At 36.5% G+C, this 288,358-nt stretch overlaps 5 protein-coding genes across 12 annotated transcripts; all 5 read right to left on the minus strand.

The window, feature by feature from the left end:
• Positions 1 to 34,526: 34,526 nt before the first annotated feature.
• LOC129248104 (galectin-4-like) lies at positions 34,527 to 36,044 on the minus strand. The gene is made up of 3 exons (XM_054887539.1): positions 35,875 to 36,044; positions 35,704 to 35,822; positions 34,527 to 35,633 (listed from the first exon to the last, which is right to left on the minus strand). Exons 1-3 carry the CDS (start codon positions 35,914 to 35,916, stop codon positions 34,577 to 34,579), a joined length of 1,218 nt encoding a protein of 405 aa, XP_054743514.1. The 5' UTR covers positions 35,917 to 36,044; the 3' UTR covers positions 34,527 to 34,576.
• Positions 36,045 to 44,953: 8,909 nt separating this feature from the next.
• On the minus strand, positions 44,954 to 53,026 carry LOC129248500 (galectin-4-like). Its single transcript, XM_054888069.1, has 3 exons — positions 52,910 to 53,026; positions 51,780 to 52,830; positions 44,954 to 45,055 (listed from the first exon to the last, which is right to left on the minus strand). Exons 1-2 carry the CDS (start codon positions 53,005 to 53,007, stop codon positions 51,840 to 51,842), a joined length of 1,089 nt encoding a protein of 362 aa, XP_054744044.1. The 5' UTR covers positions 53,008 to 53,026; the 3' UTR covers positions 44,954 to 45,055; positions 51,780 to 51,839.
• LOC129248498 (galectin-8-like) lies at positions 44,982 to 122,617 on the minus strand. Of its 7 annotated transcripts, XM_054888066.1 has the most exons (6): positions 122,506 to 122,617; positions 121,925 to 122,073; positions 121,562 to 121,824; positions 90,909 to 91,024; positions 89,779 to 90,829; positions 82,283 to 82,991 (listed from the first exon to the last, which is right to left on the minus strand). In XM_054888066.1, the coding sequence occupies exons 3-5, from the start codon at positions 121,625 to 121,627 to the stop codon at positions 89,812 to 89,814; spliced, it is 1,200 nt and encodes a 399-aa protein (XP_054744041.1). In that variant the 5' UTR covers positions 121,628 to 121,824; positions 121,925 to 122,073; positions 122,506 to 122,617; the 3' UTR covers positions 82,283 to 82,991; positions 89,779 to 89,811. The 7 variants fall into 7 exon arrangements, with proteins under 7 accessions (XP_054744038.1, XP_054744041.1, XP_054744042.1 ...); XM_054888067.1 differs by lacking the exon at positions 121,925 to 122,073 and having other exon boundaries at positions 122,506 to 122,608; XM_054888063.1 differs by lacking the exons at positions 82,283 to 82,991; positions 121,562 to 121,824; positions 121,925 to 122,073; positions 122,506 to 122,617 and adding exons at positions 44,982 to 45,055; positions 118,702 to 119,508.
• Positions 60,899 to 74,581, minus strand: LOC129248852 (32 kDa beta-galactoside-binding lectin-like). The gene is made up of 3 exons (XM_054888464.1): positions 74,049 to 74,581; positions 61,360 to 61,475; positions 60,899 to 61,280 (listed from the first exon to the last, which is right to left on the minus strand). Exons 1-3 carry the CDS (start codon positions 74,520 to 74,522, stop codon positions 60,899 to 60,901), a joined length of 972 nt encoding a protein of 323 aa, XP_054744439.1. The 5' UTR covers positions 74,523 to 74,581.
• A 991-nt stretch (positions 122,618 to 123,608) lies between the features above and the next one.
• LOC129248497 (uncharacterized) lies at positions 123,609 to 154,930 on the minus strand. 2 transcript variants are annotated; one of them, XM_054888061.1, is made up of 7 exons: positions 154,632 to 154,930; positions 151,751 to 152,166; positions 131,102 to 131,233; positions 128,083 to 131,033; positions 127,632 to 128,018; positions 127,445 to 127,558; positions 123,609 to 123,926 (listed from the first exon to the last, which is right to left on the minus strand). In XM_054888061.1, exons 2-7 carry the CDS (start codon positions 151,892 to 151,894, stop codon positions 123,920 to 123,922), a joined length of 3,735 nt encoding a protein of 1,244 aa, XP_054744036.1. In that variant the 5' UTR covers positions 151,895 to 152,166; positions 154,632 to 154,930; the 3' UTR covers positions 123,609 to 123,919. The 2 variants fall into 2 exon arrangements, with proteins under 2 accessions (XP_054744036.1, XP_054744035.1); XM_054888060.1 differs by lacking the exon at positions 154,632 to 154,930 and having other exon boundaries at positions 151,751 to 152,290.
• Between the last annotated feature and the right edge of the window lie 133,428 nt (positions 154,931 to 288,358).

The raw sequence follows: 288,358 nt of genomic DNA on the forward strand, positions 1-288,358 counted from the left end.
GTAAGTAGGTGAGTAAGTAAGGTAAGTAAGTAGGTAAAGTAAGTCAGTATGTAAGTAAATAGGTAAGTATGTAAGTAAGTAAATGGGCGTTCTAGCCTGAGTGTTTTAGGAGCCACCAAATATCCTGGTGCTCCTTGGCTCGACCTTTTCAAATTTCAATTGTTCAATTTCAAGTAAATAAGGAAGTAAGCAAGTAAGTAAGTAAAGTAAGTAAGTAAGTAAAGTATGTAAGTAAGTAAGTAAGTAAGTAGGTAAGTAAGTAAAGTAATTAAGCACGTAAGAAAGTAAGTAAATAAGTAAGTAAGTAAGTAAAGTAAGCAAGTAAGCAAGTAAGTAGGTAAGTAAGTAAGTAAGTAAGTAAGTATGTAAGTAAGTAAATAAGTAAGTAAGGAAGTAAGTAAGTAAGGAAGTAAGAAAGTAAGTAAGTAAGTAAGTAAGTAAGTAAGTAAGTATGTAAGTAAGTAAGTAAGTAATTAAGTACGTAAGTAAGTAAGTAAATAAATAAGTAAGTAAGTAAAGTAGGCAAGTAAGTAAACAAGTAAGTAAATAAGTAAGTAAGTAAGTAAATAAGTAAGTAAGTAAGTAAAGTAAGTAGGTAAGTAAGTAAGTAAGTAAGTATGTAAGTAAGTAAATAAGTAAGTAAGGAAGTAAGTAAGTAAGTAAGTAAGTAAGTAAGTAAGTAAGAAAGTAAGTAAGTAAGTAAGTAAGTAAAGTAAGTAAGTAAGTAAGTAAGTAAGTAAGTAAGTAAGTAAGTAAGTAAGTAATTAAGTAAGTAAGTAAGTAAAGTAAGTAAGTAATTAAGTACGTAAGTAAATAAGTAAGTAAGTAAGTAAAGTAAGCAAGTAAGTAGGTAAGTAAGTAAGTAAGTAAAGTAAGTAAGTAAATAAGTAAGTAAGTAAGTAAAGTAAGTAAAGTAAGTAAAGTAAGTAAGTAAATAATTAAGTAACTAACTAAGTGAAGTAAGTAAGTATGGAAGTATGTAAGTAAGTAAGTAAGTATGTAAGTAAGTAAGTAATTAAGTAAAGTAAGTAAGTAATTAAGTACGTGAGTAAGTAAGTAAATAAGTAAGTAAGTAAGTGAAGTAAGCAAGTAAGTAGGTAATTAAGTAAGTAAGTAAGTAAGTAAGTAAGTAAGTAAGTAAGTAAGTAAGCAAATAAGTAAGTAGGTAAGTAAGTAAGTAAGTAAGCTGGAAGCTGAAGTCGTTAGCTATAATAGAAATATTTTAAATTCACGACCAAATTTTGATAAAGCCAGTCTGGTCAGGTAAATATGTAAAAAAAAATTATATTTAAATCCCACGCAGTGCCGTTGTACGCTGGGCTTGGTAACCTGCGCAAAAATCCTTTACAATGTGGACAAAAAGAAATAATCGTGTAACAGGATTAGCGAAAAAGTCATTGTTGATTGGCGACTATAATAAAACGAAAGAATAAATAGAAAAAATGTTAACCCCCCGTTGGACACCCGGGTCTGATCCGAACTTTTCCACTTTGGACGTGAATTTAATATATTTATATTATAGCTAACGACTTGAGCTTCCAGGTAGCTTCCGAAAATTTAATTTTCTGTCGATTTGTGGATACAACCTTTTAGAAAGGATCCTCCAACAGGACGAAAAAAGCCCAGACTCGGGTGCTCAATCGATGGGTTTTAAAAGAGATGTCCAATGGAGGGTTAAGAGAATATTCTTGCGAGCGACAAAGTCAGCGATGGTCTTTGGCAACGTGCTAGCGTATGCTAGGAATTGCAGCTCTAGCAGACTAAAAAATTTATGCTGAAAATATTCACAACAAAAGAACACAAATCGCCAAAGACGATATTTTTTTCAAGAATTTAATAGGTAGTTGGCCCAGAGGTTAGGTATAACCAGAACTCGATCGTTCACCATTCACAAAATATTTCCAATTTACGCGCTATCTTTCTATTAAAAAGGCTTTGGAGAAATTTTCAAATTCAAAATTATCAACGCAAAAGTATCATTATCAGCTCGGAGTGACCTTCGAACCAAGGTGCTTTGAAAGACTCTCGAACACGCATTGATCGGGTAGAATTGCAGACAAGGGTAACTATTAAATTTATACGAAACGCCGTCCCGCAATAAAATTATGCGTTACCTGCTAAAAGCCATGTGCCGAATACTCCGTAAAACCCACCAAGTGCAACAGCTGTTTCAAATCAATTTTAGCATATTTTATATCACAATTTTAAATTAAACAAGTTCCTATTAATAAAGCAGATAATAATTCATTAAAATATTATGCTCTATGTCCCACGAGGGATGAAGAACCTGAGGAAGAAAATAATTGCTTAAAGTGAAAATTCCCTACTCATTCATTGCTTATCTTTCCATTTTCTTTATAAGATACAGCGAGAACAACTGGCTAAATATTTGCCACAATCATGCATTTTTGATTGCTGAAGAGTCATTTTCAAAATAAATGTATCAAATTGTCAGGCTAAATGTTTTTTTTTATTAAGAAATAAAACGTATTAATTCTAGTTTAAATATTATTTATTTCAAAATAAAAAAAAGATATTAAAAAAATTACAAACAACAGCCAATTTTGCTTAGCGATAAGTTTTATTACATGAAAAAAAAAAAAATAAATAATTGGCGCCTACACTTCTGTTAGGTGTTTGGCCGAGCTCCTTCTCCTATTTGTGGAGTGCGTCGGATGTTGTACCATATTTTGTTCACAGACCTTACTGACGCTATTTTTACATATTGGCCTGCGCTCGACCAGTTTTTCAATAGTTGAATGTCGAGGGTCACGCCATTCCTTCTGAACTCGTGAAAATAGTTCGTCAATCTTCTTCAGGACACTAAGTGGTTAAAGCAACTAAGTTGGGGGATAGAAATCGCACGCAGGTGCCACAATAGACCTGAGGGTGTCTTGCCTTAGACAAGCAACCTGGCTATTCTAACCTAACCTAGCTTTCACGTTTTTGCCAGATAATACTGACTTCATGGCAACCTCCAAGCCGATGTTTTTCAACGCTCTGCGTGCTATCCACTTACTGACGGGCTTTTTTAATATATTTTGTGCGCCTTCTTTTGGTGTTTTAGCTTTTTGATGAGTCAATAATCGATCCATTGCTCGCGCTTCTGTCTCTCCGAAAGTAGATTGAGGCGCCTTTTTGTAACCTTTGGAGCCTTTATATTGCGTCTTTTAAGAACATTAAGTACAGTTTGATGGCAAATTTCCAAGCGTTGTGTTATTTCCCATGCTGAGCGAGCGTTTTCAGTCACTGAAGCAATTTAATCTTCAGCTTTTTACCACTCTACCAAATTTTGATTAATATATGAAAGCAATCCATTTAAATTGAACACAACAATAATATCTAATACAAATTTTATTAAAGTTACGTCTACAAACCTATTTTCTTTGCCGACGCCATTTAATTTAGTTTTTACTTTGACGTTTTTCCTTTTATTCGTCATAATGGATAATTAGCGGTAGCACAGCGCTAACTGTAGCAAACACTCAGCGGCCTGTTGCGCTTTATGGCTCAGAGTGAGCTCACAATGGAAGACTGTCACACGTGGACATTCAATCACTCCTATGACACCTATACGGATATAACCAGTGATTGTGATTATCTCCCTCCCATTCTCTGCTTCGAAAGGAATTTCTGAGTGGAAACCCCTTCTAAACTGGAAAGGCTTGAAGAAGAACCATCACCCAACACACCCACATACAAATCTAAAATGGATACCTGTGTAGGATCAGGGTTATATTGCGAATAGTTTTTTATCAGTGAATCGTTTTAACTATCTCCTTTCTGTAGTGTTTTTCAACCGAAAATAAATGCTATTCATGAAACCTTAAGATGGTTAGACATAAACAGAATATCATTAAAAGATATCTGCATTTTATCAGATAGCGATGCTGCTCTACGGACTCTAGATGCATTCCAAATAATATCAAGGAGTATCTTACATTGTCGCCAATCTTTTAATTAGGTGGCTAAGTAGTATCGTATTATCTTATGCTGGATTTCAGGGCACAGAGATATATAAGGGAACTGTAGAGCTGAGCAACTTGCAAGAGAAGGTTCCTGTATGCAAAACATAAATAATTTTAAGGGGATACCTCTCGCAACTTGTAAGCTTCCTGTTATGGACGCATCATTTCAGTAAATCAAAGATGGATTAGTGCCAATAATTTACGTCTATCCAAAATATTATATTATAAAATTGAGTATACTTCAAATTAGGACCTTAGTAGAGGCCCTTAAAGGACATTGTCTCATAGGAAATCACGCAAGGAAATAAAGCGCTTACATGCGTGATTTCCGTCGTAGCTGTAGGAATGAGGAGGAGTTGGAAACAATTCAACACCTTTTGTGCACATGCGCGGCTCTAGCCAGAAGCAAGAACCGATACGAATATTTAAGATCCTACTTCTTAAGGGGTAAGGTGTAGTCAGAATTTTCAAAAAATTTGATTTGTTCTTTGCATTTTCTTAGAGTATAATATCTTAGAAATATTGTGTGAAAACTTGAAGTGAATCCGACAAATACTTTTCGAGTTATTCAAAAATTAAAAAAGGGCGCTCGGGCACTTCGGAGCAGATAGTCGAATTTTAAATGTGTTTCTCTCAAAACTATGTTGTTGAATTCGTGATCACTGTAACTTAAAAACCGCTTTGTAGACTTCAATAAAATTATACTGCTTTTGAAAAACATAAAAAACTCGTGCCTGATCGAAGGATTTTTTTAACAATTATTTGTCGGTTTTTTTCTCGAAAATCTGAAAATTATTTGCTGACGCCGCCATAATTTTGACAATAAAAGCTTCGATCAGGCACAAGATTATCTATTAATAAAACTAATTTCTCTTGTCCGATTGATTTTAGATGAATCTCCAAGGACTTGTGATGGTCACTGCAGGGGACTTCTGGGGAATCGGGCTCCACACAAACAGCGATAACTTTTACAATTATTAATTTCTTTTTTAAATTGTGCTAAGGTCAAGTCGAAACATAATATATTATATTAATGCTATGTTTTTATTTTTGTAAAATAAAGCTATTGACTGCAAAAAAAATTATAGAAAATCATCATTTTTTCGGGCCTCTGACTACCCCTAACTCCTTACTGAATATGGATGATATACAATATATACACTTTAGGTATCAACAACCTTTTATACTTTGTTCAAAGCTCAAGATGGTTCACTCTTCTGGAAGGAGAAGTGTAACCCAGCCTCTGCGGCTCACAACGGAGCCATTTCGTGGTCTAAGTAACATCGCTGACCCTATGCGCGATGCGGCTGCCAAACCTAACCTAATCTCGCTTCTTATTTACGGATTTGGAGTAGATAATCAAGTTATATGTGAACCTATTAGACGGGCTACGCAGTTATCGTGTCAATCAAGAAGAAGAGTTGATTGCCTATTAGAAACTAACTCATTACTAGGATAACAGGATACTGATGGATGAGATTATTAGTTCGTCGACTGTCATAGGTTGACAAGCTGACAGCACACCGCCATGTTAAAGCATTCCAATTGCTAGCAATGAAAAAATATAGTAGAGGCACTCCGTCCACTACAAACTGCGGTAGTTCAGAACTAGCAGGTTTGACTGCGGGGTAACTACCTGACCGTAATGCATGCACACATACACACACAAATGTATTTATCAGAGAAAGAGGTGGGTATTTTCGTCGCCATACATGCCATTGAAAGCTTATCTACGAAGAGATGGCAAAGAGTCGCGACGCCGCCATGGTAGGCAATCAGCGAATGTGCGCGCACAAGTGTATGTAATGCCCAATCTGCATATGTATGTATGTGTGTGTATACTTGCATGAATAACACTTACTGCACATACGCTTATATACATAATATGTTTGTATGTATGTATGTGTGCATGTTTGCACATATTTAACTTTCCTATTTGTCGCCAGTTTATTATTTCCGCGCGTTTATATAGCAAATATTTATATGTGCAGGAATATAGCACCAATTTAAGCAAATATGCATATACACACACACAAACGCTTCTATATACAAATTGTTTAAGTATGCGTACATACATATACGCACACAACCGCGCATACATTTGTAATATTCTTGTGTAAATACAATAAAAATATGAGTTTGCAAACAGCGGCTTTGACTTTGATAAATTGCCGTTGCCCTTTGATGTGCACCGCCTACAACAAATACTCGTATATTTGTGCATACAATACAAATGTAAAGTAACCGCCAAAAGGCAAATGTCGCTTGTTTACTGGTAGACATAAAATTTGATTTGCCGATTGATAAGTTACCGATATTCGTTGCAGAGATACCGTTAATTGCTCGTCCCCAATTCATTTTACAATAGTTTAATGACGCAAAAAACAATTAAACAGTTCGGGTGAAGGGTTGAGGGATTGCGGGGAGAAGTACCTATGCGGTTTACAAGCTTATCAATGCAAATAGTGCCAAATTGTGTTTTTACGTTCTTTTTTTTTTGGCATTGCATAACAAATTCGCCATTTATGCAATCACGCGATTCTTAGTAGACTTTATGGCACCGTTTCAAAAATAGAATTTTAAAGCTATCATGCAGGCAGGTTTATTAATTTTATGAAGCTATAAAAAGCGGAATTGCTTAAAAAACCTCTTGGTGATGTGCAAATTGCATACCTTAGATATAAAACTGTAATAAATTTATATATTTACCTGCGCAGGTTGTTGTAATAAAGCGAAATTTTATCAGTCATTGTGTTATTCAAATACTTTTAGTACATGAAATTAGATTTTATTAAAATACAAAATCTATTTTACACACAAACATAAGTAAATTATAAAGCCCTTCGCACATATACTTGTACAGGGTGGGCCATGTAAAATTTGCTTTTTGAATCGGCTATAAAGAAAAAAACTAGTCAATATTTTTTCAAACTGTTTTTTTTATTGTCATTTATGAATGAAAAATAATATCGTTCAAATGACTGCCACGACTGGCTTTACAGTAGGCCATTCGATCAATCTAATTTTTAAGCACATTTTCGATTGTTTGGGTTCCAATTTCATGAATGGCAACTTCGATTTCGTGTTTTAAAGCATCAATCGTCTCTGGATGGTTCGCATAGCATTTGTCCTTTACGGCTCCCCACAAAAAATAGTCCAACGGGCTGAAATCACAGCTCCGAGGCGGCCAATTGATATCGGAATTTCGGCTGATTATTCGGTTTTCAAAAACGGTAGCCAAAAGTTCGAGTGTAACTTTGGCAGTGTGACAAGTTGCACTGTTCTGTTGAAACCAAATGTCGTCCATGTCATCCTCTTCAATTTTTGGAAACAACTCGTTGAGCATGTCACGGTAACGCTCGCCATTTACTGTAACCTCGGCTCCTCGATCATTTTCGAAAAAAAATGGCCCGATGATGCCGCCAGACCAAAAACCGCACCAAACAGTGACTCGTTGTGGATGCATTTGCTTCTCTACAGTAAAGTGTGGATTTTCTGAGCCTCAAATCCGACACTTTTGCTTATTGACGTAGCCACCGATGTGAAAATGAGCTTCATCAGAAAAGAAGAAGAAGAAGACTCACCACTTTGGAAATAGGTTTTCAATATTTCCCAATTTTGGTCAAGCGTATAGCGTCCCATTTCGTAAATGTCAAACCTTTAAGTAAATTATGAACATATTTGGCATGTCATTTGTGTTACCATTCTCAAAAAATAGGTGGTTCAAAAAGCAAACGCTATATTGCCCACCCTGTAAAGAAGATGAAGTTCAAAATAAATAAGACTGAGCTAAAATAGAAACGACAGGAACTTTGTTCTAGTAACTTCGAGTTTATTTATTTAAAATAGTCCTCTCTGGTCTCGAAACACTGTTCTGCGCGATCTAAAAGCTTTTTGAAAGAGTGTTTCGGTCATTGACTGGAATGTTCTTCAGGATGTCGGTACATGCATTTTGGATGGTCTCTACGGACGTTAAACGTGTTCCTTTCATAGCCAAATGCAATTTTCCGAATAGGTAGAAGTAACAGGGAGTCATATCAGGCGAAAACGGTGAGTGATTGATGGTTAAAATGCGATTTCTAGTCAAAAAATCACTGACCGTATTCGCCTGATATGGCTCCCTGTGTCTTCTGCGTATTCGGATCTCATCGATCCACTCTTGTGATTGATTTTTGGACTAGAAATCACATTTCAACCATCAATCACTCACCGTTTTCGCCTGATATGACTCCCTGTTACTTCTACCTATTCGAAAAATTGCATTTGGCCATGGAAGGAAAATCTTTTGCGTCCGTAGATGCCATCCGAAAGGCTTGTACCGACAGCCTGAAGGACGTTCCGGTCAATGACCTGAAACACTCTTTCGAAAAGCTTTTAGATCGCGCAAAACAGTGCATCGAGGCCAGAGGGGAACTATTTACTATTTTGAAGAAATAAACTCGAAATTATCAGAACAAAGCTCCTGTCGTTTCTATTTGAGCTCAGTCTTGTTTATTTAGGACTTCCCCTTGTATGTATTATGAGAAATGACAAATATCGTGTGCTGCAATTAATACTTCAAGAAAAGATAGAAGAAAAACGCTGAATCGGCAGAAAACGGTTATCCTCGCTAAGAAACATTAGGCATTGGAGTGGAATCTACAACATAGGAACATTATTAAAAGCAGCAAGAGATCGAGAAGTTCATGATGAAGTTTCTAAAAATATAATTTCATGTTATGAATAGTTGTCGTAATTTATTCGTTCTTTTATTTAAAAGTGCTATAATTTTGCAAAAGTTATTACTGTCAGGGCTATAAGTGCAATATTTTATTTTTATTATTTATTTTTTATATCTGTACAACTGTGTGATCGCCTACATTCGAAATCGGATTGGCAAATAAAGAAGAAGCTGCTATAGGAGGAGATCCTGAGTTCCACAAGGATATCGAAAATTTGCGTCCACGAAATGTGATAACTCTTACTTTGGGTCGCCGCTTTTATAACCGCATTAATCTTCCCCCTCAAATATATGAAATAGGTGTATAAGTAAAAGCAAATGAAATCTTCATCATATGAACTTTACTGACTTTGACTTTATCGACAATTCATAGCTCCTGGGCATATCTCTTTGTACGAAACTGCCTTTTTGTACTAAATCATTGTTGAATTCTTAGAGCCGCTGCTTTGACGTTCGGCAGCTAGGCTTGCGTACAGTTAATAGTAGTAGCCGTTTCCCTTCTGTGATCATGTCTACATACACACGCACATATTTAAGTGTGGCTTGTGAGGACGTGCGTCAAGGCAAGCTGCTTCCATTGCTTGGAGCGTTTTGCGAGAAGTCGCGCCACTTCCTTTTTAATGACTTCTACTGTAATTTTTCTGCTTTTACGCATTTAAATTACTTTTATTTTATATTTTCCGTTTCGAATTTTCTTTTTGTATTGTTGTTTTTTTTTTGTTTTCTTGTTAGTACAAGAAATATTTCTGATCTTTCTACTTATTAGGAGTAGATTTTCTCGTTTATGAGTTTTTGGATTTTCGAAATTTTCTACAATTATTTAAAAGTTAGTGACCCTGTCCTTGCGTGTGTGCCTAGTCTAGAATATGTTTTATTGACGCGAGCCTGTTTGCCGTGTACTTCGCGGAAGCCGTTTGCTGCACTTCAATTGCACGGTTGTTGGAATGTTATTTGGTAGCGTTTTGTGTTACTCCTGACACGGCAGCTACAGCAATTTACGATCATTCACAAGCATTTATGAAATCCATCATTTAAAGCAGAAGTTTTTGTGAATGTTTTTTTTGTTGTTTTTGTTTTTGTTTCTGCATTGTTATATGCGATTGTCCAGTTTGTCTGCAATTGTTAATAGAGCCATGACGGCAACTAAATGGCAAAAACTTATTGCTTTAATGTCCTCGCAATTGTTCTGCGTGCGTCTTGCGTGCTTGTGAGTGTCGGCACAAAATTGGAAGCCTTCGATTTGTTATGCTTTTTATTTTGCTCGCGCAAAGTCACAAAATGTCATTTCACGAATTCGAGTGCATTGCTGCTGTGACCTACGCCATGAGGTGATCAATACGCTGGAAACGACGCTGGCATGCATGCCTGCTTACGCTTACAATATGTCTTCAATTATTGGACCTTCTGTATTTTCAAATTTCCATCATTAATAACGCAGGCGGAGCTGCAAGCGTTGCGCAGCGCGTCTTGGCTAATTCCAATAAAATATAGGTGCCGGCAAGCAACTTAGCAACTCAGTTGTAAGTATTGGCACTGTGACTGATGCTTAGCATCGAGGGGCGCTGATGCGTCTTGGCCAAGCATATTTATGTGCCTGCCCATGTGGCAGTGGTGGCTGATGCTGGTGCACTGCTTGGGCCTGCTGCTGGTTCGTTAATGCGGCCATTAGCGCAGGTTGGCAGAATACGCGTGAATCGCCTTGTTGTCCCCGCATTGTGCTACGGCGGGGATGCGTACCCATAATGTTTTGGTGTTCAGAATTTTCAGAATGCGCTGCAGGTAATGTCGTTCTCGTTTTTGGTGGCTGAAGTGCGCGTAGCGTCTTCACGCGGAATGTGCGGGCATTAGCAGACGCAGTGGGTGTCGCATCGAGGATAAAGATGCTTCATAATTATGCCTGCTGGCCTGGTAATGGTGCTGCCTGTTCGGGGTTGTGCATCTTACTCATCATTTTGTCAGCTATGGGACGCGTTAAATGCTTGGTAAGCTGTGAATATACGCCGAATTTGTGGGCTTGCAGTGCTGCTCCAGAATGTGTGCCATTCCGTACACGGGTAAGACGGGCGCCCAGCTGGGTTTGTCAACGCAGATGCTAATCACGGCATTAGTCTCCAACCGGCTTGTAGTGCTAAAAGTTATTTTGCCAACACAAGACATTACCAATACCCACATACACATACAGACACACACACAAGGAGCAGCTCAGCGATTGGAAAGTTTTCGCTTTGGCTTGTAGGCATGTTGGCTTGGTGTGCGAGCACTTTGTGGCCTCCCTTCGTCTGGAGATTATGTTCTTGGCCACTTTTAACTGTAATTGCACAGTTAGTTACGCTCAGGTGAGTAAAACCTTCAATAACGATTAGTTTTTGGTGAAATCAGAACCAAACTAAATATTCGCCTTAAAGCGAAGAACTGCAGCGTGACAACTAAATTGGGCGTTTAAATATTGTGGAATGGAAGAGCAGCCTTGGATGTCCCACCAATAGTGGCGGCACATATGTATGCGTGTGTGTATCATAATTAAAAGATTTTCAATTTACGTGCGATTAAGGGGTTATATACCTTGTGGTCCGGTGAAATTAGCGAAAGTTGGGTTTTTTTTAAAGATATGTAGCAATAATTTTATTGTAATATATAAAAGTTTTTATTATTGGATATTACAATGTTTAAAGAAAAAAAAAGGCTTTGTTTGTGTAAAAATATTTAAAAATGGCGGAGTTATGGCGTTTTCCCCCAAGACCCTTTTTTTGGAAGAGGCTTGCGGTGGACGCGATTCAAGTCCACCAAGTCAACTGAAATCAAAAAATCGAAAAGATTTCATTAGTATAGGGTTATATCTTCTTAGTGAACGATCAATATATTAAATATTTTGATTTTTGTGAAAATAGGAACATGTTTTTAAAAAACTTCACTTCTACAGTCCTAAAATTGGCATTAAAAAATTCATATCTGCAAAATAAAAATTTATACATAAAAAGTTGATCGTTCACTAAGAGGCGACATCAATTACAAACAATTTAAAAAAAAAAAATATAAAAATCGGTTGAATATTTTTTTTGCAATCGCGTCCACCGCAAAAGCATTTTTGGAAAAACACGTTTTTGAGATAATCGCGTTTAAAGTTTCAAGCGCCGCATGAGGCCGTACGCTCAGGACGTGACGACGCACAATTTAAAACACTGTAACTTTCGATCTATTGCTCAGATCTCTATGAAATTTTTGGAAAATGTTCTCAAGGGATTGTACTTTACGATAAAGAAATAAAATTTATTTTGATTTTTTTGAAAAACACAAGGTATATAACCCCTTAAGTTAGTTTAACTTTAATGACGTTTTCAACGCTCAGTGTGCGATTAGTGTCAGTTGGCTTACTTGAAAACGGATAGCAGAAATGCTGTGGTGTGCGTCTTAATATTTTTCTCACAATGGAGCGACCTACGATTCTACGTCGACTTCGAACAGAAGATGATTTTTTATGGGGTTAGGGGTAGTCAGAATTTTCAAAAAATTGGATTTTTTTGCATTTTCTGCATAATATCTTAAAAATATTGTGTGAAGATTTGAAGTAAATCCGAAAAATACTTTTCGAGTTATTCAGCAATTAACAAATAACAAGCGCCTGGCGCTCCGGAGAAGTCGATAGTTGGGTGTTTAAATAAATTGTTTTTTAATAATTTACCATGGGACGTAATTCTAGAAAGGTAAAAAGGTATTTTGGAAGCCGCTATGATGGCTAAAGAACTATTATATGGCCCAGGAATAGATGGAACCGTGTAATATAATAAATTCGATAGCAAAGCTTTAAATGCGTTTTTCTCAAAATTTATTTTTTCGAACTGGTGATAACTGTAACTTACAAAAACCTCTTGGTAGATTTCATTAAAATTTATACCAGTTTTGAAAAACATAAAAAATCGTGCCTGATCGAGGGATTGTTTTCAAAAATTTCGATTTTTTTTAACTATTAACTATCTTTTTTTCTCGAAAATTTGAAAAATATTTCCTTAGGCCACCATATTGTTCATTTTGAAAAAAAAGCTTCGATCAGGCACAAGATAATCTATTAATAAAACTAATTTCTCTTGTCCGATTGGTTTTAGATGAATCTCCAAGGACTTGTGATGATCACCGCAAGGGACTTCTGGGGAAACGGGCTCCACACAAATAGTGATAACTTTTACAATTATAAATTTTTTTTTAAATTTAGCTTAAGTCAATTCGAAACATGGTGTGTTACTGCTATGTTGTTGTTTTTGTAAAACAAGGCAATTGGCTAGCAAAAAAAATTATTGAAAATCATCATTTTTTCGGGCCTCTGACTACCCCAAATCCCTTATGAGGAGCTTTTCCAAAGCAGAAATACACTCGCGCGTTTGCTTTTAGCCTCCCGCTATTAGAAAAAACTTTTCCTAGCATTTCGCTGTTTCATGCACGGAGATTCGATTGTACGCACTTCTGAGTGATAGTCACGCGCCAACCCGTTTCAGCTACGTCAGACGACGTGATTAGTACTTTAAACATTGTATTGGTTTCCAAATATTCAGGGTAGAAATTGCAAAGCCAACTTAAGTTCTGATCGCGAGGGTCCGCAGATGTATTCAGTTGGAGGTAGAATGCGAACCAGACTAATTGAATATTTCTCTTCAATAAGCAAGGCAACTGGTGAAAAATTATTAGAACTTATCGCCTTTCAAAAAAGCTATTCATCACACCCTCTATAGATGAAGTCGCATCGAGGGTCTAACAAAAGTAATTTAAGGGTGAAATCATCAATATAAGATGATCAGAGTTATCTTCTCACCTATGAGCTCCACCCATGCGTTTCCGCTGGTCAGTTTACTACTACGTTCTTGTATGACAAAGAAGGTTCGTTTTGGAGCGGGTTCGATGAACAAACGAGATGCTTTCGAAAACAAACACAAAATATATTTTTTAGCAGAGCCGATTTATTTTATTCAAAATAGTTGCCTTCAATACTTCGTAAAACGATTTACAAATCCAAAATATGCTTTTCATTCATCAACATATGCATTTTTTTGGTGCCACGAAGGAGGTGGGGGATAGTGTGGTAGTATTTAATAGTTAAAATACGATTCGCTCACAATCATTGATAACTGCAATGCACTTTCTGACTGTCAGTCCACTTGTATAGGGCAAATCGTCTACATAGTTTCGGTAGCTTAAAACTTTGGCAATGACTTTTTGCGATAAATGGATATTTGTCAGGTACATAATTCCCATTTCTTTAATCCCAAAAAAGATTTTGCCTGACATTTGATGAATTTACGTACAATTATGATGGAGCGTGCAGTGATTGTGGATTTCGTCTGGAATTAAGCTCATCATATATGTATGTTCCTACGACCATTTTAAACCACATTTTAAAAACACACAGAAATGGTTTTCTTTTTTAAGTCGGAGGATGCATCGAAAGCCTATTCCCGCCAGTGTTAGACTTTAACCCGTACTTTACCTCTCATGGCAACCATCACAGTACCAATCCCGTGGTACTACAGTACAAATATTTCATATGGAGGTGGTTTGAACACTAAGCTCAACGTCCGTTACTGACCTGATGCAATACGTCAAAAGTAGCATCTACTGGGATGAATTGGCCAATTGCGGATCCCTCACAGGGACCAGAGCCCATAATCGGAATCAGTTCTACACCAATCATGAATTGGATCAGCGACTGTGTATGCAGTCTACATAAAGAGCGATGGTTCAGTCTAGAACGCTGCAAAGTGTTTTGTGACAAGCTCGAACAGAAAATTGAAGAACTTTCGGGTAAGACTTAGTACAAAAGACATTCAGTTGATGGTCGGTATTATTACAGGACACAACCCATGGGGTCAGCAAATGACCACCACTGGAATGACTGAGAACCCGATTTGCTCGTCTTGCCTAGAGGAAGCGGATAGCACTGAGTATTTTCTCTGTGAGTGTCCTGCGTTTGCTACGAATTTTGGGTTTCGATGTCATGAAAATGAGTGAAATTCGTTCTCTCAAACTGGAGCATATTTTGAGATTTGCCAAAGAATCTGGAAAATTCTCTCACGACTAGCTATCTCTGTCCCTGTCTATCCTGTCCATTTCTCTCTGTCACTTCTTTCTTCTCCTCTTTGACTATCAATCCTTTCACTTTCCAGAGCTTCGAATACAATGGGCTTTTTGGCCTGAGTTGTTTAGGAGTTACCAGTCACTCGCTGCTTCTTGGCTCACTTTTTTCAAATTTCAATTTCTAATTTTAACATCTACTTATTACCACTCACCGTAAAAATCATTTCAGGAGAGAACCACCTCCATCGGACCGATACGCTCTCATCCAACATGTCTCTATCCAAACCATAGGAAGGTTATTCACTGCACTGGAGTTGCTGCACACACATTTGGGTGCCAAATGCTGTTCCTCGTACTATGAGTCGTTGCTCTCAACATCAGCGCCACTAGATTTTCGGGCGTGACTCTAAAGACGAGGTTATCTTCTAGTTTTTTCTTTTACGCTCTGAAACGGTGGCATACGAAAAGCACAAGTTTCTCTTTCACTCGTGGATTGCAGGTTTGTAAAGCTCGCAGTGTAGCGTCTTTATGCCCCTAACGATGAAGATATGCTTCAAAAGAGCTATGACCACTTAGAGTTTGGTTAAAATAGTAATCCACTTCCCCGTGTTTTCTCTTGAGCCACCTACCTTTTGCTGCATTATCCCTGTGCTGATTTAAAATTTTTTCGATTACTCTGGGATAGCTTTGGTTTTGGTTGTGCTTCATGGTTATTGCTGCCCACACTTTTCCGCTACCAGGTTAAGTGGGCATAGCCCAACTCGTCTTCTGAACCCGTTCTGAAGGCAGAGCAGACTCAGCGCATGTAAACACATATGCGCACACACTGCGTTAAATAATTATAACTCTAGGATAAGTTTCGCCAATTTATTTGTTTCTTATTTAAATTTAATATTTTTTAAATGAAAATAATGAACTAAAGAACTCCTACAAAAACCATATAACTATTAAGTTCTGTGCAAATAAAAAAATCAACAATTTTCATCAAAATTAAAATTTTGTTCATAGTTTTTAAAAAAAATTTCGTGTATGCCGTTTTATAGCATATTGAATTTTAACGAATGCTCAACATATTTTTTATGTCGAAGAAAACATCCAACACTGAAGGCTTCAAGTTCGAATTTGTACTCAGTTTTCAGAACAATTCAATGATGGATCCAACAAAAGGTTCAAGAGGTTTTTGAAGTTGCTGATTTCGAATTTGCACTCAGATTATAGAAAAACGAAATGGTAAATTACAAAAAAAAAAAATAACGAACAAACTAAAAACCTTTCGAAAGGGAATTTAGGAGGTTGCTGGTTTCGAATTTGCATTCAGATTTTGGAAAAACAAATCGGCGGGTCCCAAATGCGGACTATTTTCAAAAATTTTGGACATAATAAAAACTTTGCAGTATAGGATTTTAGAAGCTGCTAATTTGAAATTCACCAAAAATTTTTGGACATAAAATAAAACTTTTCAAAAGGAATTTTTGCGGTTTCGGAGTTTGAATTTGCACTCAGATTTTGGAAAAAAAATAACGGATCCAAAATACGGGTATTTTAGAGGCTCGTGATTTTGAATTTGCACTTAGACTTTTGGAAAAAAAATGACGAATCTAAAATGCGGACTTTTTCCCAAATATTATCAGACAAAACAAAAACTTTGCCATGGAGGAATTTTGAGGTTGGTGTGTTTGAATTTGCACTCAGATTTCGGAGAAACCAAATAACAGATTTTTTTTTTCAAAACCTATCAGACAAAATAAAAACTTTGCAATAGGGGTTTTTGAGGTTGCTAAGTTCGAATAAGGCATCCCGATGTTATTGGTTTTAATTCCTAGTTAAAGTTCCCTTGAATTACGTATTAATTAAAATAATTAAACACAAGCCTCCACCTTTTAAGCTTCCTAGACTAAACAACCAGTGTCTTACTTTCTCATCGGAAGTAAAGTATCTTGATGTAATACATGACCCCAAGCTCCACTGGAAGCTGCACATAGAAAATCGAGTTAAGAAGGCCAGTATAGCCTTCTACGCCTGTAAATCTATGTTCGGCAAAAAATGGAGTCTCAAGCCACGTGTCGTACTTTGGATGTACAACTTAGTGGTTCTGCCAATTTTGGCATATGGTTGCCTAGTTTGGTGGGTAACTCTTCAGAAGGACTATAACACCACTAAACTAGAGAGAGGGCAGAGAACTGCATGTGTGGGCATCACTGGTGCTATTAGGTTGAAGGAGATTGGCCTCTGGAGACAACTTCTTGTACGACATAGTAGCATCTTGAAGCAGATCTCCCATTCCTTCTCTGTGCTTTGCACTGATCTCTCCATCCCCAAACTGGGTTTTGAGGGTTGTGCAAGGGCTATCTTTTCGAGCAGGCAAGATTGGAAGGAGGGGAGAGTCGGCTCGGATATAGATACCTCTGTTTTTACTGACGGATCCAAGATGGAGCATGGAGTGGGAGCGGGGGTTTACTCTAAATCAGCCAGCATTTCGGTCTCCTTTAAACTACCAGAATCAAGCAGCGTTTTTCAAGCAGAGGTGGACAGAGGGAGACATTAATATTTTTTCCGATAGTCAAGCTGCGACCAAGGCCTTGTCGTCGCCGTATTGCAGCTCTCTTCTGCTGAACTCCTGTAACGAGGAACTCAAACGTCTCGAACGTGCAGGAAACATTTCTCGTATCTGGGTTCCTGAGCACAGGAATATAGAGGGAAATGAAATTGCCGATGTGCTTGCCAGAAAGGGGTCGACAGAACCGGTTTCAGCTGTCCCCATCTCAGACATCGGTGTCCCCTTGACCGTTGTTAAAGGGAAACTAAACATTTTCTTTCTTAAAAAAGCACAAGGCAGATGGAGGTCTGTCTCATCATGAGCTATTTCGAAAACACTATGGCCTCAATACGATAGAAACAGAACGCTTAAGGTGTTGTGAATCCCTCGCCATTCAATTTCCAAACTCATTGCGCTGTTCACTGGTCACTGGGTGATTGGTACTCATGCAGAGAAACTTGGAATTCCGTACAACACCTATTGCAGAAACTGTAGAGATCCTGCAGAGAAAGACACGGTTGAACACTTTCTCTGCAAATGTCCGGCTCTGGCGGCTGGGCGCTTGAGATTCCTTAGCGTGCCCTTTGGGAATGACTTGAAGAAATTCTCCAGCCTATATTCCTTTTCTCTCCTCCACTGCCTCAACAGCAGTGGATGGCTGTAGACGGTTTTCTCTTCCCTAAATCTTTTCACAGGTAGTGGCCCACATTATGGCATCAAAACGGCACGTAAGTGCTACTTGAAGTGTACCTGAGGTACTCTTGCCATCTAACCTACCTACCTACCTATGAATTAATTATAATTTTTGTCCAAATCTTTGGCTCTTGGCCTTTACATTGTTGCTTTGCTGTCGTCACAACGTAATTAAATTAACGCAGCGAGATATTAAACTCAAAATCCATGCACATACAAGCCACTTTTCGTGAAATACTCAGATGCTTTTTGAAATACTCAGAGATTTTGAATTCCAAGAAATGACATTTATAATTCCAAGCTGCAATAAATGGCGCTCAAATTCCAATATGAAATCGAAGGAGCCTTAAACAGGCCAAGGCGCAGCTATTGCCACTTCGTGTTGGGTCGGTACCAGAATGTCTGCCCGTCTGTCAACACATATGCGCTGTCCAACACACAACGCATGGCGCAATTACTAAGGGATTAAGCCGAGTGCGCCTTGGCTGCTGAAAGTCTAACGCCAACAAGCAACAACGAACGCTGTTGTTGCTGCAATTAGTGCGTTTTAAATGTAAACAAACTATTGAGCTGGGAACCATTGAGCTCGTAAGTAAGTAGCAGCTTCAAAGGAATCAGAAGGCATAAATGTAGCAAAGTGCAGCAAAGGATTTCGTCTCAACTTACAATGCGAGGCACTTACAACACACCACAACCTCGGCAACGGTACACTACCACCGCTGCACTATACGAGTATTACAATGCGACACTACAACACTTCACGCGAACACTCGGCGTGCCACTTGACAGGCGTGATGCGTTCATAGCAAAACATTTACGTAATTTATGACAGCGCCGCCCAGTAAACATAGCGAACACAAAATTTAGCATGAAATTGGAGTGCAGCCTATGCGGGCCTTAAGCTCCTTTTTCGGTCATATACGGCTGTGCATGGCCAAGCAAATGGGAAGTGGGCAAGGATGTGGATAAAGTGCATATGCGCTGCTACAACGCCACTTTAATTTCCCGAAGTGTCCACTTGACACTTGGGTATTTGTGTACTTCGCGCGCTAGGCATACTTGCGCAACTGGCATTGAGTGATGCATGGCGTTGGTTGCAATGTTAAAAAGTGTGTTGCATATGAAAAAAAATAAACAAAGAAAATTCACATTCATTTACATTTTTTCATTGTTTTTTATTATTATTTTCTATATTTTTTTGTTTTATGTTACAGTTGTGTCCTGTAGCCTGCAGGATGCCTGTGCGCTCATTAGGAACTATAGAAAAAATTGAAAATTGTGGGCCGCATGTGTTTGTGGTGATAAATCAGAAATGTTATGGGAGTCGTGTCATGTAAGCGGCATACATTTTCACACTTTTCTGGCAGCAAAGTGTCTGCTGATGAAATTCGAGGATGCAACACATACACATGCAATTACATGCACTTAACTTTTCCATTACATACAAACATCCCTATGAGCCTTTTTTATGTGCGACGCGGTCAAAACGTGCGTACGCCTGGCAATTTCCTCGAATTATTGTCATAATTAATGACGCGTTGACTCACATGGTGAGTTGATTAGGCACTTCGCAGACAACTCTGGGTCAATGCGTGGCCAGAGGTGCCAAACAAAGTGCCAGGGTGCTTAGGCGAAGGCTGCCGCTGTGGCATGCGGTATGTGGTATGTTCAGCGAGCTGTGAAACTATAAATTTTCATTTAAATTTGACTAAGTGCACACGTAGGCAATCACCTTCACACATACATACATATGCATGGCCAGTTAATTAATAGTTTATTAATTAAAGTCACACAAGTCACTGCGCTGTTGCCGCAGTCTATGAGAATCAATTAGTGGTGCGATTTAATAGATTATCAAATTCAAAGGTGGTGGCGGTCAGTAACGCTGACAACAACACCTCCAACACCTACACACAATTGGCTACGCTCAGCAAATCACCGGGGGGCAATGTGTTAATCGGCTGAGGCGCATTGTAATCGAACGCGCTCGCCATGAATAGCAAAAGTCGCAGCCGAAATCGTTTTCAAAAACACATTTTTTACAACTAATTGGTAAAAGTGCTTACAAACGTACATACGCATATATGAGTGTGTGTATGCAAGAAAACCAAAAGAGCAAAAAAATAGAAAAATTTCAAAAATTAATAAAAAACAACAAAACAACCTCAAAGCGGCGTAAATGTTAAAAGCGCGCACACAATGCGCTCAAATCGCAACAATCGCTTAAATAAATGAATTGTAGCCGCATGCAGGGTATCCGCGTGTGTGTGTTGCTGCTTGTTTTGTATAACATTTCAAGCGTTTTGCTCTCGAGCGTAGCAGCATTGGGTTTAGCTTTTCAACTAACCATCAAAAAACACCATCAATCTGGCCTCATTTAACGCACATTAAACGCTTTACCACCCATGCGTGCGCAATCTCGTTCTCGTCCACTAAACGCTGCTTGACTTGAATCCATCATTTATCAATACTTCGTTTCTCTGGCTGCATGAAAGCCGCCGAAGTGCAGAAATTTCTGAAAACAATTTGTAGTTGATTATTTTTGCCGGTTGGCATTTGCGTTGATGTTTTAAGATCAAAACAAAAGCGTAAGTAACTAATGTTTGTAGGAACTCCCGCGTGTAGAAAGGAATCACCAGGCATTTTTCATTCATAATAGGTAAAATTTATAGCTACAAATTCTCTATTGATCACTCAAGATTTTGTTGGCGTAAAGAGGTAATGATAAATGTTTAAATATTATTTGTGCTTCCTTTAATTAAGGATTAGGCAGTTGAAGGTTGCACGCGTGATTTGAATATCATTAATCCTAAAAAACGTATTGCTTTGATTTCGGCATTAAAATGGATCCTTTAGAGGCTATGTGAGCTATTAGAAGGTTGTCGATCTCAGAAGGGGATACACTTAGATGCAAATATGAATTAATGCTGCGTGATGCCACTAGATTAGAGATGGCAGAAATTAGAGTAGGCACACAAGTAAAAGGGAGTATGGTGAACAAATTTTAGAAGAATCAGAATCAGACAATCAGGAATATGTATCAAGGGGGGCTGTTAGTTCTGCCTTTTCCAAACTGGATAAAGCAGCGAAGCGAATGGGTCTGGTGGTGAACGAGGACAAAACAAAGTACCACCTGTCATCAAACAAACAGTCGGCGCACTCGCGTACCGGCACCCACGTCACTATTGACGGTGATGATTTCGAGGTTGTAAGAGACTTCGTTTCTCTAGGAACGAGTATTAACACCGATCACAATGTCAGCCTTGCAATCCAACGGATGACCTTTCTTGCCTACAAGTGAAACTTTAGGCTAAGTAGGCAATAGAGTAGTAAAGTCCTCCCTGGTGTTCGGGCCATAAGCTAGACTTAAGCTACGGACACTCTAGCATTCTTAAAAATTTCAAGCTCATCCCCATGGTGCTGGATCATTGCACACTCACGCTAGGTCCGAGCGGACCTTTTTCCACTCATATTTCCTCAAGGGATGAGTGGGCGGGGTGTAACATTTGGCGGCAAGGCGTGGCAAATATGTTCACGGATGGCTCGAAGTTTGTCGGAAGTTAGTGGGGGAATTTTCTGTAAGGAGCTCCCAATCAAGCTCAAATTTAGGCTTGCGGACCATTGTAGTGTTTTCCAAGCAGAGGTAGCCGCAATTAAGGAAGCGGTGGATTGGTTGCCTACTTCGGTTATTACCGTTAAGGAAGTAAATACTTACTCCGATAGCCAAGCGGCAATTAGAGCCTTGGGCTCGTTGTTTGCGCGTTCGAGATTGGTCAGAGAATGTCTGGCTTCTCTTTCGATTGCATCCGAATACTTCGATATCAAGCACATTTGGGTTCCCGGTCAGAGCGGCATAGATAGAAACTGCTGGGCTGTTGAACTGACTAGACAGGGCACTTTGGAGGCAGTTTCGTTGCGAAATGAGAGGATTGGGGTTATCTTAAGAATTTGTGGTCACCTCAACGAGCGCTGGACTAGTGCGCAAACGTGTAAGGTCGTGAGATCCTTCTGGCCACAGGTGGATCGGGGACGCTCGAGGGAACTCGTAAGGCTAACAAAGCCCCAGCTCTCGAATTTGGTGCGTATCCTTACCGGACATTGTCCGTTAGGTGCGCATGCGGTGAGACTTGGATTGCCTCAAGTCTGTTCTGCAGAAACTGTCTTGAGCACGAAGTGAAACCATCTCAATACCTTCTTCTCAGCTGCGCTGCTCTCGTCTAGCGAAGATTTGGACATCTGTGCTTTATTTTTTCGCTACATCTGCGGATATAGCGGGTTTGAATATCACACATCCGGTGAAGTTCATCAGTAGCTTGTTGCGATTAATTACGATCGTAAATCAGCCTCCGTTGGCGTCGTCGTAAGCGTATGGTCATCATCCTCTAATCCCAAGGCTCCTTCTTTCTTCCCTTCTACTTTCTCCTTCTCCCTGTATGGCATCACAACGGACGAATTTTGAATATCTCTCCAAGTGGGTCCCAAGGTAGGGCAGCCATTTAATCTAACCTAACCTAAAGTCCTCGTAAGGCGGTCGCCGTAGCCGAATGGGTTGGTGCGTGATTACCATTCGGAATTCACAGAGAGAACGTTGGTTCGAATCTCGGTGAAACCAAAATTAATAAAAAAATGTTTCTATTATCGGTCGCCCCTCGGCAGGCAATGGCAAACCTCCGAGTGTATTTCAGCCATGAAAAAGCTTCTCATAAAAATATCTGCCGTTCAGAGTCGGCTTTCTAAGGCCCTCATCATGCCCGTGCTAACGTATGACGCAAAAGCGTGGACGATCACAATACCCGATGAAGTGTCGCTTGGAGTGTTTGAGAGAAAGATCCTGCGAGCCCTTTGCACGTTGGCGACGGCGAATATCGTAGGCGATGGAACTATGAGCTGTACGAGCTTTACAGCGCAGCGAATAAAGATCCAGTGGCTTCGTTGGCTAGGTCATTTCGTCCGATTGGTTGCCAACGCCCCGGCTCTGAAAATATTCGATGCGGTACCAGCTGGTGGTAGCAAAGGAAGCGAAAGAACCCCCTATGTAACAAAGATCAGGTGGAGAAGAATTTGGCTTCACTTGTGTGTTGTGTACAACTGGTGCCGGTTAGCACGAGAATGAAACGACTGGCGTGCTTTTTTGGCCAAAATCGAAGAGTGGTTATCGCGCCAATCAAGAGGAAGAAGTACCGCATCTGTTTGAGGGCTCTCTCTACTCTCCCTAATAAAAGCAAAGCAAGAAAAGCATTGAAACGATGTTTTTATATAGCATTTTTTTAAGGAAAATTAAACGATGACCCACCCTTTATTTCATATATTGCGTAATATCGTACAATAAACCATGTACGACTATTCCAGTAGAAAATGGAATTCATATTAAAAAAAAAAAGAAATTTTTCACTACTAGATTACCATTCCGTCGGTTGTGAATATATATAATATATAGTACAATACACTAGGGCAGGTCAATTTTTATGGGACGATTTTCTTCGCCTTCGTTACTAGCAGATTCGGGTTTTACATAAAGTTATAAGATAGATAGGTAGGTAGGTATAGTGGCTGTCAATTGACACACCTAGGCCTGCTGTAGGCCCATTGTGATACTACCAGGCCTGTCCCTTCTCCTCACTCTACTTTGTCCTCATTGAACCAACCTGTGGCTTTAATGTATCTAACAAGGCTTGTTATTTTTAAATTGGCTACTTCTGCCTAGTTATTCAAGGAACTTTTTCCTAAAATCTTAAACTTTCTTGTATCCAGAGCCATGCATCCGCATAGAAAGTGGTCTATAGTCTCTTCTTCTTCAATGTCGTTACAGTTTCTGCTATTGTTAAAGGGTGCTCCCGAACTACTTGTATGCCTGCCAATCAGACAGCGCCATGTTAGAACCAATCTCGCTAATTCATCTGCTTTGCAGTTGCCTTCTATGTCTATATAACCCGGCACCCAGAGCAGGTTTATAACAAAGTACTGTGATAGTTTTGTCTGTCTTCGAGTTAATATTAGGCGATTGTAAAGCTTTCAGGGCCGATTGGCTATCTGAATATGCATTTGAATCTCTTGTGGTGAGAACACTTTTATTTGGGCCAACAGGCCTTCCCTGATAGCCAGAATTTCAGCGTGAAATACACTACAGTGATCCGGTAGCCGGAATGAGATACTGGCATTCATTTCCTCAAACATTAGTGAAGGTCTCCGCCTACTTGTTCTTTTAGCTTGGAACAATCAGTATAGATACTGATTCCACTTCTATTGTCCATTAACCCATTGTCCCAATCTTCTCTCGTTGGGAAAGTTGTGGTAAAGGATGTATTTACATGCAGTTCTACTGAGTTACAAAAGTTTGCCGTCTGATGTAAGAAGGGATATTCATCTAGTATTCTTGCGTGACTCCTCCTGTTAGTGGCTAGGTAAGAAGATTCTCTTAACCTAAGTGTCGATTTCGCCGCTAGCTTTTTGTTGTAGGTCTCAATAGGTAATAAGTGCAGCATGACGTTCATCGCTACCGTGGGCGTAATGCCCCTATGTGCTATGCAGAGACTAGCACCCCTTTGAATACTTTCTAAGCGTTTTACTGTTGTTGTTTTCTCAAGTGTTGGCCACGAAACTAAGACACCATATGTCATGATAGGCCTTACCTCTGCTGTATATTTTGCTCCCACAATTCTTTTGCATGGATAGAGAGCTGTGGCTGGGCTGCTTTTTTACTCTATCATCAATCGTTTGTTTCCACGAAAGCTTCCTATCTAATACTAGTTCTATGTAGTAATTCTAGTTCTAATACTAGTCCAATTGACAGTGTGATTCCCTCAAGGGTTGGGGGCCTAGAACAGGTATCCTGTGTTTTCTGGTGATCATGATTAGTTCTATTTTGTTGGGCTTTACCACAAGACCACTCGATATGGCTTACATCGTTCAAATCATTTTGCATTATATTGCAGAGGGTATCTGAAAATTTTCCTCTTATTAGTATTAATTATAAGATAAAAAGCCCACTAGAGCAAATCACTAAAGACAATTTCAAATCCTCCAAATTTTAAAAGAAACTATCTTTAATTAATACGAAAATAGAGAGAGAGAGAGGGAGTTTTGACTATGAAGAGAGAAAATAGAAAAATACAACTCCAAGGAAAGTACAAACGCTCTGCAACCAAAAAAATATGGATACGTCGCTAATTGTAAAAAAAAATATATGATTCAAATGTTTGACAAAAAATTGCAACTTATTTTTAGTTTTAATTTGATTTTCATGTACTAAAAATTGCAAACGTTCAGTTTTCTTGTTAAAAAATTAAAAAATTACATATAATTTGTTTTCTAGCGCCCTCTTGTCATTTTTAAATAAAAAGATGAAGTGCGAACTTTCCTTAGGCAACTCCAAAACAACAAAGCCGCTGGAGCAGAGAGACTTCCCGCCGACCTAATACTAGGTAGAGCTGACAAACCGTATGCATTAGCTCCTTTGCAGGATATGGTCGGACGAGAGCATGCCAAGCGAATGGAACCTAAATGTGCTGTGTCCAGTACATAAGAATCAGCGCAGATTACCGCGGGATAAGCCCACTTAACATCGCATACAAGGCCCTGTCGAGCATATTGTGTGAGCGAATGACGCCCACCGTCGACCCTATCAGTGCGGCTTCAGACCTGGTAAGTCCACCATAGACCAAATCTTCATAATACGCCAAATCCTGGAGAAAACCTACGAAAACCAACTCGACACGCACCACCTCTTCGTCGATTTCAAAGCCGACTTTATAGCATGGATAGAAATCACCTCTATGACGCTATATCTGAGTTTGGGATCCCCGCAAAACTAATACGGCTGTTTAAGATGACGTTGCACGCTACCACAAGCGTCATCAGAATTGGAAGTAACCTCTTCGAACCGTTCGATACCAAGCGAGGTTTCAAACAAGGTTTCAAACAAGGCGAAGATAGAGATCTTGTGACTTTTTCAACCTCTTGCTGGAAAAAATCTTTCGCGCTGCCGAACTGACCCGCACTGGTACTATCTTTCATAAGAGTACGATGCTATTAGCATCGGCAAAACCAACCGCGCTGTATGCTCGGCATACTACAGTTTAAAGAGAGAGGCGAGCAATATGGGTCTTGCGGTGAATGAGGGTAAAAAAAAGTACCTGCTGTCACACACAAGGAGATGGATAATATGACAAATATGACAAAATTGACATCCAAAAATTCGAAGTTTCGAAGGACTTTGTGTACAATGAGACCAGTATTAATTATAGAAATGACGTCAGCCTGGAGATCAAACGGAGAATAACTCTTACCAACAGGTGTTACTTTGGTACAGTAGGCAACTGAGAAGTAGAGCTCCCTCTCGAAGGACTAAACTGGCACTGGTAACTGTTACTTCAGCTTCATTTTCGAAAAAATAAGGTCCAATGACTCCGCCGGTCCATAAACTGCACCAAACAATCACATGTTGAGGGTAGAGAGGCTTTTGAACAATAACTCTTAGATTTTCTGAGCCCCAGATCCAACAATTTAGCTTGCTGCCGAAGTCACCGAGATGAATATGGGCCTCATCACTCAAGAAGATTTTTCGATGGAACTCCGGATCATTTTCATGCATTTCAACAACCCAATCAGCAAAGACACGACGTTGTTGACGATCGACCGGCTTGAGTTTTTGTGTTAACTGGACTTTATAAGCCTGAAGACCCAAATCGTTATGCAAAATACGTTGTAATAACGTTTGTGGAATGCCTAATTCCATAGAACGACGAGGAATGGACAAATCTGGGTTTTCTTCAACACTTTCGGCTACAACAACAATATTTTCAGCTGTTCTTGAGCGACGTGCACGGGTTTTATTCTTCACATCACTAACTTGTGCCAGCAGCTTGAATTTTTCACCAATTTCTGTATTCCGGTCCGACAAGGTGCTTCACGATTACCCAAAAATGTTCGAGTTTTACGAACCGTCCGCCAAATTTTCACCATTTTTATACTGAATTTTAATAATTTCAAAGCGTTGGTTAAGCGTGTATCGTTTCATTTTTATTAAGGGCGTAGTTTCTACTTGTCAAATATCTAAAAATGGCAGCTTCAAACATGGCATCTACCGAATTCGGTAGAATTCGCCCTTTACAGGGGCGTTAGAGAGTTAGAAAGGTTGAATTTGCATATCTAAAAGTCTCCAATTCAAAATAGAATAGCTTTTTTTATATTAATCGTAAAAATATTTTTAAAAAAGGACCTTAAAGCTAAAGAGTAGTACTTTGCGATGCCGTTGAGGAAAATTAAAAAAACACTTTACCTTGCTCAAAAATTTAAAAATGGCCAAAATCTGCATTTTTTGACTCTTTAACCTCAAATTGCCAAAAATCCTGACGTGCTGGAACATTTTCAAGGTCATATTCGTTTTCAGCATAAAAAAACCTTCAGGAAACACCCATAGCGGTTTTAGAAACTGTAAAAAAGCGAGATTTTGCAGGCCTGTGTAATTATATGATTGGAGGTTTTTTCTCATAATTTTATATAGAATCCGAATCTGCTAGGAATGGTTTATAAAAATTGCACTACAATGAGTTGAGTTCTGAAGCCAAGGCAAATGTTTTTTTGTTTTTGATTTAATTTTTCTGAACAACTGAATTACGTATCTATGCAGTGAAATATAAGAAATGCGCAACACATATTTTTAAACAAATATCGATTATGAACTTCTAGTAATATTCAATTTCTATTTTCGTTTACATCATTCAGTTGACAAATTGATTAGAAATACTTTCAAGTGCCTGTAATCGCACTAAAGCGGTCTTAATGCATATACGAACTGATAATCTAGATATGCCTCTGTGCACTCAAGAGCATGGCAATGCGACAAAACACTTAAGTGACTGTGTAATGCGCACACCAGTCGAATGCCCTGCACCTGGGCACTCGAAAGCGTTTAATGTCGCTACGCCATGCTACTGAAGAGGCTATGCACGTGCAAAAGCTTTTCAATGGCTGGCTTCTGAGTGGAATGCACTCGAGCCACCTCAAGCACTTAGCACTTCTCCAGAATTTGGAGTGGAACAACACTGATTGGAGCTGCGGTTTCTCAAATGTCAATGTAGTCGTCACATAAGCAATTCACCGTCACCTATATATGGAAGGCGTTGATAAAGGGGCGAGGTGCTGACAACAGCGCAGTGACCACTTACTGCGACTTAATTAAAGTGTGCACACACATACATACGCATGTACATATTCACGCACGCACATAAAGCAGGACACAAGCAAATAGAAATAACTATAAACGCCAGTTTACTTTGATTTAACAGCGCACGAACACCAGCTAGCCAGCTCCCCCACGCAGTACGCGTAACTCAGTGCCCTCACGCACCACCACTCTCTGCTCCATTGTATTTAGCTGTTGTTTGCTTTGGCCATTGTTGGAGTTAATTGAATTCTGCCCAGGCTAATATGTCGCAGCTGTTTTGATAGCTGAAACTACACATTCCACAAACACATTTTTTTAACAAATCCTTTGCAAATAGGGCGCCCGCCATGGGTTCCTACAATTGCTTATTATGTGATGCTTTGTTTATTGCGCAATTCGCGCACGAGCCATTTACGAGCAATTCCAGTATTAATCCTGCCACCAAAGAGCCGGTCATGCTGCTGCTGGTATTGCTGCTGATTCAGAGGCAAGCCAATGACCAAAGAGTGCATGCGGCACACAAAGAAGCAAAAGTGCAGCGGCAAGGAGATGGACAAGTTAAATGTAAATGTAAACATAATCTGTCGGCGTCTATGTCGTCATGCAGTGGAATATCGTTAAAGTGGCGTAAATTGTGCCATCACTTTGGCAATGAATCAATGGATGAGGCGTCTGCCTGGATGTGCGTTTCTGCGCAAACACAAAATTAATTAAGCAGCAGTGTTGGTTGACAAATAACCAGTGCAAAAGCAACAACAAAAGTGCATATACATATGTACATGAACAACGTGAATAACAGCCACTGTTGGAGCCAATAGCCAGCAAAATATCCCAGCAGGGTGGCTAATCTAATAATTGTCTAAGCAAACAAACGACGGCCACATCTGCTGCTCCAGAAATGTTTTCAGGGACACTTATCGGCGAATTGAAGCACGGTGCGATAACGAAAGATAATTCGAGCTTTAGATGCTACAGAATAGTAAAGCTGAGAATGTTCTGATATTCTATATAGATTACTTACTTATATGACCTAATCAAGGATCACAACCCCTTATCGGATTAAAGCCGACGGCCAGGAGTGACGAGAGGGGGGAATCGGGGACTTTTTACCCTCGGCCCGGAGTCCTCAGAGGGGCCCGGATTCGAGATTATTCGTATTTATATGAACTAGATATAATTGGAAAGGGCCCGCATTTACAATTTTCCACCGGGGCCCACTCTACGGCCCTGCCGACGGCAACAAATCTCGCCAGGCGTCTCTGCTTTGCGCGCGCCTTTTCCAATTTGTTACACCAAATTATGATAGGTTTCCTTCGAGTTAGCCCTTTTATTTATTAGATGCATGGTCTTTCCTTACGTCGTTGTCCTCTAACTTGCCATTTGAACAACTTCTTCTGCATCCATACTCTCGACGTGGCCCAGCCAAGGCAAACTCTGAATATTAACGCGCTTATGTATGCTCACATCGTCGTTGAGCTCATACAGCGCATGGTTCATTCAGCGGCAGTAGTTATCACCAACACGAAGAGGACCGAAGATTTTCCGAATATCTCACGAGCGGTTGTATCAGTTTGCGACACAACCCAGCGCCATAGAGTGGTACAGGTGAGAGGAGCGTCTTAGAGTGTTAGTTTTGTCGGGCGTGAGAGACTGTACTGGGTCCATACGAGTAGTAACACTTATTTGCAAGCGTGACTCGTCGGTTTATCTTCAGGCTGACATCGTTTTTTGTTGTGACGGCGGTGCCAAGATATATAAATTCCTCGATAGTTTTAAAGGTGGACAGCATATACTTCGTCTACCTCGTTAACCGTCAGACCCACTCTAGTTGACTCTCTTTCGATAGCGGAAAATGCTGGGTAACATCTCGCTTGCAGTTCCCTATGATGTCAATGTCAGCAGCATTTGCAAGGAGCTGGATAATTTTTGTGAAAATAGTGTCATTTCAACATCGGCTCTCCGCAATACCCCTTCCAGCAGAAATTGAAATGGTCGCACGATAGTGGATCGCCTTCTCTAAAACCTCGCTCGATATTGAAAGGTTCGGAGAGGCCTTTTTCTACTTTGACGGAGCTGGACGTCTTGGTCAATGTCAGTTTGAAAAATCGAATCAGTTTTGCGGGAATACCGAACTCAGACAATGTGGCGCATATAGTAGGTGATCCCTTAGCGGACTATCGAAAGCAGCCTAAAAATCAACAAAGAGATGATGAGTTATGTTGTTATCTTTTTCAAACGTTTTTTCCAGAATTTTACGTAGTGTGAAGAACTGGTCGATGGTGGACTTTCCAGGTCTAAAACCACACTGTTAAGGTCTAATTAGCGCGATTGCACATGGTTTTATTCTTTCACACAATACGCTCGACAGAACGTTAAATGAGATGGCGATAAGACTGATCCCCCTATAGTAGGATAGCCTTTCTACAATACAGGACAAAAGACAGTGAGAGTTCAATTATTGGGCATGCTTCCTCCTAGCCATATTTAACTCATAAGCTGATGCATACACCCAATCAGGCCATTGCCGCCGGCCTTAAACAATCCATCTGCTCTGACTGGGCTATAACTGAGAGGGAAGTAGCGAACGCAATGGAAAAAGGGCCTGCAGCCTGGTTATTTATAGGACCCGAGTTGGAGCTTGAGATATCTCGGCCAATTGCAGTCAGAAAAAAGGCACCGCGCTCGAACCAACCTAGCTCTATCTTGAGTTTAATAAGGGTACTAGAACTGGATGAGGTACTGTAATGAGTAGAAAGCACAAAAGACCGTGAGGTCGAAGTGTAAGCCTTAAATCAATACATGTCTATGCATATAAATGACTTCATCATTTGAATCTTAAGCTCTTTAACATAGATTTTATTCCGATTAAAATGGAGTCGGCAAACTTTTCCTCCTTTTTTTTGGATCGGCATTTTTGGAAATAACTAAGTTATTTCAACAGGAATATGCACGCAAAAGCAAAATTTTTGAAGACACAGCGCAGCGAAAAAAGATCCATGTCGTCCGAATAGATAAAAACGTAGTAAAGTATTCGATGTGATACCAGCTGGTGGTAGCAGAGGAAGAGATAGGCCTCCTCTGCGTTGGAAACTTCAGGTGGAGAAGGACTTGGCTTCACACGGTGTTTCCAACTGGCGCCGGTTAGCACGAGAAAGAAAGGACTGGCGCGCTTTGTTAAACTCGGCCAATATCTCGTAAGTGATTATCGCGCCAATCAAGAAAAAGAAGAATTTCGGGAATAATCTCGGGTTTGCGGGATTGTAATAACGAGAGCCCGAAATTTTTGGAACGATCAAAATCGGAAAAGAGTAGATCGCTAGTTCCAATGTTTCAACAGCCACATCAAAGATGTTTTTTTTTGCCATTTACTTCTAAGTTTACTTGCTTTAGTATGAACCAATATATGGCCCTGCTGCTAAATTCCAATTATCTAAAACTAATGAGATAATATTGATGGAAATCTGGTAATATTACACAAGAGGCTCCACAGAATGGGGAGAGCGTGTTGCAGTGCGCTATTATATATAATAGTTACGCTCCTATTATTTTGAACACAGCTGTACTAATGCACTTCGAAAATTAAATTTGAATGAAGTTTAGAGCAAAGTCTTTCCCATAACCTTAGCAATTTGGCCTACAAAGCCCCTAACTCTTAGTGCTTCTAGCTTCAAAGCTCTCCCTAAAGAAAGCAGAACTTCACCTACTTGCTTGGCTGCAGTGGCTAACGCACGAGCGGGTGTGAAAATCAAACATTTCCATACTTCACATCAGAACATCAGCGTAATTATGTGAAATTGATATTCGAACTGCCTTCTATGCATTGAATGCCTTCAAAGTATCGAAGTCATGTTTTGGTACGCCCCTCCGAATTTAATTGCCGATCCCTTTAACGACGCGTCAAATGTTTATGCAAACGAGTGCGATAAGGAGTGTGACAGAAACCAGAACACCCGTGCACAAAAATGATTGAGACGCACATTAAAATATTTAGCGCAGCGATGCTCCAAAGAGCAACTGGAATTCCAGTAGTGATGGCACAGTCACTTGGGAACTGCAAACGCAAATAAGCGTGCACATGTACGCATTTATGTATGTATGTCTTTATGTATGTATATATGAAGTACAATGGATATGCAGCTCGCATCCACTACTCCTGCTGTTGTGACCTATGCAAGTTGCTCCAAAAGATTCAATCCATAGAATGCAGGCTGTGTAGCGAGCAAAATTATTTCTGTAACATTTGATATGTACATATGTATGTGGGCATGCATGCATGTATGTATGTGTACAATTAGTGTTTAGAAATAAACAAGTGTTCCTTGTAATTTCCTTATCGCATTAACCACTTTCAGCTCTTAGCTTATCTCGTCTGCGGGAAGTGCGGAGGCGTTTAAATGCAACGACACATTCAAGTGCAACTGATGGCCAATAGCCCTTTGTGTTGAGTGTGAAATTCTCCAACTTCTAGTCTATGTCTTTTGATCAGAATGTGGAGAGACGCATTTATTCATTGGGTCTTGTATTGGCATTGAAACGAAGGTCTGTTTGCTGATGACGCAAATTAATGCGATTACAAATGTAGTGGCAATTGCTTTATCATTATTAATGAAGCACTTTCGAGTGATTCGAAGTGTTGCAAACTATGAGAAGGCATGTCTGGGAAAGGCTGCGTCTATTAAATCTAAAACATTTCATTGAAGTTCAATTTATTTGCTTGTTTGCCTGTTAATAGCGGGGTAAAAATGTATCTTAGCGTTAAACTTGAGATTTGCTAATTTCAATTTCAGAATTTGAATGTCAGCAGAATATAAGTAAGTAAGTAATTTACTTTATGCAGGGATGTTTTCTATATGGGCACCGCATCTAGCCTCAAGCCTTGCCCCAGCTAACACTTGAGTTCGAATTTTCCATTGTACAGGGTGATCGATGTAGTGTTTTACTTTTAAAAATAAAAAAATTAATAACAACTAAAACAGAATTCGAATAAAATAATAATATATTGAAAAAATGTTTGTTAAATAAAACAAAACAAATTTATTTAAAATTTTAATATAAAATAATAATAAGTATAATTTTTTTATTATTTTTTATTTATTTTTTAATTACAATTTAAAAAAAAAAAAAATTAATATAAATGTAAAGTAAAAACAAACAAATGTTAATAAAAATTTTATATAAAAACAGTTTAAATAAGAAAAATGTATTTAAAATTTTAATATAAAATAATAATAACATTGTTTTTTTCATTATTTTGTATTTATTTTTTATCAAAACTTTGAATAATAAAAAATATTTAAAATTTTAAATAAAAAAAAAATTATTTATAAAATAAATATATATATATATATAATATAAAATATAAATTTTTTTCATAATTTTTTATTTATTTTTTTAATTAAAATTTTAAGTTAAATATAAACTTTTAAATAAAAAAAATGTATTTAAAATTGTTATATAAAAAAAATATATTTTTTTTCATTATTATTTTTTAAATTAAAATTTTAAATTAATAGAAAATTAATTAATATTTTAAATGAAAAAAAACAAATGTTAATTAAAATTTTAAATTAAAAAACATGTAACTAAAAAAAATTTTAAATGAAAAAAAACAATTTTTAATTAATATTTTAAAATACAAAAAAAAAACATTTCTTTTATTTTATTCTACATTTTTTTTTAATTTTGATTAGATTTGTTTAATTTTAAAAAGAAATCATTACACCGATCACCCTGTACAATGGAAAATTTCAAGAAAAAAGTAAAAAACATTTTTTTTTTATTAAAATTACACTTAATTAAATTTAAAACAATTTGAAATTACATTGAATTAAAATTTTAAATTAAAAAACAATTTAAACTTACTTTTTTAATTCTTTTTTTATTTTTTTTATATATATTTTTAATTTTTCATTTGTTAATATTATAATTTTTGTTTTTTTTTTTGTTTTTTTTTTGTTTTTTTTAATTCAATAATATGTACATAATATGTATATGTAATATATATACAGTATATTATTATTTTAAATAAAATTTAATAAAAATTAAAAAACAAATTATTCCAATAAAATAAGAATATACTGAAAAAAATGTTATTTTTTTAAATTTTATAAACATTTTTAATTTAGTAAAATGTTTTTTTTAATTTTTTTTTTTAATTTAATTAACTTTTTTTTCAGTATATATTCATTTTGTTCGAAAGCGTAAACATTCCTATTATACTACTTCCCAGTTTTCCAAGACCTTGGTGACGGTTTCTTGTTTGTTTGACGTCAGATCCCAGCTCCTCGATGGTCAATTGACATCGCCGAGACCGTTGACACGCTCGATTACCGAACTTGATGCGCAAAATTCAATTGTGACGTAGGCTATGTGGCTATATTATACAATTCTTACTTAGGACTGAAATACATTTTTTCATTTCATAAAAGTGCAATCTACTCAAAACTCATGTAACTATTTGTCGCCGTCGAATCAGAATTATCGCCATTTGAAAAGCGGCGTTGCACGAAACTTTCTCGCTTGCCAGTAAAGTATTCCAAGATGCTGGCCTCGTCTTCAGAAATTCTGTGTAGTGACACGAACAGTAATTTGATATCACCACGTATGTACAAAGTGTCCACCACCTCGGGTGTCATGTGGTACTTGAACTCAAGCAGATACTTGCCATTTAAGTACACCTCGTACGCATCTTCCTCACAAATAATAGCCAGACGAAAAATTTTACCAGGCAGAAATTCCGTATCAATATCTGTGCATTCTTTTGGCGACCATTTACCATCGTACCACGCACGGCGCATAATTGTAGCCTTTGATATGTACTGAGCTTTGTTAGAGAAGCGCGCGCCAAGATGGAAGGCTACGATTGGATGTGGCCAAAAATAGACACTCTTTTGCAAGCTTATATAGAACGATGTGGGCAACAATTTGACACGTCCCTCGATCTTAAGAAACCTACCTTGGCTCATGATATTCTTGGGCAGTCTAGCCACATACGGTGGCGATACTTCGTGTTGCCACTTAACCGCTCTAAGTGCAATACTGGGACTCCATCTGAGCTTTTTTGCTGTTTCCTCCTCGTATATTGACTTTGCTAATTTTTTTGGACTACCACCTCTTTTATGGATTATTGTCACAGTGTTTATCACCCCAAATCGGTCGGGATAGAACGAGACCAGCGCATGGTTCATTTTTACATCTTTCACGTCGCCCTTCACAGCCAAGGAGGTGATCAAAGTGTATGGCATACAATGCAAATATACGGCGTAGTGGAGCCCATTCACAGAGATTAGAAATGCGCTCTCTGTTATGAGAACTTGTATAATGAAATCTTGGCCACGACGCAGTGAGAAAGGCAATGATGACGCACTCTGTTCGGCAAGCCAACGATTTTTTACTCTACTGTTGCGCACGATAAAATTATGCGGCAGTCGCACATTCAGAGAAAGCGCGATATCAGCCGCCTCATTGTCCACTAAAAAATTGATGGAGAAGCTGCGGAATCATAGCCATACATGTAATGTAGTAAATCGCTCATTGTTAAATTCCATTTTTGTGCACCTACCGTTCGCAGGTTAACAAAATATGGCCGGTTACATTGAAGCAAACACCCTCTTTGAGCACTCCCAGTTCCTTGTTTTCGTATACAACTTTTGCATTTTCCAATATGTAATCTTCGCGCCACTAGGAGTGAAAGCATGATTAGTTTTGGGAAATGGCGTGAAAAAGTGTTTACATCAACAAGAGACCGTTTCGTATGACGTTGTGAATTTCCCATTTTATCACCATCAGATTTCTGAACGGCAGCAAAGTAGGTAGATTGTCCTGTTGCATGTCAAAATGTTGAGTTTAATGAAAAACATTTGTTTAAATATTGATTTCAAAATAAAACACATTTTAAATAAAGTAAAGTATAGAATAAGAGAAAAAGTCATGAAATGTGGAAATGCCAAAAATTTGGTAATGAGTTTAGGAAATCGAGTTTGAAAATGTAATGAAACTTCGTAGAAGTGGACTCAAAATATATTTCTTAACATAATTATTGGCTTCGCATTTGAATTTCGTTTAGGAACATAATTGAAATTTTTAAATTGGGTCCAAGATTCAATAATGAATGGTTGTGTAAAGTTTGACCGCCGAATGAGTTGCTGCGTAGCCGTAGTTGCGTAGAGAGAATGTAGGTTCGAATTTCTGTGAAAGACGAAAAACAAAGAAAAAGTTGTTTCTAATGGCGGTCGCCCCGCGGCAGACAATAGAAACCTCCCAGTGTATCTTTGCCATGAAAAAGCTCCTCATAAACAAATATCTGCCCTTCGGAGTCGGCTTAAAACTATAGGTCTCTCCATTTGTGAAACAACATCAAGACGCGCACCACAAATAGGAGGAGGAAAACACCCAAAAAGGGTGTAAGCGCCAATTATATATATAAATAAAGTTTGAAACTGATTTCGGATGCAATTTGGAAGCAAGAAAAAGAGAGTTTTACGAGTATCTGCTTTCTGGAAATTTCTGGAAAGGTACAGGGTCCGACACTCAAAGTGTAACGGGCATGAACTGTCTGTTAGTTGGCTAAATGACAGTCCCGAGTATTGCTTACAAGCGCGCGGAAGCATTTTGTCGAGAGTAAACGCGAAAAAAAAATCAGTAATGAATTTCAAACGTAAAAGTCAGATTGCTTTATATTTGGGTGGAATATCACAACCAGTGATTGCTCGTGAGCTCGAGCACCTTAAAGTAAATAAAGTTTTTGTTTATCGCACCATTACTCGTTACAATGATACTGTTGCATCGTGAAACGTCATAGAGGTGGTCATCTAAAGACTGCAACGTCACGTGAAATGGTTCGAAAAGTGAAGAAGCGACTTGAGCGAAATCCCCGACGAAGTGCCAGTCAAATGGCGAAAGAACTGAAAATATCTGACCGTAGCATCCGCCGCATACTGAAAAATGACCTCAAAGTCGCGCTTTGCGAGATCCAAAAGGCGCATGATCTTACACCAAAACAGCAAGAAGTCAGACTCAAGAAAGCGAGGGAGTCATCAAGGTAAATGCGAAATATTATCGGAAAAGTATACTGGAGATTGCTTTGAAGTCGTGGGCAGACAAACATTTCGGTGGAAGACCATGGATGTTTCAACAGGACTCGGCACCATGTTATGCAGTTCGAATGATCCAAGAATGGCTAAAAAACAACGTTGCGAACTTCATAACGTCCACACAATGGCTGCCAAATTCACCAGACGCGAATCCGATGGATTATTCTCTTTGGGTCATTTTGGAGAGCAAGGTCCGAACTAAAAGACTCACCAGTCTCGAGGCACTAAAAAAATCCATTGTCCAATATACCTGCAAGTCACATTCGGGCAGCTTGCGCTTCGTCTCTGGACCGTCTCAAGGGCATAGTCAAGGCAAAAGGTGGTCATATCGAGCAAAAGTAAACTGATTCTTAATTTTGTATTATTTTCACACATTTTTACTTTGAATTAAGGGGGGGGTAGGGTCACAAAATCGAAATTTTTTTTCTTCACTCATCTTATAGTAAATCATTTCAAGAATGTTGTGTCAAAATTTTAAGTGGATCGGAGCAGAACTCTCAAAGTTATAGCCTTTGTAGGCACTCTACCTCGAATGCGGAGCATCGATAATTTCTCAGAGTCATTTTTTCAAACGCGTTTTTTCCGAAACGACTTCTTAAAAGTCGGTGCCAATCACAACTCCGAAACTATTCAACCGATTCTTTTCAAATTTGGCACACGTTTTCTAAATCAAAAATACCTCCCCCCTACACTGTTTTTTTTTATTTTTTTTTTTTTTTAAGGTTGTTTTTCACTTACAAATATGGCGAAATTTTTCGCCAAAAATGCTCGTTTTACGTTTTTTTGCCACCAAAACTACAAAAATGAAAAAAAAAAAAATTTATTAATGTAGGGGGGAGCATTACGTCATACTTTAACTGAAAAATTCGACTTTTTTAGTTTCAGATGATTCTACGACGAATGTCGATTGGCACCGCAGAGCACCTTTCGAAAAACATATCTCCAAAAAAACTCTGTCATGGGCTTATTTGTCAATATTTTATTATTAATATTTTTTAAAAACTTATTGAAAAGATGTACAATAACATGCAACTGATTTTATTAAAGTATCTTAAGCCATATTTCTGTAAAAAATTCAAAAAAAAAGTGTTTTTTTTTTAGCGCTAAACCCGACCACCCCCTTAAATAAAAGTAATTTTTTAAACTAAATATGTGGCCTTTTTAATTGGAAATACTTCCAGTACCGGATCCTGTAGAAAAAAGTTGGAAAAAAGTCGATGTAAAGCAGAGAACAATTTTTTATGTTATTTTATGAATGTTACTTAATGTTTTAAATTTTTAACATAATTATTCCCGTGTTATCAAGTGCTTTATACTAGGTTGTCCGATAAGTCTTGCGGTTCCATAAGAAAAACACAATTTTATGGTTTCAAATAAACTTTATTATTCAGTAAAGTCTCCTTGAACTGAACAACAATACACTTTTTCCAACGAGATTCGAATTTATGAATTCCATTCCTGGAGTGAGGATCTGGAAGGGCTGCAAAATGCACACCCACAGCCGTTACGACCTCATCTTTTGAAGAAAAACGCTTTCCACACATGATTTTTTTAGATCTGGAAACAGATGGAAGACGCTAGGGAACAAATTTGGTGAATACTGGTGGAGGGGAGCTACTTAGCAATTGATTTCCTTAGCTCTTTTTTGTGACCTTCCAGTCATATGAGATACTAGTAAACCCGTTATTTTTCACAACAATTCAATATCCCACCTACTTCTCTTTGGCGGTCCATGGGTAAAAATCAAGGATGATAGATTTACCAGGGTTGACCAATAACTATGGTGAAAAACAAAATTGTGAGAGAAACTTTGACTGGCACGTCACTTGGGAGATTCGGCAGTCGAGTTCTGCACAATCATTTCACTCATATTCACACACTCGCCCAATCAGTCGTTGTTCAGACGGCAACGACGTGAAATTGTGTTATTTTTTTCGTATGTCACTATCACAATCTTATTTTTTTTGTAAACAAACTGATTCGTAGATCCTGCTACGTAAGCCCAACGGCCAATTCTGAGAGCTGGCTAACGGTCTGATATTAGCCCCACCATGAAAATCTTTTCACCATGGGTAGGACCGTGTCATATGAAGAATATGCCACGCACATTCAAACTAATTCATTCACATTTCGCTCTACCAAATGCGAGGCTTCCGCTTTATGCTCATTACTTTTCCTTACAATTCACAAAATTACTTACAGAGTGTTAGTGCAGAAAAAATCGATAGCAACTAAGAAAATATTTCAGTCAAGCACCCTGTGTGTACAACGGAAATCGAATCAACAAAAAATACTGGTTAGCCAATATTCGAACCAAAGCAACGAAGGTGGTGTGGTAAAGAGTTTTCCCATTACGAGCGCCGCCCTGTGTGAATTTATTGATGATTTCAAAATTAACCAGAAGGGAAGACATTGGAATACCAAAAGCGGAAAACTTTAGTGGGTAACGGAAATTAAATGAGTAGCTTGAAACAAATTGTAGTAGGCCAATATTGATGTGAACGACTCTCGTATATGTTAAGCCTAAATTTCCGTACATCTGTCTGCTATTAAAAGTTATAACTCTCATTGTCTAGTCTGTCAGAGTTTGTTTGTTTCTAAAAATTAACAGCCTGCCAAATTATGCTGAAAACAGTGAACACCGCACGGAATCCCTTACCGCAGTCCCTTACCGTGCACAAAAACTCACCCCCGAGAACAACTGCGTGCCACAATACATCGGTTTGTGTGTGTATGTGTTTGGTTGTATCTACACAATGTTGCCATTGATATTTTTGCTTACACACTTTTTCACACATCTGCGTTATCAGTTACAATTTTTCATTGTTTAATAAACCAAAGCCAAAAACCAACAAATGCAAATAGTTCATTTATCTATAATTAACATTATTCAACAGTATTTTTAAGCTATTTTAACAAAAATTATCATTTCTCTAAGTTTATTTTGTAAATAATTTCGAAATGTACTGCTTGGCAACACTGTGTGGTGAGAGAGCAATCAGCTGAGTCGGTATTACGGGATTTTTTTAACAATTGTGAAATAAAATCTACGGTACTACGATACGGAAGGAAGGAACTTTTCATTTACATGGGCTTCTCATTAGTTTGATCGGAACAGCTGAGTCGGGATTGCGTTTACGGTGTTCACTGTTTTCAGCATTAGATTTTACTAAAATGTGCCAGGATATATTTGCTTGGCGAAAGAGAAAAGAGAAATCCATTATTTTCTCGGTAGATGGCTGTAGTGACCGATATCTCGTAAAGTATCGATCAAACAATGTAAAATTTTTGCTCGTTGTCAAGGTGACATTTCACACTAAAAAAATGCGTTTGCTGCTTTTTGTTTGTTCCAGTCAGTTGTGAGTTACAGGGTGTTAACAATGGAAGTCAGCAAAGAGAAAATTCGGCACGTTTTACAGGTTTTCTTTGAAAAAGGCGAAAATGCCGATATAGTAGCAGCAATGCATGCAATTTTGTTTCCGCCGTTTCTGGTCAAGTATTTTTGATGTTAAAGAAAATGTGGATGATGTCGGAAATGTCGATAAAATCACAGAGATCATCGAAGTAGACCGGCAATGTTAGCATCGCGCAGGAGCTAAAGATCGACCATAAAACACATTCAAACCATTCGCGCAAAAATTTTACGCAAAAATAATAGATTTCTCCCCCCCAAACTCGTTCGGGCCGGACCGAATTTAGTGCATTTTCTAAAATTCTAAATACGGCATTCTATGGTTTTAAAATCTACTCTACTCCGAACTACGAAGAGCTCTGACCGGAATATTAAAGAAAATCCTCTTAAGAAGCACCGAACAGTCAACAGCACTGAGGATAAAAAAAAAAACAAAAATGAAAGATAAAGATAGGATTATTCTCCTGTTCCGCAATGATTTTAAGTTAAGGGGACCTGGTGGCCTGGAGCACTGAGAACGTAAATTCATGATTCTTAACTTCATCTTTCATTTTTGGTTTGATCCGTGGTGCTGTTGGCTGTTCATTGTATAAATTCATGAATTTACGTTCTCTGGAGAGAATGAAAATTTCACCTATGTATTTTCACGCTCTTTATAGGTAGAGATAGGATCCGAAAAGCGTAAATTACGCAACGCGAAATGTAAAAACACTTTCTGGATTCGTTCAATTCTAACAGCATGGCACAAGACCAAATGGAGTATGAATACTTCACTTTGGAATGCACAAACGCCATACATACATATATAAAAGCTTCAGCGTATAAGGGTCCGAGAAATCGGAGCTATGACGCCTAACAAAAGCAAGAATGGCGTAAGATTTGGCAATAATAAAATTTATATGACTAGCAAAAGTAAGACTCGAGTCAAATATTACACCCTAATCTTTGCATGTGACAGGGGCGTGCTAGATGGTAAGAGGTGTCAATAACAGTGCCACGCTTAGAAAAGGCAATTTGGAAACACTTATTTAAGTTCAGCGTTGGACGATTATTGATGAACCAGCTACTGAACTTATCTAAACCAATTTACATCAACTCAAAATCGAGAGAGCTGGTGAGCGCCGAATAAATCTTAACGTCGTCTGCCTACAGAAGGAATCTTACTGACGAGAAGCAAGAGCAAATATCATTGATAAACAGACCAAACACGAAAAAAGCAGGCTCCGAATACTACCTTGCGGAATCCCAGAGCAAGCAACGAAAGGAAGAGACCTAAGATTAGCGACGACAACCGAGCAATGGGGATTGAGCAAGTAAGATGTGATCCACACTCAAGAAGGCTAAGTGGAAGTCAATGCAGGCCAATTTTTTAATTAATAACACAGGCCTGCGAAATTTAACTTTTTTCAGTTTCTAGAATGGCTGTACTTGTTTCTTGTAGTTTTTTATGCGCTGAAAACGAATCTGACCTTCAAAATGCTCCATCACGTCAGGTTTTTGGTAAATGAAGCCTAAAAGGTCAAAAAATGGCCATTTTAGCCATTTTTGATAATTTTTTTTGGGACAGAAATTTTTTTTTCAATTTTCGACGAAAATGTCGCATAGTACAACTCTTTAGCTTTAAAACCCATTTTTTAAAATTATTGTACGATTTTTTAAAAAAAAGTTATGACATTTTGAAATTAACAGTTTCAGTTACGTATACGTTGGGTATAACGTCTATTGGCGTAACTGAAACTGTTAATTTCAAAATGTCATAACTTTTTTTTTAAAAATCGTACAATAATTTTAAAAAATGGGTTTTAAAGCTAAAGAGTTGTACTATGCGACCTTTTTGTCGAAAATTTAAAAAAAAATTTTCTATCCCAAAAAAAAATTATCAAAAATGGCTAAAATGGCCATTTTTTGACCTTTTAGGCTTCATTTACCAAAAATCCTGACGTGATGGAGCATTTTGAAGGTCAGATTCGTTTTCAGCGCATAAAAAACTACAAGAAACAAGTACAGCCATTCTAGAAACTCACCCTCGCAGGACTGTGTAATTATATGGGGAAACCCGATCAAAAGCCTTAGAGCAAGAAGTCGGTCCTGATTGGAAGGCAGCGATGCAATTATGCGAGCAGACAGCTAAATTAGGCACTGTTGAGCGACCCGTATAGAAGCCATACTGCTCGGAACGCACCATGTTCTTGACAGCAAAAAAGTAATTTGTTCCGGATGATGCATTCAAAAAGCTTAGCAGTGGCAGAAATCTTTGAAATAGGCCTAATCTCGTTTTTATTACCGCTCTTGAAAATTAGTGAAATGAAAGCCAATTTCCAGGTATCCATAAAAGTACCCGAAATTAGTGATTTGTAAAAGATTAACAACAGACGATATGCAGGGTCCAGCACTCGAAATGTAAACAATTAAAAAGGCCATCAATTTAGTTTGGAAAATTACTTTTATTCAATTGAAAGTAAGAAATGTGTGAAATAATACAAAATTAAGAATTAATTTACTTGTGCCCGATATGAACACCTTTTGCCTTGACTATGGTTTGAGATGGTCCAGCAACGAATCGCAAGATGCCCGAATGTGACTTGCAGGTATATTGGACAATGGCTTTTTTCAACGCCTCGAGACCGCCCATCTGGGGTTACAGCGGCCCAAACATTTACCTGTGGCGGGTGCTGCCTCCTGGTTACCAATCGATGACTCAAATTCTCGTATGAACGGTCGGTCAAATAAACCCTATCGTTTTTGGGAGTTTACGAATTGCTCAATTTGAAAATTTTTCTCGTCAGAAAACACAATCTTCGGAAATTGACCGCTTTCGCTCTCTCAAGTCTGACTTGTTGCTGCTTTGGTGTGAGATCATGCGCCTTTGGATCTTGTAAGACTTGACTTTGATATCATTTTTCAGTTTTCACTTTTTGAACCATTTCACGTGACGTTGCAGTTTTTTGATGACCACCTCCATGACGTTTCGCGATGCTACCAGTATCATTGTAACGAGTAATGGTGCGATAAACAAAAACTTTATTTACTTTAAGGTGCTCGAGCTCACGAGCAATCACTGGTTGTAATATTCCAGCCAAATATAAAGCAATCTCACTTTTACGTTTGAAATCCATTACTGATTTTCTTTTTTCGCGTTTACTCTCGACAAAATGCTTCCGCGCTCTTGTAAGCAATACTCGGGACTATCATTTAGCCAACTAACAGACAACTGATGCCCGTCCATCAGCTACGCGAGCGGTCTGAAGTTGGTTACACTTCGAATGCCGGACCCTGTAAAGACATCTTTTTTCCATTTTGCGCTTCGTTATGAAACTCCTCATATATGATATTTATTTTAAACTAAAAAGTACAAATTTCGCACGCAAAGTGAATTAATTAAACGTAATTTGTTTGGTATTTATTGGTTCGTTAAAGCATTTTTAATTTTATTTAACAGTAATCATTTTTGCATTAAGGGATTCAAAGAGTGTTTAAAAATAAAATAACAACAACGCACTCGTAAAATATATCAATTATTTTTTAACTTTAGAAATACATTAGGGGCCTTTTCTGCCTTATTTCCTATAAAGTAGTTAACCTTTTTGGCATAAAAATTTTATATCTTCGCATAAAATAGATACACAAATAACTCGTAATACAGCACATTTGAAAGGCAAAAGTTTTATATATGAATGTGTAGTATACGTGCGTATGTATTTATTAAATAATGTGGTCATATTTGGAGATAGCATACAGTTACATTCGTTTATTTCGACTCTCCACTTTTAGCTCTGCTTTAAGAAAAATCATCACAAGTCCATTGAGGGTATTTCAAGTTTAATATTTAAAATTTTGGAAACACATCTATATATGTATGTATGCACTGGTGTATGTATGCGTACTGCTATATATATATATATATGCTAGACTACCGGACGCTTTCGTAGCCTAAACACACTGCCTAAGTTAATTATTGTCCGAGAAACTCAATTATAAAGCGAGTAGGCCTTTTTAATTATTTTAGACATTTTTTTCGTATTTTTTTCCAATATATACTAACAACGTAATCAAGTAAAAAAAAAAAATACATACATATAGTTTCAAAATGCTTTAAAAATCTTAAAAAAATTGTGTCTTGGTAAATGTTTTTCGTTAATTATTTATTGTAAGTATTTTCTAATCTTTGATGCATTTTTTTGGTTTTCTTAAGAACTTAAATGTTAATCAAAAGCAAACTGAACTTTATAGAAATAGTATACGAAGAATATAATTAAAGCTAAAAACTAATAAATAAGAAATCTATTCGCATATCCATATTAAATATGGCTTAAGTTGCGCTTGCACGACTACAACTCCGCAACTACCTTTCCAAAGGCTCTCTTCATTGACTGACTGTCTGACTATGTGCCGCAAACAGCATTGGAAATCTGAAAAGAAAAATTTTGATATATAAATATTTGCAAAAAATGCATATGTTGTTGCTGTTGTGGAATTAGTTGTAAATAGAGAACGAATTCTGAAAGTAATTCTAGGCCAATTATCATAAATTAGTTCAGTAAATACATTCAAAAATAAAAAAAAATAATAATAATAAAAAAAAATGTATGTCACCAAGAAAAAGTTAACTTAGCCATAGTTTATGACATAATTTCTATCCTTAATTTTGTAAGAATTATTGTATGCATTAAACATAGTAGCAAAAATTTTAGAATTTACAACTAATTACCACAATGACAAATGGTTAATGAAAATTCCATTACAGGATCATCAAGAAAGTCGTGCCAGATACATAAAATCTTAAGATTACTTAAGTATTTCTGCTTAATTTGGTCATAAAACACGGGCATGAAAAATATTGGTCAGGCGAAAATCATTATAACATAAAATTTATTTAAGTTTTCAAACATTTTTTACTTTATTTTCTTCTTTACTAAGAGGTTAGGGGTAGTCAGAGGCCAGAAAAAACGATGATTTTCAATAATTTTTTGTTTTGCTAGTCATTTGCTTTATTTTACAAAAATAAAATCCTGGCATTAATACTCGTATATAATGTATTATTATTCGACTTGAGTTGAACAAAATTAAAAAAAAAATTTATAATTGTAAAAGTTATCGCTGTTTGTGTGGAGCCCGTTTCTGCAGAATTCCCTTACGGTGATCATTACAAGTTCGTGTAGATTCATCTAAAATCAATCGGACAATATGGCGGCCTCATGAAATATTTCTCAGATTTTCGAGAAAAAAACCGACAATTAATTGTTAAAAAACAAGCGAAATTAAAAAAAATCCTTCGAGCAGGCACGAGTTTTTATGTCTTTCAAAAGCAGTATAAATTTTATTGAAATCTACCAAGCGGTTTGTAAGTTGCAGTGATCACCAGTTCAAAAAACACAGTCTTGAGAAAAACGCACTTAAAGTTTTGCTCTCGAAAGCCCTTTGTTAATTGTTGAATAGCTCGAAAAGTATTTGTCGGATTCACTTCAAATTTTCACACAATATTTTTAATGTATTAGGCTTTAAGAAAATGCAAACAAAAAAATCCAATTTTTTGAAAATTCTGACCCTGACAAATAACTCATATCGATTCATATCGCAATTTAGTTTTGACTCCACTCAGATTGATCTATTGTGCGCCCCTAATTACTTAATTATCATTATTTAGTATACCGAGAAATCGAACCAGCTCCTTAGGAGGGAGCAATTGCAGGTCTTCCTTCTCTAGTTGGCACGAGCCCAGGATTCTGTATCTCCTGTGGCCTAATGCCTCACAGTTGGGGATTAAGTATTTCTGATGAATAAGAACTTGCATGATCTTGTACTAGATAATCCTATTGTGTTAAAGTATTTCTTACAGGCAAAGTGACCTGTAAGTACTCCACAGAGTAATTTGAGGCCCTTTTTATTTAGGGTTACAGCAGATTTTGCTCTGTTAGCATTGAAGTTCAAAAACTTTTTGGAGTGATTAAGGCCACTTGTGCCGCTCCAGTGTGCCCTGATTTTTGTTTGGATCCATTTTTTGATTTCCTGTTTTATATTATTTTTGTTACAGCGAATAGCATAAAAGTCCGCCTTTTCGTTTTCTTCGTGTCCCTCATGCCCTGGTACCCAAATCAGTGATACCTGATTATGAGTGGACAGTTTTTTGAGTGCATTGGTACACTATATTATGACTGTTGACTTGAATGTGAAGTTATTCAAGGCTTTGAGAAGCGATTAGCTGTCCGAAAGTATTTTAATTTTTACTTTCTCGAACCCTCTTTTGGATATGATTTCCACTGTTTCCATTATGGCGAAGAGCTCCGCATGGAAAACCGTAGCATATGTACTTGAATTTGAATCTGAAAAGATCGAGCCAAGGAGCACCAGGAGATTTGGTGGCTCCTAAAACACTCAGGCTAAAGAGCCCATTGTATTTAAAGCTCTGGAAAGGGGGTAGATTGTCAAGGAGGGAGGGAGAAAAGTATCAGAGAAAGAGATAGGAAAGAATAGAGATAGAGATAGAGATAGTTAGTCCTGTGAGAATTTTCCAGATTCTTTGGCAAATCTGTAAATATCCTCCAGTTTTAAAGAACGAATATTACTCATTCTCATGACATCGGAACCCAATACTCGTAGTCGTGCTCTAGCAAAGGCAGGACAGTCACAGAGAAAGTGCTCAGTGCTATCCGCCTCCTCCAAGCATGACAGGCATACCGGGTCCTCGATGATTTCAATGGTGGTCATATGCTGACCCCATGGGTTGTGTCCTGTAATGATGCCGAACATCAACCGAATGTCTTTCCTTCTAAGTTTTAGTAGAAAGTTTGACAGTTTTCTGTTCGGACTTGTCACAAAACACTTTGCAGTTCTGCAGCGTTCTAGACCGGACCATCGCTCTTTATGTAGATTGCCTACATAATCGCTGATCCAATTCTTGAATCCTGCGGGACTGATTCCGGTTATTGGCTCTGGCCCCTGTGGGGGCACCGCTGATCCACGGTTGGCCAATTCGTCGGCAATTTCGTTTCCTTGAACACCGGAGTGTCTCGGAACCCATATAAGTACAAGCCTGTTTTGTCTTGCGACAGATTTAAGCTTCTTCTTACATTCTTGAACAATCTTCGAGGGTTGCTTCGCGTTCTCCAGGGCCTTCAATGCAGCCTGACTGTCACTGAAGACTCCAATCTGTTTCCCGCTCCATCTCCTCTCGCTTATCCATTCGGCTTCTTTTAGGATGGCAAAAACTTCTGTTTGGAAAACAGTTGCCATTCCCCCCATAGCATAGTGATACTTATTACTATCGTTTAAGTACCATCCGGCTCCAGACTCTATTTCAGTCTTGGACCCATCGGTAAAGAAAATATCCGTCAAACCTCCCTGCATGCATTCTGGATTGCTCCATTGCTCACGCAATGGAAATCTTACATCAAATTTCCTTCCAAATGAAACTGTGGGTATCAGGTCATCTTAAGGTGCCAAAAACAGTGGATACTGCTCCGACAGCAACTTAAAGATTTCTCTGTGTCCTGAAGTTCCATCTTCGTGCCAGAAACCATATTTATGGAGTCCACACATTGCTTCTATTGCTTTCTGTTGTATCTTAAGATCCAGGGGGAGCTAATCAAGCATAGCATTTAGGGCATACGGAAAGACCTTGTCTCATGCACCAGTCATCGATTTTGTCAAGAATCCTCTGCACTTTCGTGCAAAGCCTCCTTAAAGATTTATCTGATGTTAGCGCACAGACGTCGTCCGCATATGCTTGGACGTGAAAACCAAGTTCCTGCATCTCCACTAATAGAGAGTCTATGACGAAGCACCACAGCAGCGGAGAAAGAACACCCCCTTGGGGACATCCTTGCTTGGCCCTGACTGTGATTTTTTCCTCACTGCTCCCACCAGCGGTTAACAGCCTCTCCATGCCGTGCGGCAGAAGAACATATCGAGCCGAAAGTGACATTATCAAAAGCCCCCTCAATGTCCACGAACACGCCCATTGTGTATTCGTCAGCTTCCAGCCTGGCTTCAATCTTGCTAACAAGATCGTGTAAGGCTGATTCACATGATTTTCCACTCTGGTAAGCGTGTTGATTTCTACTAAGTGGACTTCTCGGCAATACCCCCACTCGAATATGTTTCTCCACCACTCGTTCCAGACTTTTCAACATGAACGATATCAAACTGATTGGTCTAAAACTTTTTGCTAGGGAATAGTCATCTTTTCCTGGTTTCGGAATAAATATTACTTTTACGCGTCGCCATTGGGATGGTATATAACCAAATGCGAGACAGGCTATGAAGATCCTTTTCAGGGCCTCATCAGCCTGTCTCCTCCTTTTTTAAGCATTGCTGGATATATTCCGTCAGGTCCAGGGGACTTAAAGTTCTCAAAGGAAGACAAGGAAAACCTTATCAATTCCCTTGTCACTATCCGACTAGCAATATACCAGCTGTGCCTAGAGGTCTCACCGTTGCTACCGTTATTGTTCATGCCACTCTCAACTTCAGAGAGAGTTCTACTACCCGGAAAATGGGTTTCGAGTAGAGCATTAAACGTTTCCGATTTGGAAATGGTGTATGAACCATCAGGTTTTCGAATGGAATCCAGCCTTACTGAACGGTCTAACTGAAGGACCTTACAAAGTCTTGTTGTTTCCCTCATTTCTTCGACGTTACTGCAGAAATTTCTATAGGATTAAAGTTTGGCTTTCCGTACTTTTTTCTTATATTCTCTTTGTGTAAGTCGATGATTAGCCCAGTCCTCTTCTGTTTTGGTCTTCAAGGCCTTATCAAGAAGTTTCTTGGACCGTACAGGAAGCTTCGACAGTTCAGGGTTCCACCAAGGAACCGCTTTCCCCTGTCTGCTTTGCCTGAGTGGGCACAGTTCCTCAAAGCAATTGATTAAAGTACATACCTTCTAATTTTTTAGTAGCATCTTCAATCATTTCTGCTGATCAGAGTTTTTTCAGATTTGGTAATCGCTCTGTTACAAGCTCACCATACCTGTCCCAGTCCACATTTCGAGGATTCCTACCGGAAGGTATTGATATTGTGTCAATTCCCAGTCGGAATTCGATAAGGCGATGATCAGAAAGAGAGTCCTCTTCCAAAACTCGCCATCGATTGATTTGATTTCCAACTGACCTATTGGTAAGTGTTAAATTAATTAAATCTTGTCTCCTTCTGGTCACAAAAGTTGGTTTGTTACCAGTGTTTTGAATGACCAAATCGGATGACAGGATAAAATCCAGTAACTTGAGACCTCTGGGGTTGCCTTTTCTGCTTCCCCACACAATGTTCTGTGAGTTTGCATCACAGCCCACTATTAGCCCCAGATTGGCATATGTACTTAGTGTTAGGGATTTGTGTGCTCTAGGCCCCACTATTCCTGCTCCTACTCCTTGGAGCTTTTTGGAACCATCTGAGTACCATTTTTGTGAGTCATCATTTATCCATGTTGGGTTGGTGTTCTACTCTTCCCTAGACGGGAAGAAAACCTTGTATCTCTTTATAGAATTGATTACGGGTTCCGTGTGGCCATTCGCCTGGGTTACGGAAAGGATTAACTCATCCTTGCCATCACGGGTTTGTTGGAGGACGATCTCCTGTACAAATTTTGTTGTTTTTTCTGAGTTTTATGGCTCTGAGTTTAAGAGTAGGTCTCAAGTGGGCACCACATACACCAATTTTTGGAGGGCATTTGAAACGGTCTCGCACAAAATTCTCCTTTGGAAACTTGAAAATCTAGGCTTCCAATCGGCTTTTCTTTCATGGCTGAAATCAGGCCTGCCAAATAGAATATCTTTTGTTGAAATTGGGAATACCAGATCCCATGCATTTGTGTCAACTTCTGGAGTACCAGAAGGTAGCATTATTGGTACTGCCGTTGATCGTTATTTCAAGCATTCCAAAAATTTACTCTATGCAGAGGATTTGAAATTTTTTCGGTCTCCATCATCTGGAATCCGATGTATTTCTCACATTATTATTACTTTTTTTTTACTTTGATAGTCCCTTGCCATCCTACAGTGCTAGGTGCATAATTATTAATGATTTGTCACTTGAGATCCGACGATAGAATACCTGGGACCATTGACTATTCAGATCTACTCGGCCAATTGAGCTTCAATATTCCTATTAGAATACTTCGCTCTTATACTCCATTTTATGTTGAAGTTCTCAGATCTAATTAGCTTAATTTCGCCCCTCTTACTAGGAGACTTGAAGAGCTTATTCGGCTTCCTAGAAGCCGTGATCTTAATTTTGCTATGCCAAGGCCTCTATTTAAGCCACTCATTGAATCTTATTATTTTTCAAATTTACTCCCTTTTAGTTCTTAAGTTTTTGTTATGTAAATCTAGTCATTGACTTAAATAACGCTTTGAGAGGAACGATTAGGAACCTAACCCGTGAAGACTAGTAGAATATGTTAGGCCAGACGGGCTCTTCTTTCATTAAGTGTTCCTTCAATGGCCACGTGGACTCATTATGACTTCCGAGAAAAAATGTATCTAATTTATTGCTGATTGCTTTGATGATTCATTTTGCGGCACCTTGTAGTATATAAAATAATTTGCAGAAAAAATCATAAATTCAAAACTTTCTCAAGTAGCCATTTTTGACGGACAGAGCTTGATTCAAATTTTATTGATGATTTTTATTAATAGACAAACTCTTTAACTAACCACACAAAAAAATCAGAGCCTTTAACTAACATTTTCAACAAAGTTGACGTACAGCCAAGGCGAATCTATTAAAAGTGGTGTTGGTAAATCAGCTGATTTATTTTTTTATTTTGCCGTATCCATGTGGCTGTCAGCTCAGAATGAAACAAGGCGAATTCATTATTTGTTTTCTAGTTTCTCAATACTTTGCTTTGACAATCAAAGGTGCAGAACATTGTTGTTGGTCTAGTGCCACCACCTTTATTGAATGCGCCTTGCGTACAGCAAAGCGAAACTATTTTTTTAAATAATCTTTAAAATCGAATATCTTGAAAACGGTTCACTTTTGAACATCAAGTCATGTAACCAAATTAATCAGAAATGACCTAAATAATAATATCCTAAATTATCTAGCACCACTTTCCCAGTAAACCTGTTCGTATGCACGTCTCTGGCAACACACCACCACTTGTTAAAGTTCGTTTACCGTCTCTCATCCCGTACCCACCTTCACTTTATTTCCTCTTTGTCGCCCAATTCATTAGTTATATCTGAAGAACGGATTTGTCTAAATGCGTCGTGTGCCCTTTGGCGACAAATTGCTGAGCAGCACAACACTTCGCAATTTAATATCACCCTGTATATACACCGTATCCACTATGTCCGGCTTGATGCGATACTTGAACTCAGTTATGAGTTTGTCATTCAAATACACCTCGAATGTGTTTTCCGCGCACACAATGGCCAAGCGAAACGTCTTGCCCGGCCGAAAGTCTGTGTCCAATTCGGAGCGCTCCTCCTCCGCCCAAGCGCCATTGAACCAAGCATTTCGACACACAATCGCTTTGCCGATTGCGCCACTCTGTTTCGAGAAACGCGGATTAAAATGAAATGCGATAATCGGATGCGGCCAATAGTGTTGACCCTTTTGCAAGTTGATGTAGAACGATTGTGGTAACAATTTGACGCGTCCCACAATTTGAAGGCAACGCCTCACTTTCAACGAATTAGTCGGCAAGAGGCCGTAGTAGGGTAGTGGTATGCCACATGCGATATTTTTCATTAGCGCAATCGTACTTTTTATACCAAGTGGCGCCCAATCCAAATTCGAGCCATCTACTTCGTCGTAGGGCATCAATGCGGACTTATCGCCACCATTCGGGTGCTCATCGAAAATGTCTAAAGCCACACATATCTCTTTGGGATCTACGCCTGGTAAATGCTCCGGATAGCATTCCACATCGGCGCGTTCCATGTTCACATCCTCCACATCGCCCTTCACCTCGACTGTCGACACCGAAGTGTAGGGTAAGCGATGCGCGTATTTGGCAAAATGTATACCATTCACGGAGATCAGATAATCACTGTCTGTTATGAAAATCTGAATGGCGAAACGGCTTCCACGATGCAGTGAGAATGGCAGTGCTGACGAGACCTCCTCCCTGCCCCATACGCCTTTCACTTTGGTATTGCGTACAATGTAGTTTTGCGGCAGGCGTGGATTGATATGGAGCGCAACATCTCGTGTTGCATTCTCGATAACGAAATTGATCGAAAATCTGGAAAATAATACGAATTGAATAATGAACGGCAGAAATTAACAGAAGAGAATGGAAGTGTATGTACGTATGTACTTACCGCTCACAATTGAGCAAAATTTTACCGGTTATTGTGAAGCTGATGCCTTCCTTCAAAGTGCCGATCTTCTCATTTTGATATACGGGCAACGGCTCCATGTAGGCGTAGAATGAACTCTGAAATTGGAAGAATGGAATTAAATTAAAATGCATGTAACTCTATCGCAGTTATAAATATGGCTTAAATCATATTTTCTAAAGGGTGTAAAGCAGACTGTAAAGCAGTTGACATTCCAACGTACATTTCGATAATTTACAATCACGCGAAACATGGCGACCAACGCGGGTGTTGAAGAAATTTTTATTTATTTTTTTTATTTATTTATTTATTTATATAAGCTTATACAATGTAAATTTACATATGTACAACCTAAAAAACATGCAGCGCTAGCATCAGAGGCTATCAGCTGACCGTTGAATGAATGATTTGTGTTAAATTCTTCTCAATAGGTCGCAATCTTTTAGAAAGTGATATATGGTATTTATGTTTTCCTCAGTTGGGTTGGAAAGGAGGGAAATAGGATCCGTATTAGAGTAACATTCTCTTTTATCTCGAAGCAGTGTTTCTAATAGGTGGAGGACAGTTGCTGTGTCGTTGCAAAATGGACAGTTATTGGTTCTTATGCTATCAAGGAGGTGAGCATGCGTAGCTATTGTGTGTCCTATCCGGAAACGTATGTATGGAGTGAGAAAGTTAGCTGGAATTGTTGAAGGATATACTGGTTTGATCCTTGCTGAGTTGACTATTGTATAATGATGATTATAAGAAATCCAATCGATGAAGAGTTTCGAGTGCCTCTTTTCATTGATGAGACGATATATATCAGATTTTGTAAAGAAGTTTAGTGTTAATGTGGGCGCGTTAGATGCACCTTTTGCTAATTCGTCTGCGTAAAAATTTCCTGTTATACCAGTATGGCTAGGAACCCACATTAGCTTAATTTTCTTTTGATATAAAATAAGATATTATCTAATTGAATTAATGACAGCAGCTTGGTTATAGCAATTTTTTATAGCTTGAAAACATGATAAGCTGTCCAGAGTTTTTAGAAGCATGTAGAACAGCTTGGAAAATTGCGTTGGCCTCAGCAATAAATATAGAACAGAAAGGGAAAAGCAGCCCATAGGATATCGGCTTACCTTTCTCGCTAACGACAGCAAAAGACGTACTTGAGTTTTTAGAGCCGTCCGTGTAAAGAAATCTCCAACTATTATGTTTCAATTCGCTCGCGATTACTCGAAATTCAGCGATATAAATCGCATTAGGAGTGATGTTCTTATGTAGGCGGACTAGATTGTCTATAAAAGATTCTTTAGGAATCAACCATGGTGGATGACAAAGTTTACGTAATTTAGGTGGTTTTAATGGCAAGTTATTTGTTTTAGCGAAAATCGCGCAAATGTATATAGCTGATTCAATTTTTGGCAATCGGATCCGTGATGACGATGAAAACAAAACTTTTCGTAGCATGTTGTTGGAACCAAGAATAATCCTAGGGTAGAGTTTCATAGTACTGTCTTCCATGTTATCCCTTAGTGAGGGAAGACCAGATTCAGCTAATAAATTTTTTATAGGCGATGTTGGAAATGCCCGAAGCGATCTTCTTATAGCTGAATGATATGGTGCAGCAAGCATTTTGAGATGGTTATTTGAGTGATGTCCATAAATTTCAATAGTTTATTACGGAGAGTATTAAAGCGTTGACGACTTGAATTAATAGAGCTGGGCCAATGAGCGAGCGCTTACATGATAGGTACTTAACAATATTTGAGTTTTTAATAATTCTATTTCTCATATACTGACAGTGATCTTTAAATACATACTTACTATCTAGAACTAATCCAAGAAACTTAAGTGTAGGAGAACATGTAATATAATATTAACATTATTAAATGAAATGGTTGGAAAATTACAATTTTGTTTTCTACAAATGTGGAATGATTTAGATTTAGAGTTCGATATTGAAGCGCCTGACGAAAGGCACCAAGATGATAGCTGGGAAAGGGAGTCTACAAAGGAAGATGATATGGAATTCAGGTCGGAAGATTTGGAAAATAGGAGAAGGTCATCAGCATATAGCTGGTGACATATATTAGGAAAATTTGATAGAATAGAACTAATTTCGTCGAAGATCCCTGAGGAGTTCCGTTATCTAAGAGAAGTGTGGAAGAAGATGTATCAGAAATAAGAACTTTGATTTTACGTTTATAAAGGAAAGATTTTACGAAATTAAAAACACGAGGTCCTACCTTCCATTTAATTAATTGTCTTAGAACTACGTGTATGCCAACACGGTCAAAAGCCTTTTCAAAATCAAGCGAGAGAAGGGAAACTTGGTTTTTGTTAGATAGAGCATCACAAATGAAGTGGTCAAGGTACAAAAGAGCATCGATTGTGCTTTGGCCTTTTTTAAAAGCAACCTGATTAGAGTGAATAAGCTTATTAAATTGGAGGAACCAGGAAAGCCTTGTAGCAACAATTTTTTCTAAGAGTTTACCTAGGCAAGGAAGAAGAGAAATAGGACGATAGCTGGTAACTTCGCAGGGAGATTTGCCCGGTTTTAAAATTGGAATGATGGCGCTGGTTTTCCAGACTTGAGGGATGATGGAGGTTTGAAAAATATTGTTGTAATGTTTAAGGAGTCTATTGAGGAGAAGAGGGGGTAGGTGTTTGATGATGGGATAGGAAATTTTATCTAAGCCAGGAGTTTTACCTTTCACAGAAGACAGGGCAAGATGGAGTTCAATTGAAGACAAATCAGAGTCGAGATATTTGGCTGAATGTGATAAGGGAGGAGGTAAGTAACTATGGGAGAGAATAGATTTCTTGTTAGAAGAGTATACAGGTGAGAAATTAGAGTCAGAGGAGATGTTAGAAAAATAAGTGGCGAACTCTAAGGCTATATCCTGAGGATATAGTAGAGTGCCTTGAGAGGAGTTGAGGAAGGGGATAGGAGAGGAAGTCCGGTTACCAGATAGTCTTTTTATGTTTCTCCAAATCATTTTGGGATCAGAAGAGGAGTTAATGCTGGAGGTGAGAGTCTGAAAAGATTTAATTTTTGCCAACTTAGCTTTTCTTCTAAAAATTGCATTCGCTTTTGTATATGCTACAAGATTTGATGGCGAGCGATTATATTTGAAATGATGCCAAGTTTGTTGTTTGTGAAGTCTAAGCGAGGAAAGTTCGTTATCCCACCAAGGAGGGTTTTTATTGGGGGGCTTAGGGGAGGGTTTTGGAATGGATTGGTTAGCTGCAGATCTTATAATTTTTTGAATCCTGGAAGTTTCTTGATTAATATTATTAGAAGGAGGTAGTTTATCTGAGTATTTCAAACAAAATTCTTCAAACTTAGGCCAGTCAGCTGAAGAGATTTTGAAGAATATTCTAGGTTTAGTAAAAGTTGAATTATGGTGGGAAATGTTAGCTTTGATAGGAAAATGATCGCTTCCATGAAGATCATCAATACGATGCCAATCAACTTTGGGGGAGACTGAAGTAGAACAGAATGTAAGGTCAATATGAGTAAAAGTGGAATGAGTGGAAAAATGGGTAGGGGAACCATCGTTAAGAACAAAACAGTCGGAGCTAAGTAGAGCGTCTTCAATTGCGCGGCCTTTGGTATTAATTGTGGGAGAACCCCAAAGAGGACACCAGGCATTGAAATCACCAGCAAGTAAGAAAGGAGAGGAGGAAGGGGAGGAGAAGGTTCAGGAAATCGGCTGAAGTAAATGTTTGCTGAGGCGGGGAATAGGCACAAATTAGAATCATTTTAAAGGGGGAGGAAATTTCAAGGGAAATAGACGAGATGTTAGAATGAGGTGTAGGGAGAATGTTATGAGGGATGTTTCTTCTAATCAGGATTGCGATACCTTGCTTGCTTGATGTGTTAGACGGAAGGTTATAGAAGTGACCAATGTACGGTTTTGGAGTATAAGCTCTTAAATTGTTTGCTATATGTGTTTCATTTAGTAATATAACAGAGGGGTTGTGTTCTTTAATTAATATTTCAAGTTCAAAGTAGTTATTTATGTAACCGTTAATGTTCCATTGAAGGACAGTTAACATCATGAAGAGAAAAGGAAAAGAAAAATAGTGTAAAGATTTATGTTTCCATGAGCGAGGGGATCTGTGAGGAGGGAACGGTAGATGGAGAAGGCGCAGAGGCGGGAGGCAAATTAATGTCAGGAGATGAAGATAGGAAGGGAGGGGAAGGAGAGTTATTTAAGGAAGATACTGAGGAAGATGGAGTATAAGAGCAGTCTGTAGAGATTGTATGAATGTTGGTATTAGATAAGGTGTTATGGCTTGAAGTTTTAACTATAATATTGAGGTTGGAGTCATTTAAGGTTAGCTTGTTTTGATTTTTGATGAAATTTGTATTTAAAGAATCGATGTTGCTGGTAGCAGTTACATTTGCGTAAGAAAATGGTGAAGGAGTAGTTGGAGTTTGAGACTTATAAGACTGATGGCTTCTCTCATGGAGCATTTGTGAATAGTTTTAATTTTGAGTAATTCTTTAGATTGGACAAATTTTGGACAGTCATTAGCAGAAGAAGGATGTTCACCACCGCAATTAGCACATTTAACTCTAGTACAATCAGAGGGGGAGGAATGGTTAGAGGGAAGATTGCAGATCACGCAAGATGGGTTGTTGTTGCAGCGTTTGGTCGTGTGACCTAACAACTGGCAATTTCTGCAACGCATGGGATTAGGATAATAAGGACGGATATCTAGTGTTCGCCAGGCCACTTCAATACGACTAGGCAAAGTGTATTTATCGAATGTCAGTAATAAAGCGCCAGTAGGTGCCCGCGAGCCATTGTTTAATTTGGTGAATTTGTGAACTGCAGTAACGCCTTGATCTTTAAGACCATGAATTATTTCCTCATCAGCAAGTTGGCAAATGCATGGAGCATATATCGTCCCCTTTACTGAGTTAAGAGAGTCATGGAGTGAAAATACAGCAGCACCAGCGCCAGGAAGATATGTAGTTGACAAAAATTTTTCGGCAATTTTTTGGCTTTTTACAAGTATTAGTAGACTACCATCTCGAACAGCTGTGATTTTGTTAACGTCTTTACTAATTGTTTGAATACCTTTGTAGACAGCAAAACAAGATGTGGATGAGATCGGTTTAGTGTCGTCCTGAGACTTTAAAACGAGATATTTAGGATCATCCTTCTTGGTTATAGGTAATTCCGGGAACTCATCCAGAGTTGAGGTTATTGGTTTTTTCCTTTTGCTTTTGGGAGATGAGGATAAAGGTGCAAACCTATTATCTCTCAGCTTGTTGGCCCCGGGGGGCATTTTGATGGAATATCACGGTTTTTTCAAAATAATTTGTAAGTTTAAAGCTTTAACAGAAATAAAAAAAAGCACGTCAAAAAAATTTTAAAAAGCAAACTTAGGTTAAGTAGCGCAGAACAGAAAGAAGCAAGTATAGGGCACAAACGAATTAAATACGACCGTACGGTTTGACAGCTCGGTAGCGAATCTTTGAATAAATTTAATTTTTGTATTTGTAAATATTTTCAAATAAAAATATTTTTTGATGACATATTCACACACATACACAGGCTAGTGAAAATTTGTAGAAATTACGGAATTTTAATATCGTAATAAAATACAGAATGATTCTAAATTCCGAAAAAAAATTATAGAAAATAACAAAAAAATTAAATAAAGAAAAAAAATTATTAAAATTAAAACTAAATGAATAAAATAAGTACAACAAATAGTTAAAATATTTATTTTCTTTTTGTTAAAAAACTTAGTTCAAAAATTATAAAAACAACAAAAATTTTAAGCAGGTAGCAAATATTTCAGAGCTCTTGAAAATAAAATGTGTTTTTGCGCAAAAATTTGTTAAAATTTGTACACATTTCTTTTTGCTATGAAATTTCGTTCAAAAATTTATAAAAAATAACATAAAATTTTAAGCAAATAGCAATAATTTAGGAGGTCTTTAAAATAAAAATTTTTTTCGGCTAAAAAAATTTGTTAAAAAAGTTATGAATTTTTGTTTTTGCTAAAAAAGTTAGTTAAAAAATGTATAAAAAATAACATAAAAAGTTTATAGTCCGTGAGCCAGGGGTTGATTTTGGACAGCGTTTTTATACCGTTAAATGCTTGACTATACTTGTGATTTAACTTTCATGGATAACGAAAGTGGACGTCAGCTGGCGCAGCCGCGGTGGGAGTGATTGTGGGAGGGTACGAAACGTGTCGAAAAAAAATTTCTTCCAACTCATTTTATACCGGCTGAAATTTTTTCCATGTTTTCCTCCCTCTACGGCGCAGTTGACTATTTTTTTTTTATTCTACTATATGTCGACAATACACAAAAACAATTTCTGCCGGTATTAAATGAGTTGTTAAAAATTTTTGTTCGACACGTTTCGCGGCTTCCCACGCACGTACCCACCGCTACTGGACCAGCTGACGGTTGGTTACGTCATCCATTGGATGGTGTCTGCCTTCAGTATTGAAGTCAGTCGGCATGAAATGATGAGGTAAAAATGACCCCTGGCTCCCGGACTATCAAGCAATTAGGAAAAATTTAGGAACTCTTTAAAACAAAAATTTTTTTTCGGCTAAAAACATTGGTTAAAAAATATATGAAATTTTGTTTGCTAACAAAGTTACTTCAAAAATTTATAAAACATAAAACAAAAATTTTGAGCCCTTAGGGAAGATCAAGGTGATCTTTAAAATTAATTTTTTTTTTCTAAAAAAGATAGTTCAAATAAAAAAAAATGCTCAAACATTTAGGATCTCTTTAAATTAAAGAAAAATGTTTGCTAAATGAAATTATTTAAAAAATGTTTGAATCCTTTTTCTCACTACAAAAGTTAGTTCAAAAATTTATAAAAAGTAAAACAAAAATTTTAAGAAATTAGAGAATAGGAGAAGAACTCTTTAAAATTACAATAAAAAAAAAAATTTGGAAAAAAAATTAGTTAAAAACTATATAAATTTTTTTTCGCTAAAAAAATTAGTTTGAAAATTTATATGAATAAAACAAAAATTTAAGCTCTTAGCAAAAAGCTAAATAAATATTAGTTCACAAATTTATAAATTTTTTGTTTGCTAAAAATGTCAGTTCAAAATTTTTTAAAAAACAAAAGAAAAGCTGTAAGCATTAACAAAAATTTAGAAGCACTTTAAAATTAAAAAAAAAATTTGTTTTGCAAAAAAATTAGTTAAAAAATGTGTAATTTGTTTTCTTTTGCTGAAAAAAGTTAGTTAAAAACTTTGTAAAAAATAACACAAAAAGTTTAAGCAATTAGTAAATAATAAAGAACTATTTAAAATAAAAAACAAAATTGTTAAAAAATTAATATATATATATTTTTTTTGCAAAACAAAGCTAGTTCAAAAATTTATAAAAAGTAAAAAAAAAATTTAAGTACTCTAGGAGCTCTTTAAAATTAAAAAAAATCCAAATTTGTTAAAAATTAAAATTTTATTTTTTGTTAAAAAAAAGTTAATACCAAATTTTACACAACATAAAACAAATATTTAAGCTCTTAGCAAAAAGCTAAATAAAAATTAGTTCACAAATTTATAAATTTTTTGTTTGCAAAAAATGTCAGTTCAAAATTTTTTAAAAAACAAAAGAAAAACTGTAAGCATTAGCAAAAATTTAGAAGCACTTTAAAATTAAAAAAAAAATTTGTTTTGCAAAAAAATTAGTTAAAAAATTTATAATTTGTTTTCTTTAGCTGAAAAAAAGTTAGTTAAAAAAATTGTAAAAAATAAAACAAAAAGTTTAAGCAATTAGTAAATATTAAAGAACTATTTAAAATAAAAAACAAAATTGTTAAAAAATTAATATATATATTTTTTTTTTGCAAAACAAAGCTAGTTCAAAAATTTATAAAAAGTAAAACAAAAAATGTAAGTACTCTAGGAGCTCTTTAAAATTAAAAAAAAATTTTTTGTTAAAAAAAGTTAATACAAAAATTTACACAACATAAAACAAAAAATTTAAGCAATTACCAAAAATTCTTTGGGATTTACGCCTGGCAAATGCTTCGGATAGCATTCCACATCGACGCGTTCCATGTTCACATCCTCCACATCGCCCTTCACCTCGACTGTCGACACCGAAGTGTAGGGTAAGCGATGCGCGTATTTGGCAAAAGGTATACCATTCACGGAGATCAGATAATCACTGTCTGTTATGAAAATCTGTATGGCGAAACGGCTTCCACGATGCAGTGAGAATGACAGTGCTGACGAGACCTCCTCCCTGCCCCATACGCCTTTCACTTTGGTATTGCGTACAATGTAGTTTTGCGGAAGGCGTGGATTGATATGGAGCGCAACATCTCGTGTTGCATTCTCGATAACGAAATTGATCGAAAATCTGGAAAATAATATGAATTGAATAATGAACAGCAGAAATTAACAGAAGAGAATGGAAGTGTATGTACGTATGTACTTACCGCTCACAATTGAGCAAAATTTTACCGGTTATTGTGAAGCTGATGCCTTCCTTCAAAGTGCCGATCTTCTCATTTTGATATACGGGCAACGGCTCCATGTAGTCGTAGAATGAACTCTGAAATTGGAAGAATGGAATTAAATTAAAATGCATGTAACTTATAAATATGGTTTAAATCATATTTTCTAAAGGGTTTAAAGCAGACTGTAAAGCAGTTGACATTCCAACGTACATTTCGATAATTTACAATCACGCGAAACATGGCGACCAACGCGGGTGTTGAAGAAATTTGCTTGCGTGGCACGTAGCGCCGTCTTGTTGAAAATAAACGTTGTCCGATCAATAGTACATACAATGCCGGCCATAAAAAATCGTTAATCATCTCTCGATAGCGCAATCCAGTACGAATTTACTTGCGCTATCGAGAGATGATTAACAATTCAACAATATTCAAGATCAACAATATTCAAGTACGAATTTAATTACTCCCGTCGAACCATAAACCCCACCAAACAGCCACACGTTGAGGCTTTTCAACAATAACTCTTGGATTTTCTGAGCCCCAGATCCGACAATTTTGCTTGTTGACAAAGCCACCGAGGTGGAAATGGGCCTCATCACTCAAGATGATTTTTCGATGGAATTCCGGATCTTTTTCATGCATTTCAACGACCCAATCAGCAAAGACACGACATTGTTAATGATCGGCCGGCTTGAGTTCTTGTGTTAACTGGACTTTATAAGCCTGAACACTCAAATCTTTATGCAAAATACGGCTACTACAACACTTTCGGCTACTACAGCAATATTTTCGGCTGTTCTTGAGTGACCTGCACGGGTTTTATTTTATACATCACTAACTTGTCCCAACAGCTCGAATTTTTTCACCAATTTTTGTATTACGATGACCCAAAAATGTTCGAGTTTTACGAATCGTCTCTGCCAAATTTTCACAATTTTTATACTGAATTTTAATAATTTCAATGCGTTGTTTAAGCGTGTATCGGTCCAGTTGTATTAATGGTGTAGTTTCTACTTGTCAAATATCAAAAAATGACAGCTTCAAAAGTGACATCTACCGAAATGCGGAATATTCAAAATAACACCTATTATTGGAAAACCCTTTATTTTAGGTGATCAATTTAGAGGTTATTGGATTTCAAATTGAAATAAGCCAATGAAGATTTGAATTGATTGGGCAATCTTTAAGCCTCTTCTATTCGCCATTTCTCTGCTCGACTAACTTAACGACAAATTTGCATGTGAAAGCAACAACAAAGTTATAGAGCTAGATTCGCCGCTTGCGGGTAGTGTGATACCTCATAAAACTGGTATAACTCATTATTTTACAAACAAATGTAATTTAAGGCAGCGTTATTCTCGCGTTGCCAAGATGTGTTCAATTCTACCAGTTGATTCATCTATTCGGCACTCGCTAAAAGGCCCTTTATTATATTTCAGTAGAACGATTCATGATATTTATTTTTTAAAGATCCCTTTCAAATGTTGGCCGCAACTGCGCCGTAATTCGGCCATCCGAAAACACCAATTTTGAATGACTCGCTGGAGGACTTCGGTCGATATCTCTCAGACACATTTTATGTGAGTGTGAAAGCTTAGCGACAAGGAAGCTCCGCACACTTGACATGGCATTTTTAACCGATGTAGCGGACATAGCGCATCTAAAACTAACGAAGCTTTGCTCGTTTATTAAAGCTACCGGATGGTTTGAAAAGCAACCCATAGGGTAAGGATAAGTTCCGGTGGTATGACAATGGACCTATGAAAGGTCTAAGTGTGTCATTGCGAAGAATTAATTAATAATGTAATTAAAAGAATTACAAACAATAATTTCATAGAAAGTATTTTTTTATTAATAACCATAATATTATGGTTGCCTCGTTGAATAAAATCAAAGCAACCAATCATAAAAATATCTAGCAAAATTATTTATATTAATTTTCTATTTCAATTTTCTATTTCATATTGCATTTGGGTCATAGTTGAACAGCTTATGCGGATTATGAAGTCTAGAGTGTGCTATAAATAGTGGGAAATAGGGAAAACTAAGATTTTTTAGATTAAATTTAAGCAAATATTCGATTATTAATGACGAATGAGAATGGGGGCGCGGCCTGGGGGCTGTGGGAAGGGAATTCCATCATAAAAACATGCCTATAACCTTCATTGGGTGAAAATATGAATGTGTAAAAAATTTTACGTCATTTGGTGTTGTCGTTTCGCAGTGATGCGCGGACAACGTACAGACATTCACGTTTATAGTATAGATACTTTACAATTAATACAATTTTTTAAGTCTATTTACAATTGAAGAGAAAAAGTTTTCGAAGGCTTTGAGCTGGACATATTATATCAGATTACTACCCATTTGTGGAACAACATCAAGACGCACACCACAAATAGGAGGAGGAGCTCGGCCAAACACCCAAAAAGGGTGTACGCGCATATTATATATATATATATTATATACTACCCTTTTAAAGTTAGTATTAGTGATTCCAGAAATAAACTATTTTACTATGTTTTGGCAGTGCTTTAATCCAGAAAAGTTTCGGAGTAGAGTTGCCACTTTTTTCATGAAAAAGAAATTATTTTTTTTAGGATAAATCTTTTGAGTTGCCCAATTTTAATTGTAATTTATATTTAAATTTAATTCTAGCAAATTTTTATTTAAAAACGAACTTTCCAGGGGCCAACCTTTGGAGTTATGTAATTTATGTTTGCATATATCGATATGTTGCGATAAGTGCACTACCCTATCGTCCTAGAAATTGTAGGTTCGAATCCCACGTAAAGCACGATCCTTTTCAAACTGACTACTTTCCTTGTCTCTAAAAACAAAAACAAAAAAATCACTCCTTTTATTTTTTCCATCCTTACTCTGCACATTATTTGCGTTGTGGCTGCTAACACAAACAAAAAAAAAATAAAAAACATGCACAGACACACCAAATTTAGCGAAGTCCTCAACCATCTGTGCGATCCTTCTGGCAGAAAAAAGTCAAACACAGATGGCGCTTCAAGCAATAAAGAAGCCGTTGTTCCTAAGCAACGACAGGTGGGCATTCCCACTATTTAGGACTGGTAGTGGCAGGCTAATTACCTACACTGTCAGAAAACAAATAGATTAACGAAACCAACGCAAGACATTTCTTGTCGAGGCCCTAAGCTCCCGAGAGGAGTGAACATGGAAAACAAAGAAAAAAACTCGATACGTATGACTTTTCCCATGGATAATTGTATGTTGCATGTTGTGGAGCTGAAAAGACAATTTCAATATCTGCACAGACATTTAAAGAACAAAAAATTCCATGAGAAATATTATCAACATTTGCTTTCTCTTTCCTTTATAAATTTTCCACAAAATTCGCGATACTTTTTGAATACACCTCGTACATTCATATATGCCATCGCAAAAAAACGCTCGTTGGAATAAGTGCATTGATGTTCCAGGAGGCTATACTGAATAATAAAGTGTCTCTCAAGCGATAAAATTGTGTTTTTCATATCGAGCCGCAAAACTTATTATATAGATTTTAAATTTTAGCAAAATGTGTGTATTAATGAATTATATGTATTCCATCCTACATATTTATATATTTTATTTAATTATGTTTTTTTTTAGTACTTCTTGGTTTTGATACGAAGCGAAGCTAATTACTCATTGAACTTTCTCTCGCTTGACATGCAATAAAATTAAAAAAAAAATAATTATTATTACTTTAATAACAAGGTTTGCAGCAGCAATCGTTGTTGCTGCCTCAACTAGTTGCCGCTTACCTCATTTAGGCCATGCGCTTTCTTCGACTTACAGCAGCCGAAGAGACAATCAAATATGCCGCGAAAGCACATTTTGCAGTTATTGACGATTAATTTTAATTTGCAAGTATTTACGCGAATGGTAGTGGTAGCAGCAGAGAATGTTAATGCAATTGCAAATTGCAATTTGCATTAACATTCTCTGGTTTAACAGATAGGAGTGATTTAAATCTCCAGTGGAATAAGTTTAAGTACTAAAATTTGAACGAACTTGCACACAACCTTAATAACTTTAGAAAAGATGTTTTAACCTGAGGTTTCTTCAACAGATTACATTAACTTGAGGTTTCTTCAACACAGAAATACAGAACAAATGTATGTTGTATATATTGGTGTCCATTTCCGAGAGTTGAAAATTTAACCTATTACAATATCCACACAAAATTGTGCTATGTATAGCCTTGCGAGGCGGCTGAAGCTCGTTTTGTGCAATTTGTGAGTCCAGATTTAGTTTTATATGCATTATACATTACATATATTATTGCTATTTAACCAAAATAATATTTAGTTGAAAATGTAGAGCATTAACCGCCAAAATGGCGTAATCAACAAAATATTCGATTCTCAGTTTTTGATAGAAATCGATAAATTACCACAGGCTGACACCCATCTGGTTTAAATAGTATAAAAAATAAAGTTCTTTCTTAAATTAACTACAAAATATTTGAAAATTTGTAATACAGTTGAAAAGCCTCGTATTCTGAAAGTAGGGTACAAAAACATAACAGATTTATTTACTTGTACGTGCATAGTTCAAAGATGTTACCACTTGTTTTCGCTATTAATAACATCCCATTATTATGCGGGTTTCAAGCTTTTAATTTGCATACATTACTTATATAAAAGTGCAGTTATACACATGTACATACTTACGTACATGTAATAGGTCTGAGCGTGAACGGAGAGCTGACATGCTAATGCACCTATTTTCTACTACATACAAAGCATGCAACTACATACAAAGCATGCAACTACAAGTACAAGAATACAAGAGCCGATAAGAAAGCTCTTCATCAAGAGCCTCAGATATGTATGGGAATGTTTATGCTGCTACCACAACAACAGCTTCAGACTTGCGACACTCTTTTTCTGTCCACTCACAGCGTTTTGTGTGGTTTGGTGTCGTTTTCTTATCAGTGCTTTGACACATTTTGTTTTTGTTTATTTCAGGGTGTTTCAACAGCAGAGGACGGGTAAAAAACACTGCAAGTTACATATATAGGTTGTTGTTTATCAACAAGTGCCAAAAGTCCTTGCTCCTGTTTTTTTGAAGTCATGTCTGATTTGGGACAGAATTTGAGGGACTGCATTTTATATGCATATAATGTAAGTAAGTACTCATAAATACATACGTATACATACTTGACGGTTATTCATATATAGCATTACGTGATATGATCGCTGGGATGTAAGATAAGGTGGAGGAATGCGTTGTGTACCTCCCGGGCCACAGTTTTCTTGGAAGTGCTTACAAATTTTGAGGCACGGAAAATATTAAAAATTGCTTACCATTCACATAGAGAACAATATTTTTTTTCGAAATTAAATTTAAAGAAAAATAATCGGCGAATTGGATATAGGAGGCGCAAAAGTAATTAACCAATTTGGTTTTTAAATAAACTTTATAATTAAAAAAAAACTAAAAAAAAAGTGATTCCCAATGATGGAAATCTTTACTTTGACTTTTACGTGCTCCATGGTTTCATTCTGTTTGTAAATTACAGCTCTCTAGTTCACAAGTGTCAAATATGATTTATATAGGACGCCATTTGTCAAAAATTATAAATTATCGGATAGAGTGATTAATTTTGCGCCGTCTAGTTTTTGTCATTAATCAGTGCCTTATTACATACAGGCGCTTTTTTAGAATTTTTAAAACTTTTAAATCATCCGATAGGGTGACTAATTTTGCACCACCCGCCACCTTTTATTTGTTTTTAAATCACTGTCTTATTACTTAACCCGCGTTTTTTTAATTTCTTTAAACTTTTAAATCATCCGATGGGGTGATTAACTTTGCGCCATCTTTTGTTTGTTTTTAATTCCGAAAATGTATGTCACTAAATGGAGGGAGGCATTGACAATCTTATTACTATCACAATCTTATTACCAGCCGAAATCTGCCCGATAATTTCACACACTCGTCCAATCAGTCGTTGTTCAGATGGCAACGAAGCGTCCTTGGTTAATTTTTTTCGTATATCACGTGTTTTTTTGTAAACACACCTCAAGTGACGTCAGCTCATCAGCTGATTCTGTCTAATTCGCTCACAGCCGAATAATGGTCTGTAAAAGAGCTCATAATAATACAATATAATTAATTTGATGGGCCAGACGAATTAAATTAATACCGTAGTGCGGGAGGCAATGCCCTGTATGAAAAAGTCGATGCTTCAGTTTTGTTAAAGCAGATTCAAGTTGAATATTTCAACCAAGCAATGCAGCTATTCATTTAAGTAGGCAAAGATAAAACTGAAGGGCATTGAACTCAATCCCATTTGAAACACTTGACCGCGCAGTATATGCACAAAATTTGAAAATATAAAATAAAACTAAAAGTCGTTCTCATCAATAAATGAAATGTGTTGGACTCTAATAGCCTAGACAGACGGCGGTGTTAATCGGAATCAAACACTTAATTCGGAATTATCTCAGGAAATAAGTGCAACTAATGTGAACCAAAAATAATGAAACTTTGAAAGCGAAGAACAAAAAAGGCTGGGAGCAAGCGAGTTTTCATTAACCCTCGAGAACACGCGCCTCGTAAGATAGCACAGATTCTCGCGCATGAGCATTTTGCTCACTTCATGTAAGAATGTAACTTTTTAATGGATTATGATTTTTAAACATTTCCTTTTTAACATAGTTATAATACCAAGTCATTTTTTTTGCAATTATGTGTTTATTTAAGAAATTCACACTGTAAAATTATATAGATTCATTCAATCAAGACATAACCAAAAATTTTACATTCATACTTTAGTATATTAACAAAAAAAAACTCCTTGTAACAAAATAAATAAATAAAAGACAAGAATCAGTCTTCCGTAAGATTGACATTTACGTTGCTTTCGAAGCAAGATGGGCACATATACTTAACGTGTTCCGTGCAAAGTAATTTTCCACATAAAGTGCAGCCTTTTTTCGAACGTCTGTTTTTACTCCTGGGGCAAAGCCCGCAAAAGCCCGGTTGTAGGTATTGGCTTTCAGGTTCTTTTGCTGGTACAATGCGATCCATAGTATTTCTTAAATCACGAGGTAAAGTTTTTATGGCCTGCCGATTAGAAATATGTGGTTTTATTAGCTCCAGGGCAATTTCCTTTAGAAACGTCCTCCTCTGGGCTAAATTGCCTGTATTTGATTTGTAAATTATTTGTGCGTTTATGCCAGTAATGTCAATAAGCGTGAAAAAGAGGCGCATTGGCCACCTGCAGGTTATCCTGGAAACTGAATATGTGCCTTTCATTTGATCAACAGTGTCTACACCCCCTTTCGTCTGGTTGTAAAAGGTTATTACTTCGGGTTTGTTCTCAGATGTTTCATCATTAGCTTGGCCATCGACATGAAGTGATCATAGCAGAAGTACAACTTTTTTCTTTTTTTTCACTGGAACGTAAGAGACAAGAACCTTGTTTTCGGCAAATGCAGTATTTGTATGTGGTTGCGGCCTTCCTTTTGCTGAAATAAATTGAGGTGGAATTTCCTTTTTATTTTTTCTTATTGTACCCACAATAGTCGTTTCTATATTGTTTGTATAGTTCATCTGCTAAAGGTATTGAAGTAAAATAATTATCCATGGTAATGTTTCTGCCACTATTCAAAATTGGGGCAGCAACCCTTTTCACAACCCGAGGTAAATTAAGAAATACTTACATTGTTTCTCGCGCAATGAGCAAAATGCCGCTCTTAAAAATCAACCGTCTGCCTACACGTCCGATCGTGCACTAATCGAAAGAAATGCTCGTTAAAGTACGATGCACAACTACTAGCGAAGGTACTCACCACAATTAGTGCCAGAATTACATAGAACATAAAAATTTCGCGAAATGAAAAATTGCTTGAGCAAAATGCTCATAGCGCGTGTTCTCGAGGGTTAACACTTTCGAAATTACATTAATTGTTTTGATATTGCGGAGCAGTTTGAGAAATAGCAATTTCAGATTTTTTTAACAATAATTATTTTTTAGTATCAGGGCTGCTAAAAACGCGCATTTGTCGCCTGCGATCCATCTTTTACTCAAAAAACTATCCAATAAACAGATCATCACGTCTGTCACATAACAACTTTAATCAGAAGTAACTACGCCGGTAATCCCGATTAACGCCGCCGTCTATCTAAACAATAAAAGTCGTGTTCATCAATGAATTAAATAAGTTGGAATTATAAGTAAGAATTTGTTAAAAAGCTTTGTTTCAAGTTCCAATAAAATTTTTTTCAAAAAAATGAGGGTAAGAGAGTGCAATTTAATTATTGAATCAAAAATAATATTGTTTGCTTGACTATTAAATCAAGTGTAATGAACATAAAGCCGAACGTTCTTATAATTTTGTGATATGCTTTTAACAAATTCTTTCTTTCCAATTTTTTCCCGTTATCTTATTAAAATTGTTTATACCGCACAAATGTTTAATCGAAATACTTTTTTGATGGGTTCCAAAAATTTTGTAACAGAGTGTATGGTCCCCTTCTACCAGTAGTGCATTCAACTGTCGAAAATAATAATATTGGTTTACGTGGAAAGACAATTTAAGACACACTAAGTTTATTTTTGGACTTTATTGCAAATTTTTTTTTTACCGAATTTATAGTATGAAAAAATATGTAATGAGTCGGGTACAAGAGAAACCCTAGAGCATTTTCAATACTACTGTGCAAGTCTCTCGAAAACGCGACTACGCTACTTTACCTGAGTGATCTCAGTTCTGAAAGACTAGAATCTAGCTGGAGCTTGAGCGACTCCTAAAACGCGCGAACAGTACGCGGAACTTGAGTGATTGAGTATTTTCGCTAAAAAAATAAAAACACAAAGGACTCTGATCTGGTATCGCTATGTACCAAAATGGTCTCTGCGTGGCTTTGGCAGCCAGTATAACCTAACTTAACCTAACATCAACTCATCAGCAACTGCACCTTCTTCGCCAGGGACAGAGAATTTACTTTTACTGGGTGAAATCACACATCGGTATTAAAGTAAACGAGCGCGCAGATGAGCAGGCAAAAGAAGCTGCAAATCAAGGGGTCGATCTAATATACCTACACTGTATTTCCTTTAAGCTATGATATGCGGCAAATATATATATATATATATATATATATATATATATATAATTGGCACGTACACCCTTTTTGGGTGTTTGGCCGAGCTCCTCCTCCTATATGTGGCAAATACGTCTTAAAATATTCCAGACATGGCAGCAGGAGTATGCCGACGATGCCACTGCCTCCATTACAAAGACTTTCTTCCCAATTCTTAAAGATACTCAATTATACCAACAACTCTTTGGGATATCATTCGAATTGACACAGCTCTTTACTGGCCATTGTTTCAATAAGGCATACTTAAAGCGATTCAAAATCATTGACGAAGACTGGTGCCCGTGTGACCAACTCACTGTGCAGAGTATGCACAATATTTTGCACGACTGCCCACGTTTTCACAGTGCGCGACAGAGACGTGAAATCATGACCTAACCTAACCTATATTATGAAAATTTACGTTGAAAGAGAGCACTTGAAACAAAATGAGAATTTCTTTTTTTTACTCTCATAATTTAAATAATCACCAATCCATAATCCATAACGCCCATTAGAAAAGCAAGGTCACACAATTATAACTATGAAAGTCCCAACCTCCTAGGGTCCCTATAGAACCGCCAGGAAAAGCTTAAAAAGTTAAAAAGTTTTAGGTTTTTACGACTGTATTTGTAGCTTGCATTGAAATACAGTTGAAGAGAAGTGTATACGGCAATCATCAACCCAGCACGAATTTAACTTAAGTTTTGTAATATAATTCATATTACTTATGAAAATGTTGTTTTATCGTAAAATATAATATATTAGTGACGCTGACAAAAAATGTATGTATGTTTATAAAAATTTTATTTTATAACATTTTTTTTTGTAACATGTGTATATGTACATATATTTCCAAACAAAAAAGGGCCGCAGGCGAAAATTTGGAATAAAAAATCGCGCGATTTTTGAAAAATTATTTTATCGCGATTTTTTAGTCCAAATTTTCACTATTTTTGAAAACAATGATTTATCGATTCATCGCGCGATTTTTTAATCCAAATTTTAACTTTTTTTAAATAATGATTTATCGAAGGCCAAAAGTTAATTTAATTCATTGTTGGTGGACTGGGTTTTTCGGTTTCGCTTTGTTCTTCTCTCTCTCATCGTTCGTTTGACAGTTTGCTTCTCACATTTATTCTGCACGGTATTGCAAACATTTGGCAGAAGAACATTACAAACGTTTAGAACATTTGTGATAATAGAATTTTAATAAATTCGTAGTATTATTGAGTAAAAATAGCTTTAAATCAAATCTTGAATTAATAAAGAGGCTGGATAAAGAGGCAAAGCGAATGGGTCTGGTGGTGAACGAGGACAAAACGAAGTACCTCCAGTCTTCAAACAAACAGTCGGCGCACTCGCGTATCGGCACCCACGTCACTGTAGACAGTTATAATTTCGAGGTTGTAAAAGACTTCGTCTATTTAGGAACCAGCATTAACACCGATAACAATGTCAGCCTTGAAATCCAACGCAGAATCTCTCTTGCCAACAAGTGCTACTTTGGACTAAGTAGACAACTGAGCAGTAAAGTCCTCTCTCGGCGAACAAAACTAACACTCTACAAGACTCTCAACATGCCCGTCCTAACGTATGGTGCAGAAGCTTGGACGATGACAACATTCGATGAAGCGACGCTTGGAGTGTTTGAGAGAAAGATTCTACGTAGAATTTTTGGACCTTTGCACGTTGGCATCGGCGAATATCGCAGGCGATGGAACGATGAGCTGTATGGACTTGACGATGACATAGGGCAGCGAATAAAGATCCAGCGGCTACGTTGGCTAGGTCATGTCGTCCGAATGGATACAAACGCTCCGGCCTTGAAAGTATTCGATGCGGTACCAGCTGGTGGTAGCAGAGGAAGAGGAAGGCCTCCTCTGCGTTGGAAAGATCAGGTGGAGAAGGACTTGGCTTCACTTGATGTGTCCAACTAGCGCCGGTTAGCACGAGAAAGAAACGCCTGGCGCGCTTTGTTAAACTCGGCCAAAATCACGAAAGCGGTTATAGCGACAATTAAGAAGAAGAAGCTTATAAGTGAATATTGCGTTTGTATTTAAGTAAAATAAGCGTCTGTAATAGGGTATTTTTTCAAGCTTATGCAAAAGGTATGCATTTTTAACGTTAAATATTGCTATTAATTCTTAATGGTAATTAATAAAAAGTACTATAAATCAAAAGGCTGGTATAGTGACTAAATTTATGTGTTATAATTTTTAAATTCGATCGACGCACTTATAATACGTTCACATATGCATTATCCCATGTAAATCCACCAAATTTGTGGATGGTTTCTTTAATTATTATTAGCGATATAAAGAAAGTAAAAGGAGAAGGAATAGTTAATTTAATTGCGCAATTGCATGCTAATAATAAAGTTTGAGGAAACCCGTATGCAACGTTTACTGAGGTTGCAAAAAATTATGGCAGCAATGTGCATGGAATATTTTATATTACATTTTATAAAAAGTAATAAGAGGACAAAACGTTTATGGACACACACTTTTTTCTGTAAAATGAAACCATAATTAATAATATTTAACAAACATTTTATTAGAATTATGTTCACTGACCTGTTTTCTTTCCCGGCATCTATTTCGTTTAGTTTTTACTTTGATGTTTCTCCTGGGATGGGTACGTAATGCTGTATGATACAATATTCTGTTTACAAAATGCTGTATACAAAATTCTGTATTTCAGAATTCTGTATTATATAATTCTGTATACGAAATTCTGTATTTCAAAATTCTGTAAGAAATATTCTGTATTGCCGAAATTCTGTATTGACGAAATGCTGTAAGTAAATGATAAGAAATTTAACAAATTTTATAAAAAAAGTGCGCACTTTTTTTCTTCAGTTTCGATAGAATCCACCGTATTTTTGCGTAGAACTCCTTTTCGCGTGGGCGGCCTTCGGCCGCGCTTCAAAAAAATAACCCTCATCAGTCCAACTCCGGCTACGCAATCCATCGTATTTTTGCGTAGAACTCCTTTTTTCGTTGACTTTTGTCAACATACAATTTTTTCAATACAGAATTTTGTTAATACAGAATTTCGTCAGTACAGAGTTTCGTCAATACACAATGTGGTCAATACAGAATTTTTTAAGACAGTACAGAATTTTGTTTTTACAGAATTTTGTAAATACAGAATTCTGTAAATACAGAATTTTGTCACTGCAGAATTTTGTTACGTTAATTTACAGTATTTCGTACGAAAAGAATTTGGCTATACAGCATTTTGTAGGGATCCCACTTCTAAATACAACTGTGGATTGATCGCTTTTTGTTTTGAACGCCACCGGGCAAACGACAAGCACCCGACACGCACACATATAAAGTGCTGGACAAGCAATGCTGGACTGTCACCAGGGGCTATAACAGCTTACACACCACAAAAAAGATAAAATGGTCGGAAGCAACTACGTAATTCAATAAGCACTAGGAGTAAGTATACATATACACATATAAGACCAGCGAGAAATGATGAAATTCCCGCATTCTTGCGCTACGCAAACACCATAAAACTGAATAATGCGTTAAATGTTTACATACATCAATTTCATCGCCATTAAGCACTTCGATGTCATCGAAATTATCCACCAACTCATAGTCACGTTGTCCTCCTCCATCTATTATATCGCTGCCGCCTGCATTGGAGCGACGCTGTTGCACAGCAAATGTATCAATCACCTCATAGGCCTCAGCGGTCGCCTCGATGGCGGCAAAATCGATGCCCCGGCGATGCATTTCCTTCTTCACCAGCTCGAATGTACTATCAACGTTATTGACACTGGTCAATGGCACTCTTGTTTGTCGCAATATTTCACACACCACTCGCACCGATAATGCGTTGGATAATTCCTGCAGCCACACTGCGCGACAGTTGCGACGAAGTTTAATTTGATTGCGTTTGGCGCGTAAAAACTGGAAACTTCTATGTGCACTTAAACCGAAACGCACAAATGCATCCGCGAACTCACAAATCTGTTGTAATGTACTGTAGACGCAGAACGTCAATGCTGCCATACTAGAAGACAAGCTTAGTACACTGGCTTTTCACTCTTGCTCACTACACTCACTCTGCTAATTTGTCCCCTCTCGGGCACGAGATACGAGGGGTGCATTTTAAATTTCGAAATTTGGCAACCCTGGTGGTACTCAGAACGTTTTGAAATACCAGCGCTATTTGTGTTGTTTACAGTAACTTAAAAGATTCATCTCGGTCCAAAAATGGAATTAAATCGTGAACATTTTCGTGCGATAATTTTTTACAACTTTCGACGTGGATTAACTCAGCGACATTGCATGGATGAACTTAATTCATTTTTTGGCGATGAAGCTCCATCAAGGACGAGTGTTTATCGATGGTATGGTGAATTCAATCGTGGTCGTAGTTCACTCCAAGACGAATTGCGTGAAGGTCGTCCATAATCTGTTGTTGTTCCGAAAACCATTGATGCTGTGCGTGAACTGATATTGCAAGATCGTCATATGACCTATCGTGAGATTGAGACAATCTTAGGCATTAGTGGGACCAGCATACATTCAATATTGCATAAATATTTGACTGTCAAAAAAATTTGTTTGCGTTGGATCCCACACAATTTGTCAATCGCTCAAAAAAAGGCTCGTGTCGATTGGTCGAAGGAAATGCTCAAAAAATACGATCGCGGAGCTTCGAAACACGTCTATGACATCGTGACAGGTGATGAATCATGGATTTACGCGTATGAGCCCGAAAGTAAACAGCAGTCGACTGTATGGGGTTTTCAAGATGAGCCAAATCCAACAAAAGTTGTTCACGCACGAAGCACTTCCAAGCAAATGGTCGCCTGTTTTTTCGGAAAAACTGGACATGTCGCAACCGTACCACTATAACAACGCAGAACAGTAAATTCTGAGTGGTACACAACCATTTGTTTTCCAATTATCTTCCAAAAAATTAGGAAAACCAATCGCCAAAGACGGATCCCTCTTCACCAGGACAATGCGAGCTCTCACACATCGGCTCAAACAACTCCATTTTTGAGAACCCAAAACATCGAATTAATGGGTCATCCGCCGTATAGTCCTGACTTGGCACCGAATGACTTCTTTTTATTCCCGTACGTAAAAAACAAACTGAGAGGTCAACGTTTTTCGACACCTGAAGAAGCGGTTGCGGCATTCAGATTGCATGTTTTGGAGGTACCTCATTCAGAGTGGCAAAAGTGCTTCGACAATTGGTTCAAACGCATGCAAAAGTGTATAGATCTTCATGGAGAATATTTTGGAAAACAATAAAGTGATTTTCGATGATTAAAATTTGTTTTTGTTCTCTAATCCCGAAATATAAAAGGCACCCCTCGTAGTCGTCCCTCACTTTTCCATCAATTCAGTTTCACTTCACATACGATTTATTCGTTATTCTGGTCTTCTACACGTCCGTTTAGCGCAGTTTTTGTTTTCGTTTTGTTGTGGAAACGTTGGCATCGGTGCCGGACATGCAAGTGTGCGCAATGGGGTTGAGGTGTGGGGGGCTGATGATGTGATAAGTGAATGCCTGTATGCTTTTGTGCGAGTCAGTGCGTTAGTGATTTCAGTTCCAACTTTTATCAGTGACTAAAATTAATGGTGGCCCAGTTTAGTTGTACTGATTTGCCGTATGAAAGCCGAAAGCCGAAAGTCTTTCCCCCCCATTGTGTGTGTTAACCTATCGATTGTAGTCAATTTAAAAATAAAGGTTATATTTAAAAATAAAGGTTCCAGAGAGCTTAAAATACGTTCACATATGCATTAATTACCAATAAATCAACAAAATTAATATACCCGTTCACATATGGCAGATACCTGCAAAATTGACAATCAGCTATCAATACTGTTGTGAAAGGTTTTTCTTCATAGAAATTATTTTGGTGGAATATTTCGGTGTTTTTGCTTTGTTTAATTATTTTCATCTTAACGATATGATGAAAAGACAAGGAGAAGGATTAGCTAATTTAATTGCGCAATTCGCTGCTAATAAATAAATTTATATTTTTCCAGTAATATAGAAAAAGTCTTCATTTACTCCTTTTGCATATTAAATATATTTTTAAATATCACGGTAATCGTTCTTAAGGAGTAAACTCCAGTCGCGTGTCGGAGCTGACACACACACCTCTTTTTTTTTTTTTGAAAAATCACAGTGGTGTTCCCCCTTAATGAGATGAGAAGGCGCAAATGTTACTATTAACTATTTTTAGTAAAATTGAGATTTGAAAGGTTTGTAGCAGCAGATAATGTTAATTATATGCAACAGAATGCAGAATTCTCTTGCATGTTAATTAACATTATCTGCAGAAACTCATTTAAAACGTGCATTGGGTAAAATTTCCAGTACGTTGTGCTGCTACCTACTCGTCCACTGTTTGATGTGCACTGTAGTAGCGTCTTTGCAAAATGGAACCAGAAATGGTTCGTAGCTTAGCTAGCGCAAATTCTTAACCAAGTTTCTATTGCTGCTCTGATGTGGATGCCTTGGTCGGCGGCGTATGAAAAATGGCTGTTCTAAAGTTTAATTTGCTTTACACGGTAACTGCGCAATTAATAATTAACATGCACAGTTACCAAAATTTACTTTTATGTAGGATAGCTAACAGAGGCGTTTTATGTTTCCAGCTATGCAATTTTGCTATTAGCTATTAGCAAAATTAGTGAATATACTTTGTAAGCCACACATTTATGATGATGAGCCACAGTTTGATGTCAAATGTAGCAGCGAAACACTCTGAGTAGTTTCTCCATTGTAACAAAACATTCGCAGGCACAATTACACATACACAGTTTGAGGTGAAATGTAGTAGCAAAAACACTGAGTAGCTGCTGTGTAGTTTGTTGTTGCACTATTGCGCTGCGCAGATAATATTCAAATATTCAAAGTGTTGGTTTGTGTCTTCGTTGGAAAAATTTAAAATAAACACTTACCAACTAAATAAACCATCAAAAATACAAACCAAAAGAGAAAAGGGGCATAGAGAAAGGGCAATGCGTCACTTCCGTCAGCGTACACTTCCGTCAGCGTACGCCAGTGATTCACACGATTTTACTACCCATATTTTTTCATACCGTGGGCCTTATATTATATATCGTTTCTTAAGGAGTAAACTCCAAAAATTAAAAAAAGAAAAAAATTAAAAAAAATAAATAAATAAATAAAAATTATTTCATTTTAATGAGAAAAATGTAACATTATTTAAGAATGCAATAATTTAATAAATATAAGAATTAAATTAACATAATTTAAAAATTAAGTATTTATTTATTCATTTAATAAACGAAAAATGCAGTATTTCTCACAGACTATGAAAAAAAATTAAACTTAGAATTTCTTCCTTATTTCATTTTAATAAAGAAAATGTAATATTAATATAGAAAATACTTAAAATCTAGTTAAACAACTCATTTATTAACAATTTAAAGTGTTACTTTGTGGAAGGAAAATCTGGACCAATATGATTTGAAGGCGCAATAAATTCCAGGGTTGGGCATAGTGCACTAAATCATCAATCAATGCAATAAGCGGATAGTTAAAACACTAAAACACTGAAGACTTAGTGATAATGCAACTCTTATTTATTTACGACTAAAATATTATTGATAGTGCACTTTAGTGATAGTGTAAAATGCTCAACCCTGCTAAATTCTCTCCAAGCTCCAAAATAACAAGCCTTAAATTTAGCATAAATTACAAGTTGAATAATCAATTGAAATATATATACAGGGTTTGATTGAAAAGTAATGAGCCTTATTTTTTTTAAGCAGTTTTATTACACCTTTTGGCTTATACAACTAATATTCTTCAAAATAAGACCCTTGAGCGTCAATACACAGGTGGTAGCGGTCCTTGCACAGCAGGAAACATTTTTTAAACTCATCCGCCGGAATCGCGTTCAATTCGGCTGTCACAGTTTTTTGGATCGCCTCCATGGAGTCGAAACGCCTCCCCTTCAGCTTTCTTTTCAGGCGCGGGAACAAGAAGCCCGGAGGGGATAGGTCTGGGTTGTAGGGAGGGTGGGGAAGCACCGGAACCAATGCAGAGGTGCCAATGCAGAGGTGCAGAGGAAGACGGTGTGCGCCGGCGCATTGTTGTGATGAAGGGCCCAATTTGTGACGAGGTCGGGCCGAACCCGGGCGAGGCGGTTTTTCAACCGAATGAGCACTTCTTTGTAAAATGCCGCGTTTATAGTGCTTCCTGGAGGTGCAAACTCCTTGTGGACGATGCCTCGAGAGTCGAAAAAGATGATCAGCATGGTTTTGACCTAACACACTTTCAAAACAGCTTTCACGCGCGGAGCGATGTTGACTGAAACGCTGTTGCCAGCGAACTGGGACCGGTTTCTAGTGGAAGGGGAAGGTCCAACGACCATTTTCCCCCACCAGCCGATGCGGTTGATCACTTGGCAGACGCTCCGCGCGGGAAGGCTCATTACTTCTCAATCAAAACCTGTAAAATAATAAAATAAAAAAATGCATACCCAGCACATCGGAATGTATGTGTATCCACAGATATCTACGAAAATATACAGATTTTTTTTTTACACTAAGAAAAATTAATAATAATAAAGCCGCTAGGGCATCCTTAGTAGAATTTCGGGCCTAACAACCCCACGAGACCCTAGTAACCGGCGAAGGCACGCCAAATGCCCCAAATGATGGATAGTAAACTGCGTGTCTGAAGGAAAACAGTGAACCCAGAAGGACAAAGTAAATCCAAGTGTAAACTAAGTCACCCTAGAAGCCAGCTGTGTACTTGAGTACGGCGATGAAGAAAAAAATACCGCCAAAGGCCTAACATGCCGGCCAAATGTAAAATGCATAGCTAAAGGTAACTGTTAACCCAGAAAGAAAACTGATAACCACACACCACAAGGACATATGACGGGGAATGACGACCCCACGGCCTTAGCTAACCATTTATAAGGGCTAGCCTTCCTCTAGATGTGAAAAATGGTGCTGAGTAATAGAAACCGAGCCTCGGACGAGCGTCTTTATAATCGAATACACCGCGGGAACACACAACACGATCAAGATACCGACTCGAATTCTCAACAAGGACCAGTGCTTTGTCAAACCTATCTGCAATCACTAAAGCTGGAAAATCCAGAAAACGCATGATATGGACTAATGAAATGAATAAAAATGTCGTGCATTGCTATTACCTAAGTAGAAAACTTGAAATGGTGCAAACTGACTATAGAGAAGAGTTTCACCGACTAGAAATATATAGGGTCCGCCATATAACTTTACGTAATTAAAAATGCTATAAAAAAGAAACTACTCAATATTTTTCCAAACTGTTTTTTTTTATTTTGAAATACAATCCTTCCGGTTAATGATGGAACACAACTTCATTCATATGGCTGCTTCGGCTACCATACCAAGGTCTTTACGCGAAATTCGTCTCAATGATGTCTCCGAAATGTCCAATTGTTGAGAACGACGGTGAACTGATGTTCCTCGTGATTCACGAACACTCTCGGCCACAGCAGCAATATTTTCGGGTGTACGCACGGTTTTTGGTCGGTCACGCGTTGGTTTGTCAATAAGCAACCCAGTTTCTCTTACTTTTTTCGCAAAGTAACGCACATACGCTTCATTCGGTGCTTTTCTTCTTCCCATTGCCGTACGTAATTTTCGTACACATTCTGCAACATTACCATGATTTTCAAAGTAATGTCGCAATACATATTTCCCAGCGTTCTTTGAACGTATACACAACCATTTTCGTTCAGCGGAAGAATAAAACTAATTTTCTGTCAAATCAGATGACAGCTAAGTGTTACCATTCTTCAAATAATACCTAGTTCAAATCCGTAACGATAGATGGCGGGCCCTGTATATAGGGTGAGCCATGTAAACTTTTCTTTTTGAATCGGCTATAAAAAAAAAACTAATCAATATTTCTTCAAACTTTTTTTTTTATTTTGAAGATTGAACATTGTCATTTATGAATGAAAAATAATATCGTTCAAATGACTGCCATGACTGGCTTTACGGTAGGCCATTCGATCAACCCAATTTATAAGCACAGTTTCGATTGTTTGGGTTCCAATTTCATGAATGGCAACTTCGATTTCATGTTTTAAAGCATCAATCGTCTCTGGATGGTTCGCATAGAATTTGTCCTTAACGGCTCCCCACAAAAAACAGTCCAACGGGCTTAAATCACAGCTCCGAGAGGCGGCCAATTGATATCGGAATTCAAAAACGGTAGCCAAAAGTTCGAGTGTAACTTTGGCAGTGTGACAAGTTGCACCGTCCTGTTGAAACCAAATGTCGTCCATGTCATCCTCTTCAATTTTTGGAAACAAGATGCCCGAATGTGACTTGCAGGTATTTTGGCCCACTCGCGGACAATGGCTTTTTTCAACGCCTCGAGTCTGATGAATCTTTTAGTGCGGACTTTGCTCTCCAAAATGGCCCGAAGAGAATAATTCATCGTCTGGTGAATTTGAGAGCCATTGTGTGGACGTTATGAAGTTCGGAAGGTTGTTTTTTAGCCATTCTTGGTTCACTCGAGCTTCGCGAGACGGTGCCGAGTCACCGAAATGTTTGTCTACCTACTGCTTCAAAGCAACCCCCAGAATACTTTCCCGATAATATTTCGCATTTATCTTGACGCCACGCTCGATGAAAATGATTGGAGACCGCCCATCTGGAGTTACAGCGGCCCAAACATTTGCCTGTGGCGGGTGCTGCCTCCTGGTTACCAATCGATGACTCAAATTCTCGTATGAACGGTCGGTCAAATAAATCCTATCGTTTTGGGTGTTTACGAATTGCTCAATTTGAAAAATTTTCTTGTCAGAAAACACAATCTTCGGAAATTGACCGCTTTCGGCCAAGCAAAGCAACTCCTTCGCTCTCTCAAGTCTGACTTGTTGCTGCTTTGGTGTGAGATCATGCGCCTTTGGATCTTGTAAGACTTGACTTTCATATCATTTTTCAGTTTTTCACTTTTTGAGCCATTTCACGTGACGCTGCAGTCTTTTGATGACCACCTCCATGATGTTTCGCGATGCTACCAGTATCGTTGTAACGAGTAATGGTGCGATAAACAAAAACTTTATTTACTTTAAGGTGCTCGAGCGCATGAACAATCGCTGGTTGTGATTTTCCAGCCAAATATAAAGCAATCTCACTTTTACGTTTGAAATTCATTACTGATTTTCTTTTTTCGCGTTTACTCTCGACAAAATGCTTCCGCGCTCTTGTAAGCAATACTCTGGACTATCATTTAGCCAACTAACAGACAACTGATGCCCGTCCATCAGCTACGCGAGCGGTCGGAAGTTGGTTACACTTCGAATGCCGGACCCTGTAAAGACATCTTCTTTCCATTTTGCGCTTCGTTATGAAACTCCTCATATATGATATTTATTTTAAACTAAAAAGTACAAATTTCACACGCAAAGTGAATTAATTGAACGTAATTTGTTTGGTATTTATTGGTTCGTTAAAGCATTTTTAATTTTATTTAATAGTAATCATTTTTGCATTAAGGGATTCAAAGAGTGTTTAAAAATAAAATAACAACAACGCACTCGTAAAATATATCAATTATTTTTTAACTTTAGAAATACATAAGGGGCCTTTTTCTGCCTTATTTCCTATAAAGTAGTTAACCTTTTTGGCATACAAATTTTATATCTTCGCATAAAATAGATACACAAATAACTCGTAATACAGCACATTTGAAAGGCAAAAGTTTTATATATGAATGTGTAGTATACGTGTGTATGTATTTATTAAATAATGTGGTCATATTTGGAGATAGCATACAGTTACATTCGTTTATTTCGACTCTCCACTTTTAGCTCTGCTTTAAGAAAAATCATCACAAGTCCATTGAGGATATTTCAAGTTTAATATTTAAAATTTTGGAAACACATCTATGTATGTATGTATGCACTGGTGTATGTATGCGTACTGCTATATATATACATATATATGCTAGACCACCGGACGCTTTCGTAGCCTAAACACACTGCCTAAGTTAATTATTGTCCGAGAAACTCAATTATAAAGCGAGTAGGCCTTTTTAATTATTTTAGAAATTTTTTTCGTATTTTATTTAAGTTTTTTTTCTAATATATACTAACAACGTAATCGAGTAAAAGAAAATACATACATACATATATTGTAGTTTCAAAATGCTTTAAAAATCTTAAAAAAATTATGTCTTGGTAAATGTTTTTCGTTAATTAGTTATTGTAAGTATTTTCTAATCTTTGATGCATTTTTTTGGTTTTCCTAAGAACTTAAATGTTAATCAAAAGCAAACAGATCTTTATGGAAATAGTATACGAAGAAAATAATTAAAGCTAAAAACTAATAAATAAGAAATCTATTCGCATATCCATATTAAATATGGCTTAAGTTGCGCTTGCACGACTACAACTCCGCAACTACCTTTCCAAAGGCTTTCTCCATTGACTGACTGTCTGACTATGTGCCGCAAACAGCATTGGAAATCTGAAAAGAAAAATTTTGATATATAAATATTTGCAAAAAATGCATATATTGTAGCTGTTGTGGAATAAGTTGTAAATAGAGAACGAATTCTGAAAGTAATTCTAGGCCAATTATCATAAATTTGCGAAACTTTTAAATTTAACCCATTGAGTGTCGACTTTAATTTCAGTAAATACATTAAAAAAAAGAAATTAATAAAACATAATAATAATAAAAAAATAATAAAAAAATAAATAAAAAATAATAATAATAAAAAAAAAAAATTTATGTCACCAAGAAAAAGTTAACTTAGCCATAATTTGTGACATAATTTCTATCCTTAATTTTGTAAGAATTATTTTATGCATTAAACATAGTAGCAAACATTTTACAATGTACAACAAATTACCACAATGACAAATGATTAATGAAAATTCCATATACAGGATCATCGAGAAAGGCGTGCCAGATACAAAAAATCTTAAGGTTACTTAAGTATTTCTGCTTAATTTGGTCATAAAAAACGGGCACGAAAAATATTGGTCGGGCGAAAATCATTATAACATAAAATTTATTTAAGTTTTCAAACATTTTTTACTTTATTTTCTTCTTTACTAAGAGGTTAGGGGTAGTCAGAGGCCCAAAAAAATGATGATTTTCAATAATTTTTTTTTTGCTAGTCATTTGCTTTATTTTACAAAAATAAAATCCTGGCATTAATATATGATGTAGTATTCGACTTGAGTTAAACAAAATTAAAAAAAAAAATTAATAATTGTAAAAGTTGTAACTGTTTGTGTGGAGACCGTATCTCAAGAAGTCCCTTGCGGTGATCATCACAAGTTCTTGGAGATTCATCTAAAATCAAGCGGACAAGAAAAATTTGTTTTATGAATAGATAATCTTGTGCCTTGTCGAAGCTTTTTTTTCCAAAATTAACAATATGGCGGCCTCAGGAAATATTTTTAAGATTTTCGAGAAAAAAACCGATATTTTTGAAAAAAATCCTATTTTTGGAGCACGAGTTTTTCGAAAGCAATATACATTGTTTTGAAATCTACCAAGCGATTTTTAAGTTACAGTGATCACCAATTCGAAAAATATGGTTTTGAGAAAAACGCGTCTAAAGTCGGCAACGTAACTATACCTCTCCCAGCCCTCGAACGCAAAGAATAGAGTCGTCACGGTTAACGATCTATAATATAAGAAATACTTAAATTTACGTTTTTTGTCATATTCTTAAAGGATTATATTATCATTTTAAGAAACGATTTTTTTTTTCGAAATTGTACAGGTATCTGTCCCCTTAAAGTTTTGCTATCGATTACCGGAGCGCCCAAGCGCCCTTTGTTAATTGTTGAATAACTCGAAAAGTATTTATCGGATTCACTTCAAATTTTCACACAATATTTTTAACATATTATACTTTAAGAAAATGTAAAACAAAAATTTGAAAATACTAACTCCCCTAACCCCTTAATCGTACTATGTTAAACAATCAAACTCATATCTATTCTTTTTGATTTTAGTTTTGACTCCACTCATTAAGCGATGGACATCGGTTTTTGTTACGGTATCTGCTGCTCTCTGCCAATTTGATTTGAAAAAAAGCTGCTCATTTTTAATTTCTTTTTTCAGCCTTAGCAATTTCCCAATATTTTCCAATGGGTCCCAATTGGTGAAAATTTGGTGGGTTGTGGTCTTTTTGAACATTCTTTACGCCGTGATTCTCATAGCAGTTCATGGCAAGACGGCTAAAATGACTCGATGCTTATTCGGACCAGAACAGAACTAAGTCTGTACGTTGTTTTATGAATGGCAGCAAACGTTTTTGCAAACACCCCATCAAATACATTTCTTTTAGTGCCAGTGGGACTGAATGTTTTGCTTTTCACACCATACTGACAGATGACTTGCCAAACCAAATATTTTTTAGTGAACTTTTACAACATTTTTAGCTTGGAGGCACCTGGGACTCCTCCTCTCTTCGTTGCAGTATACAACTCAGGGCCCTGAATCTGCTTAAAGTCTGCTTTGACGTATGTTTTATCGTCCCTAAACACACAGCCATACTTATGGACATAATTTTCACGCACGTGCTTTATCATTCTTATTTGGTTTATCGTTTCGATTTAGTGCTAAAATCTTTCTATATGATAGTAAACCTTTAATTTTGGACGTAAGCTCTCGACATATGGACCTGTTTTGTGACATCCCGACGTGAAAGGTCAGCCTTTTCGAAATAATGGCATCGTTCTTTAGCTTTTGTTTCCGAAGAAAATCATTTTTTTCTTCCACTTCCAGGTCTTCGAAAAAGAGATATTCTAATATTGCAACCAAAGTGAAATTTAATGACATTTTTTCAGAGAATTTGGTTGACTCTGTAAATCCTTTTGCTGACTTTTTCAAATCCAATTACGTCATGGACACGGAAAACACCAACTATGATTTTTGTGTTGATGCACCCAAAACCTTAGACTTTATCCTTACGAGATATTATAAATGGTATTTCATCTGTGCAATCCTCCTTGAAAAGTGACCTTCAAGGAATATCTTCTTTTCTTACTTAATAACTGTAGTTATTCACTTTGTTTACCATTAAGCTCTATCCTCAATATTTCACTATCTACTGGCGATGGATGGATGGTTCCATGTGTAGAAGTCCACGCAAGTGGGGAAAGTTACTGATCGCCATTCACTTGGGAATGGCCAGGACGATTCTTCTGCATATGGTTCAAGCAGCTCACAACGGCCGCGATTAGCCCACGTATCCTCTGGGTAGCTTCCGAACATCCGTTCGGGAGTGAGCTAACGTGAGAAGGCGAAACATTCCAGGATAGCTGGTTGTGCGTTGGGTTTGGGACCCGCCAGGGTGACTCGCTGTCGTGTGACTTCTTTAACCTGATGTTGGAGAGCATCGTACGAGCCGCAGAACTTAATCGCTCAGGCACAATTTTTTATAAGAGCGTACAATTCTTGGCGTATGCCGATGATATTGACATCATCGGCCTTAACAACCGCGCTGTTAGTTCTGCCTTCTCCAAATTGGATAAAAAGGCAAAGCGAATGGGTCTGGTGGTGAACGAGGACAAAACGAAGTACCTCCTGTCTTCAAACAAACAGTCGGCGCACTCGCGTATCGGCACCCACGTCACTGTAGACAGTTATAATTTCGAGGTTGTAAAAGACTTCGTCTATTTAGGAACCAGCATTAACACCGATAACAATGTCAGCCTTGAAATCCAACGTAGAATCTCTCTTGCCAACAAGTGCTACTTTGGACTAAGTAGGCAACTGAGCAGTAAAGTCCTCTCTCGACGAACAAAACTAACACTCTACAAGACTCTCATCATGCCCGTCCTAACGTATGGCGCAGAAGCTTGGACGATGACAGCATCCGATGAAGCGACGCTTGGAGTGTTCGAGAGAAAGATTCTGCGTAAGATGTTTGGACCTTTGCACGTTGGCAACGGCGAATATCGCAGACGATGGAACGATGAGCTGTATGAGCTTTACGACGACATAGACATAGCGCAGCGAATAAAGATCCAGCGGCTACGTTGGCTGGGTTATGTCGTCCGAATGGATACAAACGCTCCGGCTTTGAAAGTATTCGATGCGGTACCATCTGGTGGTAGCAGAGGAAGAGGGCGGCCTCCTCTGCGTTGGAAAGATCAGGTGGAGAAGGACTTGGCTTCACTTGGTGTGTCCAACTGGCGCCGGTTAGCACGAGAAAGAAACGACTGGCGCGCTTTGTTAAACTCGGCCAAAATCGCGTAAGCGGTTATAGCGCCAATTAAGAAGAAGAAGACTGGCGTTTTCAATGACCGTTGGAAGCTGGCGTCCCTCGCTCCAATCTTCAAAACTGGTAATAAGAATGAAGTAACAAATTATAGGCCTATTTCTAAGTTATCGACCTGTTCGAAACTTTTTGAAAAAGTGGTTAAAGGCAAGCTAGCATTTGCTACCAAAGGATGGTAATGGTTGTGGTTGTACGGGTTAGGCTAAGATCTTTAGGCACTGCGACCAGATTGATCTATTGTGCGCCCCTAATTACTTAATTATCATTATTTAGTATACCGAGAAATCGAACCAGCTCCTTAGAAGGGAGCAATTGCAGGTCTTCCTTCTCTAGTTGGCACGAGCCCAGGATTCTGTATCTCCTGTGGCCTAATGCCTCACAGTTGGGGATTAAGTATTTCTGATGAATAAGAACCTGCATGATCTTGTACTAGATAATCCTATTGTGTTAAAGTGTTTATTACAGGCAAAGTGACCTGTAAGTGCTCCACAGAGTAATTTGAGGCCCTTTTTATTTAGGGTTAGAGCAGATTTTGCTCTGTTAGCATTGAAGTTCAAAAACTTTTTGGAGTGATTAAGACCGCTTGTGCCGCTCCAGTGTTCCCTGATTTTTGTTTGGATTCATTTTTTGGTTTAATGTTTTATATTATTTTTGTTACAGCCGAAAAATGGGGTTGGTTCAATAAATAGCCCAATAGCATAAAAGTCCGCCTTTCGTTTTCTTCGTGACCCTCATGCCCTGGTACCCAAATCAGTGGACAGTTTTTTGAGTGCATTGTTTTGGATATGATTTCCACTGTTTCCATTATGGCGAAGAGCTCCGCATGGAAAACCGTGGTATATGTACTTAGTGTTAAGGATTTGTATGCTCTAGGCCCCACTATTCCTGCTCCTACTCCTTGGAGCGTTTTGGAGCCATCTGTGTACCATTTTTGTGAGTCATCATTTATCCATGTTGGGTTGGTGTTCTACTCTTCCCTAGACGGGAAGAAAACCTTGTATCTCTTTATAAAATTGAGTACGGGTTCCGTGTGGTCATTCGCCTGGGTTAGTCAAAGGATTAACTCATCCTTGCCATCACGGGTTTGTTGGAGGACGATCTCTCGTACAAATTGTGTTGTTTTTTATGGGTTTTGTGGCTCTGAGTTTAAGAGTAGGTCTCACGTTGACACCACATACACCAATTTTTTGAGGACATTTGAAACGGTCTCGCACAAAATTCTCTTTTGGAAACTCATGGCTGAAATCAGGTGTGCCAAATAGAATATCTTTTGTTGAAATTGGGAATACCAGATCCCATGCATTTGTGTCAACTTCTGGAGTACCAGAAGGTAGCATTATTGGTCCTGTCTTGTGTATACTTTGCATTAATGCCGTTGATCGTTGTTTCAAGCATTCTAAAAATTTACTCTATGCAGAGGATTTGAAATTTTTTCGGTCTCCATCATCTGGAATCCGATGTATTTCTCACATTATTATTACTTTTCTTTACTTTGATAGTCCCTTGCCATCCTACAGTGCTAGGTGCATAATTATTAATGATTTGTCACTTGAGATCCGACGATAGAATACCTGGGACCATTGACTATTCAGATCTACTCGGCCAATTAAGTTGCAATATTCCTAATAGAGACCTTCGCTCTTATACTCCATTTTATGTTTAAGTTCTCAGATCTAATTAGCTTAATTTCGCCCCCCTTACAAGGCGACTTGAAGAGCTTATTCGGCTTCCTAGAAGCGTTGTTCTTAATTTTGCTATGTCAAGGAAGGCCTCTATTCAAGTCACTTATTGAGTCTTATTATTTTTTAAATTTACTCTCTTTTAGTTCTTAATATTTTTTTTATGTAGTCCTGTAAATCTAGTCCTTGACTTAAATAACGCTAATCGTCCCTAGGACGGCCGCCGTAGCCGAATGGGTTGGTGCGTGACTACCATTTGGAATTTACAGAGAGAACTTTGGTTCGAATCTCGGTGAAACACCAAAAATAAGAAAAACCTTTTTCCAATAGCAGTCGCCCCTCGGCAGGCAATGGCAAAGCTCCGTGTGTATTTCTGCCATGAAAAAGCTCCTCATAAAAATATCTGCCGTTCGGAGTCGGCTTAAAACTGTAGGTCCCTCCATTTGTGGAACAACATCAAGACGCACACCACAAATAGGAGGAGGAGCTGGGCCGAACACCCAAAAAGGGTGTACGCGCCATTATATATATATATGTATATATAATCGTCCCTAGGAACCTGTACCGTGAAGACTAGTAGAATATGTTAGGCAGGACGGGCTCATATTTCATTAAGTGTTCTTTCAATGACCACATGGACACATTATGACCTCCGAGAAAAAATGTATCTAATTTATTGCTGATTGATTTGATGATTAATTTTGCGGCACCTTGTAGTTTATAAAATAATTTGCTGAAAAAATCATAAATTCAAAACTTTCTCAAGTAGCCATTTTTGACGGTCAGAGCTTGATTCAAATTTTATTGATGATTTTTATTAATAGACAAACTCTTTAACTAACCACACAAAAAAATCAGAGCCTTTAACTAGCATTTCCAACAAAGTTGACGTACAGCCAAGGCGAATCTATTAAAGGTGGTGTTGGTAAATCAGCTGATTTGTTTTATTTCTTTTGCGGTGTCCATGTGGCTGTTAGCTCAGAATGAAACAAGGCGAATTCATTATTTGTTTTCTAGTTTCTCAATACTTTGCTTTGACAATCAAACGTGCAGAACATTGTTGTTGGTCTAGTGTCACCACCTTTATTGAATGCACCTTGCGTACAGCAAAGCGAAAATATTTTTTTAAATAATCTTTAAAATCGAATATCTCGAAAACGGTTCACTTTTGAACATCAAGTCATGTAATCAAATTAATCAGAAATGACCCAAATAATAATATCCTTAATTATCTAGCACCACTTTCCCAGCAAACCTGTTCGTATGCACGTCTCTGGCAACACACCACGCGTTAAAGTCCGTTTACCGTCTCTCATCCCTTACCCACCTTCACTTTATTTCGTCTTTTTCGCGCAATTCATTAGTTATATCTGAAGAGCGGATTTGTGTAAATGCGTCTTGTGCCCTTTGGCGACAAATTGCTGAGCAGCACAACACTTCGCAATTTAATATCACCCTGTATATACAGGGTATCCACTATATCCGGCTTGATGCGATACTTGAACTCTGTTATGAGTTTGTCATTCAAATACACCTCGAATGCATTTTCCGCACACACAATAGCCAAGCGAAACGTCTTGCCCGGCCGAAAGTCTGTGTCCAATTCGGAACGCTCCTCCTCCGCCCAAGCGCCATTGAACCAAGCATTTCGACACACAATCGCTTTGCCGATTGCGCCACTCTGTTTCGAGAAACGCGGATTAAAATGAAATGCGATAATCGGATGCGGCCAATAGTGTTGACCCTTTTGCAAGTTGATGTAGAACGATTGTGGCAACAATTTGACGCGTCCCACAATTTGAAGGCAACGCCCCACTTTCAACGAATTAGTCGGCAAGAGGCCGTAGTAGGGTAGTGGTATACCACATGCGACATTTTTCATTAGCGCAATCGTGCTTTTTATGCCAAGTGGCGCCCAATCCAAATTCGAGCCATCCACTTCGTCGTAGGGTATCAATGCGGACTTATCGCCACCATTGGGGTGCTCATCGAAAATGTCTAAAGCCACACATATCTCTTTGGGATCTACGCCTGGTAAATGCTCCGGATAGCATTCCACATCGGCGCGTTCCATGTTCACATCCTCCACATCGCCCTTCACCTCGACTGTCGACACCGAAGTGTAGGGCAAGCGATGCGCATATTTGGCAAAATGTATACCATTCACGGAGATCAGATAATCGCTGTCTGTTATGAAAATCTGCATGGCGAAACGGCTTCCACGATGCAGTGAGAATGGCAGTGCTGACGAAACCTCCTCCCTGCCCCATACGCCTTTCACTTTGGTGTTGCGTACAATGTAGTTTTGCGGCAGGCGTGGATTGATATGGAGCGCAACATCTCGTGTTGCATTCTCGATAACGAAATTGATCGAAAATCTGGAAAATAATACGAATTGAATAATGAACAGCAGAAATTAACAGAAGAGAATGGAAGTGTATGTACGTATGTACTTACCGCTCACAATTGAGCAAAATTTTACCGGTAATGGTGAAGCTGATGCCTTCCTTCAAAGTGCCGATCTTCTCATTTTGATATACGGGCAACGGCTCCACGTAGTCGTAGAATGAACTCTAAAATTGGAAGAATGGAATTAAATTAAAATGCATGTAACTCTATCGCAGTTATAAATATGGCTCAAATGATATTTTCTGAAGGGTTTAAAGCAGACTTGGAATGTCAACGTACATTTCGATAATTTACAATCACGCGAAACATGGCGACCAACGCGGGTGTTGAAGAAATTTAATTTTTGTATTTGTAAATATTTTCAAATAAAAATATTTTTTGATGACATATTCACACACATACACAGGCTAGTGAAAATTTGTAGAAATTACGGAATTTTAATATCGTAATCAAATACAAATAACAAAAAAATAAAATAAATAAAAAAATTATAAAAATAAAAAATAAATAAATAAAATAAGTACAACAAATAATTAAAATATTTTTTTTTTTTTGCTAAAAACTTAGTTAAAAAATTATAAAAAAAAAACAAAAATTTTAAGCAATTAGCAAAAATGTCAGAGCTCTTGAAAATAAAATGTCTTTTTGCTCAAAAATTTGTTAAATAATTTACCCATTTCTTTTTGCTATGAAATTTCGTTACAAAATTTATAAAAAATAACATAAAATTTAAGCCATTTGGAAAAATTTAGGAGCTCTTTAAAATAAATTTTTTTTTCGGCTGAAAAATTTTTTAAAACAATTATGGAATTTTTTTTGCTAAAAAAGTGAGTTAAAAAATTTATAAAAAATAACACAAGAATTTAAAGCAATTTGGAAAAATTGAGGAGCTCTTTAAAATAAAAAATTTTTTTTGGATAAAAAAATTGGTTAAAAAATGTATGAAATTTTGTTTGCTATTAAAGTTACTTCAAAAATTTATGAAACATAAATCAAAAATTTTAAGCCCTTGGCGAAGATCAAGGTGATCTTTAAAATTAAAAAATTTATTTTCTAAAAAAGTTAGTTCAAATTTAAAAAAAAAATGCTCAGCAATTAGCAAATATTTAGGAGCTCTTTAAATTAAAGAAAAATGTTTGCTAAATAAAATTAGTAAAAAAATGTTTGAATCCATTTTTTCGCTACAAAAGTTAGTTCAAAAATTTATAAAAACTACAACAAAAATTTTAATAAATTAGCGTTAATTTAGTAGTTCTTTAAAGTAAAAAACTAATTTTTTGGTCTTAAAAACATTTGTTAAAAAATTTATAAAGTTGTTTTTTGCTAAAAAAGTTAATTGAAAAATTTATAGAAAATAAAACAAAAATTTTAAGCAAATAGAGAATAGGAGAAGAACTCTTTTCTTCGCTACAAAAGTTAGTTCAAAAATTTATAAAAAGTAAAACAAAAATTTTAATAAATTAGCGTAAATTTAGTAGTTCTTTAAAGTAAAAAACTAATTTTTTGGTCTTAAAAACATTTGCTAAAAAATTTATAAAGTTGTTTTTTGCTAAAAAAGTTAATTGAAAAATTTATAGAAAATAAAACAAAAATTTTAAGCAAATAGAGAATAGGAGAAGAACTCTTTAAAAAAATTACAATAAAAAAAATTTTTTTGGAAAGAAATCAGTTAAAAAATATTTACATTTTTTTTCGCTAAAAAAATTAGTTTGAAAATTTATATGAATTACAATAAAAGAAATTTTTTTGGAAAGAAATCAGTTAAAAAATACAATATTTACATTTTTTTTCGCTAAAAAAATTTGTTTGAAAATTTATATGAATAAAACACTCCTAGCAAAAAGCTAAAAAAAATTAGTTCACAAATTTCTAAATTTTTTCTTTGCTAAAACTGTCAGTTCAAAATTAAAAAAAAAAAAACAAAAGAAAAAATGTAAGCAATTAGCAAAAATTTAGAAGTTCTTCAAAATTAAAAATTTTTTTTTTTTTTTTAAAAATTGAGTTACGAAATTTATAAGTTTTGTTTGATTTGATAAAAAGGTTACCTAAAAGTCTTATAAAAAATAAAACAAAAACTTTAAGCAATTACCAAAAATTTAGTAACTCTTTTAAGTCAAAATATTATTTTTTAGCCCTAAAAAAAATTTATAATTTTTTGTTTTGCTAAAACAGTTAGTTCGAAAATTTATAAAAAATAAAACAAAAATTTTAAGCGATTAGCAAAAATTTAGTAGCTCTTTAAAATTAAAAAAATGTATAATTTTTTATAAATTAAAAAAAGATCAAAAACTGTAAGCATTAGCAAAAATTTAGAAGCATTTTAAAATTAAAAAAAAAATTTGTTTTGCAAAAAAATTAGTTAAAAAATTTATAATTTGTTATAATGTATATATTTTTTTTTGCAAAACAAAGCTAGTTCAAAAATTTATAAAAAGTAAAACTAAAATTTTAAGTACTCTAGGAGCTCTTTAAAATTAAATAAAAAATCCAAATTTGTTAAAAATTAAAATTTTATTTTTTGTTAAAAAAAGTTAATACAAAAATTTACATAAAACAAAAAATTAAAGCAATTATCAAACATTTTAGAGCTCTTTAAAACTAACAATTTTTTTGCTCAGAAGTTAGTTAAATAATTTATAATTTTGTTTTTCGCTACAAAAGTTAGTTCAAAAATTTATAAAAAGTAAAACAAAAATTTTAATAAATTAGCGTAAATTTAGTAGTTCTTTAAAGTAAAAAACTAATTTTTTGGTCTTAAAAACATTTGCTAAAAAATTTATAAAGTTGTTTTTTGCTAAAAAAGTTAATTGAAAAATTTATAGAAAATAAAACAAAAATTTTAAGCAAATAGAGAATAGGAGAAGAACTCTTTTTTCGCTACAAAAGTTAGTTCAAAAATTTATAAAAAGTAAAACAAAAATTTTAATAAATTAGCGTAAATTTAGTAGTTCTTTAAAGTAAAAAACTAATTTTTTGGTCTTAAAAACATTTGTTAAAAAATTTATAAAGTTGTTTTTTGCTAAAAAAGTTAATTGAAAAATTTATAGAAAATAAAACAAAAATTTTAAGCAAATAGAGAATAGGAGAAGAACTCTTTAAAAAAATTGCAATAAAAAAAATTTTTTTGGAAAGAAATCAGTTAAAAAATATTTACATTTTTTTTCGCTAAAAAAATTAGTTTGAAAATTTATATGAATAAAACAAAAATTTAAGCTGTTAGCAAAAAGCTAAAAAAAAATTAGTTCACAAGTTTATACATTTTTTCTTTGCTAAAAATGTCAGCTCAAAATTTAAAAAAAAACAAAAGAAAAAATGTAAGCAATTAGCAAAAATTTAGAAGTTCTTTAAAATTAGAAATTTTGTTTTTTCTAAAAAATTTAGTTAAGAAATTTATAAGTTTTGTTTGCTTTGATAAAAAGGTTACCTAAAAATCTTATAAAAAATAAAAAAAAATTTTAAGCAATTACCAAAAATTTAGTAACTCTTTTAAGTCAAAATATTATATTTTAGCCCTAAAAAAAATTTATAATTTTTTATTTTGCTAAAACAGTTAGTTCAAAAATTTATAAAAAATTAGCAAAAATTTAGTAGCTTTTGAAAATTAAAAAAAAAATTGTTTTGCAAAAAAATTGGTTAAAAAATTTATAATTTGTTTTCTTTTGCTGAAAAAAGTTAGTTAAAAAATTTGTAAAAAATAAAACAAAAAGTTTAAGCAACTAGTAAATATTAAAGAACTATTTAAAATAAAAAAAAAATTGTTAAAAAATTAATAAATTTTTTTTTTTTTTTGCAAAACAAAGTTAGTTCAAAAATTTATAAAAAGTAAAACAAAAAATTCAAGTACTCTAGGAGCTCTTTAAAATTAAAAAAAATCAAATGTGTTAAAAAATTAAAATTTTATTTTTTGTTAAAAAAAGTTAATACAAAAATTTACATAAAACAAAAAATTAAAGCAATTATCAAACATTTTGGAACTCTTTAAAATTAACAATTTTTTTGCTCAGAAGTTAGTTAAATAATTTATAATTTTTTTTTTTGCTAAAAAAGTTAGTTCAAAATTTTATAAAAATTTTCTAAATTAAGCATTAAAAAATCCTACGTTAACTCTGCATTTAATGTTACCAGATGTGATACATTCTCAGGTCATCTGGTGGAAAACTCTTTGAGTTGTCATTCCCGCCATTTGAAAACTGTGGTGTCGAGAAACACGCAAAAGAAGATAAAGAAGGCATTCTTGCACTCAGCGCTCTGCTGTGGCGCTACAGTTCCACATATTCGAAGTCATACAATTGTTCAGAAAATAAAAACATAACAGCCAACAACCTCACTAACTTTCTTCACATCGAATATTATTTTTTTAATTTTCAAAAGTAAATGTGATTGCTTTGACCAAAAATTGCGCCTCATTGAGTTCAGAGAACTGGAATTGGGAATTGGAAATTTTTAAAAACCTTATAACATAGGGTACCTCAGCAGGCTTTGCACAAAAGATCTCTTTTGATAGCAGTGCGCAGCAGCCTAATAATAATAAAAATAATAAATGGAATTGGGTTTATCCCCAGGTGTTACACTCGTAGCCAAAAATGTCTCCAACTCGAGTACGGTGTTAGCTGCGGTTAGGTAATTGGAAGCGCCTGGCAATTCCAAATATTTCGTCAACTCACAAAAATTTCAGTCTGACCCCGTGCATGCCCAAAATGGAGCGTCAATTGCCTTGCGTGTTTGCTTAGTACAGAGTTTTGTCTATTGAAAATTTTATTTAACATTTCATGTACTCCCATTTTTATGAGCTTCGCGGTTTGTGGTCTGGCTGATGATATAATAAATACTGGCCTACATACAAACGCATTTATTTTTATGCGCGTGTATATGTATTTATGTAAATACATTCATAACAGTAGTAATTGGCAAATATTAAAGTGTGTCTGTGATATCCCAAGTGTACTCATTAATTTTAACTAATTTTATTAGCGCACTAATTTATACTAATTGACATTTTGGCTAATGGGCAACAAGTCGAAACAAATACTGGTACGTAAAGGTGTGTATGAAGTGTATATATGTATGTATAACGGCGAATACAGTCAATAGAACAAATGAAATAAACAATGGCTTGGAAAAAGTTAGTCGAGAGCAATTAAATTCGTACTTGAATATTAAATATTGAAAGCCTTTCTTATACATACTGAAATATAAAAATTTAAAATGAGAAGATGATGCCTGTCTACAAGTATACGGAGATATACATACTATGGAAATGTTTGAAGAATTTTTTATTTTATTGTACATTATAAAGGGTTTTGCAATAAGAGGTGTTATTCCCGTAAAAGATCAATGCTTTCGTTGCTTGTGTGGCACGTGGCGCCGTCTTGTTGAAAATGAACGTTGTCCAGATCAACACCATCCAATTCCGGCCATAAAAAATCGTTAATCATCTCTCGATAGTGCAATCCATTCACCGTAACTGTTGTTCAGCTTTACTTTCGAAAATGTAAGGACCAATGACTCCGCCGGACCATAAACCGCACCAAACAGCCACACGTTGAGCCTTTTCAACAATAACTCTTGGATTTTCTGAGCCCCAGATCCGACAATTTTGCTTGTTGACGAAGCCACCGAGGTGGGAATGGGCCTCATCACTCAAGATGATTTTTCGATGGAATTCCGGATCATTTTCATGCATTTCAACGACCCAATCAGCAAAGACACGACGTTGTTGATGATCGGCCTGCTTGAGTTCTTGTGTTAACTGGACTTTATGGTATAAGCCTTAAGACCCAAATCGTAATGCAAAATACGGTGTAATGACGTTTGTGGAATGCCTTATTCCAAAGAAAGACGAGGAATGGACAAATCTGGGTTTTCTTCAACACTTTCGGCTACTACAGCAATATTTTCGGCTGTTCTTGAGCGACGTGCACGGGTTTTATTTTTCACATCACTAACTTGTTCCAACAGCACGCATTTTTTCACCAATTTTTGTATTGAGCTTCGACAAGGTGCTTCACGATGACCCAAAAATGTTCAAGTTTTACGAACCGTCCGCCAAATTTTCACAATTTTGATACTGAATTTTAATAATTTCAATGCGTTGTTTAAACGAATATCGTTCCAGTTGTATTAATGGTGTAGTTTCTACTTGTCAAATATCAAAAAATAACAGCTTCAAAAGTGACATCTACCGAAATGCGGGCTATTCAAAATAACACCTATTATTGGAAAATCCTTTATTTTAGGTGATCAATTTAGAGGTATTGGATTTCAAATTAAAATAAGTCAATAAAGATTGAAATTGATTGGGCAATCTTTAAGCCTCTTCTATTCGCCACTTCTCTGCTTGCTATTTCTCAGCTCGACTAACTTAACGACAAATTTGCATGTGAAAGCAACAACAAAGTTATAGAGCTAGATTCGCCGCTAGCGAGTATGGTGATACCTCATAAAACTGGTATAACTCATTATTTTACAAACAAATCTAATATAATGCAGCTTTATTCCCGCGTTGCCAAGAGGTGTTCAATTGTACCAGTTGCTTCATCTATTCGTCACTCGCTAAGAGGCCCTTCATTATATTTCAGTAGAACGATTCATGATATTTATTTTTTAAAGATCCCTTTCAAAGGTTGGCCGCAACTGCGCCGTAATTCGGCCATCCGAAAACACCAATTTTGAATGACTCGCTGGAGGACTTCGGTCGATATCTCGTGAGTAACTTTAGTAATGTAGGTTTCCAATGCCACAATCGAAGCTGGTTTATCCCCAAAGCATTTAGACTTTAAATACCACCAAAAAAAAAGCCGAAAAGTGTGCTATCACACGATCTTGGTGGTCAATGCACTCGTCCAAGACGAGAGATAAATTCCTCACCAAAACGACGACACAGTAAATCCATTGTTTCATGAGCTGTAGGGTAAGTTGCGCCATCTTGTTGCAACCAAATGTTGTGAAGATCACGGGCTACAATTTCCGGCATCAAAAAGTCGTTTATCATGGCGCAATAGCGTCGCCATTCACTGTTACATTGGCGCCTGCCTCATCTTTGAAGAAATATGGATTGTTGTTGTTGTAGCAGTAACTTTGCCCTGTCAGTGTAGTGTAAATCCCCGGTCTTCTTCGTCTAGCTCACCTAACGGTAGGCCCAGGAAACTTGGTGTTTCGACAGGTTGGGAACGGGTGTTGTTTGATGGGACATGTGAAAAGGTGGTTCGTGCCGTGCGGGGTGCCTTCACATGCCGGACATATGTTTAGTATGTCGAGGTCAATTCTGGATAGATAGGAGTTTAACCTGCTACAGTATCCAGAATGTAATTGTGCCAAGGTTACGCGGGGCTCTCGGGGAAGTTGGAGCTCATCGTCTGCAATGGGTTGTGGTTGAACTCCGAAGACTGCATTCGGGGGTCGGGAGCTTAAGAAGGTGGTAAGAGTCTCCCCATAAATGTCGTTGATTGTCTGGCTGTACACTGTCCGATCCAGTAGTTGTCGGTCTGTTTTGGCCTGAATCTCCTCCGCGTAGTTGAGGAGGGGTCTCGTAACGTGCCTGAGAGGTGGCTCAAGCTCAAGCAGGTGTCTGCATGGCTGGGACCTGCGCGAACATCCAAACAGGAATTGCTTGCTGAGCATGGGTATGATTCCTCCAGCCCATAGGCCGCACCAAACGGTTGTTTTCAATGGATGCAATCGCTGTACTTGAATGACTTCGGACTTTGGGTTGCTCTTCAGCCCAAATACGACACTTTTACTTATTGACGTAGCCATTAAACCAAAATCTAGCCTTATCGCCGAACAAAATTCTAGTCCCAAAATGTGGATCGTCGGCGAGTTTTTCAAACGCCCAACCACTGAAATTATAACCCTTTGGAAGATCGGTCGGCTTTAAAATCGTGGACTAGGTGTATTTTATATGCTTTCAAATCAAGATCGTTGCGTAAAACCATCCAAGTACTGCCATAAGATAGGCCAAGCTGTTGAGATCAGTGCTGAATCGATTTTTCCCAGTCTTCGGCAAAACTCTCATTTACAGCCACAATATTCTCTTCACTTCCGACTGTACGTGGTCCAATCAGCGAGTATCATCCAATAATGTAAAATTATGTTCAATTTTGCCGATGGTTTGCCGAATAGTGCGTTCCGTAGGACGGTTATGTACAGCATAAGTTGGTTTGAGCGCGCGATGACCACTTTTCACAGAGCGTCGATTTTCGTTCCGCAATCGTACGATTTGTAAACATTGTTGAGGCGTGTAAGTATTTCCATGATGAAATGTTAATGAATACTAAAAACAATTATGTGTTTAGTTTGATAGTAGTCACGCGTGATTTGTCGAAAAACCCCCAGTGGAAAAAGTACCTCCAATCACCCTTTATAACACACCGAATTCCATGCCTTACTTGCTCCTTCAAAATTCAGTCTAAAAAGGACCAGTTCCGAATGCATTCTAAAGCTGTGCGGTGGGTGGCAATTAATCAATAAAATGCAATAGGGAATAGTGAGGGCCTCAGTGTTGTGCTACTAAGACTAATTCGTGGGAGCTCTGAATTACATTTATTTCGCTTTCAATGTGCAAATTCGCTGCGTTAGTATTTCATATAAAAAATAAAAATTAAACAAATGTGCTTCTACGAGTATTGTTGTTGCATTGCCTGAGTACTGCTTTTGCATATCTATGTACGTACATGAATAAGATAAACGTGTGTGCTGTCAGCCGCGCTGTGCCAAGATGACGACATTGCAAATTAATAATAAATAAGCAAAAACACAAAAAAAAATTAAAAAAAAAAAACAAAATAAAAGTATTCGAAATGCTTTCTTGACAATGCCATTGCGCTTAGGTAATACGAGTATGAAATGCGAATTATTCTTTGCACAATTGTATTTGAATATTATTTGCAGAAAATATGCATAAAAATAAAAATAAAAATATATAATAAAAAATTTGATTGTTCGTGATTTCATTCGCGTTTTTATAAATTCTTGTGAGCAAATGTAAATTGTATACGCGTAGGCAATATTTAAAGATATTTGATGTTTCTGCTACCTTATCAGCCCAAATTTATGGCACTAATACAAGGTGATCCAAAAGCGAGTTTCGTTTTAAAAATAAAATTAAATTTGAGTAAATGAATAAATTTTTTTGTTTTTTGTTTTTGGTATATTACATTTTTATCATAAAAGACTCTCAAAAAAGACAAATAATCCCATTATGCATAGAAAATTATTTCATTTGCGAGGCTGGGATTGGCTGGTTTCGCAAGTGGCTACCGACTCTGTCTCACGAACTGCTACAGAGCTCACGAAAAAATGCTGAACGTTATGAAAGCGGCCTCGGTATTCAAGCGTAAGTGCACTAGCCTGCCACCCCAGAGGTTGTGGGTTGGAATCCCACGTAAAGCACGGTCATCGCACTTTCTCGAATTTACCAAAAAAAACAAAATCTCATTCCTCAATTCCAAAAACTTATCTCTTCCATCCTTACTCCCGCACAATATACAGCACATTACTTGCATTGTGGCTGCTAAAACAAGCAAAAACAAACAGTTACATATTGCATCAGTGGCGCCAGCAAGAGGAAGCGGGCAACCGCGGTAATAGGGCAAATACACCAAATTTAGCGAAGTCCTCAACCATCTGTGCGATCCTTCTGCAGAAGAAGGTGAAACACAGATGGCGCTCTAATCATTAAGAAGACGCTGTTCCTAAGCAACGACAGGTGGCCATTCCCACTATGTAGGATTGGTAGCGGCAAGCTGAACACCTACCCTGTCAGAAAGCAAAATAGATTAACAAAACCAACGCAAGACTGAGTCTTGTCGAGGCCTTATGCTCCCGAGAGGAGCGAACAAGAAAGAAAAAAAAACAATATTATGTTTTTATCAAAAATGACTCTCGCATTATTTATAGAAAATTATTTCATTCGTGTGGCTAGGCTTGACTGGCTTCACAGTTTGTTGACGGTTTCTAGCTCTATCTCGCGAACGCAGCACAGCTCACAAAACAAATTCTGATCGCTATGAAATCACTACTCTGAGACGGCCTATGAATATCAATTCCACGGCTGATAATGTTTTTTCCGAACTTGTGTGATGGACTACATTTCTTGAATTGCCATCTAATTGAAGCCAAAGTCGCCCATATCGAAGGCTTCAATTGCAACTCACAAACAAATTTTTGATTATGACCCCACAGCGTTAACCTTTGACCGAAATGTTTACTGCGGTAGAATTTGCGAAAAAAAAAAAATAATGCAATCACTCTAATCCAGCCACGAAATACCTCAATGGGCTTATAAAACAAGCTGGAATTTGCATCTCCCTGTTTACGTGAGTACACAGCTACATACCTATGTACGTACACACCCATATAAATAATTCTTCCACAAAAGGCTTGCTATCGTCTTTTCATTTTTTTTACTAATTTTATTTTCGCTGCCAAATACTTTTTATATCGCTTAAAAGGTATGTATGTATGTCGATATATTGAGTGAATGATGTGAGTAATAAATTAATAATAATTTTGTTTATTTACTTTTGTGTGTGCGTAATATAACTTAGGGACACCAAAAGCTGTCTCGTAAATTTTTCCGCGAAAAAAAAACTCAATACTTTCAATGGCGAAGCTAAAATTTTATTTTGATTAAGTTTCATACAAAAATATGTCTATTTGAGCGTACACAAGTAAAGGGTGATCAGATTCGAGGTACTTTTTCCAATAGGGGTTTTTTGGCAGATCGCGAGTGACTACTGTCAAATTAAATATATAATTTTCTTCAGTATTCATTGTCTTACGCCTCAACATCGTTTACAAATCTTGGAAATGTATTACGAAAATCGACGATCTGTGAAAAGTGTTCATCGCGCGCTCAGGCCATCTTATTGTGTATGGCGATGAAGCCTGTATCTCCGATAAACTCCGAGTTAGCCAATCATTTCGCCTACCTGATCATTGCAGTGTATTTCAGGCGGAAGTCAAGAGTATTATCGGACAGTCAAGCAACAATAAAAGTGCTAGAATCTAAAGCACACTCGTCAAAAATAGTCATAGAATGTTTTAAACTTCTAAATTACGTATTAAAATACTACAATGTACATACACCTCATTTGGGTGCCCCAGGAATATAGCAGGGAACTGCAAGGCAGATGAACTTGCTCGAACCGGTACAACGCCCGACCTCCAAGTGGATAAGACGCTGATACCTATGCCTATAGCCACTTGTAAATTACTTATAGATAGGGAAACCATCAAAAAGGTGAATACATGTTGGCAAAACCTCACAACATGCGAACTAAGCAGACAGACATGGTCGAAATGGAACAGCGGTCGATCGAAGATCTTGCTAAGATTTAACAAAGAAGCTATAAGAAAAATGAATACTCCTATGGTCATTGTCTAATAGGCAGCCACGCTAGAAGGTTAGGACTCCCGTACTTCGATTTCTGTACAAGCTGTCTAAATACAAAAGAAGAGGAAACAATCAGACACATTTTGTGTGAGTGTGAAAGCTTAGCGACAAGGAAGCTCCACACACTTGACATGGCATTTTTAACCGATGTAGCGGACAAAGCGCATCTAAAACTAACGAAGCTTTCCTCGTTTATTAAAGCTACCGGATGGTTTGAAAAGCAACCCATAGGGTAAGAATAAGTTCCGGTGGTATCACAATGGACCTATGAAAGGTCCATTACGACAGCCATCCCACCCACCTACGTACCTAAATAAAATAATACAGCCTACGCCTACTTGGATACAGGTGTGGTTTTCAATTTATAGATCATAGATTATGAATAGTAAGCTCGATACTTTACAATTCATACAATTTTTTAAGTCTATTTACAATTGAAGAGGAAAAGTTTTTGAAGGCTTTTATCTGGACATATTTTTATATAAGGTTACTACCCTTTTAAAGTGAGTATTAGTAATTCCTGAAATAAAATATTTTACTATATTTTGGCACTGCTTTAATCCAGAAAAGTTTCGGAGTAGAGTTCCCACTTTTTTCATTAAAAAGAAATTAATTTATTAAGGATAAATCTTTTGAGTTTTCCAATTTTAAATAATTAAAATATTTTAATGCTGGCAAATCGCATGAGACTACTTTAAATCAGAATAGTTTAAGAGTAGAGTTGCCACTTTTTCCATTAAAAAGAAATAAATTTTTTTTCGGATAAATCTTTTAAGTTGTCCAATTTTAGTTAAATAAAATGTTTTAAATGCCAGATGTACCAGATGCAAATAGATTAGGACTACTTTAAAACAAAATAGTTTCGGAATAGAGTTAGCAAATGTTTAATGAAAAATAAACTTTCCAAGGGCCAACCTTTGGAGTTATGTAATTTAGGTTTGCATATATCGAAACGTTACGACCTCGGTAGTCTAGCGTAAGTGCACTACTCTGCCGTCCCAGAGATTGTAGGTTCGAATCCCACGTAAAGCATGATCTTTTTCAAACTGACTACTTTCCCTGTTTCTAAAAACAAAACAAAAAATCACTCCTTTTACACTTTCCATCCTTACTCTGCACATTATTTGCATTGTGGCTGCTAAAACAAGCAAAAACAAAAAAAAAACACGCGCAGACACACCAAATTTAGCGAAGTCCTCAACCTTATGTGCGATCCTTCTGGCAGAAAAATGTCAAACACAGATGGCGCTCCAAGCAATAAAGAAGCCGTTGTTCCTCAGCAACGACAGGTGGGCATTCCCACTATTTAGGACTGGTAATGGCAGGCTAATCACCTACACTGTCAAAAAACAAATATGTAGATTAACGAAACCAACGCAAGACTGAGTTTTGGCGAGGCCCTATGCTCCCGAGAGGAGTAAACAAGGAAAGCAAAGAAAAAATCGATACCTATGACTTTTCCCATGAATAATTATATGTTGCATGTTCTGGAGCTGAAAAGGCAATTTCAATATCTGCACACCCATGGAAAGAACAAAAACTTCCATTAGGCCAGGACGATTATTCTGCAAATATTCCAAACAACTCACAACTTTCTCTAGGTGGCTTCCGAACATCCGTTCGAGAGCGAGCTAATTTGAGAAGGTGAAACAACCCAGGATAGCTGGTTGTGCGCTGCGCTTAGAACACGCCAAGTAAAAATTCACCCAATAAAAACAAAAACAAAGCCTCGGGCACCGTTTGTAAAAATATAAACTCTTTATTCTTTAAAAGATATTATGCGTAATAGAGCAACATTTTTGTGACAAATTTACTCGACATAATGAGTCAAAAGATTAATGAAGCTATGGAGTAGCTACCGTGGCGTATACTGAACTTCAACCCGGAGGTGCGTATGGAAACTAGTATATTTTTTAATTTGATAGAGGAACTAGGTAGAGCTGAAATGAGTTATGAATTTCAATATATGAATGCGATCTTACGTATTTTTTTTTTAATTTCAAATAGTGCAACTACTTGAGACATATACTTAAGGGGTTACATGGGTTTCGTGGGTTCAAAAAATCGATTTTTTTGGCTTCTACAACATCTCAAGAATATTATCCAAAATTTTCAAGTCGATCCGAATAATAGTTTCGGAGGTACAGCCTTTGAAAGGCCACTTTTGTTGTTACTCAAAACTTTAAACGCGGTTTTCTGGGAACCGTGTTTTCAAAGTCGGTTGCCAAATGTTCTCAAAAACTACTCAACCGATCTTGATGAAATTTTACATAGGTGTTTGAGATACATTTAATCGTGCTTGAACGAAAGATTTTGTTTTTCTTTTTAATTACAACTATTTAAAAAAAAAATGTCAAGCAAATTTTACCGAAATTTTCATTTTTTTTTGGAAAAATGTCTGCCAAAATTCCAAGTTTTACTTTTGTTTTCTTTCCTTCGTTCAAGCACGAGTTTATGGTCTAAACTAAAACAGTTATTTTTATTTTTTCATTTCCGATGATATTGTCAGGAGTTATGCTGACAACGCGGACGCACCGTTTTTTCGAGGGGTCACGGAAAATGACGTCACAATGGAGGAGTTTGAATTTTTTTTTTTTTTAATTTCAGAAATTATTCTTTCAATATGTATCCATAAGAAGTAAAAAAACAGAAAAAAGTGTGAATTAAATAAATAATTTTTTACATAGAAAAAAGAATATGGAAAATAGGCCTTTTTTTACCCGACGAAACCCATGTAACCCCTTAAGTTACGGAAAAATTAAAGATATTTACTCATGCCGTCAAATCAGCTGAAATCTGGACACTGAAAGTTAATGAAATCAGGTACTGAAATCTGGACACTGAAAACTAATGATACCTATAAACCAGCTATTGCGATTTGAAAGAACCATAATGGGAAAAATCTACGGTCCTATTCGGCTTGAAAACGACACGAATCGCATCCGCTATAACAACGAAATTGAAAACTTTATTGGTGGTGAAAATGTAATACGTCTTATTAAAGCGCAGCGGATTAGATGGATTGGCCACATCATAAGAATGCCCAACGAAAGAATCCAAAAAAGGGTGTTTACTTTGCGCCGAATTGGAGGAAGAAAAAGAGGCCGACCAAGAAAGAGATGGCTTGATGACGTAGAAGCAGACTTAAAAGCGATGAACGTTCGTAATTGGAGAAATGAGGCAAGAGAGAGGGAGACTGTATGGAGGATGATTGTTGATGAGGCTATGGTCCACCACAGACTGTGAAGCTAAGAGAGAGAGAGGCAAATTAGCTTACGTATACAGATAAATCACGCCAGATAAATAAGACAACGTTATTTTTTCATTTTTTGTTCTCTTCTACTTCATTGAGTCCGATAAATATCCTAATAAAAAACCATAAGAAACCTCCTGCAAGTTATGATGAATCGCTTAACACCAGAACAACGCTTCCAAATTGTGAAAATTTTTTTTTTTCAAAAAAATAAATAAATAAATAAAATAAATCTGTTCGCGAAGTTCATAAAGCGAAGTGTTGAAGAAAACACCGAAATATCGATTCCCTGTCGTTCTCAACTTGTTGACCTTTGTCCTTCCCCGATATCATCTCTCGTGCTCGTAATATCGCGCATCAAGGTCTTCGGACGCATTTCAAACGATGTCCTTGCCATTACATAGCTGCAGCGCTTCTTCATTGTAGCGTATCCGGTAGATACCATCTTGCAGTCGTTGCGGACCAAACAGTCTTCGCAGAACTTTTCTTGAACATTCTTAGGCACGATTTTCCTTTACAAGATTTGTCCGTATTATTTACTATTATAGACGATTATATGCCCTATAGTTTGGCTGAGAACAATCCTTAACATAGACCTTCTTCTGCTTACTAAAAGCTGCCCAATTAATTCCGAAATAAAAAGACGAAAGTGGAATTGGATTGGCCATACTCTCCGCAAAGAAGAGGATAATGTTCCCAAAATGGCTTTTCACTAGAATCCACAAGAACGCAGACGTCGAACACGTCAAACTTAAGTACGCACAATCGCCCACGAGAGTCCATCAACCACCACCTGGAATCAAATCAGACACATAGCGGATGACAGAAATCGTTGGAGAACATTTGTTTCCGCCCTATGTTCCGACTAGACTTAAACAATTTTACGCCCTCAAAGCGACAAGTGTCCTCTGGCGGTCTTCGCTCCATCTTGCGTGAAATCTTCAGATATTTGGTTTTTCCTGCACTTATTTTGAGATCTACAGTTGCGGCACCTTTCTCGATGTTGAGAAAAAGTTCGGCCGGGTATTTTTTTTTCTCACGATTATCGCGATGTCATCGGCAGAATTACTTTAGATTTTATACTGGACTAAGAACTAACACACAGAAAACGAAGTTTATGGTCCGATCCAGCTCCGGTTAAAGGCATGATGACCTGCTGATCGGAGATTATGCATGCGAGAGTGTACAAGAACTTACCTATCTGGGTATCAAAATAGCAACCAATAAGGATGCATCATTGGCAATAAATGATAGAGTTTTGGCAGCAAATAAGTCTCGCTTTTTTTAATTTGAAGCTGCTAAATTCTTAACACGCGACCAAAAGTTAAGGATTATCCGCCCCGAGCTTACCTATGGTTGCGAACTATGAACTATGAAGCTATTAACTACTGCCATTAATCAACTAATGATATTTGAAAGAAATATTGTGCGAAAAACAAACACAATGAGATATAATCATGAGCTGGAACTGTTAGCAAAAAACAAAACTGTGAAAAGATTTATAAAATCTCAGAGGATAAGATGGCTCGGGCACGCGCTTAGAATGCCCAAGGGTAGAACAGCTCAAAAGGCATTTGAATTACGCCCTGTTGGAGGCCGAAGAAGAAAGAGATGGCTTGAAGACGTGAAAGATGGCGCAAGGTTGTGAATGACGCAATGGTTCGCCAAAGACTGTGATGCTAAGAAGAAAAAGAAGTTGCTGTTGTACGAAAAAACTGTGGTGCACAAACTGTGTTGTACAATATCTAAACGGGACTCTGGTATTAATAAACCAGAATATTCCGGGATCAATAAAACCCCGAAAACTGATATCTTCCAATACAAGGTGGCTTCAAAAAGGATAGCGAATTTTGAATTTTCGCAGGTTATGTATATTCGAATTCCGACGAGTTCGACCATTTTAAATGTTCAGTTAATTGTTGACAGCTGCTTTGTTTGCACGTATCTCGGCTCGTCTTCGATTTTTACCTATTCAAAAAGATGGATCAAAGAACCTGAATCAAATTTTGTGTGAAATGTTTACTGTGTCATACGGAGAAGCTACTTTGCACCAAAGCAACGTTCATCGTTGGTACAAAATGTTCTCAAAAGGCCGAGAAGATGTGAACGACGAAAAGCGTGCCGGACGCCCGAGCACTTCAACAACAAACAAAAAAATTGAGGAAGTCAAGAAAATGGTATTGGCCAATCGTCGAATCACCGTTAGGGAAGTTGCTAAGGGCACATATCGATTGGCTCGTACAATTCGATTTTTTTCAATGATTTGGGCATGGGACGGGTCGCCGCAAAATTCGTACCAAAACTGCTCAATTTCAGCCAGAAGCAGCATCGCATGAACATTGCTAATGAGATGTTGGACTCTGTCCGCAACGACCCAAATTTGCTCCAGAGGGTCATAACTGGTGACGAATCGTGGGTTTATGGTTATGACGCGGAAGCCAAAGCTCAATCATCTCAATGGAAGCTGCCGCACGAACCAAGACCAAAAAAAGAGGTGTTGCGCATCATGAGTTCTTACCACAGGGTAAAACGGCCAATAAGGAATATTACCTGCAAGTTATGCGCAATTTGCGCGAAGCAATCCGCCAGAAAGGCACGGATTTGTGGAAGAACAAAAATTGGCTCTTGCATCAGGATAACGCCCCGCTCACACATTGCTGCTTGTGCGCGATTTTTTGGCCAAAAACAACACACTAATGATGCCACAGCCACCGTATTCCCCAGATGTGGCCCCCTATGACTTTTTCTTGTTCGCGAAACTGAAGAGGCCCATGAAAGGACGGCGCTACGCTACGATTGACAAGATAAAGACGGCATCGAAGGAGGAGCTGAACAAGATTAAAAAATATGATTTTTCGAAGTGCTTCGAAGATTGGAAAAAACGTTGGCACAAGTGCATAATATCTCATGGGGACTACTTTGAAGGGAATAAAATAGATATTAATGAATAAATAAATAATTTTTGAAAAAACACAAAACTCGCGATACTTTTTGAATACACCTCGTACATTCATATATGCCATCGCAAAATAACGCTCGTTGGAACAAGTGCATTGATGTTCCAGGAGGCTATACTGAATTATAAAGTGTCTCTCAAGCCATAAAATTGTGTTTTTCATATCGAGCCGCAAAACTTATTATATAGATTGTAAATTTTAGTAAAGAGTGAATATTAATGAATTATATTCCATGCTACATATTTATATATTTAAATTAATTATGTTTTTTTTTTTGTAGTACTTCTTGGTTTTGATACGAAGCGAAGCTAATTACTCATTGAACTTTCTCTCGTCTGACATGCAATAAAATTTAAAAACAAAAATAATTATTATTACTTTAATAACAAGGTTTGCAACAGCAATCGTTGTTGCTGCCTCAGCTAGTTGCCGCTTACCTCATTTAGGCCATGCGCTTTCTTCGACTTACAGCAGCCGAAGAGACAATCAAATATGCCGCGAAAGCACATTTTGCAATTATTGACGATTAATTTTAATTTGCAAGTATTTACGCGAATGGTAGTGGTACTGTTTCAAACGCAATGAGTGTAGCGTAAAGAATATGTTTGTATGTATGTATGTATGTTAAAAGGTCACACAGGCGACAGCGCATAGAAGCAAGCCACTATTGCGAGAAATTTGAAGGCCTTTTGGTAAGCCAATATGTCATTTGCTTTTTTAGCTGTGGGGCTGCGTGTGATTGTATGCACTTCGAGCATAATACAACCGCGTTGAAATACAACCGAGTGTTTTTTTTTTTTGATTTTTTTATTGCGATTTGAGTTTGGGTTTTAGGTTACAACTTAACGCCTTATGTGTGCAATTCCATGAGGCGCTCTGGGGGTGGCGAGTAACTTTTGGAAAATTCACTCGTTTATGGCAGCGATAGCAGATGGAAGTTTTTGTGTTCAGTTGCACGCTATGCTTTTTAAATTTTATTTGGTTTTTCAATTCTCATGTGGCAATTTATATTAAATGTATTGTTCTTTGCATTTGTTGTTGTTTGTTGATTGTTGATTTTAGTGTGTCACCACGTTAGTACTTAACGTGGTTGTTTATTTTTTTTTATTTGCTTTTTCAAGGTGTTTTTGCTGCTGAAAACAAAGGTCACAATGGGTTTCAGTGAGTTCTTGAGTCATGCATTTTCATGAATTTCAATTGCTTTGCTTTTAAGTATTATCCTTTAAGTGATTAATAAAGCAAACAAGCACTCGTTCGGGTATTCACTGCAATCACCTCATGTCAAGTATTCTAAAGAAACAACTTCAGGCGCTAATTCCCTATTGTATGAATCACTCGTTTGCCGGCTTGCTTCGAATCTCTCGCACTTTTCGTCTTTCACCCATTCCGCTTTGCAATGTTATTCTGGCCTATTGAACTGTTTGCCTTGTTTGAAATAGCTGCTGTATTTTGTTTTTTTTTTTTGTGTTTTTTTTTACTTTTTTCTACCAAAGGGTGTGCTACGTGTGTGCTTTATTTCATGATAATAAAGTTATCGAGCATTCGTTTGATTTAGCTTTCAATGGGATTTTGTTTATTTTCCATTTGCCAATACCAACAAATCGAAATAACAATTCCTGTGATGTGTTGTTGTTGGCGCAATTAATACAGCTGTTTTCTGCGCTCATTTTAACAAACGTATGCACACAGCTAATTGATTTCGGTGTGCGCACTGTTTGACTTCACACTAATAAAATTTGTATAATTTGAGCTGTGTACTTCTATTATTTTTATTACTTTTTATTTTTATTAATTTTGTTTGTTTTTTTAATTTTTTGGTTTTTATTATTTTTTTTTATTTTTTATTTTAATTTTATATTTTTTATTTTGTACATTTTTTATTTTTTACTAATGCAAAGGCGTAGATTTTTCATTCAAAATACATAAATATATACACATACGAGCACTTATGCGAATGTTACAAGTAAGTTTTCTAACTACAAGTTGCAAAATTTGAACAAAAATTTAACTACCGCATAAAAGTATTTGCTGCCATGTAAATTTTCATTTTCATTTATTTCATTTAAATCACAGATACGTCTCGTGCTCATCTCGCACTTCACATTAATTTCGTTTGCGTTTTTTTTCCGTTCTTCTCCATCCACAAACTACCAAGTTTGGCTACAAAATCATAATCGTCGAAAAAAATCGATCGATTGTTTCGTTTGTCATACGACGCCGCCACCCCGTTCGTTTTGTATTTGTACACAAATTATTTCGTATTACAAAATTCTACTATTAAAATTCACTAAACCACGTACACAATTATTTTAATTCTATTAATAAAATTCGTTTTGTTTCAATACAAATTTTCCTACTATGAAATTCGTCTGCTAATTGTAAATATTTTTGTTGGATTCCGTCCCCGCTTTATTGCGTTTGATTTCATGCTTTGCTTCAATGCCTTTACGACGTGTTTTACCGTACAAAAACGCGACCTGACTGAAGATAATCGTTTGTTGAGCATGGAGCAGCTTCAATGTGGAGCAGGCTATTGAGGAGAGTACAGCAACTACACGTACAAAGCAACAATAACAAGCACAGCCACGAATGGCAATACTAACTACAACAAAAACTGAAAGCTATCAAACAGCACAATAAAAAAGCTTCACTTACTCATACCTGTTGGTTAGAGAAGCCGAAGCTACACTACTATGCGCCATGTATGTTTGTATGCATGGGTGTACGAGCAACCCCTACTGCCATCACGAGAGAGAGCTCTGAGCAGTGAGCTAAGACAGCTGATGGCAGATATGATACCCTACTTAGGCACAGTTTAAAATCAGAATAAAGAACAGAAGGGCATTTAAATAGTAAATAAATATAAATTTATTAATAATAAAAACAAAAAAACGAAAAAAACTTGACTTATATTATTTATTTTTATATTATTATATCATATTATATTTAGGTAGCATGCGAGTTCCTTTAAATTGTTACCTAAATAGTGAAAAATCTTAAATTCAACCTAAAGTTAACCTAAATTGAACTGTTAAATTTGGTAGAGTGAGCGAGTAATACGACTATATTGCTAAATAGTCTCAATATTCTAATAACAGTCTAATAATCAAAGTTACTACAAAATTGTTAATTTTATAGTATATCGGCTGTTTGCCTGTAAGAGCCAGAAGCCTCGGAATGATAATACAAAACAGAAATATTTTTGCAATGAATCATTTGTTATTATAATCTGGTAGATAATTTCATGGTATTTATTTGTTGAATTTGATATCCGGCATAAGTCTATCGCAGCTATGAATTACATGGTCCATTCAATCAGAACAATAAATTGCTTGCTAAACGCGTTGTATGGCAAGTCGCGCCATCTTGTTGGAGCCAAATGCCTTCTATGTTTAGCTGATTAATTTTTGGAGTCGAAAATTCTGTCGGCAGGATTCGATAGCGCTCGCCATTCACCGTAACGGCAACTCCTTCCTCAATTCGAAAGGAATAAGGGCCCACGATGCCACCAGTGCTCTATGAACTCCGGGAAGAGATTAATTTTTTCATAGTACATTTCCATAATTTGGAAGAGTTGTTTTGGTGTTAAACGATTCATGATGACTTGCCAAATCTCACTGAACAGAAATGTCCACTCAGTTTGCCATTCTCAACTGTCAAGCCAAAGTTAACGATATCCATAACTCATACAGCTAAAAAAACACCCAATATATATTTTATAAAAGCTAACAAATTCAAATTTCAAAGCAAACAATTTAGGTTATCAAAAGAGCTCGCACAGTTTAACAGATAGGAGTGCTTTAAATATACAGTGGAATAAGTTTAAGTACTAAAATTTAAACGAACTTGCACACAACCTTAATAACTTTAGAAAAGATGGTTTAACTTGAGGTTTCTTCAACAGATTACATTAACTTGAGGTTTCACAGAAATACAGAACAAATGTATGTTGAATATATTGGTGTCCATTTTCGAGAGTTGAAAATTTAACCTATTACAATATCCACACAAAATTGTGCTATGTATAGCCTTGCGAGGCGGCTGAAGCTCGTTTTGTGCAATTTGTGAGTCCAGATTTAGTTTTATATGCATTATACATATATATTACTATTTAACCAAAATAATATTTAGTTGAAAATGTAGAGCATTAAACGCCAAAATGGTGTAATCAACAAAATATTCGATTCTCAGTTTTTGATAGAAGCAGTGAAAATTTCAAAGTTTTTACTCTTTTGGCCGTTGGCAGTGGATTTTACGTTTCGAAGGAGTTCAAAAAGTGGTTTTTCGACATGCCTTTGAAGCGATTCAGATTTAGTCAGAACTATCAGTCGGAGCAGTTGCCAACGATTCAGCATCTACTCTAAATTTTTTCAGCTTGCATTGTATCTCTGGGTTAAGGCGAACTTTAAAGGTTCATAATTGCTTATGCAGCTGATATATATAGAAGTACTGTAAGGTCTCGTTTTATGTGGATTATTTGTATGCGATTTCAAAGTTATGAGGATTGTACATCATCCAAATATTTTTTGGATAGTCATCGCAAAGTTTAATTACAGATTACATTGTCGGAAAAGAAAGAGAAAGAAGTTTGTGAAAATCCATCGCCCTTACCGCAAATACATATACATATGTATATTGCAGAGACAGTCTCTTCTGATGACGAAGGTGATTTAGAACCACTTCGTAAACGGTGCAAACCATTATCAGATAGCGATAATGATTAAAAAATGTAAAATTAAGTTTGAATACAAGTTTTGTTCAAGCTTCTATATTAATTTCTTTCGGAAATTTGAAGTATTTATTAAGCAGCCTATTTCTTCTTATTTCTGCAAACCATTTTTATGCCTTAATTTTAACTCGTTGTTTTGGTTTTATGCGATTTTAAAAAATTACAGAACGCATCCCTCCCTTTTCAAGGCAAGTAAAGTCTTTTTAAAACGAATTTTTTATATGCGCTTTTCTGTATAACGTATCCGTTGCATAAAACGAGATCTAATAGTACTCAATATTGCTTTTCGTTTCTTTGAAATTGATTTCCAAAAGGATTTTGCTTCATTTCATCACAATTTCTTTACAACTAACATGGGTTAAAGTTAAATCTTTCGGTCGAAAAGCTGTTATTCAGGCTGTTTCTAATTCTACTTAATTTTTTATCAGTATTTTGTTTTGAGAGCTGTCACAGTTCATTAGTACATATTTCATGGAAAATTCACAATTTAAGAATGGAAGCTAGCTATGGACATTTGAAAACAATATTTTTCAAACAAGTTGAACATATCTGGACAATCTCAGTTATAGCTAATTGAATTTTAGTTTGAAATTTTGTGCTTCTGTAAGTTAATGCGCTTAAGTCCTTTGTGTCTACTCCAGTTATGGAATTTTTAGAGATTTCGTTGGATGCTCAATACATAACGTAATTGTATTTTCGAATTGAAATATGATACTTGCATATAATAATAAATGATATTCAAACCGTCTATCTGGTTTAAATAGTATAAAATATAAAGTTCTTTCTTAAATTAACTACAAAATATTTGAAAATTTGTAATACAGTTCAAAAGCCTCGTATTCTGAAAGTAGGGCACAAAAACATAACAGATTTATTTACTTGTACGTACATAATTCAAAGATGTTACCACTTGTTTTCGCTATTAATAACATCCCATTATTATGCGGCTTTCAAGCTTTTAATTTGCATACATTACTTATATAAAAGTGCAGTTATACACATGTACATACTTACGTACATGTAATAGGACTGAGAACAATATCAATTTGTTACTACAAAACTCGCTCACTTCTCAGCGTGAACGGAGAGCTGACATGCTAATGCACCTATTTTCTACTACATACAAAGCATGCAACTACAAGTACAAGAATACAAGAGCCGATAAGAAAGCTCTTCAGCAAGAGCCTCAGACATGTATGGGAATGTTTATGCTGCTACCACAACAACAGCTTCAGACTTGCGACACTCTTTTTCTGTCCACTCACAGCGTTTTGAGTGGTTTGGTGTCGTTTTCTTATCAGTGTTTTGACACATTTTGTTTTTGTTTATTTCAGGGTGTTTCAACAGCAGAGGGCGGGTAAAAAAACATTGCAAGTTTCATAGGTTGTTGTTTATCAACAAGTGCCAAAAGTCCTTGCTCCTGGTTTTTTGAAGTCATGTCTGATTTGGGACAGAATTTGAGGGACTGCATTTTATATGCATACATACATATATGTAAGTAAGTACTCATACATACATACGTACACATACTTGACGGTTATTCATATATAGCATTACGTGATATGACCGCTGGGATGTAACATAAGGTGGAGGAATGCGTGGTGTACCTCCCAGGCCACAGTTTTCTTGGAAGTGCTTACAAATTTTGAGGCACGGAAAATATTAAAAATTGCTTACCATTCACATAGAGAACCATATTTTTTTCGAAATTAAATTTAAAGAAAAATAATCGGCGAATTGGATATAGGAGGCGCAAAGGTAATTAACCAATTTTGTTTTTAAATAAACTTTTTAAGTAAAAAAAACTTTACTAAAAAAAAGTGATTTCCAATGATGGATTTCTTTTCTTTGACTTTTACGTGCTCCATGATTTCATTCTGTTGGTAAATTACAGCTCTCTAGTTCACAAGTGTCAAATATGATTTACATAGGACGCCATTTGTCAAAAATTATAAATTATCGGATAGAGTGATTAATTTTGCGCCCTCTAGTTTTTGTCATTAATTCAGTGCCTTATTACTTACAGGCGCTTTTTTAGAATTTTTAAAACTTTTAAATCATCCGATAGGGTGACTAATTTTGCACCACCCGCCACCTTTTATTTGTTTTTAAATCACTGTCTTATTACTTAACCCCCGTTTTTTTAAACTTCTTTAAACTTTTAAATCATCCGCTGGGGTGATTAATTTTGCGCCATCTTTTGTTTGTTTTGAATTCAAAGCTTTATTTCTTAACAGACGCTTTTTTAAACTTTTCAACGAAGCAACTTCCAACTGGGGCATCGCACCTTTCAGCCACACTGCCAGACCTTGTTCAACTGCCAGACTGCCAAACTGCCAGATTTATAGCCTAAGGTGTGAAGAATTAGAAGTTTGTTCAATTGAATGGAAAATTGGGCGAAGTTACTGTGCAGTAATTTTTTTTTCATGAGGAGAACAGTAGCACTAACAAAGGCGCTGGAAGAAAGGAAGCTAACTTCACGGGATGTAGAATTGCTCCAAACTTTCAAAAGCTTTTTCACCGTAAAAGTCTGTCACTAAATGGAGGGAGGCATTGACAAAATGAATTTAATCTCATGCCAGTTGCCCCGACATTAGAATGGATTTCGCCCAATGAAACTTTTCAACTAATTCGACCTCGGTAAGCTATTCGCAAGGATGATAGATTACCAGGTTTGCTAATTAGCTAAGGTGAAAAAAAATGTGAGGGGAACTTTGGCTACCATGTCACTTGGGGATTCGGCAGCCGATTTCTGCACGATCATTTCGCATGTGTTTCAAGTATTATAGATTTCAAGGTTTGCTTGACAGCTATCGTGAAAAAAAAATTGTTTAAGGTTCACTCCCAAGTGACATCAGCCCAAATACCGATTCTGTCAAATTCGCTCAGAGCAGAATTACGGCCTGCTACATAAACCACCTATAAAAATCTTTTCACTAAAAATCTTTCTTACGAGTATTCACACACTCGTCCAATTAGTCGTTGTTCAGCTGGCAACGAAGCGCCCTTGGTTGATTTTTTTCGTTTATCACTAATACAATCGTAGTTTTTTTGTAAGCATACCTCAAGTGACGTCAGCTCATTAGCTGATTCTGTCTAATTCGATCAGAGCCGAATAACGGTCTGTTAAATAGCTCACCTTCCCTTCAGATGAGAAACAATAAATAATTTGATGGATCAGACGAATTAAATTAATGCCATAGTGCGGGAGGCAATGCCCTGTATGAAAAAGTCGATGCTTCAGTTTTGTTCAAGCAGATTCAAGTTGAGAGACAGAGAGTGAAAATTTACGTTGAAAGAGAGCACTTGAAACGAAATGAGAATTTCTTTTTTTATTCCCATAATTTAAATAATCACCAAGTGTCATAATCACCAATCCATAATCCATAACGTCCATTAGAAAGAGCAAGGTCACACAATTATAACTATGAAAGTCCCAACCTCCTAGGGTCCCTATGGAAGCCCCAGGAAAAGTTTAAAAAGTTAAAAAGTTTTAGGTTTTTACGACTGTATTTGTAGCTTGTATTGAAATACAGTTGAAGAGAAGTGTATACGGCAATCATCAACCCAGCAAGAATTTAACTTAGGTTTTGTAATTCATATTACTTATGAAAATGTTGATTTATCGTAAAATATATAAGTGACGCTGACAAAAAATTTAGTATTTTTATAAAAATTTTATTTTATAACATTTTTCTGTTTTTTGTCACATGTGTATATGTATACTTCCAAACAAAAAAGTGCCGCAGGCGAAAATTTGGAATAAAAAATTGCGCGAGATTTGAAAAAATTTTTTATCGCGCTTTTTTATTCCAAATTTTCACTTTTTTTAATAATGATTTATCGAAGGCCAAACGTTAATTTAACTCTTTTAAAAACTATAAAAGCACTATCGAACCTCATTGTTGGTGGACTGGGTTTTTCGGTTTCGCTTTGTTCTTCTCTCTCTCATCGTTCGTTTGACAGTTCGCTCCTCACATTTATTCTGCACGGTATTACAAACGTTTAGAAGAACATTTGCGATAATAGAATTTTAATAAATTCGTAGATTATTGAGTAAAAATAGCTTTAAATCAAATCTTGAATTAATAGAGAGTGCTTATAAGTGAATATTGTGTTTGTATTTAAGTAAAATAAGAGTCTGTAATAGGGTGTTTTTTCAAGCCTATGCAAAAATTAAGCATTTTTAACGTTAAATATTGCTATTAATTCTTAATGGTAATTAATAAAAAAAAAAACTATAAATCAAAGGGCTGGTATAGTGGCTACATTTATGTGTTATAATTTTTAAATTCGATCCACGCACTTATAATACGTTCACATATGCATTAATCAGCTGTAAATCCACCAAATTACTCTAACCGTTCACATATGGCAGATTGCCTGCGAAATTGACAATCAACTGTCAATACTGCTTTGAGAGGTTTTTCTTCATAGAAATTATTTTGGTGGAATATTTCGATGTTTTTGGTTTCTTTAATTATTATTAACGAGGAGAAGGAATAGTTATATAATTTAATTGCGCAATTGCCTGCTAATAATAAAGTTTGAGGAAGTCCGTATGCGACGTTTACTGAGGTTGCAATAAATTATGGCAGCAATGCGCATGGGTTATTCTATATTATATTTTATAATAAGTAATAAGAGAACAAAGCGTTAATGGAGACACGCTTTTTTCTGTAAAATGAAACCATAATTAATAATATTTAACAAAAATTGTATTAGAATTATGTTCACAGACCTGTTTTCTTTGCCGCATCAATTTCATTTAGTGTTTATTTTGATGTTTCTCCTTACATTCGTAATAATAATGATCGATAACATAGAAAACACAGGGTTGTATGTCGAAAAGTATCGTTATTATCTAGGATTATTTTATAATCTTAGATTTTGGGAGAGAAATTTTGCATGGGAAATCGCGCGTTTTAATTACAGATTTTGAGTTAAGCGGGAAAAAGTAGATCATCTACTTATATGTGAACGTATTATTAGACATTATAAGCAAATTTATCGTGGTAGCAATGGAAAGCCAACCCGATTGCCAATATTGCTAATCACTGCAAAAGTGAATGTACTTTTAGTCACAAAACATTTTTTACCACAAGTACCACTTAATTTACATCTAATTCATCTAAATTCTAATTACAAATTCCCTTAAACATTTTCTTTTTAATACATCTGGCAGCGCAACACCGAATGGAGATGCCAAAACACGAAGCGACAATTTGACATTGTGAGAAAACCGAAGAAAAACAAAAAAAGCGAGAATCATATGTTATACCCGAATTGAATGTTGCGTTGTAAAAGTGAGTGGGGTGAGGTGTTTTGGTTAATAGCTTACACACCCCAAAAAAGATAAAATGGTCGGAAGCAACTACGTAATTCAATAAGCACTAGGAGTAAGTATACATATACGCATATAAGACCAACGAGAAATGATGAAATTCCCGCATTCTTGCGCTACGCAAACACCATAAAACTGAATAATGCGTTAAATGTTTACATACATCAATTTCATCGCCATTAAGCACTTCGATGTCATCGAAATTATCCACCAACTCATAGTCACGTTGTCCTCCTCCATCTATTATATCGCTGCCGCCTGCATTGGAGCGACGTTGTTGCACAGCAAATGTATCAATCACCTCATAGGCCTCAGCGGTCGCCTCGATGGCGGCAAAATCGATGCCCCGGCGATGCATTTCCTTCTTCACCAGCTCGAATGTACTATCAACGTTATTGACACTGGTCAATGGCACTCTTGTTTGTCGCAATATTTCACACACCACTCGCACCGATAATGCGTGCCTGTTGGATAATTCCTGCAGCCACACAGAGCGACAGTTGCGACGAAATTCAATTTGATTGCGTTTGGCACGTAAAAACTGGAAACTTCTATGTGCACTTAAACCGAAACGCACAAATGCATCCGCGAACTCACAAATCTGTTGTAATGTACTGTAGACGCAGAACGTCAATGCTGCCATACTAGAAGACAAGCTTAGTAGTACACTGGCTTTTCACTCTTGCTCACTACACTCACTCTGCTAATTTGTTCACTCGCGGGCACGAGATACTCGTCCCTCACTTTTCCATCAATTCAATTTTACTTCACATACGATTTATTCGTTATTCTGGTCTTCTACACGTCCATTTAGCGCAGTTTTTGTTTTCGTTTTGTTGTGGAAACGTTGGCATCGGTGCCGGACATGCAAGTGTACGCAATGGGGCTGAGGTGGGGAGGCTGATGATGTGATAAGTGAATGCCTGTATGCTTTTGTGCGAGTCTTTGCGTTAGTGATTTCAGTTCCAACTTGTATCAGTGACTAAAATTAATGGTGGCCCAGTTTAGTTGTACTGATTTGCCGTACGAAAGCCGAAAGTCTTTCCCCCCCCCCTTTGTGTGTTAACCCATCGATTGTAGTCAATTGATGCGGATCAGTAATTTATTTGCTGATAAAACAATTCTTATGCGCATTTAGGAACGTGCAGAAATGTTGAGTCATTCACAAACTGTATTTGTGTACATAGATACATACATACATATTTTTTTTTGCCAACAGTTATTTTGAGATAATGCTGCTACTTTTTTGAAAAAAAAAAAAGAAAAATTGATTGCATTTGTGCTTATGCCTTGACATACAAATTAAACAGATTATCTGCGTATCTCTTTATTTATTTAGGGTTATATACAATTAGAATTTTCAGAAAATCGATTGTATTTATTTTATTTTCTTAATGTACATGTATTTAGGAATATACACCGAAAATTTAATATCGTTCCGATGAATATTTTCGAAGATACACGCAAATTTGAAAAAGCGTTTCATGTCTTATGCAAAGTGCCTTTTAACTTTAAACGCGTTTTTTCTCAAAATGGTGTTTTCAAAGTCGGTGACCAACATTACTCGAAATCGGCTAAACCGATTAGTCTCAAATTTTAATATGAGCTTCGCAAATATATTTTTTAGTAATTAATCGTAGATTTTTTTCCTAACGATAAATCTTTTTTTTATAAACAATTTAAGGCCGAAACTTCGGTCAAAAATCGATTTTTGTTTTTGAGAAACCGCCATTTTATCAAACGAATTTATTTTGCTTACTCCTTCGATTAATTACTAGATTTAACATTACTTTAACGAAATCTGTTGGGTTTTTTTTTAATTTCAGAGGATCCAGTTCAGAGATATAGTAGTCACCGCAAGAGGAACTCCTGGAGATCAGCTGTAGCTCCTTTCCAAATAAATATTTTTACTAATATAGGGTTTTCCAATTAGACCACCACGACCACGCTTACTGGACAATATCCTTTTCATGGAATTTTCCATAACCGCATTGCAAAGTGGCTGCCCTATGTCCCCGATAGCCTCACGAATTCCATCTTTGAGGTTTTTAATCGACCTTGGGCTGTTGGCGTAGACCTTCTCTTTCACGTGGCCCCAAAGAAAAAAGTCACAAGGTGTTAAATCATAAGATCTCGGTGGCCAATTGTGATTACCTCTTCGAGAGACAACACGGTCCGGAAACTTTTCCCGTGAAAGATCAATGGTTTCGTTGCTTGTGTGGCACGTATCATTGAAAACGTTGAAAATAAACGTTGTCTAGATCAATGCCAATTCCGGCCATAAAAACTCGTTAATCATCTCTCGATAGTGCATTCAACAATCACACCTGTTGTTGGAAACCCCTTTATTAAGTCTTATAACATAACATGTGTAAACATTTTTAGATCAATAAATTTTAAAATTTGCCCAGACACAATTCTGGAAAATTCGTTTTTTTTCAGCCTTCTAACTGTATATAACCCCTTAAGCCGAAAGCCTTCGCTGAACACCACAAATTGGCCTGAGCGCGCGACGAACACTTTTCACAGAGTGTCAATTTTCGTAATGCATTTGTACGATTTGTAAACGTTGTTGAGGCGTAAGTCTTTCCATGATGAAATGTCAAGGGATACTGAAAATAATTATGTATTTAATTTGACAGTAGTTACTCCTGAATTGTCAAACAATACTTATTGGAAAAAGTACCTCCAATCTGATGACCCCTTATGTCACCTGGTCATTATGAAACTATCAGCAAATGTCAGTCATTTATGTAAAAGGATGATAGATACCAGATTTGCTCGTTAAGTATGGTAAAAAAAAATGTTTGAGAGGAACTTTGGATTCTACGTCATTCGTTTTGTGTTTCACAAAATTTAGCTTTAGATTAGTGAAGCACAAAAGGAATGACGTGGGCATATCTGTCAAATTCGCTCAGAGTAGTAGTACACCTCTAAAAATCTTTTCACCATGATTTATGTACACGTTTGTACGCAATTCATTTACAACAAATATTTATAAATTTAATGAACTAAAAACTCACCTTGTTTTCCTCATCATCTTCGTAGCACTTATTCGACTTCGATTTATGCTTTTTATAGCAAGGCATTTTCAGTTGCAAGTACTTTTTAGGCTATCAAATTTCTGCAGCTGATTGCTCTTCCTAAGTACTTGAAATATCATTTACATTTAATTTTTGCTTTAACTTTAACTTTTATTTTTATTTTTTTCTACTTTAACTTTTATTTTTCTCTACAAACGCGCGCTATCTTCAGTTTTTTTTTGTTTGTAAGTTGCAATCATTATCTTTTAAAAAACAAGAAGAAAAGAAATCAAAATCAAATTTGTGACTTGTTTATACATTTCACACTACGCGCCAATCGATGCAACCTTGAAAATTTCTCACTTCATTGTTTAAAAACTGTTGCCTCCATATGGACGTAGATTTTAGCGTTCGCCACGATATGCGGTTGAGAAAAAAAGACGTGGGTAACAGTATTTTTTTTTTGTTTTTGTATGCATGCGTTGAGAAACTTGCACTTAGAAGAGGCCGTACTACAAAAAAAAGTAAAACAAAATAAAAGAATATTAAAAAAATAACAAAAAATTAAGAAATATTAAAAAAATTATTAAAAAAAAATATATAAACAAAAAAATATATAAAAAAAATATATATAAAAATAAACACAAAACAAAAATATTACAAAAAAATCAAAAAAAGAATATAAAAAAAAAATTAAAAATTATTAAAAAAAATATAAAAAATTTTAAAAAGTATTAAAAAAAATTAATATATTAAAAAATTTTTTATAAAATTAAAAAGATATATATATAAAATAAGCACAAAACATTAAAAAAAATCAAGAGATATCTTGTTGGCGCGCGAAGCGTGTAATCTCTGGCCTGAAGGCTGTATGTTTGTACGAAAAGGCAAAACTGCTGAAGAAGAGTATGCACATCATTTATTTATATTATTTTTATTTATACTTTTAGCTATATTTGCGCGTGCTTGCATTTTCCCATTGTAACCGATTATCACTTTATGCCACCGATTCGCTTTTGACGTGTTTTCGCGACGATCAAATCTTTCAGACTGCTTTCGAAGGTATAACTAATGAAAAGTTTCGTGCACATAGGCAATACGCTATATATACATATGCACATATGCACATAAATATACACAAATATGTGTATGAACATACAAATTTTTCTTTTGCCGCTCTTGCTGGCCGCCAGGTCTTTAGTTTAAACCAAGAAAATCACTTGCTTTCGTGTATTAATTTTGTTTTTCTTTGTATTTTTTGTTTTTGTTTTTTCCTTTGGCTCTGTAGTGTATTTTTTGTTTTGTTTTCCTTGGGCTCTGTAGTGTATTATTTTTTGGCTGACTAATTTCGATTTCTCACGCAATTTTTTTGTTCACGTAATTCATGCTGAAATTTGCTCTAAACAATTTTGTTTGTTGACTTGCGTGGGTGGGGTGTCGCCTCACACATTAATGAAAAGCCAGAAAGTGCTGATAAATGAGCACTGATAAGGCAGTGTGTAAAATATTATAGTACAAGCAGGTGTACAGGGCATTGCTTAAGCAACTTACAGTTAACATTTTTCTACTCTATGTATGGGGCGGAATTGTTTGTTGGTAAAAAAACAAAACCAAGTCCTTTCACCACTCAGAATACATAAAACAACTACAACATTAATTCAGCAATTCAATTTATTCACATTTACAGGGTAGTAACGAAAACTTTTTACAAGTAATTACATTTTTTTTGTTTTTTTTTTCTGATATGCGATGGTTAAGTATGTGTTGTATGTGTAATTCAGTAAATATTTGCTAATGCTTAAATGTACGTATTGAAATTAAGAAAAAACAAAACTAAAATATGCATTTCGTTAAAGAAAAAAAAAAAAAAATAATAAATAATAAATAAACACCTTAGTTCAAAAGGATTTCTTAAAACATATGCATAAACAAATTAAAATTAAACTGCAGCTAATTACATTTTTTATTTTTTTTTTACATACAAATTCAATTTTTTGCACCTCAAATGCGGCGCTAATTGATTTTTTTTTTCAATTCAGCATATTTTATGTATACTCGTATATATATATTTATATGTATCATTAAGTTTATAGAATTTCAGTTTTACATTAACATGAATTTTATTGTTAATCTCTAAATATGTACATACATAAGAAAGGAAGAAAAAACTGCATGAGAAAAGAATTTCATAGACAAGTAAAAAGCTACGTTAATCATAGCGTAATAAATATATAAAAATTTATGTACATATATTCAGCGTGTTGCGTGGATTTGGCTTAATATAAGAATAATTCACTGCTGCTGATAAGAAAAACCGCTCGTCGATAGTAGCTGGGCTCTCAACTGGGCGTGGACAGTTTAGTTTCTGGAAGATTTAAGAATTAAGTATTTATTTATTTATGCATTCATTAATAATAGATTAATGTTAAAAAGCAAAAATAAAAAACCTTAAAAAAAATAAAATTAAAAAATTAAAAAAAAAAAAAATTTTTTTTAAATAAATATTAAATAAAAAAAATTTAAAAAAATAAATAAAATTAAAAAATTAAAAAAAATTTTTTTTTTTAAATAAATAAATAAAAAGAATTATTTCATTTTAATGAGCAAAATGTTACATTATTTAAGAATGCAATAATTTAATAAATATAAGAATTAAATTAACATAATTTAAGAATTAAGTATTTATTTATTCATTTAATAAACGAAAAATGTAGTATTTCTCACAGACCATGAAACAAAAATTAAATTTAGAATTTCTTACTTATTTCATTTAAATAAAGAAAATGTAATATTAGCAAATATCAGGTCAGTCCATAAGTTCGTGCGTATTTTACCCATAATTTCACTTCTGTACGATTTTTGCATACAAAAAATTATTCGCGGAATATAACGGAACTATTTATATTTTCTTCGATATATTGTGCATTCAACAAGTGATTTTAATCGCGGATAGAAGCATGTGTTGTTAAAAAATAAAATGGAATCTTCGAACGCGTATAAGAGGCATATTTTGTATTTTTTTTATAAAAGTGGTAAAAATACAACAACTGCTGCTGGAGAAATAAACACTGTTCATGAAGAGGTAAGGACTGCGCAAAAGTGGTTTTCAAAATCCCAAAGTGGTAACTGCGACGTGGAGTATGCCCCACCCGTTCGACGTCCTGAAGTCTTTAACTCCGACGCCTTGCTCGAACTCGTGGAAGTTGAGCCAAATTTAACAGTCGATATGATAGCTCAGAGGTTAAATGCATCGCATGGAACAGTTCACTGGCACCTGATTCAGTTGGGAAAGGTTTCAAAACTGGGAAAATGGGTTCCGCATAGACTTTCCGTCGCCAACCTTCTGCAGAGAGTGAATGTGTGTTCTCAGCTGCTGCAACGGCTTGAAAATAAAAGTTTTTTGAACCGTATCGTTACTGGTGATAAAGAATGGGTCCTTTACAATAATTCTGTTCGCAAACGCCAATGGTTAGATAAAGATGAAACACCAGAACCGACCCCTAGAGATGGTCTTCACCCCAAGAAGATTCTCCTGTCTATTTGTGGAATATGGCCGGTATTGTTTATTATGAACTTCTGGAACCAAATCAGACGATAACTGCTGATTATTATTCCCATCAGCTATCAAACCTGAATGAGGCACTCAACAAAAATCGACCGCCTTTAGTGAATAGACGCAAAGTTTTGTTTCATCACGACAACGTAAGACCTCATATCGCAAGGCAAACATTAGGTAAGCTGAACGAGCTCGGATGGGAGCTAATGCCGCATCCACCATACTCTCCGGATATTGCAACTTGTGATTATCATATTTTCCGTGGACTTCAATCCCATATGAGTAAGAAGAACTACTCCTCAAAAGAACCTATAAAAACGGATATCGAAGAGTATTTTGGCTCCAAGGACAAAAAGTTTTTTGCGCAGGGAATTAAAAATTTGCTTAAACGTTGGGAAGACATTGTAAATAATGAAGGAAAATATATTATTGATTAATAAATACTTTAAACATCTTTTTTTATTAATTTTGAAATCACCTTTAAAAAACGCAGGAACTTATGGACTGACCTGATACTTAAAATCTAGTTAAACAACTCATTTATTAACAATTTGAAGTGTTACTTTGTGGAACGAAAATCTGGACCAATATGATTTGAAGGCGCAATAAATTCCAGGGTTGGGCATACTGCACTAAATCATTAATGCAATAAGCGGATAGTTAAAACACTGAAACACTGAAGACTTAGTGATAATGCAACTCTTATTTTATTTACGACTAAAAAATTAGCGATAGTGCAATTTAGTGGTAGTGTAAAATGCTCAACCCTGCTAAATTATCTCCAAGCTCTAGGAATCGAAGCATTGCAAGGATATTTAGTTCTAACCACCCCTAACCAGAAAAGATCACGATTTTGTAAGCTTCCCTGAGGAAATTAATGAAATATTGAAATTAATTTTCTCGAGTAACGATGGGGAGTCAATCGTCCCCACTTATCAAAACGAAAACGAAAATGATTTTAAATTAACCAGCAAACAACGATGAGGTTGGAATTGGATCAGTGAAATGCAGAGAAAGTAACGAAAAAAAAACGTATGATTATAAATGAAGTACCAAAATAACATAACCTTAAATTTAGCAGAAATTAAAAGATGAATAATCAATTGAAATATATAAAATAATAAAATATAAAAAATGCATACCCAGCAAATCGGAATGTATGGGTATCCACAGCTATCTACGAAAATATACAAAACTTTTTTTTACACTGATAAAAAAAAAAATTAAAAATAATAATAATAATAAAACCGCTAGGGCATCCTTCTTAGTAGAATTACGGGCCTAATAACCCCGCGAGACCCTAGTTACCGGCGAAGATACGCCAAATGCCCCAAATGCTGGATAGTAAACTGCGTGTCTGAAGGAAAACAGTGAACCCAGAAGGTCAAAGTAAGCCCAAGTGTAAACTAAGTCTCCCTAGAAGCCAGCTGTGTACTTGAGTACGGCGATGAAGAAAAAAATACCGCCAAAGGCCTAACATGCCGGCCAAATGTAAAATGCATAGCTAAAGGTAACTGTTAACCCAGAAAGAAAACTGATAACCACACACCACAAGGAGATATGACGGGGAATGACAACCCCGCGGCCTTAGCTAACCATCTATAAGGACTAGCCTTCCTCTAGATGTGAAAAATGGTGCTGAGTAATAGAAACCGAGCCTCGGACGAGCGCCCTTATAATCGAATACACCGCGGGAACACACAACACGATCAAGATAACGAACTGAATAACTCAACAAGGGCCAGCAACCAGTGCTTTGTCAAACATATCTGCAATCACTAAAGCTGGAAAAGCCAGAAAACGCATGATATGGACTAATGAAATGAATAAAAATGTCGTGCATTGCTATTACCTAAGTAGAAAACTTGAAATGGTGAAAACTGACTATAGAGAAGAGTTTCACCGACTATTTATAGAAATATATCCCCTAATACAATGAAATAACACAGCAAAGACTAGCGAAATTTTGTATAAAATTTGTAAAAAAAACAATTTGTTAACGAGGTACCACTTTTTAAGTAAATTTTTGTATACCAGTGTTATTAAACTAAGTTTAGTATAGTCAAATAAATTCAATCTATTTTTATTCTAGTCTATAATTCGCTTCCAAATACATATCACTCCGTAACACAATGGGCCCCTAGAGATCTAAATGTGATTTTTTTACAGATCAGCCAGCACCACCTAACCTAACCTTATTCTTGTCTACTCCAACCTCAAAATCGAACTTGAACTAAACCACATTACAAGTGCACAATTCAAGCGAATCATATCTACTCAGTTTCTACTTCCACTTAGTAACCCCACAATATTCGTTTGCTGCTCACCTAACTCTGCTGCGCGTAGATATTGCCGAGCGGCGCTGTGTGCTTGGCGATTTGTCTGGTCCTTTGTAGTACTTGGACATCGTTTTGCTGACGCGCGATGGACGTGAGCTGGTACTAAAGGGCGAAAAAATTGCAATTCATTATTATTGTGATTTGCCTTACGTTTTCCATCTACTCTGGCACTTACATTGTGCTGGTGGTACTCTCGTTGTCATTCTTGACGCTTGCGGTGTCGTCGCTTTCCTTTTCGAAATCGCGTTCGCTCGGCGCCTTGCGCACATTGTTAGCAGGCGGCGGTCGACTGCGTTGACGTGGTGCGGGCGTACTGGTGCGCGAGTAAACGTCCAGCTTGTCGTCAGCGTTCTTTTCGGCAATGACCTTCAGCGGCTTATTATCATCTTCATCATCTTCTTCTTCTTCCGATTCCTCTTCTGGCTTCAAGTTTCGCCCGCGCTTACGCACTGGCGTAACTGTTTTCGACTCTTTCGGGTCAACTCTGTGTGAACGCTGCAATGATGTCAAGGATGCGCCCATTAAGTAAGCGTCGCTTTGGTCCTTTGACGATTTTGTTGCACTGAAAAATAGATAATAAGCGAATGTTTTTTTAATGTTTCTTTATTTTATTTTCGTGCACTAACGTTTCTTTTCCTTTGTCCTTTTCATGGATTTTCTCCTTATCGACACTTTTCCCATCAGCCGCATCTTGGTTGTCTTCGTCTGCGACCAGATCGACGATTTCGTCAGCCACCAGTGTAATTGCCGATTTGCGGTTCCGCGTTGTGGGCACTATTTTTCGTCTTATGCCTGGTATTCGAGTGGGTGCCGCTGCGGTCAAACGCTTATCGGCCTGCTCTATTTTCTTATCCTCTTTAGCTTTGCTTTGCAGCACCAATGTAATCTTGTTGATCTCCTCCTCCACATCTAACTGCCCAACTAAATTGGACGCATGTTTCCCGCGCGGTTGCACCACCACTTCTCTTACAATATTCACGTTACTTTCCGTGCTCTCCTCACCAATCGCTGCTGGCGCTCCCCCCTTCTTGTTGCGCTGCTGCTGCTGCTCTTGGGCTTTTTGTAGCGACTTTTTCAAGGCACTGCGTATTTGTTGTATTGAACCACGCGTTCCAGTTGCGGCCGCAGGCACTACAGTCACATCTTTGCTCTCCGTGGTGACCTTCTGTAGTCCAATGGCCTCGAGCAGTTGTTGGCCGAGCGCGGATTTGTTGGATGACTGCCTTTTGGGCGTGCTATTGCTGCGTGTGGTGGACTTTTCTACCACTACAGTACTGGTAGTGCTGACCTTTGGAGCGGCAGCGTTTGCTACCAGCGAAGACACACTGGTCGCCGCTGATGCGGTGACTGTCAGAGATGTTTCGGTCGCCTTAGTGACGATAGCTACTGGAACTGTTTCTTTGGCAGTCGTCGCATTTGTCGTATTCGAGGGCACCTGCGTGCCGACTGAGATTATGTTGGACGGATATTGTGTAGCAATGACGTTGAGGCTGTCCAGCGACTGCGTTTTTGAGGGTTTCTTTTGAGGCACAGCAGCTGCTACTGCAGCTACTGCTGCTGTGACCGACGGCAATGCAATGGGGACGCTCGCCGCCACTTTAGTCGTTGTGGCAGTGTTGATGACACTCTCAGCTGGTTTTGGCACAGCAGGCGTTACTTCCTGTGCTTTTATGGCAAGATTCGTGCGTGCCGGTGAGGCCTGTATTACAGTTTTGCGGCGCTTAATAATTGGACGTGTTATCATTGGCTTGGACACCTGTTGTGGTACCGGAAAAGTGCTGTTGGAGTCGTTTTGTGAGACGCTCGAAGCGCTGCCAGTGTTGCCATCCACATTATTTTGCGCACTCGTTGTTATGCTCTCAGTGCAATCATCCGGTTCCATCAAAATAATGTCGTCCGTATCGAATACAAAGTCCGAGCCACTGGCAGGCACTGTAATAATGGAGTTACTGCGCTGGCGGCGTGGCTGAGGCTGTTGTAAACGTGATAACGCAATGCGTTGGCGCTGCAACAACGCCAGAAGTGCCTCATTTGAGCTAGATGCACTGAGCCCGCTTAACATGCCGAGCTGTGTGAAAAGCGCCGATGGGTCTAGATCAACGTGGAAGTCCGGCGTGGACTTGGAACTTAGATACTGTGAAGTAAGCGTGGAGTTTAGCGCAGCGTATTCGTCGCTGTTGAATATCGACGCGCTGCGTTGCCTTGGTGCCACCTTGCGCACTTTTTTGGATGGCGCCGCCTTCGTGCTCATCTTCTCAGCGCCTCGTTTTAATGACTGATTTGAGGCGCTCGCCTTGGCTGTGGCCTCCGACTCTTCTTCCGCCTCTGGGCTAGCGGGCACCAACTGCACCGAGGTCTCGGCCGGCAATTTGTACGGTAGCGATGTTGTTATGCCCGCCACTTGTAGCTCGGTTTCTTTGGTGACTGCTGCCGCCGCTGCAGCGGCTGCTATCTGCTGTTGTTGCAGCATTTGCGCTGCCTGCAAAACAGGTCCCAGATAGGGTCCCATTATTTGTGTAAGATCAGCGTCCTGCAGCAGATTTTGATCGGCCATGATGTGTGCAAAACGCGAGTTTCGCAGGCGATTTAGTTGCGCTTCCATGTTGTATTTGTTCACCGGCCATTTGAGTGCTTTTAGTATGAGTTTGAGCAGATCGCCATCTTTTATGACCTTGCCGAGTAGAATATCATCGGGAATACTTGGTCTGGACGGTTGCGATAAATCGGTTGGCTCCGTTTGTGTTTGTGGTTCGGATTCGGACTCAGCAGGTGGTGTGGGCTGTGGTGCTGCTGCGACATGTACTTGATGCTTTTGTTGTTTCGTTGCGGCTATAATCATTTTCTCCGGCAACGGTTCAGCCGGCACATCATCTTCGACCAACAACGTCGGCGGTTCCGCGACTTTCGCTGGTGGCTGGCTTACCTGCGCCGGCGCCGGCTTTTGCGATACTTTCAGCAATGAAACCTGTCCCGTATTCGCCGCTTTGATGTTGTTCAGCGCAGTTTTCAGATTTTTGCGCTTTTGTTGCAAGGTATTCACCGTCGGTGTGGCTTCGGCTGTGGCATTGTTCGGTGGCACGCTGTTCGCCACACAATCAATAACATAGCCACCGCTGGTGATTTTCGTCACCTGCTGTGGTCGATTGGGGAAAAAGTTTATAACACCCGGTGTTGATTGCTTCTTTGCGGGAGCTGTTGTGCTCTCCGGTTGTTTTGGCGTGCTCGTAAAGCCACGCTGCGCAATCGATTTCGGTGTAAAGCGCGAGTCTAGTGAATTCTGCCGACGCGATGCGGTTATCATCTTGTGCTGTGTCTCCCGTGTGAGCGGGTCGTTCACGGACACATTTACGACAACTTCGTCCTTGTGGGAACATGCGGTGGATGGCGCCACTGCTTGTGCTGGCGGTGTGGGCTCTACACTTTTCATAGGCGATTTTTCCTTCTCCTTCGGTTTCGGCTTTTCCTGTGGTGGAGGAGCTGCGGTTGCATAGTCTGTTGTGTGTATGGGTGTCGACGCTGGGGCGGTGGTTGTGACGGCTGCGGTGTTGCTGTCGCCGCTTTCAGCTTGTAGACACGACTAAAAGTGTAAAGGAGCGATATTAGTGTTGCTGTCTTATGATGGAATGGGGGCTTGAAGTGGCATACCTTGGTATTGAAGATGAAGTCACGGAATACCTTTTGGGTATGCTTGGCAATTTTGGACAGCGAAGCAGTGGCTTCCACTTGACGGAAACAAGCCTTGCACAGCACCTTCGGCAAAATATCGTCTTCGTAAATCTGAAAATAATGGACGTTATTAAATTTAGCAGCATACCAAACATTTCGGATAATAATCTTAAAAATAAATTCATTGAAAATACATTTGGAAATTATGGATATGCTTTTTATTGAATGAGTATAAAACTCAGGAACTTTAAAGGAATCAAGAGTAAAGTTCTTTTTTAACAAATAAAAAAGAAAAAAAAATGTAAGAAGCTTAATTCTGTCGCAAGACAGCACAGGCTTGTACTTATATGGGTTTCAGGGCACTCCGGTGTTCAAGGAAACGAAATTGCCGATGAATAGGCCAACTGTGGATCAGCGGTTCGCCCACAAAGGCCAGAGCCAATAATCGGAATCACTACTACAAGAATCGTCAATTGGATTAGCGATTATGTATGCAACTTACATAAAGAGCGATGGTCCGGTCTAGGAATCTGCAGAACTGCGAAGTGTTTTGTGACAAGTCCGAACAGAAAACTGTCAAACTTTCTACTAAAACTTGGAAGGAACGACGTCGGTTGATGATCGGTATTATTACAGGACACAATCCATGGGATCAGCATATGACCACCATTGGAATCATTGAGGACCCGATGTTCCTGTCTTGCTTGGAGGAGGCGGATAGCACTGAGCATTTTCTCTGTGAGTGTCCTGCCTTTGCTAGAGCAAGACTACGAGTTTTAGGTTCCAATGTCGTGAGAATGAGTAATATTCGTTCTCTAAAACTGGAGGATATTTACAGATTTGTCAAAGAATCTGGAAAAGTCTCACAGGACTAACTACCTTTATCTCTGTCTCTATTCTTTCCTATCTCTTTCTCTGATACTTTTCTCCCCCCTCCTTGACTATCTACCACCTTTCCAGAGCTCTAAATACAATGGGCTTTTAGCCTGAGTGTTTTAGGAGCCACCAAATCTCTTGGTGCTCCTTGGCTCGACCTATTCAAATTTCAATTTTCAACAAACAAAACCCGCGTTTCTATAAGTCGTCCATTATGTCACATTTGGTGTTTCCAATTGACGTCAGTGTGACCGCGAAAGAAAAGTACGGGCTTGCACTTTTCAAGTCGCCGTAAATCGTTAGGCGTTTAAAGCGGCGTTTTAAAAGGATTGTCTGTCCGTGGAGTGCAGCCATGGAATAATAATGCGTGGGTTTTATTACCCGCCACGTTGGCATCCTATGCTCCACGAGGAGTTAAAGGAAAACATATACATAACACATGGCCTGAAAAGTCCCGGGCCTAACACATAGATGGCACTCATTTTATTGCACTCACCTATTTTTCAGCTACAGACAATTGTTAAAATTTCATGATATTTTATTCATGAGATCGTGAGTTACTGTGCTAAGAGTGATGCTACTTTTGTACTTTCTTTACTTTCAAAACAATGGATTAAAATGATGGGAAAAACTACCGTTCAAGCGAAGCTATATTATGCGGACTCCGCTCCATCAGAAACAATAATAAAACGATGGTTTCTGATTTCAAACGTAGTCGCAGAAACACCGATAATGCTCAACGCAGTGGACGTCCAAATGAGATGGTAACACCAGAAAACATTAAAATAATCCACAAAATCGTTTTGAGTGATGGAAAAGTGAAGTTGTGTGAGTTAGCTGACACCGTAAAGATATCAAACGAACTCGTTGGCTTTATATTGCATGAGCATTTGACTATGAGAAACCTCTGTTCAAAGTGGGTGACGCGTTTGTTACTGTTGACCAAAAACAAGAACGTGTTGATGATTCTGAGCTGTGTTTGGAAATGTTTAAAAGTAATAAACCGAAATTTTTGGGTCGATATGTAACAATAGATGAAACATGGATCCATCACTTCACTACGAAAGCAAAACGAGCGTCATCTGAGGGGACAGCAACTGGTGAGCCTCGTTCAAAGCGCCCGAAAGCACAACAATCGGCTGGTTATGGCTTCGGTTTTTGGGATGTGTGTGGTTTAATATTCATCGACTATCCAAAGAAATCTCGTCCTCGGTAGTCTAGCGTAAGTGCACCAGCCGGCAGGCTAATCACCTACATTGTAAGAAATCAAATAGATTAATGAAACCAACGTAAGACAAGTCTTCTCAAGGCAATATGCTCCCGAGAGGAGTGAACAAGGAAAATACCATCAATAATTAATATTATATAGCGTTATTGAAGCGTTTGACCGCCGAAATTGCAAAGAAACGTCCGCATATAGCAAATAAACAAATTGTGTTTCATCAAAACAACGCACCGCGTCACAAGTCAATCAAAACAATGGCAAAGCTACATGAATTGAACTTCGAATTTTTCCCACTTCCATCGTATTTGCCATATTTGGCTCCCAGCGACTACAGCAGACCTAAAAAAAATGCTCGCCGGTAAGAAATATCGCTCGAACGAAAAGGTTATCAGCGAAACTGAGGCCTATTTTGAGGCAAAAGATAAATCCTTCTAGAAAAGTGGTATTGAAATGTTAGAGCGGCGCTGGAATGATTGCGTGGTTCTTGATAGAAATTACGTTGATGAATAAAGCTAATTTTGAACAAAAAAAAAAAACCGTCAGTCCATGTGTTACATATGTTGACATCCAAGGGTTTCACTGCAGTAGCCATGCGGTCAAGTCCGCTTAGATACACATTTTTTCGTCATCCATTCCATGGCTATTTCATTTTTTTAAGGAGTCAACATCTGGGACTCCCTACAAACGAAGCCTCTTTGGGGTTCATCCAGATATGCACATAATTACATAATGATTAAGCGAATTATTTATTTATTAATCAACAAACAGGATGCTTACAGATTAAAGTTAGATAGATAGATACAAACAAAGATCTTATGGCAGGAGTCGTCTAAGTAAACTCATAAGTGAATCATGATTAAAGTAGAAGAATATGCATTAAATTGAGCCTAAAAGAAGCATTCATCCTATAAACCATTTTAGCGTTACCCACAAAAAACAATTCCCTACAATGGAAAATGCACGAGGGAACATTCAAATTAATTTTATTCAGCAGATACGGACAATCTATTGATCTGACTCAAATATCAAAGAGAAAACAGTTCAACAACAGAATACATCGGGTCTCTAGGGACATTAGGTTTATTAATAAGCAACGAACGCGAGAGGACGGAATGGGATCGACAAATTTCATCGAACGCAAGGCAAAGCGCGCAAAAGCTCCCTAAACAGACTCTAATCTATTAATATAGACTGCATGAATAATATAGACCAAATGTACGACAGTTTGAGAGTATTTGTTTTCCTTGTTCACTCCACTCGGGAGCATAGGGCCTCGACAAGACTTAGTCTTGCGTTGGTTTCGTTAATCTATTTTTGCTTTCTGGCAGGGTAGGTGATTAAGCCTGCCGCTACCAGTCCTAAGTGGTACGAATGCCCACCTATCGCTGCTTAGGAACAACGCCCTTTTACTGCTTGAAGCGCCATCTGTGTTACATTTTTCTGGCAAAAGGATCGCACATATGGTTGAGGACTTCGCTAAATTTGGTGCGTTTGCGCTATTACCGCGCTTGAACGCTCTCTCTTGCTGGCGCCACTGATGCAATGTGTAACTGTGACTTTTTTCTTTGTTTTTTTTTGCCACAATGCAAGTAATGCGCCGACTTTTTGTGCGGGAGTAAGGATTGGAAAGATAAGGCTGTTGGGGTTGAGGAATTAATTTTTTTTTATAGAAACTAGGAAAGTAGGTAAATTTGGAAAGGTGCGGGGACCGTGCTTTACGTGGGATTCGAACCCACAACCTCTGGGATGGCAGGCTAGTGCACTTACTAGACCACCGAGGCCGAGTTTGAGAACATAGAGATCAGAAAACAAAGAACTATTTCGACGAATGAATGCCAACATTGCGAACGATTTACAAATAATATAATTTATGTGAGTGGTGAAGTTGCGATTGGTGTCAAAATAGACACTCTGTCTTTTAAGAAATTGGGAGTGAAATTCGAATAATGAATAATGGATTCTCATTTTATCAAAAGCCTTAGCAAAATCTGTGAAGATTGCATCCGTTTGAAAACCCCTTTGAAAGGTATCCAAAAAATTCTCCGTAAAGTCAGCTAAGAATTAAGAGACTTATACAAGAATTTTAGGCAAATATCTTTGTAATACATTTTCGCCTCAGGTATCCTTTTGGTGAACAATTTTCGCTCTTTTACACACGAAAGCGAGAAAAAGTCCCAACCATTGAGTTAGAGCGTTAAAATGTTCCCCGAGGTTTTTTTTTTGTTTTGCTGCTGCTGAACACTTCTTATATCTAAAATGTAAGGATTACATTGTTTCCTATAACGATTTATTATTAGAATGTCTTAAAGAGTGAAAACTTGGAGGTCACCCTTCAAAAAATCATTTTCTACAATAATATCACATTGACAGTTGAAGAAAAATGGCTTGATCACACAGTCACAATTTAAACTTAAAAACCACTGCGACAAAGTCTTTGCTTTTGCAATGTGAATAACCAAGAAATCGTTTCAAAAAGTTCACCCCAAATTAATAAGCCAGTTTTTGGCATACAAATTATTTCACTTTACCTTCTGAATTTTTCTAATTTGAGGTAGTTTCAGGAAGTTCACCCGTTAGCCAATTGTTGTCAATAAAAAAATATTGTACTTTGCCTTCTGAATTTGTTTAAGGGGTTATACATATGTATGTATGTATATGTACCTTGTGTTGGACTAAAAAATCGAAACTTTTTTATGGCATATTCTAAAAGTACATCATCTTAAAAATATAAATTCAAAAAATCATAAAGATCGGAGCACTAGAACGAAAGTTACAGACCGTGGAAGCGCGCGACCTTATCCATAAATGAAGTGCACGCAGATTATCTCGAAGTCGTGTTTTTTGAAAATTACCGTCGCGGTGATCACTATTTATCAAAAACTATTTGACCGATTTGCATAAACTTTTTTTTTAATTATTCGAAGTTACAACCTCGTGCATCTGAACGGTTCACTCTTTATAAATATTTGCATAGTTCGCTGGAATAAATTATTTTTTTTTAATTTTTCAACCCGTCAAAAATCGTTTTTTTGGCGCAAAGCGGTTTTCATGTCGAGAAAAAAGTTTTTTGAGTAAATAAACCCTTCAGATTCACTAAAAACATTTTTCTACAATAATCATTTAATTTTTTTGATTTCAGTTGAGCTCCTCATGCGCTACCGCTGCAAGCCTCTTCTAAAATACGGCGTTTCGGGGGAGGGGCGATTTCAACAATAAATAATAAAATTTTTTTAAATAAAAACACTAATGTAATCTTCGAGAGTTACCATTCAGTATGTTATATGCCTCATTTGAATAAAAGTTGTAAAACATATTTAAAAAGAATTATGACAATCGTCCATTTTTTCGGGCTCAAAAGGTATATAACCCCTTAATTTGACAGGCTGAAGCCGCTTCATTGAAGAGCTTAACGTTGTGAGCAGCAGAAGAGTTGAACAACTCGCGAAGTAAACAATACTAAACCGGTTGCTCATTTGCTGCTTATGCTGCCTACTTTGCGGCGTACACCTATTCAAACTTTGTTTGGACGATATAAAATTGGTGATGCAGTATTTCCGATACCAAATGTTGACCCATGATTTTATATTATTTTGCGCAGCTCGTCACCTGTTAATTATTTCATAGACGAACGATTTAAATTTATTCCTTTTTTCACAAATTCGCTTTGTGAAAATTCAGTGAATCATAAATAATCGGCTTATATAAGTGGCAACAATTAAAGCGAATTTCTACACAATAAATATTTCCATGAGTGCTTGTGTATGTATGTATGTGCATACATGCATAGGTGTGCTTATTTCATTCTAAATATATTCTAAATTCATATAATAAATCTGTACGCACATACATACGCGCATGCATTGCTCTCAGCACATGAAACACACACACGCACACGCCGCATCACCGCAACCAATAGACGCAATGCGCTCAGTTCAGGCTACGAGCATTTCACACATAAAATGTTGACATTGACATTGCAAAAGTGCAACGTTGTTAGTAGATAAAATGCCAATTTTCTGTACCAGTTAAATAGAAAAAATAAAGCTGTGCAACAATTGAGCGCAACTAACCAGTTTTCATTGAGAACGTATCGAGCGAGTGGACGAGATAAACAGCAAGTTTCGCATACATCGATATAAAATGCATACATACAGACATGTATGTGCATATATAACACGTTTGAATGAATGCATTTAATATTGATACATATTTACACTTTTGATATGCATATATTTACATACGTACATACATATGCATACATTTACATAAGTATCATATATGCACATTAGGGTGGTTCCATTTGCTTGCAATATTTTTGGAAAATTTTTTCGATATAAAATGTGGATTCTACATGCAATGAGAAAAAAAAAAAAAACATCGCTATGGGCCGAACCAGTCTATGCGCGATTGTAAGTCAACAAGGACAACCTATAAGAAAAAAATGTATTACAGCATACCTCTAAAGTCAATTGCGAGCCCCGCAAATTTTAAAAGATGCTACACTTGCGTTCACATATTTTACTTGTTACAAATTCGTAATATTTTTCATGGACAATTTTTTCGTTAATTTCTGATAAAAATATAGTTAATTATACAGGACATTTTAGAAGTGACGCTTTGATGTCAGTAGTGAATAATTTCAACAGGGAAGCTTTTTTATGTCATCTTTGACAATTGGCAAGTAGACACGATAAAACGCGTTAAAATTATTGAAACTTATTAAGAAAATAGCTGTTCTAGTCTAAATAATAGTCTGCATGAGTCGAAAATTAGAAGGTTGCTGAAAAAATGTCAAGAAACTGGTTCTGCTTCGGTATAGAAAAAGAACTGGCAGACCAAAAACTGGACGTTCTGTTGAGAATATTGCTACTGCAGCGCCAAGTGTTGCTGAACAACCTTCAACATCGACATCTTGACGTTCTCAAAATTCATGAGCCGACTTTTTGGTGGATTTCACGTAATGGTGACATAAACTGGCCACCTAGATCAGACGATCTAACTCCACTGGACTACTTTTTGTGGTGTTTTTTTTAAATAAAGCCTATGTGAATAAGCCAACAATGATTCCAGAGCTAAAACGCAACATTCCGATCGAGAACTCAATCGCTGAACTCAAGCGATAGCGTGAGAGTGAGTCCTTGAACACTTTAATCCTCGTATGGCAGCCTGTAGAAGTGCTCAAATAGGCATTTAAACTATGCAATATTTCACATAAAATTGTTAAGAGCCATATTTTGAATAAAAATAAGGAAACCTGAACGAATTCAAATTTTATCATTTTTTTAAACAACATCTAGGCGTGTCTTTTGAAGGACTCTTTATAATTAAAACCTTGTAAATTAAAGTTATGATTTAATTAAAAAAAAAATTTATCAGAATCTTTAGAAAATTTCCGGGTAAGCAGTTTTCAGCTCCATTTAATTTTAGAAAAATAAAGCGAACATTTAAAGCCTCTTAAAAGTCGCGCTTATTTTTGACAATTTTTTTACACTGGATGGTGATATTTATCTTCCATATAAAATACATGTTCGAAAGCTTTGATATGGAAGAAAATGATCAACAAGTAACAAAAAAAAAATTTGTTTTTTGTCATATTTATTGCTTAAATAAAAAATCGCAAAATGGCACTGAAAAGAAAATTATATGTAATTTTTTAATAGGAAATGTAAATTTTTTACAAGTATATATAAATAAAACTAAAACTTTTAAAAATTAAAAAAAAAAAAAGTTTTAACATTTTACAATTTGGGGCTCGAAATCAACTTTATGCTCTAGAGGATTTTTTTTGGCTTCTAATTTTATGTAGAATCCCAATCTGTTGAGAAAGATGTCGAAAAAATCAACCCGCCCTAATGTATGATACAAAGTGGCGCAAAATTAATCATCCGATTTTGTTTTTGAATAATTTTTTTTTACTGAATCAAAAAACAAAAAAAAAAAGATAATGAGAAATGGAAATTTTTATTTTGACCTTTAAAATTTGAGGGTTCAAAATTGACTTGGAGTTTTGCTCCTGTGTGTTTTTTTTCTAATGAATTTGTGTAGAATCCCAATCTGCTAGGAACGGTACCGGGAAAAATAGACCCGCCCCACGTGGCGCAAAATTAATCAATCAGTTTTGTTTTTGGATACATTTTTTTCACTAAATCAACAAAACAAACAAAACAAAAACAAAAAAAAAAAACAAAAAAAAAACGTTTCACGGCTGTGAAGTTAGTATTAGCCTTTAGATAAGTATCCGACATCTACTATGGTGAAAATAATTCAAAAGGCGAGGCCAATAACAGACCGTTATCCGGCTCCCAGCGAATTGGACAGAATCAGCTGATAGTCTGACGTAGTCGGGGTTATGAATCGGCTTTTTTATGAAAAAACTAAGATGTGTTAGTGATATACGAAAAACAATTAACGCTGTCTCCACTCTAGTTGCGATCTGTTCAGCGACTGGGGTCGTAATGAACAAGAGTATCACTTCCTGTAAGGCGAAAATCTGAGAGCGCGTTGAGCGTTGCTATCTTTTGACAGTCAGAGATAAAACCGGCACAATGGTGAACATCGAACGAATAATCACATGTATGATTTATTAAAAAAAAAATATAATAATAATTCAGAACTTTTTATAAATAAAAAACACCCATATTTTGGAAAATTTTCGAATTCGATGAACTAAATAGTTCAAAAAGCATCGGAAAAGTTCAAATGGTATTGAAAAAATGTCAATAAAAATAATAAGAAATCGTATAAAAAATAACTGAAATGGAATTGGGGATTCCTCAGACCATTGTGTTACGTATGTTGGCCGAGAACACCTCGTTTCGGTCTAAGATATTTTATTGCATAATTCGCCCCATTTATCATCTATTGCCGAACTGCATTTGGGTATGAAAGAAATGCGTCATGAATCGATGTAACCTATTTAAATCGCTGATACTACCATCATAAAAAGTACAACTATCATCATAGATAGCTTGCAAAAGCGTGTAAAATTGTGTATCGAAGCAAAAGGCAAATGTGTTGAGTAATAAAAAATATTTGCCTCAAACTATACACTCGTTGTGTTTATTTGTAAAAAGTTCCATTTTTTTAGAACAGTGGGCGTCATCCGCCAAGAGACCGTGCAGAAGGAAGTTAGTTTAGCTACGAGTAGTTTTTTGTTTTTCTTTTTAAAGATTCCAATAGATTATTACTTATGTATGTAAGCATGCACCGTTAAGGGGTTATATACCTTGTGGTCCGGTGAAATTAGCGAAAGTTGGGTTTTTTTTAAAGATATGTAGCAATAATTTTATTGTATAAAAGTTTTTATTATTGGATATTACAATGTTTAAAGAAAAAAAAAGGCTTTGTTTGTGTAAAAATATTTAAAAATGGCGGAGTTATGGCGTTTTCCCCCAAGACCCTTTTTTTGGAAGAGGCTTGCGGTGGACGCGATTCAAGTCCACCAAGTCAACTGAAATCAAAAAATCGAAAAGATTTCATTAGTATAGGGTTATATCTTCTTAGTGAACGATCAATATATTAAATATTTTGATTTTTGTGAAAATAGGAACATGTTTTTAAAAAACTCCACTTCTACAGTCCTAAAATTGGCATTAAAAAATTCATATCTGCAAAATAAAAATTTATACATAAAAAGTTGATCGTTCACTAAGAGGCGACATCAATTACGAACAATTTAAAAAAAAAATTATAAAAATCGGTTGAATACTTTTTTTGCAATCGCGTCCACCGCAAAAGCATTTTTGGAAAAACACGTTTTTGAGATAATCGCGTTTAAAGTTTCAAGCGCCGCATGAGGCCGTACGCTCAGGACGTGACGACGCACAATTTAAAACGCTGTAACTTTCGATCTATTGCTCAGATCTCTATGAAATTTTTGGAAAATGTTCTCAAGGGATTGTACTTTACGATAAAGAAATAAAATTTATTTTGATTTTTTTGAAAAACACAAGGTATATAACCCCTTAATTGTTGTCAAGAGAGTCTTTTTTATGAGCCAAATAATATGAAATTAAAATGACCACTAATCCTAGTTAGGCCACACCTTTTAAGTAAGTTTTGTGATAGAGTGATGCACTTAATGAAATCTTAAAGCATCTGAGGACAGTAACAAAATACGTATTTCCTTGTAGATAGTACATTTTTTTCAGTAAATATTTTCGATCTCATAAGATTCCTAGGTGACTTCCCGTGACGATGACAATCTCACACAAGTGTTTTTTCCCCCCGATCGCGAAAGAGTGCTGAGTGATGGATGGTAAGACTCCATTACCTTGTGGCGAGTTCCCCCTAAGACACACTATCTAATTTTTCTGAGCAGTCTTTTGTAACTCTTGTAAAATATTCGAGCTCGAATTAATGCGGCGACAGACATGAACAAATCGTTCGGGAGAACCGAATTCAAATCGAGCCAAAAATTGTCCACAAAAGTTGCGGAATGCCTTACTCTGGATACATATTTTTGGTTTAACTACCTTGTTTTTGTAACAGTATTACCAAGTGCTACTTAATAATCATATTTTTGATCGGAGAGACTTTTTTCTCGCACTCGGTTGAACCCGAAATGACCGAAAATGACCAAAAAATTTGAAACAAAAATTTCGAAAAAAATTAATAAAATCATAAAGAAATTGGATAAACATTTGGAATTATTATAAAAAAATTTACTATTTTCGAAAACGAAAAAGTTGAGAAAAATTTAAGGAATTAAAAAAAATGAGAAAAAAATGCAGTAAAGTGGGATCAGTTTCTAAAAGACAAATACATTGAAACAAAAATGTCGAAAAAAAATTTTATAAATTCATAAAAAAATTGTAAACAATTGGAGTTATTATAAAAAATTTTGTATTTTCAAAAAAAGCAAAATAAAAGCATTGGGAAAAAATTTAAGGAATTAAAAAAGAGTAAAAAATAGGCAATTTTCTAAAAAAAAATAATTTAAAAAAAATTTCGAAAACAATTTTACAATTTCATAAAAAAGTTGGAGTTATAATAAAAATGTAGTATTTTCAAAAAAAGCAAAATAAAAAAGTTAAGGAATTAAAAAAATGTCAAAAAAAAATTTATAAATTTATAAAAAAAATTGGAAACAATTAGGGTTAATATAAAAAATGTAGGATTTTCAAAGAAAGCAAAATTAAAACCTTGAGAAAAAATTTAAGGAATACAAAAAATTAGAAAAAATGCAGAAAAATGGGATCATTTTCTAAAAAACAAATAATTTAATTTTTTACATTTTTGAAGAAAGCCAATTAAAAAAGTAGTCAAAAGTTAAGGAAATAAAAAACAAAAAATTCAAATAAATGGGACCATTTTCTAAAACTCAAATAATTAAAAAAAATTCGAAAAAAAGTTTTATAAATTCATAAAAAAATTGGAAACAATTAGGGTTAATATAAAAAATGTAGGATTTTCAAAGAAAGCAAAATTAAAACCTTGAGAAAAAATTTAAGGAATACAAAAAATTAGAAAAAATGCAGAAAAATGGGATCATTTTCTAAAAAACAAATAATTTTAAACAAATATGTGGAACAAAATTATATAAATTCGTAAACAAATGAGAAACATATGGAGTTATTATAAAAAAATACGTACTTTCAAAGAATGCAAAAAAAAAGTTGAGAAAAAAGTTAAGGAATTAAAAAACAATAAAAAAAACAATAAAAAAAAAAATAAAAATAAAAAAATATTTTTAACAAATATGTGGACAAACTGTAATAAAAACATAAAAAATTTCAAAACAAAAGCGGATTATTGAGAATTCTGCAAATAATGCCACAAAAATAGACCCAAGGCGTCAAATCCCAACATGTTCGAGGCCAGCGCACCGACCTATTTCGGAAGAGAATCTTATCGCCCAAAACTTCATTCAATGAACCAATGGCTTCGCGGGGAGTAAAACTTACTATGAAATTGCGCTGTTGAAAGCAAAGATCTCCCAGATTACGTTCATGAGCTTCATATCAGTGCTGTCGTCTGTCACAGAAACCATATCAAACAGTACACTTTCGGGACACTTCATTCTTCTGCTAAGTGAAAAGTGGATAAATGTGAAATGGGGAAATTCTGCTGATCTACGAATTCACTGAGTCCAAAGTGAGCCTCACAAACGAAAACTAAAGTTTAGGCAAAGCGATTGGATTTCATGGTAAATTTTTTAAATATCTAAGTTGTACGGGTGTAAAACTTTGCTTTATGAAATACCAAATGATTCTGAAGTCATAACAGACTATATGACTTATCAAATTTACTGCAGCAAAGTTAGAATTTTATCTGTATTGACAAATATCTCTTAATAAGTACAGCAGATTAAGTATTCGAGGGTCTCGGATGGATAGGCAGCACCTTATAGAAATTGCTCGTCCATATTTCAACACTTAAGGCTCTTCCTCCAATTAACCTTTAACATCACCACAACTCACTATAAAAGGACGCCAAAAAACCTTTCAGACTCAGGACGTTTGCTATACATTTTAGGTTTAGTTGATATACAATTTAAATTTTTGCTAGTTAGGTACAAAATGAACTAAAATTAATTAAGGCGATACAAATAAAGGTTAGCTGAATTTGTTCAACGATTTTACAAGCCACCTTGGCTAGAACAGTCTCTTCTGCTGACCTTCTCTCGCTCACTGATAACTGCCCAATCAAATTTGAGATTGAAAGACGAAAATGGAAATGGATTGGACATACTCTCCGTAGAGAAGATGATAATGAGTTGCCAATGTGGCTTTTCAATGGAGCCCGCAAGGAAGCCGGTGCAGAGCACGCCCACGATAAACTTGGATGCGTACAACTGAGAGCTCTTCCACCGCAACTGGAACGAAATTAGACATATAGCGACTGGACGGAATCATTGGAAAACCTTTGAATCAGAGAGATTTTTTAGATATTTTTCGAAATGTCTTCTAAAAGTGTAGGTTATTTGAAAAGTTCGTGGAAAGTCAGAAAGATGACACCACTGGCGCGTATCCGAGGTTATGGTTTAGTTAGTAGTATCTCTTGGAAGAACACACACCAAGTTTCAGCTAGAGTGGTATCTTTCTTTGTGGTTGGCATCGGAAATCGAATGATTTTCATTTTCCACGACGACAACGCACCAGCTCACGCCTCAGCAGTTGCGGTCCCAAAATTAATGAAAATAGGGTTCCAACTCGTTTCACATCCACCCTATTCTCCACAATTTGGCCCCCAATTTGAAGAAATGGCTGGCGGGGCATATATTTTGTTCAAACGAGTAGATGATTGCAGAAACGAATGGCTATTTTTCAGACTTGAACAAATCGTATAATTGTTTATTTTGGGAAGGGGAGGATAGAAATTTCAGAAACATTTCGATTGGAGTCGTCGCGCCAATGATATGTGGGACTTGTTTTCACTAAAACAGATCTCCCCTCTGTGGCTGACTTCCACACCGGAACCGCATTTGCACTACATCGACAACGGAGCCGTGATTTTGGCTATCAACCACAAAAGAAACCTCCGTCCAGGCTCTCTACCTACGACGCACGAATGTTATACGTCGCTGATAGTCTCCATTGCTTTCGTTATGCAGCAGATGGAAGTTCGAATGATTTGTCTGCGTATGATTTGATCGTGAGTCGTTAACTCAAGCGTCTGTAATTGTCGTCGGTACGTCTGAGTCGATCTTCAATTCAGCCTTTTCGTCCTGCTTAGACAAATCCTATTACTCGGAAGGGATCAACAAACTAAATCAGCGTTGGACAAAGTGTATAAGCCTAAAATGAAGTAGGTAGGTGAAATGGTTGAAGTGCCAGTCTGGCACTACTCAAGTAGCATTAAAGCGGCGTTTTGATACCCTTATGTACCAATAGGCAGATATCTACGGCTAGCCAGAGCTGTTGATGTAATGGAGAAGGTTGATGGGATTTAGGTTGGTGCACTGCTCCAAGCTGTCGAAGAAAGGAGCTCCCAGTGATCTTAATCGTCGAGCTGTCAAACCCGGACATTTACACACAGCTTCTGCAATGGTGGTCAAATAGTAACCCTAGCTTTTCCTCGTGTGTGCCAATCGTCCAGAGACCGGTAAACACAGCTACGAGTGGGGAAATTGAATGGCGAGGAATCCAAAGGACTTTCTGAGTCCTCCGTATACTGCACTGGGGCCAAAGGGTTTTCGAAATGGCACATGAAGAAATGGAGCTCCATCTTTTCTACGCTTTCATGAGAAATAACTTCTGAAGTTCCCCTTTAACAACTGTCAGGGGGATGCCGATGCCCGGATAGGGGGTCTCTGAGACCAATTCAGTACCTTTCCTGGCAAGCTCATTAGGAATTTCATTTCCCTCTATGTTCCTATGTCCTGGAAGCCAGATTAGAGAAAATGTTACCTGCATACCCAAGAGATTTGATCTTCTCTATCTTCTCTTTGCAGGAGTTAACCAGTTTGGATCTGCACCATGGCGTCGTCAGCACCTTGATCGCGGTTTGACCATCGGAGAAAATGTTAATGTCTCCCTCGATTCCGCGTTCCCTGAGCATTTTGCATGCCTACAGGATCGCAAAGGCTTCTACTTCATCAAAAAACACTAGCAGTATTCGTCAGTTTAAATGAGATAGATAAATTGGCTGATTTCGAGAAAACCCCTGTTCCGATTCCGTCAGTGAAGACAGAGGTGCAAGCCTCGGTGCAGATTTTCCCTTCGATCCAATCCTGCCTATTTGGAAAGATTGCCCTAGCACGACCCTCAAACTCTAGTTTGCGGTTAGAGAGATCTGTTCGAAGTTCGGAGAAATACGGTCTTAACTACTCGAAAATACTACCATATCCATTGAGAGATTGCCTCCAGAGACCAACTTCCTTTAACCTGATTGCACTTTGAGCTGCGATGGAAATAACGCGAATGGTAAAAGTCGATGCGAAGTAAATGCAAAAGGGCATTCAGAGCAGCACTGGGACAAGTTTTACATGCTTCGGTGATGCTAATGCGCGCAGTCTTTTGCACCCTTTCCAATTTAGTGATATTATAGACTACATATAATGAAACTATGCCGAGAACTAAAAAAAAAGGGTTTACTCCAAAAAATTTAGTAATTTCTATTTTGCATGGATTTTTCAAGGGTCCTTTGAAGGAATATAAAAAAAAACAAAGTCGCACAAAATAGTGTAGAGGAACCCAAAGCAGCTGCAAGGAACTCGCGCAGTTAAATATTACTTTAAGTATTGGTATAGTTTATGCGTTCGGTTAGTAAAGTTAACTTTGCAATTTTAGTACACCTGAACTCAGGCTTACAAAAAGATTATTCTTTCTACAATTTTTAAGCTAGACTTTATTCAACCTAAGTGGAGCGCATCGTATGCGCCCTTTAAAAGCTCTACAACAAATTAAACAGCAACACACTGTTCTAGCATCGCAGCGCTCGTTACAGTCGCTACTCTGTACACACCTCTCCACCTCTTTGTGCGCTGCCTAAGAAATCTGCTAACAAACACGACGTAGGTAGTTCTATTGACTAGCCTTACGGTGAATTCACGTGTATTGCTTATATGTGCGGCAGTGGTGTAGGTGTTGCATGAGTATTTGCGTGTGTGTATGGGTCTGTGAGCCATTTGTTTGTTGTTCGAGTGCGTGTGTGTGTGTATGAGTGCCAATGCGCAGTTGTGTTTGTGCGAAAACAATTTTCTTCCACTTCGTAATCACTTGCATACATACACGCTTACTTACAAGGCTTCTATTACAGCGCTTTTGTTGACGTAATGTTAGCGACAGTCGGAAAAAATTCTTAAACTTTCTTAATTAAAAAAAAACTATATAAAAAAATAAAAGGTAAAGTTCCTGCATCGTGCGTTTTCTGGTTAGCTGGCACATTTTTTATGGCTTTTTCATATTGCGTTCTTTCTTTTGTCTTTTGCTTTTGCTTTTATTTTATTATAATCTGAAAACCCACACATTGAGCGAGCACCCATAGACACAAACACACACAAGCAATAGCTACTCTCGCCTGTCGAAAAATATGTGCGTATATGTATGTAGCTGTATGTGTGCGTGTGTTTTTGTTTGTTTTTCATTTTTCATTACAAGTTCTGTGCGAGTGTGTGGGTGCAGTCAAACAAGATTTACACGCATTTGTATAGCCGCACTCGTCAGTGTATTTTACACCCAGCTGCATGTTTGCGTGTATTTGCATGTATAAATAAGCGCGAATGCATGTGCGAATGTGTGTAGTATACAAGTTCGTTCAGCTGATTTTAAATGTGTTGTTGTTGCGAGTTTTATTTTTATCAGCATTTTCTTGGTTTATGCTTTTCTCTCGAGTTTCTGTATTGCTTGCACGCGCTTGCTTCTGGTGTGTGTCTGTGCTCTTACAGACACATACATATGCACTAACTATCTAGTTCGTCCACTTTATTTCAGACCATGCAATTTACCAATACAAATGAAGTGCAAATTGTTTTTCGATGTGTTTTGTAAGAAATCTTATTTTTTCGTGTGGAAAGAGCCGCACTTATTTCAGTTTGTATGTATGCAAGTAGGTCGATGTCCTTAATATATGATCGGGGGGTGGGTAGTGTTTCATTTTGGCGATTTTTGACTGGTCTTGGACATCGCCGTAGCCGAATGGATTAGAGCGTGACTACCATTCGGAATTCAGAGAGAACGTAGGCTCGAACCTCGGTGAAACACTAAAAAAAAATAAAAAAAAAAAGATTTTTCTAATAGCGGTCGCCCCTCGGCAGGCAATGTCAAACCCTCGATTGTATTTTTGCCATGAAAAAGCTCCTCATAAAAAATATCTGCCGTTCGGAGTCGGCTTAAAACTGTAGGTCCCTCCATTTGTGGAACAACATCAAGACGCACGCCACAAATAGGAGGAGGACCTCGGATAAACACCCAAAAACGGTGTACGCGCTAATTATATATATATATATATATATATATATATATATATATATATATATTATATATATATTGCACATAGCAGCTCTTTTTACCAGCTAAAATAGTTATATCCGTATTATCCGTTGGACACCTTTTTTAAAAGCTTCGGTTGGGCTCCCGGGTCTGGCTTTTCTTCGCCCTGTTCGGGGATCCCTTTTAAAAGGCTATGCCCATAAATAGAAAATTATATTTTAGGAAGCTCAAGTCGTTAACTATAATAGAAATATGTAAAATTCACATACAAAGTCGAAAAAGTCTGGCCAGACACGGGTGCCCAACGTAGGGTTAAAAACTAACGCATGACTCTAATAGTGGCTCACCACAGTCTAAGAAACCTTTTTCACTTCTACTCCATTATGTGGGATGAAGGGAGTTAATGAGCACTACCAAATGGTGTAATGATACAATATTTTATACCCTCTTTAGGTGTGGAACTATTATAGTACCTCAAGCCCAAAGTAGAGATGCCATAATATTAACGCCATTAATTTGCTGATGGAACCAACGTACGACCAACACTGTACTCGATTAGAGGTGACATGCCATAATTCCGTAGTCATAACCGTAACCTAAGGCTATCTCCATATTAGAGAACTCCACATGACGATCTTACATGATCAGTTTCTTGTTAGACTAGTTTTTCACGGTGCGTATGGAGAACTTCATGCACAAAGTGAATATAAATTTATCGTTGCACTCTTGCCTTCGTAATCTACATCAAAATTCGTAATAAATCATCGCACGAAAACTTTCAGGAACAATTCAATTTTTGTTGTTTGGTTTTGACAACTATCACAGTTTGAGGGCAAATTTTTTATGGACTCTTTTGACAGATGTTAAGTAGAAATCTTATAATTTGCTAAAATGTGTTAAATTTTGTTATAGAACCTCTTGAAAAAAAATCATCTTCTGACAAAGAACTCATTTCCATTAGAACGAGAAGGCGAAGAAATCCACAGCTATATGTTGAGCAACTTTTTTATTCCTCTCTTGTAACTTTTTGGACTGCATTGTGCTGTGGTGTGGTAACATGGTGAAAATATTTATAGAGGTGTGACCAAGTTGAAACCGTTAACCGGCTCTCAGCAAATTTGAGAGAAGCAGCTGATTGGCTGATGTCCCACGGGTAATGACAGTGGTTCGTTTTTACGAAAAAACTGAGATTGTGTTGGTAATATACGAAAAAAAGCCAACACAATCTGCACTCATATTACTTGGTGTCTAATCCGCTGATCAGACGAGTGTGTGAATACGTGTGAAGTGGGCGGGCAGAATTCTGCTGTAAAAGAAGTAACCATTTTTTGCGACAATTTAGATGCCAATACCGACCTCGGTTTTTAGATTTACATATTTCTGATTAAAGGCTGTCGCTCCAGCAGCATTTCCCAGGCATGTATGGCGAATTTTTATATAATTACGACAGCAACGGTTCTCAACAAGATCTTGCAAGACAGTAACGCACAATCCTATCCTCTCTCAAATAGAAAAATATCCAAAAACGTAGGCGCACACAAAATTTGCATAGCCTTGCAAGTCTCGATAACAGGTAATTGTCGTCCTTTTTAAGATGATCGCATGCGGAACTTACTTTACAAAGTGTTAATATTTTTTGCAAGCACTTTATTTGAATGGTTCAATTTCTCTTCTTGGCGTTTACACTGGAAAGTTTTGGAAAGACAATAGCAATACATTCATGATTTTTTACAAACACATTCACAATTATCTCAGTGTCCTCTTTACTGGCAATGAACTTTTGAAGACAGTTTGGCCTAACTGGCCAATCGTCCACGCTTCGTTGTGGTTCGCGGAAGGATCAAAGTCAGAGCAAGTATTTTGTACGAAAAGACACTAACGGCGGCTGCTTAAAAGTGAATTGTCATTACAACTATCTGGGCGCCTAGGATACGCAAACAATTTTCTTCCTTTTTTCGTATTGTATTTTCATTTGCCTTCAGAGCATTGCTTTGTGTAACAAACAAGGTAAGCAAGCTAAATACTCCTGCATTACTAACGTACTTTCCATTTAATTTCCAGCTTTTTGCTACATGAATATGTACCATATTTTTTTAAATCAGCTGGTCGCTTCGTTTGATTGCTGTTTTTAATCAGCTGTTTTCTTCCGTGAAAATTATAGGTAAAAAAAGATAGTCTAGTCGAAATTGGCAACTTTCAAGTCAACTGTCACTTTGGGCTCTCAATTTCCCCTATTTTGAAGTGTTAGCGTACGTCAACGCCAAAACTTGATATTTTGAGGTATTTTACAATAATTATTTGTTTTTGTACAACATACTAATTTTTTGTTCACAAACCACTCTCTCATTTTATTTTAATCCAGGTTTACATTAGCCACATATCCGATGCTGACGAAAGTTCTAGCTCTAGTTTAACACTTTTCACCCAAGAGGTACAGAATGCAAAGGGGTAAACCGGCTCTCAGCGATTTTCAAGGAATCAGCTGATTTGCTTACGCCAAGTTATTTCGTTGCCGTTTGAATTGAGAGTGAGCGGAAGAGCGTAAGAATACGTGTGAAATGAGCGGACACACTTCGAGTGTTCTATGACTTAGCAGCTGAAGTTACTCTCACTATTTTGCTTTGGATGACCAAATCTTGCAATCTCTTATCTTGCCTTTCACCCGGTTCCATTTTTCACTGATTAACTAGAATTAAAGCACGACAAAACTAATATTAAAATTCCAATTCAATTTGCATTTTATCTCTTTCGGGTGACAACTGCTAAACCATTTTCCTATTTGGTTTAGTCTCATTGTTTCCAAAGATTTTGCCGGCTACAAAGTTATAGTCAATAGTGAGAGCGCATGGGATCCATAAGTACTGTTTTTCAAGCTGAATTGGGTAACATTCCTGCAAGCGCGGCATTTATGTGTTTTTTTGCAGTTGTTTGTCAGTTCTACACCTCTTACTGTAACACCCTTTCCATAAAGGCTTAAATTCTCACAAAACTATTTCATGTTTGCGTTTACTCCGAATGCGACAGCATAATTTTTTCATTCAATACCATTTTTTTCTTTGTTCACTCCTCTCGGAAGCATAGTGCCTCGACAACACTCAGTCTTCCGTTGATTTCTTTAATCTATTTTGATTTCTGACAGGGTAGGTGATTAACCTGCCGTTCAATATCATAGCAAAATCTAAATGCTCCCAAAAGTCGATCACAGCTGATGTTCTTCCAATACAACAACAACAACACCACTGACCACTTGATCATCTACTCACTCAATGCTATTCAGTTCGCTTAAAAACTTTTCCATTATCCTGACCTTACATCAGTGTCTCACTAACACTATTATAAATAACAAGAATCCAATTTGAGAAAATACACACTCACACACGCACACACTTCACCATGTTACCACTACAAATGTTGGCAGCAGAGACGCGAGAGTAGGCAACACAACAGTAGCGCTAGATTTACGATTTCACGATTGATGTACTTGTGTTGGTGTAAATGCCAATTAATTCATTTACATATTTACTATGTGTGTGTATATATGTATGTTTTGTCACACTTTCCGCCTTTCATGCTTACGTAACGCGAAGCGTTCATATTTACTTATAAAAAGTGAATCAATTAAAATGTTTACTAAAAATAAAATGCATTGCTTACCGTTAAATACAAATATCTCTCTATTTTATCCTTTAGTGCAGGAGTTTTCAAAATATAGACACATTCGGCAACCGAATTTTTGCCTTTCGTATTGGCAGCACAGACTCGGCACAAATATTCAAATGTTGACGATTGCCTTTCCATTTTGTTGGTTTTTGTTAATGACGGCTTTGTTGTTGTAATTGTATTGGTAGTTGTTTTGCACAACTCCTTCACTTGTGATTGTATTGTTTTTGTTTTGGTATAGTTTGTTGATGGGTTAAAGAATTTTAGATATATAAACTTGAAATTTGCACCGATTCCTGTTTAACAAGAATTTTAGAACTTTTGGATTGCATTGATTTCTTTGTGCTGAATTTGCTAACGCTGGTTGATTTAATCCTTTTTGAATTTCACTTTGTTACATTTTCCCACATCTAAAAAATGGAAACGTTAATAAACATTGAACTATAGATTTTGTGAGTTAATCCAAAATAAAAATTTAAATCATTTTCTGTATGCTTTGACAGGTCTTGCTGATGTTTTATTTCATGCTGTTGTTGTGATTTTTATCGGTGTAGAAAACCGGTTATTTATGAATGTTTTTTTTTTATAACAAGATACTTGGAACAGGCAGCAGCTGATTTGATTTTTTTTCGTTATTTTGGGCGTAAATATTGAATTTTGTTTAAAATTCAATTTCATTAATGTCAATTTTTTATAGATTTTGACCTTCTGGTGACCAAAATCATTATATTTAATGCTTTTGTGCTTTTTGCTCAATGCCCTGGTAGGTATGAAAGTGATTTTTTGCTTAACCCTCCGTTGGACACCCGGGTCTGGCCAGACTTTTCGATTTTGAGCGTGAATTTAACATATTTCTAGTAGAGCTAACGACTTGAGCTTTCAGGAAGCTTCCTAAAATTGAATTTTTCATCGATTTATGGATAAATGGATATGGAACTTTTATAAATGATCCTCGAACAGGACGAAAAAGGCCAGACCCGTGTGCCCAACGGAGGGTTAAACAAAAAATCATTAACCTATTAGGACATTGAGCAAAAAGTACAAGAACAATAAATAAGTTAAGGTTTAAGTTAAGGGTTAAGTTCATGTTTTGTATAAAACTTTGTTTTTTGTTTTGGTGTTCAATATTTATATTGCATTTAATTTATCACATTAACTGTCATGGTATGTCAGGATGCTGTATTTATTATTGTACTATAATTTAAATAATTTTTTAAATTTATAAATAATTTTAATAAAATTGAAGCGAGTGCTCTCTGTTCGTTTACTAATTAAATATTCGTTAAAAAAAACTCGATTTTTGTTCACTTTTTTGAAATTTTCTATTCATATTTACATTGAGATGCTACGAGTTTACTCGTAGTTTGCAAGAAAACGTGCTGAGAAATAATGCAGCAAGCCATGAGTTATCCCGGTATAGGCAGTCAACGGGTTGGAGGGAAATAATGATGCAACAAGTGTAGCATACATACATGCATAAATAGGTACATACATATATCACCACTAATTTCACATACGAGCTACTACCATTAATTTTTTGAATCTATGAAATTTTATGAATAGAAAAAATTTTTAAATTCTTGTTAAAAACATGCAAGGGCAGCGCATAATTAAGCGCGAAAAACCCGGCATTATGACATTTGCCATTTACCATGCCAACACAACAACAGAATGCATACTCCTATATTTGCTATCATAATTTGCAAACACCATAACACCAGGTCATTTGCACTCAATTAGGAATTACCCTTTAGAAAATCCCTGTTTTAGCAGATCTAAACAAAACACTATGGCACAATGTTTGGAGCCACTGCATTAATTGTCCTATTTGAAAACCACTTTGCTCTTTTTCATCTTCTAATCAACCAATCGCATGCCAATTACAGCGCACTCACGCAGCCGTAGCATTTACGATTTCAAATCATCATCTCCAAACGAGCACTAAACAAAAAAAAAGAACAAATATAACGCGAAATACGCAACAGAAAATAACAACGCCGACGCCACTACGCCACAAGGGCAGCGACAGCGGCAGAGGCAACTGATATTGCAGCATATTTTAACGAGAACAAATAAAAAAAACTGATTCACAGCGAAAAATACAAAAACAGAGAGAAAAAGAAACAGCAGCACAACACGACTAAAGCAAAAGCAGCGCCGTTAACGACATAAACTTCGTTTGAATCGAAGGCGAACGCGCGGCCGACATAGCGCTGCTTTGCGTTGTTTTTTACTACATACATACATATGTATGTACATGTGGTATCCGTGTTGTTTTTGTTGGCATTACACTTGATGTGCCGTTGCCGTTGGTATTGTTGTTGTTTTGTTTTATTCTACTTTTTTACACTCTTTTTTGATTTATGCCTAAATTGTTGAAACAAATGCAAATATTTGATTAGAGGATTGTGTTGTTAAGAGGAGAGAGAGTTCGGTTGGGTGTAGCGCATTCGGCATTATAAACGTCAGCGCCGTCGCGTACATTTCCAATGCATTCGTTGTTTCATCACTGCGCTATGTGAGCGCACAGCTGAGCGTTAAAGGAAATTTAATTGCAAAAAAATATGCGCTAACCACTACGAAGAGCGCGCATAGTGACTCTAAGCGCTTCTACACTTGTTTTGTTAGTATTTTTCCCAAGCGTGGGGAAATTTTTCACCGAAAATAACCACATTTTAGAAATCTTAGCAATTTAATAGAACATTCGAATTTATGATAAGCCAGCATGAAACGCATTTCGATTTGCACGCACACCGCTCCTACTACTAGTAAATGCGCTGGTGGCGCACCATCGCCAACGACTTCAATCACCGCCTGTTAAAGCACACAGAAAATGAGAGCGCCATCTGGTGTGCGTTGTTGTCATTAAACGTACCGTAATCACAAACACACTAACAAATGCGTTAAACAATGCAGCGACACCAACATCAATGTAGGCTTTCCGAGTCAGCGCCACTCTTGTTGTTATTGGTGCTTACTGTTTCTGTTTTTTTGTTTTTAACTTTCACTTTGTTGCTATTTAATTTTGATTTGTATTCCTTCGTTTATGACTGCAAATTTGCTTAGTGGTATTGGCGCGTTGACTGCGCACAATTCATAGTCACAAAATAAATTTTCACTTCACTTTATTCCTGTAAAAGTTTTCCTCTTGCTAAACACACACTCGCGCGCGCGACCAAGTACAAACGAGAACTGACTGAACTCAGCACTGAAACCAACGAGCGCGACACATACGCTCGTCTTGATTTTAGCATTTTGCACTAACACATATGCGCCACAAATTTTTACATACCCACACACAGTCTCACACTGTGCACATACAACTATGCTTACATATTTGCGTGTGCGAGCGAGGCGCGATTGTTGTTACTACTACATTAGCAGCTGTGCAACTCGCCGCACGCACACCATTGCAATTTTCATCAGGCTGACGCTGCACAGTGTTATGATTTAGTGAGTAACTGGGAAAAATTGTGAGAAACGTGGTCCTTAAGGTATTGTGTTTTATTCAAAGGAAATATTTTCGGTGAAATAAGGGGAATGGGATATGAATGAAGTGAAAAAATAAATTAAATAATCTAAATGCTGAAAAATGAAATAAAATGAAAAAGTGTAATAAATACATTGAGGGCGAAAACTAGAAGAAATATTGATATTAGCGTTCGAAAAAATTCTGTGTTGGGTTTAGTATTTTGCGAAAATACATAACTTCGTTCATTTCGCTTTAATGCAAGCGGGCAGTTATTTTCGGCTAAATTTATTGTCGATTACATTTGTTTAATACTCGTAAATGGTTCTGCTTACTGTTGTTAGCGTATTCGAAGTTGCACGGATGGGTATTAGTTTTTGGAATACGCAAGCACCTCAGTTCTATTCGGAAATTCGGAAGATGGCGTAGTCGAGGGAGGTTTGTTATTTTCTTGAGGTCCACCTCTCGGCAGAAATACTGTGTACGGCTTAGCTGAAGAAATACCTTTTCTATTCAAAAATGTGTCTCCAAATTTCAGTCTTTCACCTATAGTCCAAAACACTTGAACTAGAACACAGCAAAAGTTCAGAGTGGGCGTGATAGGCCATTGAGCTGATTTTTTCTGGTATATCTCAGCGGTCCTCGACATCGAATGTGCTTGTTGTGAGCCACTAATATAAAAGTCATTGTTTGAAGGTTGCTTGAAGTCGAAGAAATATAAAATTATTTAATCAAAGCTTGTTGTAATAGAGCCATAAATCAAAGGTTTTGTTATCTATTCATAGTTGTCGCAAACCTAGCAAACTTCGAATCCAACAGAACATGGGCCACAAGTCAAAGCTTAAACCACTAATTAAAAATGCTTATGTGATGGTAGTGGGTTAGTTTGAAATGTGTGAGCAAATGAACTAAATAATAAGCATCGGTGCGTTAGCTTCTTATATACCGTATTAAATGAGATGAGAGAAGCAGGTATGCATGTTGTTATATATTAGTATGTATGTATGCATGTGGATAGCTGGAAAGAGTTATCAATCACGTCTTAACTTATTCTCCCTCTATTCTATTAAATTTAAATGTTTTTCCTTTTTTCATACAGTGGCTTCTAAAGGACGGGCTTATATTTATTTTTCTGTATTACTTTATTTGATTGCAAATTGTGTCTAGCTGTAGAATCTTATTAGTTTTGAATATTTGAAGAGAAATGGATAAATTATTTTTATTATATTTTTAATTTATGGTTCATTTCAAAATGGTTCATTTATGCTCTTTTAGTAAGGACCTGAGGCATTTTTTACTACTCGGCCAATACTTTTAGCGACACATTCTTCCAGAATCAGAAAACTTACATTACAAATCCAAGTGTGGGTTACAATCATCTATGTTACTATTTCCTACTACTTGTTGTAGTTAAATATTCAGTTTTATAGTCGACACTTAAGACTTCTTTTTTTTTTAATTCTTGTAATTGTAAATAATTTTGTCCATGCTGAGCAAATTTAAAGCAAAGCAAAGCTTGTAAATTGGTTGCATGCTAAAATAATATTCAGGTTAAACTGTTCGTTGCTTAAAGCTATTTCAATGTTTCAATATTTAAATTTTTCAATATTTCTATTTTCAGTATTTCGATTTTATTTTAAAATGATCAATATTTACTTGAAATGTGCATACCAAGGCGCATTCATTAAGGGTGGTGGCACTAGACCAACAACACTGTTCTGTACGTTTGATAGTCAAAGAAAAGTATTGAGAAACTAGAAAAAAATAATGAATTCGCCTTGTTTTATTCTGAGCTGACAGCCTCATGGACACGGCGAAAGAAAAAACACAACTCAGCTGATTTATCAACACTACCTTTAATAGATTCGCCTTGGTACCATACATACTATATATTTCCATATTTCTCTTACAACTGTCACACTTAAAATCTGGACCTCTGGAACTTTTATAACACTTTAATATTAAAATTTTATAGTTGCCTACATGTATTCCAATGTTTTAAAGCTATTCGAGTCCCATTTAATATATATGTATCATTACAGCATTCTAACCATAATATCCAAATGCCGTCGGTAACAAATTGAACGTTTGAAAAATGCGATGCTGAAACAGGCTGGCAAAAGTCAAATAATTCCATAATAAGAAACAAAAAGAGTATTAAGAAAATATTGAAAAATCTGCCAAGGTATTTTAGTGCTAAAAATATTGCCCTTAAAGCAATACCAAGGCAAACCTTAATTAACTTAAACTTAAAAAACTTGATACTTAAAAAACTTTAAAATTAATAAAACAAATCCACCCAATTTTGTGTGTGAAATAAGTTAAGTAAACTATTAAAACTCGTTATCGATATATTTATTTTTTGTCATATTCTTGAGAGCGAAAATGGTTCGCATTAAAACCAGTTTTCGATATGTTTTGTGCCACATTCTAGAGAGCGATTTAGAAAAAAACCCAAATGTATTAATATCCATGTTAAAAATTACTTTTTCTTTTTTTCAGGTATAAAAATCAGCAAAGCCGTATTTTAATAAATTATTTATATTATAATAAAATTTTTTTTTGGATCCGAAAGGCTCATTTTGGTATCAAAGGCGAAAATGGAACGCATTTGTTTTTACTATCGAGAAAGTGACACAAATTCTATCAGAATTTTATAATAGAAATTTTATAAATAAGGAAATAATCTTATATACTAACTTTATTGACCAATTTCTTTCCATGAAAGTGACAGCTAACTAATTTTTCCGTTGTAACTAAAAATTTCCTGCCGACTTGAAGAACAATCACACAATCATCCAAAGAACTGAAGAGTTGGGCTCGAGAAATGCATTTACTATGGTGCTACAGCATCAACTTCTTCTTCTTAATTGGCGCGATAACCGCTTACGCGATTTTGGCCGAGTTTAACAAAGCGCGCCAGTTGTTTCTATCTCGTGCTAACCGGCGCCAGTTGGACACACCAAGTGAAGCCAAGTCCTTCTCCACCTGATCTTTCCAACGCAGAGGAGGCCTTCCTCTACTACCACCAGCTGGTACCGCATCGAATACTTTCAAAGCCGGAGCGTTTGTATCCATTCGGACGACATGACCCAGCCAACGAAGCCGCTGGATCTTTATTCGCTGCGCTATGTCTATGTCGTCGTAGAGCTCATACAGCTCATCGTCTGCGATAATCGCCGTTGCCAACGTGCAAAGGTCCAAAAATCTTACGCAGAATCTTTCTCTCGAACACTCCAAGCGTCGCTTCATCGGATGTTGTCATCGTCCAAGCTTCTGCGCCATACGTTAGGACGGGCATGATGAGAGTCTTGTAGAGTGTTAGTTTTGTTCGTCGAGAGAGGACTTTACTGCTCAATTGCCTACTTAGTCCAAAGTAGCACTTGTTGGCAAGAGAGATTCTACGTTGGATTTCAAGGCTGACATTGTTATCGGTGTTAATGCTGGTTCCTAAATAAACGAAGTCTTTTACAACCTCGAAATTATAACTGTCTACAGTGACGTGGGTGCCGATACGCGAGTGCGCCGACTGTTTGTTTGAAGACAGGAGGTACTTCGTTTTGTCCTCGTTCACCACCAAACCCATTCGCTTTGCCTCTTTATCCAGTTTGGAGAAGGCAGAACTAACAGCGCGGTTGTTAAGGCCGATGATATCAATATCATCGGCATACGCCAACAATTGTACGCCCTTATAAAATATTGTGCCTGAGCGATTAAGTTCTGCGGCTCGTACGATGCTCTCCAACATCAGGTTAAAGAAGTCACACGACAGCGAGTCACCCTGTCTGAAACCTCGTTTGGTATCAAACGGCTCGGAGAGGTCCTTCCCAATTCTGACGGCGCTGCTGGTGTTGAGCAACGTCATCTTACATAGCCGTATTAGTTTTGCGGGGATACCAAATTCAGACATAGCGGCATACAGGTAACTCCTTTCCGTACTGTCGAATGCAGCTTTGAAGTCGACGAAAAGATGGTGTATGTCGAATCTCCTTTCATGGGTCTTTTCCAAGATTTGGCGTATTGTGAATATTTGGTCGATGGTAGACTTTCCAGGTCTGAAGCCACACTGATAAGGTCCAATCAGTTGGTTGACGGTGGGCTTTAGCCTTTCACACAATACGCTCGCTAGAACCTTATAGGCGATATTTAGAAGACTAATCCCGCGGTAATTGGCACAAATTGCAGGATCGCCCTTCTTATGGATTGGGCAGAGCACACTTAAATTCCAATCGGCAGGCTTGCTACAGCATCAACTGCAGAGTGAATATTCAATTTACAGTTAAATATAAAGCTTTCTTTAAAGGAAAATATAGCAAATATCAAATAGAAATATCGACAAGAAAAAACTTTAAATTTCCTAAACTTTTAATTTTGCTGACCAATTTGTACCATCAACAGACAATCGTAAAACTAGTCACTGTTTAGTTTGCCACAGTTTTTGAAGTCCACACACCAACTTTTATGCCTTTTAGTGCGAGTGCTGAGACACGCGACGTATAACTGCTCAGAGAAGAAATACACAAAAACTAGAATACCACACGGATAGTGCCCGACTTTTCAAACAAAAAATTATACCAAGTGATAGCAGAAGTTTCTTCCAATAGCGGTTGTCCCTCAGCAAGCGATAACACATTTCCGAGTGTAATTCTGCCGTCGAAATTCTTTGAGAGCCGTGACAAAAGATCCTCATAAAAACCATCTGATCCACCAGATCCTCTAAAAACGCAAATTTTCAAGTTAACTCAAACCGCTTCCTTATCTTAGAGCACAACTTGAAACAAAATGATAATAAATATTCTTTCCCAATAAGGAGCTGTAAATCTATTATTTGTGCATTAAATTTTTCCGCAATGCCTAAAATTTATTGAATAGTTGATAATGGAAAATCCGTTTTTTTTTTTAATTTTTTTTTTTGAATTGCTTTGAAATGCTAGTTTTTTATATCTTCTATATGAATAAATGAATACTACAACTTATGGTCGAACTTTAGCTTCTGGGCTATACTACGACTACAAAAATGTCGGCCAACATCGATTATTTCTGTGATGTAATCGACATTTTCCACATTTTCCTTATCATCAAAAATACCTGTACGGAATCGACGAAACCAAAATTGCTTTTAATTAGCTGTTTCAGTATCGGCACCAAATAAAAAAAACACAAAATAGCAAAATATTTTTTAATGTGAAATGTCACCTTGGCAACGAGCATAAACTTTAAATTGTTTGAACGATACTTTACGAGTTATTAATCACTATATTTTTCCGATAATTTACCACAAACTAATATTATCACCAAACGATAAGTAAACCTGGTGAAATTCCATATTTCTAAACACAAATTTAATATTGCAAATTTATTCGTGATTCTCCCTTGAAAACTTGGCGTAATATACTTTACTTAGTAAATAATCTAAAAAACCCACGGTACCGTAGTTTCAAACACAATGCTGCATTAGTAGTGGTGAGTGAAATCGCTGAAGCGACGTCGCTGTGTGTAGGTTGCATTTGCTAGTTCAGTTCAGCCAGTTTTCGCCAGTCAATCTAAGCGTTTGTGTGCGTACAAATACAAATGCATTATGTATGTATGTATGTGTGTCTAACTAATATTTATGTATATATATACTCGTATATGTATACATGTATGTGTGTATGTTTGTATGCAATATAACTTACATTTCCCTTGCCTATTTTTTCTTCTAATTTTCACCATTTCCACCACTCTCACTGTGAGCTATTGCCTAATTTATTATTCAAATACATACAAATCTGCATTCATAAATTAATAACATTAAATATTGGACACGCAATCGTAAATTCGATTCGTCCATTGTCTAATACCAACGCATAAGTGGAGACCACTACTACCAGTGCACTAGCGGCCATCCGGCGACATTCGCAGTTCAACATTCAACCATCTTGAAAATATTCTTGCTCACATGCAGATGGTACATTTTAATAGTTCGTAAAAGTCTCAGTCGTTTGCGTGTCAATATGTTTCACTGTTTTTGCACCCCATTCCATAATCGTTGCGTTGGCAACACATAGCCAACATTTTCATTTTTGTGGCTCTTTTATTTAATCGGCCGTTTAATTGCGTTTGCTTGTGTGTGTGTGAATGCATATACAAGTAACCATACATATATATGTGTGTGTGTGTGCGAGTATGTTTGTATGTGCGTTTACTTGCATATGTATGCGTTGAAAAATTAAGCGCACTCAGCTGCTCACCAACCGTCGTTCATGCCAACCTCTTGCCTGGTGTCGGCCGAACCCCTTCGACCAACCTCAAGCATTCGTTGTCTACCTACACAGTTCGTGTGTTTTTCGTTCTACCGCGTTCGTACATGCATACCTACATGCATACATACTTATATACATACACACATATGTATATATATATACAAACATTCATACAGGTATAAATTTGTGCGTGTATTTTGTCGATCCGCTGTGTTGGTGTATGCCTGATTTTGCTTGGCCTGCTTGGCTGCTTCTACGCCTTTTTCGCCCGCTTGAGTTGCTCGTTTTCATTTGGCTGCGCTACAGAACGATTTATTCAATTTTTTCCATTTGCTTTGCCTGTATGCACGACGTCCGTATGCTTTTTCATTTTTTGTTATAATCAAAATGCAAAATTCGGCTTTTACTTTGCATATATGAATGTATGTGAGTATGTATGCATGTATGCATATATATAAATATGTAAGTATGTATGTTAGTATGCCTGTAAATATGTTTGTAAGTATGCATGTGCCTATGGGTGTACGCATGGGCGTACGTACGTGTATGCGTCTATATGGTCTCCTTTGGCCGCTCAATTTGGTGAGTGGAGGAACGTTCATCATCATTGGATTTCTTTATTTTTAGATCGCACACTCATCGCCATGCACCACACAAGCACTCACACTAGCGCACACTGGTTCCGGTTTTGCCGGTTGGGGATAATGGAACTTGCAATGCAACACGCATTGTAGGAATAAGTCGTGGCATTGCAGTGGTGTTTGTGGCAAAGCTTGTTTGATGTGGAGAATGTGAAAATGCATACCAATGCAATGCAAACTGGCTTCCGAAAATATCTGTATGTATATTTGAATATTTACAAACATTTACGTTTTTACATGTATGCATATACTTACATACGTATGTATGAATGTGTGCTGGAGAGTGTTCACCTTTTTGCTACAACGATCGACTGCCCAAAAAGGTTGCACAAAAATCTTAGTTATTAATGCTGTTCTTCTAAGGACAAGTTACATGTCTTCCAATGGTGTCGACAGACCTTCTACATGTACACATACATATTTTAACATTGGGTAGTATCGGGTGTTTTTTTAGCTGCATGCGAACTATCGATATCGTTAAGTATGGTTTGACAGCTGATAATGACAAACTGGGTTCACATTTCTGCTCAGTAAGGTTTGACAAGTAAGATTCTGCGGAAGATTTTTGGAACTTTGCACGTTGGCGACGGCGAGTATGCACAGTGCAGCGAATAAAGATCTAGCGGTTTTGGTAAATGAATCATCAGAAAGCTGACAGAGAATTGGAACATTACTTAGGAATCCGTTGGGCTTACGAGTCCTTTGGGACCAACTTTGCACGCAAAAAAGGGATATCGCAAAAGCCATGGTTTCCTAGGCCGACCAATCCGACCCAGCATTCGTTAAACACATCACTATTGCAGACGAGAAGTGGGTTTATAAGTATTGCACGCAATCCAGACATCATCAGAAAACAGGCGAGTGAGTGGAGAGCCCTCCGTATGAACGAATAAACCAAAACCACAACGATTTTAGTCATAAAAGAAGGCGATGCTGACGGTTTGCATGGATTACTAGAGGGTCAGGTGGTTAATAAGAACTATTTTTTTATTTATTTATATTAAAAACTCATGGATTTCGCATAGTGCCCACATTATCCACATTAGCATTGAATTTTTGACTAAGAATGAACCGAATATCGGACTCACCAGATTTTTGCGATTTTTTTCTGTTTGATGATTATGTTTCAGTCAAAAAACCACTGCGGGAACTCGTTTTAACAGCCAACAGGAAGTGTGGTAATACAAAAAGCGAAAACGGCTCTGGTGGCTATACCGAAAATAGAGTACCAGAAATGTTTCGAAACTGCGTCAAACCCTGTCATAAGTGCGTTACAGTTGATGGGGAGTACTTTCAAAGCGATAATATGACTTTTGAGGAGTAGAATTGTATTTTTAATTTTCTGAATATATTCCGAGAACTTTGCGACCAATTTGGTATACTTACATTTCGTCTAGACTTTCAAAATCGACAGTTACCCGTTCAAACAGCCATTTTCAGTTCGTCGTGTTCGGTAACTTTTTCCCCCGCTTACCTCTTTCTTAATTTTTCAAGGTAAATATTAGTTTGAAGTGTCTTTTTGGAAATGGTTGTGTTTTATGGAATTTGGTGAATAGTTTCCAGCAGATATATACTAGCGTAGGATAAGCAAGCGTAGATAGCAAAGAAGAACCACACCTTCAGCACTTTTGTCCTTCATGTTTTCTTTACTGGCATCTTTTTATTATTCTAAAAATGTGGCATAATATTTTTCCGTAATATTGATACGTTTTTCTTCACAAGTTGCCAATAAAATGGTTTCTTAATTTCTAGATTTAAGAATTTAAATAATTTTAAGAACGAAAATCATTATCTTTTTAACCTTTTTTAGCTCTTTAGACGGTGGTGCGTTTGTTTTTATGCTATCGACCCATACTTCGATCTAAAAGAAAACATAAATAAATACTTGGCGCGCACATTTCTGTTGGGTGTTTGGCCGAGCTCTTCCTCCTATTTGTGGTGCGCGTCTTGATGTTGTTTTACATATGGAGGGACCACAGTTTGAAGCCGACTCCGAACGGCAAATGGTTTTTTATGAGGAGCTTTTTCATGGCAGAAATACACTCGGAGATTTGCCATTGCCTGCCGAGGGCCGACCATTATTAGAAAAAAAATGTCTCTATTATTTCAGGTTCATGTACGGAGATTCGAACCTACGCACTCCCGAATGGTAGTCACGCACCAACCCATTCGGCTATGGCGGCCGCTCTATAACTTCTCCTTTTTCAAAAGCGCACCTGCTAGAACAAGTTTTGCTACCTTTTCAACAATGTCTAAGAAATTTACCTCAATCGTTCGTCTTGAATTGGCTCTCTATTTTGCTTGAGTATTTTGCAGTGACACTTAAAAAAAATTGTTTTTCCGGGAAAAAAAGTTCTGCAAACATATGTCATTTCTTCCATATTGATCGTCTATTTATTTATTCAATCAGGACATGAAATTTTACGACAATTATTCATCAAAAAGTTGATGTACGATGTGAGCTGAAGTTTCTCAAATTTAGCAACGCAGCTTAGTCACTGGAGATCAAGGAAATGAATGCTGTTTGTGTGAGCTTGACTTGATGAGATTTGTGCAGGCAATAACCAAATTTGTTTAGGAGAAAAAACATTGTATTCCATCACGACAACATCGGACCGCGCACATCTGTGACAGCGCGCAGAAACTGATAGAGCTTGGGTGGAACATTTTAATGCATCTATCAAATGGTCCAAATAGTTTGACCCTTGTACCCTCAGTGCACTCCTTGGTGTGGCTTTTGAAAAACTAATTTAATAGAATAACATTAAATTCGAAAGGCGCCTGCAAAATGGAGTTGAATCAGTTATTCATTCAAAATTCAGAAGTTCAACATTAAAGGAATAAATACTAATCGCCAAGAGCTAAAAAATATCAAAAGTCGAGAGGAATGACAGCCAACAACTTACATAGCATTTACGAGAGTAGTGAAGGGATTAATTCTTTACACTACTAAATTGTAACACCTGCTAAATCAGAGTTAGTTGTCAGCATTTACGACAAAGTGTAGCTGAAGAAGAACAACAACTAGCAGGAACAGTAACGCTCTATAAGTTCTCTAACATCTCCGCTTTATTGAACAACAATTGAAATTTTCGCTAAAAAAAGAAATCGAAAGATCGACGATGTTTTTGTTTAAGTATTTTTTTAAGAAATGCACAAAGTCTCAAGTCGATGGGAGTAAAATTGACGAAGTTGAAAGCTCGTTCACACATGCAGTGATTAGCAATAAATCCACAGTCATTAATCTACCCGTTTACATATGGCAGATTAGTTGCAAAATTGACTATTAGCTGTCAATACTGCTTTTTTTGGCGGAGTTGGCGGACGCTACCCTCTTCCATTCCTTAGAGACAGCGCCGTCTTCCCTACCGCTGTCCATCACACCTAGAAATATAGAGCTCGCCTGTTTAGTGACTTCGCTAAACGATTTTGGCGGACCACCACCAATCCTGGGCCTCTTTTCTTGGGAGACATTCTCCTCCTGGCAGCGTTGCCTTCTTAATCTCGGTTCTGATTGTGGCGCATTCGCTTCCACTTCCTTTTCGCTGACCTCCTCTGCTCCACTGATAACCTTCCTGACCCACTCGAGTGTTTGGGAATGCTTCTGAGAGTTATTCAGGCCGTCGTAGCACTCCAGGATCTTGGTAGCCATACGAAGATCAGAGAAGGACCGTTTACTCTGCCCTGTTTGCCGTTTAGGCCTAGTGGGGGTCCTCGAAGAGATACCCCCGAATACCCCCGAAAGGTGAAAGCCCTTTGCTGGTGCTGGCTCTCCCATCCAGCGCCACTAATATAGGAATCGCAAACGGTTCTGTCTATGATCTGCTATCTATCAAAGATGAATTTCCACCTTTAAACCCCGGATGCATGCTGAAAGTTGTCTCAATCAGTGTCTCCCTGGGTCGGTGCCTTGCGCGTCGATTCCGACCAATTACCCTCACTAGAGACTGCCCCCGGGGCAAACATTTTCGAGTAGCCGATTTCGCTCTTCCTGTCCTGAGAGTGGTGGTTTTGGGTTTCGGTTCCGAATTCCTGCTACCCCCTGAAGCTTTCTGCAGGGTTATTGTTTTGTTTGCTGTTGTTGTGTTTCTGTTATTCATTGTTTTGTTAAGTGGGTCCCTACTCGAATTCGCTATCCAAACCCGTACTGTGTAGTCGTTCTCAACGGGTCCCATGGTTGTCTGTGCCGTAGCAGAGGGGCCATGGGAGGGTTGACGCATGTTCTTATGGGGCATGCGTTCAGAGCCAGACCGGACACAAAGACGAGAGTCGCGTCAAATGTACCTACACCGCCAACCCAATGGGTACGGGTTTCAAACGTACTCCGGGGCCTGCCATGGTTTTTTTCATTTCTTTTGAGTTTCACCTCAACGCACTCAAGTGGTAGAATATAAAAACTCATTTCCGCATCGAATTGTCGTCGAAGATTCAATGAAAAATTTTGCGAACATCCGAAAATACGAAAGTGAAGTGAAGTTAAATAACTTGGGACTATGCAATGCTCAGTGTTTTTTAGGATTAGCCCAATATAATATTGTTCCGGCTTCTCAAATCAGGTAAAACTGTTACAAGTCAACACTAGCCGCAACAATTTATCGAATTAAACAGTGATTTACTTCTACCATTGACACCTGCAGGGTTTTATCATAACTGGAGTCAAACCCAACTCTTGAGTTTGCATTGTGTGAGTGCAGGTATCGAAAATGTGCTGATGGGGCGCACCCACTCATACCGCTGCCGTAATCAACTCACACTTACACAATTCAGCATCGATGAGACAAAGCAAAAGTGTTTGTTGTGAAATGCCTTCTATGAGTGATTATCATTTATTGTTATTGTGATCAGAGCATTCAGGCAACTAAAAAACTATAGTTAAAGGAGTAGACATTTGCAGCAAAATTACATCGAAATTTGTTTAGCCATTGTCATGCTGAATGCCATATGACCGTAAGGCTTCAACACTTGTAGATATTCTAATTTTCCAAAAGTAAGGAAAATTATTAGTTCCACGGTTAATTGTTTTTTTCCATGGATATTTTTTATTGTGAGAAACTGACCGGTCTCGATGTTTTTGTTATGAATCCTCTCTGCATCTACCTGCTATTGTGTTTCCAAGTGTCCTTGAGAAAAAATCTTACCGCTAATTATGCTTTATTTAAAACTTACCCTTAGACATTTGTTCGCAAATGAAGTTAAGGGCGAATCCAAAAGTTAAATTTAACGTGGTGCAAACAGGTACGATTTTGTGATTTTTTTTGCGATACAGGCAGTGTTTAATTCACTTAATTCCCATATAATAACGCATTATTTGAACTACATTTTCTTAGATTTTCATTGCAATATATTGATGACTGAGCGAGCGACCGTGAATTTCCAGGGACGCCTCGAAAAAAGTTTTTTTTATTTTATTTTATAAAGGTTTACATAACAATTTAATTACTATAAAAAAACTTAAATAGTAACGCAGCGACTCGCAAACGGAATCATCTGAAAGAAAAAAATCAAAAGTACCTTTTTTAAAGGAGATGTTTCTTCAAGTATCTCAGGGAGATTTCTTATTTTTCGATTTTTGAATTTTTTGTATCACTTTAGAGTCAAGAACACGATTATCGTTGAAAAAATCAGCTATTTGTTATTGTAAGATTAATAACTTAAAAAAAGGGCTCTTAGGACTACCAATTGCATTATGTGAAGAAGTCCTGTTTAAAATGGTATTGGTTCAGCAGATTTTTAATTATGGCGTACACGGACTTTAAGGAGTTATTCTGGTCTAGAAATTTGAAAAAAATCGATTTTTGTTTTTTGCATATTTTCAAAGTTTAGACCTTCAAAAATATGCCCTTCAACGGATTTTTTAAAATTGGAATTATTTTCGGAGATACAGCGGATTTTGCGAGTGGAGCCAATCGCGCAATGAACGGCAGATGTTACCGGACGACTTCAGGACTCGTTCTTTCCAGAAAATATTTTGTATCCCACACAACCATTATTTATTCCATACATTATATACATACATAAATTTCAAGGGCCGATGTTGAATGTAAACCACATCTAAACGTCAAGCTTTTCGCATTTCATTTGATATTTTTCAATTTACGACTAGCTCAATTGGAACCATGGAAAGACACACAATCGAGCTACGCGTTAAAGTTATTCAGGCTTATTATGAAAACGGGCGATCAAAATGCATATCGCGCACTTCGTGATTTTTTCGGTCAATTTAGTCGTCCAAATGTGCGTACAATCGGAAAAATTGTGCAAACGTTTGAGCAAACCGAGTCTGTTGGAGATGTGAAAACACCAGTGCATGCTCGTACAGCTCGTACTGCAAAAAATATTGCTGATGTTCGCGATAGTGTGATTGAAGAGCCGTTCACCTCAACTCGTCGTCGTGCCCAACAATTGCACCGCTCACGCTCGTCGTTGATCAACATTATGTATAAAGTCTTGCATTTACACGCTTACAAGGTGCAATTACTCAAGAACTAAAGCCTCTTGATCATTTCAAGCGTCGTCAATGGTCAGAATGGTGGTAGGAAATGGACCGAATTGGAAGATATGGATGTGGACGATATGTGGTTTCAACAGAACGGTGCCACTCGTCACACAACTAACGAAACAATGGCTCTTTTGCGCGAAAAATTTGATGGCCGAATAATCTCACGTCTCGGCGATGCCAATTTGCCGCCAAGATCATGTGATTTGACACCGTTGGACTTCTTTCTTTGGGGTTATTTGAAAGAAAAGGTATAGGTCGATAAGGCAGCACCAATTCAAGAGCTAAAGGATGAGATAATTCGGCACTTTAGCGTCATAGAACGTCGTAATACGTAATTGAGCCATACCAATATTATCATAATAAAGAGAAATGACAATAATTTTCTAAAAAAATTGTATTTTATTCAAAATCAACACCGGCCTTTGAAACTTAACCACACTTTACTTCTATAATATAATATATACCTGGAAGTATATCGCCGCTTAATCCAGAGTGAGTAGTAAATATTATGATCTAAGTTATTCTATTGGAATCGTTGCTCAAACTTCAAACGAGATTTTCTCAACAACACTTCTTTTGAGATGGTCGTCATGATATCTCAAGTTCTACTTGACCGATCGCTTTGAGGTTTGATAAGAATTTTTTATTATCTATCTGTCTATCGCGCCTGCCTCAGATTTTGAAAAATTTAAGTTGGGGGTATTTTTAAAAAATTTGAAAAGGTAAAAAAAAATTTTTTTTCAAGTTGACGCCATTTTGTGAATTTTTTTTCTTTGATTTGGCGTATTCCGATTTTGTGAATTTTTTTTTTATTCTTTGGCTTGGCGTAAATCGATTTTGTGAATTTTTTTTTCTTTGATTTGGCGTAATCCGATAGCGACATTGTACTAATGAAGATTTTTTTTAATTTCTTTGTTTTAGATCACTACAAGGGTTGGAATCATGTCAATCATGGAGCACCGTTTTTTATGTAGCCCCCACTCCGCCGGCCTGTAATTTCACGATTTTTTAAATTTTTTTTTATACTTTTTCCATATTAATAAAAACTATAAAAAATGGATAGTAAAAAGTTTTTTCATTTTTTTATCTTAGTTTAAAAAATACCTAAAATTAAGGCATCTAGACCTAAGGGGGTATCCCTTAAATACTTTTATAATATAAGATTATCTACTTTTTCGAGCTTAATTCCCAATCCGTAATTAAAAAGCTAGATTAGCCAAACAAAAGTTCTCTCCCGAAATCCGAGATTATAAAAGAATTTTCGATTATAAAGAGATTTTTTTCCGAAAATTGACCTAATCCTAATCTTAGAATTTAGAAATAAGAATTAAGTCTAATTGCATTTAATTTCTAAGGTAATTCCGAAATAAGTCGTTAATCCCGACTTACACCATCATCTGTCTGTCTAGGCTATTCGAAGCTTCCGTATGAGCATTGCCGAGTATTTTCACCATCAGTGACCACCGTTTGATCGGTCAAATGACTGTCACTGTAGGGTTACTTTATTACAAATCATAAACGAAAGCAAAAAAAGTTGTCGGGTCTACGATATTTATCGCATTATGTGCATGATTGTCAAGTAAAGATTTTCAAATTTAGGTCTAACACATTTTCTTAAATCGATTTTGTTTTTAGAGATTATTATTCTTTATAGTTTTAGTTTTGCAAAAATTCTCCTTAGATATAAAGTTATGGTCGAAAATGGAACTGCCCGACCAGAGTTTAATGCGCACAGGTAGCTGTCCTTCGTTTGAGGCACTTGAAAGTTTAAACTCGTTTTTCTCGAAACTACTTCTTCCGGCACGGTCTGCACTATAACCAATACAGTTTTTAATATTTTTTGATGCCGTCTTTTTTTATGTTTTTTCTGTAGGTGTCGAGCCGGAGTTTTGATAGTTCTATTAAAAGATTGTGTAACACAACGCGGCCGCCGCAGCCGAATGGGTTGGTGCGTGACTACCATTCGGAATTCACAGAGAGAACGTCGGTTCGAATCTCGGTGAAAACACCAAATTAAGAAAAACATTATTCTAATAGCGGTCGCCCCTCAGCAGGCAATGGCAATCCTCCGAGTGCATTTCTGCCATGAAAAAGCTCCTCATAAAAATATCTGCCGTTCGGAGTCGGCTTGAAACTGTAGCTCCTTCCATTTGTGGAACAACATCAAGACGCACACCACAAATAGGAGGAGGAGCTCGGCCAAACACCCAAATAGGGTGTACGCGCCAATTATATATATATATATATATTAAAAAGTTGTGTAAACATAATTAAAGTGCGACATTTATGACGTAAAAGGGATACTTTTATTTAAAAATGCCGTAAATTGCAAATTCAAAATTTGAAATTCAAAAATCCGGCTTGACAGGCTATAACTACAACTTTATTTTGCAAGAATTTTTTTTACTTTTTACAGATCCATCAGCATTTCAAGGAGAAATGATGCAGACCGTGGAGCAACTTTTTTTTCATTGTACTTTGGCTCACGTGATTTTTTATATATTGTATTATAGTAAATTTTGTAAAGAAAAATTAAAATATTTTTTTTAAGTTTAAGTACTAATAAACAATGTATACATATTTTTATATTTATTTCTATTGTTATCCCTTTTAAAAGCAGTTTTTGTTTTAGCGCATTTTTGGCGCTGTTGGACGTAAGGGGTTAACTTATTTTAAGCTTATTTTGTTTTATTTTCTCGTAAAAGTTTCGAAACCTCTAAACACCAAAATAATAGAACAAGTTTTTTCTAATGGCTGCCGCCCCTTGGCAGGCAATGGCAAACCTTCGAGTGTATTTCTGCTATGAAAAAGCTCCTCAAAAAAAAACATCTGACGTTTAGAGGTCGAACTTCACATTTTCTTTGCTCACACATAAATAAAGCATTTCAAAAAATACCAAAATTTTGCCCCTACAAACTTGATTGAATATTTATATTTGCATAGAAAATTTAGATTTAATGTAACAAAGAAAATTTTTTAGTAAAATTTCCACATCAAAATGGCTGATTTTGGACTTTGCATATTAACTTGCAAACGCATCAAATTAATTGCCTACGTTCTAAGCTGCTTGGCGCATTTTCTTTAATCACAACCATATTTCAGGGCAAAGCAAAAACACACAGCAAAAAATACGTGGAAACTAGTAAAGCACTCATGAACGCCACATCTATAGTCAGTGCACACGTACTCAAATAGCAATCCACATATACATACACGAGACCATCCAGCACGCGTACGCATACTCTCACATCTGGTTTTTTCGCTCGCACGACTCTATGGTGGAATATGTATGGTTGTGTAGGCACGAATTCGCCGCAACTGAACACAGTCGCAATGCTGAAATTGTATGCGTGAGATCGCAGCACTCACAGCTACAGCCAAGCATGTGTATACCTGCATTTGTGTGTATGTGTTTGTGAAAGTAATGGAGCAAAAAAAACCAACACTTATGCAAATGCAAACGTCGACAAGAGATGCATTTTGTTTTTTCTTTTTCTTTTCCGTTAAGCAACAGATGAAAATCACTGCTCAGTGTATGGGTGCGAGTTAAGGGTTCAATAGACGAATTTCAGCGGGCGATACGCATACACACGCAATTACATTTGCATACACAGTATCATTACTGTTGTTGCTACTAACACGAACAACAACTATTGATATGCATACCGCACCCAACAAATGTGCCTTTTTAATTTAAGGTAAATTAACTTAAAGGTACACAAAGGGAATACACGAATTCACTTACATAAAATGTATGTACATATATATAGTACGACATACAGCTGTTGTCTTCAGTAGGGCTCTGGGGATCGTAAGAAGTACTTTCTCTTTATATTTCCAAATCTTCATTCCAGCCTGGAACTTTTCTCAGCTAAGAGCACTCACAATTTTTTTCTATCCATTATTTAATTTTACCATTGAACTTCCGTGTGCAAATATACTAGGAATGTCAATCTAGGGGTCCCGGAATATCGGTATTTTTTCAGACCCACCAATTTCGGTATTATTATCTACAATCCCAGAATATTCGGCATCTGTAATTTCTGGCAATCTTCACATCCATCGATTAGCCAGATTTTGCTCCCAGCGATACTGGCTGTTTACAGAAGTATAAAAATGCTCACCGGTAAGGAATTTCGCGCGGATGAAGAGGTTATCGCTGAAACTGAGGCTATTCACTATTTTGAGGCAAAATATAAATCGTTCTACAAAAAAGGTACTGAAATGTTAGAGCGGTGCTGGCGTGATTGCGTTGTTCTTGATGGAAATTACGTTGATGAATAAAGCAAATTTTCGACAAAAAGAACGTGTTTTCATTCTTAGGGCCGGGAATTTTCAGCCCATTTGTTAATATCTATTGTGAAAAAAATAAAGAAATTTTTAAAGAGAAGAACAAGAAAGACTGGATACAATGCTAGCCTGCACGAACATGTGCGAAGTTATATTAATTACTGTGATATTCCGGGGGAGTTGAGAAATTGCAATTAAAATTTTTTTTTAAATAAATAATAATTTCTTAGTATCAGGGCAGCTAATACCCGTATTTGTTGCCTGTGGGCCACCCTTTACTGACAAAATTAACCAATAAGAAAATCAGCTGTTCACTAATCAGCGTAACAACCGTCTATCACACCCCCACTTCATTCAGAATTAACTGCGCCAGCAATCTCGGTTAACGTTATAAATTTGTAATAAAATATAAGTAACTTATTTTTTTTAATTTATATTTTTTAGTTTATATTTTTTAAGTTTTAGTTTATATTTTTATAATTTCTATTTTATATTTCTTTAGTTTATATTTTGCAATTTTAAATTTATATTTTTATTATTTAATTTACATTTTTCTGTAAATATTTTTTAATTTTTAATTTGTGTTATTATAATATTTTAATTTATTTGTTTAAATTTTTAGTTTATATTTTTTACTTTAAATTTTCTAATTTTCAATTTGAATTTTTATATTTTTTTAACTTACATTTTTATAATTTTTAATTTATATTTCTTAGTTTAAATTGTTTAATTTTTAGTTTATATTTTGATAACTTTCATTTTATATTTTTTTAGTTAATATTTTTCAATTTTTAAATTATATTCTTTAACTTTTAATTTATATTTTTAGATTATTTTATATTTTTATAATTTGTAACTTATATTTTTTAATTTATATTTTTTAGTTTATATTTTTTAAGTTTTAGTTTATATTGGTATAATTTTTATTTCATATTTCTTTAGTTTATATTTTGACATTTTTAATTTATACTTTTATTATTTAATTTAGATTTTTCCGTATATATTTTTAATTTGTGTTTTTATAATAGGACTATGAATTCGTGCGGTTTTACAACAGATGGCGTAACTTGATTATTATTCCATCGATCCACATTTCCAAACATTCATTGGAGAGCTACTGTCGTAAGGCACAAACGTCAGTATAAGTTTTTTATTTGAAGCGTAAACAACAATATTTTTACCACACTTGAAAATGTCGAATTTCGTGCCAAATAATGTGTTTTTGCGGGGAATTCTTCTTCATTATTTTAATATGAAGAAAAAAGCAGCCGAAAGTCATCGTATCTTGGTGGAAGTTTATGGTGAGCATGCTCTAGCTGAGCGAACGTGCCAGAAGTGGTTTGCACGCTTTAAAAGTGGTGATTTTGGCTTGGAAGACGAAGAACGCGAGGGTGCGCCGCCAAAGTTCATGGATACCGAATTGGAGGAATTGCTCGATCAAGATCCGGCTCAAACGCAAGAAGAGGTTGCAAAAACTTTGGGAGTTGATCAGTCAACCATTTCCAAACGTTTAAAAGCCATGGGAATGATCCGAAAGGTAGGCCATTGGGTGCCGTATGAATTGAAGCCAAGAGACGTTGAACGCCGTTTTATGGCATGCGAACAACTGCTTCAACGGCACAAAAGAAAGGGTTTTTTGCATCGAATTGTGACTGGCGATGAAAAGTGGGTCCATTACGACAATCCAAAACGTCGGGCAACGTATGGATACCCTGGCCATGCTTCAACATCGACGTCGGCGCAGAATATTCATGGCCTGAAGGTTATGCTGTGTATCTGGTGGGACCAGCTGGGTGTTGTGTATTATGAGCTACTGAAACCGAATGAAACGATTACGGGGGATGTCTACCGACGACAATTGATGCGTTTGAGCCGAGCACTGCGAGAAAAACGGCCGCAATACGCCGATAGACACGACAAAGTTATTTTGCAACATGACAATGCTCGGCCACATGTTGCACAAGTGGTCAAAACATACTTAGAAACGCTCAAATGGGATGTCCTACCCCACCCGCCGTATAGTCCAGACCTTGCGCCATCCGATTACTATCTCTTCCGATCGATGCAACATGGCCTGGCTGACCAGCACTTCCGTAATTACGATGAAGTCAAAAAATGGATCGATTCGTGGATTGCGGCGAAACCGACCGAATTTTTCACAAAGGGAATCCGTGAATTGCCAGAAAGATGGGAAAAAGTAGTAGTAAGCGATGGACAATACTTTGAATATTAAATTTGTAACCATTTTACGTCAATAAAGTTTCAAATTTCGAAAAAAAACCGCACGAACTTATTCATAGTCCTATTAATTTTTTAATTTATATTTTAAATTTTTAGTTTATATTTTTTACTTTAAATTTTCTAATTTTCAATTTGAATTTTTATATTTTTTTAACTTACATTTTTATAATTTTTAGTTTATATTTCTTAGTTTAAATTGTTTAATTTTTAGTTTATATTTTGATAACTTTTGTTTTATATTTTTTTAGTTACTATTTTTTAATTTTTAAATTATGTTCTTTAACTTTTAACTTTTAATTTATATTTTTAGATTTTTTTATTTTATATTTTTATAATTTGTAACTTATATTTTTTAATTTATATTTTTTAGTTTATATTTCTTAAGTTTTAGTTTATATTTTTATACTTTTTATTTTATATTGTATTTTTTTAGTTTATATTTTGACATTTTTAATTTATATTTTTATTATTTAATTTATATTTTTCTGTATATATTTTTTAATTTTTAATTTGTGTTTTTATAATTTTTTAATTCATATTTTAAATTTTTAAATTTTTAGTTTATATTTTTTACTTTAAATTTTCTAATTTTCAATTTGAATTTTTATATTTTTTAACTTACATTTTTATAATTTTTAATTTATATTTTTTAGTTTAAATTGTTTAATTTTTAGTTTATATTTTGATAACTTTTATTTTATATTTTTTTAGTTAATATTTTTTAATTTTTAAATTATGTTCTTTAACTTTTAATTTATATTTTTAGATTTTTATATTTTTAATATATAATTTGTAACTTATATTTTTTAATGTATATTTTTTAGTTTATATTTTTTAAGTTTTAGTTTATATTTTTATACTTTTTATTTTATATTGTATTTTTTTAGTTTATATTTTGACATTTTTAATTTATATTTTTATTATTTAATTTATATTTTTCTGTATATATTTTTTAATTTTTAATTTGTGTTTTTATAATTTTTTAATTCATATTTTAAATTTTTAAATTTTTAGTTTATATTTTTTACTTTAAATTTTCTAATTTTCAATTTGAATTTTTATATTTTTTTAACTTACATTTTTATAATTTTTAATTTATATTTTTTAGTTTAAATTGTTTAATTTTTAGTTTATATTTTGATAACTTTTATTTTATATAGTTTAGTTAATAGCTATAATAACTTTTAGTTAATATTTTTTAATTTTTAAATTATGTTCTATAACTTTTAATTTATATTTTTAGATTTTTATATTTTTATAATTTGTAACTTATATTTTTTAATTTATATTTTTTAGTTTATATTTTTTAAGTTTTAGTTTATATTTTTAAAATTTTTGTTTTATTTTTTTAGTTTATAGTTTTACATTTTTAATTTATATTTATATTATTTAATTTATATTTTTTACATTTTTTAATTTTTAATTTATATTTTCTAATTTTTAAATTAAATTTTTATATTTTTTAACTTACATTTTTGTAATTTTTAGTTTATATTTTTATAATTTTTAAGTTATAATGTTTAGTTAAAATTTTTTAATTTCTAATTTATATTTTTCAGTTCATATTTTTTTTTAATTTACTGTATATTTTTTAAATTTTAATTTCTATTTTTTAACTTTTAATTTAAAGGTTTTTAGTCTATATTTTTGTACTTTTTTATTTAAATTTTTTATTAATATAACATTTTTATATTTTTTAATTTATATTTTTGAATTTTTTATTTATATTTTTATATTTTTATATTTTTATAATTTTTAATTTATATTTTTCTAACTAATATTTTTCAGACCCAACTTGCGGTCTATGTGGCACTCCGATGCGGGGTCACCCTTAAACCAACCAACCAACTAATATTTTAAGTATTTTTAATTTATATATTTGTATTTTTTTAATTTATAATTTTTCGTTTATATTTTTATAATTTGTCGCTTACTTCCTTTAATATTTTATAAATACTTATCCCATATTTTTACTATTATTCTAAGTTTTGCAGCGCTTTCAGGATTGCAAGGTGATCACGTAGGCTATTTCACTTGGGACGCCATTACGAATCTCAATCATCATCTGACAAACTGAGTGCTCGAATTTTCGCTTGCTCATCTTGCATTCATGCATTGATTTGTTCTGCTCTATAATTCCGACTTTTCAGCGATTTGAAAAATTTGATTTTTAATAATTTTTCTTGGAAATTAATGTTGTTACATCCATTTCCAATTATGAGGCAACGCGTGCGCTTTTAAGCTGCACAAAAAATATAAAATTGCAATTTTTGGGGTTTGGTATTATTTTTCCACTCTTGCTTGTACATTTTTTGGATGCAAAAAACTACCTTTTGATCTCTTTTGCGTGTTAACCGAATTTTCTAATTCGATATTTCTTAATTTGCTTTTTATATAAGCATCTGAATTTTTAATTACGTATAAACACACACACATACATATAAAGTACGCATAAATTATTTTTCTTCTACTTAATTAATGCGTAATAACTGTGTTGAGTGTGTGTCTGTGTGTCCATATCATGACTTGCATATTTCATGTGACACATACATACACACGCATACAAACATATGCACATGCTTAAATACACAAAGTTCTAAGCTGGCGACGGCTGTGGGTGTTCATACAGCTACTTTTTTTTCATGTGACTGCGTGTCAACGTTGAGGGTTTAATGTGATTGCATGTGTGTGTGTGGGTGTGTATGACGCTGACACTTGCCTGCACTTGCATTACGCTCTGGGCGAGTGCGTATCAACTTCACACATGCGAATTTGCCTCTGTGAGTAGGTGTGTGTGTGTGCATAATAAATAAGAAATGCAAGCGAGAACATGCATACAAATACACAGACAATATACTCATGCACACTAGGGTGGTTCAAAAGTACATTGAACTTAGTTTTAGAAAAAGGAACTAAATAGTAAAATAAAATCCATTAAGGTAATTTTGTTAGGCCTGCAACTTGTACTTCTTAAGGAGAGCAGCTCGATTTTAGCAAATTTGTTTTAAATATACATATACATATTTTTAGATATGATGATTATTAGATGGATTGGCCACATCTTTAGAATGCCCAATGAAATAATCCAAAAAAAAGCAAGAGATGTCTTAATAATGTCGAGGCAGACTTAAAAGCGATGAACGTTCGTAATAGGAGAAATGAGACGAGAGAGAAGCTGAATTGTAGAAGGATTGTTGATGAAGCTATGATCCACCACAGATTGTGAAGCTAAGAGAGAGAGAGAGAGAGAAAGAGAGAGAGAGGGAGAGATAGTTTTATATGTTAAGCGTACTCTCTTTTAATCAGTCACTTAAGGTGCTGAGAAATTTGTCCACTCATGGGAGGTGTCCACTTGTGAGAAAAGTGTAAAAAAAGTGTTATGGGAGGGTTGCGCGCTCAAGAGAACAAAATAAAAAAAAAATGCTTATAGATTCGTGGTGTGCACTGAAAAAAGTGTCCGCTCAAAGGAGATGACCCCTTAAGAGAGGGGCCCGTTAGGAGAGAGTACACTGTATATAGTACATATAAATTTGAACGCTTCATGTGTGGGAAGTTGCGAACCTTATTTTTGAAAAAATTTTCTCATCAATCAATCAGCGCAAGTTCTCTATGTATGATTTTTAATTTTTTTCTCAAATAAACTTGTTCTGTAGAATACTCTCATGTACATACATACATGCAGTGAGTATCACTAAAAATCGTATAGTGATTTTTTTTTTGCAATTTTCACTTTTTTGTTAATTTATTACAATTACGTAACTGCTATTATAACACCAAGAGTATTAATCAAAGCCCCAACCATTTTTGAAAATCTACGGAAAATAGTGACAAAAACCATGAAAATGTTCAATATTTTTTAAAGTTAATTTAGAACTTATTTTGTACAATACGGCGCAAGTTTGAGTTAGTTACTATTAAAAGAAACAGTTTAAGTCGAATTTCAATTTTTTTTTCGAAAAATCACAAAAAATGAGCAAAACTTCATTAAAATTAAAAAAAAAAAAATGTACTCTCTTAGAATTTTTTTGGGCGTGTATATTGAATTTTAGTACAGTTTTTAGTAAGGGTAAATACTGTACTACTAATCAAATAGCAACCTTTTTCGAAAATTTTCAAAAAATTAAAAAAACTCTATTAAAATAAAATGAAATTAGTTTTATTTTTTTGTTTTAATGAAGTTTTATAAATTTTATATGTTTTTTTTTTTACAACTTTTTTGGGTAAGCTTATTTAATTTTAGTCAGATATGGTCTCAGTTTTATATATTTAAAAAATTTTAAAATTCTGATGGAATTTCTTTTATTTCAATATAAACTGTTCTGTGATGTAATATTATACAAAAATCAAAATAAGGCAAATAATGAATGCCGTGCGAACATTGCACAACATGACTGTAAGCATATACGAATTATCATTCTAAATATTAGAAGAAAATTAATTTAAATTTTAATGGCATTTTTTCTATGCCATTTCTCCTAAAATATGGTGCGAATTTTAAGGATTATTTTTTTGGTAGATGGTTTTAGTGTTCGATATCTTGTAAAGTTTATGCTCGTTGTCAAGGTGACATTTTACACTAAAAAAAATTCTTTCTCAGTTTTTTGTTTCATCCATTCACCTGAATGTTACAGGGTGTTAACAAAGGGAGCCAACAAAGAGAAAATTCGGTACATTTTACTGGTTATCTTTGATAAAGGCGAAAATGCCAGCCAGGTCACTGAAATTGTAAATGGTGCTCATACTGTAACAGCTAATTACGTGCAATTTTTGACTCGTCGATGCCGTTCAGGCATTTTTGATGCTAAAAAAAGTCGATAATGTCGAAAATGTCGATGAAATCACTGAAATAATCGAAGTTGACCGGCAAGTTAGCAATCGTAGCATAGCCAAGGAGCTAAAGATCGACCATAAGTAGTCGTATGCATTTATTCATATAGAAGATATAAAAAAATAACATTTCAAAACAATTGGAAAAAAAGTTTAGAAACAGATTTTTCTATTATCAACTATACAATAAATTTTCGGCGTAGCGAAAAAAATTTATTAAAAAAAAGATTTTTTTCCAAACTTTTTATTTAAGAAAAAATCAACAAATTTGTATGAAATTTCTCTTTTTTTAGTCAGAATTTCAAAAAAAAAACTTTGGATATGTAATTCCGGGATAATATTTTGAATAATGTTAGCAAAAATTCTTCAAGGTAACTAATACTTGAAATTTTTTATATGGCGTAATGCACGATTCCGCCACAAAAAAATGCGAAACATTAAAACGACTTTTTAGCCTCATCAAACTTTGCATTTGATTAAACCAAAATGTATTGGGATATGCACACTTTAATTAAACACAGTTTTTTTTTTCGATGAAAATTCGTTGAAGTTTTTTCAATATAAAATTGTTTTTTCGACGAAAAAGTGCACGCTACCGCCAGGAAAAATGCAGCAAATTAAAACGATTTTCTAGCCTCATCAAACTTTCCATTGTATTAAACCAAAATTGAATGGGCTATGCACACTTCAATTAAACACAATTTTTTTTTCGATGAAAATTTGTTGAATTTTTTTCCATATACATATAAATTTTTTTTCGTCGAAAATTTGTTGAATTTTTTTCAATAATAAAAATTTTTTTTCGACGAAAATTTGTTGAATTTTTTTCAATATATAAATTTTTGTCGACGAAAATTTGTTGATTTTTTTCAATATATATTATAAATTTTTTTCGGCGAAAATTTGTTGATTTTTTTCAATGTATAAATTTTTTTTTGCGAAAATTTGTTGAATTTTTTTTAAGCTTGTATGAAGTTTGAAGCTTTAAGTTATATAGTTTTTGTTGTGCTATATACTTTTTTATTATATACTGTATTTATAAAAAAAATAAAATATAAGTAAATATCGAACTTTGCAATAAGTCATGCTGCTATTTTTCTGAACACAGGTGTGAAAAACTTTTAAAATATTTGTTTTCATGCCGCCTTTTAACAAACAATCAACAAAAGATCGAAAGGTTTAAAAAAAAATTACCACAGAAATATCTCTCAAAGGGAATCGACAATGTTTTACCACCCTAATATACATAACAGTAATGTGTGCATAAGAATACTTTTAATCATTCACGTGCTAGACAAGCAAACACACATAGAAGGGTACACTTGCTTCAGTATGCTCGTAATACACACACACGCACCTACATATTGCTCACCACATAGCATTTCATTGTTGTTTCAGTCGCTGTGCGGTGCTTGCCTTCGAATTTATTTCTTTCACTGCCTTGTGTGCTTCAATGTATTTGGTATTTGCTATTTGTTGTTGTTGTGTTTGTTGCCTCGTGCCTGGTGTGCACATATTTTGCATGCAAATATTCAACTACAATTTCGCTTCGCCAAAACTCTCATACAAATGCATTTTAACATACATACAGACGCTTCTACGTTTCATGTATATGTATGTCTGTATGGGGGTATATAGTGACGGTATATGTGCATACATATGTATATATATTTGAGTGGATGTGTATGTGCACGCCTGTGTGACTTTTATTTTACTTTGCCACTTCAGCGGCGATTCACCCTCGCAAACATACATACAAACACAATCATGAATACAAGCTTACATATACATAGGCAAAAATGAATACGTCAGCTAGCCAGAGCTTATAAGTTGGCTGGGCAGGCAATGTCCGCCAATGCCTGATTTGCCTACAATCGAAACCTTGGAGAAGCAAACGCTTTCATACAATTCTACGCCAACACTGGCACTCGTTCACGCACACGCATACGCCCACAAATACATTCATTTATTCATTCATAGCTGCAAGCGGACTTACCACACCCAACTACCCGCTCGAAAACACTGAAAAGCCTTTGCGCCCTGTTCGCTTCCTTTTTATCCAGCTGCTGGTACGAGAGTAGGAATTTTGTTTTTGCGTATTTTTCGCGCTTCTTAGCTTTTGCGAGTATGCTTCCCAATTTATGTGCGTATATACTTACCTATGCATGTATCAGTTGCGGCGACATGCGTTGGATGGTGTCACGTCGCGTCGTATACGCACCGCTTAAAGTGGATGAAGGCACAAATACATAGCACATACATACTTACATACAAGCATACATATATGTTTGTGTGTGTATATAGCGCACGCGTTTATGCCAATGCTTAACAAACAAACGAAGAAACATATCTACGCTGTTAATACGCTGCTAGCACAAGCTATCTACCCCTCACTAACACCCTCCCTCGCTCATTCTCCTTCCAAAAACACGCAAACAACACTTCACTCGGCGTCGTTGTTTCGGTCTACTCTGCGCGCTCTCTTGGTTTACTTGAATTCATTAAATATATTTATATGCACACTTTGTGTGTGTATGTATGTCAGTGTGTAACTATGTAAGCGCATGGTGTGCTGGCTCGTGTACTTTGCCTGTTTCGTTGCTTTTGCACTTTTATCGGCCTCATTCGCTGCCACTGCCAAATGCTATTGTTTTATTTTTTGTTACTGTTTTGTTTTGATGTCGTTTTGCTTTTGCTCTCTTTGAGTTTGACGCCTTTACATTTGTTGATGTGTTTTGTTACCTCGTCTGTTCAGTTGTTATTTTTTTTTCTTGCTTGACTTTGTATGTATGTAGAAGAGTGTAATTTTGCATGCAAGCCTAAATGTATGCAACGCAAATGTCGCTTCACATGGCCCACTGCCATTTATCACCACCACCTTCGTCACATTTATGCTCGTGTCGTAGACTAATGTGTTTGTATATTTGAGCGCATATTTAGCGGCGGTGGAAGGTTTATGCTTTTTAGAAGGCGAAATGAATTCCATCCATAGGAATATTTTGCGTGTATTAGTTATGTGTATTTGTACACACTCATAGGCACGTACTTTTATCGACCTTGCCCAATTAAAATCATTTCGGTGGTATTCATGTCTCCATGTCAGGGTCCTTGAGAGTGTTCGCTACTTTTTGTACAACCTGAGAACCCAGGTAGGCCATAAGCGAGTTAAAAAAACTAATAATCGGGGGAAGAACAAACAAACAAAGTATTGAAACAATATTTTTAAAAACCCATTACTATGGAACTGGACTTCTGCGTTCACCTGAATTGTTGTTGCCTGCATAATCTCAACTCTAGCTCAACTCACCCCTAAAAATATAAGATTATTAATTTTCTATGCAATGTAAGCGCTTTATTTCAGCACTCTTTTTTAAGGTTTCTCATTGCCTAAATAACAGCTTTAAAGGTGAAGAAAAATTAAATGCAAAAAATGGAAAATTTGGGAAAAACTGAAAGTGTTTTTTAAGGAATTTTTATATGATATACAAGTCATAGCTGCGAGCAATGGATAATACATAAATACAGTGCAGCCTCTTCTAACGGACACCTCTATTAGAAGGACATTTTTTCTAAACTAAGTTTTAAGAACAAACTACTCTCTCTTAAGGGGTTATATACCTTGTGGTCCGGTGAAATTAGCGAAAGTTGGGTTTTTTTTAAAGATATGTAGCAATAATTTTATTGTATAAAAGTTTTTATTATTGGATATTACAATGTTTAAAGAAAAAAAAGGCTTTGTTTGTGTAAAAATATTTAAAAATGGCGGAGTTATGGCGTTTTCCCCCAAGACCCTTTTTTTGGAAGAGGCTTGCGGTGGACGCGATTCAAGTCCACCAAGTCAACTGAAATCAAAAAATCGAAAAGATTTCATTAGTATAGGGTTATATCTTCTTAGTGAACGATCAATATATTAAATATTTTGATTTTTGTGAAAATAGGAACATGTTTTTAAAAAACTCCACTTCTACAGTCCTAAAATTGGCATTAAAAAATTCATATCTGCAAAATAAAAATTTATACATAAAAAGTTGATCGTTCACTAAGAGGCGACATCAATTACGAACAATTTAAAAAAAAAATTATAAAAATCGGTTGAATACTTTTTTTGCAATCGCGTCCACCGCAAAAGCATTTTTGGAAAAACACGTTTTTGAGATAATCGCGTTTAAAGTTTCAAGTTTAGTTACGTTACGTTGTGACGACGCACAATTTAAAACGCTGTAACTTTCGATCTATTGCTCAGATCTCTATGAAATTTTTGGAAAATGTTCTCAAGGGATTGTACTTTACGATAAAGAAATAAAATTTATTTTGATTTTTTTGAAAAACACAAGGTATATAACCCCTTAAGGAGTCCTGGTAGTCTAGAGCTCGAAAATTTAGGGCTTTTCAAGATTTTGTTTTTACAATGAAAAACGATATTTAAATTTTTTAGGCTTTTTATTTAACTTATTTTACATACAACATGAAAAAAAATTGTATTTGAATAATTTAAAAAATGGCGCTGTAGTTGACCCTCCCGAGAAATTGGACCTGGACGGTGGTATCCATTTTGACTTTTCTTTTTATCTGAAACACAAAAACCAATAAAATTATTAATCAGTATGACTGTAGCTAAATCCTGTACTAGAATAAAAAAAAATTGACAATATGGCGCGGTTTTGAATTTGACACCCTAAGAATCGGATTTTTTCAGTTTTTTAATAAAAAAAAATACGAAATAATTGAAATAGGTAATAATATGATTCTAGTATGGGCGATAGCCATTGTTGTTGTTACAACATAGTAAATTTGTAGACGATTCGGTTGAATAGTTTTTTTTTTGTTTTTTTGACAACACCAGGCCGGAAAAAGTATTAGGTGAGCAACTAAGTTCTCGCTGTTTTTAAGTATTGCCCATCGCTGGCTATTACTTTTTCCCATCTTTCTGGTAGATCTCATATACCATCGCGGTAAAACTGTTCATCTTTCGAGGCTATCCACGGATCAAGCCATTTTCTGATGTCTTCATATGAATGGAACTGCTGGTCAGCTAGACCACGTGCCATCGATCGGAACAGGTGATAATCGCACTGCGCAATATCTGGAGAATATGGCGGGTGGGGTAGGATTTCCCATTTCAGTGTTTCCATGTAGGTTTTAAGAGTTTGGTAGGTTTTAACGGGTTTGTGAGGCCGAACGTTGTCATGCAGTAGAATCACTTTTTCGTGACTCTCCTCGTATTGCGGCTCGGCTCAATTGCATCAATTGAAGCCGATACCGATCCATAGTGAAGGTTTTAACAGTTCATAATAAATAACACCAACTTGGTCCCACCAAATACATAGCATAACCTTCGCAGCGTGAATATTCGGCCGAGGCGACGACGTAGATGCATGATCGGCCAGTCGCAATGACTTTCTTTTCTTTGGATTGCTTTAATGAATCCATTCACCCGTCACAATGCAATGAAGAAAATCCTTCCTTTTTTGCCGCTGGAACAACTGCTCCACAGGCGAAAAAACGTCGTACTCGTATGATACCAAAACAAAATCACTAATGTGTCGAAGCAGTTTGCTTACCATATGTCTAAGCTTGGTTTATGACATGAACTTAACCTAAAAGTTAGAATCGACTAGCACACACTTCTGGGGCATCTATTGACGGGAACTTAGTTGCGCATCTAATATTTTCCAGAAAAACGAGTTTAAAGTTTGAGATATAGGAGCGCGTGGACCGCTCGCTACCTAGTTAGTGGGCTGTAGAAGCTATAGTATTGGGAATTTCCGAATGGGAATTTCGCAGTATATTCTTAAGATTCTATACTTTCGAAATATCGAAAAAACAAAAAATAAATTTTGTTTAATTTCTAGACAAGCAGGGTCCCTCTCGCAGACACTCTCTTGGCTGGACGCGCACATTGCTTTTTAGTAAAATCGACACAAAATCCTCTATTGAACGGATGAAAACCGCTTATGAAAAGACATTCAGATCTAGCAGAAACCTCTTTAGAGCGGACGTGAACTCGGACTTGAAAATAATTTGTCTGTTTGGCGATTAGCCAGTAGGTAAGTTTTGCTAATCAAGTCTTGCAGATAAATATGTATAAAGCTGACGAGACAGGTCAGCAAATTTTGTGCAAATATGGCAGGAGAAAAAGAAATACCGCCTGTTATTGGGAAAGCTGCTCGTTCAAGAGTGTTTGCGTCAGTTGATATTAAAAAATGTCCTATAAATTGGCAATCAAATAAAAAGGAATGGATGACATGTTAAGTGATGACATAATGACTTATGGAATTAGACCGAAAAATGGAGTTGCGAAGCCGAAAAATGGAGTTGCAAAACAGAAAAATATGACTCCAATAAGGAGTTGCTTAATTCGACCAACGAGCTCCCAATCGAGCTCCTCATTAAACGCAGACGATTTGGTTGGGTAGGTCACACTGTGTGCAAAAATGTCGGCGAAGGATGCAAGGCTACTTTGATGGAATCCGCAAGGTGTTAGGAACCCTGGATACGGATTTATCAAAGTGAAATAGAATCTGGAATTCTTTAAACCAACTTGCTCGCAGTCGAAATGATTTCAATACTTTTGTACTGGCCCTACGCTCCAAGTGAAGTTAAAGAAAATTGCATATAGGCATTGATAATACTCGTACGTCTGGAGTTGGCTAGCCTTTAGATCAAGTCGTGATTCGGAATTTCAAAATTTACTATCGAAACCTTCAAGTTAAGCTTATCGTATCCAAGCTTGGCTTGGTTAAATGAGTTAAAAATGTCTTAAAGGGGCCACGTTATTATGTGACAGGAGTTTGAGTAGACGCAGGACCGGTTTTATAGTATCATCCCATCTCACTGTGACGAGCTTGAGCAATTCTGTTGTCAATACGTGGTAGCGGCTGAAGTGTGTTATAGGGCTAGGCGTGGATGGTCGAAGTTTGTGATTGTATCTGCTTATTTTCTTTACGATGCTCTGGAATGGCCATCACCTGGGAAGGCCACCAATCTCGTGAGGTTCTGTGAGCGGCGCAATCTGGGGCTCGTTCTATGTTGCGATGTTAATGCCCAGCATACAAGCAGCAGCAAGTGCAATGGACGGTGCTCTCGGCTATTCGAGTTTATTGCTTCCTCTTGCCTAAACATACAGAACAAGGGCACACAGCCTACGTTTGTAACTGCCTTCTTTCAGGCTGAAAAGTCTCGGACGACTGGTGAAATTGCGCATACGTCAGAAGTCGCTGAAGGCTCACCCTCTGTCGCCATTTTAGCATGCCTATCAAAGTGGAAAGTCCTGCGAGTCGGGACTGCAAAACCTTGTTGCTAGGGTAGAGCTGGCCATCGACAGGAGGGACCACGCTATCGGCATCTTTTTAGATATATACGGGCCTCTTTTGACAGTATGTGTAGCTCTGCTAGTAGACACGGCGTAGACCGGGTGCTAGTGAATTGGATTCGTTCGATGCCGGCCCAAAGAATCGTCTCGGAGGAAGATCTGCTGGTGTCATCTGGGGCTAATAGAGATTGCCCCTAAGGTGGTGTGCTGTTTCCATTGTTCTGGTGCATGGTAATCGATCCTCCACTCATCACCTTAAACGGTTCGGGAGTCTACGCACAAGCATATGCGAATGATGTTGCTTGTTTGGTTACAGGCCCTTCGCTTATGAACATCTGCAGGAAAGTGCAGAAAACTCTGGATCTGATTGACACTTAGTGCTGTTCGAATGGGCTATCGGCAAAGACTGGTATTGTCCTCTTCACCAGAAGGAGGAACCTTGATGGACTCGTTCTGCCTAGGCTAAAAGGAGTCACAATCCAGCTATCCAAGGAAATTAAATATCTTGGAGTAATCCTCGATAGTAAGCCCCTCTGGAAATCACACGTTAAACCAAAGACATCCAAAGAACTGACAGCCTTCTGGCAGTGCAAGGGGGTTTTTGGAAAAACGTGAGGTCTTTCTTCTAGCATGGTCCTATGGATCTACACGGCTATGATAAGATCTATTATCACCTATGCATCAGTGGTCTGGATGAGCAGACTCTCTCTCGTGGGAGTCAGGAGGACCTTATCGTTGGCCATCTGTTCAGGCCCGGCATTAGATGCTCTGATTACTCTACCACCACTTGATGTTTTCATCTAAGGAGAGGCCTTGATGGCTATTTGCAGGCGGAAACACAATGGGAATTGGTACAGCCCCTGTTCGGCACTGGACAACAGAGTAGGCATGGACTTCGATCCAACGGTCCTTGCCAAGCCTCTTGACTCCATGCCATCCAGAGTCGTGCTTGAAAAGAGTTACAATGGGGTGCTGCCAGAGGCTCAACTGTGGTCAAACTCAGAAAATGAGCCCGGCAAACACTGTTTTTGCATTTTTACGGATAGCTCCAGGACCGAGCACGGTTCCGGCTCTGGTGTCTACAAGGAATCCAGCAGGACAAAACTGCACTTTGCTCTTGGAATTTATGCATCTGTGTTTCAAGCGGAGGTGTATGCTATTCAAGAAGCGATGAACTTTGTTGTGGAAAACGGATGGAGAGGGAGATCTATATGTGTCTGCAGCGACAGACAGCCCCCCAATCACTTCAAGGGTAGTCGAGTCCTGTAAATCCAGGCTGAGCTATGTTGGCAGACATAATAGCCTGATGCTAACATGGATCCCGGGACACGTGGGTATCGCAGGTAACGAGATCTCGGACTCTTTAGCCAGTCTGGGCTCTGAGGCCAACTTTTTTGGCCCGGAGCCCGTTCTGCCACTCCCTTTTGCCACTCCCTTCTGCAACCATCAAACCCACGGTTAGCAAACGGGTTACTCTAACCCACAAGCGAGCTTGGCTGCAGATGGACAAAACTGATGTTACCTGTCATGTCCCACCGACACTAAGCAGAGGGGACTATAGGAGTCTGGTTGGACTAATGATGGGCCACTTTCTATGAGCACAACACATGGAAAAGGTGGGTGTCTCAGACAGTGCCCTCTGCCCAGCATGTGGAGAGGAGGATGAGAAGATGGACCACTTTCTGTGCGTCCGCCCCGCCTTCGCTCGAATCAGGCTTGAGGTCTTTTTGAGGTCTTTGGCACTGATGTGTTAAGAAGCGACTACCTTGGCTCCTTGGCACCACAATACCAGATTTCTTCGGAGGTCGAGTAGATTTAAAGAAAACTAAAAAGGGAACCCGAGTGTAGTACAATGGATTTAATTGTGTCGGAGTGCTGCACTTGCTAGTCTACCCCGACAAAAAAAAAACTGCCAGAAGGCAGGAGGTGGTTGATGTCACCCTATCAAACTCAATACTTGAGTGGCCAGTCAAGAACTGAAGAGTCTTTTCCGAAGATTCGTGTTCAGACCACAGGTACATTGTGTTTTAGTGCGGCGAGGGGGCACAATTGCCATTGTCCTCTAGAAACTTCAGAAAAAAAGATTGACAGAAATTTAGGTGGGCGTTGCGGACCTTGACGTGGCGCCACCAAGACGTCGGAAAAAAACAGGCCATTGAGGTGGCTGTTGAGAAACTCAAAGCTGCCTTAACTGAATGTTTTGAGTCAGCCTGTCCAATTCGACCTCTCCTTGAGCGGACTCCCGTTCCTTGGTGGAATCGAGAGCTCCAGATGTTGAGGCGTGAGCCGAGAAAACTTCTAAACCGGGCCCTCAAGACCAACCTTGCTAAGGACTGGGAGCGATACCTTGATTTTCAGAAAAACTACAAGAGGCTTATTCGGGAATCGAAAAGAGCTTCTTTTAGGGAATTCCACAGGGGCATTGAATCTCTGAGTGACACGGGGAAGTTGGTGACAATATTTGAAAAAAATAAAAGTGTAAGTGTTTTTGTTAATTTTTTTTATTTTAACTGAATGTTTTGAGTCAGCCTGTCCAATTCGACCTCTCCTTGAGCGGACTCCCGTTCCTTGGTGGAATCGAGAGCTCCAGATGTTGAGGCGTGAGCCGAGAAAACTTCTAAACCGGGCCCTCAAGACCAACCTTGCTAAGGACTGGGAGCGATACCTTGATTTTCAGAAAAACTGCCTCTTGTAGTGTATTGTATATTGTTGTATTCGGGAATCGAAAAGAGCTTCTTTTAGGGAATTCCACAGGGGCATTGAATCTCTAAGTGACACAAGTTGGTGACAATATTTGAAAAAAATAAAAGTGTAAGTGTTTTTGTTAATTTTTTTTATTTTTTATTTATTTTGTGTCCTTATATTATAAATGCCTTACTTGTGTGCTCGACAGCAGCATTTCGATTAATGATTTGACCTTTCGTCGTTAAGAAGACCCAAGCAGCGCAACAAACCAACAACTATTCAAAGGTGTTACTAATCCGCTAATAATAGAAAAACTCCTATGTCAGACTTATGCGCTCTAAACTGGCACACATATTGATTTTCTTAAGGGTGAAAAATGCTTTTTCCCACGGTCTAATAATTCGTCAAAAATAGAAGGTATCAACCCTAGTGTGAGCCTACAACAATTTCTCATACATGACTTTGCCATATAGAAGTTCCAGCAATGACTCCTCTTGTGTACAGATTACAACTATTTTTTTTTTGAATCATAACTCCTGCGCCACTTCACCTAAATTCCAGCCTCAACCAGACAGCAACCAACAAATTCAGCTGTCAAAGATTTCTGCTGCACAAAAACGAGTGTCAAAAATCGGAATTTATATCGGACCAGCAGTCAAGTGCGGCCGAGCTGCGAGTAACGGGCGCTGTGTCATAATTGTTTGCGAATAATTTTTCGCTCAGTGCCAGACATGACAATACAAACAATTTTCTACCAATTAAATCCAGAACGAATGCATAATTCATAACAAAGTGGCAGTTGAGTGCCAACTGATCGACTGGCCATACAAAGGCGACACAGAAATAGTTTACAAATTCGAGGCAAAAGAATTAGAGCTACACCGGAATTAGCAAATAATAACAACGGCACCAACAACTACAATCATAGGGCATGCCGCATGCGCCACATATAAAGTATATAAGCTTAGTCATGCGGCAACAATGTGACCCCAACGGCAGCGGTAGCAGCAGCATCGAAGCTGGCGAAGTAGGCGAAGTAGGCGCCCAAGCGTCCAAGCGCCAAAATGCCATTAAATGATTTCGGCCAAAAAGATCTGTAGCAGACATCGGCGGCGATCGCCAAATCACTCAGTTAGCGCACTGGAGCCAGCCACACGACAACAACGCCACTGTTGTTGCCGCCGACTATGGCAGTCGTGGATGGGCGATTCATTGATTGTTCGGTTGTGGGGTACACGCAGCATTAGGCCGGTGCCACCAACTCTACATGACAATAAAACTGAAAAACTAGGACAACCTGTGTTGAAATCGCTTATTAAGTACGTTGGCTTACAAACAAAAACAATCGCAATCGCAATCGCAACAACAACAACAAGCCCAACAACACGACACGACAACAATGGACTTGCAATATGAAACTCATAAAACATTGCTGCCACCACCACCATCACCACCACCACCACCATTGGTGCATTTGTGGCAATCCTCGTTGTTGCTGTTGTTGTTGTTGAGCTAGAATTTTGAATTTCGCATTGAAAAGGTATGAACACAAAATTTTGTTTGTTTTTCGGCGAACTTGCAAACCTAGCAAAATGGGCGAGGAAGTACTCGTAAAAAGTAAATGTGCGCGCAATGCCTGGCTGCCTATCGGCCGAAATGCTGGGCTTACCGCGAGTGGCGACGAGGTATGCACCATTACCCGATAAATTTGCAGCTTGAAGCGGGTATATTGGCGGTGAGTGGCGGCTTGTAGACAGGCTGCTTGCCGCGTGGATCAGCCAGTGTGGATCGCCGCTTTGGGTCATGTGCAGTGGCATTGTCTGGTGTGTGGCGCGCATTAGAGGCATTTACGTATTTTGCATGAAAGCCTATGCACACTGACACACACACAAACACACGAGCGAAGGTGTGCATGTATATGTATGCTGTATGGGTTTACTCAGCCTTTATTTCCATTTACGTGCAAATACATTTTTTAAATGCAGGGCGCGGTTTTTCTTCATAGGTACATATTTATATGTGCGCTGCCGTATTTTTTGGTTACTTTTTAGAATTTTTTTATTTCTATTTTCATACCTGAATTCATGTTGAGGCGATTTTTGCACAGCATTTAAAACGTGACGCTGCTATTGTTGATTTGCGCTGTTGCGGCATTGTTTTGGGTCGTGGGAGGTAGTTGAACTATAACACCAACATGATTTCAGAAATGTTGTATCAAAAGTTCTTAGCATAGAATGTGTGTTATATTTTTAGATATACGAGTACATATTATAGCATGCCACTTTTGCCAGCAAATGTTTTTGTTGTAATAGAAATATGATATAATTTAGTGGCCAATGACGCCACCGTTACTTTAATATCCACGTTAAAAGGCGTTAAAAATAAGGAATAAAATTAGCCGAGCTGAAAAAGAAAAATTCAAGGCAAACCACTGGCTCATTCACTGAGTCTAATAATAAAGTATTCGGTTGCGAGCGAAAGATAAGCCAAACATTTCCCGACCACACCACTTGCCCAGCGCCCTAATTACTGCTGGGCTGCCGCAGTAGACACTTACTTTTCTCACAGCCAATGCAGCCACTCAGTTGCTGCTTTGAAGGCGACTACCCCCGCTTCCAACACACTGCAGCGGTCTGATTGCCTGAACTTGAGTTTTATGGCGAGGTCCTCGCAGAATACTATTCCCTCAGTTCTTCCATCCAGGTTCACTGGATCCCGTCTTCAAATGCAGCACCATTCCCACTCTTCCTTAATCGAAAGTGCACGGAGAACGTTCCGCTCGGATCAAGCAAGGATGTACATTGATCAGTAACCAGCGGGAGGAACTCAAACTTGCTGAGGATACTGGAATGAGCATATTGTCCGAAAGCATTTTGACACTTCATAAAACCCAACAAAAGCTGCACGAGTGTATCAACTGGATGATAAAGTAACGAATTTTCCTCCTGAGATGTCTCAATTTAAACAACTTAATTTGAATCAAATTTTGTTTGCGATAATGGTTACCCTTATGCTGTTTCCCAATCTGCTCAGTTTTCATCCCTAAATTTTGGTAATTTAGATCTCTCTACTGGGAATATCGTAGATGCAATTTTAACTTTGAGGCCATCATGTCAAATTGATGTGGACGACCTTTCGGTACTTTTCTTTAAGAAGTGTCCCATTATAGTAATTCTATATTACTAAAAATTATTTTTAATAAATCACTTGCAGCCGGAATCTTCATTGATGATTGGAAAGTGGCACTAAGAATACTGGGCGTAACTATAGACTAACTTTAACGCTGTGCACTACTTCCAAATTATTCGAAACTACTATTAAGGGGTTACTTATGTACGTCCAGAATTTTCACAAAATCGATTTTTTTACAGATTACTATTCCTTATAGTTTTAGGCGTATTCCTGTGGAAATCGATTTCAAAAATTCCCCATAGATAGAAAATGTAACTGCCCGACGAGAGTTTGATGCGCACAAGTAGCTGCCCTCCATTTGAGCCACTTGAAAGTTAAGTTTAAGCTCGTTTTTCTTGAAACTAATAGGACTATGGTTAAGTTCGTGCGGTTTTTTTTCGAAATTTGAAACTTTATTGACGTAAAATGGTTACAAATTTAATATTCAAAGTATTGTCCATCGCTTGCTACTACTTTTTCCCATCTTTCTGGCAATTCACGGATTCCCTTTGTGAAAAATTCGGTCGGTTTTGCCGCAATCCACGAATCGATCCATTTTTTGACTTCATCGTAATTACGGAAGTGCTGGTCAGCCAGGCCATGTTGCATCGATCGGAAGAGATAGTAATCGGATGGCGCAAGGTCTGGACTATACGGCGGGTGGGGTAGGACATCCCATTTGAGCGTTTCTAAGTATGTTTTGACCACTTGTGCAACATGTGGCCGAGCATTGTCATGTTGCAAAATAACTTTGTCGTGTCTATCGGCGTATTGCGGCCGTTTTTCTCGCAGTGCTCGGCTCAAACGCATCAATTGTCGTCGGTAGACATCCCCCGTAATCGTTTCATTCGGTTTCAGTAGCTCATAATACACAACACCCAGCTGGTCCCACCAGATACACAGCATAACCTTCAGGCCATGAATATTCTGCGCCGACGTCGATGTTGAAGCATGGCCAGGGTATCCATACGTTGCCCGACGTTTTGGATTGTCGTAATGGACCCACTTTTCATCGCCAGTCACAATTCGATGCAAAAAAACCCTTTCTTTTGTGCCGTTGAAGCAGTTGTTCGCATGCCATAAAACGGCGTTCAACGTCTCTTGGCTTCAATTCATACGGCACCCAATGGCCTACCTTTCGGATCATTCCCATGGCTTTTAAACGTTTGGAAATGGTTGATTGATCAACTCCCAAAGTTTTTGCAACCTCTTCTTGCGTTTGAGCCGGATCTTGATCGAGCAATTCCTCCAATTCGGTATCCATGAACTTTGGCGGCGCACCCTCGCGTTCTTCGTCTTCCAAGCCAAAATCACCACTTTTAAAGCGTGCAAACCACTTCTGGCACGTTCGCTCAGCTAGAGCATGCTCACCATAAACTTCCACCAAGATACGATGACTTTCGGCTGCTTTTTTCTTCATATTAAAATAATGAAGAAGAATTCCCCGCAAAAACACATTATTTGGCACGAAATTCGACATTTTCAAGTGTGGTAAAAATATTGTTGTTTACGCTTCAAATAAAAAACTTATACTGACGTTTGAGCCTTACGACAGTAGCTCTCCAATGAATGTTTGGAAATGTGGATCGATGGAATAATAATCAAGTTACGCCATCTGTTGTAAAACCGCAAGGAACTTATTCATAGTCCTATTATATATTTCTTCCGGCACGGTCTGCATGATAACTCATACTGTTTTTGATATTTTTTGAATTATAATTATAATAAAAAAATTGCAACATTTTTTTTATTACTTTTAAATTGTATGTATAATCGCTTACATTCGATTATATGTATATATATATATGATTGGCGCGTACACCCATTTTAGGTGTTTGGCCGAGCTCCTCCTCCTATTTGTGGTGTGCGTGTTGATGTTGTTCCTCAAATGGAGGGACCTACAGTTTGAAGCTGACTCCGAACGGCAGATTTTTTTTATGAGGAGCTTTTTCATGGCAGAAATACTCTAGAAGGTTTGCTATTGCATGCTGAGGGGCGATAGCCATTAGAAAACACTTTTTCTTCGTTTGTGGTCTTTCACCGAGATTCGAACCGACGTTCTCTCTGTGAATTCCGAATGGTAGTCACACACCAACCCATTCGGCTACGGCGGCCACATTCGATTACGAATAGCAAATAAAGATGAAGAAGAAGAAGAAACTCAGAGAATGTGCTTAAACTCCAGGCTGACCTTAATGAACTCATTTCTTGAATGGCATATTCATGTAACTCTTTGAATTAAAAAAAAAATTTTGAAGTTACTGACTCTAAATCTCTTGATATTCCACAAACGTATATTATATCTCTAATAATGTACTCCAATATGCGGGAGAGGTCAAAAACCTTGGAGTAATTTTCAGCTCTAATTTTTCATTCTCAAGTTATTTCAATTATATTATCTCAAAACCCTACTCGATCTTAGGCTTTGTTAGACGCAACAGTTCAAACTTCTCAGACACTTACACGGAGAAATTACTATTTACTACTATTATTCGTTTGCGCGTTCTGGGTTGGAATATGCTTCGTTTATTTGAAAACATTATCACTATGCTATCACAAGAATAGAATCGACACAAAAGAAGTTTCTTAAATATGCCCTAAGGTTTTTAAAATTTTCTGTCTCATGTCCCTCTACAGCTCCCGCTTGTTATTAATTGGAATAAAATCGGTTGAGTTCAGAAGGTCGATTCTATCGTTTTCTTTTGTGCTTAATTTAATAATTTAATTTCAAGGCGAAATTTATTGTGCGTTTCTCTTATTTCACTTTCTTATTCCGATGAGAACTTTACGAAGCTCGTACCCTTTTTATCTCAAGATGTTCAAAACGAAATTTTGAGTCCAATGCACCTATTGTTCGGACTCTGCGCGAATTAAATGAGATCTCGAATACTGTATCGTTAGATTTTATAATAATTAAATTAATTAAAAATCAATTTTCTTCTTTGTTGGACCTTTCAATTCGCTAATATAATCCTATTATTTTTAATAAAATTTTTATTTTAAATAAAATAGTATTTTAGTTTTAGCTCGTTTTATTTCTATAAGAACCGTTGTGCGTTTGACTAAAATTTAAATAAATAAATAATTAATTCATTCATTAAAAAATAAATAAATAAATCTATAAATAAAATCCAGAAATAAATAAATAAATAAATTAATTAATTAATGACTTTATTCTACTAAACACTTTTTTTCTGAATGAGTTGACAATTCAAAGGTTTGGGAAAGTATTTCAATAAATTGGTTCTCTCGGGGATAGAAAAAGACTGGCTCACCAAAAACTGAACGTTCTATTGGGAAAATTTCTGTGGTAGCGCAAAGTGTTGCTTAAAAACCTTCAGCAGCGTTATCTCAACGTTCTTTTTATAAAACTGAAAAATAAACATATTGCAGGGTGCACACGTTATTTGAGGACATGCATTTATGTGGCTATAACTTCCTAAAACTATTATTTTTCTTTTGGCTCTTTTTCAGATAAGACATGGATGATTACAACTTAACTCAAGAAAGCAAGAGATATACCGTTATTGTCGCAATATCTGCAAATCACACCGATTTAGAAACCTCTAATTTTCTAAAGTGCGCACCCTCATTCGTCTATAAGGTTCGCCGTGAATTGGAAGTATCAGGCGGCGATGCAAAAACTGTTGCAAAACGCAATAAACGCGAGGAATGTTCTGGCGATCATTGACGAACAAGCCACGACAGCATCATTTCCTGTCTATGTGTAGGGAATATGTATGCTGCTGCAACATCTGAAACAACCACAATGACCTTTCAAAGTCAATGAGACCCCTTGCGGGGGAATTTAATGTTTCCATAAAAATCTACGGTAAATAAATTCTACACAAATGCACAGAATATAGTTTGCGTCGGAGCAAACACCAGAGCTGCGAGTTATTCGATTGAAACGCCTTCTAAAGGGAATGAAATACCCTGAAGCGCCTGAGGTGTTATGGTTTTTTCTGGTAAAAAAAAAAAATGTTGATCAAGACCAAAAGATCAACCGCAAAAATTACAGATGGCAATGTTCTAATTCTAGAGAGGGTTCTGTTTTCTGTTGTCATACACACTAAGTTACCAGTCACTGCGTTAGGTGTTGTGAGCAACAAAGGACATGTCATGCCACACAACACTTCTTTAGTCAAGGATTTCGCGTGAATTCTGCTGCATATATCAAGGTTCTAGAGACAATAGTGAGACCCTGAATTGCTAGTGGACGCGATGATAGCCCATACAAGTTCAGGAAGACGGTGCTCTTTCACACAAGGCGATGGCTATATAAGATTGGATGGCTAAGAATTTCCATGACCAAATAGCACAGAACTTATGGCCGCCTAACTCCCCAGACTGTAATCTCCTGGTTTACTACGGCGTAGTTGGGCATGAAACCAATAATCATTCTCGTACGAGGGGTGCCTTTTATATTTCGGGATTTGGCAACCCTGGTGTTGCAATCTGGCAACTGACAGCTGTATCGCAAAGTTTGACATTTTTTGGCTCTTACGTACTCAGAACGTTTTGAAATACCAGCGCTATTTGTGTTGTTTACAGTAACTTAAAAGATCCATCTCGGTCCAAAAATGGAATTAAATCGTGAACATTTTCGTGCGATTATTTTTTACAACTTTCGACGTGGATTAACTCAGCAACATTGCATGGATGAACTTAATTCATTTTTTAGCGATGAAGCTCCATCAAGGACCAGTGTTTATCGATGGTATGGTGAATTCAATCGTGGTCGTAGTTCACTCCAAGACGAATTTCGTGAAGGTCGTCCAAAATCAGTTGTTGTTCCGAAAACCATTGATGCTGTGCGCGAACTGATATTGCAAGATCGTCATGTGACCTATCGTGAGATTGAGACAATCTTAGGCATTAGTGGGACCAGCATACATTCAATATTGCATAAACATTTGACTGTCAAAAACATTTGTTCGCGTTGGATCCGACACAATTTGTCAATCGCTCAAAAAAAGGCTAGTGTCGATTGGTCGAAGGAAATGTTAAAAAAATACGATCGCGGGGCTTCGAAACATGTCTATGACATCGTGACAGGTGATGAATCATGGATTTACGCGTATGAGCCCGAAAGTAAACAGCAGTCGACTGCATGGATGTTTCAAGATGAGCCAAATCCAACAAAAGTTGTTCGCGCACGAAGCACTTCCAAGCAAATGGTCGCCTGTTTTTTCGGAAAAACTGGACATGTCGCAACCGTACCACTAGAACAACGCAGAACAGTAAATTCTGAGTGGTACACAACCATTTGTTTGACAGTTGTCTTCCAAGAAATTAGGAGAACCAATCGCCAAAGACGGATCACTCTTCACCAGGACAATGCGAGCTCTCACACATCGACTCAAACAACTGCATTTTTGAGCACCCAAAACATCGAATTAATGGGTCATCCGCCGTATAGTCCTGACTTGGCACCGAATGACTTCTTTTTATTCCCGTACGTAAAAAACAAACTGAGAGGTCAACGTTTTTCGACACCTGAAGAAGCGGTTGCGGCATTCAGATTGCATGCTTTGGAGGTACCTCATTCAGAGTGGCAAAAGTGCTTCGACAATTGGTTCAAACACATGCAAAAGTGTATAGATCTTCATGGAGAATATTTTGAAAAACAATAAAGTGATTTTCGATGATTAAAATTTGTATTTGTTCTCTAATCCCGAAATATAAAAGGCACCCCTCGTAACGCCAAGTTATTGTCGATATGATTCGGGCATGTGACTCGGGCATGCAAGCGTTTCGGAATGGAAGTTTCATTACATGATTTTGTAGATATCCAATAAGTTAATGTTGTGCAAAAAATACGTAAAGTTTCATTAAATTTTATTCCAAATAAAATGTAATTAGTTTTACTTTCAAGTTGTCCTCAAATACCGTACGTACGCTGTACGAGTATTTCCTTTCGCTCTTACCCAATTAGCAGATATTTTTGTTTGCAATTTCGATGTTCGCACAAACTCGCCTTTTACTTGGCATACTTTTCGGCGTAATCACATGGCCTTGACCGAATTAAAACGAAAAGTGACTTGCATATGCGGTGTAAATTGAAATTTCTGTATTTCGCTTCATCATTTCTGTATTCAAGTGAGCCAGAAAAAGCAAATGCTGGTAAAATTGACTGTCAAGTGTGTTTTCTAAGGTGTGAAATATTCAAGAGGGTAAAACAAACGGTCGAAGTGATATTCAATAATATGTCGCTTACAATAATAACGGTGAGATTTATGAAATTGAAATTAAAAAGCAAAATAGCAGAAATGCCTAAAAAACCAATAGTAAAATAAAAATATTAAAGCAGAAAAAGTTTCAAGTTCATTAAAACGATAAAATGTCAAAGAGGCAGTTAATCAATTAAAGCGCATTGTGAAAAATAAATTAAAAATTTGTTTGTTGGAATTTTTAGCAGCGTAAATCAAATTGTCAGAGGAGAAGTGTCAGTAAAACGAAAAAACTCTGCGTTGCTGGCAAAATTAAACGCTGCAGTGTAACAAATTTGACTGAAAGACATTCAAAGCACTCAGTCTCGCCGGCGCATTTATTATTAATGAACTGATTGCAGCTATGAGCACCAGGAGTAGCGACACACTTTGTCAGCAATCAATATGCAGATGTCAAAAAAGAGATCAGTCAATTTTATTTTAAGGTAACCACAGCTCAAGTGGCTCATGCGAAATTCACTAAAATTCAACGCGCCAAGCAATAACCCAACAAATAAATGAATTTTAATGACTTGAAAGCGCGAAGTTCACAAAATGTCATTTCAAATGACACAACAAAAAATATTGCGAATGAGGGAGCCTAGCTGGCAACCGCAGTTAGGGCAGATTTGCATCACCTTCGGCTAGGCCGCGGAATTTGAGGACATTTCAATTTATTTTTTTTTTTTTAGCTGGCTAGCCGCAAAATCCTTGTAAAGGGTGGTTCAACAGCTTTTTAAAACTCACTTTATTGTGACACTTCCAGCTATGGTATTTTGTGCCCAAAAAAGTAACAGAAGCTCCGTATCAAATATCTGCGGTACGGACGAAAATGGATCAATTTCTGCTTGGCAAACGCGGTTACGGAATATATCAAGGATAACTTGAGCAAAGTTTTCAGTTTTTGAAAACTTTCTTCCAAAGTGGGTGCTATGTTCCCAAAACGAGACTAATTCTAGAAAGCATTTTCGGCTGAAAAAATGTACTAAGCCGCGCTTTGTTTACTAAATTTTGTTAAGAAATTTCGAGAAGTTATCAGAGTAAAAGACAACTTAAGCTCTTCTCAAGTTTGTTCCGTCCGCTCAATCGATTATAAAAGCCTTTACACCCTTTCCGGGGCTTTGACCGAACTCTTCTTTCTATTTATGGCTTGAAAAAAAGGCTCTGAAAGTGTTCGATGCGGCCCCAACGGAAATGGAAGACCTCATTTGCGTTGGAAAGAAAAAGTGGAGGAGGATTTGGCTTCACTTGGTGTGTCCAACTGGCGCCGGTTAGTAGGAGGGGGAAACGACACCGTTTTCGGGGCTTTGACCGAACTCTTCTTTCTATTTATGGCTTGCAAAAAGGCTCTGAAAGTGTCCTATGCGGAAGTAGAAGGCCTCCTCTGTGTCAGAAAGATCAGGTGGAGGAGGATTTGGCTTCACTTGGTGTGTCCAACTGGCGCCGGTTCGCAGGGGAGAGAAACGACGCGTTTTGTTAAACTCGGCCAAAATCGCGTAAGTGGTTATCGCGCTAATTGAGAAGAAAAATAAGTCTTGGTGTTTTCCACAAATGGAGGGGCCTACAGTTTTATGCCACCTCCGAATGGCAGAAGGTTTTTTATGAGGAAATTTACTATGGCAGAAACACACTCGGAGGTTTGTCATTGACTGACAAGGAGCGACCACTATTAGAAACAACTTCTTCAATCAATTGTTGTTTCGTGTCTGGGGTTTCGAACCTGTGCACTTCCGAATGCTAGTCTGCACAAACCCATTTGGTTATGGTGGCCACTGAGACATTAAGGCCAATTATTTTTTCGGTGGTATGCACAATGAAGCCTGATTATAGCCCTTTACGAGAACTCCGAACTGGCAGTGCTCCAAAACGGCCACTTCACCGATTCCTTTACCGCCAATGCAGGCGTAAGGTTAGGTTATCCCCTACCGCCACTTCTCTTCGCCATCTTCCTAGACGATGTTTTGAGCCAATTAACGCTGCACAAAAGAAACATCGTGTGAAGTTTTACCAGACATCTTGAGGACCTGTACTTCGCCGATTATATCTACTTCCCCTTGCACAAACTCATCGACATGCAAGCGAAGGCGGACAGACTAGTCACGCTGGCACGCACTGTCGGACTGGAGGCCAACATCTCCAAGACGAGGTCTATGAGAGTCAACCACAATAAAGCAAGGCAGATATTGGTTGGCGAATGCCCGGTGTATTTTGTCGAAAGCTTCTGCCACCTCGGCTGCACTATCACGACAGACGACGGAGCAGATGAAGATGTCAACTGCAGGCTAAACACAGCAAGCGTTCGGGCGAGTTCGCAAATCTCCGGGAGCACTAAACTGAGAACATTCAGCTAATGTGTGAATCAGTATTGTTGTACGGAACTGAAACATGGCAGGTCTCTAAAACCATCAGACAATGGCTAAACTTTTTTGTCAACAGCAATGACGAGTTGTGGAGATCAATGAATGCCCATCCTATGGCAAATCAAACGCAGAAAGTGGCGATGGATAGCCACTAGATAGCATCACTAGAATGGCACTGAACTGGAACCCGTAAGAGAGCAGTGGTCGCGGTTTGCCAAAGATAACTTGGAGAAGGCTCAATGTTACTCGAGTTAGCAGATACCGACAATGGCAGAGAGCTCAAAACAATAGCCCAGTACCGTGTGCGATGGAGGAGTCTTGTCGAGCTCGACAGGAGCGAAGTAAATCAGGATTAAAAAAAAGTGCATTGGAAAAATGAATGCAAGTAAGTTTGGCTTCAGCAAGATTGTGCTACATGCCTCAAACAAAAACTCTGTCTTTTGTGCACTAATTTTGATATTTTTGTAATCTGTTCTTTTGCTGATGTTAGAAGTGCTCTATGGCGCTGCGATTTGACGCTGTTAGAGAATTTTTTTGGTATGCAGTTAAAATAGTCATTCGCTGGCAATCCAAGAGCGATTCAAGGGGGTAAATCGAATATTATTGGCGCAATGGAAATGTGCTGCAAAACTACTATGACAGGTTCGACGGTGGCAAGGTCAGCTGAGGAAGCAAAATTAGTGAAGTTGTATGCTACAACTACGGCCGCCATAGTGGAATGGGTTTATGGGCATGAAACATCAAAATTATAGAAAAGTTGTTTTTTCTGAAAAGTATCTCCGAGTATTTCTGTCAGCAGAAAAGCTAATCATAAGCAACCGACTGCCTTTCGGAGGCCGAATAAAATTGTAGGACCCATTATTTGTAAAAGGGGTGAGGGGTCTTATCTGAACTGAGAAAGCAAGACACCAAACTTTAATCCCCCAAAACTAAACTGCGTTAGTCTTACGTTAACCCAACAGGTAAAATACCCAGGTGTTATTTTAGATCCAAAACTCAGCTGGAAGTCCAACGTAGAGTACTGGGTAAAGAAAGCGAGTATAGCACTTTACACGTGTAAGAGGGAGTTGGGTAAAAAATGGGGTCTCCAACCAAAACTTTTCAATTGGTCCTAGGCCAATAGTAATATATGCGACACTAGTCTGGTGTCCCGCAACAGAAAAGAAATACAACCAAACCAAGCTCAACAAGATAGAAAGAACAGCGTGTATCTTAACTACAGGAGCGCTTACCACCAGTCCTAGCTCATCTATTACCATTAGACCTACATATAAAAACAATCGCTACTTGCAGAGCGGTAAGACTCAAAGACATAGGAAGCTGGACAACAAGGTCGTACGGTCACAGAAAGATCCTCCTAAAGGGACCCTGGCTGCTCAAAAACAGATCAGACTACACAGATCCCTACCTTAACTTCAAGAAAGACTTTACGGTACGTTTTCCATCGAGAGCAGAATGGAGCAAAGGAAAGGTGATGGGAATATCCGATATTGAAATATACACTGACGGTTATAAGATGAACTGTGGTGTGGGAGCTGACTTCCATTAGGAGCTACTCAACCTATCTCAGTCAATTAGACTTCCTGACTATACCAGCGTATTTCGGGTAGAACTTTTAGCAATCTGAGAAGCATGCAAATCATTAAAACTCTAGAAGGAAGTTGGTGCAAGAGTAGTTATCTTTTCAGACAGTCAAGCAGCTATCAAGGCCTTAGACTTCAACTTCATTTCATCCAAACTAGTCTTACAGTGTAGAGAGGAACTACAATTACTTAGTCATTGGCTTGAAACTACTCTGATATGGGCACCCGGTTATAGGAATATAGGGGGTAATGATACAGCGGATGAGCTAGCAAGAAAAGATACGGCACTAGACATAACAGAGGTGGCGGCGGTCTCCACCCCACTCAACAGAATAAAAACATCCATTGCTACACACTATCATAATTTAGTCGATGAAAGCAATTAACTACACCTGTTAGGATGTTCTCTACCAAGCATTTCACGCATCACTGCAACCCTTACAGGTCATTGGAAAGTAGGAGAGCTAGACTCAACCTCCCCTTCAATCCCATCTGCAGAAGCTGTGAAGCGGAAGGGGTGAAGGAAAGTCTTTTCCACTGCTTATGTCAATGTCCAGGGCTACTAGGGCACGACTTCGCTCCTTTGGTAAATCTTTCTTACAGGAAATTAATGAGATCTCAGACATCGAGATAAAGAATTTGCTGCTATACTGGACCTCATTAAATGGTTCTGACTTAGAAGCAAAAAAAAAAGACATCATCACGTGGGACAGTGGTAGTAAAACTGTGCTTCAACAACAACAACATTTGTAAAAAAACATCAAGCCACATACCAGAAATAGGAGGAGGAGCCCAGCTGAATAACCAACAAAGGATGTAAGCGCCCATTATGTGTGTACGAGTATTTCTACAATTATTTAGCAGAAAGCATTGAAAAATAACTCAAAGTTTTTTTTTGGAAAGAACCCAGCCATCGACCCATTCTTTCCTCACACTAAGTGCTTGCGGCAAGTAACAGCTGAATGCTGTGGTATGACTAACAGAATTTTTGCCAAATATTTGACCTAATTTCCAACGAGAGCACAAAAATGCTTCAACCAACTGCACCGCTGCGTAAAGGGCCTAATTAGCAGAGAAAACAAAAAGCAGTGGCTATGAGGTTGATAAATATATTTTCAAGTGTCAAACGTGTGAGGTCTGCTATGCGCAGGCGCTCTTAAAAGAAGTGTGTAATTGGTGGAAATTTGCTTTTAAAAATATGATTAAAATTACCACTTTTTGGGTTAGAAAATGAATGTTGTTGGAAGTGCATTTTAAGCACTTTTTGCTTGCGTAATTTACGAGCAATCCTTATTTTGAAATTTTCTTGCATTACAGCATTTTTGAGCTTATGACAAGTGCAGCTATTTATTTTTTTATTTATTTTTACTAGTAAAATGGACTATAACAAGTGGCACTATTTAGGGTGTTGCAAAGTGTGTAAATAATACTTAAAAGGTTTGAGTACAAGACTTTATGAGAGGCTGTAAAAAATTAATTTCACTTAATTTAAAGCTTAAACTACTTAAAGGCAGATACTAAATCTAAACTGAAGCAATTTTTGGTTTGACGAAAACAACATTTCGTATAAAAGATAACGAACGTCGCGTAGTAAAGCTAACTTTTTAACAAATTGGCTGGTTTATTGCACTCGTATAAGTTTTATGTGAGAAAACATTCATTACTCGTTATTTTTTACACACCGTCCACCGCGTGCACTTAACAGAGAATTTACATAACAACTGCAAGACACAAACTTTTCATAAACGCTTTTCGGCAGCGATTATGCGAAGCAGTTGCTATATTTTGAGTGCTTTGATAGTTAAAAATACCACTTTTTTCGAAGAGTATTACATTCCTTTAAACAACTTTGTTTTCATAGCACAACAGATGACATAATTGAGTAAAAAATTACTCTGAAAAGTCCACTCTAATCTGATTTCAGCGCTAGTTGTTTATGCACAACTGTTGTTGCTGAAGAGTTGGACGATATTTGTGCGCCATTTGACCAGGGATAAGTAAGACTACGGTGTCGCATTGACTTCTCTAAAACTGCTAATGTTGTGAACCATAATTTGTTACCTCATTTGTTGTCAAATGGGGCAAACTATTTTTGCTTTGTTGAAATTGGAGGGAGAATACCCAAAATCCAACTAAGTAGTAGGCGAGCGTTTCCATATCGAGTGATCCAAGTATTTTGGACATTGTCGATAATTTTTGTGAGAATTTATTTATTTGCAGGTTTGAGTGTAATAAGAAGAAACCTTAAAAGAATTAAAAAAAAAAAAAACAAATTATACAAATTAAATATTTAGAATAATAAAATAAAATGATTAATTTTGAGATTTACTCAGTGTTGAACAGTTTTGTAGGGAGTTTTTAAAGTCTTCGATTGTTTTTTAACATTTTTGTAGTTACCCTACTTTAAGAAAAAAAAAATTTTGGAAAAAACAATTTTATTTTTCTTGGAAAAACATTGATTTTTTGTTGAGCTTTTTTGAAAAATAACAAAAAAAAAATCGTAAAAATATAAAAAAAAATTTCCAAAAAGTATTTTCCAAGAGTAGGTAGGTAGGTGATTGGTAGGCTAGATGGCAAGAGTACCCCAGGTACACTTCAAATAGCACTTACGTGCCGTTTTGCTACCATAATGTGGACCACTACCTGCAAAAAAAATTTAGGGAAGAGGAAACCATCTACAGCCATCCAGTAGTTGATGTAGTAGAGGAGAGAAAAGGGATCTAGCAAATTTCCTCAAGCCATCCTCAAAGCGCACGGAATCTCAAGCTCCTAGCCGCCAGAGCCGGACATTTGCAGGGAAAGTGCTCAACAGCCTCTCTATTTTTTTCCAAGAGTATTTTTTCCACATATTTTTTATTATATTTAGTATATTTTATCTTAAAATTAAAAGTGAAATATGCTGTCCTTTTGATATTCATTTTTTTTTTAACTTTTGGGGATAAATTATCTTTTAAACAAAATTCCTTTAGGAAGAACAAATGAAACAATGTCTCTCAGATTTACTTCTTGTTTTTATTTCATTAATAGCTGACACTTCGAAAAACATTTATAATTCTGTGGTTGGCAGTAATAATGGTTGTACGGGTTAGGCTCAGGCCTTTATGCACTGCGACCAGATTGATCTATTGGCCGCCCCTAATTACTTAATTATAAATATTTAGTATACCGAGGAATCGCACCAGCTCCTTAGGAGAGAGCAATTGCAGGACTTCCTCCTCTAGTTGGCACGAGCCCAGGATTCTGTATCTCCTGTGGCCTAATGCCTAACAGTTGGTGATTAAGTGTTCCATATACTCCTCTTCATTACAGCAGAACCTGCATGATGTTTACTAGGTAAATCTGCGTACCGTTTTGGTGAGTCATTTAGCCATGTTGGGTTAGTTTTCCACTTTTCCCTAGACGGGAAGATACTTTTGTAAATTGAGTACGGGTTCCGTATGGCCCCTCGCCTAGGTTATGCCTACTACATGTTGAACCCTTTTCAAGATATTGAGGTGTCCAGTAAGATCTCCTGGTTTATTTTTTTCTTTCATATCAAAAGAGAGTGCTTGCATAGTAGCTTCCTCTTGTATTGCTAAATGAAGCTGTGGTAAATTTAAAAGCACTTCCATGCCAGCAGTTGGGGTGGTCATGGCCTCTGTGGTTCATTCAATGTTGAGAACTGCGGTATGAAGTTTTATACAAATTTTTTGTTTTTATCATTTTTGTAAATTTACTTTTATTTTTGTAGGATAAAATATACTTTTTAACAAATATTTTTAGGAAAAAAATATTTCTGTTTTTAGAAGAGTATGAAAATTTTCATGGACAAAATTGATTTTTTTTGTTTTGAAAAAGTTGCAGAAGGGAGTGGCCATTACTTACTTACCTACCACCCAAAACTGGCAAATGGTGGCAGAGACAGAATAAGAGGAAGAATGTTTATTAATAACTGAAACTTCCTTAATATTCTTTAGATTATTAGGAATGGTTTTAAATATGATAACCAAATTTAGCTATTACAAGGATTTTACAAGCTGCATAGCGTAAATATAAATACCTATAATTCTAAGGCGTATTTAGTAGCCTCATCCCCCATTCAGTAACCTTATAAAAATCATTAGAAAATTATATTTAGAGAAAAATCTAAGGCCTGCGCTCAGGTCTAAAATTTATTATTTTTTAAATTTTTAATTAATGTATTTCATTTTTTCTAATAAATTTTGTCGCCAATACTGCGCTGTAATGGGTGGTTTATGTGATATTAATGTGCAGAAATTTGTGTAAAATATTTATAATATAATATAATATTAATAATATGTGCCAACCCATAAAAATGTATGCCATCGAAAGCTTATGACGCATTTTCTTTCAAATTATTGATTAATAGGGCTCGGTTAAGATGCCCTGATTCATACTGTAATTATATGTACATTTGGCACTTAATTTTAGGTTAATTTAATAACAAATATTTTTCTAGATGATTTGTCAATTGCTTTGTGTAAAATTGGAGCTCGTTTCCTATTATTTTTAAGCATTCATTAACATTTAACTGACTTCATCAGCATGAGGGGGCAGACTAAGCAGTAATGACACACGAATGTAGATAACGGCACATACAGTTGCGGACCTGAAAACACGAACTACAAAGTATTGAAATATTTTTTGTTTCCTTAATTCTTAGTTAATAGTTATGTAAAATGGCTTATTTCAAAATGGTGGTTCAAAGTACGATAATTGAGAATTGGGTGCACAAGGGACCTTTTTTGGTGGTGTCATTATAAAATATTTCTAAAAATTATACTATAAGTTAAAGCCTCGATTAGCGTTAATGGTTTTGTTAGTGTTATTCTTTAAACCGCACTTCATCGATGGTCTGATCCAGCGCGGATAAAGTTTGGGGGAGAATTATTACGCTAATCCTTTGAGGAAATCGCTTTTTTACAATTTTTTTTTATTTATTTATTTGGTTATGAAATACTATTATAAATTATTGTACTAAAAATTAAGGTAATTAGCAGCAAATGCTGCCGGCTGTACATTTATAAATAAAATTTGAGCAGTTATGGGAATTCTATTTACTATGGAACTGAGCATCGTCTCTACTATTAAGAAAACAGAAGCAAGAAAAAGATCTAAGGGGATGTTTTTACAAAAATGAAACAAAAAAATTTGTTAAAAAAAATTTTAACAAAAAACAAAATTAATTTTTTTCTTAAAAGAATTTTTTTCTTAAAAGAATTTTTTTCTTAAAAGAATTTTTTTCAGCATATTTTATATATGCAATTGAAATTAAACTAAGCACATTCTCTCGGTACTAATGAAAAAACAAGAAACAGATCTCAGGGGTTGTTTTTCAAAAATCGTACAAAAAAATTCTTTACCAAAAATGTTTAATAAAATAAAATAATATTTTTCCTAAATTTTAATTAAATTTTTAATTTAAGTAATGGACTATGAATAAGTTCGTGCGGTTTTTTTTCGAAATTTGAAACTTTATTGACGTAAAATGGTTACAAATTTAATATTCAAAGTATTGTCCATCGCTTGCTACTACTTTTTCCCATCTTTCTGGCAATTCACGGATTCCCTTTGTGAAAAATTCGGTCGGTTTCGCCGCAATCCACGAATCGATCCATTTTTTGACTTCATCGTAATTACGGAAGTGCTGGTCAGCCAGGCCATGTTGCATCGATCGGAAGAGATAGTAATCGGATGGCGCAAGGTCTGGACTATACGGCGGGTGGGGTAGGACATCCCATTTGAGCGTTTCTAAGTATGTTTTGACCACTTGTGCAACATGTGGCCGAGCATTGTCATGTTGCAAAATAACTTTGTCGTGTCTATCGGCGTATTGCGGCCGTTTTTCTCGCAGTGCTCGGCTCAAACGCATCAATTGTCGTCGGTAGACATCCCCCGTAATCGTTTCATTCGGTTTCAGTAGCTCATAATACACAACACCCAGCTGGTCCCACCAGATACACAGCATAACCTTCAGGCCATGAATATTCTGCGCCGACGTCGATGTTGAAGCATGGCCAGGGTATCCATACGTTGCCCGACGTTTTGGATTGTCGTAATGGACCCACTTTTCATCGCCAGTCACAATTCGATGCAAAAAACCCTTTCTTTTGTGCCGTTGAAGCAGTTGTTCGCATGCCATAAAACGGCGTTCAACGTCTCTTGGCTTCAATTCATACGGCCCCCAATGGCCTACCTTTCGGATCATTCCCATGGCTTTTAAACGTTTGGAAATGGTTGATTGATCAACTCCCAAAGTTTTTGCAACCTCTTCTTGCGTTTGAGCCGGATCTTGATCGAGCAATTCCTCCAATTCGGTATCCATGAACTTTGGCGGCGCACCCTCGCGTTCTTCGTCTTCCAAGCCAAAATCACCACTTTTAAAGCGTGCAAACCACTTCTGGCACGTTCGCTCAGCTAGAGCATGCTCACCATAAACTTCCACCAAGATACGATGACTTTCGGCTGCTTTTTTCTTCATATTAAAATAATGAAGAAGAATTCCCCGCAAAAACACATTATTTGGCACGAAATTCGACATTTTCAAGTGTGGTAAAAATATTGTTGTTTACGCTTAAAATAAAAAACTTATACTGACGTTTGTGCCTTACGACAGTAGCTCTCCAATGAATGTTTGGAAATGTGGATCGATGGAATAATAATCAAGTTACGCCATCTGTTGTAAAACCGCACCTTATTCATAGTCCTATTATATTTTATTCTGGAAATTAAAAAAACTAAACTGAGCATAGTATTATATCTGCAACTAATGAGAAAAAAAACAAAAGATCTAAAGAATTATTTTGCAAAAATTGCACAAAAAAATTTTTTTAACCAAAAATTAAAAAAAAAACATTTTCTAAAATATATTTAAATTTTTAAGTAAATATATTTTATACTAAACAATTAAAAGTTAAACTAAGCATAGTCTTTGCTACTAATAAAATCGAACAAAAAAAAGTTTGTTTTTCAAAAATGACAAACACAAATTTTTTGATCAAAACTCTTATCAAAAAAATCAATTTTTTTCCTAAAATAGTGTATTTTAGATACATTCCACTTAAAATATTAAACTGCGCATAGTCTCTGCTATTAATGAAAAGAAAACGAGAAAAATAAATAAGAAAATAAATGCTTTCCTAAAATAATGAAAAAATGCAAGAAAAAGATCCGAGGGGTTGCTTTTCAAAAATGACACACACAAATTTGTTTCCAAAAAATTTTAACAAAAAAAGAATTAAATTTTAGCAAAAATTTTTTTTTTCCTAACTTAAACTAAACACAGCCTCTGCTATTTATGGAAAACAAAAAGAAGAAAATGATCTGACCTGTTTTACAAAAATTATACAACAAAACTTGTGTACCAAAAATTTATAACAAAAAAATGTTTTCTTCCTAAATGAATCCCACTTTTTTCCTAAAGAAATTTGCTTACATAGTATTTTAATCCAAAAATTTTAAAAACTAAATTCAGCATAGCCTCTGCTACCAACGAAAAAAAACCAAACCAAAAACATATCGGAGGGGCGATCTAATGGGTTGGGAAAAAAGTTCGTAGCATTTTTACCGAAGACTTTTATTTAAACAAAAATCAATAATTATATCAAGAACTTAATCAATTATATGATATATTCGCCTTTGCTGTTAGAACCTCTCCCCACCTCTCGACCAATTCATTGATGCCGTTTCGCCAAAAATCGCCTGGTCTGGTGTCAAAGAAGTTGTTGAGCCAGTTTTAAGAACCTCTTCATTATCGAAGGCAACGCCCTTCATATGGTTTGACAGGGAGCGGAAAAGATGGTAATCGGTCGGTGCAAGGTCCGGAGAATACGGCGGATGCTAAAGGATCTCCCATTCGAGCTCTGGGAGTGCGGCTTTAACGACTTGTACAACATAGGCTCTGGCGTTGCCGTGAAGATGTATAGTTTGACCATGTTCTGATCGACAGTCTTTTCCGTCGAGTAGCCTCATTCACGCGGTGTAGCTGGGCGGAGCTCCTTGTTGACCGTGGCATTCTTTTCGAGCATTTCCTGGTGCTCCATGCCCACCCCGTCCCACCAAACTCATATCACGATCTTTTTGGGATGAAAATCCGGCTTGACTCTCGGCTTTGGCGTATCTCCTGGAGTTACCCACTCCGTTCTTTGCTTCATATTGATGTAGAGGCACCATTTCTCATCCCTCGTGACGATTCGGTACAAAAAGCACTGTTTACGATCGCGTGTTGCTCGATGGTGGGCGAGATGCTGAGAAGCAATTTGAAGACGACTTTCTTTGTTATTTTCGTTGAGCTTGTGGGGCACCCAGGCTGCCAATTTTTCGGTAAATCCCATTGAATGAAGGTGATTGAGAAACGTTCTATGATCACAATTCATGTTTACCGCCAATTCACGAGTGGTTTGGCGACTGTTCCCATCAAAAGTGATTTGAGACGTTTTTCGACGAATTCAGAAGGTCTTCCGTTGCGGGACGTGTCATCGCCGTCAAAGTCGTCATTTTTGAACTTTTGACTTCCTCGTTTGCTTCGGTAGCTTTTTGACCTCGATGAAAAGCAGGGAAGAGCAGGTGTCGAAAATGTTAATTTTTGCCTGCTGGGTATGCCATTTCTAAGTCTCTAAACTGATAAAAAATTCAATAACTTCAAAATACAATTAACATAGTTTTGTAGAGCAGAAAGATTTCTATTGAAAGAATACTTACCTTTGCCAAACAGCAAACAAATCATTGTGAAATAAGAGATAATATAAAAACGCTAACGCCCCTCTCTCGATTCCCTTATTCACACACCCGAAACTCTCATAATTCTTTAAGTATCAACCGACCTGATTTTTCTGTCCGTAACTGTTTAGACTCCTGCCCGTACATGAGGCAAGTATTTATCACAGTTTCATAGTAATCATATTTTTATTGTGCTATAATAGATTGAATCTGTATGTAAATATGCATTTCATTTACTTGTTTAATTGGCCCTGTAACTGTGTGACGCAACTGTCATTTGCCTGATTGACTCGTGCCAGCTTCTGACCTTACAACTTCGAAGCAGCAGTGCCCAACTGTAAACTATGAGTCTTTAAAAAAGTTCGATTTTTCTACACTTTTTTTTTATTACCAACAATGACTCGTTGTTTTTGTTTAAAGTTTCCTACAATTCATATTTAATATTCGTAATCATAATCAGCGGACCGACTTGCAGCTTTGGCTTTGCCTAAGTATTCACCAAATTTTAGATTGTATCACCATTTGGGCCAAACTAATTTTTTCTTCGCCCATTTAAATGCAGTTAGTTTGCATTCGTTGCGGCTGCGGCCCATTCAAGTGGAGGCGTTTGGCGCGCTGATCTTTCCAACTGTATTTCGAGTATTAGTATTGAATTTGAACAATTTTTGGGAGTGGTTTCGAATGCAAAAGGTACGCAATTAATGGCTTATTCGTTGTGACTTAAGTACTTGTTTGCTGGTTGATACTAAGCAAGCGGATTGAAAGAAGAAAAGGTCACTTTGAGGAAATCGAAAAGCGATAAAGAGTCTTATTATGCTAACTTACATTGCTATTTTTGTCAATAAAGTTTTATTGCTAAGGATAATTATTCGAAAATTTTAAATATTGTGCATACAATCGCATTTGGTTGGATAATTTGGCTTTTGATTTGCATCTAATGAGGTTCTAATGAGACGTTGTTGCCACGTGTTTTAATTTAGGTTACAATTACGATTGTGGCTGACTTAAAATGATAAATGGCCTGCAGGCAAATATTTGAATGATTCAAGTAAAATTATTGTGGTACTGCGCCCACAAGAAATTCCACAGTCTCAACGATTATATGTAAAGGCATTCTGCATAGGTTCAGGGGAAATATGAGTTTGAATTTTGTAAACTCATCTTTGGTAACGCGAATGAAAAAATTGTATGCAGTTTTTATGAAAATTTATTTGCTTAAACGGCATTGATTTTTAAGTAATGAACAGTGGTTTAAGTAATCAAAAGGGGTTTAAGCAATCAGGATGGCTATAAAAATACAAAAAATGAAATATAGAATTTATTATGGAATTTCTGGAGTGACACATTTCTATTCTTTTGGAGGAATGACGCATTAAGAAGTATAAGTTCAATTCTGAAGATTAAGCATAGTTGCGGATTGCTGATGAATCTACTTTTATATAAAACACTTTAAGTGTTGTTGCTCTTTCTGCCCTGCATGCCGTGAATGAGTTGGGCCAGATGTGCATTGACATTACGTGCCGTCGTGAGTTGTATTTGCCGTGCATTATTTGGTTCCCTCTGTTAAAAGATGTATTGCCACTGTTTTGTATGAGTTAGGAAGTGTACAATTGAGAGCAGAACAACCCATTTCCTATTTGCCAAAGTCTTCTTCAATCATACATTTAAGGGCTTTAAGGGATTGAGCCGACGTGGGAAGAAATGTTTTTTGTTGTCTCAGGATACTCGCTTGATGCAAATTTTTTACGATACTTTGAACTGTGTTGAAATTGTAAAGAGCTATTCTAGTTCATGCTTTTGTACATATTTCCGGAAGTCAAAGCCTTCAAAGAATGCTAGTTTGTCTAAAAATGGTTTTAAGAATCTATCCAGTATTTCAGGAATGAGCTTTGCGCAGTCATTGGCTACTTAAATGGTATCATCACTCTATCGGCGAATGCAATAAAAACATTCTGACTGAGTTTTAAGAGATATGGTAAATCAACAAAGTAATTCTTATGGATTGGCTAAACATTTGGGGGAAAAAAGTTCACGATTGGTAGCAGATCCTGCATATGACTTATGATGTATCTTATTTCCATGACCGCGTACAACACATACAGCTCATCGTTCAATTACCTAAAATAGTCACCGTCGCACAAGCGCAAAGGTCCATAAATTCTAAGAAAAAAATCTCTTTCCCCAATACTCTAAGGACCGTCGTATCAGCTGGTATTATCGTTTATACCTCAGCACTATACAATCCCATGATGGGGAACCTATAGAGTATGATTTTAGTTCGCCAAGAGAGGTCTATATTCGATTGCCTACTCAGTCCAAAGTAGCACTTGTTGGCAAAAGATATGTGTATTATTTTGAGTATTTTTTTAATAATCACCTCATAGGACCCCGTTTGGTTTAACGCCAACTTCGAATGACAATGGTTTTTTATGAGCATCATTTTCATATCTGAAGTGCGCTTGGAGATTTACCTCTGCCTATTAAGGAGCGACCACTATTAGAAAATAATTGCTTCTGTAATTTCAAATTGCATGCACATCGGGTGTCGAAACTGGATCCACCGTTTTTTATATAGGACTTTAGAGTATGTAGACCATTCAACTCTTTACTGTTTCTTCTATTGAAATCAGTATTCGTAAAAAGCTTCTACAAGTAAAAGGGAAGCCGAGTGCATTGGAAATAATAATCTTCCAAATTTCAATGGATTCAGGGGTAAGGTGTAATCAGAATTTTCAAAAAATTGATTTTTTTTTAGAATTTTCTTAAAATATAATATCTTAGAAATATTATGTGAAAATTTGAAGTGAATCCGACAAATACTTTTTGAGTTATTGAACAATTGACAAAGAGCGCTCGGGCGCTTCGGGGCCAATACCAAAACTTTAAATGCGTTTTTCTCAAAACTATGTTTTTTTGAACTGGTGTAACTTAAAAACCGCTTGGAGGTAGATTTCAATAAACTTTATACTGCTTTTGAAAAACATAGGTAAAAAACTCGTGACTGATCAAATAATTTTTCTTAAAAAATTTTGATTTTTTTTAAGAATTAATTGTCGGTTTCTTTTCTCGAAAATCTCAAAAATATTCCTAGAGCCGCCATATTATTAATTTTGAAAAAAAAGCTTCGATGAGGCACAAGATTACTTATTAATAAAACCAATTTCTCCGATTGATTTTAGATGAATCTCCAAGGTCTTGAGATGATCACCGCAAAGGACTTCTGGAGAAACGGGCTTCATATAAACAGCGAGAACTTTTACAATTATTATTATTTTTTTTTTAATTTCGCTAAAGTCAACTCGAAACATGATGTATTGATGCTATGGTTTTATTTTTGTAAAATAAAGCAACTGACTAGCAAAAAAAAAATTATTGAAAATCATAATTTTTTCGAGCCTCTGACTACCCCTAACCCTTTCAGTTAAAAAGAAAAAAAATTATATATTTTGTTGTGTTTGGAAACTTGCAAAAGTCGCAAAGAGAGAATGTCGTTGTTGTTGTTTTTTAACAGTTTACAAAGTTTTATTAAGCACTGTGAAGTCTCGTTGTTGCCTATCTCTTATAATTTTGAGATGGATGGGTCTAATGCGACATGGGAATAGATGGGGAGTAGAACTTGATTCTGTTATACAAATGAGAAATATGGGCTAATTTCCAAAGGGTGGAATTCCGGCGAAAAGCTTTACAATCTGTGCAACGCACTTGCGCTCTCTGAGTGACTTTTTCAGTGGTGGTTTTAGTTATCAGCGGAACAATCCCTTTAGATATTCCAGCACAAGAGCGCAAACGGAGATGGGCGACAAAAATCTCAGGAATCCCAGGACCACACTTCTCCGACTTTAGAATTCAAACGCTCACACTTTGGCAGGCAAGATGGAACTCTGAACGGTACGGTAGATGGACAGCGACACTAATACCCGATCTAAAAAAGTGGGTATAAAGAAAGCACGGTGGGGTTAACCATTACCTCACACAGTTTTTGCCCGGACATGGGTCCTTTCGCAAGTATTTGTAGAGAATGGAAAAAGTGTGCCTACCAAATTGCATTCATGGAGATACTGAATATGATGATGCGGAATGCAGCGAGCCTGGATAAAAGGTGAGTAAGTAAGTGCCCTTTTTAAGTCGCCGTCTTGGACCTTTACCTTGAAGCAATGTGGAAGCGGTGCTAGGGTTAAGGGAATCACCACTTACGTAGCAATGCCGGTTTCTATACCTCACCGCCAAAAAAAACTGATTTGAATGGGGTAGCCGTAGATTTAGTGTGTGAAAGTTGAATATTCCTTCAAGGTATACTACAAATACTCGTTTATCTTTGAACACACCCCATTGATGTAATTAAGAGATGCCGGTATTCAACTTAGAGTGGTTTTACTGTATCATAAATGTTGTAATAAATAATTTTTTGCATTCTCCAATATTTTCATTTAAAGTTCAAGTTCTGATATACCAATTATTTATTCACAACATATTTTATAGTCACTTTTGCTCTTTATCTGCGGGTAGCTATAATCGTTACTCCATTATGCAAATACTAAGTTGCGTAACTTCTCCTTTCTAAGCCAAAACAGCCAACCCACCATAGATTCTACCTTACAGCCCCTTACATTTGTATATGTTTGTCTACGGCGGGAATCACTTTCACTTACGTCTCTAGTAAACAGATCTTATCCGACCAACACACGCTGCCAGCCATATTAGTCATTTCACAACGCCATCAAACATTTTTCCTTTACGTGCAATAAACAAATGGCTAAAAAAGTAGCAAATATAGGACTAAATTTCCCACTCATTACAATATTTGCATAATCTTGCATTTATTGGGTGTTTTGCGTGCGCGTGTGTGTGTGTGTCTTTCCGCGCATACAGTCAGTTTTGTTACAATTTTTCGTTCGACTTTTCAACTTTTCCTTTTGCCATTTCCAATTGAATACAATTCCAGCACGACTATTTGTCCATTTCGGTGCAGATTAATTACCCACCGCTGGGCATGGCTGGCCGAAAATTCGCAAATACGGTGAATGCTTGCGCTGTCACGGTACAGCACTGGGTGACTGGGTTACCCACTGGACTAAGAAAATAAATGCAGTAACTAACTAGTAGAGCCTCGCTTTGTTCGTTTGTGTGCAGTTATGAAAAGAAAAACCCAAAAACAATCAACTGACAAACCAACTAACTTAGTTAACTGACCGGGTGACTGGCTGGACACGCGGTTCGTTAGTTTGTTTATAGTGTAAGTGTATAGGTGTGTGCGTGTGTATGCACATATTTGGTGGCTATTTGTGTGTGAGTGACAAGGCGACAACGCTTTGAGTTGTGGGGCAGAAGACATACAAACAAATAAAGTAATAAAAAAGGTTAAGCCGGCCACGATAACACGCGTCGCTCCAAATACAGTCACTCTTTTGGTAGACTGGATACCAAAAATTGTCGTTATTATGAAATTTAGTTGGTTCGAAAATTGCAAAAATTAATGTGGCGATTTTCACGCAGTGACAGCGCCGATGAAAAATCTACAATTCTACGTTGGAATTATGTTATTTTTGCTGCATTTGCAGTATTCGCTGAATGGGTGGCTGTAGCGCCATTAGTGTGAGTTTTTAATAACTAAATATTAAATGCCATGCTGGCGAGAAATATAACGGTGTTTGATAGTTTTTTGTTTTGTTTTGCTTAGCGCGCGCCATACGTAACTTAGAAAAGGCTATAATAAACTATGCAAATTGCCGTTTTGCTATTTTTCTCAATAACAGTTCGGTATTAGCATACCCGTTGGCGTGTAGTGTTGCCGCTGTAGTTAAATTTTTTAAGTTTTTCACTACGTTTTGGAAGTTGATGTTTTAATACTATAATATATTTTTTTTTGAAATCACCTGCACCTGGAATACAACGTGGGTCTGCTTCAAAATATCAAAAAACAAAAAAATGGTTTTGCAAAAGTCCTAGATATTTTTTATTGAATTTAGTACAAATACGCCATCAGAGTTTCAGCTTTGTTTTCTTCACTTGAATTCGGAGAAGAGGGTAGTGGATCGTGGAATAATTTCCTTAACTCAAATATTGCACAAGCAACTCTCGCTTAACCATAAAAAAATGTAAAATCCTCCAAATTTGTAAACCTTTAAGGGATTAATGATGTGCCGAATGCCATAAGAGTTAAAGAGTACTTTTTACAAAATCTAAAGTTTAGTAAAGTTAAGATAAAAAAAATTAAGTTTAGTTAAGTAAAGTTAAGCAAAGTTAAGTTAAGTAAAATTAAGTTAGCCCATTAAGTGAGATAAGTTAAAAAAAGTAGAGATAAGTTAAATTTTTTTTATAAGTTATAAGTCAAGTTAAAAAAAGGTAAGTTAAGTTAATCAAAACTAAGCAAAGTTAAGTTCAAAGAATTTGTTTTTTATTAAGTTAAGTAAAGTTAATTAAAAAAAAAATTAAAAAAATTATTGCAATAGTCTTAATGAGTGCTAAGTTAAGTTAAGTGTAGTCAAGTCAAGTTACGTTATGTTAAGTAAAAATAAACAAAGTTAATATAATTAAAGTTAAGATAAGTAAATTGAAGTTAAGTAAGATAGCTAAAGTTAAGTTAAGTAATGTTTAGGAAAGTTAAGATAAGTAAAGTTAAGTTAAGTAAAGAAAAGCAAAGCAAAGTTACCTTATGTTAAGTAAAGTTAATCAAAGTTAAGATAAGTAAACTTTAGATAAGTAAAGTTAAGTTAAGTAAAGTTAAGGAAAGTTAGGATAAATAAAGTTAGATTAAGTAAAGTAAAGTTCAGCAAAGTTGCGTTATGTTAAGTAAAGTTAAACAAAGTGAAGGTAAGTAAACTTAAGATAAGTAAAGCTAAGTAAAGTTAAGGAAAGTTAAGATAAGTAAAGTTAAGTTAAGTAAAGAAAATTTCAGCAAAGTTACCTTATGTTAAATAAAGTTAAACAAAATTAAGATAAGTAAAGTTAAGTTGAGCAAAGTCACGTTAAGTTAAGTAAACTTAAGTTAAATAAGTTAAGTTAAATTAAGTAAAATGGAGTTCAGTAAAGTTAAGCAAAGTTAAGATAAATAAAGATAAGTCGAGAAAAGTAACTGGCGGTCATACTATGTATAAGTGTAGACCATTAGCTGAGTTTCGTAGAAAATGGAAAAAAGGCTGGCATCGCATTTTACTTTTTAAAATGATTTTTTTAGAAGACATGGACCCCTTTTTTTATAATTAGCGCTATGGGTGTAATTCGTTCGAACTTTTATTATGAATTATTGGTCAAGTGGACAGCCCTACATAACCAACATAATCATATCAAAATTAGGAAGAGTACACAGCGCGATCTGCGTTGGGGTAATGGACACAATGCGAAAAATCTCTACGCATAAAAAAAAAATAGTTGGCGCGTACACTTCTGTTAGGTGTTTGACCGAGCTCATCCTACTATTTGAGGTGTGCGTCTTGATGTTGTTCTGCTTACTCCGAAAGGCAAACGGTTTTTATGAGCTTTTTCATGGCAGAAATACATTCGGAGGCTTGTGATTGCCTACCGAGGGGCGAACACTATTAGAAACAACTTCTACTATTATTTGATATTCGTGGGCGGAGATTCGAACCTACGCACTCCTGAATGGTAGTTCAGCGCCAACCCATTCGGCTACGGCGGCCTTTCTTTACTTTTAACATTATTACACAAATCTTTCCTACTGAACTTCTTATAATGCATCAGTCCGTGTTGTGAGTCTACACTAAGTAGGCTTATGAAGTCCAGGATGACAGGGTATAGTGAGATTGCTATTCTTTCTGAATTGACATACCACAGACTACCTTTTGACATACCACAGACTACCTTCCTTTTCAGTTGAAATCGGGGGCTGGTGAACAGGAAATTTTAATTTTTTGGTTTTACGCGTATTTTCTCTTCTGGTTAGATTTGGCTTGCTATTAATGAGGCTTAATAGCTTTTGGTGTGCAGTAAGTTATGTCAACTTCAAGAGGAGCTTGTGACCTTTTTTCGGGTAGTTGCTTTGCTTTTGGCTCTGGCATCTTTCAAAACTAAATCAAAACTATTTAAGTAAAGCATAACTCGTTTTAGTAGTTGTTAGAATCAAACATACTTTGAATTTCTGCGTATTTTTCCTTCCCCAAAACAAGAGCAACGATAAGTTAGTCAAAGAGGGATCAAGTGAAATTAAGTTCCAGGCCTAATAGGATTGATAAATATGGACATTTATCTTCACCATATACGGATACGACATAAGAAAGAACAGCCACCAGACTCATAGGTTCACAGCTAACTTTACAAGGATCGTTGCCATTCCTATTGAGCATTAAGATATTGGCATCTATTCCCGAAGGCTGTGTATAGATTATAATAATTATCCATCCACGTATTTTGAGTCCATCTGAGTATTAATCTCTGCACGATTTGTCCAACTATAATCTTCACAGTACTTTCAAATTTATCAACTGCGATGTTTGTTTTCGGGTATACTCTTTCCAGGCTTATATCGTCAGATTGCCACTTAGTTGCTACTGAGAAAGTAAGCCTTCTTAGCTTAATATTTCCGTGTAGAGTTGCAGGTCTCTCATTGGACGCGTCCCCGGGTGGCGGATTGGGGAAAGCACCATAGATGTACAGGGTAGGTGGGAAGTAAAATACCACCCACGGACCAAAAAAACGCAAGGAAGTGTCTGATTCAGATTGGATGGCCGCAAATAGCGTCTGACTTGCTTCGAGCGGCTAACTCACGAAATGCTGCTCGCACCAGTTACCTCAAATCTATGAAATTGTAGGCAAATTTCTGACATTTAATCGTGCACTAAGGCCTACTACCTTTATCTCACACACAAGCACATTCAGTTACTACTTTATCTAAAAAAAATTTAGAAAAATTATACACATCAATCCAAGTATTTTTTCTTAAATGACAGCCACTAATACATACATTTTTTTTCATCCCCTAATTCACTCCAAAATCCTTCATTATTTATTTCTTCACTCGATGCGAAAATTCAGAAACGGCAGCTCTGCCTTTATGACTACTTGTGGCATGCTGCATAAATATTCGGCTCATATGTGTGCATGCAAATGCTATAGCAACAAAATTGTCAAGCATTTGCCGCGACCAAAATGCAGAGTGACAACGACCATCAAATGGCCTTCGCAAATTTTCCATACATCCAACCTGCACTCTGCTCCATTTATGGGCTGCACAAATTTACGAGTAGGTTTTCTAAGTGCCCAAGTTGCCCAATTTGCATTTTAAACTTTTCTAGGCGTTCGTCTCCCAATAGCACACGGATTATGCAATTTTCTTCATTCATTGCCCACGTAAGGGAGAATTAATCATTTAACACTTTGCCGGAATTCGCACCAAGGAAAAAATTGTCACGATTTTCGCTTTTATGCCAAAATGTTGGCCGACTGTGTGGGTGTAAAACGATCGTATTTGGCGGAATAAAATTGCAACAAAAGCAGCAATAAACTAGCAACGACCAGAGCAGCACCAAACGGAGTGTGATAATGGCGGCGTCAGCTAAAGGATATTGTTGTTGTGGTAGCACGTTTTTAATGCTAAATTTATTCCTTAAAAGTGTACATAAATAAATTTGTAAATAAATAGTGACGTTGAATTATAGCCCGCATACTCACACTAACACACACACTCACTTACTCCATAGCCCCACACATTCGTTTATAGGCAACAATTAGCACATTCCAAACAGTTTGTTAACAACGAGTAATTAACGCCAGTTGGGGCACAGAAATATCTGTCGCTACTCTTGCAGTACGTATCTACATACATATGTAGGTATGTATATCAATTGTAAAGTAAATTTGTAAGTATTTAGACAAATTTCAAAGTGGAGTAGGAGAAAAAATTTATAATTTTGGAAATGAGTCCTATTTTGGCCACTTATTAGTAACGGTGTGAATTAAAATTGAATGTAGGACAATTGCTATAAAACTTAACGGAAATTAATTTGCATATCGCGCAATATTTCAAGGGCATACGCCAAATTATGAACTTGAAATCTAGTAGTTTACCGTGAGTGTGAATGACAAATTTTACGATACCAAAATTTAAGTCATTGAGCGTAGATTAGGTGGGTGAAATGACTGAAGCACCACTCTAACACTACCTAAGTAGCACTAAAACGCCGCTTTGATGCAGTAGTGAGACCTCCAACAGGTAGATATCTACAGCCATTCTGAGCTGTTTATGTAATGGAGAAGGTTGATGAGATTTAGGTTGGAGCACTGCTCCAAGCTGTCGAAGAAAGAAGCACTCAGTGACCTTAATCGTCTAGTTGTCAATCCCGGACATTTACAAAGAAAGTGCTCAACAGTCTCCTTCTCTGAAAGGTCCCCACAGCTTCTGCAATGGGGGTTAATTGGTAAATCTAGCTTTTTCGCGTGTGTGCCGATCGTCCAATGACCAGTAAACACAGCTATGAGTTTGGAACTTGAATGGCGTTGAGTCTTCAGGACTTTCTGATGTCCTCCGTCTATTCCACTTGGGGCCAAAGAGTTTTCGAAATAGCACATGAAGAAATGGAGCTCCATCTTTTCTACGCTTTCCTGCTAAATGAGTTGTGCAATTTCTTTTGAACAATAGTTAGAGGGATGCCGATGACCGGGTAGGAGGTCTCTGAGATCAATTCAGTCGATCCATTCTGGCAAGCAATTTCATTTTCCTGTATGTACCTGGAATACAGATCAAAGAAATGTTACCTGTATACCCACAAGATTTGATCTCCTTCTTTCAGGAGTTGACTAGTTTGGATTTGCACCATGGGGTTGACAGAGCCTTGATCGCTTGACTATCGGAAAAACTGTTAATAGCTCCCTTGCTCCCACGTTCCCTAAGCATTTTGTATACCTACAGATCGCAAATCCTTCTGCCTGAAAAAAGTTATTCAGTAATTTGAACGAAATGGAAAAATTGATTTAGATAAAACCCCCGGCTGTGACTCCCGATTCCATCTTGCAATCGCAGGTTATAGCGTAGATTTTATTGTAAGATTTGAACATAGCAATGGAGGAAAATCCGAATATTAAAAAAAACTGAAATTAAAAATATAGTGGGTGTTCTCTTTTAAAGTCAGATAAGTTCTTTAAAATGAAAACCAAAACAAAAAAGAACACAAAAATAGTTAATGGCTTTATTATCTTCAATATTTTATTGAATTTGGATATTTATAAAGATTTTTAACACAAACGGACCTTCACTGCGTCTTATGAGAGCTCACAAAAGGTAGGCCATAACACTCAAATCACATAATTTGGAGCGCCAATTGGTTTTAGCTTTATCAACTTTTTCATAGTAGTGTGGATCAGTGATGCCTTTGGCATGGAAAACGCGCAAACTTGGACTTTAGCGGGATGTTATGGTGGCTCGAGAGCTTGAATTACAAAATGCAGAGGTGTGGCCAACATTAGATCATTAACCGATTCTAAACGATTTTGAAAAAACCAGCTGAGTTGAAGTTGTGACAGTGGTGTATAATATGACAACAATATATGCGTGGGTAATATGAGAAAAAAATGAACGCAACACCATCTGAACAAGGGCTTATTGGACAAGTGTGTGAAAACGTGTAGAATAAGTGATCAGAAACTACTGCGAAATCGTCAATGACGTGTCAGACGAAGTTACACTCACAGACTAGCCAATACGGCCCTCAGACAAAATTAAGTCCATTGTACTGCACTCGGGTTCCCTTCCCTTTTTAATTTTCTTTAAATCTACTCGACCTCCGAAGAAATAAGAGTAGATCTTGTGGTGCCAAGGAGCCGAGGTGGTTGCTTCTTAACACATTAGGGCCAAAGACCTCAAGCCTGATTCGAGTGAAGGCGGGGCAGATGCACAGAAAGTGGTCCGCCGTCTCGTTCTTCTCTCCACATGCTGGGCAGAGGGCACTGTCTGAGATGCCCACCTTTTCCATGTGCTTTGCCCATAGAAAGTGGGCCGTCATCAGTCCAACCAGACGCCTACAGTCACCTCTGCTTAGTGACAGGAGGAACTGACAGGATCAGTTTTGACCATCTGCAGTCTCTCTCAGCCGCTTGTGGATTGGAGTAACCCATTTGCTAACCGTGGCTTTGATGGCTGCAGAAGGGAGTGACAGAACGGGCTCCGGGCCAAGGAAGTTGTAATCCAACGTCATAATCTTAGTAATTTAGATTAGAAACTAACTAACTTAGAAACTAGCTAATCATAATCTTAGTAATCTAAAATCAATGACTTCAATTTTTGCATAAAATGGGTGTGGGCGATATAGTTTTTTTTTTCAAAGTTCTCCAAGGAATGGGCGCACAGACATTCCATAAATTTTTGCTAAAAGTTGCCCAAAAAAACTTATACGAAAATTTGCGTACTCAAAGCCTGAGGAAATCTCCACAATGAAGAAATTCAAATAATAAAATATAAAGTATACGAAGGTATTTGTAAGTGCAAGGACGTACGAATTTCAGTGCGCTGAAATTTTTCAGTTACAACTAAATTTTATTGAAATAAAATAGGAAAATACTAGTAAAAATGCACTTTTTAAAATTGAATACAAATTTTTGTAATAGTCGCAGAAATCAGTAATGTAAATTTTATGAGAAAATATTTTGCATTAAATGTAATCTATTTTTTTTATACAAAATTTAACAAATTGCGTTGTGAAGGATGCTGTGTTGTTTCTTTTAGATTTTAATCATTCACCTTCGTACTTAATTATGTATGTATGAATATATGTATGTATGTATGTATGTATGTGAGCATACTTATGTACAGTGGCGAACATAACTGTGTGCAAGATATTTTGTTTTTTATATTTACACTGTTTTTCGATTTGGTTTTTTTGTTATTAAAATGTTTGCAATATTGTTCATTTTTTAATCAAACGTTGGTTCGAATCTCGGTGAAAGACCAAAATGAAGAAAAAGTTGTTTCTAATAGCGGTCGCCCGTCGGCAGGCAATGGCAAACCTCCGAGGGTATTTCTGCCATGAAAGAGCTCCTCATAAGAATAGCTGACGTTCGGAATCGACTTGAAACTGTAGGTCCCTCCATTTGTGGAACAACATCAAGACGCACACCACAAATAGGAGGAGGAGCTCGGCCAAACACCCAAAAAGGGGGTACGCTCCAATTATTTATATATATATATACCTATATATAAATGAAGCTTTGAAACTATATTCTTAAAAAATTTTAGAAAAACTCGAAAAATTTTCATCCAATTTTAAACTTTTTAATCTGAACGTGTGGATAATTTTCGTGTACGTAGCAAAAAGGATAATGCAATTTTAGTTAAATGAATGCAAGCTATATACACTGAAAAATCGCTTGGATCGTAAAGTTTTTTTTACGGCTTTTTGTATTTTATTTCATATATAAGTAGTGAACTAGTAGTACGACCTTCATCGTGATCTTGGCATACCAGCATACCACAGCTCACCAACAGTGACTTTTTTCCCTTTGTTCACTCCACTCGGGAGCATAGGGCCTCGACAAGTCTCAGTCTTGCATTGGTTTCGTTAATATATTTTGATTTCTGGCAGGGTAGGTGATTAGCCTGCCGCACCAGTCCTAAGAAGTGGGAATGCCCACCTGTCGTTGCTTAGGCGCGCCTGTGTTTCACATTTGTCTATCAGAAGGATCACACAAATGGTTGAGGACTTCGCTAAATTTTTGTGTGTCTGACTTACTTCGGATGAATTCTCCTCGAAGACGTTTAAAATACACAACGGTAGCAGGCCAATGGAGATTGAATATTGTAAAATGCTTCTTAAAATAAGTTCAATTATTAAATGAAAATTTCTGATTAATACCCTTTTATATATTCCATGAGCGGTTGTTCAATGCTTCTAAAAAACTATAAGAATCGTTAATAAAAATATAAAAAAATCTTGGAGAAATAAAAATGTTCAAGAGTATTTGTTATAGAAAAATAAACTCAGATGCCTTACCAAAAAAACAAAAAAACGGTACAAAATCGGTGACTTTTTACCTTCTAAAGTTTATTTTATTACTCAAAATTCAAATGCGCTATAAAACTGCATACTCGAAATTTTCAAGAAATTCAAATTAAAAATTCCAAAATTTGGTGATTCAAATATTTTGATGATTCAAATAATTTGAATTTTTCTAAATTTTTTATTGAGTTTGAAAAATTGATTTATATAGCTTTACTCAAAGAATGAACAATATAAAAAACAAAAAAATTTAACTTGCAAAACATTGTGTTAAAAAAAGTTGTCATGCACGCAGTTATGCTCGCCACTGTATGTACACATAAATGGAAAAAATTTGATTTTGCAGCCAATTATTTTCTTATTATTACCACACTTTTGCGCAGATTCAGTTATTGCCTGCAGCAAATATTAAAACAATTGAACCGGATTTAGAACCAATTCAGTAAAAGAAAAAAAATGAAATTAACGTCAAACTTAAAAAACATTCGCCTGTTATAGGAACATAATGATTTTTCGTGTGTCCAGAGCAATTGAATTTGCAATTATTTTATATTTATAAACACAACCCGTGCGGCTACGCCCTCTTAAAATGAACAATATCCAGCATTTTATATATTTACACACTTACAAACATTCACATAACGGCGCGCTCTGGCCGCAATTATCGCACTATCCCACGCAAAAGTACACGACTGAAGGTTACGTATAAGTATAAATACATACATACGTAAGAGAATGTGCACAAAAACAAATATTGATGTAAGAAAATATATTTCATTTGGTTATATGAAAACTCGTAAATATGTAAGTATTTTAATATAGCCAATTAAACGGAACCCCATATTTGTATTTTAGCTGTCAAATAGATGCTTTTTTATGCAGTTGCCAATGTATTGCTAATAAATAGTCATATGGAAAGAAACGAGAAAATCCACTCAGTATTGCAGGATTAATGTCATGAACGGGTGCGCATGCGCGGTAGCTAAAGGCGATTGTCAGCGAAAAGCTTAGCATTGTTTTCTGTGCATTGTAGCGGAAGCAAATTGATACGAACATATAATAATTAAAAGTTATCACTACTTGGCGGAAAAATACGAAGTAGCGTATAAATTTTGCATACAATTCTGCGAAACTGGAGGAAATTTTTTTGTCACTTGTGCGTAATTACCGCTCAATTCAACGCCTATCCTCTGTATTGAAGCTGAAAAATTGTTAAAATTAATGCTCACTAATGTTAACATATTTTTTATTATTTTATTTATTTAAAGAGATTGTAAATAATCTCATTTAGCTGGCAACTACGACCAATGGTCGCGCCAATCGCTTTTGCATTGTGCGAGCATTGACTCCAGTTGGAAACACTAACTTGACTTGGCCTTTCCAACGTAGATGAGGACGTCCTTTTTTGCGAGTTCCACCAGTACATTTTGCGAAGATTTTTTCTTTCGAGAGCTTTTAAGAACCGCCCATCGATGTTTATTAATGTCCAGGACCCAGCGATATACAGTAAGACCGGGAGTATGAGTGATTGAGAGAGTATTTTTTTCCTGCGTGGAGAGAGCGCTCCGATTTTCAATTTACCCAGCCCAAAGGAACACCTGTTGCGAATAGTTATTCTCTGCTAGATCTCTGGGCTGACGTTGTTGGTGGTGTTAATACTGGATCCTAGGTAGACAAAGTCATTGACTACGCCGAACTTAACAATCGAACTTAACAATCGCAACCTGCTGTCCAATTTGCGTAGACTTTCTGGTTGTTGATACAAAGTTCATTTCAAAGCTGTAGAAAGTTGCACTGCTGCCCTAGATGTCGATATTGGCGGCGTGAATAATTTTCTGCATCATCAAATTGAAAAACGAATCGCCTTGTCTGAAATGCCGCTTCGTTTTGCCAATTCTCACTGCGCTGGTGAGCTTTGCGGGAAGGCCAAACCCATACATAGTGACATACAGATGATTCCTTATCGTACTGTCGAATACAGCCTTTTAATCGAAGAAAAAGTGGTGAGTGTCGGTCTGCTTCCCGTGGGTTTTCTTCAGGCCTGAAAGCACACTGATAAGGTTATCAAAAATAAAATATCCGTGTTCCTAGACACCCATAAGATTATACCAAACGAGCAATTTGGATTTAGGCAACATCATAGTACGACTCATCAGATTAAACGAATCTATAATCACGTCAAATCTAACTTCGATCACAAGAAATCAACCGGTTTAATGCTTCTTGACGTTGAGAAAGCTTTTGATTCGATATGGCATGATGGTCTTATTTACAAATTAATAAATTTAAAATTTCCGTTACCACTAGTAAAAATCATAAATTGCTTTTTAAAAAATCGTTACTTTTGCGTGTCTCTGAATGACGAATACTCTGACATGATCGAATTACCCGCTGGAGTTCCCCAGGGATCGGTACTTGGTCCTTTACTGTACATTATTTATTGCTCTGATTTTCCCAAATTAGCCAACTGCTCATATGCCATGTACGCAGACGACATTGGCATATTTTATTCGCATGCGTTTGGTAACCAAATCGTAACCAAACTTCAAGATGCACTACAAAACATGGCAGACTACTTGTGTACTTGGAAAATAAAATTAAACATTGGTAAGACGCAAGCTATCTTTTTCACTAGAAAAAGAAGTCATTGTTTTATACCAAGTACAGGTTTGAAATTAGGTAGTTATGATATCCCGTGGGCCAATACCGTACGATATCTGGGGGTGATTTTTGATAAAAAAGTATCTTTTTGCGATCATGTAAAGTACATACAGGAGAAAGTAAATTTGGCGATTAAAATGTTATATCCCCTAATAAATAGACGCTCAGGCTTAAGTGATGAAAATAAGCTAATAATTTATAAGTCTATATTTCAGCCAATAATATTATATGCCTGTCCAGCCTGGAGTAATATCGCAAAGTCACATGTTAAGAAACTGCAAATCTGCCAAAATAAGGTACTCAAAATGATGCTACGACTCCCATGGCATTTCTCCACCAGAAAGCTTCATGATGAATCAAAAACTAAGATTTTGTCAGATCAAATACAAAATTTGACTAAAAGATTCAAAATTCGTTCCAGTTTTTCGGACAATCTACTAATAACTGAACTTTCTTAATGTTCAATTAGGCCCTGGTACTTAAATGCGTACAGATTAACCCTAGCTTGTAAGATGTATAGCGGAGGTTTTTCATAGTAGTTTTTTCCTTCGAAAAAAAAGAAAAAATCGGTTAAAAAACCAAACCTGTGATAAATATACAAATATAATGATGTAGAATTAAGATTTATATCATATTCTGTAAATTGTGCGATAACATAAATTTTGTAACGTTTTCTACTTAATAAACTCTTATCTTATCTTATCAAAGGTTTAGTCAGTTTGTTGACGAGGTTTCAACCTTTCACCAAGTACGCTTGATAGGACTTTGTGTGCGATACTGAGAAGGCGTACACCGCGGTAGTTGGCGCAGTTCACGGGTTTACCTTAATTGTGAATTGGATAGAGAACGCTGAGATCCCATCATTTTTGATGGTTTTGGTTTGCAGGTAAGATCGATTTGCACCAATGGCGCTCTAGGTATTATATCGGGCTATCTAATAAGAGGTGTTATTTTGATATTTAAAGAAAAACGCTATTTTTTAATATAAATGATCGGATGTTTATTTCATTATAAAGGGAAAGGTATGCCGTTCATAGAGGAAAGTAACATCAGGCAAATGACCACCACGACCACGCTTACAGACAACATCCTTTTCATAAAATTTTCCATAACCGAATTGCAAAGTGGCTGCCCTATGTCCTCGATAGCTTCACGAATTCCATCTTTGAGGTCTTGAATCGACCCTGGGCTATAGGCGTAGACCTCTCCTTTCACGTGGGCTACAAAGAAAAAAGTCACAAGGTGTTAAATCACAAGATCTCGGTGGCCAATTGTGATCACCTGTTCGAGAGATAACACGGTCCGGAAACTTTTCCCGTAAAAGATCAATGGATTCGTTGCTTGTGTGGCACGTAGCGCCGTCTTGTTGAAAATAAACGTTGTCCAGATCAATACCATCCAATGCCGGCCATAAAAAATCGTTAATCATCCCTCGATAGCGCAATCCATTCACCAATAACATCTGTTCTTGGAAAACCCTTTATATAAGTTTATGATTGTTTTAAGGATATTTGATTTGGTTTATTAATACATTTACGTTAATCAGAAGATTAAGTGTTGGTAAATAGAGCAGGTCTGGTGTGTTGATGCTCTGGGTAGTCATCGAGCAGGTGTAATACTGTTTTTTTATATTTTTTCAACCGAAGAGGTAATCTTACACAGGTACCGTCAATATAGGCATCAGGCCACGGTTCATACTGTTCGTTAAAGGTACACCTCCTTTGGAAACCCGCACAGGCAGTATCATCTTACTAAACGGGAGTTGCGACCTATGTACTAAGCCCTTAACTCCTACCTCCGTAGTTCTAAGTTTGCACTGCGGTGCCGCCGTTGGGTGTTGCTTGCAGTGCCGAGCTGGTCCATTTATGTATGTGTATTCATATAAACATTTGGTTCCTCTCTACCTTTCAGTGCTGCACTGCAATTCTTTCTCCGCAGCTCTTGTAGCGCATTCGCAGACCAGTCTTTAATTTGGCCCACGCCAACTTCGATTGCAACAAGTGCTTCACAATTTTGCCTGGCATAACTCTTTCTGTTACTATCGTTTCTATAGTCGACCTTTTGGATACATATCTCGGGCAATAAAATAAAGTATCTTTTGTCGCCAAGTCCCAGTGATATTGCCACTCATCAACGCTCCTCTGACTTTCCTCTTTGCGGTCGTTAGCCGTAAGTCGTTTATTTAGTGTTTTGGTTTTGTCAGGCACTCTGCCCTGTTCGGAAGCCATTATGTTCGGCGGCATATTGCCCGATAATGACACTCACCGCTTCATATGAAACCGTCCTAAAATCACAGGTAACCCGACTGGCGTTAGCATCGAAACTATTTCCATCTCCTTGGCGTGCATTTTCTGCATCAGAGCTTTTCTCTATTCGGGTGCTGCATATAAGGGTGAGAACTGGCTAACTTCAGCCAGGAACGCCCTCCTGCCCTGGCTGGAACCCCCAATGTTGGTCATAAGTCTTGTTAGCGTTGCTGTCACCATGACCGCATTTCCACTTGCTCTTTCAATGTGTTCCTTGAAACTTAGTCTCGCATCGATAGGTATTTTAACGCAGCAGATATTTTAACGCAGGTTGTGTTCTGACGTTGTACCCATGAATGTTAATCGTGGTCGTTTCTAGCTTTTTCCTGCTCGTTATTATCACTGCCTCCGTTTACTGGCCTGCTAGCTGAAGTTTCTCGGTCGACAACCATTCTTTGAATTTTGCTGTTGCTTCGCTGCAGATAGGTGTAATTTTGTGAGTAGATGAGAGAATGTGTGTATTAATCGTGCATTCAATTCTGAGCCTGACGAAAGTTTTTATGTTTTTGATAAGCAGGTTTGCAGGAAAGGTCGATCGTTTAACATCGGCATTCAAGATATTATAGAAATGCCGGTATTTACTCCATTCTGTACACCGCCATCTATGTGTTGCTGTTTTTTGCAGAGTAGACGAATATCAGCATTTGTGAGGTAATCGAAAGGAAGTAATGGATGCCAGCTTCTTTGGCTTTTTATCCGCAAACTAATTTCCTCTAATGTCTGTATGTCCAGTTATCCACATTACTTTTAAGGAGCTATAGCAGAAGTGGAATAAGATTTTGGCGGATTCTGTTTATGAGATGGCATTCATTTGATAGATTAAGAATGGCTTCTATTGAAGACTTACTGTCTGCGCATGTATGCTTACCATCTTTACGAGAGAAGCCCAGTACTGCCTTAAGCAGAACAGCTACTTCAGCTCTAAAAGTTGAGCAGTATGCGGGTAGATCCTCAACAGTAATGGTGGAATGTTGAAATATATTTTGAGGTATTTGGCATTTTCAAACAAGGCTTAAGAAATTGGTACCTAAACATTTTCACTTTCACCAGCGTGTAACTAAACTTCCTTTGAAATCGATTTTTTAAGCCGAATGTGATTGCTCTTTCATACGGATACCATTAATTTGCTTTAAGTCACTTAGAATTTTATCTACTGCACTCAATTGGGGAATACGGAAAACTTTTAGTTGTATAAAATTGTTTCGATATCAAGCAACAACAAGAATTTTTACTCCATTGCTTATTGCCCACTCGCCTGGTCTCGTTTCGAACGTGTTGCGCGAAATTGAAATTAGCTTCATTATGCCTGATTTAATTTAATCATAAAAGTAGATTTTATAGATAATAAATATAAATAATGATCTGCTAAAATTGTTAAAAAAATTCATTAACAAAAATAAATTGCTTTTAAATTCTGAAATTCAATAAATACGCTGTAGTTTATTGTCTTGGGATTTAAACCGGACATATGTGCATACATTAGGGCGGATCGATATTGAAGGGGAGAAATATCACTCAATCTTGCTATACGAGAAATGTTTCAGTAGATACTTTTTATGTTATTAGCATGCAAAAGTATGATAAATGTTGTCCAGGAAAAACTGCATATGCGTGTTAGGCTATAGATTGTATGTAGTAATGTTGCGTACTCAGCTGTTCATTTTCTCATCAATTTAATTTTTTAAAAGACTTTAAGGTTTCAAAAGGTTAAATTTTCAATAAATAATTTTAAATTTTTTATTTATTTTTAATTTTAAACACTTGTACTAACTTTAAATACGGGTGCTAAGCAAAAGCGGATATACCGAGCTATTGAAAAGAAGTTGGGTTTAAAAAATAATAAAAATTCATCACTAAATATCCTTGATATTTCCTGAGAAATTATTTAATATTTATTTTTTATGAATTTTTTTTGTCGGTGTTGCCTATTTTTACCCTAAAAACATGACAATTAAAAAAAACAATAAAAATTCTAATTTAAAATTTTACACACAGTTTATAAAAATTTCATAATGTTTCATAAAAATTTTAAGCTCTAAGAAAAATTATAAAAAATGAGGTACGCAGTTGTGGCAGCACCGCTGCTCAATTAATTTATGACAGTTCGTCAACCAATTAATTTATGACAGTTCGTCAACGCCATAATGTCAACCTTAAAATGCAATGAAAAATTTCTTCTCTTTTCAACCGGCGACGAGACCACACCATAATTTGATTAAACTTATTTAAGTTCCATTTACTTTGTGTATTTAATTGGATATAATAAAAACTCCATACAGTTTTATAGCACTTCAAATTTTAGTAAAATATGAAGTGCAAGTTTGAAGTTGTTAGAAAATCCTCCTGATTTTTTATAACTTTTTTTCTGGACGTTGTTGCGTATTTTCGCTATATAAAACATAAAATTAAGAAAAAAACATAAAAATTCAAATTTTACAAAAAAATTATACAATGAAAATATCAAAAAGTTTCATAAAGAAATTCAAACTTTAACAAAATGAAAAAAATGAGGAATGCAGTTATATAGCACTCCAAATTTCATTACAATAAAAAAAGTAAGAAATAGAAAAACCTCTTGATTTTTATAAGTTTTCGCATAAAAATGAAGAAAAAATATAAACATTTAAATTTAAAATTTCATACAAAATTTATACAATGAAAATTTGAAAAGCTTCCATAAAAAATTTAAATTTTGAAAAAATGAAAAATATGAGGTACGCAGTTTTATGGCAGTTAAAATTTTTGTAAAATACTGGGTAGTCGAAAAAGTCTTTTCGTATTTCTAATCAAACTTCAACTAATTTTTTTTTATATTTATAATGAGCTTTATTAAACCAAATATGTACCATTTTGGTCGACCACCTTTTGCCATTTTTCTTCTAGAGACATTATTCCATCAGTGTAAAACTTTTGTGGTTTCTCGGCAAAAAACTGCGACAAGTAATTTTCACAGGCTTCTCTTGAAGCCAACTTTACTCCATTAAGGGAGTTCTGTATTGACCGAAACAAATAGTAGTCCGATGGTGCAAGGTCAGGGCTATATGGTGGATGCATCAAAACTTCCCAGCCAAGCTTTCCCAGTTTTTGCCGAGTCATCAAAGATGTGTGTGGCCTAGCGTTGTCCTGATGGAAGACGACGCCCTTTCTGCTGAACAGTTCTGGCCGTTTTTTATCGATTGCTTGCTTCAATCTCATCAGTTGTTGACAGTAAAGTGTAGAATCAATCGTTCGAGCAGGCTGGAGCAGCTTATAGTGGATGATTCCTTTCCAATCCCACCAAACACAGAGCATAAGCTTTCGAGGCGTCAATTCTGGCTTTGCGACCATTTGTTGAGCTTCACCACCCTTGTACCATGATCTTTTTCGCACATTATTGTCGTATTTGATCCACTTTTCGTCTCCTGTTACCATTCGCTTCAGAAATGGTTCGATTTCATTTCATTTCAGCTAAGAATCGCAGATGTTAATTCGGTCCATTAAATTTTTCACAGGTAATTCATGTGGTACCCAAACATCGAGCTTCTTTTTGTAACCAGCCTTTTTTAAATGGTTCAAAACCGTTTGATGATGAATGTTTAGTGCCTTGGCGATGTCATAGCAGCTTATGTGACGGTCCTGGTCAATATTTTCCATAATTTCATCGACTTTTTCAACGATAGGCCGACCGGAGCGAGGTGCATCTTTCACATCGAAATTTCCAGAACGGAAGCGAGCGAACCATTGTTGTGCTAAACGAACTGATACAGCATCGTCTCCGTAAACTTCACAAATTTCATTGGTGGCTTGCGTGGCATTCTTCCCTTTTTTATACAAAAATTTCAAAATATAGCGAATTTTTTCATTATTATCACTCATTTTTTTTTGGTGAAATGAAGCTTAAAATGTCACCTTTCTAACAGCATATGATATGACACAATGTGATTGGTAGCACTGGAGATAGATGACTCCAGCGAAATCTATTGACAAAATACGAAAAGACTTTTTCGACTACCCAATAAAAAAACGTAAAAATAGAAAATTCTCTTGATTTATATAACATTTTTTTTACTCTTTGTTATTTTCACCATATAAAGCATAAAAATTCAAAACCAGAAACAAATATAAAAATTCAAATTTCAAAATTTATAAAAATTTCAAACTTTGAGCACTTACGGTTTTAGTAAAATAAAGTTCAATTTGAAGTTTTAAAAAAACCTTCTTAATTTTTTATAACTTTTTTTCTGGACGCTGTTGCCTATTTTCTCCATATAAAAAATTTAGGGAATTGTATCTTTTGTATGGAGAAAATACCCAACATATGGAGAAATTACCCAACACCGTCAAACAAAAATTAACAAGAATTTAAGTCATTTCAAGTTTGCATTTTGAATGTCCCACAATGCAGTTTTGTAAAATTTTTGCAAGAATTTTGATTAAAAATTCGTGCAAGAATTCAAGCCAAGTAATCCTCGTTTGCCTCACATTTTTGTTGATTGGACTCATATAGATTTATTATTCAGATTTATTGAAAAAGGTTTAAAAAATTTGACGGAAAATTGGATTGGAGCGGCGAACATATGCTGGATTTCATATAAAAAAAAAAATAATGCCAGGAAATTATCTACCAGTTTATAATAAAAAAAATCATTCCCACAATATATCTATTTTTTATTATCACTTAAAATTTTCAAGCTCATAAAAACATTCTATACTATGCGATTGTCCAATCAAAAAAGTACCACCCTTATGCCCATACACACACAATCTTGAAACTTAAAATTGCAATTAAAAAATAGAAGCATTGAGTGGGTAAAATAACAAAATTGAATGTTAGAAATTAATTACTTATTACTTTACTTACAAATTCTTATAAAAAAATGTAAATAATTGCAGTTCTTTTTAGACAGGAAAGATTAATAGCCGTAAAATTGGCAGCGGTAATTGAGGTAACTCTTCGAAAGCAATGCGAAATGAATTAGAAATTGGAATATTGCACAAGCACGCAAACTTACAAACAAGCGGGCAGGCAGGTGCTAGAAATATTTTTTTAGCAATTAAATTGTTTTTTCTAAAGCCACACGTTTATAGCAAAAACACAAGAAAAAGAAATTCATTCAAATAATTATTCGCACGAAAATAATAAAACTCACTTAGAGTAAGCAAACAAACAGGTTCTCGAGCCAGAAAATTATTAATAATAAGAAAAAAATTCCAAAGCAATAAAGTTGTATGCAGCTGAGATAAACAAAAATTATTTGCGCTCAGTTGGCGATTTCAAAAAAATTTACGCAGTCTCACTTTGCCTTAATTTATTTGCTCAAATAGCGATTAATTCGATACTAATTTTAAATTACTTCCTTAATTAATAAATGCGTTGGGTTTGCGTACATAAAACATCCATAAAACTGTCAAGAATGTGTGGCAAGCAAAATGAATGCGTTCACCTCTGGGCTATAAAGTGATGCGATGGACTCAATAAAAATAATGAGTAAACAAAAAATAGTGGAAAAATTCACAAAAAAAAACTTACATTAAGCAGGACATCTGCTGAAATGCCTACGTTGTGAAAAATATTTACTTGTTCATTTATCACAAATCTACTCACAAACACACATACACACACACGGGTATGCAATTGTAAATAAATGAATGGTTTGTGGCTGACGCCATTGCAACGCCCGAATGCTGTTGTAAAAAGTTCATTGCGGTAGTTGAAGGACACCCGCGCCAATGCAACGCGCATTCACACACACACACACAAGAATACCTCTTTGCATTCGAAAACAACGCGGGAATCGAAGATTTATCGTTGCCATGAGGTCAAGTGAATGCACAAGACAACAACCAGCAGCCAATGCAGTAAGGCTTTTGAAGAAATTATTTTTTGTTTGCATATAAATTCAAGTAACTACACATTGTTGTGGCGGCTGACTAAGGATTGAATTGATTTATTGAAACTATGTTATAAAAAATATTGATATGAGCGTTAATGGCGTTGGCGATGGCAGGCTTTGATAGATATTTTAATTTTTTTTATTTGAGGTTTTTACTACTTGGTGTAAGCGAGGGCTAATTTACTAAGGGAATAAAGTAAAATTGTGGGCCAATGTTTTTAAAATTTGAATTAAAAAAATTGCGAATTAAGCCAAGTCAACTCGTGAGTTATTCGGAAAATAATAATTGCGCGTGCGAGGAAACTGATTGTTTTTCTTTTTATTTCGACTGAGGGCGAGCAATTGAAAAAAAAACAACTGAAAAGTAGACAGTACTAGTGGCAAATGTTTTTTATGTGTTTTTCAGTAAATGGCGAGAAATTGACAATAACGGATTTACTATAGGCAATGAAATTCCTCTGACTCTCTAAAATACTTCCTTTTGCCCCGGAATGAAATTACTTATATTTGCAATTAAGTTAATTTTTAACGAGACTCTCGAAACATTTCATGTTATTTTGTTTATTTTCTAGTCAAAAACACAAAAATTCTTCTGGTGAGGTTAGGTTTGGCAGCCGCATCGCACATAGAGATAACGATGCCACTTAGACCACGAGCTGGGTCCATTGTGAGCCGCGGGGGCTGGGCTACATTTGCCTCTCCATATTGAACCATCCTGAGCGTTTAACAAAGCGTAAAAGGTTGTTGATACCTCAAGTGTATAGATCACAAATATTCATTAAGAAGTAGGATTTTAAATATTCGTATCGGTTCCTGCTTCTGGTTAGAGCCGCGCATGTGCAAAAAAGGTGTTGAATTGTTTCTAACTCCTCTTCATTTCTGCAGCCACGACAGAAATCCTGCATGTAAACGCCTAATCTCCTTGCATGATTTCTTATGGGACAATGTCCTGTGAGGGCCGCTACTAAGGGCAGACGTCAATTTAGCCTTGGCCATGTTTGCCTAGCAATTTCACAGGTGTTAGCGTTCATCCATCTTTGATTTGCAGAACTGATTAGTGCGTCCCTAATAAGAAGCTTACGAGTTACGAGAGGTACCCCCATAAAATTACTTATGTTTGGCATTGAAGTAACTACTCTTGCAAGTTGGTCTGCCCTACAGTTCCCTGGGATATCTCTGTGGCTATCTCATTTAGAGATTGGCGAGAATGTAAGACAGTCCTTGATATTATTTGGAATGCATCGTAGTGCAGCTTGGCTGTCTGATAGAATGTAGATATTTGCTGATGATATTCTTTATCTTTAACCTTTTTAAGGCTTCATGAATAGCGTTTATTTCCGCTTGAAAAACACTACAGTGATCCGATAGTTTAAAGAATTCACTGATAGAAAGCTCTTCGCAATATAACCCTGATCTTAAACCGGTGTCCATTCTAGATCCGCCCGTGTAAATCCTAACGGGTGTGTTGGGTGCTGGATCTTTTTCAAGCCATTCCAGTCTAGAAGGAATTTTCACTGAAAAATTTCTTTCGAAGCAGAGAATGGGAGGGTGATAATCATAGGTACTGGGTATATCCGTATTTAAGTCTAAGATGGTTGAATGTCCATGTGTGACAGTCCTTCATTGTGAGCTTTGAGCCTTAAAGCGGATCAGGCCGCTGAGTATTTGCAGAAGAGATCTAGGGGTGGCAGATGTAATATGATATCCAAAGCCATGGATGGCGTGGTTTTCATGACGCCACAAATTGCCCCTTGGAAGCACACAATCTTCAGAATATCATTCTTCAACTTTTTTCCAATATTCCGTGTCAAAGTCTCTGTGAAGTTGTGCCCAAAGCTTCCGCCGATTTCGCATACACGGTGTCAGTTTTGGCTTTTTCGTCTGTAAAAAAGTCCATTTTCATATAAGCGTCGTCGTAACGTTCTTTTCGAAATATTTACTCCAGATTCCTGAACCTCTCTTAATATCATCCGACTTGAAACATTTCAGTTCTCGAGAACTGTTTGGACGATTTTGCGATCCTGCCTAGTTGAGGTGAGGCATTCTCGGCGACAATTTTGGCGATTGTTTGAAGTTACCGCTAAAACGTTGTTGGTATTTTTCACTTTTTGGCAACATTTACCACAGGTGCCCTGGATAATCCAACGGTTTTTGCTATGTCTGTATAGCTCAGGTTCTTGGCTTTCAAAAGAACTGCAATTTGTTGCTTTTATCCCTATGTCAAATCCGACTTTCGGCACATTTTCTAAAAAAACCGGTTAAATTGAAAAAAAGGATACTCCACGTGACAAATTCAAAATATATCTATATTTGGTACTTACTGTTGTTACATTTTAGATATATGAATATTCACTATTCAATTCTTTCACTTTTCAGACGATCGCAATTAGTTTTTTTATGCTCTTCACACAAGATCGAATTAATTCGCACCGACACTTGCGCACTTAACTTCACACTTATAAGCAAAAAAACTAATGCTTTTCTAATCGTAGCAGGCCAATTGACCGGAAAATTTTTAAAAAGATCTAATAACAGGCTTAAAACCCCTTAATACCTTTTTTTATTTAGGAAAGTCTAAATTGGATTGAAAATTTTACCTGATTTTTGAAGAAAAATGTCATCGGTCATAATTCAATGGCCAGGTACTGTATATACTGTATATTTTATTAGAGAAAAAAAAATTGCCAATTGAAGTATAAGATGTTAGCGAGTCTTGCTATCTGGGTGGCATAATTTCCAAGAATGGAGGTACTGAAAGTGACGTATCCAAGTATGAACAAAGCCAGCTCAAGTTTTTGTGAATAGAGCAAAATTTGGGCTTCACGAAATATTAGTAAACGTACCAAACTAGGAATTTTTAATACGAAAGTAAAAACGGTTGTGAAAGCTGGAAAGTCACTAACAGAATCTGCCAGTGGATGCAAAACTTTGTAAACAAATGTTCGACGAATTTGCCGAGCTTTCTGGCTCAAAGTTATAACGACTGACAATCTACTAGCACTAAAAATTTCAGAGCCTGTTAATGTGGAAATTAAACGCCCGAAATGACATTGGATTGGACACACTTTGCGAAAGGAAAATAATAACATCGCTAAAATGGCACACGAGTGAAACTCCCAAGGTTCACGAAGGAGAGGTCGACCCAGAAGTACATGGGTAAAAACGACTCAAGCTGAATGTCAACAAATGATTGGATTTATATTCAAGGAATCGCACAAAATCGTACTAGATGGAATGCGTTAGTCTCCGCCATATGTTACGACTAGGAACGACACTAAATTGCAACTTAAGATTAATTTTTTGGGATTAAATTATTTCGTTTATTTCGACAAGGAAATAAAAAACAAAACGACGCCATTTGAAAAAATTATAAAAATTATAGGGTGATGAATTTTGCGCTACCTTGTGTAACGTATTTTTACTATGTACACCCGTACTATCATATAAGTCCAGTACTTTTAATTCACAAAAGGCTTCCCATCAAACGAAAATCTGCACAGCTTGATTAAGTTTTTAATTAGATTCAAAAATTTATCAATTTTTTTTATAAAACCTGAAGCTTAGGCAACTAACCTAAAAATAGAAAAGACTTGTTCTCTGATCAGATATTGTTGAGAGTTTATCAGTCAAGTTAATTCAAGATAACCTGAATTAATTTACTAGGTTGTTCAATAAGTTTTGTGGTTCGATAAGAGAGGGCTTTCTTGTTTTGTTATGTTGGTACACTCTTCCTATGAACGAATGTGAAGTTTCATTGCAATCTGTCAAATCATTCCTTGTGCAGTGTAGTTTAAGTTTCTGTAGTTCATTCGACTATTCGTTCACTACCCATGAAATGAAATTTTTTCAGAAATAAATTTTATGTTCGATTTAAAAATAAGCATAAATAATAAACACATTTCAATCAAAATGTATAACCAAAAAAGATACATTTGAAAATGAATTTTTTGTCGCACTACTCGTGCATGCAATAATTTGCATAAGTGGAGAAACTCGTTTATTGCCGCAGCGAGTGGCAACATTAATCGGCTGGTAACAGCAACGCCTGCGAATGACGGACACTCGCTGTAATTAAAGTGCTGCAGAATGAATTTTTTACAAGCCGAGTTGTACTCGCGAAACACTAAATAATTTGTATTTGATTGTTAGTTACTTAGTTGAATTGAGCAGTATTTTATGGCAAGCTACCCAGTAGGAAAGAAAAGATTTTTGATCAATTCAAAATTAACTTCGAACATAATTAAAGTATGGAGGTGAACTAAATACTTTTAATTGTATAGAGAGTACTTTGGAATGCGGAAACTGGTCGGATTGAGCACCGCAGATGGTAAAGCCTAGACGGAATTGAACCTTGAAAAGTTCTTGTGGAGTTCCTCATTCGAAAATATTACGTGTTTGGAGCTCTTTCCTACCAACTGAGCCTTATTGATTTTTATGCTTCCTTCGCTGCGTATTTTGAAAAGGACTTTCCTGGTTCTGTTTCGTTGAGAGCAAAGTAAGGAATTATTTTACTAAATTAAAATTCATTCCTATAGGATGCTTGGCTACATACAGTTAAATACGCAGTTAAAAATTATTTCGTCTGATAAATAATGCATATATTTTGTATGTAAAAATCTGTTCATATGTAATCCAAAACTTCTTTTGCACAGTTTTTTAATTGACACTAATACCAAGAGCAGCGTGTGAGTGTGTGTGTGTTACACTTTGTGAATGTATACATTTATGCCTGTGTGTGTGTATGTCGTATGCAATTTGTCGCTATAAGCTTGCTAATCGCCTATTGCGTTGGTTGATTCAAAATGTTGCAAGTTGCTGGCATTCAGGTTTGAAAAGTGCTGCACACGCACGCGTATACATACTCATATTAATATTGATCCAAATCAAGGAGATATGTAGTTGAAAATTATTAAAAAGAACTTATTTACTTGTTATTATGAAAAAATATGACGCTGGCTATCAGCATACTTGGATATACAAACGTAGATACGTTTACCGATATACGAGGCGTATACCTATGAAACCGGAATTTATAAATAGATGGCGCTACCTATAAATGATTGCAATATCGAACTGCATCAGCTGCGCGCTTTGATGATTTTGACCTCTGTTAAGGGGTTAGTCTACTTTGTCACTTTAAAATTTTTAAATTTTTTTTTTTTGCATAATTTGAAAGTATATATATTCAGAAATATTGTGTAAAAATTTTAAGAAAATCCGAGCACTCTAACTATTTTTTTTTTACCTGAACATCATTTCGTCTACCTGCGCGTATAGCGGGCATTAAAAACTTTAAACGCGTTTTTCTCAAAACAACGTTTTCAAAATCTAGCTCCACTGTATCTCAAAAACTAATCAACCGATTTTCATAAAATTTGGATCACCTATTCTAGACATAATTTGCACCAAATTGACGCTCGGGGGGTTTGAAATTTTAAATTTTTACTATATATTTTTTTTAAATATGCAAAAAAAAAACCGTTCTATCAAAAATTTTCCATTTTTATCAGCCATTTTTTTTGCCTTCATTAAAACCTAATATCCGAGGGTCATTTTGTAGCCAGTATCTTACTGAATCTGAAACATTTTGATTTTTTTGTTTCAGACAAGCCGTTCTTGAGTTCTGATGGAGCTGCCTCACCAACCCATGTTTGAGACGTTACGCTTCACTGCTATTTTTTTACTAAAAATACTATAAAATTGAATAAAAAAAAATTTATTTCTGAATTTTAAGACTTTATTTAATAAATCAAACAAATTTTATATTACTATCATTTATAGTTTTCTCAAAAAAAAAATCACGAATATAGCCTTTTTTTCGAGTCTCCAAAGTAGACTGACCCCTTAATAAAAACGACTTCATAACATTAACATTTTTTTAACAGCAGCACATTTTTTCAAATTTTCAATTTAGTGCAGTTTTGCTAATTTATACTACGAAAAGCGGACAGTATTGGATTTTCTAATTTTTCATCACTTATGCGCTGTTAAATCAGGCCAAGCTCTTGTATTAGTAAAGAACACCGATAAAAATTATAATATATTAAATTGACTGATTAACAGTAGTCCTAAAAAGACTCGTACAGGTCGCTAGTATAACAAGGGGATTATATGGTAGAATAGGCTTCAGATTCCACTCGCCTTGTGCTGTTTTGTGGTTTTTAGCAATTTGCTGATTTCTTGGTGTTCGTAACATTCCTCAATAAGACGTCAAAACATGTACGTCACGGTTTTCAAAAAGCTGGGCAGTGTCAAAGAAATAAGCTCAAAGGAACCCGTACACAATTTATGCAACTCCTTTAAAAGCTATGCACTTCTAATTTCGCGGCAGCCCTAGTTTTCCATGTTAGATTTCGTAAGACTGTGAAATTGAAATTTGAAAAATGCGAGCCAAGAAGCACCGAGAGAACGGGAACTCCTAAAACACTCAGGCTAAAAAGCCCATTGTATTCGAAGCTCTGGAAAATAAAAGGGTTGATAGTCAAAGAGAAAAGGAGAGAGGTAACGGAGAGAAAGAGATAAGATAGAATAGAGCCAAAAATAGAAATAGTTAGTCCAAGAGAGTTTTCCAAATTCTTTGGCAAATCTGAGATCTCTAGTTTAAGATAACTAATTTTACACATTCTCATGACAATGGAACCCAAATTCATAGTCTTGATCTAGCAAAGGCAGAATACTCACAAAGAAAATGCTCAGTGCTATTCGGCAAAATCAAGCAAAATCAAGCTTCTTCTTACATTCTTGAACAATCTTTGAGGTATGCTTTGCGTCTTGAGAGCCTTCATTTCAGTCTTAATGTCACTAAAGACTCCAATCTATTACTCCGAAAACAGAACAAAGGTCTTACAGAAGGTTAAGAGCCATATTCCTGACAGCCGTATTCCTGGGCAATAGAAATCTCAAGCTTTCTAAATAAATATTAATAGTGGTGCGGATAATAACGAATATTGACATAAGATGTGACACCTCTCAATATACCACAAAATGTTGTTAGTTTGAGCGAAACTCCTCTTGCCGGATTGTCGGCGCCTTCGTATTGTGCAGTTTCTTAGTGGGCAAACCTGTGATTTCTTATCGTTACGAATCTCTTCTTGCCGGCTAATCAGCGCATTCGCATCGTGCAGTCCTTCAGTGGGTTACCCTGCAGTTTTCCATTGTTACACCTCCTCTCAATGCACCACAAAATGTTGTCGGCTCGAAAGAATCTTCTCTTGCCGGCTTGTCTCTTTCCAGTGACCTGTAAGGGTTGCAGTGATACGTGAGATGCTTGGACGAGAGCATCCTAACAAGTAATTCGTCCTTTGAATGTTGTACTACTGTCATATTTTTTTTTGTAGTTCATGTAGTTAATTGCTTCAACCTTCTTTCAGCTAAAGCTTAGTAGTGTGAAGCAATGGGCTTTTTATTGTGTTTAATTGGTTAGCAGGCGGTGGCTCTGCTATGTCTAGTGCCGAATCTTTTCTTGCTAGCTCATCGGCTGTCTCATTACCCTTTATATTTCTATGACCATGGGCTCCCGGTCAGAGTAATTTGAAGCCAAGGACCAAGCAATTCCAGTTCCTCTCTACACTGTAAGACTAGTTTGGATGAAATGGAATTGGAATCTAAGGCTTTGATAGCTGCTTGACTGTCTGAAAAGATAACTATTCTTGCACCAACTTCCTTGTAGAGTTTTAGTGATTTGCATGCTTCTCTGATTGCTAATAGTTCTGCCTCGAACACGCTGACATAGTCAGGAAGTCGAATTGATTTGCATAATCTGATAGAGGCCAGCTCCCATCCGCCATAGCTCATCTTAAAACTTCCCCTTCATTCGGTCTTCCGTTTCCTCCATTCAGTGTTCAGACAGTGTAAAATGTTCTATAAAATCTTTTTGGAAGGAGGTGGATTGTGAAGTCTGGCTTGTTTTTGAGCAGTGAGGGTACCTGAAGGAGTATCTTGCTGTGACCGTACGATCTTGTGACTGTTTTAATGTTCTTATAGTTCCACAAATACTTAGCGATCCTGTGATCCGAGAGAAAAGGCTGCCTCTGTAGTATACAGAGCTGATGTATGACGGTACTTTACGCGTTCTCTGCGAAAGTGTCTTCTAAACGCCAGTCCTTGCCATCAAAAAATTCCATTTCTGAATAATAAATTTGAGCCAAAGGTGTTAATACTTCAGCTCCTTTCTTTGGTACTGCTTTTCGTTTAACAATAATAATAATGATAAAAATAAATATATGAAAAAATTCCAGCTTCACAGGAATACCACCTGTAGTAGAAAAGGCACAAATAAAAAATTTTGGTGCTTATAGTCACTCAGTTGGCTGGCTGGGGCGCCATTCATTTTGGAAAAGCAGAAGTTTCATACAAATGGAATAAAAGTCTAAAAATATTAATCTTTGTGTTTCGAGGACTCAGTTATAAGCTTTGGCTGAGTAAGGAATTGTACAAATAACTTGAGCTCTTAAATGTTTTATAATTAAAATAAAAGGTAATTGAAAACCCAAATTCATAACTACTTGAAAACATAGAACATCAATTTATAAAATTTGCAAATCAAATACTCTCCGCATTAATTTATTACTTCATTAGTCTGTTCAGCCAAGCCATTAATTTGCAATGAATTAATTTTCCTTTTTTTGGAATCAAATTAGAAACGCAGTAAAACTTTGATTAATTGTGTTGAACATTCACTTTGTAAATGAACTCAAATTGTAAAATCTTAATTTAAATCTACACAAGCACGGAATATTTTTCATTTAGCCATTCACTGCACGTTTTTTTTTTTCGTTTTTTTCTACACCAAAATTTATTAGAAATATTTCCAAATTCTTGCGCACGTCAACTACTTCCAAAGTTCATTACTTAATTGCGCAAAGTGTAATGATTTCAAAAGTTTAATTACATTTACCAGCATCTAGATTTAATAAAAACCGCTACCAATTAGGTGTTGCCTCATGTGACCGGCACTCTGCCACAACTATGCCACAACTGTGCACCCAACTGTGCTGCATTGTTTAAAATTAAATGAACTTTTTAAAATCATTGATTTAGGTGTAACATTGCCTTAGCCGAAGGCGGTCATGCCAAAAATCGGCTGGGCACACCAACGTCCCTCAAATGACCTCTGACAGCAGTGCAAGTCAACTGTTGAAATTGGGTGAGTTTTAAGACGCCATACGAAAACATGAAATATTACATTTTAATTTGAAATTTAGGCATTTTCGTATATTTTCCTTACACTTTACCGTTTTTTCCACACCCTACATTGATTCGGGACGTCGTGAGTGTTGACTTTCGAGTGAATATTTTCAAACATTTGTGACCCTAATTTGATTGGTTTCGCACGTGCACGTGTGTATGTTTGTGGGTAAAGTGATAGGAGCAGAGTAAACGCAGCTGTTGTAAATTTTATTGAAAAGCTTCATTTCGCATTAATTGGTGCCTGCTGATTCGGAATATGACCTATTTTTTGTGCTCTTTTCGTTATAATTTTTTTATTTTTTATATTATTTGGAAACTAATAAATATTTAATAGATTTCAGAGCAATCAATGCATTCTGTGCAATTTTGTCCCGACATTTTATCTGAAACCATATTTGGCTGAGGTATGCGCCTAGTTTGGGGAGTGAGTGAATTCGAAAGCGTTACTAGTAGCCAATAACTGTAAATTTGTTGAAATGTGCATTTGTGGGTAATAAATGTTGTTAAATGTGTGCCGCTTATTTGATTGATCGCAGTCCGCTTTCTGATTGATGGAGAATCAAAGTTATCTAGTTATGGAAGTGAGGGAAATGTAAATATAAAAATAGAGTAAAATTTAATAAAATGAGATGAAAAAAGATTAAATTAAATTAAGTGATATAAAGCAATAAAAAATAAAAATAAAAAAACAAAGGTAAGAAAGGATTAGAAATAAAAAACGTGAAGATAAAATAAAGCAAATATAAAAATAAAAATGTAAATGGAGATGAAAAAAATTAAAAAATAAAAATATACAATAGTATTAAATAACGTGAAATAAAATAAATTGAAAATAATCAAAATGAAATGCAATAAAGTAGTAAAAAAAAAAATAAATAAAAAAACATAAAAAAAATAAATAATATTACAAAAATTAAAAATAATACAAAATAAAGCAAAATATAATAAAGTAAGAAAAAAAAAAATAAATTAAATTAAATGAAAACAATGAAACAAAACCAAAGGAAATATAGCTAATAAGAATGGTAAAAAATAATAAAATAAAAATGAAAAATAAAATCAAATAAGGTAATATAAAATAAAATAAACACAGTAAAATAAAATAAAAGTAAAAATAAAAATATAAATTAATTTATTTTTATTTATTTATTTACATCAGAACTAATTTCAAATAATTAAGGCACTCAAGAAAAAAACAAATATAGAAAGAAGTAAAACTAGTCAAATTAAGTTAAATGAAATACACATAAAAAAAGAGAACACAAAAAAATGGGAAAAAGAAAAAAATTAAATGAAGCAAAATAAAATAAAAATACCTTAAAAAAACAGAAAATAATGCAATAAAAGGGAATGAAAATAAAATAAAATAAAGCAAAAAAATAGGTAAACTTAAAAAAGAAAAAAATGTGAAAAATGGGAAACAAAGTAAATTTTACGTGACATGAAACAAAATAAAATGAATAGAAATAAAATGAAATAAAAAAAGAAATAAAATAGAATAAACTAAATACCAAAATAAAATAGAAAAACTTAACAAAAAAAAAAAGATAATATAAATAAATAAATAAAAAAGCACAAAACTAAAAAAGAAATAAAAATAAAAAAATTATTGCAAATAAAATAAAATAAAAATAAAATGAAATAAAATGAAACAGAAACGAATGCAAAAAAATAAAATTAATATATAAATATTAGTACAATAAAATGAAATAAAACCAAAAAACAAAACTCAATTGAAATAAAATTAAATTAAATAAAAAAAAATGCAATAGAATAAAAAAGCAAAATATAAAAATAAAAATAAAATAGAAAAACATAAAAAGAAGACAAAATGAAAAATAAAAAATATAAATAAAGAAAGAAATAAATTAAATCAAATTAAGTTAAATAAAGGGTGTTAAATAAAACTTTTTTTATTATAAAACAAAAATAAATTAAGTAGAAAAACATAAAAATTTAATAAAATAAAATTAAATAAAATAGAAAAGTATGTAATGAAATGAAATAAAAATAAAATAACACAGAACAAAAAATAAAATATAACTATTTATAAAACAGAAATAATTTGAATTAAATTCAGGTAAAGAGTTAAATTCAGGCAAGTAAAATAAAATGTAGATTACATAGGTTAGGTTAGGTAAGCCTGGTTAGCATTAAGCGAAGCATAGACCTTTTAGTCCCTAGCTATACCAGATGGAGACCGACCTCTATGGATTCTGAAAGTAGGCATCATGTAGGATGTTAACGCTTTTGCAGGGCAGGTGGATCCGCTTTTGAGACCCTCAAACAATGGGGCTCCCAGGCATTTTACACGCGTTCTTAATAATGCCGGACAAACTCATAGAAGTTGTTCTAAAGTTTCCTCAACATCTTCTTAGCATTTTCTGCATTTGTCCATGATAGCAATCTTGTACGCATGTGCAGCCAATAGATTATGACGTGTCAGCATACCTATGATAGTTCTGCAGTCCTTTCGCGGGAGCGTAAGTACGAAATGAGTCAGTTGTAGTAGTAGTACGAAACCTTCTCTCCCAATTAAAGTACAGAGTCATGTAGTCTGTGCAACCTGAACTCCATTTTCTTAATGAGCTGTGTCCGAAGGTTCTACAGGTGAATACTCCAGCAGCCGCTAACCTCCTCGCGGATTCCGCTGCCAGGTTTTCCGCCAAATAGGGTCCCAGTTCGTATTTTTAGGATTTCTAAATGATACATTTTTGATGACATAGAATAAAATTTAATAGATATAAAAAAATAAAAACAAAAAAAGAAATAAACAAAATAAAATCATAAGTAAAATTATGTTATGTAAATAAATAAAAAAATAAAAGTAAAATTTTACAGAAAATTAATTAAAAATAAAGCAAACAAGTTTATAAATACCTATATATATATATTTATAAAATATATTAAAATAAAAAATAAGTAAAATAAAATAACTCCAAAAAAATAAGCTATAATCAGTTAATATAAAAAATAGTAATAATTTAAAAATAAAACAAAAATATTAGGTGCGCAACTAAGTTCTCGCTGTTTTTTTGATGAAAATACAACTTTATTCTGAAAAAATGGTTACAAGTGAATAATTGAAAGTATTACCCATCGCTGGCTACTACTTTTTCCCATCTTTCTGGTATATCTCGTCTTGCGTCGTGGTAAAACTGTTCATCTTTTGAAGCTATCCACGGATCAAGCCATGTTTTGATGTATTTATATGAATGGGACTGCCGGTCAGCTAAACCATGTGCCATCGATCGGAACAGGCCGCTTCTCGCGCATCAATTGAAGTCGATACCGATCCCCAGTGATGGGTTCGCTTGGTTTTAATAGTTCATAATAAATAATAAATAACACCAACTTGGTCCCATCAAAAACATAGCATAACTTCGCAGCGTGAATATTCGGCCGAGGCAACGACGTAGAAGCATGACCGGCCAGTCCCCACGACTTTCTTTCCTTTGGATTGCTTTAATGAATCCATTTTTCATCCCCCGTCACGATCAGATAAAGAAAACCCTTCCTTTTTTGCCGCTGGAACAATTGCTCCACAGGCGAAAAAACAACGTTCAACATCCCTCGGCTTTAACTCATAAGGAATCCAAGTCCCCTGTTTCTAAATCATTCCCAAAGCATGCAATCGCTTTGAAATGGATTGGCGGGTAACTTCTAATACTGAAGCAAGCTCTTCTTGCGTTTGACATAGATCCTCATTGAGCAATGCCTCCAATTCAGCGTCTTCGAAGGTTTTTGGCCTTCCTTCACGCGGACGGTCGTCAACATTAAAATCAGCGACGGAATCAATCTCGGCCCGTTGTTTCACTTAAAGCAGCATCTCCATAAACTTTTTGTAGCTCTCGATGCGCTTCAGCAGCCGTTTTTTTCGAATGAAAGAGGAAAATCAACATTTCCCGCAAATGACGATTATTTGGCACAAATCAGACAATTTCATAAAACCAAAATTATATGATAGCAAAACAAAATCACTAATGTGTCAGAGCGGTTTGTTTACCATATGTCTAAGCTTGGTTTATGACATTTAGGTTATGTTAGAATCGACTATCACACACTGCTGGCGGCATCTATTGAGAAACAGCGGGAACTTAGTTGCGCACCTAATAAAAAAATAAAACTTTACCGGATATAAGCATTTTCTTTCAGATTGCCCATCTACTCTAACCAAATAATAAATTGTAATCGTTTCTTTTTTCATTTTGCGCACTCAAATTTCCGAATAGCCTTTGGACACAAGTTAAATTCAGAGCACCAGTTATTATGGCCTTAAACTGCAATAATTTAATTATTTTAAGTGCGCACAGCGCTTATGATTTCTCCCATTCAAAACCATTAGCAAGCAATACAAATCAATAACCAAAATCAATTGTTGGGTAATTAGAATTGAAAAGGTTCTAATCGTTGCTGCACAAAAGTTACCGGATAAAGCAATACAAACTACTATAAAACCGAAATATAAATGCAAAAAAATGGAATACAATAACCATTTTGAGCTATGCTTACCTAATATACTCAATTTGCGGCTAGTTGAAAGAAGCAAACACTTCAATAGCTTTTGACGAGGCGCCGCACAGTGAAGCTATCAAATTACATGGGTTTAAAAAATGCGATGTTGGTTGAAATATAAGTAATCGATAGTCTACTTTTAAGAGTTCTCACCTTTCATGCAAATGCTGCTTGTCGAAAAAATTATATGAGACGGAAATATTAGATACACAAGGACGTTGTTCCGGACAACACCAGCCATAATTGATAAAGTAATGTACATTTTCTTCTTCTTCACCGCATTTGCAGTTAAGCAGTAGCTGTGCATTCAGTTTAAATTTGTATGCCAGTTAGATAGTTGTCTGCAACAGTTTTTGGAAGAAGTACTGAAGGTGATTTACATCCATATTTGACGCCTGAATAATTATATGCATTTAGTTAACGAGTAGCGACATCAGCTGCACCACAGCATTCGTTCGCATAGATAGATAGATAGATACTTTATGAAATTTGCACTTCGACCTCATGGTCTTTTGTGCCCTCTACCCTCTACCCAGTTCCCTGATCCAACTCAAGATAGTGCTGGGTTGGACTGAGCGTATATACCTTTTTTCTGGCAGCAGTTGGTTAAAATGTTCTCAACCTTCTCCGCGCTATAGCGTTGCATTCCAGGAGAAGGTGCATTAGAGTCTCCGGGGATTGGTCGTAGAAACGACAAAAGGCCGTAGACCAAATTCCGAACATGTGCAGATGGCTTCTGGCAGTTTGCAGTGGCCTACGAAGATGCACGTGAGCATTTGCAGTTTATCCTTGGGGAAGGTTATGAGTTTTTAAACGTCTTTTGGTTGTACTCTGTTTGTGGCCAGCAAACCTCGTTCACTCCACTCAAGGAAGAGCTCTGATCCTATTAAAGCCCAAACCGCAGTCCCTCTCGCCAATGCGTCTACTATTTCGTTCCTAGTTAAACAGCTGTGTCCTGGGACCCATATTAGCTGGATGCCTTTATGTATTCCTAGTTGATTAAGTTTCTCGATACACTCAAGGACTAGTGAATACTTGATTTCAGAGGACGATAAGGCCATTAGTGCCGCCTGACTGTCACTCAGAATGGGAATTCGCTCATTTCTGACATTTCTTATCCCTATACATAGACAGATGACTTATATCTCCGCTTGGAAGATGCTTGGAAAACTACTCATCGACACAGAACGCTTGGTTCTGGGGCCGTAGATTCCAGTGTCTATGCCTTCTGGTGTCATTGATCCATATATGTAGCAGTGCAGGGTACACTCCTGTTTCTTTTCAAACGCAGGTCTACTCCAGTTTAACTTATCGTTCAGTTTAGTTCTGAACTTCTTTTCGAATTTGATGACTTTAGTGATATCATCTCTGGGTAGCTGGGTAAGTGGGAGCTGCAGCCTCAGCACTTCCATGTTTTTAGATCGCATCACTTTTCTTCTCCCTAAACGTTTCTCTGGCAATATTCAGCAGGGTACGCTTAGCTGATTGCTGAATAACTATATAAGGCGGTGCCAGCTCAAGCATCACCTCCATCTCAGCTGTATGGAAGGTCCACATCGCTCCCGTGATGCAAACGCATGCGACGCGCTGAAGCTTAGTTAGCGCTGCCCGCACCGTCGAGAGAGCGACTCTCGATGCCCAGCGACCGCTCCAAATGCCACCATTGGTCTTATTATCATGATGTACATCCATCTCAGTATTGTTGGGCTACAGCCCCAGGATTTTCCTGCTAGGTGGGTGCATTTGTGGGCCCTTCGGGGAGTATCGTGGTGGTTGTGGTTTAACACCCAAATGTGGGTAGAGCCTTTGGCTCGATGTGGGGTTGCATTGCAACCGGGTGCCGGACCCATAATACGGCAGAGGGTTAGATAGACCTCGAACCCTACCAAGGTGGTTAGTGTATCCATTCTACACTGCCAATTGGTACCTTAAATGCTTTTTGCATTTTTGGGGCGCCGATCAACGCATTGATTTGATCCGTTGTGCTTTTGAGCACCGTAGTGTCGGGCCGTCGTCGGTCGGAACCCACGTAAAAACAATCGGACACAAGGTGGGTGCAGATCATGAGATCCTTTGTTGCTTCGCATTAGAGTTATTTTTGGTTTTCACAGTTCATTATCACTTGAAACTTTGAAACCCTCCTATTGAAATCTTTGATTTATTTCAGCTTCTCTAACTCCGTGTAAATTTCTTAACTCCTTATGAGCTTCCCTTGCGTCATATAATGACGCACTAACGAATTGTTCCGTGCGCCTTCTGACGGTTATCAGCTGAAGGTGACTGGTAAATTTTAGGTGAAGCACACAGCAGCACACAGTTGTAATGCGCTCACCAGCCGTACAGTGCGAAACGTTCGACATTTGAAAATAAAACAAAAACAAAAAAATACAAAAAAAAAATTAAATTAAAAATAAAAATGGAAAAATCACAAGCCGCTGCAGAAGCCAGTAAATCAAAAACCGTCGAGAACTGCTACACTTAAAGGTTCTTTACGCGCAGCGGCAGTGCAGTAGCGCCGAAATAATTGCGCAAGTGCTGAAGTAAAAGTCGTTGCCATCGAATGCGGTCAACGGGCGGACGGCTGAACGGATAACAGAGGAGAAGGTCTGCGAGTACTCAACACGCGTTTATGGGGTGTGGCGTAGCTTGGTGGCGATCGCAGCAACGTCGGCCTGTGCAGTGAATGCCTGTGAATTGTAAAAGAGAACTTGCGCTGCCCAGCGCACAATGAAAGGCGAAAAAAGAGGCGGTGGGGGCTTAGGTCGACTAGTCAGCAAGCAAGCGGTGGTCAGCTGTATTTTTCTATTATTGCAGTAGTTAATGATTAAAGTAGTGCGAGGCGTGCTGCCCCCCACTACGACTTCGGAGGGTGGTGATGGTGGTTTAGTTTGTTGTTGAAATAGCCGTACGAGAAGGTCAACTGGTCTGCGCGGCCAAAGCGCTGATGTATTGACTGACGGCAGATGGCGATTGACGGCCGTAACATGAACGAGCTGTGCTTGCGCGCGGTGACTAGTTATTTGCTTGACTGACTGGGTTGATTGCGCGCAGTTGTAGTATCCCCCCCAGCGGCTTCCGCTCTGCACCACACCAACTTGCTCCGATTGCAGTTACTTAATTTAATTACAGCTGTTGCTGTTACTGTTGCTGTTGATCTGTTTTGTTAGTTTGTGCAGCCGAGAACAGACGAGAAATGTTTTTTTATTTTATTTGTGGTTGGGGGGTGGGGTGTTCCGCTGTGCCGCTGTTCCACTACTGCCAACACAATCGCCAACACCAACACTAACTGCTTTAATTGCTTATGTACCGAAAGTGTTTTGTGGGGCTGTCCAGCGCTCGTGTTTTTGTCCGAGGCGTTTCGTTGGCAGCCGCACCTAATCGTTGCTTTGCTACGCTGCTTTGTTCTGCAGGAACTGAAAGTTGGCATTGTCGCAATTTAATTTATGCTAATTTTAAATAATATTTCTTTTGTTTGCTTTACTTTGAAAATGAGTTTTATTTTTTGTAACGCTCTTATCGTTTTGGCTGTTCTTAATTTAGTTGTATTCAGCCATCGCCAGCTGGCCTGCAAAGTGTTGTTGTAAACTAACATGCAACCTTTGCGGTTGCAGTGGTTTCCTTCCTTCAGATTTTTCTGCAAATTTTGCCTGCTGAAACTGACACTGCTGTCTGAAACTTTGAATGGTAGCAGCTGTTAATGCGCCAAAGTGAAGGCGTGCTAAATGCTGTGATTTTGCAAGAATCGCAAATTTACGGTGCTAATCTAAATTTTTTAAATTTCATTTTTTCATGTAAAGCGTTTTTGTTTCTAATAAAAATAATTCTCATTTGTGCTGTGTGCACTCGAAAGTGGTTCACATAGTTGCAAATAAGTATACATTTTTGAGCTGAAAGTTTTTAGAAATACTAGAATTTTTTAATATTTTGCTGTCGATTTTTTTAGCATTTTTTTTCTTGTTTTTGGCAATAGTTAAATATTTTGATTTTGATTTTTGTTTAGGTATTTTTTGTTGGTTTTTGCGACTGCTTACAAAGTATTTAAAACTAACGAGCAATTTGCAGTGAGTTTGTATAAAACAAATTAGTTTGATATATTTTACTTAAATGTTATGAAACTAAATGTACGTTTTTTGTGTTTTGTTTTTAGATTTGACCAGGTCTTTTGCCTTTATGCGCTCAAGCCTTCTTCTTCTCTTATTTGTATCAGCAAAGTTGTGCCTATTCGATCTCTCGTTATGAGAATCAACTATTTTTTTACTGTATCTGGAACTGAATCAAAAGCGAGGTCACGAGAGATCAGAGCTATGGTTGTACCAAGGAGTACCAACGACAGATTTTATCACTCTATTCTGAAACCTTTGAATTAGTTCAATATTACTTTTGCTGGAACATCCACATATCTGTAAGACCGTAGTATTTTTGTTTTCAGTCCCTTCTGCTTAATGACGGGAGGATCTGCGTCAGTCAGTCGGACATGACAACAGTTTTGTCCATCTGCAGCCTCTCTCCGCCTGCCAAGCACGCTTTGAGTTGAAGTAATCCGTTTACTGACCGTGGCTTTGATGGCTGCAGAAAGGAGTGGTCAAACGGGCTTCGGGCCAAAGATGTAGTCCTCAGACCCCATCCTAGCTAATGAGTTAGATGTCCCATTACCCACGATACGCTCGTGTCTCGGGTCCCATACTAGCATTAGGATATTATGTCTACGGACATAGCTCAGCCTGGATTTACAGAACTCAACTACCCTTCAATTGGTTTGACGGTTGCGTAAGGCCATGAGCGCATCTTTACTGCCGCTGCAGATACACACAGATCTGCCTCTCCACCTGTTTTCCACAACAAAGTGCATTGCTTTTTGAGCCACAATACCTCCGCTTGAAACACAGATGCTTACATTCCAAGAGCAAAGTGTAGTTTTATTCCGCTGAATTTCACGTAGACACAGGAGCCGGAACCGTGCTCGGTCCTGAAGCCATCCGTAAAAATGCGAAAATAGTGTTTTCCAGCCTCATTTTTAGACTTTTGAGCCACAGTTTGAGCCTCTGGAAAAACCACACTGTATCGCTTACAAGTACGACTCCTGATGGCATGAAGTCAAGGGGCATAGAGAGAATCGTTGGATTGAAGTTCATGCCTTCTCTGTTGTCCAATGCCGGATAGGGGCCGTACCAATTCCCATTGTGTTTCAGCCTGCAGATGATCTTCAAGGTCTCTCCTGGATGAAAGCATCAAGTGGTGCTAGACTAACCAGAGCATTTAATGCCGGATGTGAAGTAGTCGGAAAAGCTCCGACGCAATACACGCCCACAGTGCATTGTGGTCTCGATAAGATCCTGACTCCCACGGGAGAAAGTCTACTCATCCAGACCACTGATGCATAGGTGATAATAGGTCTTATCATAGCCGTATAGATCCATAAGACCTTGCAAGAAAAAAGACCCCACGTTTTCCCAAAGACACCTTTGCACTGCCAGAGGGCTGTCAGCTTAGACAGAACGAGTCAATCAAGCTTCGTTCTTCTGGTAAAGAGTAATACCAGTCTTGGTAAGGTTTGGCTATAGTCCATCAGTACAGCACCAAGTATCAACCGTAGTATTTGCTTGTAGAAAATTATCTTCTTTCGGATAAATAGTGGCGATTGCTTACATATAAACCAGTACAAATTTCTATATATAAGTCTTTTTTCTTTACGTGTTCGCTCCATCTGAGCATCCTATGTCATGCCCAAGTTTTTTGAAATATTTGAGTACGGAATTTGTGTCCCATTCTTGTACTGATTGATTTTTACCTTGTTTTGATCTCCCTTTAGCTCGGTAATATGGCAATAGTCCAATGCCTCGTTAGTACATCCGCCATAAGACAAGCTTAGACATATGGTAAACAAACTGCTTCGACACATTAGTGATTTTGTTTTGGTTTCATACGAGTATACTTTTGATTTTGTGAAAATGTTTGATTTTATTCCGAATAATCGTCCTCTGCGGGAAGTGTTGATTTCCCTCTTTTATTGGAAAAAACGGCTGCTGAAGCGCATCGAGAGCTACAAAAAGTTTACGGAGATGCTGCTTTAAGTGAAACAACGTGCCGAAATTGGTTCCGTCCGCGTGAAGGAAGGCAGAAAACTTTCGAAGACGCATTGGAAGCATTGTTCAATTAAGATCCGTGTCAAACGCAAGAAGAGCTTGCTTCAATATTAGGAGTTACACGCCAATCCATTTCAAAGCAATTGCATGCTTTGGGAACGATTCAGAAACAGGAGACTTGGGTTCCTTATGAGTTAAAACCAAGGGATGTTGAATGTCGTTTTTTCGCCTGTGGAGCAATTGTTCCAGCGTCAAAAAAGTAAAGGTTTTCTTCATCGCATCGTGACAGGTGAACGATAAAGTGATTCTACAGCATGACAAAGTTAGGCTTCACAAACCCGTTAAAACCTACCAAACCCGTTAAAACCTACCTAGAAACAGTGAAATGGGAAATCCTACCTCACTCGCCATATTCTCCAAATCTCCAGATATTGCGCCGTTCGATTATCACCTGCTCCGATCGATGGCACATGGTCTAGCTGACCAGCAGTTCCATTCATATGAAGACATCAAAAAATGGCTTGATCCGTGGATAGCCTCGAAAGATGAACAGTTTTACCACGACGGTATACGAGATCTACCAGAAAGATGGGGAAAAGTAGTAGCCAGGGATGGGCAATACTTTCAATGATTCACTTGTAACCATTTTTTCAGAATAAAGTTGTATTTTCATCAAAAAAACAGCGAGAACTTAGTTGCGCCTCTAATAAAATTTTATATTTATTATTCAAAGCGTTTGGGGAACACTTTGTTTTATCCGATTTTTGTTAGTTATTTTGTTATTATCGTTCTCTTCCTCTGCGACCACCAGCCGTTACCACATTGAATACTTTCAGTGCCGTACCGTACTGTATCCATTCTGACGACATGACCCAGCCAACGAAGCCGCTGCATCTTTATTCGCTGCGCTATGTCTTCGATATTCGCCATCACCAACGTGCACAGGCCCAAAAATCTTTCGCAGAATCTTTCTCTCAAAGACTTCAAGGGACGCCTCACTGGATGTTCTTATCCTCCATACTTCTGTGCCATACGATAGGTCGGGTGTGATGAGAGCCTTGTAGAGTGTTGGTTTTGTTCGTCAAGAGAATAATTAATTACTTTACTAATAATGTATGAACCATACAATTTATAAAAAGTGCAAATTTGTTATATATTTTTCTATTAAATTAATGTAAATTATTTGTTTTGCCTCGAAAATCCAATAAATTTTTTGGCTACTAAAGTTTAACCAAGAGACCTTAAAATGCTTTAGAATTCCATAAAATGGTTTTACCTTGACAGGCTTCGAGAAAAGTACGCGACATTCCTGGTGCACACAAAATCTAATGAACACCCATTCGCACACAGGCACACTTCCGAGTTCGTGCCTTAAGTCTTTTGATTTGGCAATTCACACGCAAGACAAATCGTAACAACAAAAGGTTTTCATTAGTTCAACTAAGAATGAAAAAATGCCAAAGTCACCTAATCACAACACCTTCAATTCTTCCGCTAAGGTAAACGCACTCGACACCGGGGGCGCAATCACAAGTAGTGCGAACGTAGGAAATCATCGACTTAACACTCAAATGAATGCACTAATTGAGCAATTTAATTTATTGCGTTTTATTTTCATTTATTTGCTCCGCTAAGTATCAATACAGCTACCGCCGGTGTATGCGTTAGTGACGCACAATAACAACAAACCGCTTTGGCAGTGCACCGCAATCGTCAAAGTCATCTGTACTGCCCGTACTTGTATTACCGTCAGCAGCGCTGCGAGCTGAACGCTGAGCACTGTGAGCGCTCAATTGCCATCGATGTTTGGTGGAGTTGAAATCCGAATGCTTCTGACAAGGCTAAATGGCTTAACGCATTTTTGTTGCCTTTTCTGACTTTGTTATTGTTGCTGTTGCTGTTCTTATTATACTGGCCAGTGGTAGTGTGGGCAATGAATCGTGTATTTGTTATTGTTGCCATTGGTGTTATCGTTTTCTGTATGCCTGTCTGCATGTTTGTTTGTCAGTAATTCAACACCAAGTGCCCGCTTTTGACGCAGTTCAGCTCGTTAGTCACCTGTTCGCCTGTTGCCAGCGGCTGGTTGATTGCTTGCAGGCATTCTTGTTGTTTTTGCATTGTTTGGTATTTGTCAGCTGGTCCGCTCTTCGGTCAAAGCATTAACTGAAGTGTGCGAAATGCGCGGCTTTTTGCATGTTCGGCCCCTCGGAAGTATTGGCGTACCAGTGTGCGTATGTATATGCGTTAGTGCCTATGTAGTTGTTGTTAGTATCTTAAGTAAACGCAGCGCCCAAATAAAGTTGTTTCACATAGAGTTGCCTCCAACATAATTTGAAAAAATTCGATGTAGTAGCAATTTTAATGTTATTGAGTGCGGACGGTCGCCCCAGTGCCGTGGCTAATTCTTTCTTCTCATGTCACTAATCGAATTTTCCACAGCGCTAATCGCATCGAGCGTAAACTGTCTCACCAGAAGTGGTAGCTTTGTGCACGCTGGTGGCCTTAGGTGCGGTGGCGGCAATGTGATTAGTTCTAGCAGAGCGAATATGTTTTTTAATATTTCGAGGAAGTTTTGTATTTTAATTACAAAAAAGCACGATTTGCTGCGGATTTTGGGTAAGTATTGACGCAAGTACGATTGGCCTTCTACTTACGCCATTTATATGAACAATTAACTCCACATCTTAATTAGTAGAATAAGATATCGGACAGTTTATGGACCCTTTGCTTCTGTTAGTTTCAGGGCTACCCTAAATTATTTTAAGTTGGCCTGTTTGTGTGGTCACTTTTCTTGATTCTGGTTACTGTTAGCACTTGCTATTACCATCTGTTATTCGATTCATTTTATGCTTAGTTTGCCTACTAGTCCAATTCCATTTACATACAGACATATTTAGGTTAGATCACCACTTTTGAAATTTAAAAAATATAGAATGTTCATATTTTTCTCATTCTGTTCACGCATCGATCAGAGCATCCGATCAAGAAAACTTCTAAGGCTAACTTAGCCGCTGCTCTCAAAGTTTGTGGATATTCTGTTCAGATATTTTCTTTCATTTATATGTATATGCGGTATGTATCTCCTTTATCAAAAAATTCCCGGAAAAAATTCCCAGAAAACTCAAAATAAAAGTTAATGCCTCCAAAGCGACATTACCGCCTTCAAAGTACTCCTCATCAACTGCTGCGTAGTTATAACAGCATTTGATTCAGTTCTCAAAATATTTTAGAAAGTCTATGTATTTTCGGTATAGCCATTAAGGCCGACCTAGATTTTTCCATTAATTCCTTTCGACTGACTCAACCAAACAGAAAAAATTGCAGGGAGCCATAATAGGTGAATTCGATGGCTTTTGGATGGTATTAATTTCGTTCATAGTCAAAAATTCACGGTTAATGATGTCGCTCAAGTTATTTTCTTACAAATCCTTCATTTTTTGGTGATAGTTTCAAGTGAACGTCTCATAATGCCCAAGTAATAAACCTGCATTATTAACTGCATGGCCTTCTGGCAAAAATTCGTAGTGTATGACCGTTTTAATTCAGAAAAACCTTAAGGATCGCTTTTTTCTGACTAAAACCGACGTAGCTTTCATTTAGAGCTACCCAGTCCTTCGCCAAATGTCTGGTTTACTGAATTGTATGCCACGAACGCACGCCTCGTCTTCATTTTGATGAATGATGGGCGGGATTCAGCCTTGAATAGCAATGCAGTCCCTTTTTTGCATTACATTCATGTCCCTCCGGGACTGACGGCGCAATTCCAAATAATTAACTGGAATGTCCTGAACGGACGGATCCATAAGTAATGCTCAAGCCCTCTGCCAGTTCTCCGATGGTTAGTTTGCGGTTATTGATAAACTTTATTGAAGTGAAACTTCTTAGGCGTCGATGGACGAGCGAGAATGCAGAGAAAAATTGCAAAGCAATGCAACGTTTTGGGCATTTTCGTTCCGCGAGAGAGAAAAAAGATATAACGTAGAGGAAAAGGAGAGAGAGAGGGACAGCTATACCTTACATATATCTTAGATACACTTTAGGCTATTTTTGCTGAGCTTTTCTTTGTGGGTGATAATTTCTAGTTAGAAATAGCACTGCCTACTTTTTGGCGCTTGTTTCTTGGTGCAAACTTGTTGTATTTTTGGTGCCTACCTTTTGGCGTTATATTTCCTTCGTGTCTACTGTTTGTTTTGGATCAAATTTTTTTGACGTTTTTTGGTGCCTACTTTTAGGCGCTTATTTCCGTTTCCTGGCTAGTGCTTGGGCGTACTATGAAGTGCTATCCATTCCGGCGTCGGATTTATTGGTACTGCCGTTGTACGGTCCTGGTGCCGTTGCTGCGGTCCTTTAAGTGCTACGTTTGTGCGGGTGATAAACGCTTGGAATAGTGCGCGTTGTTGCCACGGTTTGTGTTCGGCGTTTACCTACACCGGTCGACCCTGCTGCTTTTTTTTGAAAATTTTGTCTATTTGTATTCTCTGCAAATGTTGTGAATTTATTTAGATATGTATTCTTTCTTCCTCTCTCACTCTCATTCTCTCTCGGGTCTCTCCCTCTTTCTTTGTCTGCCTTGAAAGTTTCCCTTCTGTTATGTGTACTACGCTATACGCACTTTTTTACTTTATTGTTGTTTTCATCGGTTTTCGTTATCGACGGCCTTCTACGTCTCTCGTCATCCTCGATGGACTCACAATCGCTTCTGAAGCGTTCATGTCCCTAGTATTATTTCCGGAACCGATTTCCAAATCCAATTTTAAATTTGTGAAATGTCGAAAACACGTGCAGAGACAGATCTACTCAAGATGGCGCAGCTTTTAGACGTGAACTATTGCTTCCAGGATGAACCATTGCTTCCGTTACAATACACCTCCACGTCACTCGGTCAGCAGCTTTTTGTTTGACATCAGCTATACCCATAGCTCTAAAGTCGCCTTCAGTGTCATCTCTTCATCGTTTTCTCAGCTGACCTCTTCTCTGTCGCCTGTGGATTTGTTTAAAAGATGCTTTTTTATAGCTCTATCGTTACTCGCTCGTAGAATGTGACCATACAATCGAATCCTTTGCGCTTTGATGTACCTGTTTATGTGTCTAACTCGTCGTTGTACCGAAAGCGGCAAGTACCGTTTTCAAGTCGTAGAGATCCATATATATATTTTTAAATCTTTCCTTCAAAACAATTTAACTATTCGGCTTCATTGGATTTCAGCACCCAGACTTCGCACCCTTCAAATGGTAATATATATACAAAATTATGAAAAATTCAACAAATTTTCATCAAAATTTTAAAAATGTTAATTTAGATTTAAAAAAGCGTCGAGTACGCAGTTTTATAGCCCATTAAATTTTGGTATCATTTTATGCCAGTTCAAAATGGCTCCAAGGTCGTATTGATTTTTGGCAATCTATTTGGCGTTGTTATCTATGATACTTACATCAATACATACAATAATATTTAATAAATTAAGAAATAAGTAGTTAAAATCATTACATGTCTTCTTGGCAGAAGGACCACTGAAGGTAATTTGCTGTAGAAAAGCAGATACTTTAATGACTGAAATATTAAAATACTAATATTCGAGCAAAACTTCGGCTGAGACGTTACCCTCAAAGCTCTAGGAAAAGCTTTATTTTAAAATTTATATTGAACAACAAGAGTATATTTTGGGTAAGTGATAATTTTTATTCAGCATATCCAGAGCTAAACCGGAGCTTGCTAGCAAAATCGTTCGTTTCTATATGAGGGGTAAGGTATTGGATTTTCAGTTCAGCTTATTTTTTCGTCCAGCATTTTTGAACGCTATGGTGAGCTTAGTGTGTTTGAACATATTTTCTTTTTTCCTTTTCTTATCTCTAATTCGACTAATGCATGTCCTCAAATCGTAATCCTTAGTACGTTCGCAGTGTTCACCATGACTCTAGGTAGGTCTTCTCCGAGAAAGAAACGTCTGACGTGCTTTGTTAAACTTGGCGAATATCGCATAAGCGGCTATCGCGTCAATCAAGAAGGAGAAGAATTGGTCTGATGCTCTTAGAGGCATATAAAACCCTTAGGGGGTTCAAAATTTAAGGTAGTTTTATTAAAAAATCTGCTTTATGCCATCTACTTATTTATTTTCCAGTCTTTTTTTTCCATAAAATTCCGTAGCCTTGCCATCACAGGGGTTAATGCTTTCCAACAACTAGCGTGAAGCGCAAACTCAAGTTCGGGGTAAGGCTAAAATTGTAAGTATACAAATTGTTACCGTTTTTCGTCAACATCAAATCAAAAATAAAAAATTTAAATAAAGGAAAAAAACCAATTTTAGTCAAAAATAAAATAGCAACCAGACAAAGGCTCAGCATCCAAGCTACCAACTTTTTCAAAACCAACCTGCTAATTAGGTTTATTCCTTTATTTATTTATACCAATACCTAAAAATCTGTTTGCTACAGGTCCGTTACCTTGTTATTGTTTCTTTATAGTGTCCGTCCATTTTGCGCCCTCCACGCATGTCCGTATGTGAGAAATCCGTTTCAATGCTTAACCAACCACTTTTATTTAGGCACACCAACACACACGCACGCGCCAAACGACACAGCAAGTGGCAAAACACAGCTTACGATTAGTCTGCAATAATTGATTTTCTTTACCGTTTCGTCATACGCAGAGTATTTGCCGTTTTCGCACCTTTTTGCGCGAAAAAATTGATTTGTCATTCCGTAAAGCATAAAAGCTAGAGTAGCGCTTAGAGGGGGGTAATTGCAATACAAAAATGTTTCGCCGCTTTTGAAATGCCGATTTGAATAATTAATTCAGAAAAACCGAATTGCCTTTCATTATTGGGTCTGTCATTGCCGAGGTTTAGTGCAAAATTTTCAAATATTTTTAAAATGCAAAATAAATGGCGAACTTAATATGTTTATGTGTGTGTGTGTGTTTCATCCACTTAAAATGTGCTGCTATGCCATTTGCGCAAATAACTAGCGTACATAAATATTCTTTAATGCTTGCAAGAAGTACATTTGCGCTTGAAGGACACGCGGGCAATGGAATTCCGCTTCATTTAAAGTGATTCCCATTGCCAGAATTACAATTCGCGCAGAAATTTAAAAGCACTTAAGGAATTTCCTGCCTGCTGTTATTGTATTTTTTATTGGCTACAGTAGTCTTAGCTGGTGTTTTGCGATTATAACTAACTATAAAAGATGACATTCATGCAGAAAACGAGTACCGTTTTAATGATGAAGCATTGGCTAGATTTGCGGTTTTCTTGGTCACTTAGACATTTCATGGACATAAAAAGGCGCTTTTAAAGCGCAATAGTTTACAACTTGTACTACACCTTTGTATGTACGAGTATATATGCATGCACACCTCTCACTAGCTGAAATCACAGCCGGGACTTCTAAAGGGCATTTTTTTATATGCACTTTCAAATGGTCGAATATAGCCAGTGCTAGTAAAAATTGTCTATTATTAGATTGGAGATATGAGTTCATTCAATGGGCTAATAAGCAGTTAAATTAAAATAAAATTTAAAAATTGATTCTTAGGCTTAAGTTTACTAATAAGCTATTAATATTTCTATAACCTAAACTTTTTCCAATAACACTTCAAAACCTTCAATTGCACTTTGGATGCCATTTAGTAGGATCAAAAATAATTACGAAGGTTGCCGTTTATATTCTGCGCCCAGTAAGCAAATACAGAAAATTGTTATTGAAAATTGCTTTATTGTTTTTCAAAATATTCTCTTCGGAAGTCAACATACTTCTGCATTCGCTTGAACTAATATTCAAAGCACTTTTGCCTCTCAGAAGTTTATAATTCCAAAACAAGCTATTTAACATTTTTGCATCACCGTTCGAAATTTTCGATGTACTCAAAAAACTTTGCGTCTTGGTGATAAGAGAGAGTTTTTGTTCGCGGATTATTCTGTCGAATGTGAAAAAGGGTTAAGGGCTTCAACAGCTTATTCAGGCTTTGAAAAAGATTGACCTCGCATTTTATATTTGATGTTCGAGCCAAATGACTCATTAATTCCATCTTTTGAGTGCTCAAAAACTCTCTTGTGTGAGCCGATACGTGGGAGCTCGCATTGGCTTGGTGAAGTATGATTCGCTTACGGCGGTTGGTTTTCCTTCATTCTCTGAAAACTTCTACCAAACAAATGGTTATTACTCAGAATTGATTGTTTTATGGTTTACTGCTTTGCATCCGGCTCAGATGCATATATTCAAGATTAATTACCTATTACGTTGTCAGAACCATCACGGCTAAATTTCTTCAACATTTCCTTACACCAATTAACACGAGCCCTTTTTGGGCAATTGCCAAATTAAACGATACCTAAATCTCGCGATATGTCACATAACAACCTTCCTTTATTAATTGACGCAGAACATCGATTGCTTCTTGATTATCAACTGTTATTGTAGTAACTGTTATTGTAACTGTTGTATTGCCTTCACGAAATTCATTTTGCAAGGATCGACTGCCACGTTAGAAGTTATTGTGCTAGCTAAGAGTTATTATGCAAAAGTCGAAGTAAATTTACCAATGCGCTCCTGTTTTGATAATTTATATCGAAAATCGTAATGAATCAAGGCACGAAAATTTTACGAGTTATTTCCATCTCTTAGGTGGGATAAATTTCTTAATTCATTGGAAAAATAAAAAAAATCTCTTCCATCAAAATTTTAGATTTAAGTTAATGCTAAAAAATACAAACTTTTCGCTAGGAATATCGAATTACAGTTAATCACACGTAGTATTGCAAAGATGCAAAGTATAAAAAACTACCCACGTAATTGTATTTTAAAAAGCAACATACATACATATGTACTTTCTACCAAGCAGGCAGCTAAGTTATTCGCAAAGCCCATGACTCGATCACGATTAACACGGAAATACCAGGAACTTTTTAAGAACTTAAACATGATGGCAGAGCACTTAACTTTTTTCTAGCATGGACAGCGTAGTATTGCTATATATCAATTACTGAAATGCAAATGTAGACTGCCATTTAGAGCTACATTATCCAAATTGACTTCTGTGGATACTACTGCAGCATAAAGAAGAGTCAGAACCCATCAGAGAAATTTTATTTTAGTTTGCCATATGAGCAGAACCACTAAGTTGTACATCCAATTTTGACATACGGTTACCTAGTTTGGTGGGTAACTCATCAGAAGGGCTACAACATCACTAAACTAGAAAGAGTGCAGAGAACTGCTTGTGTGGGCATCACTGGTGCTTCTAGAACATGTTCCACTGCTGCGCTCAACGTTATTCTGCACTTACTTCCTGTGGATCTGCAGGTTAAATCCATTGCTTCTCAGAGCGCTATTAGGTTAAAGGAGATTGGCTTTTGGAGACAACTTCCTGTAGGACATAGTAGCATCTTGAAGCATATCTCCCCTTCCTTCTCTGTTCTTTGCACTGGTCTCTTCTAGGGCTAGGGCTATCTTTCCGAGCAGGCAGGATTGGAAGGAAGGGAGAGTCGGCTCGGATATAGATACCTCTGTTTTTACTGACGGATCCAAGATGGAGTCTGGAGTGGGAGCGGGGGTTTACTCTAAATCAGCCAGCATTTAGGTCTCCTTTAAACTGCCGGAAATAAACATCGTTTTTCAAGCGGAGGTCTTCGCGATCCTGCAAGCATGCAAAATGTCCGGCTCTGGCGGCTAGGCGCTTGAGATTCCTTAGCGTGCTCTTTCGGAATGACTTGAAGAAATTCTCCAGCCTAGATTCCTTTTCTCTCCTCCCCTACATCAACAGCACTGGATGGCTGTAGACGGTTTTTCTTTTCCCTAAATCTTTTCACAGTTAGTGGTCCATATTATGGTATCAAATTGGCACGTCAGTGCTATTTGAAGTGTACCTGGGGTACTCTTGCCATCTTCCCTACCTACCTACCATATGAGCTCTTTGGGATGATTAAAAATATGGCAGATGCTCAGGCTTGTTGACTCCACGTGCTGGTTTAAAGAAGAATAATGGTTTTGATTCCACGCTCAATAAAGGCGCCTCGTCTACGGGTAGTAAAAATAAATCCTTTATTTTTTCGACAGATAGTGATCGATATCTCGTAAAGTATCGATTAAACAATTTAAAGTTTATATTCGTTGTAAAGGTGACATTCCACACTGAAACAATTCTTTTGCAGCTTTTTCGCTTGTTCCATTCAGTTGTGAGTTACAGTGTGTTAACAACGGAAGTTAATGAAGAGAAAGTTCGGAACATTTTACGGTAAAATTTACGCAAAAATAATGGATTTCCTGATTGATTTTCTCAAAACTAATATTTGGAGCACCTCGGAAGCAGACACAGTATTTAAGTTGAAAGGTTTCCAGAGACTGAAACTTGCTTTGCACAGTTTTTTAAAGAAATTCGGTTTTGCACAGAAAAATTATACAAGTCTTTACTCCTCCTTATAAAGATTAACGAACCTTGCTTGGAGGACATGTATCAAATTTTTCATACCCGGCCCACCTCTCAAACGCGTTTCTCCGAATGCTGAGGATTGTCTTCAAAAACTTATTATTCACTTGCTATAAGTAGATCGAAAATAAAAACAAAGTAAAAGTGATTCATGGATACCCTCAAAATATGAACAGTTTTACCGCGACGCTATATGAGATCTCCCAGAAAGATGAGAAAAAGGAGTAGCCAGCAATTGGCAATACTTTCAATGATTCACTTGTAACCAGTTTTCCAGAATAAAGTTGTATTTTCATCAAAAAAACAGCGAGAACTTAGTTGCACACCTAATATTATATAATATAAATGTGAAAAAATCGAAAATAAAAAGTCCAACTAGTCCAAACAGGGACTATGAGACAAGGAATCATTTTAGAACATATTCGTTCATTTCCTAAAATTTTTTTTAGATAAAGATGCAGAAATAGTTCTAAGCTTTTCTTTTATGCTGTTCTTCTTCTATTAGAAGTATATCATTAATTGAAAATGTATCTTTATTTAAATTAAAAAATATAAAACACTCAAGCGGTTTTTCTAGAAATTTTGATCTTTTGATAAAAAAAATTTGTTATACCCATCAATAACGCATTTTCTTATTTTGTGCAGACTTTTTCCATACTTCAATGAATTTTAAGTTAAAATATCCAATTTTCTCCAACACCTGTGAGATGAATTCAATTAAAATACCCGTAAAACGCCCTTAAGCGGGTATAAATTCACACAGTGAAATTAGTAGCAATTAAATAAACTATTTGTTGGATTACCTTTTACGAGCACTTACAATTTTCAAGTCTAATTCGCTGTGTATGAATGAAAATACACCCGCATCTTTTTGCAATCATTCACTTTTTAGGGGATTCTGCTGTCTCCGTGGCGCTGCAATATTATGGCGGATTCTTATAGAACTTGACAAAAGAAAACGAAATGAAGGAGCAAAATTTTTTGATATCTCGCTTAGTTTTCGAGATATTGAATAAAAATACTGTGGATTGCGTAGCCGGAGTTGGAATGATGAGGGTTTTTTTTTGAAGCGCGGCCGAAGGCCGCCCACACGAAAAGAAGTTCTACGCAAAAATACTGTGGATTGCGTAGCCGGAGTTGGACTGATCAGGGTTATTTTTTTGAAGCGCGGGATATCGAAAAATTTTACTCCTATATTTTGTCTTATCTCGCCGAATTCTATCGAAACTGAAGAAAAAATTATTATTATTATTATTTTTTATTTAATATCTCGAAAACTAAGCGAGATATTAAAAAATTTTATTCCTTCATTTCGTTTTCTTTTGTCGAGTTCTATAAGAATCCGCCATTAAATTGCGGCGCCACGGAAACAGCAGTAGTGCCACTTTTTATATACTTATACAAGATGGCACAAAATTAATCACTCTCTAACTTTTGCAAATGGCGTTGTACCTCAATCATATATGACACTTATGAACTAGACAGCTTCGGTGGCTACGTCATGTCGTCCGAATGGATACGCGTCGGCTCTGAAAGTGTTCGATGCGGTACCAGCTGGTGGTAGCAGAGGAAGAGGAAGGCCTCCACTGCGTTGAAAAGAACAGATGGAGAGAGACTTGGCTTCACTTGGTGTTTCCAACTGGCGCCGCTTAGCACGAGATGGAAGCGACCGGTGCGCTTGTTGAACTCAGCCAAAATCGCTTAAGCGGTTAACGCGTCAATCAAGAAGAAGAAAAACTCGAAAGCTGCAGTATACAACCATACATCCAATGAGGCGCGTAAAAGTCAAATTAAAGATTTCCGACACTCAAAATCAGTTTTGTTTTTATATTTGGTAAAAAATTTTTCCAAAAAAAAAATTATGATTAATTTTGCGCCACCTTGTATATTGGAATTTTCCTACGCAAGAAAAAAGGAAAAACATTTATGCAAAATAAATAATTCATATTTAATAATCCAAACAATTCAATACACTTTAGCGCTGCCGTTAAATGTAAGCACCAGATAAAATTTAAAATTTATTGATTTCAAGTCATTTCTGTAGGCATTTAATTACTTTATGCAGACATTTTTTTACACTTACAACTCAGTCGTAATTAGATCATATATTAACGATATAACATTTTAATCACTCTCACATACATACAAACACGTGCACACATACATTGATAAGTGTATGCAAATAAGATAATTGGATAAAATTTACATGCAATGTGGGATAGTGGAACAAAAAATATATGGAGATAAATTTATGTTAGAGGTAAATATAAAAATATTACAAAAAAATATTGAAAATAATTCTCAAAGCGAACTAAGTAGTTTCCGTATTTCGCAAGCGAAGCAGCAAAGAAAGAGCAAATTTCAAACTCAAATCAATTTCCTTGTTTAGCAACAAATAATGGACAGATGTAAATAAAATTAATTATGGGTTGATACATTTAGTATTTTCGCAAGTTAATTATTGATCGGCCGCTATTAAATTTCTTATACAATAGCGCCAAACAATTAATATTTAAAATCACTTAACAGCTCTTTGTAAATTGTTTTAGATTTGCCAACAACAAGACGAAATAAGTTAAAACGATTAGTTATACTTTCAAGCAATTTTGGCCTAAAGTAATATAAGTGTTCATTTATATATTTATATAATTAGCTCATTTATGCATATGTATGTAGTAATAGACAATAAAATGTGCATACATACACATTTACTTAAATTTAATATAAAATAATAAATAAAATTTATTGCACATAAATTATAAGCGCGCGTGCATATACTCGTATATCCTAGATTCGATCATATAAATAAATATAACATAAATATATATAAATACAACATTATTTTCACTTACGAACTAGCCCTGCAGAGAAATTCATTAGTACTACGTAGCTGGTGTACTTCCAGTCAATTTAGGGCCATTTCTAGTTGGGGTTATATTCCTTCCCCTTACATAAATTTTTTTTAATGATTATTATTATTTAGAGAATACTTCCAATGCGACTTAAGAATATCTGTTGCTCTGACTCCTCACTTCATATACAGTGAAACCTCGATATAACGAACTTCGTTATAATGAAAAACTCAACATAACAAATTTTTCTTTAAGTCCCTTGAAAAAAGCTCGCTTTTACGAAGTTTTCCATACAATAATGCTCTATAGTTATTAAGAAGAGTTTCTGACTCTGAAAGGCTCTATATAGCTAAGCAATTTTTCGAACACCTCTGTAGATGGACAATAAAATAAGGCAAAATCAAATTTGTGGCAAGCCGTTAAAGTTCCGTTATCCCAAACCTCAGCATAACAAAGTGAGAACAAAGCAAAATAAGCAAAAGTCCCGTAATTATGTTACGTGTATACAATAATGTGTGATTTTGTAGTCACTCGTGCCTTGACTTTTGCCAAAATGAGTTCATAAAAACGTAATTCAATTTCTATTCGCGAGAAAAAATTAATAATTGATGCCGTTGATGAAGCTGATAAATCAAAGCAAGAAATTGCTAAACAATTTAATATTCCGCCGAGGACTCTTTCAACAATTTTAAAAAATTGGGAGATTATTTGTAACACCAAGGCATTAATGATGAAAGCGGGCTGCTGAATATGGAGACATTGAGCACTGTTTGTTTAAATGGTTTTCACAATGTCGGACTCAAAACATTCCTTTAGGAGGTTCATTAATTTAAGCCAAAGCTGAAGAGTTCACTGTACGTATGAGGCATGAGGAGTTTAAGGCTAGCAGCGGATGGCTTGAAAATTTTAAAAAGCGCTATGATATCGGATTTCGAAAAGTCAGTGGGGACCAAGTGCCAGTGTAAGTGACCAAGTTTGTTCTGACTGGAAAACGTTTATACCATGCCTGTTGGTAGAATATCAGCCCCACAATATTTATAAATTTAAATAAATGCTCACCAGATTGAACAATGACACTTAAATCTGAGAAATGCCGCGGCGGAAAGCATAGCAAGGAAAGACTCTCAATTTTATTTGCGGTAAATAGTTCTGGCACTGAGTGGAAAAAATTGCTGGTAATCTGAAAATCGGCTAATCCAAGATGCTTTAAAAATATTAAAAGCTTACCCGTGGACTACTTTTCGAACAAAAAAGCTTGGATGACTACTGAAATATGGTTAGATTACTTAGAAAAATTCGACAACGAAATGACTAAGGCTAATCGCAAAGTGTTATTGCTCGTTGATATCTGCATGGCACACAAAAACCCTACACCACTGAAATCTATTAAATTACAATTTCTGCCGCCAGACGCAATATCGAAACTTTAACCTCTAGATCTGGGAATAATTAAAAATGTTAAGCAATTCTATCGCAAAGTGGTGGTCAAAATTTTAATCAATGATATGGAAGAGGGGCGCAAGAGTAATATCAACGTTCTGCAAGACCCGGCCCATAAAGCATGGCAAAACGTAAAACAAACAACCAACTATTGTCAACTGTTTTGCGACATGTGGCTTTGTCGACAGTCCAAATATTTTGACCACAAATGATTGTGTTCAAGACAGCGAAGAATGGCTTGTCGTTAAAAACCATTTGAATTTGGATGAACGATTTGATGATTGTGTTACTTTCGATGATAACGTCAGTACTACGCGTCTGATTACTGATGATGACATTGTTCATAGTGTTTTGAACAGATATACAGTCGACATTGTTGAGGAGGATGAAGAGGTCGAGAACGCTATCATTGCGCAAATAAACAAAAATAATCAATTATTTTAATAAAATCTAATTGAAAAAATTTATAACTTTTTATTCTTTATATCCACCCCACTTCAGTGCAATTTGATCATTATTTTGATGTAAACAGGTAAAAACAGTATTTATAACGAATTTTCTTTCAGATTTCTTTAAATTTCGTTTCACCAAGGTTTTACCAATAAGTGCATATAGCGAATAAATAGATATAACGAAAAATTTTCTGGTTCCCTTCAGATTCGTTATATCGAGGTTTCACTGTATATATATATTCTACGATGGATAATCTGTTCAATTTAAATAACATAGTTTACTTTATTTTCAAGCGAAAAAATAAAAGCTCGCTTTTTTGTCGATTTCTATGCGCTTTTGACTCAATTCCTCCCAACAGGCGAATAGTGTGTCAGGTCATGTGGTTGGCGTTTTACAGTTGTTATATGCAGAAACTTTAAACCAAGTGTGGCATAATGGGGAGCTTTCAGAATCGTTCATGTTAAATCAAGGTGTAGCAGAGGGCTCTTCAATAAGTTCTATACTTCACTTTAGACAGTGAAGGATCTATGATACGTGATATTCTCCCAGATGGGGTCAAAGCAGGCAATATAATAACTAAATAATTGATGTATGCTTCTTTTTGTTATATTTATCTATAAAAGGATGAAATGAATTTTTCTGAATACTATGTAATTTATTGTAAATATATCAAATAAAGAACATCAAACTCTACCAGCACCACTTTGGAGAGCCACACGATGATTTACAATTCTCGTGTATCATTTTTACACTAAACTACTTAAAGAATTTGGCGCTTTAGAGGATATTGTCTTCCATAATTTGGTCAAAGATGATAAGTTACTCTCAAAGGTGTACTAGTCTATGACTTTATAATAAATGAGTAACCACCTAAGATATACTCTGGCATTACTTCAGCCGACCCCCAAAACCTGCAGCTCTGTTTTTCTGCAAGCTTCATCTTTTCATAACTGAATATTTACCCAGAGTGCTATATGACATAGCCAGTGCGGGTTCTTAATTTTCGCCAGCTGAGTTCTAGAAGTCGCTCAAGGGGGATGCACTTATTTAATTGCCCTTTGACTTCGTTAAGGTTCCTTAACTCTTTCATTTCATTTACTAAGTCTATGGCTACAAAACCTTACAGAATGTAGACATAAAATGACTTTACGATAAGATTTAAGAGTAGATAAAAATTGAGATTTAGAAAATCCTAAATCAAGATCGAGATTATTGAAAATTCAAGTAACCGGTGTGTTACAAATAAAAGTCCTCAAAGTTTTAAGAGCTCGTTTTTTATTTAATATTGCTTAAGTGCGTTATTATACAATGAACATTAAAGGGGCCTTCAAGCGAGCTTTAAAAATCTAAAAAAATTTACGAATTCAATTTGAATTTTAATTATAATATTTAAATACAGTTTAAATTGTTTTACAATTATTTACCTTAGTTCCTTTGTAAGTTTTTATACATTTTCCTATCTTTAAGTTCAATTAAATTTCCAAGTACATGCAGACGAGAATAAACACAGAAACACACTAAAGACAAGAAATTTATTGTTTACGAAGAGCTGTGTTTTAGCGGCTACCCTATGCAGTTTGCTTTACTAGCAACAGGGTGTATAATTTATTTAAACTGGATGTCCTGCAAAAAGCCTGTGGGTCAAGACAATACTGGTGGGGCAAAGTTTTGCAAGACTTCTCCTTTAAATCCTTCAGACAATGTAAGCCGTCGCATGCTTCCTGATTATGCATTGTATATTGTTTAAGACAATTTTTTGACTCCTCCACAAGCCTCTGTGATTACGAATACCTCCGCCTGGATTATGAGCAATTTTTTGGTTTGACCGATTTTACTCTCTTTGGCTGGATCTATTAGTACATGAGAATTGGGAAATTTTCTTCCAACCAGCAAATCGCACTACATAACATCAATGAAAAAGGGAAAAAGGGTATGGAATAACTCTTTTCACCTTGAAATTTACACATGCAATCGCGCCCACAGCAGATTTTTATTTCTATTTTTCTTATTCATATCAAACATCTTAGATGGGCCTTTTGGTTGTCCAGAACTTTTGGAAAAAATAAAATTAAGAGAATTTATGGTAAAAAATTAAATGAAAGGCGGTTGATATAAAGGGTGTTTTTTTAGAGGTTAGGTTTTCAAGATGAAATAAAACGTATATAATTTAATGTTATGGCCAAGAATTTAGCTTTATTATAAAGATAAGGGTTTGCCATTATGTTTTAAAAATGATTTCGGGCAAGTGGCCGCCGCGGCTGGCTCGAATAAATTCCAGCCGAGAGGCCCAATTTTCGACCACTTTTTGCAGCAATTGGGGCCGTATGTCAGGAATAACGCGCCGAATATTCTCTTCCAAGACGTCAATCGTCTCGGGCTTATCTGCGTACACAAACGACTTCACATAGCCCCACAAGAAATATCCAGCGGTGTTATATCGCACGATCTTGGGGGCCACGCCACAGGTCCACGGCGCGAGATAATGCGCTCACCAAAAGTTCCCTTCAATAAATCGATTGTTGCGTTGGCTGTATGGCATGTAGCGCCGCACAGTGGTTTCTGGGCGGAAAAAATTCCAAATGATGAAAATTAACAAAAATATTTAAAAAATTTTTTTCTGAATAGCTAATTTAATGAGGTTTCTGAAAAAAAGAAATTCATTTATTTATATGATATGTGCTGCGCAGGAAAAATCGCCAAAGTTGTACTATTGCTGGCAGCAGGTTTTTCTGAATATTTTTCATAAAAGGTTGATTAATAAGTTCCTTAGCTGGATGAACAATATTTAAAATCTTTTATGATTTTTATATTAGGTATGGATAGTACCTTAGATAGAATATATAATATCGTTCCTCCAGTTATCATGGTCTTAGTAGAACATAAATCAGTTAATCGAAAGAAAATATGTAAAAGAGTATGCGATTAGGAGGTCTATAAAAAAAGCTCCACTCTTCTCCAAGCTGAGTACTATATTTTAGTATTAAGTACATTCTGCGCAATCAGATAGATGTAAAATCAGCTGCCACCAGCTGCCACCTTGGCCGTTTGAGGTCTTTAAATGTTCGTATTAGCTCAAAATCTTGATGAAATCAATTGTGTTATGTACTGTGTAAAAGCACTTGTTGATGAAATACAATACAAATACTGGTCGAAGTAGCATTTGGAATAATAAAAAAATGTTTTTGAGAATAAAGTCAAGGAGTTGAAATAAATGTCATTAAAAAGTGTAGCCACCGGCGAATCGCAGCGTTATCTTGGAGAGTTCGACAAATATAATTTAGCTGCCTTTATTCGAAATTAGCAAGAAAATATTCTTCTAATTGCATTTTGCTTAATTTCATATTTCATTTAAATAATTTGTTTTACAAGTATATTGTGTACTGGTTAATGAATAAATATTTTCTATCTTATCAAAGTTTCAACCCTGACATTAATTTTTAGCTTTTTAGACAACATTTTGTAATGGGTTCAGTCTCTGATTAATGCAGTTGGATTTACTTTGATGCCATCTTTTTTTGTGTAAGTTCATTGACATACTGCACTTACTAGGAAAATACTCGCTCCTTCTTACAAACCAAACATTCCGTAGATTCTATACGAGTATACTTATTTAAATAATTAGAATTTATTGAATTACTTTATTGAAATGGAAAATTTTTCGATTTCCTATAAAATTTTGTATAAAAAGATCATTGATAATAATCGCGATCTTGATAAATTACAGTTATTCTTTAAAAATACTTACCCTAACGTCAGCGATTCTCAAATTCAAAAAGTTTTATTTCAAATAAAACAGCGATTTTTACCACACTTCAATAAAAAATGGAATACTTGTAGCAGGACAAAAGCCAAATTTGAAGCTAAGTATAGTAGTTGGCTTGAAGGAGTTTTTCACTTCAATTTAGATGTAGAGTGTGCTTCTGTTTCAAAAAAAATTACAAAAAGAGTCGGTAGACCTCAAAAAAAGTTTGAGAATTGCTGTACGCGTGCTAAACGATATAAAATAAGTCAAGTTCGTTCATTATATTCCGATGAGCAAATTAAAAGTGCTGCTAAATCACGCACAAAGGCTCCAAAAATGCACCATATTGACGCTGACAAAGCACTTGCTATATTTATACAAACGGAAATGTCGAAATACCAATACCAAGTTTTGAGACAAGGTTTAAAAAAGAGGACCACGACATTCTTCCTCCTTATAGTAAGATTTTGGATGCGAAGAAAAGGTGTTATCCTGAAAGCATGACAATTACGGATACTTCAGCGTCTATTGATTTACAAGAACTTATAGACCACACAGCAAAGCGGCTGCTTCATTCGCTGACTGAGGATGAAATCGCTGAAATTGACGATGAATCATTAATAATGTATTCTAAATGGGGTTGTGATGGTGCGTCTGGACAATGCGAATACAGCCAAAAACTTGGTGATAAAGAGTTATGTGATTCTAATCTATTTATGACATCAATAGTGCCATTAAATTTGTCCTGTCGAATAAACAACAACGTAGTATGGAAAAACGAACGTCCTTCTTCTACGAGATATTGTCGATGTATCCAATTTCAATTCGCAAAGGAAACCCCTGAAAAGATTCGAGCTGAAAAAAATAGAGTAGATGCGGAAATCGCACAAATATAAGATTCAGTTGTTGATATACGAAATCTAGTTTTTAAAGTTCGGCATGAGTTTTTCTTTACAATGTTGGATGGCAAAACGGCTCAAGCTGTAACTGAAACTCCTGCATCTTCTTCTTGCTTCATATGTCTCGCAACCACATCTCAAATGAATTGCTTAGAAAAAATTAAAGCTCGGCCTATAAATCCTGAAGCTATCAAATTTGGTATGTCTCCTTTACACGCGCGTATCAAATTTATGGAATACATTTTACATATAGCATATAACTTACCAATAATGTGCTGGAAAACGAATGCCGAAACGCGTCCAATAAAAGAAAAGCGAAAAGCACAAATTCAGAATGAATTTGCGGAGAAAACTGGACTTAGATTAGATATGGTAAAGCAAGGTAAGGGAACTACCAATGATGGCAACACATCCAGGAGATTTTTTGCTAATCCTGCCTTAGCTTCTGAAATAACAGGTGTTAAAGAAGAAATAATTAATAGATGTGCTGTGATTTTAGAAGCAATAACCTGCACAGAACCGGTGGATAGTTGTAAATTTGATTATTATGCATATGATACTGCAAAAATGTTAGTCGCCAACTATGGATGGTATAACATGCCATCATCAGTACATAAAGTATTATTGCATGGTAAGCAAATAATTGAAAACTGTACATTTTCTGTTGGCGCGCTTTCTGAAGAAGCTCAAGAATGTAGAAACAAGGATTATAAACGCTATCGGAATCTGCATACAAGAAAGTGTGATAGGGTTTCAACAAATGAAGATGTTATGCACATGATGCTGCTATCATCTGACCCTTTTATCAACAAATTAAGACCGACTCCAAAAAAGAAATTTCTTATTTTAAGTGATGAGGCAAAAAACTTGTTACGTGATATTAACAATAACGAATAAAGTAATAATATTCGTTTTTTTCTTAAGGAATAATAATAACTTTTCATAATGATTTTTTATTATCTTTATAAAAAAATCTTTTTAAAATAAAACACAAAAACAAAAAAATATTAGTAGTGCTAATTAACGCCATAACCATTTGAAATTAAACTTAATTTTTGAAATTATGATTTTCTTTAAACTTTTCTACTGCGACTAGATTTAGTACATCAGTTAAAACATAAAAAACAATAATGCAATTGAGTTTTATTTATTTTTAGCAATTAAACGACCTTTGGGTCACTTCAACCCTGACAAATAAGCAGTTAGAAGGGTTAACAATTTATTTTTACGAGTTTGAAATCCGTTTTTATTCTTATTCATAATAGAAAAAGGACAAGTTTTTGTAAAATATTATTTTCAATTCCGTAGTTTTTCAAAAATTCCAAAATTTTTTCTAGTTTTAGCTTAGACATTTTATGAATTTTCAGTGTACCAATTTTCAGCTCATTCGGACTATCCGTTTGCAAGATATTGAATTGTTTCCGCTTTTCGTCGATTTAGAACCACTGTGCGCCGTCTTGTTGGAACCAAAGGTCGTCCACATCAACATCGTCCAATTCAGGCACGAAAAAGTCATTAATCATGGCTCTATAGCGCTCTCCATTGACTGTAACATTATGGCCGGCTTCATTTTTAAAGAAATATGGACCAATGATTCCCTCTGCCCATAGAGCACACCAAACGGTGACTTTTTGAGCATGTAACGGCGTCTCAGCAATGGCTTGTGGATTATGTTCACTCCAAATGCGACAATTTTGCTTATTGACATACCCATTCAACCAAAAGTGAGCTTCATCGCTGAACAAAATTTTTTTGTGATGCGTCGCGCGAACCGAACCATTATTTTCGTAATAAATTTGCACGATTTGCAAACGTTGTTTAGGTGTAAGTCTATTCATTATGAAATGGCAAACCAAACTGAGCATAAATCAAGTGACAGCTGTCAAAAAGACCATCTACGAAAAAAGTAGTGCTAACTTGAAAACCTAACCTCTTAAAAAAACACCCTTTACTACATTCGATAAAAAATTGTCTATCTCCACTCGTACTAGCTTAGTTATTCCATTAGAAAGGATTGTAAACTCTCGACGCCACCATTATAACATGCAAGATAAGCGATTTTGTGCCTTACTCCTTTGCATTGACTATCATATTCCACATCCAGATATCTCTATTCCCACTACTGATTACCGTAGAGATTCACCAGTGATGCAGAAGAGTGGGCGAACCAAAAATCCATAATTTCCCTATGCTTTGGCTTTCCTACTCGGCACCATTTTCTCTAGAGGCATTCATTGTACACCAATAACCCGCGTTTAATTGCTCATTGTTTGGTGCTGTGCTCGTACTTATCAATCAATGAAATTTTGGAGAATTGCTGAATGAGTTAAAAATCAATTAATCTGCTTTTTGTTTTCGGTCTGACCGCCATGACTGATGTGGTGCAAAGTGTGAGGCGTTACAAACTGCTTGCACATACCCACAAATACACTCAAACTGCTGGCAAGTAAGAGATGTTTATGTTTGGGGTAGATTTAATCAATTTTAAACTTATTAATGGCCATAAATTCTTTATGAAGATGAAAGGGACAAGTGTTGGGCGTTATGTTTGTTTGAAAGTTGGATTGAAAGATGAATAAATTTTTATTACTTAACTAAAACTTTTACTTTTATTATAAATTTATTACGATATTGCATTTTAACGGGCGGATAAACCTTTCCGGCTTGACGTGTGCTGATGGTTGCTGGAGTTGATCGGTTTCGTTGAGCTGTTGCTTGTTGCCTGCTGACCCAGTTACTATGTTTTTTTGAACTGCCAATTATTTGCAATTGATGGGCTATGAATTCGGCCTGAAACAGTAATTTGTTAAGGAAATTTTTAATATCACAATTTGCAAGGAGAAAAATGTAGTTGAATGAAGAAAAAATGCAACTACAATTGAAATAATAGCAGAAGAATTCCAAAAATAGCTGCGTTTGTATAATAAATTTAGATTTGCGTGGTTTAAAAAAAAGTGGCTTTCAAATATGTTGAGTTATATGAATATATGAAAGGCATAATAAATGACATCGGCTTGGCTTCCTAATCACCAATTACCCATTGGGTGTTACAAATGCGCAAAATAAATTCATTTTGCACGGCTCTGGTAACGACGAAAACCCAAAGCCAACAAAATGTTAAAATTTTGTCATTAAACACAACAAAAACATATGAAAATACGTACAATGGCCTTACCCATATTAATCACTTGTACATGACTATATTTTTTTATATTAAGGGAACCAACCGCGCTGTGTGTAAAAGTGTTATTTTCGCCAACACAAGCAACTCAAGCGGCGACAGAAGTGCACACAACATTCAGCGTTGTTGTTATTTTTTAATATTTACAAGTAGATATTTGCTTATTAAGCTTTTGCATTTGATAAGTACAACATTACGTGGGAGAAAAATAGGTGAATGTACAAGCGAGTGGATTGAAGTATTGGCTGAGAAATGCCAAAACACTGAGAGGGAGGACCATTCTACACTATTCGCAAGGTGTATACAAATGTTTAACATAAAAAAAATAGAATAGCAGTGCCTAATACGAAAAGTAAACATAACAGGCGCAATAACTATAATTTGATTAAAAAAACACTATAAAGAAAGAAGTAAATGCGTCATTCGCTTGAGAAGGTAAAATTAAAATTTTGCTTTATGTTGGTAATTAAAAGATTTAACTAAGGAGTAGCAAATTTATTTATAAACTGCGCAAAAGTTGTGAAAATATTAAAAAAAAATTGTTTAATAAACTTTTCAAAGGAGTAAAAATATTAAAAAAATGTCTATTTTGTCTATTTTCTTTAATTTCTTTAAAAAGTTGTGAAAATATTAATTGTTTATTAAACTTTTCAAAAGTTGTGAAAAAAAACTGTTAATAAACACTTCTGAAGTTACGAAGATTAAAAAAAGAAAATTAATAAACTTTTCAAAGGAGTGAAAATATTAAAAAAAAAAATGTTCCTTTGTCTATTTTGAAAATAAAAAAAAAAAACTTAATACATTTTTCAAAAGTTGTAAAAATATTAAAAAAAACTGTTAATAAACTTTTAAGAAGTGTCGAAAATTAAAAAAAAAAAATTGCTTAATAAATTTTTCAAAGGAGTGAAAATATTAAAAAAAATGTTTCTTTGTCTATTTTGAAAAAATAAAAAAAATTAATAAACTTTTGAAAGGTGTGAAAAAAAATGTTTCTTTCTCTAACTTCTTTCAAAAATTGTCAAAATATTAAAAAAGGTGTTTAATAAACTTTTCAGAAAAAAAATTGTCTAATAAATTTTGCAAAGGAGTGAAAATATTAAAACAAAATGTTTCTTTGTCTATTTGAAAAAAAAAATTTAATAAACTTTTCAAAGGAATGAAAATATTAAAAAGTATGTTTAATAAACTTTTCAAAAGTTGTGAAAATATTAGATGAAACTGTTACTAAACTTTTAAGAAGATGCATAGATTAAAAAAAAATTGCTTAATAAACTTTTCAAAGGAGTGGAAATATTAAAACAAAAAACAAAAAATGTTTCTTTGTCTATTTTGAAAATTGGAAAAAAAAATTTAATACATTTTTCAAAAGTTGTGAAAATATTAAAAAAATAACGTTTCTTTGTCTATTTTCACTAATTTCTTTCAAAAGTTGTAAAAATATTAAAGAAGATGTTTAATAAATTTTTCAAGAGTTTTGAAAATATTAAAAAAAATTGTTTAATGAGCTTTTCAAAAGGAGTAAAAATATTAAAAAAAAAAAATTATGTTATAAATTTTTCAAAAGTAGAGAAGATATTAAAAAAAAATTGTTTAATAAACTTTTCAAAGTTGTGAAAATATGCAAAATAAAAATATTTGTTTAATGTGTAATATTTTTTTTAACAATAAAAGTGTGTTTTGCACATAATATAAAACAAATGTATTACAAAAGCTTTTATACTTTCAGCCATAACGTCATTTAAAGTTTTTCATATATAGACTACCCACAGTTTTCACTTTTTGTTTACTTTGTTTATTACATTGCTTTTATTAAAGCGAAAAAAATCGTCATATCAGCACAAAAAGGAGCGTAAAAAATTTAATTTAACGAAATTAGCTTTAGACCCAACTGCAAATGTTATAAAATTTTAGTTGCTGGAAATAATAAAGAGCTCTGTTGCGTCTACTTAAATTAAATTTATTTTTTGCCTGTTTTTGCTACATGAAAAATTAAAAAAAAATATTAATTGTACCTGCAGGATTTAAATCACCTACTCAATTCAATTTCTTATACTTGCCTTTAGGTGTTATATCCAGTTAGAAGGTCGAAAAAAGCGAATTTTCCAGAATTTTTTCTGAGAAAACTTTTAATTTTATTGATCTAGAAATTTGTGTACATATTATATTATTTTTTAACTGCATTAGTAGACTTACTATTAGTAAAAATATTTATTTCGGGAGGAGCTACTGCTGGTCTCCGGGAGCACCTCTCAAAAAAGAAGTTTTGCGATGACCACTATATCTCTGAACTGGATGCTCTGAAATTAAAAAAACCCAACAGATTTCGTTAAAGTAAAGTTAAATATAGTAAACAATCGAAGGAATAAGCAAAATAAATTTTTTTGACAAAATGGCGGTTTCTCGATTTTTGACTAAAATTTTTGCCTTAAATTGTTAAAAAAAAAATTTATCGATGAGAAATAAGTCTTCGATTATTTACTAGAAACTATATATTTGAGAATCTCGTGTTAAAGTGTGAGACTAATCGGTTTTGCCGTTTTCGCGTAATGTTGGTCACCGACTTTAAAAACACCATTTGGAGAAAAACACGCTGACGCTCCGGTCTTGTACTTTCAAGCAATCTGAAACGCCTTTTCAAATTTGCCTGGAACTTCGCAAATATACTCCGGAACGATATTAGATTTTCTGTGTGTATTCTTAAATATATGTATGCACATTAAGAAATTAAAATAAAAAAATCGATTTTTTGAAAATTTTAACTGTATATAAGAAAACATAAAAACATATCAAAATATAGTTCGTACTACAACCACAAATAACTGCAGTGTATTCCAGGCAGAGGTTTTTGCAGTTAGAAAAGCAGCAGACCTAGCTTGTGGCTAGTGGCTCCAACTCCTATGCTAATTTTACATAGAAAGTAAGGCATTCATTAAAAACATTTAGTGTAAAGTGCAAGATCGGTATTTAGAGCAGAGAGGCAGTAGAATTGGCAGGAAATTCTTAGCCCCATTTCAAATGGGTTCAAAGCCATAAGGACATTGAAGGGAACGAGATAGTAGATGATTTAGGGAAGAACTTGTCTCTCTATACTCTCCAAAATGACCCAAAGGGAATAATCCATCGGATTTGCGTCTGGTGAATTTGTGAGTCATTGTGTGGACGTTATGAAGTTCGGAACGTTGTTTTTTGGCATTTCTTGGCTCACTCGAGCTTTGTAAGACGATGCAGAGTGACCGAAATGTTTGCCTGCCCACGGCCTCAAAGCAACCTCTAGAATACATTCCTGATAATATTTCGCATTTACGCTGACGCCAGGCTCGATGAAAACGATTGGTGACCGCTCATCTGCGGTTATAACGGTCCAAACAATTACCTGTGGCAGGTGCTGCCTCCTGGTGACCAATCGATGACTCAAATTCTTGTATAAAGCTTACCGTTTTTCATTGCTCACTTTGAAAAATTTTCTCGTCAGAAAACGAAATGTTCCGAAATTGAAGGATCTTAAATATCAGTTTCCGATTCTGACTAGAGCCAGTGATGTGCAAAAAAAGTGATGAATTGCTTTCAACTCCTCCTCATTTCTGCAGCTACGACAGAAATCATGCATGTAAACGCTTAATCACTTTGCATGATTTCCTATGAGACAATGTCCTGAGGGCCCCTACTAAGGTCCTAATTTAAAGTCTACCCAATTTTATAATATTTTGGACAGACGTTGATTTAGCCTTGGCCTTGTTTGCTTAGCAATTATCCAAGTATTGGCACTACTCCATATTTGACTTACAGAACTGATTACTGCGTCCTTGATACGAAGCTTACAAGTTGTGAGGGGTACCCCCATAAAATTACTTATGTTTGGCATTCAAGTAACTTCTCTTGCAAGTTGGTCTGCCCTACAGTTCCCTGGTATATCTCTGTGGTCATCTCATTTAGAAGGCAGCTTGGCTGTCTGATAGAATGCAGATATCTGTTGATGATATTTTGTTTATCTCTAACCATCTTAAGGCTTCATGAATAGTGTTTATTTTCGCTTGAAAAACACTACAGTGATCCGAAAGCCCAAAAGCTTAAGAGGATTCACTGAAAAAAAAATGTTTCGCAATATAAACCTGATCCTACACCAGTATCCATTTCAGGTTTGAACGGCTGTGTTGGGTGATGATGCTTCTTCAAGCCTTTCCAGGCTAGAAGGGATTTTCACTGAGAAATTCCTTTGAATTTCAATCTGTACGGGGGTGTTGGGTGATGGTTCTTATCCAAGCGTTTCCAGTCTAGAAGGAATTTTCACTGAGATATTCCTTTCGAAGCAGAGAATGGGAGGGTGATAATCACAATCACTGAGTATAATAGTATAGGAGTCTAAGATGGTTGAATGCCCATTAGTGACAGTCTTCCATTGTGAGCTCACTCTGAGCCTTAAAGCGAAGCAGGCCGCTGAGTATTTGCAGAGGCACTTGGGTAAACATGGCAAATGTTTTTGGTAGCAAAGGTCCCATTCTACCCGTGTGCAACTCCAAAAGCATGCAATGACGGAAATGAATCTCTTGGTATTTGGCTAGCCATCTCATTCAAAATATCGAAAGAAAATTCTAAGTTTTAGTTTTCTCAACTAAAAAAGGCACTTTAATTTTGAAATATTTGTTTTAACTATGCAATTAGGAATATTTAAAATATTCAATCCATCTTCTGCGCATAATTCTAGCAATTGGTTCAATATTTTCATAATTGGTTCTATTGAGTGTTTCGGCAAGCAAACGGATATATCTTAATTCACGCGATGAAGAAATAAAAACCTTACAAAAAACCTTAAATTAAATTTATCAAAATTTATTATTTATTCCCATCCGAGGCTGCCTTAAAAGTTTTTGGAGAATAATTTTCGATATTGCTACAAGAACAACAAACAGAATGACGTACTAATAAACTCGATAATATTTCATAATTGTTAGAAGCTCAACATTTTTCCCATGAAATATTTCCTCTATTTTAAATTAAATCCTTAAACTCATTACTGTAAATATGTTGCTATATTTGCTCTACTCGTAAACTACATACGCGCATGCTTGGCGCCATTACGAGTATAAAATTGAAAATTCCATTCGCATTCAAAGCGCGCTTACTTTCAAATAGTTTCAAAATAATGTGGAGAAAAAACATAACAAAAAAATAATAATAATAAAAAAGAAGTAATAATGCAAAGTAATACAATTTAGCATTTGTAGCGCTCTAGTTGCTGTTGTTGTTATGATTTCGCCTTTTAACCATTACAATCAGTGTTCCGTTCGTTTGTTTTTTTTTCCTTGTTTGCGGCTAATTTACAAAACACCTTCGAAGGTTATTTGAAATTAAATATATACCGATTTCAATGGAATCGAAAATGAACCATTCAATGCTGCGTAGAGCCAACCACGCCAACTTCCTCTAAGCCATACGAGTACAACGCACACACACACACACCTATGAGTATGTGAACATGTGTGTATGCATGAAATTTTCACATGCGCGCAAGTAACAACAAAGCCAATGAAAACAGCAACAATGAAAATTAAAACAACGAACAGCAGCGGCGCGCAGCCCAAAGATCGTGTGAAAATTACTAAAAAGAAAAAAGGCGCTCGTAATGGTAGCGCAAAAACCCCAAAGCAAAAGAATACAAAGCAAAGTGAAAATGTACAAATTAAAGTTAGAGCAACAGTAACAACAACAACAGCAATGCTAACAACATCCGTAGCAACAGCAACAGCAACGGCAGCAGCAGCGACCGCAGGGGCAAAGGCAGTGGCAGCAGCGATGGTAGCAACACCAGAATTAAAAGCGAAAACGCTTTGTGTTTAGTTAAATTGCCGCAACACGTCGCACACATTTTGTTGTTGTTGCTATTTTGTAGCATTTTGTTGCTATTTATTGCCTGTGCTATGACTCTTATTCTTATATAACATACGTATCTTTTTTGTTTTTGTTTGTTTTTGTAGCCCCCAATCGCATGCAATTTATATCAGAACTCCAAGCGCGGAAAATCGGCACAATTCTTGGACACCAGCCGCCGTCAGCCACTAACCGCCAACCACCAGTCACCGGTCATCAGCAACAAAGCCACAGTTGGCTTTGGACAGCCCAAGCAGCAATGCCAACGGCAACTACTGCAAGTAGTTTGTTGTTGTGTGTGGCAATTCACGCGCCACCAGTTCACCTTTACTTATGATTCAGCACGGCTTAGCAGCGGCAGTGACGCGAGCGCCATGACGCCAGCCATTCCGCTCCAATCCATGACATTCCACGGCATTCTGTGTCATTTCATTGGAGTGGGTGATTATTGGGGAAGGTTTTATTTGCAATTTAGCAGAATTTTTGCAAATCTACTTTTCATGCTGCATTATGTTGTGTTAAGTAATTGTTGCCATTTTTGTTGTTGCGCTAAATGGCGTGGCATTTGCAGTTGTACAGCTGCTCGTGCGGGCGGGCCAATAGCTTGGTTGCTCTATTTCAATACTCGTACATATCTACGCCATGCTTATGAGCAATTTAATGTGTTTGAACTGGTGTAAGCCACAAATTGCGTAATAAAAGATTTTCGAGTTCTTATTAGCCCCACTAAGTGGCCACAGCAGCGCCTTGGTGAATTATGCTGCCCCATTTGATTAGCAAAATTAGTTCGATTTATCATATAATAATCGTGCCCATTTTTATTTGCTGCCACAAACCACAGCAGCAACAGTGATTTAAGTGGAAATGTTATTGAACAACTTTGTGATTTGGCTTAGTCTTTTGTTTTATTGGAAATAGAACATTCGCTGTTTATGATCGCCATTTTCAAGCTTATGAAACTAATTGTCTATAATTGGACTTAATGTAGCTTCATTAATTCTACTCTTGATCCGATTTGAATTATTTGTATATTCAGTGGGTTGGGATAGCTATTTATAAGCATGAAATAAATATAAAAATATTTGTGGGTACGAAAAATGAATCGAAGTTATGAAGCGGAAATTAGTTGAATTATATGGCAGATAAAGGGGAGACCATTCGCTAAGTCGCTTTTAAATCATACGCTACGTCAAATTTCACACTGGTAGCTATTTCGCGCTCAAAAAAATAATTGAAACCAATATCAAGGCTCTACGGTACGAAGTCGAAGTCGACAGATTATTTCAAAAGAAAATACTCAGAATTTCCTACCTCATTGGCAACACAACCTTTAACCTTTTTTTTAAATCTTAAAATAGATTTCTTTGGATTGTATCTCAGTACAACTATCAAGAAAAATTTGTATGTATATTAATTAGAATTCGATGTGGGCCTTATGTCTGTTTGTCAACAAGGAAAAAAAATCTGAATGTCACAGGCAGGGTTGGGCATACTGCACTAAATAATTAATGCGAATAATTAAAACACTGAAAAACTGAAGGCTTAGTGATACATAGCGATAGTGCAATTTAGTGGTAGTGCAAAATATCTAACCCTGGTCACAGAACACTTTGGACACAGTCCAATAAAGAAAAGAGAAGAAGATACAGAAATTGGTAAAAAATCGACTATAAAAGACGAATTAGTCTGATGTCCTGAAGAGCCAAAATCCTGTTGACTAGCCACGTATCTTTTCTTTAACACGCTTACATTGGTGCCATACATACTACAAAAATATATGTCAAAAAAAATAATTGTTTTTGTACACTAATTGATGTCAATAATAACATATGTACTATAAAATCAAAACGATCGCATTTTATTTTCTTAAAAAATTCCAAAAAATATCTATAAAAAATGAGTATCATATTTGACCAGACTACTACCTTAAGTGACACGAAGAGACTGTACGAAATCACTCGCTTTCTGTCAAGTAGACAAATCAACAGCAGAAAACTGGAATAACCAAGCAAATGAAAGCGACCATACAGATCACTGGATTACACACTTTAAAAAAGTATCGAATAATCCCACAGATGATAAGATGCCTTTTTTTATACGACAACTAGGCTACAATGCCACAACACATCGCTTATGTGACGACATATGCCTCTTGACACATCGCCTAACCGAACTTCAGGAAATAGGCTTCGCGCTTTATAGGGAAACTAAGTCTGTCGGCTTTAAATCAATTTTGATAAGACGAATGTGATGAGCCTGGCAAATAAGATGGATGGGTATGTGGAGATTGCAGGTGACCCTATTGAAACAGTGTAGGAATTTACTTAACTCGGGAGCGAAGAGGCCTCGGGAGGTGGCACGGATGTAGCCATATGCACCCGAATCGAAAAAGTCACATTCGTGGTGTTGTACCATGTAAGGCGAAATAACAACCTGATTTTCAGTTCAAAGGCGAATGCGCTGTCGGTACTGCTGTACAGTAGCTCTATCTGGAAAATCGCCATCGCTTTAACCACTCGCCCACAAATTCTTGTTAACCGCTCTCTGAGAATTATATTGTGAATTTTCTGTCATTTTTTGGCATTTGTATTCGAAGACAGAAATGGAAGTAGATTGGTCACACTTTACGCAAAGAAGACAGTAGATTAGCGAAGAAGGCAATGGAGTGGAACCCACTCACAGTGAGAGGAAGAGCAGCTGGCAGGCCAAGGGAAAGCTGGAAAAGAACTGTGGATCGTGAGACGGCTTAGCTCGTGCTAAGATGGAAGTAGGTGAAGGCGTTATTCAGTAATCGGACGAGATATTAGTGTTGTGAGTGCCCCATATCCCGCTAGGGATTCAAAGAAACAATGACGAAATGATGATGGCTCAACAATCTCGACGTGATAGACACGTCTTCGCCAACTAGAGCCGAAATTATTGCGGCAGTT

This window comes from Anastrepha obliqua, chromosome 5 (genome assembly GCF_027943255.1).
Source record: "Anastrepha obliqua isolate idAnaObli1 chromosome 5, idAnaObli1_1.0, whole genome shotgun sequence".
Lineage (NCBI taxonomy): Eukaryota > Metazoa > Arthropoda > Insecta > Diptera > Tephritidae > Anastrepha > Anastrepha obliqua.

Coding starts and splice junctions, on each gene's coding strand:
- LOC129248104 (XM_054887539.1), bottom strand. CDS start 35,916: ATGGGAAATTCACAACGTCATACGAAACGGTCTCTTGTTGAT. Junction 35,823..35,874: donor CGAAACGGTCTCTTGTTGAT/GTAAACACTTTT, acceptor TTTCACTCCTAG/TGGCGCGAAGATTACATATT. Junction 35,634..35,703: donor ATTTTGTTAACCTGCGAACG/GTAGGTGCACAA, acceptor ATGATTCCGCAG/CTTCTCCATCAATTTTTTAG.
- LOC129248500 (XM_054888069.1), bottom strand. CDS start 53,007: ATGGAGCCGTTGCCCGTATATCAAAATGAGAAGATCGGCACTTTGAAG. Junction 52,831..52,909: donor ATTTTGCTCAATTGTGAGCG/GTAAGTACATAC, acceptor ATTATTTTCCAG/ATTTTCGATCAATTTCGTTA.
- LOC129248852 (XM_054888464.1), bottom strand. CDS start 74,522: ATGGCAGCATTGACGTTCTGCGTCTACAGTACATTACAACAGATTTGT. Junction 61,476..74,048: donor TTAATGGCGATGAAATTGAT/GTATGTAAACAT, acceptor TTCCAATTTCAG/AGTTCATTCTACGACTACAT. Junction 61,281..61,359: donor ATTTTGCTCAATTGTGAGCG/GTAAGTACATAC, acceptor ATTATTTTCCAG/ATTTTCGATCAATTTCGTTA.
- LOC129248498 (XM_054888063.1), bottom strand. CDS start 119,181: ATGGCAGCATTGACGTTCTGCGTCTACAGTACATTACAACAGATTTGT. Junction 91,025..118,701: donor TTAATGGCGATGAAATTGAT/GTATGTAAACAT, acceptor TTCCAATTTTAG/AGTTCATTCTACGACTACGT. Junction 90,830..90,908: donor ATTTTGCTCAATTGTGAGCG/GTAAGTACATAC, acceptor ATTATTTTCCAG/ATTTTCGATCAATTTCGTTA.
- LOC129248497 (XM_054888061.1), bottom strand. CDS start 151,894: ATGGAAAGGCAATCGTCAACATTTGAATATTTGTGCCGAGTCTGTGCT. Junction 131,234..151,750: donor AGAGATATTTGTATTTAACG/GTAAGCAATGCA, acceptor CATTATTTTCAG/ATTTACGAAGACGATATTTT. Junction 128,019..128,082: donor AAGGACAAAGGAAAAGAAAC/GTTAGTGCACGA, acceptor TCTATTTTTCAG/TGCAACAAAATCGTCAAAGG.